The 243,793-nt window shown below is 45.6% G+C and overlaps 3 protein-coding genes across 4 annotated transcripts; 1 reads left to right on the top strand and 2 right to left on the bottom strand.

Moving 5' to 3' along the window:
- Nucleotides 1–1,045: 1,045 nt before the first annotated feature.
- ankrd16 (ankyrin repeat domain 16) lies at nucleotides 1,046–23,098 on the bottom strand. Its single transcript, XM_033040107.1, is given in 8 exon segments — nucleotides 1,046–1,224; nucleotides 3,600–3,678; nucleotides 6,823–6,984; nucleotides 11,002–11,110; nucleotides 15,326–15,368; nucleotides 19,718–19,938; nucleotides 22,063–22,127; nucleotides 22,130–23,098. Coding segments are annotated over 8 exon segments (1,110 nt in total). The 5' UTR covers nucleotides 22,397–23,098; the 3' UTR covers nucleotides 1,046–1,060.
- A 1,004-nt stretch (nucleotides 23,099–24,102) lies between these two features.
- fbh1 (F-box DNA helicase 1) lies at nucleotides 24,103–58,839 on the top strand. Its single transcript, XM_033039285.1, is given in 21 exon segments — nucleotides 24,103–24,280; nucleotides 28,678–29,354; nucleotides 32,822–32,928; nucleotides 32,930–32,950; nucleotides 33,476–33,611; nucleotides 34,446–34,636; nucleotides 35,915–36,016; nucleotides 38,459–38,559; nucleotides 40,301–40,469; nucleotides 41,354–41,573; nucleotides 42,881–42,959; nucleotides 43,756–43,842; nucleotides 44,608–44,744; nucleotides 46,418–46,517; nucleotides 47,191–47,312; nucleotides 47,440–47,515; nucleotides 48,535–48,729; nucleotides 50,743–50,868; nucleotides 52,690–52,796; nucleotides 57,216–57,350; nucleotides 58,331–58,839. Coding segments are annotated over 21 exon segments (3,180 nt in total). The 5' UTR covers nucleotides 24,103–24,126; the 3' UTR covers nucleotides 58,469–58,839.
- Nucleotides 58,840–64,458: 5,619 nt separating this feature from the next.
- il15ra (interleukin 15 receptor subunit alpha) lies at nucleotides 64,459–133,701 on the bottom strand. Of its 2 annotated transcripts, XM_033040105.1 has the most exons (10): nucleotides 133,137–133,699; nucleotides 103,003–103,200; nucleotides 94,976–95,062; nucleotides 82,178–82,306; nucleotides 79,106–79,252; nucleotides 78,615–78,758; nucleotides 77,931–78,038; nucleotides 72,991–73,038; nucleotides 67,618–67,696; nucleotides 64,459–66,579 (listed from the first exon to the last, which is right to left on the bottom strand). In XM_033040105.1, the coding sequence occupies exons 1-10, from the start codon at nucleotides 133,198–133,200 to the stop codon at nucleotides 66,462–66,464; spliced, it is 1,122 nt and encodes a 373-aa protein (XP_032895996.1). In that variant the 5' UTR covers nucleotides 133,201–133,699; the 3' UTR covers nucleotides 64,459–66,461. The 2 variants fall into 2 exon arrangements, with proteins under 2 accessions (XP_032895996.1, XP_032895997.1); XM_033040106.1 differs by lacking the exon at nucleotides 94,976–95,062 and having other exon boundaries at nucleotides 133,137–133,701.
- Between the last annotated feature and the right edge of the window lie 110,092 nt (nucleotides 133,702–243,793).

Here is a 243,793-nt window from a genome sequence, read left to right as displayed (position 1 = left end):
ATTGAGTGATTGTCTATACATCCATTTTCCTGCTCTCTTCCCTTGATTCCTCTAACATCCAGAAATTTATAACTCTTTGTTTCGAATGCAATTGATGGCTTAGCCTGCATAGCCCTCCTAGGGAAAAAAATCCAAAGATCCACCAGCTTTTCAGTTAAGAACTTTCTCATAATTTCAGCCAAATACTTTTTTGTTGTCTCCTAGATCTATTTTTCTCATTAAGGGAAAACATCCTCTGTGTATCCCCCGAGACACAAGGAACTATGGATGCTGGAGTCTTGATCAAGACACTTGAAGTGACTCAGTGGCTCAGATTCTCTGGAAGACATGGATAGGTGATGTTTCAGGTTGGGGACCTTCTTCAGGAGAAGTCTGAACAGTCTGAAGAAAGGTCCTGACCTGAAATGTCCCTTATCCATGTCCTCTATAGATGCTGCCTCACCTGCTGAGTTACTTCGGCACTATGTTTTTTACTATTTATGTGCCCCATGCCCTCCAAGTAACCCCTGCATCCCCCCCTATCTCCCTCCTCCCCCACCTTAGTCGTCCTACTCGTTCCACTGTTTGCATCCCTCTCTCCTTTCATTATCACTTCTTCCCCAGCCAACAGTGGACCATTATATGCTCCACCCTTCCTTGGTCATCTGTTTCCGGCCCCGATTTGTTCATGCCTTTTCCTACCTCCAGTCCCCCCCCCCCCTTTATTTTCACTGAAGAATGGTTCCGACCCAAAACATCACCAATCCTTGTTCTCCAGAGCTGCTGTCTGACCCGCTGTGTTACTCCAGCACTTTATGTCTATCTTCGGTATAAACCAGCACCTGCAGTTCCTTCCTGCACCCTCCATGTATTTTGTATATTTCAATGTGGGGAAACTATCAAAGAGAAGGCAGCTGGGCAGCTGAGGGGGAGCAGGAGAGTTGGGATTGTTGGGAAATAGCAGTGAGCTCTGTGTCCATAGACTGAACGGGGTTAAGGAATGTGTCTGGCGATATCCGAGCCCATGTTGCAGTACCAGGTAGAAAGAAATAGACTGCAAATGAGATTGGTTAAATATAATTTATTTTGTGTCAGTCATAGTACCTTGCAGAACCTCGAGTGCTTCTGGTTTCTTGAGCAGTTGGCTTGCTAGTGTTCCCGTGTTATCTGGAGAATCACTTATCCCAGCGTCGACTAGAACCCTTATGCACTTGCCATGTTGACCTGCACAGGCCATGTGTAAAGCTGCAAAAGAAATAACAAATTATGTGTAGGAAGGAACTGCAGATGCTGGTTTACACCAAAGTAACTCAATGGGTCAAGCAGCATCTCTGGAGAAAAGGGATAGGTGGCGTTTCAGGTCTGAAGACTCTCAGTCTGAAGAAGGGTTTTGGACTCTCAGTCTGAAGAAAGGTTTCAAGCCGAAACCTCACCTATTCCTTTTCCACTGAGATGCTGCCTGATCCGTTGAGTTACTCCGGCATTTTGTGTCTATCTTCGAACTGAAAATGATGAAAATCACCGGACAGACAGTTATTTTGAAGTGTGGTCACTTATAAGACACAACAGCCTGAAAGCGGCATCACAGGTAGATGGTGTGGTCAAGAAGGTTTCTGGTACATTGGCCTTTTATCAGTCAGGATACTGACTATAGAAGTTGAGTTCCTATGTTACAATTGTACAAGACGTTAGTGGGGCTACATTTAGAGCATAGTGTCCAGAGAAGATTTATGAGGATGTTGCCAGGACTTGAGGGCCTGATATATAGGGAAAGGTTGGGTGGGCTAGGACTATGCACAGAGTCTTTTACCCCGAGTATGGGAATCAAGTACCAAAGGACATGTGTTTAAGGTGAGAGGGGAATGATTTAATAAGAACCTGAGGGGCAACTTCTTCCACACAGAGTGAAGTGGGTATGAGCTGTCAGAATAAGTAGAAGGTGTCGGCTGTCAGTAAGGGAGGCACGGAGGCGCAGCGGTAGAGTCGCTGCCTTTCATCGCTTGCAGTGCCGGATGCCAAGGTTTGATCCCGACTACGGTGTTGCCTGTACAGAGTTTGTACTTTCTCTCCGTGACCGTGTGTGTTTTCTCCGAGATCTTTGGTTTCCTCCCACTCTCCAAAGACATAGGTTAATTGGCTTGGTATAAGTGTAAATTATCCCTAGTGTATGTCGGATTGCGTTACTGTGCGGGGATCGCTGGCCGGCACAGACTCAGCGGGCTGAAGGGCCTGTTTCCATGCTGTATCTCTAAACTAAAAGTAGTTGAGGTAAATGCTATAAACAATATTTAATAGATGTTTGGATAGATAAATGGATAGGAGAGGTTCAGAGGGATATGGGCCAAAGATGGGCAGGTTGGACTAACGTAGATGGGGCATCTTGGTCGGCATTGACAAGTTGGACCGAAAGGGCTGTTTCCATGCTGTAGGACTATGATTCTGTGACAGTGAAATCCTGCAATAACTCCCTTAGACAGTACTGGTGATGTTGGTAGAGGAACACATTTTGCCTGGTGCCTTGCAAAATTTCCCCTGAACTTCTTCAAAATAGGATCTCTTGCAAGCAAGACATTGGTTATACAGTCGACTGGCCATAGGAAAGGATGAAACCTGGGAAGTCATAGAAACATAGAAAATAGGTGCAGGAGTAGGCCATTCGGCCCTTCGAGCCTGCACCGCCATTCGATATGATCATGGCTGATCATCCAACTCAGTATCCCATCCCTGCCTTCGCTCCATACCCCCTGATCCCTTTAGTCACAAGGGCCACATCTAACTCCCTCTTAAATATAGCCAATGAACTGGCATCAACTACCTTCTGTGGCAGAGAATTCCACAGATTCACCACTCTCTGTGTAAAAAATGATTTTCTCATCTCAGTCCTAAAATACTTCCCTCTTATCCTTAAACTGTGACCCCTAGTCCTAGCCCCTTCTGGCGTTTCTTACCAACAATGGTCCAGAGACGTGTCATTCTCGTGATGAACAATCAGTTCAGTTAGATGCTAGCAACAGCCGATGAGATTGTAGACAATGATTAACGCAGGACAGTCACTGATAAGCAACCTGGGTCTGAAATGAAGCACTAAAGCTTGATCTGCTGATCACCAACCAAAGTACTACAAAAACAAACTCTAATATTATTTTCAGTATCCAGTGTGACCTCAAGAACACTGTAATTTAGTGGGCATAAGGATCTCTGAGTGTGCTGGTTAATATAGTTTAGTTTTGTTTCGAAATACAACATGGAAACAGTCCCTTCGGCCCACCGAGCCTGTGCCGACCATATCCCTGCATATTAACACTAACACACACACACACACGACAATTTACAATTTTATCAAACCTGTACGTCTTTGGAATGTGGGAGGAAACCGGAGAAAAGCCACGCAGGTCACGGGGAGAATGTACAAACTCCGTACAGACTGCATCCGTAGTCAGGATTGAATCCGGGTCTCTGACGCTGTAAGGCAGCAACTCTACTGCTGCACCACCGTGCCCCCCTTAGAAATATTTTATTCATATGGTAAAGAGGTAGCTCAATGGAGGTTGTGAGTGTCTATACTTAATGGCCACGGGATTTTGCTTAATCTCTAAACGAGTTAAAACGAGAAATCTCACCCGAGCGACCTTTGAAATCCTTTGCCCGCACATCGGATCCTAGTGTAAGCAGTGTCTCAATAGTGCGACTGTGCCCTTCCTTCAAAAGACAGAAAAAAACACAAGGTTTGTTTGGCAGCGAGCAAAGTTACTTAATCTTCTGCCTATCATAGACATTTTACTCTAAAAAGAAAATGGAGTTTCTAATCTTCAGTCAACAGCTTGTGCACACTGCTGTAGAAGTTATATGAGAATTTATATAGAATTTATTTTGCCCTGCTGCGTAGGAGAGGTAACTATCAAATTAAACGGGGCATCAATAAGGTCAATAGCCAGTCTTTTCCACAAGGTAGAGTCTAAAACTGGAGGGCATAGATTTAAGGTAAGAAGGGAAAGATTTAAAAGAGACCAGAGGGGTAACTTATGCCACACAGAGAGTGGTCCGTATATACGGAACAAGCTGCTCGAGGAAGTGGAAGAGGTGGGTATAACCACACCATGTAAAAGCCACTTGAACATTATGCAGGGTAGTCTCCTGTAACACACAGTGCTGAAGGAGCTCAGTGGGTCAGGCAGCATCTGTGGAGGGAACGGACAGGTGAAGTTTCGGGTCGGGATCCTTCTTCTGATTGCTCAAGACCTTGTGTCTCAAGGTTAATCTCCTGTGCTTCACACTGACAAAGCAACAGTGACCAGGGCTCTTGTTCCCAACCTTCAGCACATTTCTGCTTTTTCAAAGGATGTGACAGTGACCTATGCTGCTGCAGTGTGGACCAGCATTCTCCTTCATTTCATTGGCAGGTTTTCTCTTTGCACCAGGATCTTGGCTGGGAACCCAGGTCGTCTGCCCGATTAACCCCGATTTAGAAAGCTGGCTTCAGGAAGAGTTGAAGCAGGTAGCCAAGAAGTTCTGCCCTGGTATACGGTATGCCATTGACCAAGGGATTAACACAGCCTTCAGTTTAATTAGAACTGTACATGGGGAAGCCGATGAAATACTTCCTTAATCAGGTTAACCACGTAATAGGAAATTGAACTTTCAGTTTGTCAAGCACGCATAAGGTACCGGGTAATTCTTACAACATTCTCTTTATACAATGCAAGGTATGTGATAGATTATGTGATAGGTGCAGAATTAGGCCATTCGGCCCATTAAGTCTAATCTACCATCCAATCATGGCTGATCTATCCCCCTAACCCCATTTTCCTGCCTTCTCCCCACAACCCGACACACGTACTAATCAAGAGTATATCTATCTCTGCCTTCACAGCCTTCTATGGCAAAGAATTCCACAGATTCACCACCCTCATCTCCTTCCTAAAAAAATGTCCTTTAATTCTGAGGCTATGACCTCCTGTCCTGGATTCTCCCACTAGTGGAAACATCCTCTCCACATCCATTCTTCCATTTTATCCAAGCCTTTCACTATTCGACCACCATCCAATTATATTAAATAAATGGTTTTAAATGAATTATGGACCTTTACCCGCAGGTGGTTTATATATGTACCAACAATGACCATAGTCCAGACTTTCTGATTACCATTATTTTCTCATTGTTACTGATCGTGATTATTTACTTCAATGCAAACCCCAAGTTACTGCCTCAAATACCCATTAACGATGCTCGAAAGAATGCCAGTTTCTGTAGACATTGACTGAATAGAAAAACGATTTATGTTTTGCGAGCCTCCTCAGTGCAAAAGCAAATGCATATTTAGTGAGGGAGAGGATGGTTTGTAACAGGCTAAATCTGAAACATATAGACTAAAAAATAATCTTCTGCTGGAGGAACTCAGCACTATCTGTGGAGTGAAATGGACAGTCGACGTTTCGGATTTGGATCCTTCAACTGAACTGAAAGAGTAGAGGAGAGATGGCCTGTGCAAAGAGGTGGGTGGAGAGTGGGACAAACCCTGGAAAGCTGCAGGTGGATCCCAGGAAGATGGAGTTAAGTGGTGGAGAGAAGGATGCAAATAGTGACAGAGGCTCGGAGGTGGGTGGTGACAAAATGGGCTTAGGACCAGAGGGCACAGCCTCAGAATAAAAGGACGTACCTCTAGAAAGGAGACGAGGATGGTGAATCGGTGGATTTCATCGCCACAGGCGGTTGTGGAGGCCAAGTCACTGGGTACTTTTAAAGCAGAGATTGACAGGTTATTGATTAGTAAGGGTATCAAAGGTTACAGGAAAAATGCATGATAATGGGGTTAAGAGGAAAAGATAAAGCAGCCATGATTGAATGGCGTAGTAGACTCGATGGCTGAATGGCTTAATTCTACTCCTATGACTTATGAACGTGAACTTTTAAGGTCAGAGGGGCAATGTCTAAAGGAGATGCATGGGGCACGTTTTTTTTAACCTGGAATGTGATGCCAGAGGAGCTGATAGTGACATTTAAGATGTCTTTTAGATAGGCCCATGGATATGCAGGGAATAGATGGACATGGATCATATGCAGGCAGATGAGATTAGTTTATCTTGGCATCATATTCAGCACTGACATTATGGGCCGAAGGGCCAGTTCCAGTGCTGTATTTTTCTATGTTTTAGCTTAGGAAACGGAAAAATAAATTTAAATGGCTAACAATCAGAAGCTCCAGTTGACCATGATAAACAGAATGCAAGTGCTCAGCAAAGCAGCTCATCATATTCCGACATGCTTCACCTTCCTTTCCTAACAGATCCCTTCACCAACAGCCCACCAACAAGTGGGTTAGCTGCTGACAAGACTGCAAACCAGACCTGTAAGACCTCTCCAACCAGGGGAAATTTGGCTGAGCAGCTTTGTGCGAGATCCCACCGCAATTAGCAGTGGGCTATATCATGGTGAGCCCGACATGAGTGGAAATCAATAATGAAAAGAGATTCAGGCCAGATCATCATTGCAGTGAAGAAGCTGATCAAGTAATGTGCCTTACAATCAGTCGTAGGCATTGACTGACCACAGATCCACCAAAGCATCTCTGTGACTCCACTGGGCAGTGTAATTGTTTTTAAACAGATTCACCAGAAGTTAATTATAACTACAAAATAGCAAAACAGGAAATCCCGCTATAGTCGCCTTGTATTACCGTCCCAAATGTTTTTGTAACGCTTTAACGGTACTGACATCTTAATGGGCAGAGGGAAATGTATTTCTGAGCTTTGTAGTGGATCATCCAGTTTTAATTGTGCTTTATAAGTGTGAAAACAAGACAATAAGTACAGCAGCACGATTGCCGTCAAATTCTTCACAACTGACCTTGGCAGCGTAATGCAGGGCTGTCAGCTTCATATCCGTGGCTCTCTCATTTACATTCACGCCAAGTTCCATGACCAGGAAGTGAATAGCTTTGTCCTGTGCTGTCACCGCAGCTCGATGCAGAGACTGCGCCCCCAAAGCGTCGGCGGCCGAGAAATTCGCCTGAAATAGACAAGAGAGTTTTGGGGGTCACCGCAACCAACAAGCTGCAGAATTGTCACCGTAAGGCCTGGATGGAATGTATGCAGAGAGGATGTTTCCACTAGTGGGAGAGTCTAGGACCGGAGGCCATAGCCTCAGAATCAAAGGATGTGCCTTCAGAAAGGAGATGAGGAGGAATTTATTTAGTTAGAGGGTGGTGAATCTGTGGAATTCATTGACACAGAAGGCTATGGAGGTCAAGTCAATGTATATTTTTAAGGGGCATATATTTTGAGTTTCTTGATTAGTACTCGTGTCAGGAGTTATGGAGGGAAGGCAGGAGAATGCGGTTGAGAGGGAAACACAGATCAGCCCCTATTGAATGGCGGAATAGACTTGATGGTCTGAAAAAGGCCTAATTCTGCTCATAACTTATGAACCATATCAGGTCCAATACCATAGAGCCTACCAAAAAGTGCTCAGAGTCACTGCCAGATAGAGCAAATGAAGAGAAGGGCAATGGTGCATTTAAAGGGAAGCTAAATTGCTTACTTATTTACTTGGTGGCCATTCAGTCCATTGGATGCATACTGTTCCCCAATCGAGCAATCCCTTCAGTCGCCCTATTGTTATTTTCCACGTAGCCTGTAACTTATTCTCACCCACTTACCTATCAACTCCCTTTGATTCATTTGCTTCCTACCTGAGGGGTCATTAACAGTAACCAATTAACCTACCAATAAGTTGTGGGAAGAGAGAGGAAACGGATCCCTTGTGGTCATGGGGAGAACATGCAAGCATCACACAGGCAGCACCACTAAGAATAGAATCGAAACTGGGTCACTGGTGTTTGGTGGCAGCTGCACTAACTGTTGTGCTACTGTGCCACCCATGTACATAATTTATAATGATTTATTCACTGGGTGGGGTTGTCTTCTTGTGAGCAGGCAAATACGAGTTTCCCATATTAGACAACGAAAGATATAGCATGGAAACAGACCCACCAAGTCCGCACTGACCATGAACCACCCACTATTAAGTTCCCATCGTCAGATTTTATCACCCACACATGAGGCAGTTTATAGTTAACCGATCAAACTGCATGTTTGAGATGTGGGAGGAAATGTGTGCGGCCACTGGGAGTATGTGGGAGGAAATGTGTGCAGCCACGGGGAGGATGTGCATAAACAGCGCTCTACATAAACAGCACCTGAGGTAAGGGTTGAAACCGAATGTCTGGCAAATTGAGGTAGTAGCTGCACTAGCTTCATCACTTGTGATGGAAATAGATTGGTGTTCAGGAAGCACATGCAAGCAAGTAAAAATAAGGAACTGCAGATGCTGGTTAATACATAAAAGCACACAAAGTGCTGGAGTAACTCAGCAGGTCAGGCAGCATCTCTCGAGAACATGGATAGGTGACGTTTCAAGTCTCCTAGACTTCCGGTCTCCAAGACTTTGGGTATCGACCCAAAATGTCACCTATCCATGTTCTCGAGAGATGCTGCCTGACCTGCTGAGTTACTTCTTACACATATACAATACAATACAATTTATTTGTCATTTGAACCCCATTGAGGTTCAAACGAAATGTTGTTTCTGCAGTCATACACACAAAAAAAGAACCAAGACACAACACAATTTACACAAACATCCATCACAGCGCATCTCCTCCTCGCTGTGATGGAAGGCAAAGACTTATCTCTCCCCTGCACTTCCCATTCCCCTCCCGATGTCAGAGTCAAAGTCAAAGCCCCCGGCGGGCGATGGTAATTGTCCCACGGCCATTAACGCCACGCCGGGTGATGCAAGGACATGTAGGCTAGACTGGAGAAGATGGCAAATTATCTGCTCTGATAATCTTGTAGATTCATCACCAAAATCTGTTTTTCACCAGATGTATTTAAGTTACTTAAATTTAACTTCCTCAGTGCTGTGGTGGGGATTTGAACCCATCCATGTTCTGGGATCAATAGTCCAGGTATCTGAATGCAACTCTAATAACCTAACCATTACGCCATCAAATCCTTACGGGTGAGATCAAAGAAAAGAGGGATTCAACAGAGAATACCACAATATGCTGTTGGAAATAGATATTATATTCACCATGGACCTATTGGGACAAATGCTGTTCCTCTGACATGATGTAACTATGCGGTTGGTATTGATTAACAGGTACGTGAAAATAGGCAAGGAATCATACGCAATGTTGTTGGTTTAACAGAATAATTTTCTATCATTTAGAAAAAAATACAAAACAGTTGCAATATAAATTTTAACACCATCAACATTATATGCAGAATTACAGAATATTTATGACTCAAAAGGAGAGCATTCAGCCTCGTGGACCTGAAGGGTAGTTGGGCGACAATGTGTTCAACTGAATCGCATCTTCCAGATCTCAGTCCGCAGCTCTGCAGGCCAGGATTCTTCAATTACACATCCACGTTCTATCTAAAGGTGACGGGGGGGGTTTCGTGTTACCAATCTGTCAAGGCCCTACCATTCTCCAAATGAAAACAATTCTCCTCATCCTCCTACTAATCTTCCCACCAATTATTTTAAATCCATGCCCCCCTGATTTTCAATTCCTGTGTTAGTAGAAATAGGACTTTCCTCTTTGCCTGTTCTCAGGCCCCTCTTCATTATACACACATCAATTAAATCTCTCCTCAGCTTCTCTGCACTTTACTCTGTGTAAAGTGGCAACCACAATCAGTTATATTTCTTACACTGTGGTCCAACCAGTTTTATACAGTATCTGTCAGATTTGGCATTGGACTAGAAGGTTTTCCAGTTTATTTGATAGTATTCCTCTCAATAACCCACACACTTTTAGTTAGAAAGAGGATGTTGCTTAGTAGAATAATAAATTTGCCAATTAATCCAGTGGAGAGGGAGCGCAGGAAACAAAGTCCTGGTCAGTCTCAAAAGGAGTGCGGAGAAACAGAATCAGATGAGTTTAAAGGGAATTCGCGAACCAGGGCCCAGACTGCGAAAGGGAGCTTGTCAATCAGAACCAGATAGATGCAGGGGATTTCCAAAGAGTTGAAGAGTGAATTATCAGTCCTGCATTATACATTTCTGTCATAACCTGCTTGTTTTTACATTCAATATATTTTCTAAAGTCAGCATCTAAATATCTTTTTAACCAGTCTGTCAACCAATCCTGCCACAGTTAAGATAGATGGTTTATTTGTTGGTGTAGTATTATCAGTTGCACCGAGATACAGTAAAACATTTTTTTGGGTGCCATTCAAGTAAATCGCAGGACTCATTAGTAAATAGCACACAATAGTAAATGGGTGGCACAGTGGTGCAGTAGTAGACTTGCTGCCTTACAGCACCAGAGACCTGGGTTTCGATCCAGAACTATGGAGTGTTGTTTGTATGGAGTTTGTTAGCTTTCCCTGTGACCGTGTGTGTTTTCTCCAGGTGCTCCGGTTTCTCCCCCCACCATCCCCAAAGCGTGCAGGTTCGCAGGTTAATTGGCTTCTGTCAATTATCCCAAGTGTGTAGGATAAAACTGGTGTATAGGGATCGTTGGTCGACATGGGCTCAGTGGGCTGGCAGGCCTGTTTCCACACAGTATCTCTAAACTACACTAAATGGATGCAGGTAGACTCACCTGGGGCAGCACACAAAGTGTCGCCATGCTCCAGGGCCATCTTGAACTGAATGGAAGCACAAGTCTACATGCTCGGGTGTTCCACATACTCCCTACTTCTCTAAGACTGTGCCGATTTAACACTTAATCACCCATCCTCTGTGGCGTGTGTATCTAGGCTGTGTAAGGAAAGTGCATAAAGAATGACCCACATGTATAATTTATAGCAAAACACAAACTGCTGGAGGAATGGAGTGGAGCCGGCTGCTTCTGGGGAGGGCATGGACAGGCAAGGACCCTTCTCCATATACTTTATAGCGATGATTTGGTGTGGTTTCTGAACATTCTTTTTGGCTTGTCACGTCCTTCTGAGCTATTTAAAACAGAGAGAGCTTTACACTCTAGTTGGCTGCAGTCAGATCACAACTCACCCCGTGCCTATGCAGCAAGAGCTTTGCAATCTTGATGTGGCCATGCTGCACCGCGTCCATGAAGGGTGTAACACCACAGCTGTCCTTGCCATCTGGTCCGTAAGCACATCTACAAACAATGGACAGTAACATTTCAAAGCCAGCCATTCCTGATCTTCCAACAAATAAACAAAAACACCTTCTTCTTCTTCTTGCGTATGGCGTGCACAGCCTAAAGTTGTAGGACAACTTGTTCTATTTGATCTGATTTGATTGTGCACACCAGGTTGATTGCATTCGTTCAAACAGGGCGGACCACGTGACCAAGGTTGCAATCTCCCACCCCAAAAACACATTGACAATGCATGAGGCAAGGTTGATGTGGATGCGAAAAATTGCGAAAATCTTTGGAATAGAAGATCACAACGGTTTTCAGTGCATTGAGGATAACAGAGGATAAACCATTCCCACTGACAGAGAGTGTAGGATGAGTGCAGAGCCTAAACATTTTAGAGCCTTTCATGAGTTAGGTTAAGAAGTACTTTTACATGCAGAAACTTGGAAGTGTCTATTACAAATGCTTATTGGTCCTAGGGCACAGCGTGCTGCTGATAGAGCTGGTGGCTCACAGAGCTAGAGACCTGGGTTCAGTCCTGATCTTGGGTGCTGTCCGTATGGAGTTTGTACATTCCTCCTGTGACCACATGGGTTTCCTCAGGGTGCTCCAGTTTTCTCCCAGATCCCAAACTCACGCAGGTTTGAAAGTAAATTGGCCCTGTGAAGTGGGATATCATAGAACTAGTGTGAACAGGTGATCGATGGTTGGTGTGGATTTATTGGCCGAAGGACCTAGTATTTCCATGCTGTATCTTTCATCGATCAATTGGTATTTTAAAATTTGAGTGCAAGATTTAGGATAACAAAATATTGTGAGGGAGCTGGGTCAAGGCAGATATCTAGAGTTAAGTCACAGATCGACTACAATCCCACTGAATGTGGAAATGGATTCAAGCAGCGTAGTGGCCATTTGGCTTATTTTGTGTGTCATTACTTATGGCATGTGTCTTTAAATTTTAGACTGCCCGTTATTATGTGGGTGGGATTTATGACGTATTCTAGGGCGTGTTTGGAGCTAGGTTTCTTGCGCAGAAGCTTAGTTTTTAGTATAGTTTTGGACCAGCATGAGGAAGGCATACCCTTTGACCATGCAAAGCGTAACGGAGACACGGGGAGTTTTCTAACCTTTAAAGCGATATGGTGGAGTTTGATGAAGATTATAGTGTACAAGTCAGAAAAAGGTTGGATGTACCTTATTATTTTTCATCAACAATAAAGAATCTATTAATCAAAAGACTGTTATGAAGATTTATCTGTGAAGAAGCTCTGAAGGTCTCTTGTCGGAAAGCTCACATGCGTATAACGACATTCTCCTTCATCATATAGTCCACTTAGTGGCTAGAGGGAGTAATCTCTTGAACGATATAAAAATCTGTCGCTACATTAAGTCATAAGATACCTCTGCCGGGGGTGGTGGGGGGGGGGGGGGGGGGGGGGGGGGATGGGGGTGAAAGACAGACCCAGAGAGTGGGACAGAAGATTTGGCTAAGATCTTGGAAAAGGTTTTGGCCAGAAGACCGGTTCCAGCTGAGGAACTGAAGACAATAGATCTCGGCCAGAGATGGCCTCGAGGTCTATCGACAGATAAGAGACTTATCTGAAGATATTATCAAGATATTACGAGTAGAAATCGAATATTATTTCTTTGAATTTTGAGGCTGCAAAGCTTTAATTTTAAATGGCTTCTGTAAGAAGAGCCAGAAAGCTAGCCACTAGCTTGGAAGATAGCCAATAAAAGTGTTCTTCTACTGTCTGGAGATATCCAGCCAGTCCAACCTTGGAAATTGTTTTGAAGTCTTGATAACACGCATTCCTTATGAACTAACGTCACCATTAAGCCCATGGATGTTTGAGAGATGTTGTCTACAATATCAGTTTGTTATGGTGATGAAAATGTTGACAAAACAAAATTAGAACAACCAGCAGAGGACTTTGCTTGTTCAATTTAAAGACTTGGCAATCTGCCAAGACCTGTTTAAAATAATGGAGCCAGAAGATGAAGAAAGAGCCATGCCTGAGGAACCACAAGGTGGCGGTCAAGCTTAGTCAAGGACAAGCTGCCTACCTGAAAGAAACTAAGAAGGAGGAAAACTCGATATGGGAACAAGTTAACGTCAATTGAAAGCTACAGAGAACTCATGTATCGAGAAGAAACAGATAATACACAAGCTGCCTACTTGAAAGAAATCGAGAAGGAGAGAAACAAATTATGGAAACAGGTTACCAGATTAATTGAAAAACAGAACAAACTAATGGAATCAGTGGTGGGAAGACAGGGTGAAGATATTCAATGGTTTCATGGATAAGGCAGAGGAGTGGTTATCTGAAATTATACCATAACTTACATGCTTAACTGCTGGAGGTGCGATGCAACAAGGTGCTGGAATGGAAGATGAGGTTACATAACGAGATAATATCTGAAAAGTATCTACACGAAGATCAGGACATAAACCTGGTTCTAAAGCCAGTTCGGTATCAAGGGTTTCTGCTCGATTGGGAGTTGAAGCTGATGTAGCCGCTCTCTCAATAGAAGCGGATGCCTTGAAGAAGAAACATGAGATTGAGTAAGAAGAAGAAGAGACGAGACGACGAGAAGAACAGACGATGTTCAATAGATTCAGGATCAGTTCCTGTGGATTGGAGGATAGCTAATATTATCCCACTTTTCAAGAAAGGAGCGAGAGAGAAAACGGGGAATTACAGACCAGTTAGCCTGACTTCGGTGGTGGGAAAGATGTTGGAGTCAATTATTAAAGAGGTAATAATGGGGCATTTGGATAGCAGTAAAAGGATTAGTCCAAGTCAGCATGGATTTATGAAGGGGAAATCATGCTTGACTAATCTTCTGGAATTTTTTGAGGATGTGACAAGTAAAATGGATGAAGGGGAGCCAGTGGATGTAGTGTATCTAGACTTTCAGAAAGCCTTTGACAAGGTCCCGCATGGGAGACTGGTGACTAAAATTAGAGCACATGGTATTGGGGGTAGGATGTTGACGTGGATAGAAAATTGGCTGGCAGACAGGAAGCAAAGAGTAGGAGTGAACGGGCCCTTTTCAGAATGGCAAGCAGTGGCGAGTGGAGTGCCGCAAGGCTCGGTGTTGGGGCAGCAACTGTTTACCATATATGTTAATGATTTGGAAGAGGGAATTAGGAGCAACACTAGCAGGTTTGCGGATGACACAAAGCTGGGTGGCAGTGTGAACTGTGAAGAGGATGTTAGGAGGTTGCAGGGTGACCTGGACAGGTTGAGTGAGTGGGCAGATGCATGGCAGATGCAGTAAAATTTAGGGGGCAGATTATTATCACAATGAGGTTAGGTTAGGTAAGGGTGAGGTACAGTGAGACCTGGGTGTCCTTGTACACCAGTCACTGAAAGTTGGCGTGCAGGTACAGCAGGCAGTGAAGAAAGCTAATGTTGGCCTTCATAACAAGAGGATTTCAGTATAGGAGTTAAGAGGTTCTTCTGCAGTTGTATAGGGCTCTGATAAGACCACATCTGGAGTATTGTGTACAGTTTTGGTCTCCTAATTTGAGGAAGGACATCCTTGTGATTGAGGCAGTGCATCGTGTTCAGGCTTGTCTGCACACAATTTCTTAAATCTCATAAACAAAATAGACCTGTTCAAAAGTGCCAAGAAGCTTTTTGTATCTGGGACATTTCCTATTGTTTTCCCACACACAATAGTCTCTTGTCAGTTCACAGGACAATGATGATATTGTCAGAGAATCACACTCAAACCTGGATAATGGTGACACCAGGAACCTGCCCCTACAGTTGTCAAAGAACAAAAGCTGCAATAGTATTGAGAAAATGATGCACTCGTGACAGAAGTAGTACTCGAGTCATCCCATATCTGTGGTGATACAAATCTCAACATGGGTATAAATAAGGCTGAATATTTCAGACGCATTGCTATCAAAGTTGGAATACTTGTGACACTGTTCTATAGATCGGGCACCTAATATAGAAGGCACAGCTCAAGCAGGGCCTTTAATAAGGGAGGGCATCATTCACATCTGCGACGCTACTAGCACTGCAGACAATACAGCAGCAAGAATTCAAACATTCAGCATGTTGTGATAGAAGGCTGCATCATGCACTGGCCCAAGACCCAAAGCCTTTGCACTGCAGAGCCTGGTGTAGCTATTATGCATGCCTTAAAATAGAATGCTGCATTCAGCACCACTGTTATTGAAGATCACACTGTTTCAGAAAAGGAGCTTACCTTTCCAGAAGTACTTCCACAGCCTCAGTACACCCATGCATGGCTGAATAACAGAAACAATTTGCAGATTGGATCAACTGATGTTATTCTTGCAATCTGTTCCCTAACAACCATATCTCAAAAGGGGCATTGTGTTTGCTGAAACACGACTTAACAAATCTATTTTAGTTTTGTTTTAATCGAATTTGTCAATCGTACAATATATTCTGTGTCTAAATGATTTGCCGCTTTGGAAAAAATATCTGCACAAAAAGAAAACTTTTTTTATCCTGAGCTATTATCCACCTCATTGGAGACCCTCGGACTATTTTAGATTGCACTTTGCTGGACTTTATCTTGCACCAATTCTTATTCCCTTTATCTTATACCTGTACACTGGACGGCTCGATTGTATTTGTGTATAGTCTTTCCGCTGACTGGATAGCAAGCAACAAAAAACTTTTCACTGTACCCCAGTTCATGTGATAATAAATTAAACTAAAACTAAAAACTAAATTTATATTGTGGCCCATTTGGTAGACTTGGAAGGCCATGGATTCAAATCTCAGGTTGAAAATTGAATCCTAAATTAAGTCGGATTTGATTTGACTTTGGCAAGAGGTCAAGTCAAATCACTTTGAGGTTTGAGTCCGAAATCATGAACAATGCTTTCAATCTAGTACTAAGGGGATTCTGCTCTCTTAAAGGTACTGTTATTTGGATGAGTCAGTAATCCAAAGCCTCTTCTGTTCTCTGAGCTGATCCTAAAACATTAAATTGGCGAGGACAGTGGTATTTTCTCTAGTCCTGGCCAAATTGTCCCTCATTTAATACCGTCTAAATAGAGTAAGTGCTGAGTAATCACACTGCTTTTTGCAGGATCCTACTAACGCCTTTCTTATAGTACAGCAGCACATACTGCCCTCAACTGGGACTGCAGTAGAGTTCTTCCACATTTCTATCCACATTCACATGCCCAAGTTTTGAGATTAAAGATTTTGTTTTAGTTTATTAATGTCATGCGAACCAAGGTTTAGATGAAGGAACTAAGTGTAACATATCTACTGTACAAAGTTAGGCTGAGGGGATAGATGTGCTACAAGGAGGATATAAAGAGGCCTCAATTGATTTTAGACAAATTTGATGAGTGGGCAATTGTGTGGCAGATACAGATTAATGTGGATAACTGTCATTCTAAAAACAGAAAGACTGATTGTCTGATTGGTAATAAGACTGTGAAAAGAGAGGATGCCACGAAGCCTAGGTGAGACCTTATGCAAGAGTGTCTGAAAGTAAGAATCTAGTGCAGCGTGAAGCAGAAAGGCAAATTATACATTGGTCTCCATTGCAAGAGGATTTGTGTACAGGAGTATAAATATCTTGCTGCAGTTGCATAGCATCTCAGTGAAGCCCCATGTGGAATTTTTTTAATGCAATTGTTGTATCCTTTTCTTAGGAACGATGGTCTTGTAGAGAGAGCAGTGAAGATAGACAGGTTGCTGAGCTGGCAAGACTGATGTTACTGTATGTGGAGAGATTGGGTCAGTCAGACCAATGTTCACTGGAATATAGAATATTTAGAAACCTATAACATTTGAATCCACAAACAGTGCTTAGCAACAGGAGGGAACTGTAGCCTTAATCATTAAATATCTTCAGGATGAAGGTAATATGTTTCTTAAAGCCAAAGGGACCAAGGGATATAGGAAGAAGCTTGCAGGGTACCGAAGTGGAGGATCAGCCGTGATCCTGATGAATGGTGGAGCAGATTCAATGGCTTAGCCCTGCTCCTTTTTTCTATTATTCTATGTTTTCAGGGGATATGAGGAACTAGGTCTCAATGAATGGCTAAATAATCTAGGGGCTAAATACTCTTGTCCCTACATTCTTGGAATAAGCATGATTGCAGGGGTTGTTTTGAAAGAGATAATATAAGAATAGCAATTGTTGGCTTTTCTATATAAACCCAATTTCGCAAATAAGAAGCAAACAGAAATGCCTACTTTTAAAGTTAATCATGGCCTAAATGATAAAACAAAGGAAATGTAACTAAACTAAGAATGTCTTGTAAACATGGAACTAGTGTCACCTCCTAGCTGTGGGAGGCCTACACTGCACTCATGATCGGGAGGTTTCATGAACAAATACTGAAGCCGAGAGCAGTCATCTAGACCGTACATCATCAATGGCCGAAGATAGACACAAAATGCTGGAGTAACTCAGCGGGAGATGCAGCATCTCTGGAGCGAAGGAATGGGTGACGTTTTGGATCGAGATGCTTCTTCGGACACCAGACCATAATCTCACAGAGCATTTCAGATTTTATCACTTCCAGCTGTCTGCCCTTCTAAGCCTCCAACCTTAGAAACATAGAAAATAGATGCAGGAGTAGGCCATTCGGCCCTTCGAGCCTGCACCGACCGCCATTCAATATGATCATGGCTGATCATCCTAACGACCCTGTCCCACGGTACGAGTTCATTCCATGAGCTCTCCCGAGTTTGCCCTGATTCGAACTCGGAGATTAACGGTAATGGCCGCTCGTCGGTACTAGGGGCTCTCGTGGACATTTTTCAACATGTTGAAAAATCTTCTAGAGTCTTCCTGAGCTTACCTGCCGGTAGCGAGTCTTCCCGAGTACCTGCCATTAGCGTTATGAGCCGCTAAGAGACGTCCCCGAGCTCCGACGTACCCGCTACGTTCATTCTCTGTGCTTACCACGAGTTTGATTATTTTTAAACTCGGGAGAGCTCTTGGAATGAACTCGTACTGTGGGACAGGGCCATAAATCAGTACCCCATTCCTGCTTTTTCCCCATATTCCTTGATTCCGTTAGCGCTAAGAGCTAAATCTTTAACTTCTCCCCAAAATCCATAAACAGAACTGCCCTGGCAGACCACCGACCTCATCAGTGGCTGCTTCTAAATTGTCGGTCAGGCCCAGGAGCAAATCCATGACGTGATCCTCCAACTAAGCTGTTACTTTCTGAGTCAAGCAGCCCAAAGAACAGAAGCAGCCAAAACAGAGAAGTATTCCCAGGGTGTTCCTCTTCAATCTTCCTTCCCACATTCCAAAGTCGTACAGGTTTGCAGGTTAATTGGCTTGATGTCATTGTAAGTTGTCCCTAGTGTGTGTATGTAGGATAGCGTTAGTGCGCGGGGATCGCTGGTCAGAGCGGATTCGTTGGGCTGAAGGGCCCTTTCCCGCGCTGTATCTCTAAACTAAACTAAATAACGTCATATTTCTATTAGTAGAGAATGAGACTTGTCTGTGGAAGTAGAATTTGTGTGGAGCACATGGAAACACCGAAGCTTCTGTTTCCTTCAACTTTCCCTTCCTTCTGACCACAATAATCTTTGAAAACGATAGACTGCAGTCACTTAACTACTAGAAGATAGACACAAAAAGCTGGAGTAACTCAGTGGAACAGGCAGCTTCTCTGGAGAGAAGGAATGGGTTATGTTTCGGGACGAGACCCTTCTTCAGACCCTTAACTAATATTTGTTTTACCTCATCTCATTCTCAAGGTCTTGGACTTTCTTGTGGTGATACAACCAATAAGAATAAACTGTGATAATCATAATATACATTATTGCTTGTTGAAAGGATTAAGGAGAGAGACCATTTCCTCTGGTAGGCAAGTTCTGAACAAGGCATAACCTTAAGATTAGAGCAAAAAAGAGGAAAATTGCTAGAGAAACTCAGTAAATCAGGAAGCATTTGTGGAGGGAAGTGGAGAGGCATTTTGGATTGAGATCCTATGGACTGAAATAAAGGTGAGGCAGCCAGTTTAAAGGGATGGGCGAGTTCTTACAGTTAAGATTAGAAGTTCAACATAACGTTACGAACCAGTTGCCCATAAAGTGTAGTGGAAATCTAGAACATATTTCAAAATATTGGTAAAGTGAGGGGAGAACGGAAAGATCGAAACTCGTTGACAGATACTTGATCAGCAAAAGTATTAAGGGTTGTGGAATCGGTAAGTGGATTAAATTAGGTAAAATATTGTCAGGACAGAGTTGAGCGGCTGACTGGTCTACTTCTACATTGAAGTAGGGCCAGCATCAATAGGTCATTCAGCCCCTCAAGCCTAGTCTGCCAAATCTTCAACTAATGTAAATTAATGGGAAGACTGATCCAGTGTTTTAGTGTAGTTGGGCAAAATAGTTGACATGAACACAGTGGACCGAGAGGCCCATTTCTCTGTGCTGTCCAACTCTATATTTGTGGAGGAAAGATTCTGAAGAAGGGTCCTGACCTAAAACATCACCCATTCCTTCTCTCGAGAGATGCTGCCTGTCCCGCTGAGTTACTCCAGCATTTTGTGTCTATATTTGTGGAGATCAGCACTACAATAATATAATCAAGAAAGGGCCATCTTTAACCCACACAGTAGACCACAGTTCACATCACCTGCAGTGTGGAGGGGAGTCCTCTTCACCTTGCTCTTCACATCCCAGATGCCCGGGCTGGCTTGGAGAAGATACTGGATAATTTCCGGATCACCTTCACGGCAAGCGATGTGAAAACAGTTCCAACCATCCTTGTTTTTCAGGGTCGGATTTGCTCCAGATTCAATCAGGTCTTTAATCACCTCCAGGTTCTTTCTTGTGCAAGCCATCATCAGTGGTGTCCTATAAGGTAGAAAGAGAAATGACCTCCCTGTGCGTTTAAGAGACCCATCACAGATCAATGGGTAAATGTAGCGCTTTGCACAATAAAGATTCCAGCATTTGGATGTTTTGATCTCCTTGTCAAACCTGCCCTTGAGCACCACCTAAGATAGGCACAAAATGCTGGAGTAACTCAGCAGGTGAGGCAGCATCTCTGAAGAGAAGGAATGGGCAATGTTTCGGGTCGAGACCCTACTTCCGACTGATGGACAAAGAAGGATCTCGACCCAAAACGTCGCCCATTCCTTCTCTCCAGAGATGCTGCCTCACCCGCTGAGTTACTCCAGCATTTTGTGTCTGCCTTCGATTTAAACCAGCATCTGCAGTTCTTTCTGACACATCTTGAGCACCACCTACTGTCTCTCCAATGTATGCACATGGACACAGGGCAATTCCAGGGTTGGAAACTCTCTGCCAACAAACAGCAAGAGTTCTCCAACCAGGAGTAATGCCCGTACTGCTGCAGTGGTCAAAAGAGACACAGGACAGGCTGGGCTTGTTTTTCTTGAAGCGGAGAAGGCTGATGGGTGTCATGAGTCTCACCCCGTACATTCCCTTTACTCTCCTCTTCCATCAGGCAAGAGGTACAGAAGTGGGAAAACACACACCTCCAGGTTCAGCAAATGTTTCTTCCCAGCTGTTATCAGGCAACTGAACCATCCTATCACCAACTAGCGTGCGGTCCTGGGCTACCATCCATCTCATTGAAGACTCTCGGACTATCTTTATTTGGACTTTTACTGGCACTAAATATTATTCCTTTTATCCTGTGTCTGGACACTGTGGGCGGCTTGATTCTACTGGATAATATGCAATTAAAAAGCTTTTCACTAATAAACCTGACAAAGGCGTACAGGAGGGGTCTCTACCCGAAACGTCGCCTATCCATATTCTCCAGAGATGCTGCTTGACCTGCTGAGTTACTCCAGAGCTTTGTGTCTTAGTATACAAATGCTTAGTGGGCGTATATGGGGGAACATATTTCAAACAGTAAAAGGTTTTGAGGGGATCGTAGGAAGGACTATTCACTGAGAGTAGTCAAGATTCAGAAAACACTGCATGAGAGGGAGGTGGAGTCAGAAACTCTGACCACCTTTAGGAAGTATCTAGGCATGAAGATGAGTCAGCCCTACGACCAAGCTGAAAAACTATTGGGCCATTGATGGAGTTCTGTAACAAGGAATGTACCACTGGGATTGGTACTGTGACCATTGGTGTTTGTAGTATAGATGTGTTTACATGATTTGAATGGGAGTATAGGTGGCATGATTAGTAAGTTTGCAGATGACACCAAATTTGTTGGAGTGATAGACAGTGAAGATGGAAGTCTAGGGGTGCAGTGCAGCATTGGTCAGTTGGGCAGAGTAGTTGGACAAATGGAATTCACTCCAGCCAAAAGTTCCATCCCAGTAGGACAAAGAGAATATAGCAGCAGCTTTGATGTACAGAAAGATCTTGTGGTGCAAGTTCAGATGTCCCTGAAAGCGGCGACACAGGTAGATAGAGTAGTAGAAATGGTATTTGGAACGCTTGCCTTCATAGGCCACAGCACTGAGTGTAAGAGATGTCGCCGCTCTACAAAGCTTTGGGTTGATTGCACTTAGAGCATCGCGTACAGTTCTGGTCGCGGGAAGAACATGGTAGCAATGGAGAGAGTGCATAGGAAATAGGCCTCGAGGAATACATGCCTAATGCAGGCAAATGTAGTTATGAATCAGGGTGGCATGGACACGGTGGGCTGCATGATTCTATATTCAGCACTCAAAAGCTTGTTCTGCCAAGGCAATGTGTGTGCTCATCCCAATACCTCTCATGTGATGTGAGATACCTGCTTTCACCATCCCCTCAGTCAACCCTCATTCTTCTGACCGCCAAGGAATGCTGCAGAGCCAGCATTAGCATCTCTTGGGTACACAAAAATGCTGGAGAAACTCAGCGGGTGCAGCAGCATCTATGGAGCGAAGGAGATATGCAACGTTTCGGGCCGAAACCCTTCTTCAGACCTCTCTTGACCGGGTTAAAATGAGCTGTAGCGTAGCTCCCCAAATGAGCAAACCGAGGACTGCCAGCAAGCGGCGCACTAACCAGTCGGCTTTCTTCACAGGGTCAATCATGGCGCCTCTTGCAAGCAGATACCGCACACACACACTGCGTGGCCCATGGACGCCGCCTCATGGAGGGCTCGCTTGTAATCGCTGTTCAGCAGCTCCACGTCAGCTCCGAGTTCCTCGACCAGGTATGTCAGGATCTCCGGGTGCCCGCGTCTGGCGGCATAATGTAGCGCCGTGTCTCCCGAGCGCCCAAAGTGCCCCTTTACCATGGCAGTCCTGACACTCTCACACTTGCACACCTCTTCCTTAATGAAGTCGAGGTTCCCTTCTTGGGTCAATCTGATGAGACGTTTAACTTTGTCCTCCATTCCACTTTAATAGTCTATATCGTAAATATAAATCCAGATGAAAATAAAATGATGCGAACAAACAGCAGTCATTAATTACTCTTCTCACTTGTAATTATAGCAAACCAATTGATTTGCTACATTTAAGGAATCTGAATTTTAATGGGCTGTTATGTTATGTAATCAATGTCGCCTCTCCTCAGAATCAATGATTCCTTCATCCGAGTTGGGATCCACCGTTGCTTGCGATCAACCTCTGACACTCGGTCTCGTAGGGCATAATTCATGCGTTGTCACCAGCAGACTCATCCCTTCTGATTCATCCTTATTGCTACCAGCGTCTAGCCAACAACATGAGTCTGAAGAAGGGTCTCACCCATTCCTTCTCTCCAGAGATGCTGCCCGTCCCGCTGAGTTACCCCAGCATTTTGTGTCCACCTTCGGTTGAAACCTGCATCTGCAGTTCCTTCCTGCACATCACATGCTCTCTTGTGTTTCAGCTCCGCCTCCAGACTCCCGGTGTCCGACCACAAACCTACCAAGGACAAAAAATTCGCAACACTCAAATGTTTTGGAGTGCAGGACCCACTTCATTCACCTAGGCTTGCAAGTAAATGAATAACACACGTTTGGCCTCGGTATTTAAATGCAAATCGAATCGAGGAGAAGGTTGAACAGTTAGTTTCAATCACTTTCGGATTAACGTTTGCAGTGGATTCCCTCGGAGTAAATTAATAGTTAATAATCCTCGGATTTGCACCAAATTTTCAGAGGATTCCCTAGTACCGTACTTTGTTTGCAGGGAGTCATCCAGATTGTATCAATAATTGCGGGGGATCATGAACAGCTTATCAGTTTCTGCCGAAAATAAGAACAACAAAAACTGGAGTAACTCAGCGGGCCAGACGGCACCCATGGAGAAGAGGAATAGGTGACATTTCGGCTCGAGACCCTTCCTCAAACTGAGAGTCAGGGTAAAGGAGAGAGGGAGGGGAAGGAGAGGGAGAAGGCGCTTAGGACATAATCCGTGGAAGAAATGCAGAAAGGAACGATAATCAAGGCAAGGTGGAGCCCACAGAAGATCTGTTGGCTGTTGGGTAGGTGATTACGAGTTATACAGAGAGTGGAACTCAACAGGACTAAAGTAATCAAGGAGGAACTGCAGATGCTGGAAGATCGAAGGTACACAAAATTGCTGGAGAAACTCAGCGGGTGCAGCAGCATCTATGGAGCGAAGGAAATAGGCGACGTTTCGGGCCGAAACCCTTCTTCAGACTCAAGTAAAACTAGTACGATGATTAGGGTGAGTGAGAGATGGGGGGGTGTAAGGGCTACTTGGAGCTAGAGAAATCAATATTGATTTCTGAAGAAGGAGTTCGACCCGGACCGTTGCCTGTTTCCTTCGCTCCATAGATGCTGCCTCACCCGCTGAGTTTCTCCAGCATTTTTGTTCGCTGGGTTGTAAACTGGTGAGGTGCAGGCCAGTTTCTGCAGTCTCCTCAAAGTGCAACATTGTTTGCAAGGGACGCCCTGGAGGTGCGTCATTGATGGCGGAGGTCCCCCAACATGTGTCAATATCTGCAAGTTGCAAGAAACAAACAAGAACCGTCTCCAAGTTCAGCGTGAAAAGCACACAGTTGTCCCAGATTGAGACGAAATCACTCTCGCCCACTTTCCTCTGTCTGATTGGTAAAACGCAGCCTATGGGATCTCTTGAGCGGCGATTGTTTCCGTGAATGAGATTAGAGTAAATGGCAGCTGAAAATGTGAAGCAGAGTTTGTACTGTGGAGCTGCCGATATAACAGATCGTGGGGGAAGGGATAATGTCACTGCTGTCATAATGTTGCAGTGGAAGAAAGGAGGTTGGGACTGGGTGGAGTTTAAACCCATACTGGGTGCAGGACGTAAGTATAGAGTGCTTTAATAGTCTCCAACTAGTCTGAAGAAGGGTCTCGACACGAAACATCACCCATTCCTTCTCTCCAGAGATGCTGCCAGTCCCGCTGAGTTACTCCAACATTTTGTGTCTATCTTGTGCTTTAATAGTCAGTGTTATTAACCAGTTAGCAGCAGATTGTTCAAGAACATACTTCAGACGCTGGAAAATCGAAGGTAGACAAAATTGCTGGAGTAACTCAGCGGCTCAGGCAGCATCTCTGGAGAAATAGGATGGGTGACGTTTCGTGCCGGGACCCTTCTTCAGTCAGGTCCCGACCGGAAACGTCACCCATCCTTTTTCTCCAGAGATGCTGCCTGACCTGCTGAGTAAATCCAGCACTTTGTGTTTATATTTTGTTGAAACCAGCAATGCAGTTCTTTGTTTCTGCTGAATGGAGAGTGTTGGATTTAACACTACAATTGCATGTTAACACTGGAACCAGGTTATCCCACATACCAATAGAAAATTATGTAACAAGTATGAGGACATTGGACTAAAGATAGCTAAAGGGGCTGGCCCACTTGGGCGACCTAATCTAAGAGTTTAGGAGAGTTTGAAAAAATGTCATGTTGAAGACCTCTTTCGACTGTAGAAGACTAGCTACGACTAACTTCGGGAAAATTGGACATCGAATAGTGGAGAGTGAAGACGATCTCCTTCGACCTCCCTTCGACTATGATGACTTCGACTACCCTCGATTACCTACAACTAACATGCTGACCTACTACGACCTATTACGACTAAACCTGCGAGTAAAAAAAGTATCGATTTTTTTTTTTTCCATGGCGCCTTTTTTTTACTTGCGGGCATTTTTCAACATGTTGAAAAATACGCCGCGACCTAGCTGAGGCCTTGAGTACACGGGGACTACTCTCGAGCATGAAGGAGAGTTACAAAGACCTCCTACGATCTCGTGTCGACCATGCTGCGAGTATGAATCGAGGGCAAACTCGCCAGAACTCGTGGATTAGGTTGCCGCAGTGGGACAGGCTCTAAAAGATGCTAATCCCACTTCACTGGTCTTGCACCAAAACCTTTATTTGAATCCCAGAAAGTCGACCACACGATAGACACCCTTTTAATCTATGTTTAATAAAGAACGGCAGATGCTTGAAAAATCGAAGGTAGACAAAAATGCTGGTGGAACTCAGCGGGTGAGGCAGCCTCCATGGAGACAAGGAATTGGTGACGTTTCGGGTCGAGACCTTCTTCAGGCCCTATCTTATCTGTGTGGGCCAAAAAGTGATTATGCAGCCTAATTGCATCATTGCCTTCTAGTTTGTCACCCTGATAATTGGCGGGATCTTCACTGACTCATCCAGGCAATGTTTAAATGTGATGGAAGTTTCGGACTGTATCACCTATTCAAGGTAGACACAAAATGCTGGAGTAACTCAGCGGGACTCGACCTGAAGCGTCACCCATTCCTTCTCTCCAAATGATGCTGCCTGTCCCGCTGAGTTACTCTAGCATTTTGTATCTACCTTCGATTTAAGATTTTAGTTTAGTTTTAGTGCATAGGCAGGGAGAAGCTGGATGACCAGATTGGATGACCAGATTTCCTGAACTGTGGTCGAGGGAAAGAGCGGAAGGCATTTTTTAAATCTGAAGAAGGGTCTCAACCCGAAACGTCACCCATTGCTTCTCTCCAGAGATGCTGCCTGTCCCGCTAAGTTACTCCAGCATTTTGTGTCTACCTTCAATTTAAACCAGCATCTGCAGTTCTTCCTTCACCCATTCAAGGATTGAGTTCCAAACCCCTGGCGCCCTCGAAGTGAAAATAATTTCCTAATCTCTCCAGTTTTACCAGTACTTTAATTCTATGGACAAGGTGGGCCGAAGGATTATTTCCATACTGTACAACTCTGACTCCAGTGTATATACTGTAAGTGTGCTCTCAACCCCACCCCCCGATAATTGCAAAGGTACCCATTAAACATTTTTCTTTTCACTGCGTTAGCACAATTTAGATACCAATTTGTCAATTTCCCTGGATTCCTCTCCATCTGCATCAGCACTGCCCCTCAATTCTCTCCTCCCTCACCCACTTGCCTAAGTTAGTCCTGAGTGTATTGAAATGGCAGCTCACACTCGTAAGAAAGGTACACTGTTAAAATGACACCAAATGCTGGAGTAACTTAGCGGGTCAGGCAGCAGCTCTAGTGAACTTGGATAGGTAACGTTTCAGGTCAAGGCCCTTCTTCAGACTCGATACAAAGTGCTGGAGTAACTCAGCGGGTCAGGCAGCATCTCTGGCAAACATGGATAGGTGACGCTGCAGGTTGGGACTCTTCTTTAGACCAATCTCTGAATTTCTTTTGCCACTGTCCTTTACCGTCATAAGTGTAGGTCGGAATTTGCGAGAACAAATGTAAGCAGTGACCAATGTTGTGGTGATTATTTAGTGATATCTCACTGCTCAGGTCTTCTACCTGAAATATTTCCACGGATGCTGCCTGACTTGATGAGTGCTTCCATCCAGCATTTTCTGTTTTTGTGATGTTTCATATGGATGGATTTGCTTTTGATGAAAGTGGAAACAGATAATGTTCTGGGGATAGAACAGAGTGGTCTGACTAACTGGATTGGGCCTTTGTCAAGCACAATGGGTGAAATGGCTTCCATCTGTGCAGTATGATATTATTTGTCTGCAATCCTCATCTATGTCATTGCTGGAATCCCCATACTTACACTTCCCAATGTGGCCAGTGGGAAATACCCATGTCACCACCCTCACTCTTTACTCGGGCTTGCTGAAGGAAATTGTCACTTCCCTACTGCTATCTGGCTTAGCTGAGTTTAGGCACAGCATGGAAGCAGGCCCTTCGGCCCACCGAGTCCATGCCAACCATCGATTTCCCGTACACTAGTTACATGTCCTACACACTAGGGGCAATTTGTTTAAGCCAATTAACCTACAAGCCTGCACGTCTTAAGAAATTGGGGGGGGGGGGGCGGAGCTAGAGCACCCGAAGGAAACCCACATGATCATAAGGAGAACGTACAAACTCCACACGGGCAGCACCCATAGTCAGGATCTAACCCGGGTCTCTAGTGACGTGAGGCAGCAGCTCTACCGCTGCGCCACCCAACCAATTGGTACTGTGGCCAGCCAATCATTATAGACCTTGCATTGTGCTAGAAGTGGTCTGATCAATCCCCTAAACAATGTTTAATAATATTTTTTATTATATTTGCAGCTTGTATTCTGTAAACCAACATGGTAGCAACGTGACTTACGTTAAGATGACTCAGTGTAAGTCCAACTGTTGCTTTACTGTTGACATTTACAAATTTGAATTGATGTTTATCCTGTTTGATAATTTTGATCTGCTGTCTCTTGTGTCTCTTTTCTACTTTGAATGAAAATTCTTGCTTTACTAACCCATTTGAAATTCAACTCCTCTGGCCGTGTAATGTTCAGGCAGTGTCGGCTTAAATTTTGCACAGAGATTTTTAGTGTGGGAATTTCACCTGTAACGCTCCAACTTGGAGGCAAGAATCTCACCCTGCACTATGCTTCTTAAAGGACTTGTCCCACTTGGGTGATTTTTTTTGGGTGACTACAGGCGACTACCGCAAAGCTTTCAACATGTTGAAAGATTTTCGGCGACAGTGGCGACAATTTCTGCTGTCGTAGGTTGACCTAGCTGGTGTCGTAGGTTATCGACCGGGTGTCATAGGTGAATTCCATTAAAACTAGCCCCTGGCAGTCGCTTAAAGGGTCGCCTAAGTGGGACAGGCTCTTGAGGCACTACAATCATTCCTTGAGTTACGAAAGAGATCAGATCGTGGAAAATGTTTTGTTAAGTAAATGTTTTGCCTGTGGAATTCTGTGCCTCAGATGGCGGTGGAAGCAGGTTCTCTGGATGCTTTCAAGAGAGAGCTAGATAGGGCTCTTAAAGATAGCGGAGTCAGGGGATATGGGGAGAAGGCAGGAACGGGGTACTGATTGGGGATGATCAGCCATGATCACATTGAATGGCGGTGCTGGCTCGAAGGGTCAAATGGCGTACTCCTGCGTACAATTGTCTATTGTAAGATTCCCTGAACTGCAAAGACTGGCCAAAATGCACCATGATATTTGTTGTAGAATGTTGCCCCATTGATGATTCAAGATAAAAAATAGTTTTGAGAAGACTGGAGAATGGAGTTGAGATGGAAAAATAGGTCAGCCACTAATGAATGGCGGAGCAGACTCGATAGACTGAACGGTCTAATTGTGTTCCTTGGTTAGAAAGTAAGGAATCCATGATACACAAAGGCTTACAGCAAAAAAATGATATTCAATGTTTAGAGATACCAGAATATCTACATATAATGATTTAAATATATTAATAGATTTTCTTTTCTTCTGCACAGGTAGACGAGGCAAGCGGAGACGACTTGCTCCCTCAGACTGCTTGTCTTTGAGCAACAGTAATGTGGGTGCAGTTTCACTGACCCAACCATTCAGCTCTTTGGCCGCTGGCAGAGATTCACACAGGGGCCTCTACCCGTGGAACAGGAAAGCAGCCACCCAGTTAGACCCTCTCCAAAGGCCGGCACCGCGCAATGCCAACGGGGTCTCGGAGAACACGACCAGCGGTAAAGCCAGCGCTGGCCGGCCGCACTCGGAGGTGGACCTTGCGTTTGACCCCAGAGACTTTCTCGCCAGCGACACGTCCATTGAACGTGACGTGTTTGTCCTGCACCCGAACCCCAGTGGGGAGCGGTCTGTGCCGTCACTGGGATGCCCCTCGAAGAATAACGGCGTTGGAGGGGACACCTCCACATGGAGCCTCGAAGGTGCCCCTGCTGCCTTCCAGCAGAATCAGATGAGGACTGGGATCATTGGAGCTGAGCTGGACGTTGACCCACTCCCTGACTCCTACTTTGGATTGTTGGGATGCAGAGGCTCCCACTCCCAGCCTTCCGGACACGTCACCCAACTCCCAGACGAAATACTCAGGGCTGTATTCTGTCACCTGCCAGCGGTGGACTTGTACCGCCTCAGATCTGTCTGTCAGCAATGGCGGCGTGTCCTCAGTGACCCAATGGTAAACCTTGGCATCTTTAGATATCAGTGCGTTCTTGTACGTTCCTTCCCACCTCCCCGCAAGCATTGGTTCCAGACACAAAGAACTGCAGATAGACACCAAATGCTGGAGCAACTCAGCAGGTCAGGCAGCATCTCCGGAGAAAAGGAGTAGGTGACATTTTGGGTCGAGACGTCCGACACAAGGAACTGCAGATACTGATTTACAACAAAAAAAAACCACAGTGCTGGAGTAACTCAGTTGGTCAGGCAGCATCTCTGGAGGACATGGGCTGGTGACGGTTTGGGTCGGGACCATTCCTTAGATTAATTGTAGTAGAGGGTTAGAAAGCTGGAAAAGAGATTCGGGAACAGCGATATGGAACTGGATGATACAAGGAACTGCAGATGCTGGAATCTTGAGTAAAACACAAAGTATTGGAGTAACCCAATGGGTCAAGCAGCGTCTGTGGAGGGAATGTACAAGCAACGTTTCGGGTTGTGTCTGAAGAAGGGTCCCAAACCAAAACATTGCCTATGACTATCCATTCCTTCCAGTGTTGCTGCCAGACTCTCTAAATTACTCCAGCACTTTGTATTTTACTCAATATGGAACTGGCTTCTTACTAAAGTAGGCACTAGTCCTACAGCTGAGAGTCTGAATTGTGAGCAGAGGCATTGTTCTTATAGTAAGCATGGACTTGATGGGGTAAAATGGCTTCCTTTTATGTCATAGGAAATTCAAGAGGTTAGATAAGTTTCCCTATAATTAAGGTAGATTAATATCATTGATGTAAAAGAGATGTTTCTATTTGTATGGGAGAACTAGGGGCAATAGTCTCTAAAGTCCAAAATACACAACAGGTCAGGCAGCATCCGTGGAGAGAGAGATAGAGTTAATGCTTCAGCTTGGTAATCTTCCATTAAAAATGAGAAAACACAGAAGTAAGTTATTTTTTAAATGTAGAAAATGGGATGAAAGATAGGAGAGATTAAATGACAAATGGGGTGATGGAAATAGAAACATAGAAAATAGGTGCAGGAGGAGGGCATTCGGCCCTTCGAACCAGCACCGCCATTCATTGTGATCATGGCTGATCGTCCCAAATGAATAACCCCTACCTGCCTTCTCCCCATATCCCTTGATTCCACCAGCCCATAGAGCTCTATCTAACTCTCTCTTAAATCCATCAAGTGATTTGGCCTCCACTGCCTCTGTGGCAGGGAATTCCACAAATTCACAACTCTCTGGGTGAAAAAGTTTTTTCACACCTCAGTTTTAAATGGCCTCCCCTTTATTTTAAGACTGTGGCCCCTGGTTCTGGACTCGCCCAACATTGGGAACATTTTTCCTGCATTGGCTGACACCAATCACAGAATAATGAAAGGTGTATCTGGAGAATTGATTTATTGAATTGATTGGAAGATACAGCATGAAAACAGGACATTCAACCCACCGAGTCCACGCTGCCCATTGATAACCCATTCACACTAGCTGTATGTTGTCACACTTTCGCATCCACACTCTAAATGGCAGGAGCAATTTACAGATGAAAAAATAGCCTGCAAATGCACATATCTTTGGGACATGGGAGGAAACTGCAGAACCCGTTAGAAACTGACACGGTCACAGGGAGAACATGCAGACTCCACGCAGACAGCACCCTAGGTCAGGATCGAACACGGCTCTCTGAAGCTGAGGCAGCATCACTACTGTTGCCCTGTCCAGAGGTGTAAAAGGAATTATCTGAAAATTCGGGAAGATAAGAATAGTGAAAGGCCTGGATGGAATGAATGTGGAGAGGATATTTCCAATGGGTACAGCCTCAGAATAAAAGGACAAACTTTTAGAAAGGAGATGGGGAGGAATTTCTATAACCAGTGTGCGGTGAATCTGTGGAATTCTTTGCCACAGGAGGCTGAGGAGGCCAAGTCATTGGATATTTTGAAAGCAGAGATTGACAGATTCTTGATTAGCAAGGGTGTCAGGGGTTTTGGGGAGAAAGCAGGAGGAAAGATTGAAAAGACTGGGCTTGTATTCATTGGAGTTTAGAAGGATGAGGGATGATCTTATAGAAACATAAAATTATAAAAGGACCGGACAAGCTAGATGCAGGAAAAATGTTCCCAATGTTGGGCGAGTCCAGAACCAGGGGCCACAGTCTTAGAATAAAGTGGAGGTCATTTAAGACTGAGGTGAGTCTTTTTCACACAGGGAGTTGTGAATTTATGGAATTCCCTGCCACAGAGAGTAGTGGAGGCCAAGTCACTGGATGGATTTAAGAGAGAGTTAGATTGAGCTAGTGGAGTCGAGGGATATGGGGAGAAGGCAGGCACGGGTTATTGATAGGGGACGATCAGCCATGATCACAATGAATGGCGGTGCTGGCTCGAAGGGCCAAATGGCCTCCTCCTGCACCTATTTTCTATGTTTCTAATGGGGTTGAGAGGGAAAGGTAGATCAGCCATGAGTGAATGGCGGTGTAGATTTGATGGACCGAATGGACTAATTTTGCTCCTGGAACATAAAAGCCCTATCGATGGGTAAAAGCTGGAAATGCTGTTGGGTCATAATAATAATAATAATAATATCTTTTATTGTCATTGCACGTCAGTGCAAAGAGATTTAGTGTGCAGCTCCACTGATGTACAATAAAGGTAAATAAATACAATACATAAATAAGCAAGCTGAATTGATTGACGTGACCATCTGAGGGAGACTGTCCAAAGAGGGTGGGTGGGGGGGGCACTCATTAGGGCCGGTTCAGAGCCGCTATAGCTCTTGGGATAAAACTTCCTGAGTCTAGAGGTTCGGGCGTAGAAGGCCTTGTAACGTCTGCCAGAGGGAAGTAGTTGAAACAGACCGTGACGGGTGTGATGAGTCCTTATGGATGCTGAGGGCCTTCCTGAGGCACCTCGTGTGGTAGATGCCCTCCAAGGCTGGTAGCTCTGTCCCGATGATCCACTGCGCTCTGTTGACGACGCGCTGAAGAGCTCTCCTCTCCGCCTCCGTGCAGCTGTGAAAGGAGAAACAGTCAATGGTTTGCTTCTGAAGACCATTAGCTCAGTTTCTCTCTCCACAGATACCGAGTGCTTTCAGAAATTTGTTTTTTATTTCGGATTTGCATGCATCTGCGTATTTTTGCTTGTTGGTGCTGAGGATGTGAACTGTAAAGGCTTCTTCTTATTGAGTCCACACACAAGATTAGAAGTTGTTCAGGCAGAGCTGAACACATTTCTCAGCATCTGCACACAACGGCGTCTGCCTTGTGTTTCTTGTGCGTGGTGGTGGAAAGATTGCTGGAAACAGGGCCGCGACGTGAATGCTCTTTCGTTGACCCCACTGTAAAGGCTGAACGACAAGTTATGAGAGCCGTTGAGTTTTGTTTTGAGAGTGCCCCTGTTGTGGCGGAAGTCTTGTTGATCTTGCCGTAAACATGGACCCATTTCTACGATCAATGTTTTGGTTGTCTTAACTTGGTTTCACAGTTTGCACCATGGAAGAAGCGTTACTATCGATACAGGAAGGGAGAGGGGAGAGCTGTGATGGAAATGGACAAGATTCTGAAAGAAAATAATATTACAAAGGATAACGAACTGCATGTTAAATCTTATAAGGTGAGTGTTTGGTGTTACAATGACCAAATTCAGTATCCTAGCTACATTTGTCTTGTTATTCATCATCGTTGAAACCATTAGCGACGCAGTGAAGCTGGTTTCCGACAGGCACGGCAACGGACGCGCCAGACATCTCTGTCCTCCATGCAGCTGGCAAGCTCCTCTTTTGTCTCTGCACATGCGTCTTCCATCAACGTCTTCAGCGTCGTCTTGGTCGGCCGTCCCGGGTCACGTCTTCCATGGGCGGGTCCCCACAGCACAACCTTGGCATTTCTGGGTGGCGGTGGCAGTGACCAGCGAGCCTCATCCTTCTCCACCTGATCTTCATGCAGCTTCACAGCAGCTGCACCACTGTGCCATCGCCGTTAGATTATCTCTCTCAATAACTAATTCCATGGGGTGTAGAAAATCCAGTTAAACGTTCCAGTGGGAGTGTCCTTAGCGACCCATGGCTTAATGCTTTTAAACCTCTCTTCCTGTTTTTACAAACTTTCTAATACTTGTGGATGTTGTGTTTTTCATTAGATATGTGTCATCGTTTCCGCACGGGCGATCTGTAAACACAGACACTGTCCTGAATTGCCTTCAGCACCACTCCCTCTTCAATCAGTCCAAGTTATGCATGAGCCAGATACTTCCTGATATAAACCATGCAGCCAGGGTAAGTTTAGCAGGTAGCTTTCCTTCCTTCCTGACATTGTTGCTATATCCTGAACAGACAAAAAATACGATATGAGTTTGTAGAACGTAGAACAGTACAGCTTGGCTTAAGATGTCTGTACCAACAATAATGCTAATCTAAACTAATCCCACCTGCCTGCAAATGATCCGTCTCCTTCTGTTCCCTCCATTCCCTGCCTGTCTAAATGCCTCTTAAACGTTCTATCACATCTGCTTTGGCAGTACTTTCCAGACACCATCCACTCTCAGTGTAAACAAAAAAATCGTGCCCAACACATTTCCTTTAAAGTTTGCCCCACTTTCCATAAACCAGTGCCCTCTACTTTTTAATATTTTCACCCCGGGGGGGAAAAAAAAGGTTCCGACTGTCTCCCTTATCTACGCCTCTCATCATTAGGTAAACATCTACCAGGTCGCCCCTCAGCCTCTGACGCTCCAGAGATAACAATGCAAGTTCGTCCTTATGGCGAATACTCTCTACATCTCTACATACAGGCAACATCTGCACTTTTCCAAAGCCTCCACATATTTCTTGTAATACAGCAACCAGAACTGCACGTGGTGCTAAAGATGGGGTCTGGTCAAACAGGTCTTATACAGCTGCAACGTGCCTTCTGACTTTAATACTTAGTATCCTGACCAATGAAGGCAAGCATACCTTACACCATCTTAATCGTTCTATCCACTTGTTGTTTAGTATTTGCTGTAAGGCAGCAACTCTACCGAGCCGCCCCTAGTTGTAGATCGAATCTTTGCAACCCAGCTATACAGAGAGAATCACATAACCTTGTGATTTATTTTTAATGCTATTTAGATTTCAAGCACTTGGGCGATACAGGCTGTGATTGTTCTCCTGTCGAATAGTGTACAAGAAATCCAGCGACTTATATCCTGTCTGGGGCGACCCTGTTCGACTCTGCCAGCGACGGAGCTCGTGGAAGTCCTGTACTGCCTGGCGACTTTACTGTTTGCCCTGAGAGAGAAAGGCATCAGCATCAGCAACAGGTACCGCCACCCACCCCCTCTGCACTGGCTTCTGACCATCAGTGCAGCGCTCCTAGCGCGCTGGTTGCAGCCACATCAGCGTGTCGGCTGTGGACACTGTGAAGCTGCCGCCATGTCTGCAGTGGCGTCCATGTAAAAAGCACCTAATCGTCATGTGTAGGAAGAAACTGTGTAGATGCTGGTTTGTACTGAGGATAGACACAAAGTGCTGGAGTAGCTCAGTGGGTCAGGCAGCATCTCTGGAGAAAAAGGATGGGTGACGTTTCGGGTCAGGGCCCTTCTTCAGATCTAATTGTCACTCTGTTGCCCTGTCGTCTCTGTTCTTGGTTTCTTGGTCCTCCATAATATTCCAAATGGAATTTAAACTGGAGGTGGTGAAGGGAGGGATTAAGCCAGAAAGGGTTATTGGGAAGAAAGAGCTACTTTAAATTTAGTTGCATCTGGTTGGGTAACTATAGTAGGGTGGAGATTATTAAAGGGTTGTTTATTTTCCCTGATGCTGCAGGTCCTTTACTTCCACCAAAATTCAATAGACAATAGGTGCAGGAGTAGGCCATTCAGCCCTTCAAGCCAGCACCGCCATTCAATGTGATCATGGCTGATCATCCGCAATCAGTACCCCGTTCCTGCCTTCTCCCCATATCCTCTGACTCCGCTATCTTCAAGAGCCATATCCAGCTCTCTCTTTAAAGTTTCCAGAGAACCGGCCTCCACTGCCCTCTGAGGCAGAGAATTCCTCAGACTCACAACTGTGTGGAAAAAGTGTTTCCTCATCTTTGTTCTAAATGGCTTACCCCTTATTCCTAAACTGTTGCCCCCTGGTTCTGGACTCCCCCAACACTGTCTGTGGAAAGAGTTTGAGTTTAGTTCCTTGTCATGTGTACCGAGGAACAGTGAAAAGCATTTGTTGAGACCTAACCAGTCAGCGGAAAAATAATACATGATTACAATCGTGCCGTCCACAGTGTACAGGTACATGATAAAGGGAATAAAGTGAATATTGTTTAGGTCCAGGACACTGTGATCAGAAATAGTCCAAGGATCTCCAATGAGGTAGATAGTTGCTCAGGACAGCCCTCTAGTTATTGGGAGGATGGTTCAGTTGCCTGATAACAGCTGGAAGGGTTAACGTTTCAAGTCAAAACCCCTTCATCAGAATTTGTAAAATATCTCCTCTCTATAACCTTGTCCCTCCAGCTCCTTGGATGCCTAGCACTGAAATAAAGTATGAGCATTTATTTTATTTTATAAACTATTACTAATGTAAATATATTTCAGGATTCATTATAATCTATTCTACGCACTCTACTTGAGGGAGAATCCAGCCACTGTCTCCAGTAAACAGTTGAAGCATCTTTGTTCATCACTGGAGTCCAACAGGTGAGTTCTTTATGCTTGTTTAAAATAAATCAGACTTCATTCCACCAGGCAAAAGTTATAAGTAAAAGGCCCCGTCTTTCCTCATTACTTTTAATTCAGTTTCTCCTTCCATAGAGTGCAGCGCGGTGGCGCAGCGGTAGAGTTGCTGCCTTACAGCGGCAGAGACCCGAGTTCAATCCTGACTACGGGTGCTGTTTGCACGGAGTTTGTACGTTCTCCCCGTGACCGCGTGGATTTTTTTCCCACACTCCAAAGACCGGAAGGTAGCCGGTTCGAATCCCGCTTGGAGTGCATACTGTCGTTGTGTCCTTGGGCAAGACACTTCACCCACCTTTGCCTGTGTGTGAATGTGTGTGAGTGATTGGTGGTGGTCGGAGGGGCCGTAGGCGCAGAATGGCAGCCACAGAAGTAGCTTACCACCACCGAGTGTGGCTGAGGAGTGAATGAATAATGCGATGTAAAGCGCCTTGAGTATTAGAAAGGCGCTATATAAATCCCATCCATTATTATTATTATACAGGTTTCAAGTCAAGTCAAGTTTATTTGTCAAATACACATACAAGATGTGTAGTGAAAGTGGCAATGCCTGCAGAACAGAATAGAACAGAATCAGTATTTACATATTAGGAAAAAAACAGCAATTTAAAAAAGACACAACTCAACAGTAATTTGGTACAGTATGTTAGTCTCTGGTGAGATAAGAGTTTACAGTCCTAATGGCATGTGGGAAGAAACTCCGTCTCATCCTCTCTGTTTTCACAGCATGACAGCGGAGGCGTTTGCCTGACCGTAGCAGCTGGAACAGTCCGTTGCTGGGGTGGTAGGGGTCCCCCATAATGTTGCTGGCTCTGGATCTGCACCTTCTGATGTATAGGTTAATTAGCTTCAGTAAAGATTGAAGATTGTTTCTGGTGTGTAGGCTAGTATGAGCATACGGAGTTCGCTGGTCAGTGGTGGATTCGGGCTTGATTCCGTGCTGTATCTCCAAACTAAACTTAAAAAAAAACACATTACGGCTGATTGTCACATTAGTACCTTATTTATGGAAGAACCATTCTGCAGGGTGGGGTGAGGTCGGGTGCCCACCCCAGATCCCACCCAACTGTGGGTCATGAGGATGCCGCTTCTTCGGATGTCCATCCTCGCTCGCTGGGACTTCTGGTAATGATGTCTGCTGTCAGACCGTTGGAAGAACAAAAACCTCAACTTGGGAAGACCAAAGTCATTGTCCACATTCTCCACCACGTCCTCTCTTTCCCACCCACCATCTCATTTTCTCCCCCAGGGATCCGGTCGTGCCTGAACCAAGATTTTCACAACCTTGGAGATGTACTAGTTTAGAGATATACGTAGCATGGAAACAGGCCCTTTTGCCCACCGAGTCGACACTGATTCGACCATCACCGAGTCGACCATCACCGATTCACACTAGTCCTCTGTTATCCCACTTTCACATTCATTCCCTACACACTAGGGGCTATATACAGAGGCCATTACCCTACCACCAGCCCATCTTCGAGAAGAGGGAGGACACCACACTGGTCCCAGTGAGAACGTGCAAACTCCACACGGGTCTCCACATCGGAGCTCCAACTGGCGCCACACACTGGTGCCCCGAGTAACACGTTTACGCGTGCACAGTCGCACTTCTGTTTCTGACTTGCGTAACATCCGACTTGCGCAAAGGCCCGCAGTATAAGGCCATGTGATAGGCGCAGAATTAGGCCATTCGGCCCATCAAGTCTACTCTGCCATTTGATCGTGGCTGATCTATCTTTCCCTCCCAACCCCATTCTCCTGCCTTCTCCCCATAACCCCTGACGCCCGTACTAATCATGAATCTATCTATCTCTGCCTTAAAAATATCCACTGACTTGGCCTCCACAGCCTTCTGAATACTGCAGAATCACCACCCTTACATATGTAAAACCCTTACATAAGTCGGGGAGCATCTGTTCTTCTATCAGGTCTCTTCTAAGCCTCGGACGTTCCAGAAAAAAGTTGCTCACTATCTAAGCTTTTGACCACCTTGTTTATTATCTCCTTGTGCGACCCAGTGTCAATGTGATCCTGTGACTTACATGGACTTTAACCATGTGTAGAAGTGCATTTTGTTGTCGACCTCCTTAATCCCAGCAGCTTTCTTCAGCCTTGGATCCAACGTATCCATTCTATCGATCTCGGCAAATTCGCTGCCTGCCTTCACCTTGCTCCTTCACACACTCTGTGTCTTCGAATTATCTATTTAACCTTCCTTTTATCTATAAAAAGTGGATTGCTTGAGTTCTGGATGCATTGAGCAACTATGCATTTTTAAAACTAATAATATGTATGAATTGTTATGCTTGTTCTTATACTTTGCAGTTTACTCATTGCTTTTGGAACTTATTTACACTCGGGCCTCCCTATTGCCTGAATCTCGACTTTTCTTTTAAAAAATAGCTGGCATTTGAGGAACAACGCAAGCCTGAATCCTGAGCTGGAGCGAATACTGAACCTTGAAACTTCGCCACACCACGTGATAAAAATAACGGGCTATGCAGGTAAATTGCAAAACTTTAGACTTAGAGATACAGCGCAGAAACAGGGCACTGAGTCTGCGCCGACCAGCGATCGCCCTTCTATCTACGCTCTAGGGACAATTTACAATTTACAATTTTAGCGAAGCGCAGTGTGTTGACAGAGGACTGTCAAAAAGGCATTTGGACAGATACATGGATAGGACCGGTTTGGAGGGATATGAGCCTAACGCAGGTAGGTGGGACTAGTGTAGGTGGGACATGTTGGCTGGTGTGGGCGTTGGGCCGAGGGGCCTGTTTCCACGCTGTAAGACTCTGACTCTTATGTTCCCTATGTCAGACTCACCGACATATAATTTCTGATTGCCCATATCCTTAGGTATTCATTGTTGTTGCCGTATGTTTTAGGCAATGTTTTATTGCAGTGTGGGAAACACAGTGGCACAATAGGCAGCCCCACTGCCTCCTAGCTCCAGCGACCTGGGTTCAACACTCATCTCCAGTACTGTCTTTGGAGACTTTACACGTCCTAGCTGCGATCAAGTAGGTTTTTTCCCCAGATGCTCCGTTTCCCCCCACATTCCATGGACCTTGCAGTTGTTAATTTGACTGGCTGCTGTAAGCTCCCCCTGGTCTCGTTTTCAATGCTACTACAGTATATCCAATTTTGCTTCAGAGAACCCAAACTGCGCGCAGTTCTCCAAGTGGGGTATAACGGTAGTGAAGCCTCCCCATGTCAAAGCTCCAACCCCTCCACAGTAAATGCTCCTGAATGAATGATAAAACAAAATATCGGGGCAGTGCGGGTTCATGGTCTATATCAAAGGTTCAAAGGTTCTTTACTAGTCACATACACCAATTGGTGTAGTGAAATGTGTATTGCCATTGCAACACATCAAAAAAGAAAACAACATAACAATAATAAAGAAATTTAACATAAAAAACATCCCCCCACAATGGTTCCCATTATGGGGGAAGGCACAAAGTCCAGTCCCCATCCCCATGTCCACCCATAGTCGGGCCTATTGAGGCCTCCGCAGTCTTAAAGTCTTAAGTCTTAAAGCAATTGATCCGTGCCATGAGCATTTACTATACCAACATTTAAGAGACATTTGGATAGGTACTTGGATAGGAAAGCTGAAGAGGGATATGGGCCAAGTACGGGCAAAGGGGACGGGGCATATTGGCTGACATGGACAAGTTGAACCGAAGGGCCTGTTTCCATGCTGTATAACTATGTATTTCTAGGGCTAGTACAGTAGTGTGTAGAGTCTGAGACACAAGTTAGAATCCTGAATATGAATTAATGCAGTCAAATAAATCTGGGATAATTAAAAAAAATTGACAATAGTAACCATGATATCACCCGATTGTTATAAAATTCTATTTGGCTTATGAATGTCTTCATGGAAATAAATGTGATGTTCTAATCAGATCTGGCCTGGGTGCGGCTCCTGCCACCAATGTGATCAATCTTTAATTGACTCATGTGGGGAAATTAGGGCTGAATAATAATTGCTGGAACTGGTGGAGATATCATCACCCTATGGACAAAGTGTTTCTGAAGAGAGCAAATCCCAATAAGCCATCAGACTGTAGAGTGCAAGGGATGAGAAATGGAAGAAAGCCTTGGTCTGTCTCGTATTGGTTTGTTTAGTTCGTTAAGTTGATTTGGCTCATTCCCAGCTTTCCACTCCCAATCTGACCACGGTACATTGAAACGTACTGTACATCACTAATGTTGTTAATCCTTCTCCGACCCAAGGTACAGGTAAAACCTCCTTACTGATTGAGTATGCATGGCACAGACCCCACCTCCGCTTCCTGTATGTACGTCCCACCAAGCCCGTTCCAGAGGACGTTGCCCACCTTTTCCCTCCCAACGTGGATTTTACAACGATGCGTACCAAAGCCTATCAGTGTATAGGCCACAAGTAAGTAGGAAACCAATAGACCTTTATTCAGTTACATTGTTTTAATGCGTGTGTGTTTGTGAGTGAGTGTGCATGTGTGTATGCTTATGACTGGCCGTGTACCTGCACATGCATGCACAGGCTTGGGTACAAATGACCACATTACATGCTGAAGGTCGAAGAAGGGTCTCGACCCCGAATTGTCACCCATTCCTCCTCTCCAGAGATTCTGCTTGTCCTGCTGAGTTACCCCAGCATTTCGTGTCTATCTTTGGTTTAAACCAGCATCTGCAATGCCTTCCTATACATTACATGCTGACCTGGCGAAACAACAGTGTGATGACGCATCCCCTTTAAGGGGGGGGGGGGAAGCTGCTGGAATGATCCTAGACGTTTTTGTCATCAGCGATCACTCCATACACTAGCACTATCCTACACACTAGGGACAATTTACAGAAGCCTATTAGCCCTGTACCTATTAGCCCTAAACCTGTACCTCTTTGCAGTGTGGGAGGAAACCGGAGCACCCGGAGAAACCCCACGCAGTCACAGGGAGAACTTACAAACTCCGTACAGACAGCAACCGTGGTCAGGATCGAGCCCGGGTCTCTGGCGCTGTAAGGTAGCAACTTTACTGTGGCGACTAAAGGTGGCTAGGACGAATTGGGCCTAAGGGCCTGCCTCTATGCTGTACAGCTTTATAACTGTGCTTTGAAGCTTCCTCTAAATTACCAATACTTTCAAGTGTGATAGCAAATGCAATGGCTATTTTCATAAAGTTTATTTTTTATTTTTATGCATTCCCATAGCCGTAAATGATTTGTAACAGATGCAACAGCACGTAACTGATAAGTCTCAGATGTCATTAAAGTTTTGACAAAAGATAATTTGAACTTTTGTTCCAGATACCATCAGAAGAAGAAGCTAATGATTTGTGGACTGAGACCATTTGCTGTGCTGGGATCCCCTGAAGGACAGGGTAGTCTATCTCGGGCAAATTTGATCAGTCGAAGCCTCGGTGCCTTTTTCTCCTCTGTGGATGAGGCCATCAGTGTAGCTCATGTACCAGGAGACCACAGGAGCACCTGTGGAGGTATCAGGCCCATGGAACATCACGAGAAATTAGTGAGTCTACAAATTGCAGCCGGAATTATCTTTCAGCTATCGCAGCTGCGTCCAGGCCTGTCCTGAAGAAGGGTCTCGACCCGAAACGTCACCCATTCCTTCTATCCAGAGATGCTGCCTGTCCCGCTGAGTTACTCCAGCATTTTGTGTCGGGAATCTTCTATCTTGAATCTTGTTGGTGGATCCATTGCCTGCACCTCAACTTCATAGGTACATGTAGGAGTAAGCAAAGATCCTATAGCAAGCAAGATAGACCACTCCTTCTAAATGCAATGGGCTGACGTGTAATGCGGAACGTGGGCCTTTTTTTCATCCATTTCAGTAACCCGACTCGCAGTGTAATCAACGTTGCGGGGGAACAGTTTGTGTTAATAAATAAAAATTCTGAAAATGAGAAGATTTTTCCAAATATCTTTTATTTTTACGAGGATGTTTCCGTAACCGGCTTCCGTCTCCGCACTAGTATCTTTGCTCCGCTATGGGATCTTTGGTGCGGAGACGGAAGCCGGTTACGGAAATGGGGCTGAAAATTACCCATAAATCTGCCCATGACCGTACTACGTCTTTTTCGTCAAGTGATCTATCTTGCTCGCTATAGGATCTTTGGGAGTAACAAAGGTTGTGTTAAAAATGTAAAAACAAGGAACTGCAGATGCTGGTTTGCACAAAGGATACAAAGTCAGGTTAGGCAGCATCTCCAGAGAATATAGATAGGTGATGTTTCGGGTCGAGAGACTGATTGTGTGAGGGAGGGAGGGAGGGTGGGGTGAGGGGGGGGGGGGGAAGAGGAGATGCAGGACAACACGTTGCAAGTATCTGCCTATCAAAATAAAAATAAAAAACTCACCTGTGTCTACTTATTACCCGCTATTCTTTGTTTAAGAAAGAACTGCAGCTGCTGGAAAAATCGAAGGTAGACAAAAATGCTGGAGAAACTCAGCGGGTGATGCTGCATCTATGGAGCGAAGGAATAGGAGACGTTTCGGGTCGATACCCGAAACGTCACCTATTCCTTCGCTCCATAGATGAGTTTCTCCAGCATTTTTGTCCACCTGCTATACTTTGTTCTGCCTCTCCACTCTTTCAGCATGGTCGCTTGATAGTGCAGTGCAGTGGGCTGAAGGGCCTATTTCCGTGCTGTATGGCTCTCTGTGCCAGACTGTTCTGTCGCCACAAATCTGCCATTTGCAGTTCCTGCATGAAACTTCACCCTAATCAACGCTGCTTCTCGATGTATTAGTATGTGGAGATTCATTTCGTTTTTCAATCACCTTTTCAAACTGGGAATAATTATGGCTTTGTTTCAGGAACTGGCTGAAGATGTGAAGAGGATTTGGACAAAGATGGTAGATCTTCGCGAACCCAGTTACCTCATGACTCACGATGGTAAAGTCAGTTATGCTCGTCGGGTACAGACAGACATTCTTCCAAAATTTAAGGAGGTTCCGTTTCTTTTGCTTTAGATTGGATATTGTCCTGGGAGAACACTTACAGTAGGAACAGAAAATACTGCGAGTTTTTTTGTAGTCTAGCGTAGAAGAATGGGGAAAGAAACAGTTCACAGTTCAGATTCATGACCTGTCTAATGAATCTTGCATTTAAGAAAGAACTGCAGATGCTGGAAAATCGAAGGTAGACAAAAGTGCTGGAGAAACTCAGCGGGTGCAGCAGCATCTATGGAGCGAAGGAACTAGGCAACGTTTCGGGCCGAAACCCTTCTTCAGACTGATTTTTTTGTAACTGTTTTGTAATTCAACCGTGACTGAAGAAGGGTTTTGGCCCGAAACGTTGCCTATTTCCTTCGCTCCATAGATGCTGCTGCACCCGCTGAGTTTCTCCAGCACTTTTGTCCACTAACGAATCTTGCAGTTGTTTGAGAAGTTTGGCTGGAATTTTGTATATTTTTCTGGTTTCTAGTTTAAAGTTGCTTTCAGAGTCTTAGTCACACAGTAGATACATTCAGGCCCTTTGGCCCAACACGTCCATACCAGCCACGATGCCCCATCTCTGCTCATGCCCCTCTAAATCTTTCCTATCCATGTACCTGTCCAAATGTATTGTTTTTATAAGTTTAGATTCCTCCTCTCCTACCGAGTACTTTAAAAACATTTTCTGCCGTCCTTTCAGATTTCTTAAACCCAGAGTATTTTTTGTGGTGTTAATATTTTGTGCTTTGTTTTAGGCTATCTGAAGCTTTGGCAACTTAGCAAACCCAACCTATCACAGTTTGATGTTATCATTTTAGATGAAGCTGAAGATTGTAGTCCTGGTAAGATGATCATACCTTATACTTGATGCATCATCGGAGTGTGTTTCATAATTGGTAGGACAAGCCGAGATAAGGTTTACACAGTCAACGGTGCAGGTATATAATTCCACGAACGTGACAACACAGATGGGCAGGGTGGTGAAGATGGCGTTTGTCATGCTTGTCTGAGTATGGGAGCTGGAGCGTCATGCTGTGCTACACAAGGCATTGGTCAGGCAAACATTTGAAGTACTGTGCACAGTTCTGGCCGCCCTGCTGTAGGAAGGTTGACACTAAACTGGAAAGAGTCAAGGGCCTGTCCCACTTGGGCGACATCAAGTGCACGTTCGACGCTTGCGTCATAACACGCAAATGATGTTGTGTAAATTACGTGAAAATGACGTCCAACTGGCCCTTTATTTTTTGTTGCACGCTATCCAGTCAGCTAAAAGACTCCACATGACAACAATCAAGCCGCCCACAGTGTAAAGATGAACAATAAAGGGAATAATGTTTAGTGCAAGATTAAAATCCGGTAAAGTCTGATCAGAGATAGTCCGAGGATCTCCAATGAGGTAGATGATAAATCATGGCTGTTTTCTAGTTGGTGATAGTTGTCTGATAGCAGCAGGGAAGAAATGTAAGAACTATATGCCCATCTACATTAGTCCCATCTGCCGACATTTGGCCCATATCCCTCTCAACTTCCTGCAAACATCTCGCCGCGTCACTTTAATCTCCTCTCTCTCTCCGCGACTCCACCTTGAATTATTCTCTTCTCTTCAGTCATTATGGATATCGTACTCTCTCAGAAATGTGGGAAGCTTCTTGTGGGAGATCCTCATCAACAAATCTGTAGTTTCAAAGGTGCTTCTGAGGCCCTGGTTGAAGCTCACCGACCCACCCTTCTCAGTCTAACACAGGTAAGGTCTTACTTATTCTTTATGTGTAAGAAGGAATTGCAGATGCTGGTTTAAACCGAATATTGACACAAAAAGCTGGAGTTACTCAGTGGGACAGGCGATATCTCTGGAGAGAAGGAGAGACGTTTTGCGTCGAGACCCTCCAGCTTTTTGTGTCTATCTTACTTATTCTTTAATGTCTCTCCACAATGTTCTTTTTAAACCCACAAATAAATAGCCCGGCCTGGCTGTAAGTAAGACATGTTTGCAAGCACAATGTCAATGGTTTCCTTAATGTCATGTGTAGAGGGATACAGTGAAATGCTGATTCTGCAGGCCATCCATCAAATCATACCATACATTAGTAGAATAGATCATGTGGAACAATAATATCTATATTACTAAAAGTCTGATCTTGACCGCTTTTGGCTCGCTGTGGTGTGATTTCTGAGAGAACACCGCCACCTACGGCTGTCATTTTTCGCCACCTCGCTTAGAGCCCCCCTCCGCCTTCCGGGACCGGAGGATTTTTCCCATTGATGAAAAATCAGAGAGATATTAATCCCCATTCCCATTCTCCCTGCTGCCCCCGCTGGCGGCAGGGGGGGCGGGACTAAAACACCCGGAAGTGTAGTCCCTCACTCAGTCTCTGCCAGACCTAGGAAGCGAGAGGGCCATGGCTCTCTGAGCTGCGAATAACACTGAACGCACGCCTACTCCATGGTGAGTCCCCTCGATGCGGCTGTAAGGTGGCTGCTGCCCAATTGTTTGCCTCGCCTTTTTAACAAGTGTGTGTTCACAAAATGAATTTTGGTTGTTGGGTGTCTGCTGCCCAATTGTTTGCCTCACCTTTTTAACAAGTTTGTGTTCTCAAAATGAATTTTGGTTGTCGGGTGTCTGCTGCCCAATTGTTTGCCTCGCCTTTTTAACAAGTTTGTGTTCACAAAATAAATTTTGGTTGTCGGGTGGCTGCAGCCAAATTGTTTGCCTTGGCTTGGCTTTTAAAATCGTTGCAACAGTTGGCTGCCAGCCCAAGAATCCATTCGGCCCACAATGTCTATACTAGCCCTCTGGAAACCAGTACCTTCGGCCCGCAACACCCATACTAGCGCAACAGAAAGCCTCCCCCCACTGGCGAGAAATATTGGAATTGGTGGAGAGGTGGAGTATTGCGTTGGTGACCAGCCTCCTGTGTGATGCTGGGACCCAACGGGTCCCACTTAGTCTAGTAATCCTCTGTAATCTTTGGGCACGGGTTATTGATTGGGGACGATCAGCCATGATCACAATGAATGACGGTGCTGGCTTGAAGGGCCGAATGGCCTCCTCCTGCACCTATTTTCTATGTTCCTATGTTTATTGCATTTATGGGCCGATTAAGCTGGAACAAGTAAGAATGTCGTTGTTCCATTATCGGTATATGTGACAATTAAACAACCTTGACTCTCTTAATTTCTGTCAACAAGTCTGCCTGCAGTGATGGTCACTTGTCAGCCTCCTGTGGTTTAAATGTGCTCCACTATTTCTTCTCGTTATACCAGGTAGGTTGAAAAGTTGGTTCACTGGTGATGTGTTAAGCTTGGCCATCGAGAGCGAGTGTTGGAGTAACACAGCTGTAGTACATGACTGTGTGCCATGCTGCTGGGTGATTGCAGTGTCACCTTTATCATTAGGATTTCTCTCTGTCCTTGCAGAGTTTCAGATTTGGACCTGAGATCGCTTATGTTGCAGCAACAATTCTGGACGTGTGCAAACGAGTCAAAGACAAGACCTTGGTCGGTGGAAATCAAGATGGTAAATATCGAGGAGACATTTTTGAGACCGGGGGAGTGATGTGTGAGTGTGGGTTGGTGCCTGTAAGTCAATATCAAGTGAGTGCATTAAGTGGGTGGATATGCTGTGGTGTGGCAGTTTGCTGTGTGGAGCCACGAGGAAGAAGGGTGAAGGGGATGGTGGTTACTCAAACCCTATACTTGGTGAGACGTTGTTAGCCTTGCTCTTTCCATCAGCTTTGCCCTGTTGCTATTTTCATGCTCTAGAGATACTAGTTGAAACGTTCAATCTTTTCACTAGTTGAAAGCGCAAGGGGTGGCACGGTGGTGTAGTGGTAGAGTTGCTGCCTCACAGAGCCAGAGACCTGGGTTCGATCCTGACCACGGGTGCTGTCTGGACGGAGTTTGTACGTTCTCCCCGTGACCTGCGTGGGCTTTCTGCGGGTGCTCGTTTCCTCCCACACTACAAAGACGTACAGGTTTGTCGGATAATTGGCTTTGGCAAATTGCCTATAGTGTGTAGGCTAGTGTTAGTGTGCGGGGATCGCTGGTTGATGCGTGACCCGGTGCTCCGATGGGCCTGTTTCCGTGTGGTATCTCTAAACTAAACCCCTTGACCTGAACAGGGAGTAGATTCGGTTCTGATTTCCCAAACGCAACAAAACTGTAATAATCCTGCAACCTCCTCATTACAGATAAGACCAGCGGAAGGTTGGTTGGCCAGGTGGCAATTCTGTGCAGGACCACTGCTGCTGTCTTCGACGAGGCTGTGCGTATTGTTACCAGCGACAATCCAAACAAAATATATTTACTTGGAGTGAGTACCTTTGTGCTGGCACACGTTTCAGCTTCTGTGTCGGATGCACTGCTCACTTGGCCATTGATTACAAGCTTTGCTTTGTGCTCATGGCATTCTGAATGTCTTCAACCCTTCCTCTCCTTAGGGACTTGATAAGTTTGGAATGGACACAATGCTGGATATCCAGAAGCTGATGATCAAGGAGACGGAACAAGCAGCCGGTGAGATTAGCTTTAATTATGTAATTCAATCTTTTCTGCACAGTCTTGCTCCTATCTATGTTCCTGATAAAAAATTATGTTTAAAACTTATCTTTTCTGACTATATTCTTATTTTAAGACTGTGACCCCTAGTTCAAAATCCACAACCAGGGGAAAATTGATTCCACATATAACCCTATCAGGTTCTGAAACTCCGAGAATTGATAAAAGCTTCATGTATGTTAGAAACATGGAAACATAGAAAATAGGTGCAGGAGTAGGCCATTCGGCCCTTTGAGCCTGCACCGCCATTCAATATGATCATAGCTGATCATCCAAATCAATATCCCATACCTGCCTTCTCTCCATACCCCTGATCCCTTTAGCCACAAGGACCACATCTAACTCCCTCTTAAATCCAGCCAATGAACTGGCCTCAACTACCTTCTGTGGCAGAGAATTCCACAGATTCACCACTCTCTGTGTGGAAAAATGTTTTTCTCATCTCGGTCCCTCTTATCCTATTCCCTAGAATTAATACCAATCCACAAAACTGCACCTGTACTTGTTCCACATATTCCCTGATCTTCCAAAAATTCATCCTCTATGAATACTTTACGAGGAGACACTCAGTTACTCTCGTGCTGAGCTGCTCCAGTTCTTTGCGTCTTTTTTTTCATCCAGCATTTTATGTTTTGCTCAAGATTCCAGCACCTGCAGTTTCTGGTCTCACCTTCTTAATACGAGGTTTCCCCGTGCAGTCTCTTTGTTTCCTTTACCATAGGTTCTGGTCATTTCCTTTACTCCTGGATAGATCCTTGCTATCTTTGTGTAGGACGCCTGAAGACATGTGTCTGAAGGAACGTCTCGACCCCAAACGTCACCCATTTCCTCTCCCCAGAGATGCTGCCTGAACCCGCTGAGTTACCCCAGCATTTTGTGTCTAACCTTGCTATCTTTGTTAAGTTTGTGGCATTGCGAGCTGAAATGGGAGATGTCTGTGGGGAATAATTGCCGTGGCGATCTCTTCTCTTGGAAAGGCCTTGAAATCCGGGATCCGCTCATCCGGCTGTTTGAACGTAAAGGGGGTTTTCGTGGATTGAGAAACTACGCAGTGCAGGTTGGAGACTCCGAGCTAGAGGAGAGGATCGCGGTTGTGGAGAAGTACGGTCTGGGACTTCCATCGCTGGTGGAGAAAATCACCAACCAATGCGTCAACTGCACGACATTTGCAAGTAAGACAGCCGCTGCCTCCTCTTGCTGTGACATCTAATCTTCTTTGTCATTGTGCTCCCCTCCTTTTCTCCCCATATTCCTTCACCTCTGTTTTGAGTGTCCAGCAGATATCCAAAATGCTTCCGTGAACAAACAGATTTTTGTTTTAGTTCAGAGATACAGTGCGGAAACAGGCCCTTCGGCCCATCGAGTCCGCACCGACCAGCGGTCCCTGCACGTTAATCCTATCCTACACACACTAGCGACAATTTATAATTATACCAAGCCAATTAACCTACAAACCTGGACGTCTTTGGAGTGTGGGAGATCCCAGAAATAAACCCACACACGTCATGGGGAGAACGTATAAACTCCGTACAAACAGCACTCGCATTCGGGATCGAACCCGGGTCGCTGGCATTGTTAGGCAGCAATTCTACCGCTGCACCACCGTAAGATAAGAGCTCGATGGCCAAGCTCAACACACTTAACAGGCCATTGAACTACGCCTTCAACCTACCTGGTGCAAGAGCTTGGAACGATTTTATACAGTGCTATTGCTTAGCCATTTGTGCTATGAATTCACCTGACTGTAGTTCGTAACTCTTCAATCCTTTTGTCTCTCACCTGTCTTTTCTTCTCTGGCCTTTGTCCAACCATCTACCTGTCAAAAATCTCCCCCCCCCCCCCCTGTATCTGCCTATCACCTGCCACACACCTCTCTTCAAGCTTTCCCTCCCTGCCCATCCACAGTCAAATTGAAGAATGTCAAAATGACGCGAAACATCGCCTATCCATATTCTCCGGTGATGCTGCCTCACCCGCAGAGTTACTCCAGCACTTTTTTTGTAAACCAACATGAGCAATTCCTTGTCCCTACTATGTAAAGTGATTCTGTGTACAACACCCAGTGGTATGTATGTTACAACCAAAGAGTTTTTGTCAACAACTGAGGTGGCCTGGTGGCACAGCAGTTGTTGCTGCTGTCGGTCCCTATGTTTGATGCCAATCTCAGTTGTTGTCCGTGCAGTGTTTGTATCTTCTCTCTGTGTTTGTATGGGTTTCCCCATCTTCCTCCTACATCTCAAAGCAACGGTAAAATGGTAAAGCCATCGGCCACCCATTCATACCGGTTCTATGTTATCCTACTTTCTCCATTCCTACTTTATCCTACTTATCCATTCCTTACACACTTGGTGTGATTTATCCAAGCCAATTAACCTGCACGTCTTTGGGATGTGGGAGGAAACCGGAGCACGTAGAAGAAACCCACGCGGTCACTTAGAGAGCGTGTAAACTCTACACAGACAGGATCGAACCGGGTTCCCAGGTGCGTGACCTGCTGCGCTGTGCCTCGCCAATGTTTGGAGTTCCAAATTTTTTATCAATCTCTTACCTTGCCAGAGATGCGATTGTTTTCCGGGTCGCTCTGCGGCCTAACATCATGGAGCTGGAGGCCTTGCTCGAGACTGACTTTGAGCCTCACCACGGGGACGTGGACTTGCCATCGGTGCCGATTCCTTGCCTGGGATCGACGCTCCAACCGCGGCCTGCGGACTTTAACATCAAGGAGCTCGCAGTCTCGGGAGAGACCAAGTCGGGAAGCTCCAAAACCGCACGAAGTTCGACTAGCTAGTTCAACCCAAGGTAGATCGCCCGGCGCGGGGGAGCTGAGATTTCCACCACCCCCCCGACACGGGAGCTTGATCGCCCCAACGAGGAGGCCCGCCGCCAGCGAAGGGAGTAAGATCGTCCCGTCAACGGAAGTTTAGAGGCCCCCGAACGCTGGAGGACAAAGAAGGGAAGAGATTGAACTTTTTTTCGCCTTATATCACAGAGAGGAATGTGGAGGAGTCACTGTGGTGGATGTTTATGTTAAAATGTATTTTGTGTGTTCTGTTGTTTATTAGTATGACTATGGCAAATTAAATTCCTCGTACGTTGCAAAACATACCTGGCTAATAAAGTGAGTATGAGTAGCTGTTAACCTTTCCTTATTATGACCTTTAACTGTCCCTATGGTTCTTCTAAAGATGTGATTCTGGGAACGGTGCACAAAGCAAAAGGATCTGAGTTTGAGACGGTGCAGATAGCTGAAGACCTTATAAAACTTCCAGGCTTTCGACATAACCCTCACGTTCTTTCAGGGTTCAGGATAGGCAAGTATTTCTCTGCTCTTTTTTAAAAAATCTACAAGGCATGCCATCTAAAAGTAGGATAACACACAACTGTTTCTCACTCCCTCCTCTTTCCTCGACTAGCTTGTCCATTTGGGCGTGAGGTTTGCTAGCGAGATACTGAAAAGTATTCAACAATACAGGCATCATTCCCAAGGCCCTATTGCCAGCGTGCACAAATGTCTCCAAGACATTTTTAATTAATGCTTCATCCAGCTCAATCAAACTGTTACATTCAGAAAAGACCATCTATCTGACCCATGAGCTTACTGAAGCTGAGACATTTCAGGACCACGTGAGCTGATCCATGTACCCCTGCATAAGGCCAGCAGAATAATCAAGAACGAGTCGTACTCTGGCCACTCCCTCTTCTCTCCTCTCCCACCGAGCAAAAGGTACAGAAGTGTGAAGATGCACGCCTCCAGATTCAGGGCCAGTTTCCTCCCTGCGGTTATCAGGCAACTGAACCATCTTCATTACAACTAGAGATCAGTCCTGAACTATGAAGGTAGATGCAAAATGCTGGAGTAACTCAGCGGGTGAGGCAGCATCTCTGGAGAGAAGGAATAGGCGACGTTTTGGGTCGAGAAACTTCTTCTGACTAATGTCGTGGGAGGGGGTTGGACAAAGATAGAATGTAGTCAGAGACAGTAGGACTAGTGGGAAAACTGGGAAGGGGATGGAGAGAGAGAATGCAAGAGCTATCTGAAGTTAAAGAAGTCAATGTTCATACCACTGGGGTGTAAACTGCCCAAGTGAAATATGAGGTGCTGTTCCTCCAATTTGCGCTGGGCCTCACTCTGACAATGGAGGAGGCTCAGGATAGAAAGGTTAGATTGGGAATGGGATGGGGAGTTGAAGTGCTGAGCCACCGGGAGATCAGGTAGGTTAAGACGGACTGAGCGGAGGTGTTCAGCGAAACGATCGCCGAGCCTGCGCTTGGTCTCGCCGATGTAGAGAAGTTGACAACTGGAACAGCGGATACAGCAGATGAGGTTGGAGGAGGTGGAAGTGAACCTCTGCCTCCCCTGGAAAGTCTGTTTGCGTCCTTGGATGGAGTCGAGGGGGGAGGTAAAGGGACAGGTGTTGCATCTCCTGCGGTTGCAGGGGAAAGTACCTAGGGAGGGGGCGGTTTGGGTGGGAAGGGACGAGTTGACTAGGGAGTTGTGGAGGGAACGGTCTCTGCGGAAAACAGAAAGGGGTGGATATGGTATGATGTGGCCAGTAGTTGGATCTTGTTGGAGGAGGTGATAATAGTCCATCATTCTAAAAAAATGTGCAACTATTCAGATGTCAGATGATACTAATTGACGTGTCATTAGTTTAGTTTAGAGAAACAGCGTTGAAACAGGCCCTTCGGCCCACTGTGTCCGCGCCGACCAGCGATCACCCATACACTAGCTCTATCCTACACACAAGGGAAAATTTACAGAGGCCAATTAACTGACAAACCTGTATGCCTTTGGATTGTGGGAGGAAACCGGAGCACCCGGAGGAAACCCACGCGGTCACGGGGAGAACGTGCAAACTCCGCACAGACTGCACCCGTGGTCAGATTCGAACCCGGGTCACTGGCGCTGTAAGGCAGCAACTCTACTGCTGCACCACTGTGCCGCCCCAAATTAATTTATTGAATGTTATGTATCTCTGTGTATCGTGTTACTGGACGGTTATATTGCTGCAAGCAAGAATGTAATTGTTCTGTATTCGGTACAAATGACCGTTAAACACTCGTGACTCTTCACCATTATTTGTTGCCTTGTGATATCACCGCATTGATGCAAATTCCACCTCTATCCCCAGACTCGGTCCCAGATGCCAATTGGAACTTGCTTTACATTGCCGTGACCCGGGCGAAGAGACGTCTCGTGATGAGCAGGTCCTTGGAATATCTCCTCTCCTTCGCCAATGTGAGTAGGATTGTTAATGTGTTTCAGTCTTTCCCTTGCCCACTGAATGAGAGCATCGAGGGCAGCACGATGGCGCAGCTGGTAGAGCTGCTGCCTCACAGCGCCAGAGACCCGGGTTCGATCCCAACTATGGGTGCATGTCTGTACGGAGTTTGTTCGTTCTCCCCGTGACCTTGTGGGTTTTCTCCTAGATCTTCGGTTTCCTCCCACACTCCAAAGACATGCGGGTTTGTAGGTTAATTGGCTTTGTGTAAGTGTAAATTGTCCCTAGTGTGTGTAGGATAGTGTTAGTGTGCAGGGATCGCTGGTCGGTGCGTACTCGGTGGGCCGAAGGGCCCGTTTCTGTGCTGCATCTCTAAACTAAAATCTAAACTTTCATTGATATTCGTGTCTCCTTCTTGCCTGAGTTGAGCATGCCTTTGGAAATCAGTCCCATGTTCTCAGATGTTTTCTGCACACCCTCCGGTTCCTGTGTTCCCTCCTCCCACATACTCCGCCCTCCCTCCCCGGCCAGGGCTCCATTTCCCAGTCTGATGTTCATTCCTCCGTGATCCCATTCGCCACATTCCCTTTAAACTGATCAGAATCCTCTTTCTCGCACTCCCTGTGAACTCACAACATACACAGGCAAATATGTTTTCAGGCAACGTAGCATATATATTTTTTTAAAACAAATTAAAAATGAGTTGGTGTATTAATATGAACTAACTTTCATTAGTCTGGAAAATCTGCCAGTCGTGTGCCAAATTATCAATGTTAATGTAAAATCTCGAAAAGTGATTCATCATCGCGTTATTAATCATAATTTGGCATCTGCAAGGACATATGATGATTGAAGGGTTTGATAGTTATTAGGGAGTATCTTAAAAGAATTAGGGAGGGAATGTCAGCACCTAAAGCTAAATCAGCTGAAAACAAGTTTGTAGTTTTAGTTTAGTTTAGACATACAGCGTTGAAACAGGCCCTTTTGCCCACCGAGTCCGCACCGACTAGCGATCCTGCACATTAACGCTATCTTACACACACGTTAGGGACAATCTACAACTTTACCAAGCCAATTAACCTACAAACCTGGACGCTTTGGAGTGTGGGAGGAAATCGTGGCTCTCGGGGGGGGGGGGGGGGGGGGGGGACCCACGCAGGTCACGGGGAGAACGTACAAACTCTGTACAGACAGCACCTGTAGTCAGGATCGAACCCTGGTCTCTAGCTGCGTAAGAAATGAAAAATGGTCATGGGGCCAGGAATGGGGAAGAGCAATGAATTTGAGGGTCCTCACTATAGGAGCCCTTTGTTAATGAATGTAAACAACTATCTGCATGCCCATGGAGTTGCTTTCCCTTGTCGAATGGTCAGGGTCAAGCTCTAAAGCTGATCAGCATCGTTCAGGGCAGTACAGTACTTCCCCTGTGGAATGTGGCCAGCTGCTCTGGTAGAATGGCATTGATAGCTGGCTCGGCCTGCACACCTGCTTACAAAATTGTCCTTAATGTTTACAAGTATGTAAAGGAGTCTGGAAATCACTTGGCACCTGTATAAAAACTATTTTTCTTTTAAAAAAGATAAAATGGAAAAAAAAGATGCCTTAAGTAAGATGGACATAAAAAAGCTGGAGTAACTCAGTGGGACAGGCAGCAACTCTGGAGAAAAGGAATAGGTGACGTTTCAGGTCGAGACCCTTCTTGAGACTTGAAATCACCTCTGCTCCCAGTCCCTTTGCTCACCCAAAAGCTTTTAGAGAAACAATCTTCACGTGGTTGAGGCCAGTTCATTGGCTATATTTAAGAGGGAGTTAGATGTGGCCTTTGTGGCTAAAGGGATCAGGGGGTATGGAGAGAAGGCAGGTACAGGATACTGAGTTGGATGATCAGCCATGATCATTTTGAATGGCGGTGCAGGCTCGAAGGGCCGAATGGCCTACTCCTGCTGCACCTATTTTCTATGTTTCTATGTGGTTCACTCTGTTTCGACGAATGCAATCAACCTGGCGTGCACAGAAGATCAAACAGAATTAGTTGTCCTACAACTTTAGGCTGTGCTCGCCATACGCAAAAAGAAGAAGAGAAACATAATGGGACAGATTCTCAAGGACTTGCCCACAACCAACTAGGGTCTTCCCAAGGGAATGCTGGAGCCCAACCCTTTGTTCAGTGGCTTCAAGTAACCTGCAGAAGGCAAGGTTCAGAGGTACATGAGCTAGGTACAGGTTATTGCGACTAGCTTAGATGGGCATCTTGGTTGGAACGGACAAGATGGGCTGAAAGGAATGATTCCACGCAGCATGACTCTAAGGCTCTCCGTTAATAGTTAAGTCACTGTATCGAAAGGGGGGTTTCAGCCCGAAACATCGCCTGTCCATTTAGCCCTCCACAGATGTGTAGGAAAGAACTGCAGATGCTAGTTTAAACTGAAGATAGACACAAAAAGCTGGAGTAACTCAGCGGGATATGCAGCATCTCTGGAGAGAAGGAATGGGTGAAGAATGGTTTCTGAAGAAGGGTCTCGACCCGAAACGTCACCCATTCATTCTCTCCAGAGATGCTGCCTGTCCCGCTGAGTTACTCCAGCATTTCGTTTTCACCCAACAAACAACTAACATTGGCTTGTTTCCACTATCATTGTTACTTTTTTGCATGTCTTTCATTCATTGTTGTTTATCTCTCTACATCATCGACTATATCTCTCGTAACTTCCCATATCCCAAACTAGTCTGAAGAAGGGTCTCGACCAGATGCTGCCTGCCCCGCTGAGTTACTACAGCTTTTTATGTCCCTCCACAGATGATTCCTGACCCGCTGAGTTCCTTCAGCATCTTGTTTCTTGCTTTTTATAATCTAATCCTGACAATGCAGTTGGTTCCACGCATTAATCGTTTCTTAGCCCTGCCCTGCCCTGCCATTAGTTTAATTAATCCGTTACTCATCCCGGCCCAGTACATTGTGCAACTGGGTTGCAAATCAGACCAGGGTCTTTACAAAGATCGCCAGGTTTGTGAACCTTCCGGTGAGAATGAGAACACTACCTTTGTTAAGGCACTTGGGGAAATCTTGAGATCATGAAAAGTGCTTTCTTTACTTGCGATTGTCCTTGCGATTCTGAGGAAGATCAAAAAGGATCTGGTCAGCTTTCATCCTAAAGGGGCTGTCCCACTTGTGCGACCTAATTGGCGAGTTTAGAAGAGTTTAGGAGAGTTTGAAAAAATGTCATGTTGAAGACCTCCTTCGACTATGTTGAAGACCTCCTTCGACTGTGTTGAAGACTGGCTACGGCTAACTTCGGGAAAATTGGACACCGAATAGTGGAGAGTGAAGATGACCTCCTTCGACCTCCCTTCGACTATGATGAAGACTACCTTCGACTACCCTCGATTACCTACGACTAACATGCCGGCCTACTACGACCTACGAGTAAAAAAAGTATCGATTTTTTCCATGGCAACCATTTTTTACTCGCGGGCATTTTTCAACATGTTGAAAAAAACACCGCGACCTAGCTGAGGCCTCTAGTACGCGGAGACCACTCTAGAGCATGAAGGAGAGTTACAAAGACCTCCTACGACCTCGTGTCGACCATGCTGCGAGTATGAGTAAGGGCAAAATCGCCAGAACTCGCGGATTAGGTTGCCCAAGTGGGACAGCCCCTTAAGCGATGTAGGGATCAGCTAGATTTTGTTTTTGCTGGTGCTTTGCCACAAAATTTCCGACAGGATTTGGCCATGAAGGCTGTGGCGTGTCACATCGTAAATGGGTTCTCATCTATTAACGTGACAGAATAGTTTGCCTGTTTACATCCCGCTCAGAATGTCTGCACACACGCCAACATCGATGTGAAGCTTTCAGCATGCTGTTGGCCTGTGTGGTCTATTCCTCGCTGTTGAGAGAGGGCAAGCTGAACAAGATGACTTGAGTTTATCAAGAGAAACAGAAAATGCTGGAGTAACTCAGCGAGACAGGCAGCAACTCTGTTTAGAAGGAATGGGTAACATTTTGGGTCGAGACCCTTCTATCGGCAGCAAGTCAGGGGAGATGGAGACACAGAGATAAGGAAGCGTAAGGTGTGAAAGAGACATCAAAGGGGACAAAGGTCAAGGAATATGTAGAATGGATCATTGTTAACTAGGGGAAGGTGACAACGAAGCATACAAAGATAAAAATGAATCAGGAAGACAGTCAGACTGGCCGGAGAACTAAGATGGGGGAGGGATGGAAATCAAGGGTTACTTGAAGTTAGAGAAGTATAATATTCACACCGCTGGGGTGTAAGCTGCCCAAACTAGATATGAGGTGCTGATCCAACAATTTTCGTCAAGCCTCACTCTGACAGTGCAGGAGGCCCAGCATCAACTTTATCGATGTCAGCGTCACTTTAGGTTTGGAGTTGTACCCCACCACTAAAACCTGTTTCACCTCAACGTTGCAGGAATACTTTCTGAAGCCCGTGTTAACTGCCAAGCTGCTTGGAAAGGGGTTACCTCCTAAATGCCACGTCAGCGGATGCTTGAATCGCATTGCCAGAGAAGCAGTGTTAACCATGATGAAAGTATCAAGTCCACAGGTAATTACCTTCACAAATTCAAGTGATGAGGCCATTCGGGCCATCAAGTCTGCTCCGCCATTCAATCATGACTGATCTGTCTTTCCCTCTCAACCCCATTCTCCTGCCTTCTTCCCATAACCCCTGACACCATGTAGCCCAAGACATTTGATAGGTATCATTGAAAGTATAACTATTGGCGAGGGTATTGATTTATTTATTTATTATATGGGACCGAGTTACAGTGGGAAACACATTTTGCCTGCTTTCCAGGCTAATCATTGCTCTCGTGTGGAACGGTGCGAAAGAAGATTTGTCCACTGTGTCTCACTCAGTCCATGTAACAATACAAAAAGTGTTGGAGTCATAGTCGTAAAGCACGGAAACAGGCCCTTCGGCCCAACTTCCCCATGCCGATCATAATACAATACAATACAATTATTTATTGTCATTTGAACCTCAAATGAAGTTCAAACGAAATTTGGTTTCTGCAGTCATACAAGAAAAGAACCAAGACACACAACCAACACAATTTACACAAACATCCATCACAGTGAATCTCCTCCTCACTGTGATGGAAGGCAAAGTCTTGTCTCTCCCCTGTGTTCCATTCTTCTCCCGATGTTAAAGCCCCCGGCGGGCGATGGCAAGTCCCGCGGCCGTTAATGCCCCATCTACACAACTCCAACCTGCCTGAGTTTGGCCCATATCCCTCTAAACCTTTCCTCCCCATCCTCCTGGGTTTTCTCCGGGTGCTCTGGTTTCGTCCCACACTCCAAAGAGATACAGGGCTGTAGGTTAATTGGCTTCAGTAAAAATTGTAAATTATCCCTAGTATGTAGGATAGTGCTGGTGTACAGGGTGATCGCTGGTCGGCGCGGACTTGAAGTGCCTGTCTCCGCACTGTATCTCTAATGTCTAGTAATACCTCTGCATTTTATTACTCTGCATTGTTGTTGAATTTTTCCTCTTGTTTCTGATTTGCTTCTGATCTCGGGCAGTATGGACCAAACGTGGACGGCCCTCTCTGTCACGCATGCACGAGGCTGCGGACTGGTCCACTCATCCATCTCCTGGCTTCTCCACAACTGGTCAGGACGGGCGTTAGAACAGTCGTGGGGGGCCGTGATCCCCCCTGACGTTTCCTGGAGATGGGAGTGGCTACAGCGGCGAAAACCTCGAGGGAGTCTAATCATGCGGAAGAGACTGGAAGAGTCAGAGGTGCTTCCTCCTGCACGGACTGGTGTTGATTCTGATGTCAGACAACCTGTTATGCAGATGAATATCTACACCGATTCATCATTGAAAACTTGGAAGGCATCTGTGGTATTATTCTAAATGCAAATACCGCAAACCTTCACTATAACAGACTATATGGGAAACGTAAAAAATAGGTGCAGGTGTAGGCCATTCGGCCCTTCGAGCCAGCACCGCCATTCAATATGATCATGGCTGATCATCCAAAATCAGTACCCCGTTCCTGCTTTCTCCCCATATCCCTTGATTTTGTTAGCCCTAAGAGCTACAGAGCTCTCCATAATGTTTGGGACAAAGACCCATCATTTATTTATTTCCCTCTGTACTCCACAATTTGAGATTTGTAATAGAAAAAATCAAACGTAGTTAAAGTGCACATTGTCAGATTTTAATAAAGGCGATTTTTATACATTTTAGTTTCATCATGTAGAAACTACAACTGAGTTTATACATAGTCCCCCCCATTTCAGGGCACCATAATGTTTGGGACACGTGGCTTCACAGGTGTTTGTAATTGCTCAGGTGTGTTTAGTTGCCGCCTTAATGCAGGTATAAGAGAGCTCTCAGCACCTCATCTTTCCTCCAGTCTTTCCATCACTTTTGGAAACTTGTATTGCTGTTTATCAACATGAGGACCAAAGTTGTGCCAATGAAAGTCAAAAAAGCCATTATGAGACTGAGAAACACGAATAAAACTGTTAGAGACATCAGCCAAACCTTAGGCTTACCAAAAATCAACAGTTTGGAACATCATTAAGAAGAAAGAGAGCACTGGTGAGCTTAATGTTAGGTCTCTTAATAACAAATCATTTTTAGTCAACGATTTTATTACCATCTCTAAACTGGATTTTATGTTTTTAACTGAAACATGGCTAGAACAAAATAACTGTGCAACCATTCTGATGGAGACAGCTCCTCCAAACTATAACTTTTTTGATGTATGTAGATCTGGAAAAAGAGGTGGAGGGGTTGCTGCTATATTTTAAAATGTATTTCAGGGGAAACAGATGTCACTTGGTGATTTTCCATCATTCGAATACCTTTGTGCTGTATTGAAATGTTCCCCCAGAGTTCTCCTATTAATTATTTACAGGCCTCCTAAATATTATGCTAATTTTTTCAATGACTTTACAGAATTATTGTCTAGAATCTCCACTGACTTTGACTGTCTAGTTATAACTGGTGATTTTAATTTTCATACTGATGATTTGAATGACAAGGGTACAAAATAATTTTTTACTATTTTAGACACATTTGACCTGTCTCAACATGTGAAAGAGGCTACTCATTGTAATGGGCACACCCTGGACTTGATTATCACAAAGGGTCTCATTGTTTCTGATATTTTCGTGACTGATCCTTCATTGTCTGACCACTTCTGTGTTTTCTTTAATATATCTTTTATTCCCGACATACAGACAAAATCAAATACTGTCAAAAAACGGTATATAAATGAACATTCTAATGTACTCTTTAAAAATGCCATCTCCTTCTTACCACCTCTAAACCCATGTTCTGCTGATGATCTTGTAGATAACTTTAACTCCAAAATTGTGAAAGTTATAGATGTCATTGCACCTGTTACGGTTAAAACGATTTCTGGTAAGCAAAAGGCACCCTGGAGAAAAGCTGCTTTTGTAACAGCCCAGAAAAGAGAATGCCGGAAAGCTGAGCGCATCTGGCAGAAAACAAAACTTCATATTCACCATGACATCTATAAAGAGAGCCTCTGTGCCTACAATTTAGACTTAAAAAGTGCTAGAGAAACATTTTTCTCCAATATCATTAACAACAACACTAATAAGGCAAAAACCCTATTTGCAACTGTTGACAGACTGACCAACCCCCCAACACCTGAACTCCATTCCACGCAGAAATGCAATGAGTTTGCATTATTCTATACAGATAAAATTGAAGGCATCAGACGTGCTATCAATATCACCGCTTCAAACAAAAATGTTGGATCACCACCCTGTTTAGGCAAAGGTAACGTGGCAATGATGACATGCTTTAATGTCATAGACTCTAAAACTCTTGTGGAAACGGTGACTCAACTAAGGCCATCCACCTGCTGCCTTGATGCTTTACCTACCAACTTCTTTAAGAATGTTTTTGACTGCCTAGCAATAGACATACTGCAAATAGTTAACAGTTCTCTTCAATCAGGCAATTTCCCAAAAGCCTTGAAAACTGCAGTTATTAAACCTCTTTTAAAAAAGCGGAGCCTAGATGCCTCTATTATTAACAACTATAGACCAATTTCAAACCTATCTTTCATAAGTAAAATCATTGAGAAAGTTGTCCTCCAGCAACTTAATCAATTCCTGGCTTCAACTGGCTGCTACGACAACTTCCAGTCAGGATTTCGACCTCTTCATAGCACTGAGACCGCTCTTATTAAAGTTGTAAACGACATCCGTCTTAACACAGACTCTGGAGAAGTTTCAATATTAATGCTATTAGACCTCAGTGCTGCATTCGACACTGTTGATCACTCAATACTTTTGGACAGGTTGGAAAAATGGGTGGGGCTCTCAGGCACAGTCTTAAGTTGGTTCAGGTCATATTTACAAGATAGGAACTATTTTGTTTCCATTGGCGACTTTGTATCAGAACCAACCAACGTGACGTGTGGAGTACCGCAAGGTTCGATCTTAGGGCCCTCTTTATTCAACATCTACATGCTCCCACTAGGGCAAATCATGCAAAATAATAATATTGACCACCACTGCTATGCCGATGACACTCAAATCTATGTAGCGCTATCACCAAATGACTATCGCCCCATAGATCTGTTGTGCCAGTGCATTGAGCAAGTCAAAGACTGGATGTGCCAAATTTTTCTCCAACTAAATAAGGACAAAACGGAGATAATTGTTTTTGGTGCTAAAAAAGAAAGGCTTAAAGTAACCCAACACCTTCACTCTCTGTCCCTGAAAACTTCAAACAAAGCCAGAAATCTTGGGGTCATTATGGATTCAGATTTAAATTTCGACAGTCACATCAAATCAGTAACAAAATCGGCCTACTATCACCTCAAAAACATAGCAAGATTAAGAGGACTCATGTCAGCTCAAGACTTAGAAAAACTTGTACATGCCTTTATTAATAGTAGGCTAGATTATTGTAACGGCCTCCTTGCAGGTCTTCCAAAAAAAACTGTCAGGCAGCTACAGCTTGTTCAGAACGCTGTTGCTAGAGTTCTAACAAAGACCAAAAAATTTGAGCATATTACACCAATTCTTAAATCCTTACATTGGCTCCCTGTATGTCAGAGAATTGATTTTAAAATCCTGCTGCTCACCTATAAATCACTACATGGTTTAGGGCCAAAGTATATCACTGACATGCTTCCACTATATAAGCCTTCTAGACCGCTAAGATCTTCTGAAACCAATCTGCTAGTGATTCCCAGAGTAAATACAAAACATGGGAAAGCAGGATTTAGTTACTATGCAACAAATAGCTGGAATAAACTTCCTGAAGATTTAAGACTTGCCTCAACTTTGACCACTTTTAAAACAAGACTGAAAACTTTTATGTTTACTTTAGCTTTCAGCTAAATCTTAACTACATTGCACTTTTAACTTTTGCACTTTTTATAATGCATTTTTAAATTTGCTTTTCTTTTCTTTTAGTTCTTCTATTTTATTTCATTTTATTATTTCATTTATTGTATGACATGTTTTTATGTGAAGCACTTTGAGTCTGCCTCGTGTATGAAATGTGCTATATAAATAAAGTTGCCTTGCCTTGCCTTGCCTTGCCTTGCCTTGCCTTACCAATCGCAATGGGATTGGCAGGCCAAGGAAGACCTCCAGAGCTGATGACAGAAGAATTCTCTCTATAATAAAGAAAAATCCCCAAACACCTGTCCGACAGATCAGAAACACTCTTCAGGAGTCAGGTGTAGATTTGTCAATAACCACTGTCCACATACTTCTTCTGTGCACAGGGTTTACTGCATGCATATATATATATATATTTTTTTCTTCTTGATGTGGTAAAAACATTGTTAATTCCGTAGACCCTAGTTTTTACAGACCTCTTTATAACGTATTTTGCAAACCAATTGTTTGCATTTAATGATTTTTCTCCCCAAAAACTGCTGCCTCTTCAACTGTTACATGAAAGAATTCTGTTTAATTTATCACTGCTTCTCTTAGAGAAGTGGTAGCCTTATTATGTTATTTGTTTCAAAGTTACAGAGAGCAAGTCTGAGGAGTTTTCCTGGCTGTTGGGGAAGTCCAGAACAAGGGGTCACAGTTTAAGGATAAGAGGGAAGTCTTTTAGGACCGAGATGAGAAAATCATTTTTTACACAGAGAGTGGTGAATCTGTGGAATTCTCTGCCACAGAAGGTAGTTGAGGCCAGTTCATTGGCTAGATTTAAGAGATGTGGCCCTTGTGGCTAAAGGGATCAAGGGGTATGGAGAGAAGGCAGGGATGGGATATTGATTTGGATGAATAGCCATGATCATATTGAATGGCGGTGCAGGCTCGAAGGGCCGAATGGCCTACTCCTACACCTATTTTCTATGTTTCTATGAAAGATATGCAAAAAAAGTAATGATGATAAAGGAAACGGGCCTTTGTAAGTTGTTTGTAAGGTGAAAATGAGAAGCTAGTGCAACTTGGATGGGGAAGGGATAGAGAGAGAGAGGGAATGCGGGGCTACCTGAAGTGAGAGAAATCAATATTTACACCACTGGGCTCTTCCTAACAGTGTTCCCGAATAATTAGGCAGAAGCTTTGTGTAGTTAATTTTACTGTAGATGACCATCTGACCTCTGTGGCCTCCTGGTTAGCCACATATTAAGTCATGCCGAGTTTATTGTCATGCACACGAGTTTGTTGAGGTACAGGTATAATAAAAATCTGTATAAAATCTTGCAGCTGTATCACAGGCTTAATTCTCTCATCACCGTCCCTCCTCATCAAGCAATACCAATGCAGTTGACCAGCTGGTGACATTTTGTATTGGTGCCTGCTCTACACAATAAAGTTTACAGAAATAACTGCAACCCCAAAGTCATTCATTTGCCAGATATGATGAAATGGCACACAAATCTAAGTCTCATTCAACGCTTAGGAACAGCCCCAACTCATGCTTATTTTCTCGTAAGGGTTCTGGAAGTTAATTGACAATGTTTGGATACAAAGCTCTGGCCTGGTTACCAACTGCCCAGCCCCATAGCTGAAGCGTCCACGTTGTGGGGCTGGAAACTGGAAGTATCCCGAGCTAATTCTGCTACCACCATCATCGATCGCGACAAGTGATGTCTCCCACTGATTGTCGCCGGAAGCTTGCGTCCTTTTCAGGACGGACGATGACAGCGAGGTCAACATTTGTAACAAGATGGACACGAAAAGAAGACCAGCTGTCTCCTCAATCCAGTCTAATCAACGTGGGTACACAAAATTGCTGGGGAAACTCAGCGGGTGCAGCAGCATCTATGGAGCGAAGGAAATAGGCGACGTTTCGGGCCGAAACCCTTCTTCAATCAACGTGGGAGTTCTCTGCTGCCCGTTATATGTAATGGATCACAATTCCTCATCTGCAGCAGAGTCTTGCCACTCATCACCGAGTTTGTTCTGAAATCTAGTTTAGTTTAGAGATATAGCCAGGAAACAGGCCCTTCGGCCCGCCGAGTCTGCACCGACCAGCGATCCCCTCCCACTTACACTATCCTACACACACTAGGGACAATTTTTACACTTATACCAAGCCAATTAACCTACAAACCTGCACGTCTTTGGAGTGTGGGTGGAAACCGAAGATCTCGGAGAAAAGTCACGGGGAGAGAACGTACAAACTCCGTACCGACAGCACCCGTAGTCGGGATCGAACCCGGGTCTCCGGTGCTGTAAGGCAGCAACTTTACTGCTGCGCCACCCTGCTGCCCGAAATGGTGCATTGTAAAATGGAGTTAAGATACCAATTGGGAAATGAGATACCCTGTGCCTGCTGCCCATGACCACGTCGGTGGTAAAGATTGCGGGCTTTGGAGGTGAAGGAAAGTAGGAACAAGGAACTACAGATGCTGCTTTACACGAAAGGACACAGAGTGCAGGAGTAACTCACCGGGTCAGGCAGCATCTCTGGAGAACATGGACAGGCGACCCTTCAGCTAAGGATACCAATTTTTTGTTATGCAATCATAAATAAACATGAATTATAACATCCATGCATATTGCGTGCAAACAAGGAAGTCCTTACTAATGTTTTGAATTAAAAGATAAACAGGAATTTGTTTTTGCAGAAATGTCACCACAGGCATGTCATGCAGTCAACATTCACATCATCCACCCAAGCTTCACATTAAGACATTACTATTTCAGGCTTTGTTTTTTAATCACTTAAGTATCAAATCTAATTCACATTAACCACTTTGATGCAGAATTAGTAACGATAGGCATTACTCCTATTTATATTTATAATTTAAAAAATAGTACACCAAATATCATAAATACAATGATATACATGCCAAGATGTATACACAGTTCCTGTCAAAACTATATATTTTTCTATTGGAAGAACCCATTTCTTAAGATTATTAGCCAGAACTTGCTAATTAAGGATGGTACATGTGCCTACTTCGTAAGCGATTGGAGCAGAATTAGGCCATTCGGTCCATCAAGTCTGCCCCGCCATTCAATCATGGTTGACTTAACTTTCTCTTCAACCCGTTATTCTCCTGCCTTCTCCCCATAACCCCTGACACCACTCGATCATAAGATACTGGCTTGGGTACTAACGCAAGGAGAGGTGCAGGTTTCAGGTTATGCACACCTACGCATAAGACTTCTCGAGAGAGTTAGATTTAGCTCTTGGGGCTAAAGGAATCAAGGGATATGGGGAAATAGCAGGAATGGTGTAGTGATTTTAGATGATCAGCCATGATCATATTGAATGGCAGTGCTGGCTCAAAGGGCCGAATGGCTGACTCCTGCACCTTTTTTTTTTAAGCACCACATACAAGTCATTGTTATGTTAGCTCTGCCACTTGTAATCAGCTATGGTAACGGGTCTTCAATCCACAAAAGGATTGTACCAGAATGATTTCCAAATAGGTATCTAATTTCACCACACACATCTGGTATTTGGTATCAAATGCACAGATATTAGTGTGGGATTTGGTGTGAATAGATGGTCGATGGTTGGCATGGGTGAAGTGGGCCGAAGGGCCGGTGTCCATGCTGTATCCGTCTGTGTTCCTGTTGTGCTTGGCTAAGGAGATTTAAATTAAACTTGTCTTAGCACGGGCGACACATAAAAATGGGGCACTGTGAGACGCAACTTCTAACCCTGAGACTGATCCTTTGAGAAAAGGAAATCTTTCAATCATTCGAAACAGTGCAGCTGCTAAGCAATGCATCTTGAAAATTACATAAAAGCATCTTGATGAAAAAATAAAACTCCCATCTGGAATACACATGCAGAAATCGAGACATGGATCAATTATTATTTTACTGGTGAATGGAATAGAAATATATAATTATAACCATTTATCTCAAAGTTCAGAATCTTCTGCTCACCTCTTTGCCACCAGGTTAAGGGAGGTTTAAAAAAATCTCCCACAAATAGTATCTAGAGGTAATTCCTGATCCTGGCTCATCCATTAAATATAACTGAGGAGAAACAATTGTCTGTGGTCCATTTTCTAGTCTCTGTTCTCCACAGTAGCAGGCAGATGAAATGTATCCAGATGGCTCGTTGATGTGGCAATAATGCAAGGCAGTCTGAATTTATCTCGGCTTCGTGCGCGGCTGCGGCACGTACAACGTTGATTCTTTGGCTCGTCCTCAGACCCATTTACATGTTTTCCCTCATTGCCGTTGTACATGGTGGTACCATATCACCGGTTGGTGAAAATCAACTCTCTGCCTCTTGCTGTAAAAGTCCAGACTCACTCAGATTCTCCATTGTTTGTACCTCCGTCAGTGCCATTGGGGTCAATTCATGTTCAGCGACGCCCGGCCTGGTGCACCAACTGAGGAAAAGACATGGGGAAAAGGTGATACACTGCCATTCAATCATGGTTGATCTATCCCTCTCAACCCCACTCTCCTGCCTTCTCCCCGTAACCCTTACTAATCAACCCTTACTAATCAAGTCAATCTCCGCCTTAAAAATATCCATTGACCTGGCCTCCACAGCCATCAGTGGCAATGAATTCCACAAATTCTTCATCACGAGCAAACTAATGCAACTCTCAGCCAGCCAGCTCCATGGGTGTGCCGTCATGCAGGCCTGGGTAGAGTGGATGTGGAGAGGATGTTTCCACTAGTGGGAGAGTCTAGGACCAGAGCCATATAGCCTCAGAATGAAAGGATGTTCTTTTAGGAAGGAGATGGGGAGGAATTTCTTTAGTCGGAGGGTGGTGAATCTGTGGATGATGTATTTTGGTGGTGGTGTTGGGGTGATTGCATTAAGAAACTAACATTCAGAATCAAGAGTAGACCCAACGTGTAGGAGTAACTCAGCGGGTCAGGCAGCATCTCTGAAGAAAATGCATAGGTGACGTTTCAGGTCGGGACCCTTCTTCTCCAGAGATGCTGTCTGACTCGCAGAGTTACTCCAGCACTCTGTGCCTGCCTTTGGTATAAACCAGCATCTGTAGTTTCTACATCAAGATCGGGACTGTTTATTTATCATTTGGCCAGGCGCAATGAAATTCTTACTCACTGCAGATTTACAGGCACTTTAGATGCAAGCAATAAATAAATAAACAATACATTTTCATTTATTCCAAGTAAACTTGAACATGATAGTGCAGAACCGAAAGTCTGCAGATTTTATAATCTACATACAATTTTATATGTAAAACGGTATACTGTAATATCGTAGGTACACAAAATTGCTGGGGAAACTCAGCGGGTGCAGCAGCATCTATGGAGCGAAGTTCCTTCGCTCCATAGATGCTGCTGCACCCGCTGAGTTTCCCCAGCAATTTTGTGTACCTTCGATATTCCAGCATCTGCAGTTCCCTTTTGAATACTGTAATATCGTATTGTGGTATAATACTCACGTTCTGTTTTTGCAAACTAATGGCCAAATGAAGAGTAAAATGACCAGCAATATGACAAAGCAGCTGCTTGTGCTGGCCCCTGTGGATGAAGGGAAAATAAATAGGTGATTAAAACATTCAGGACTCGCAGGGCACAGTAGACATGTGATTTATTTACCACTTCCAGATTACAGTGGTTCCAGAATGTAGTTCACTGCCACCTTCGCAAAGGCAACTAACACTGTCCACGATCCCCTCATCTAAGAAGTTGCATGAGACCCTGATCCAACGTCCTTCAGGAATTGTGCCAATGTATTACAGAATTATATGTCTAAATATTTCTTAAACGCGAGTTAGATTTAGCTCTTAGGGCTAATGAAATCAAGGAATATGGGGAGAAAGCAGGAACGGGGCACTGATTTAGGATGATCAGCCATGATCATATTGAATGGCGGTGCTGGCTTGACGGGCTGAATGGCCTACTCCTGCACCTGTTTCTATGTTTCTACTGTATGTTTCTATGAGGAATTATTACAAACACAGGAACTACACTGCTTAGAGTTTAGACTGCAGAGATACAACACGGAAACAGGCCCTTCGACCCTCCGAGTCCACGCTGACCAGCGATCACCCCGTACACGAGCACTATCCCACACACTAGGGACAAATTACAATTTTACCAAAGCCAATTAACCTACAAACCTGTACGTCTTTGGAGTGTGGGAGGAAACCGGAGCACCCGGGGAAAACTCACACGGAAACAGGGAGAATGTACAAACTCTGTAAAGACGGCACCCGTAGTCAGGATCGAACCCAGGTCTCTGGCGCTGGGAGGCAGCAACTCTACCACTGCGCCACCGTGCCGCCCCTTATTAAAAACAGAGGGACTACCCTGGTTAGGTTCACCAAGGTGTAAATTTAAATCTATAAGGTACTTCTTAATACTTAGGAAACTCTGATGCAATATTAAGACTATCCGTATACCATGATTGACCGATGGTTTACGTAATATAGATCAGTTTAATGGATTTGTAAACAGCTATTGATCTCAGACTTGAAGGAAATATTGACGCAATGAAAGTAGCCACCAATCCTCCTTTGAGATTTGGTTCCATTTGCTTTATGGAGCTGAATGTCATGAGAGGAATGCCAAGGGTGGTTACTATCCTGTTTAAGACCGAAAAGAGAAAAAAAGTTTTAACTGTATGCCCTGAGTTGGTGATTACTTATTAAAAAATCATTCACATGTTGTGGGAACCATTGATATGATCATCATGTATTGCCCCAAGCAGCACGCAACAAAAGCTTATCACTGTATCTCGGTACACGTGACAATAAACTCAACTCAACTCATTTCAGACGGCAGTTATGAGAGACAATGTTGTGGGTCTCAAGACATATATGAGTCATTTTCATAAGTTCTTTATGAACATGATTTATATACAGATTAACCATTTTCCTTCTCCAAGCCAAACTAATTCTAACTTTGTCCACCATTTTTCCATCAAAACCCCCTCCTCCCGTATATCAACCGATTACATGCCTAGCGTTATCTTGTCTCTCCTCTCTACCAGCCTTCTCTCCCCCCATTGCCCTCCCCTCCCCCCATCCCCCCTCCCCTCACCCCCAATCTCCCCTTCCCTCCCCCGCAACCAGTCTGAAGGAGCTTCCTGACCAGAAACGTCACCTATCCATGTTCCCCAGAGATGCTGCCTGACCCGCTGAGTTACTCCGGCAATCTGTGAAACGTCACCTACAGTGGCTTGCAAAAGTATTCATACCCCTTGAACTTTTCCACATTTTGTCACGTTACAACCACAAACGTAAATGTATTTTATTGGGATTTTATGTGATAGACCAACACAAAGTGGTGCATAATTGTGAAGTGGAAGGAAAATGATACATGGTTTTCAAATTTTTTTACAAATAAAAAACTGAAAAGTGTGGCGTGTAAAAGTATTCAGCCCCCCTGAGTCAATACTTTGTAGAACCACCTTTCGCTGCAATTACAGCTGCAAGTCTTTTGGGGTATGTCTCTACCAGCTTTGCACATCTAGAGACTGAAATTTTTGCCCTTTCTTCTTTGCAAAATAGCTCAAGCTCAGTCAGATTGGATGGAGAGCGTCTGTGAACAGCAATTTTCAAGTCTTGCCAGAGATTCTCAATTGGATTTAGGTCTGGACTTTGACTGGGCCATTCTAACACATGAATATGCTTTGATCTAACCATTCCATTGTAGCTCTGGCTGTATGTTTAGGGTCGTTGTCCTGCTGGAAGATGAACCTCCGCCCCAGTCTCAAGTCTTTTGCAGACTCTAACAGGTTTTCTTCCAAGATTGCCCTGTATTTGGCTCCATCCATCTTCCCATCAACTCTGACCAGCTTCCCTGTCCCTGCTGAAGAAAAGCATCCCCACAGCATGATGCTGCCACCACCATGTTTCACAGTGGGGATGGTGTGTTCAGGGTGATGTGCAGTGTTAGTTTTCCGCCACACATAGCGTTTGCATTTAGGCCAAAAACTTCAATTTTGGTCTCATTTGACCAGAGCACCTTCCTCCACATGTGTCCCCCACATGGCTTGTGGCAAACTGCAAACGGGACTTCTTATGGCTTTTTTTCAACAATGGCTTTCTTCTTGCCACTCTTCCATAAAGGCCCGATTTGTGGAGTGCACGACTAATAGTTGTCCTGTGGACAGATTCTCCCACCTGAGCTGTGGATCTCAGCAGCTCCTCCAGAGTTACCATGGGCCTCTTGGCTGCTTCTCTGATCAATGCTCTCCTTGCCCGGCCTTTCAGTTTAGGTGGACGGCCATGTCTTCGTAGGTTTGCAGTTGTGCCATACTCTTTCCATTTTCGGATGATGGATTGAACAGTGCTCCGTGAGATGTTCAAAGCTTGGGATATTTTTTTATAACCTAACCCTGCTTTAAACTTCTCCACAACTTTATCCCTGACCTGTCTGGTGTGTTCCTTGGGCTTCATGATGCTGTTTATTCACTAATGTTCTCTAACAAACCTCTGAGGCCCTCTTCTTCTTCTTCTTCTTCTTCTTCTTCTTCTTCTTCTTCTTCTTCTTTGGAGTTTTACGGCAGCCGGCATCCGCAATGTTGCATTGCTGCCACCTTCTGGCTTCACTCCACAGTCCTCATGTCTTTACATTATATCCTTTTTATAAGGCCAGAGGCCCTCAAGAAATTAAACAACACCTTTACTCCTTTTCCTTCCCCTCCATACTCTAGAATGTTATTTTCTGATATATCTGTCATTCCAATTTTCTTCATTTCACTGATCAAAACTCTTCTTTCTGTTTCATATCTTCTACATGCAACTAGAGCATGCTGAACTGTTTCCGGCTGATGGCATTCCTCACACATCCCAGTAGGGTGTTTTCCCAACATTTTTAATGTGCTGTTCAGGTGAGTGTGTCCTATCCTCAATCTTGCTAATACTACCTGTTCTCTCCTGTTCCCCCCTCTTCTTGCTGTAATGCCCACTCTGTTTTGTAGCGAATAGAGGTGTCTCCCCTTTGTCTCCTGTTCCCAGTATTGTTTCCATTCCTGATTTATTTTCTTCCACACAATGTGTCTTCCTTCAGATTTGGATAATTGTAGGTTTACCTCTATGTTCTCTTTTTTAACGGCCTCTTTTGCTAATTTGTCCACTTTTTCATTTCCTAGCACACCAATGTGTGCTGGGACCCACAACAAAGTCATATCACTGCCCTTCCTTGTTACTTGGCTTAATAGTAGTAGAATTTCATACACTAGGTCAGGCCGCCTATGGGATGCACCAGACCCAATACTCTGGATTGCAGACAATGAGTCGCTACATATTAATATTTTGCATGGTTGCACCTGTTCTATCCACCGAACTGCCATCAAAATAGCGTACAATTCCACTGTATATACTGCCAAATAGTTATTTGTTCTTTTGCAAATCTCAACATTTATCCCTTGCACTACCACAGCTGCCCCTGTTGTTTCAGCTACTGGGTCTTTTGATCCATCTGTGAAAATTAAGAGGTGTTCCTTGTATCTATTATATATATGGTTATGGTATTCTGTTTTTAGGTCCGAATTTTCTTCCCTCCTTTTTGCCTCCCATATCTCCAGATCAACTTTTGGGATGTTCAGTAACCATATTGGCACAGATGGCCACAATACTGCAGGGCAGAACTCTTTGTCCTCTACTTCCATGTCCCTTGCCACACCTCCTCCAACCCAGCCGAAGCTTCCAGACTGAGCCACCCCTCTCTCCCAGCACTCCTGTACTACCTGTTTTGTTGGGTGGTTCTCTCCATGACCCTTAAGGCTTAGCCAGTAATTAGCCATTAGTTGTCTGCGGCGCAGTCTCAACGGCATCTCCCCAGTTTCCACCTGTAGTGCACATACAGGTGACGTCCGCACACCTCCTATACAGATTCTTAGAGCTTCCGCTTGGACTTTGTCCAACTCGGACAACACTGACTTAGATGCTGATCCATAAGCTATACTGTCATACTCTAGTCTGGATCTGATCAATGATACATAGATATGTTTAAGAGATAATATATCTGCTCCCCACTCTAAACCTGCTAAGCATCTCATTACATTGATGGCTTTTTTGAACCTCTGAGGCCTTCACAGAACAGCTGTATTTATACTGAGATTAGATTACACACAAGTGGACTCTATTTACTAATTAGGTGACTTCTGAAGGCAATTAGTTGCACTGAATTTTATTTAGGGGTATCAGAGTAAAGAGGGCTGAATACTTTTGCACGCCACACTTTTCAGTTTTTTATTTGTAAAAAAATTTGAAAACCATGTATCATTTTCCTTCCACTTCACAATTATGCACCACTTTGTGTTGGTCTATCACATAAAATCCCAATAAAATACATTTACGTTTGTGGTTGTAACGTGACAAAATGTGGAAAAGTTCAAGGGGTATGAATACTTTTGCAAGCCACTGTATGCATGTTACCCAGAGATGCTGCCTGACCCGCTGAGTTACTCCAGCATTCTGTGAAACGTCACCTATCCATGTTACCCTGAGATGCTGCCTGACCCGCTGAGTTACTCCAGCACTTTGTCACAGTTTTTAACCAATAATGATTTGTAATTCCAGATATTGGATTCTATTAACTGAATTAAATTTAAGTCTGAAGAAGGGTTTCGACCCGAAACGTTGCCTATTTCCTTCGCTCCATAGATACTGCCTCTCCAGCTGAGTTTCTCCAGCATATTTGTCTACCTTAAATTTCCCCAGTGTGCTGGACTGGGACTTGAACATGTGTACTTTAAATTACTACTCCTCGCCTTTAGACCAGTACCATAACTCCTGTGTAGCCCCTCAATGCAGCTATTTCAATTTCTAAACAGTCATAAACCCCTATTCCTGGCTCCTTACCGATGACTAATCCAAGGCTCTTTCCAGCGGGCACTGTTCGGTTGATATCTGTGGGAGATAAAAATGAAGAAGTTTGATATTTATTATGATCGCAAGTGTCTATAGGAACATCAACATGACATTAAGGACAAATGGGGGGTTTTTCACCTTGTGCTCCCAGCAATGGCTGACACATTGCACACAAACCTTGCCCAGTGCTCACTAAATCATACGGGCTAGGAAGAATTGAAGGAGATCTCTTATTTATGAAGTTAGGGAGGTTTATGGCAGGCAATCACATCAGTGTTGGGCGATGGAAAACTATTTGGTCTTATGCTACTTCTCGAACCTTATAGGCTAGTCTGAAGAAGGGTTCTGACCCAAAAAGTCACCTGTCCATTTCCTCCAGAGATGTTGCCTGACCGGATGAGTTACCCCACCACCATGGTTATCTCACTTCAAGACTTCATTCACAAGGTCATAAATGATAGGAATAGAATTCGGCCATTCGGCCCATCATGTCTACTCCGCCATTCAATCATGGCTGATCAATCTTTCCCTCCTAACCCCATTCTCCTGCCTTCTCCCCATAACCCCTGACACACGCACTAATCAAGAATCTATGTATGTCTGCTTTAAAAATATCCACTGACTTGGCCTCATCAGCCTTCCGTGGCAAAGAATTCCTTAGCGTCACCAATCTCTGACTAAAGAAAGTTCTCATCTCCTTCCTAAAAGAACGTCCTTTAATTCTACTACTTTGGGTTGTGGTCTGACCCTACCTTCCTTGTTCGAAGTGAGTCCACACAGCCCAGTGTACAATGGATGAAGGCTGTCTATCCAACTCCTGCTCTATTGACCATTCTCCTGATCCGATAACATTGTTCATTGTATCCTAGTGTACATGACAATAATAGACCAACACCAAATCTCAGTCTGAAGAAGGGCCCAACAATTTACAGAAGCCTTTTAACCTACAAACCTGCACCAGTTTGGAATGTGGGAGGAAACCGGAGCACCCGGAGCAAACCCTCACGGTCACAGGAAGAAAGTACAAACTCCTTACAGGCAGCACCCGTAGTCAGGATCGAACCTGGGTTTCCGGCGCTTTAAGGCAGCAACTCTACCGCTGCGCCACTGTGCCGCCCACTGTCTTCATACCAAACACATTAAAGTGAGCAGTACTCTGCCCTCTTGCCCGCCCGCCATTTTCACTGCACCCACCGAGCTTGATAGGGCTCTTAAAGATAGCGGAGTCGGGGGATATGGGGAGAAGGCAGGAACGGGGTACTGATTGTGGATGATCAGCCATGATCATATTGAATGGCGGTGCTGGCTTGAAGGGCCAAATGGCCTACTCCTGCACCTATTGTCTATTGAAGTCTGGTATCTTGTTTGGTTTAGTTTAGTTTAGAGATACAGCACGGAAACAGGTCGTTTCGCCCACCGAGTCCATGCCGACCAGCGATCCTCGAACATTAACACCATCCAACACAAGAGGCACAATTTTACAATTATGCCAAGTCAATGAACTTACGAACGAAGTACGTCTTTGGAGTGTGGGAGGAAGTGTGCGCCAAGAGATCCCGTGGAAAACACACGCAGGTCACGGGGAGAATGTCCAGACACCATACAGACAGCACCCGTACCCGGGTCTCTGGCAGTGTAAGGCAGCAACTCTACCGCTGCGCCACCGTGCCGGCCTCATTGTTTTTTGCTTTAATTTTGTATTAGACATTTTCAAAAACTTAAGTTGTTTATAAGATTATTTTTCTGCTCCTGCATTCTTTATTTTTGGAAGGGGAACACCATAGAAACATAGAGCATAGGTGCAGGAATTGGCCATTCGGCCCTTCGAGCCTGCACCGCCATTCAATATGATCATGGCTGATCATCCAACTCAGTATCCTGTACCTGCCTTCTCTCCATGCCCCCTGATCCCTTTAGCCACAAGGGCCACATCTAACTCCCTCTTAAATATAGCCAATGAACTGGCCTTAACTACCTTCTGCGGCAGAGAATTCCAGAGATTCACCACTCTCTGTGTGAAAAATGTTTTTCTCATCTCGGTCCTAAAAGACTACCCCCTTGTCCTTAACCTATGACCCCTTGTTCTGGACTTTCCCAACATTGGGAACAATCTTCCTGCATCTAGCCTGCCCAATCCCTTAAGAATTTTGTAAGTTTCTATAAGATCCCCCCTCAATCTTCAGACTTGAACATAGAACACCTTGCTAAATGTAACAGTGTGGTCACATCACTGTCGATGGTACGGTTACAAGACCGAGATAAGACGACGTGCCTGAGTCTCAGATGTGGTGAATTATATTTTCAGGTCCTTTTTTATCCCTCAGTCGGCTGTTTCCAAAACAAATGATCTGAGCATTTTCACGTTGCGGTTGGTGTGATCTCTCAGTGAACAGATTCGCGGCTGCCTCTTTATTATAGCAGTGAACACACCGTCAGAATACTTTGAGGAGATACTGAAGAAGGGTCTCGACCCGAAACGTCAAGTCTGAACGAGCGTCTCGACCGGAAACGTCACGCATTCCTCCTCTCCAGAGATGCTGCCTGTCCCGCTGAGTTACTCCATCATTCTGTGTCTATCTTCATCAGAATACTTTAATGGGTGTTCATTTCCTTGGGCCATTTTAAAGGAATCATGAGGGGCGATGGGCAAGACAAGTCTATCTTGCTTTCTAGCACATCGCTGGCCTTCTACACCTTAATTATTCTGAAGCATCATCCAAGGGCAACAATCACATGCAAAACCCTCTTTGCAAACCCACAGAAGGACACAAAGTGGTGGAGTAGCAAAGGCCCTGTCCAACTTACGCAGGGTGGCGCCTGTATGGTCGTGAGTAGTCGCCCAAAGAGTCGTACCTTTTTCTGGTCGCCGCTGAATTTTCAACACGTTGAAAATTTTCGGCCAGCGGCTGCGACTATGACGGGTGCCGGCAAGTCGCCGAAAAAAACCGCGTAAGTGGGACAGGCCCTTAACGCAACAGGTCAGGCAGCATCTCCGGAGAACAAATAGTGACGTTTCGGGTTGGGACTGAAGAAACAGCCCCGACCTGAAACATCACCTCTCCTTGTTCTCCAGGGATACTGCCAGACCGGCTGAGTTACTCCACCGGCTTGTGTCCCTTTGTGTAAACAGATCCTTGTTTCTAAACCACTGCCTTGGCTGATCCAGTAGAATAGAATAGAAATAATTTTATTGCCACACAACCAAGGTCGGTGGTATTGGGTTGCCAGCAGCGGTACAATAATAAAGAACACAACCATATTAAAATTTTACACAAACATCCACCACAGCATTCATCACTGTGGTGGAAGGCACAGAACTTGGCCAGTCCTCCTCCATTTCCCCCCGTGGTCGGGACCTCCACCCTCCACAGCCGTTGCTGCGGGCGTCCAGATGGTAAGGGACAAAGTCAAAGTCAAGGTGAGTCCAGGATCGGCTCTTCCCAACCAGAGACCGCGGCTTCAGGCTGGTGTAGGCCGCAGGCCGGCGGTCAAAGTTTTAAAGTACCTGCCGTGCCGCAGCCGGAAGCACAGTACATGTGCAGGAAGACACTACAGATGCTGGTTAATAGCGAAGATAGACACAACATGCTGGAGGAACTCAGTGGGTCAGGCAGCATCTCAGGAAACAGGAATAGGTGACATTATGGGTAGGAACCCATCTTCAGACCGAGGTTGAAGAAGGATTCCGATCCGAAACGTCACCTATTTCTGTCTAAGCAGACACAGGGAATGAAGCTCAACTGGTCTAAACTAATTCTGACGTTCCAACAACATCTCAGCAAAGTGACTGACAATCTTGCTCTCCATTCAGGATGCACGCTGCACTTAACTGCAACTTTCTCAATACAGCTTCTTGGGAAAGAAGCCAAGAATATAACAACCATTCAAAACAAAGTATCTCATGGCAGATCCAACACAATACATACATTCAGACATCCCAGGAAGAAATGACCATTGTTTAGTTTGGTTCAGAAATACAGCATGGAAACAGGCCCTTCACTCCAACGGGTCCACACCACCAATGATCACCCGTTCACTATCCTACAATTTACAGAAGCCAATTAAGCTGCAAACCTGCACGTCTTTGGAGTGTGGGTGGAAACCGAAGGAAAGCCAAGCAGTCGCGGGGAGAACGTGCAAACTCCGTACAGACAGCACCCATAGTCAGGATCGAACCCGGGTCTCCGCCGCTATACCGCTGCGCCACCGTGCCTTCCAAACAAATTTGAACAGAACAAGGAAGATGAGCCCATCCCATCGACAGGTCAGAGATTAAAGAATCTCCAACTTATTCCAGTGGGAAAGTGTCAACTTCCACACAAATCTCATTCAGGATATTATTTCAAGGGATAACTCATTGAACTCTACCAGGAGTTTGAAAGGGAAATTGTTTGGCTGTGGAAATTAAGCTTTCAGTTTATAAGTTACTGAGTCAAATATCTTCTAATGCTGGGTGTGGGGTATGTAAAACCCAACGCGGTACCTTTCAGGGAATGTCTCAAAGGGGGAAAGAGGCAGAGGGAGGTATCGGAGCTTGAGGTCACGACAGATATAAGTAAGGATACGGAGCGTCCAAAATTGGGGATGATCAAGAGAGCAAACTTAGTAACAATCAGGTATCTTGTGAGTAGGGAGTTGCTGGAGACAGCAGAGGGCCTGTCCCACTTGCCGATTTTTTCTGCATCATATCAGTGTCACCGAAAGATTTTGAACATTTCAAAAATCCAAAAAAAAATGTCCCGACACTTGAAAAAACACCGCGCGTCGATACGTAATCACGCCGCGTCGCCGCCGCATCACACCGCAAATTTTTCGGTGACCTGATCCGTCAGTCAATGATGCCGGCAGTCGCCGAAAAAATCGCTAAGTGGGACAGGGCCTGGAGGGAAGAAGTGAGACCATGGATGATAACCTGACTGGATGCAACTGACCTGTGGCAGCAATAGTTGTGGAAGCAATTTCAGAAGTTGTTTCTGAAGTTGTGGAAGAATGTACTGATGTTTCTGCCAGTGCTGTCCTGGTCGTTACTGCTTCCATTCCTAAGTTGGTTTTAATATAAGAGGAAGAATATTTACAATTAGCTACCTTTTTTCAGTGTTAGAAAAATATCTACAATGTTTATACTGTTAGTTGCGTTTAGCCGAGAGATACAGGCCCTTCGAGTCATCGCGTCCGCGCCGACCAGTGGTCGCCTGTAGACTAGTTCTATGCCCTACACATTCGGAGCAATTTACAGAAGCCAATTAACCTACAAACTTGCACGTCTTTGGAGTATGGGAGGAAACCGGGACGCCCGGAGAAAACCCACCAAGGTCACAGGGAGAAGGTGCAAACTCCACCTGGATCTGTTCTCTGGGTCGAACCCGGGTCTCTGGCGCTGTGAGGCAGCAACTCCACCGCTGTGGCACTAATACTGTACATCAGGAAGTGGGAGGATATCTTAGTACAGTGCTCCGATGTTCTTGATATTACATTCCAGGATAGGTCGGGGTTACCCAAATAAAACACGGAAGAAAATCTCTCAGAATGATTAGATCGCCGTTGGGTTTGTAATGGGACGCCCTAGTCTACCTCAAGAAGCATGCAAAGTCTGACCCATTGAGTGGACTACTGACCTGTGGTGCTGAACATGATTGTTGTTTCAGCTTCCGTGCTCTGTTTGCTGCCTGATGGTACTGGTGGTGAGGACCCAGTCGCAACAGTCGAGACATTTGACGTCGACCTTACTGCTGTCCGTGTCGTGTTTAAGGGCCCCCCTCCTACATTTTAATTGCAATATACAAATGGGCAATATTTAAGAGAAATTGATATTCGAAAACTGTTTGAAAAATTCTGTCATAGGGTTATGCCCCCGTCCCACTTAGGAAACCTGAACGGAAACCTCCGGAGACTTTGCGCCCCACCCAAGGTTTCCTTGCGGTTCCCGGAGGTTGCAGGCAGTGGAAGCAGGCAGGGAGACTGACAAAAACCTCCGGGAACCGCACCGAAACCTTGGGTGGGGCGCAAAGTCTCCAGAGGTTTCCGTTCAGGTTTCCTAAGTGGGACAGGGGCATTAGCAACTTTAGTTCCATTTTCCAGGCTGTGCCTGAGTCAATTAGCAACGAACCTGAGGTGTTTGTGACTAATGGCGGGATGGTGGAAGTTTGCCTTGTGACGGAAGGGGGTCTTGTTGCAGTGGTCAGGGTTGTGGACTCTACTGCTGCTGCTGCTGTTAGTGTCGTCACCACCGATGACAAAGTGCTTCCTAAGGTCTCTGGCGTGTGACAAAAACAGAACACACTTTTAAAGTGGGCTCACACCTCCCGTTACCAACCCCCAGTATGACCGAACTCTGCCTTGACCACATGGGGTTCCCTGGGATTTCCATTCCCTCATCCTTGGCAATGTTTTACTGAATGTAAGAGGACATTGCAGATGGTGTGATGGGTGGGGAGAGTACAGAGTTACAACATAGAAGACGCCTGGCACTGGTTTACAATGAGTCGCAACAGAGCCCTGGGCTCCGAGGCTTATCTCCCTACATGAATGCTCCACAAGGAGGAGGCCAGGAAGTGGCCAGATGCCAGGCAGGTTCAGAAGTCGTCTAATGAATCATGGCAAACACACAGCACGCCCCCTGGAGCAGTTCCCGGGAAACCCCGTGGGCAGACAATAGCCCCTCAAGAGCCGAGGGGGGTGACCCAAGGAGTGACCCAACCCCTAGGGATCGCCACACCTCTCAGATTCCTATCAAATCTTTCCCACCTTACCTTAAACCTATGCCCTCTGGTTCTCCATTCCCCTACTCTGGGCAAGAGATTCTGTGCGTCCACCCGATCTATTCCTCTCATGATTTTATGCACCTCTATAAGATCACCCCTCATCTGCCTGCGCTCCAAGGAATAAAGTCCCTGCCTGCTCAACCTCTCCCTGTAGCTCAGACCCTCGAGTCTTGGTAACATCCTTGTAAATCTTCTCCGCACTGAAACTTCTGCAACTTCTAAAGCCTGGAGCATTAAACTGCCAGAACTGCGCTCCTTCTGTGTTCTGTGTTGTGTTAATATTAGATTCGCTGTGCTGTGGAATTCTCTGCCTCAGAGGGGGGTGGAGGCCAGTTCTCTGGATACTTTCAAGAGAGGGCTCTTAAAGATAGTGGAGTCGGGGGATATGGGGAGAAGGCAGGAACGGGGTACTGATTGGGGATGATCAGCCATGATCACATTGAATGGCGGTGCTGGCTCGAAGGGCCGAATGGCCTACTCCTGCACCTGTTGCCTATTGTCTAGTGTCTATTCAACCACAATACCATGATTGTAGTAATATCATACTTCCAGGTGCTGCACCTCTCTTTGGTCATCTGATTTACTTGCATGCTTCGTCGCATTAAACTAAATGCATTTGAGCTTGCCAGTTCCCCCATGTTCCCTCGTCTGCCTCTGTTTGTTTTGCTCACTGCACCTGCCCGATTAATCCTACTGTGCATTTACCCTGTCACTCATCGCAATTTGGTGCATTTTTTGACATCTTAAAGCAAACCGGTGGGCAGCTTGCAAACTCGATATTGGCAAACACAACTTTATTTCAACTCACTGATATCATACTTGGCAATTGTACCTTTCTTCATTGTAAAATATTTCCTTGGATGAATGTTGCTCATCCACCTAGCAAGCAGGAAATTCCTCTGACTTGCTGGTTAATGCATCAGAAGCCGTATTCACATGCATTCCCTAAAGGGCCTGGAACAGCTGTGTTGAAACTTCCCAACGCAAATCTGCAATCTTAAGTTAAATCACCTTGAGATCTCTTTTAGCAATGAAACCCGACAACAAAATAGAGAGAGTACAGAGGAGATTTACTAGAATGTTGCCTGGGTTTCAGCAACTAAGTTACAGAGAAAGGTTGAATAAGCTAGGTCTTTATTCTCTGGAGCGCAGAAGGTTAAGGGGGGACTTGATGGAGGTCCTTAAAATGATGAGAGGGATAGACAGAGTTGACATGGACAAGCTTTTCCCATTGAGAGTAGGGAAGATTCAAACAAGAGGACATGACCAGAATTAAGGGACAGAAGTTTAGGGGTAACATGAGGGGGAACTTCTTTACTCAGAGAGTGGTAGCAGTGTGGAATGAGCTTCCATTGGAAGTGATGGAGGCAGGTTCGATTTTATCATTTAAAAATAAATTGGATAGGTATATGGATGGGAAAGGAATGGAGGGTTATGGTCTGAGTGCACATAGATGGGACTAGGGGAAGATAATTGTTCGGCACGGACTTGTAGGGCCGAGATGGCCTGTTTCCGTGCTGTAATTGTTATATGGTTAACTTGAAGTGTTCCCATTAATTTCCTGGCATGTTAATTGGAACAATTTATGCCCAATTACCTGTGTATCCTCATGTGTTTATTTAATAGAATCACAGTCATGTTGCACTGAAACAGGCCCTTTTCTCCTCCATGCCAACCAAGATAGCCCAAGATGTGGGCTAGTCCCACCTGCCCACGTTTGACCCATATCCCTCTAAACCTTTCCTATTCTCCGGAATCAAGGGATATCAGATATACGGGGTACTGATTTTGTTTGAATATTGAATGGGTGTACTGGCTCGAAGGGCATACTCCTGCACCGATTTCCTATGTTTCTATGTTTATCCAAGTGTCTATTGAATGCCATGATGGCATCTGCATCAACCACGCCCTCTGGCAGCTCGTTACATATACCCTCCACCCTCAGAGTGAAAAAGCTGCCCCTCAGGTTTCTAATAAATCTTGCCCCTGAACATATGCCCTCTTGTTTTCAATGTACCTTACCCTGGGTAAGCTTAGCTTTCCCCCTCATATTCTATACACTTCGTATAGAGGTGAATAACATCATTCGGGGACAGATGGGATGAATATTTGGCACCGTCTCATCTTCCCTGTCTTCCTCCAAAGCTACACTTGCCGTGAGCCAGCTCCAGTCTCCACTAAAATTAACCCTTGGAAACCCAAGTCAAGGCAGAGTTCACATTTTATAGCCTTTGAATCAAATGTAATCAGTAACTACATTTTGTGTCTAACATTGTTAGAAGAATGCTACAAAAATAGCATTTAAGTTAATTGATATTGAACATGTTAAGGACACAGCTCGCTTTCAAATATCATTTAATATTATCCAAATACTATGACATTTTCCTGAAAAGTAACTGCAGCAAACAGCAACACACCTGACGTGACTGTCGTTGTTGTATAATGCTCTGCTGTAGTTCCCGATGTTTCTGGTTCTACAGATGTAGGTTCTACAGATGTTGGTTCTACAGATGTAGGTTCTACAGATGTTGCTAAAGACGTCATTGCTGTAAACAGACGACCTCCTGAATTTTCATTCACATAAAACTTGATGCAGGGTTTAAAAGCAACTTAATCCAGCGCGGTTAATAATGCAATTTGTCTTCAGCAACCCCCCCCCTTAATGTTATAACAAGGAACTGCAGATGCTGGATTACACCGAGGATGGTCACAAAATGCTGGATTAACTCGGCGGGTCAGCCAGCATCTCCGGAGAAAAGGATCGGGTGACGTTTCAGACTGAAGAAGGGTTTTGAGCCGAAACGTCACCCATCCATTTTCTCCAGAGATGCTGCCTGACCCGCTGAGTTACCCCAGCGTTTGTCTCCACTCTTATTAATGTTTTAGTTCCAAGTAAGTATTTAATTACAAAGCAATAACTGTCCCTTAAACAGTTTCACCCACAATTCTAGGGTTACACTTCTTTCACTAAACTAATGGGTGTCAGTAGCATTACTGGTGCCAGCCTGGTGCTATCTGTACTTACAGAGTTATGGTGGATGAGATTCAGGGCAGGTGTAGTCATTCAGTGACTGCCGAATTGAGGCCATTGTGAAAGGACAGACTGTTTGAAACACTTTATCTTAATGTTTTGGAATTGCAATGCATCCTGTGGTTTTCACAGTTAAACCAAGTCACCTCTACAGCCAATTCTCAACTGGGGATTCCATCTCTGTCAAGAGAGACCTGTAATTTTCAGAGTTTCAATTCATATGTACATACAGCGTGAAAACAGGCCCTTCGGCACCACTTGCCCACATGGGCCAACATATCCCAGCTACACTAGTCCCACCTGCTTGCGTTTGGTCCATACCCCTCCAAACCTGCCCTATCCATGTACCTGTCTCACTGCTTCTTAAATATTGGAATAGCTCCTGCCACAACTACCTCCTCTGGCAGCTTGGTTCATACACCCACCACCCTTTGTGTGAAAAGGTTACCCCTCAGATTCCTATTAAATCTTTCCCCCTTCACCTTAAACCTATGTCCTCTGGTCCTCGATTCACCTACTCTGGGCAAGAGATTGTGTGCAGCTATTCCCCTCATGATTTTGTACACCACTATAAGATCACCGCTCATCCTCCTGCGCTCCAAGGAATAAAGTCCCAGCCTGCCCAATCTCTTTGTGCAGCTAAGTACCTTGAATCCTGGAAACATCCTGGTTAATCTCTGCACCCTTCCCAGCTTGACAGCATCTTTCCAAAAACATGGTGACTAAATGTTGCACCCTTTATTTGTGGGTGGCTTCATTGTATTCTTGGATAATCTATTCTTTGATAGGGTAGCATGGAAACAGAAGCTTTTCACTGTAACTTGGCATGCATGACAATAATAAACTAATCTAAAATAAACTGGACAAAGCTAAAATAAACTGGACTGTAGAGCTTCTTAAAGCCCCGAGACCAATCACCCCCGAAGCCTTAAGGTACACAAAAATGCTGGAGAAACTCAGCGGGTGCAGCAGCATCTATGGAGCGAAGGAAATAGGTGACGTTTCGGGCCGAAACCCTTCTTCAGACTGATGGGGGGGTGGGGGGGAGAAGGAAGGAAAAAGGGAGGAGGAGGAGCCCGAGGGCGGGGGGATGGGAGGAGACAGCTCGAGGGTTAAGGAAGGGGAGGAGACAGCAAGGGCTAGCAAAATTGGGAGAATTCAATGTTCATGTCCGCCGGACGCAGCCTACCCAGGCGGAATATGAGGTGCTGTTCCTCCAATTTCCGGTGTTGCTCACTCTGGCAATGGAGGAGACCCAGGACAGAGAGGTCGGATTGGGAATGGGAGGGGGAGTTGAAGTGCTGAGCCACCGGGAGTTCAGGTAGGTTATTGTGGACTGAGCGAAGGTGTTCGGCGAAACGATCGCCCAACCTCCGCTTAGACTCCCCGATGTAAATCAGCTGACATCTAGAGCAGCGGATGCAGTAGATGAGGTTGGAGGAGATACAGGTGAACCTTTGTCGCACCTGGAACGACTGCTTGGGTCCTTGAATGGAGTCGAGGGGGGAGGTGAAGGGACAGGTGTTGCATTTCTTGCGGTTGCAACAGAAAGTGCCCGGGGAGGGGATGGTACGGGAGGGAAGGGAAGAATTGACAAGGGAGTTGCGGAGGGAGCGGTCTTTGCGGAAGGCAGACATAGGGGGAGATGGGAAGATGTGGCGAGTGGTGGGGTCACGTTGGAGGTGGCGGAAATGGCGGAGGATTATTTGTTGTATTTGCCGGCTGGTGGGGTGAAAGGTGAGGACTAGGGGGACTCTGCCCTTGTTGCGAGTGCGGGGATGGGGAGAGAGAGCAGTGTTGCGGGGTATGGATGAGACCCTGGGTTGCTTGCGTCCGGGGGGCATGAACATTGAATTCTCCCAATTTTGCTAGCCCTTGCTGTCTCTTCCCCGAAACGTCGCCTATTTCCTTCGCTCCATAGATGCTGCTGCACCCGCTGAGTTTCTCCAGCATTTTTGTGTACCTTCGATCTTCCAGCATCTACAGTTCCTTCTTGAACACCCCCGAAGCCTTGGTCGTTGTAGCCGAAGACTTCAATCTCAAGCCAATCTCAGAGGCGTACGACCAAAAAGAACTACCAGCATGTCTCTTGTCCCACCAGGGAACAGACCACCCTCGAACACTGCTACATGTCAAAGAAATATGCCTAGGAAGAAACTCCGGATGCTGGTTTAAGCCGTAGACACAAAAAGCTGGAGTAACTCAGTGGGACAGGCAGCATCTCCGGAGAGAAGGAATGGGTGACGTTTCGGGTCAAGACCCTTCTGCAGATGAAAAATGTCCCTCGGCTACAGTTGGGGAAATCCGATCGCCCAGCTGGTTTTCTTCTCCCTGCTGGCACACTGAAACTAAAGTAAAATCTGAAGTTTCATTCTCCGACTCTGATACGGTGGACTACAACATACTGTTTGACAGACTGGAGAAGTGGGTGGGACTCTCTGGTTCTGTGCTGGACTGGTTCAAATCTTACTTGAAAGATCGGGATTATTTTGTTTCCCTTGGTAATTTTGAATCAGAACGTACAAAACTCACATGCGGGGTTCCTCAGGGCTCCATTCTTGGACCCATTTTGTTCAACATTTATATGCTCCCCCTAGCTCAGATCATAGAGCATTTTAACATATCCTACCACACTTATGCCGATGACACACAACTATATATCGCAGTGTCCATGACCATAGCCCCTACACTCACTGAGCCAGTGTGTCAAACATATCAATGAGTGGATGAACCAGAACTTCCTCCAGCTCAATGCAAATAAGACAGAAATTATTGTCTTTGGTCCCAAAAAAACAAGGCTAGAGGTGAGTGCTCAACTCGACTCAATTGCACTGAAAACCACAGACAAAGCCAGAAATCTTGGTGTAGTTATGGACTCGGATTTGAATTTTAACAGCCATATAAAGACCATTACCAGATCTGCCTATTACCATCTAAAAAATATTGCAAGAATCAAGGGATTTCTGTCCAAAGAAGACACTGAAAACTTGTTCATGCATATATTTTTAGTAGGTTAGATTATTGTAATGGCATCTTTACAGGTCTCAATAAAAAATCAATTAAACAACTGCAGCTTATCCAAAATGCCGCTGCCAGAGTCTTGACCAACACCAAGAAAATGGACCACATTACACCTGTCCTTAAATCTTTGCACTGGCTCCCTGTGTGTAAGAGGATAGATTTTAAAATTCTGTTACTGACGTACAAGGCACTGAATGGTCTAGGTCCAAAATACATCTCTGACCTACTTGTTGTATATGAGGCGCCTAGACTCCTCAGGTCTTCAGGGACAGGTTTACTCTGTGTTCCCAGGGTCAGAACTAAAAAGGCTGAAGCAGCATTCGGTTTTTATGCTCCACACCTGTGGAACAAGCTCCCTGAACACCTGAGGTGTGCACAGACTAAGCGCATTTAAATCAGGCCTAAAAACACTGTTGTTTACTATAGCTTTTCCATAACCCGACATGCAGGTAATCTTAACCGTCCAATTTTAACCCTTTTATGTGCTCTTTAAAATTGTTTTATTGTTTCATTGACGTTGTTTTATTATTCATACATTTGTCGTATTGCTTATTTTGCAATTTTTAATTATTGACTATTATATTTTTTCTTTCCTGTAAAGCACCTTGAATTGCTGTTTGCACGAATGGTGCTATACAAATACATTTGCCTTTGCCTTGCCTTGCCTCCGACGCAGAAGAGCAAAAACACCTGTCTCTGTGTGGACTGAAATTCAGGTTGTGCAATATTTTCTTTTGCAAAGCAGTATTCAGCACTTGGGTAAAATCAATCTCAAACAGCCAAGACAGCCCCAGAGCTGTGCAAGCGAGCAAAACTGTCTCTAGGCAGAAGGTGGGGCTAAAATCTAAGAAAGTAAGAGAGGCTGGCTTTTCACTGTTTGTGAAAAATACTTCTAAGAATGGATATGATTAAGAAAGAACTGCAGATGCTGGAAAAATCGAAGGTGGACAAAAATGCTGGAGAAACTCAGCGGGGGAGGCAGCATCTATGGAGCGAAGGAATAGGTGACGTTTCAGGTCGAGACCCTTGGTCTCACCTTTTAAGAACACATATGCCTGTAAAAAAACTGATGACTGTTTGAAAGAATCTACCAGCCAAGGTTAAAAGGGAATATAAAAGTATGATTGGTAGGGCTAGGTGCTGAGAAATGTTTTCCATTCGATACGATACGATAGTACGGGGACTCCACTAGCCCCTAGAGCTCTATCTAACTCTCTCTTAAATCCATCCAGTGATTTGGCCTCCACTGCCCTCTGTGGCAGGGAATTCCACAAATTCACAACTCTCTGGGTGAAAAAGTTTTTTCTCACCTCGGTCTTAAATGACCTCCCCTTTATTCAAAGACTGTGGCCCCTGGTTCTGGACTCGCCCAACATTGGGAACATTTTTCTTGCATCTAGCTTGTCCAGTCCTTTTCTAATGTTATATGTTTCTATAAGAGCCCCCCCCCCTCATCCTTCTAAACTCCAGTGAATACAAGCCTAGTCTTTTCAATCTTTCCTCATATGACAGTCCCTAGTTGGTGATTGGTGGTAGTTGGTGATCCAGGACACCAAGTCAGTTTGTTCCCTAGCAGTGTAGGCCGGATGGTGTTAAAAGCACTGAAGAGGTCAAAAAACATGACTCTCACAATGCTTGCCGGCTTATCCAGTTGAGCATAGGAACGATGGAGCAGGTGGATGATGGCGTCCTCAACCCCCATCTTTGTTTGTTGAGTGATCTGCAGGGGGTCCAGGTAGGGTTTAACCAGGGGCCGCAGGTGGGTGAGCACCAGCCTCTCCAGGGACTTCATGATGTGTGAAGTCAGGGCCACCGGTCTGTAGCCATTGGAGGAGTTGGGGCGGGTTCTCCTTGGTACAGGAACCAGGCAGGATGTCTTCCACATCACAGGAGCCCTCTCACATCCAGGCTCAGGTTGAAGATGGAGTACTCCGCACAACTGGCTGGCTGGCACACGCCTTGAGTACCCTAGGGCGGACACCAGAGGGACCCGTGGCCTTGCCTGGGCGGAGTCTACCTGCTCCATCTCTGCAAAGAATTGGCAGAGAAAGTGGACCAGGGGGATTGAGGGGGAGAGTCTGTTGGGGAGCAGGGGGGAGGGTGGGCAGAGACCCCCACCATCAAATCTAATTAAAAAACAGGTGCAGCTCAGGATTAGAAACATAGAAACATAGAAAATAGGTGCAGGCGTGGGCCATTCGGCCCTTCGAGCCTGCACCGCCATTCAATATGATCATGGCTGATCATCCAACTCAGTATCCTGTACCTGCCTTCTCTCCATACCCCCTGATCCCTTTAGCCACAAGGGCCACATCTAACTCCCTCTTAAATATAGCCAATGAACTGGCCTCAACTACCTTCTGTGGCAGAGAATTCCAGAGATTCACCACTCTCTGTGTGAAAAATGTTTTCCTCATCTCAGTCCTAAAAGATTTCCCCCTTATCCTTAAACTATGACCCCTTGTTCTGGACTTCCCCAACATCGGGAACAATCTTCCTGCATCTAGCCTGTCCAACCCCTTAAGAATTGTGTACGTTTCTATAAGATCCCCCCTCAATCTTCTCAATTCTAGCGAGTACAAGCCGAGTCTATCCAGTCTTTCTTCAAATGAAAGTCCTGCCATCCCAGGAATCAGTCTGGTGAACCTTCTCTGTACTCCCTCTAGGGCAAGAATGTCCTTCCTCAGATTAGGAGACCAAAACTGTACGCGACACTACGCAAAACTGTACGATTGACACTAAAATAACAGGTTTCCTATATCTAACTGTTACTAGAATAGCTGATTTTGACTGAAAGATTGCCTGAAAGATACAGCATGGAAACAGGCCCTTCAACCTGCCCAGTCTACACCAGCCATCGATCACCCGTCCACACTAGTTCTATGTTATCCCACTTCCACATCCACTCCCTACACACTAGGGGCAATTTACAGAAGCTAATTAACCTACAAGCCCGCACATCTTTTGGGATGTGGGAGGAAACCGGAACAACGCAAAGGAAACATGCATGGTTGCAGGGAGAGCGTAAAACGCATGTAAAACGCAGCACGGACAGCACCCAAGGTCAGGATCAAATCATGGGGTCACAGGCGCTGTGAGGCAGCATCTCTACCAGCTGCGCCACTCTGCTGTCCTACCACTGATTTCGAAACATCTAAAGAAACCTTCTGTCTTCCAAGGGACCTAGTGGTTCTGCAGATCAGAGTCTGAAGAAGGGTCTCGACCCAAAACGTCACCTATTCATTTTTCTCCAGAGATGCTGTCTGACCTGCTGAGTTGCTCCAGCTCTTTGTGTCCGTCTTCAGCTTAATCCAGCATCTGCAGTTCCTTCCTTGCAGAACACATCTGCTTCCCAATAACTCAAACCGAGTGAGGGCCAGTAAATGTTTGGCAAAGGACACTGGAGAACAGATGCAGCAAGCTTGCGAAAGATAGACACAAAATGCTGGAGTAACTCAGCTGGGACAGGCCCAGCATCTCTGGAGAGTAGGAATGGGTGACGTTCCGGGTCAGACTCTGAAGAAGGGACTCGACCCGGAGCGTCAACCATTCCTTCTCTCCAGAGATGCTGCCTCACCCGCTGAGTTACTCCAGCATTTTGTGTCTATCTTCGGTTTAAACCAGCATCAGCAGTTCCTTCCTGCACAACAAGTATGCTAGTTCTGCGGAGTGCGTTCCAGAATCAGTCCCCAGGCGGGTGATAGAGTGACAGCTACAGGACGTCACAACTGGCAGAGAGCACGTTGAAGGGCTGTCTAGCAGCATCAGAGGCAGACACAATGCATGAACTCTGTGATAAAGGGCTGTTATCGGCCTGTCAAATTTATTGTCAAGTGCACAGGAACAGTGAGATACATGTTCCATGGAGTGTACACAAAAATGCTGGAGGAACTCAGCGGGTGCGGCAGCATCTATGGAGCGAAGGAAATAGGCAACGTTTCGGGCCGAAACCCTTCTTCAGACTGATGGAGTCTTGCTGACAACAGCATCAAATGCATGTGGTTTAATTTAGTTTAGTTTAGAGATACAGCATGGAAGCGGGAACTTCAGCCCACCAAGCCTGCACCGACCAGCGATCCCCGCACATTAACACTATCCTACACACACTGGGGACTATTTACAATTTACGGAAGCCAAATGAACCGCCACTCTCCCACGCGTGGAAGAGAGGGCGCGGCCCGGATGGTGGAATTCCTTGGTGTATTTGTTGCCTTCTAGAGTTTACAGGCTGTAAAAAAAATTTTTAACTTATATACATACAGCAATCTATGGTGTCAGCGATTTTTAAGTTCTTAAGTCACAGGGACGGCATGGTGGCGCAGCCCTGTCCCACTTAGGAAACCTGAACGGAAACCTCTGGAGACTTTGCGCCCCACCCAAGGTTTCCGTGCGGTTCCCGGAGGTTTTTGTCAGTCTCCCTGCCTGCTTCCACTACCTGCAACCTCCGGCAACCACCTGCAACCTCCGGGAACCGCACGGAAACCTTGGGTGGGGCGTAAAGTCTCCAGAGGTTTCCGTTCAGGTTTCCTAAGTGGGACAGGGGCATTACAGTGACCCGCGTGGGCTTTCCTCCGAAATCCTTGGTTTCCTCCCACACTCCAAAGACGTACAGGTATGTAAGTTAATTGGCTTTAGTGAATGTGTAAACTGTCCATGGTGTGTGTGGGATGGTGTTAGTGTGCGGGGATCGCTGGTCGGCGCAGACTCGGTGGACCGGGGAACTGTTTCCGCGCTGTATCTCTAAAATTATAATAAAACAAAATTAGGCCATTGAGTCTACTCCACCATTCAATCATGGCTGATGTATCTTTCCCTTTCAACCTTATTATCCTGCCATCTCCCCATACGTAACCTTTCAGAAGTTCTGAAGCATTTCTGACACCATTTATTTAGATAACCTTTTTAAAACATTTTTTAAATTTCCATTTCTTCATTCTTGGGGTATAGAAAAGAATCTGTAGTCGCTAGCATTAAAAACAAGGTGATTATTATTCAGGTATGTTCACCTCGGTACATTCGGTTTCGATTCCCTGTCACACGTCTCACCTTTCAAATAAAGAAATATTTCTCCCTAGACTGAGTTTGCACAGAATATCTTACAAATAAAAAGAAGAACATTTCTCATAAGGGGTGGCACAGTGGCGCAGTGGTAACGTTGCTGCCTCACAGCGCCAGTGACCCATGTTCATCCTGACCATGAGTGCAGTCTGGACGGAGTTTGTACGTTCTCCCTGTGACCGTGTGGGTTTCCTCCAGGTACTCTGGTTACCTCCCACACTGCCAAGATGTGCGGGTTTGGAGGTTAATTGGCTTCTGTAAATTGCTTCTTGTGTGTAGGATAGTTTTTGTGCATGGGTGATCGCTGGTTGGCTCGGACTCGGTGGGCCGAAGGGCATTATCCCGCGCTATAAGGGCCGTACAATGGTGCAGCGGAAGAGTTGTTGCCTCACAGTGCCAGAGACCTGGGTTTGATCCTGACTACGGCTGCTACCTGCTCGGAGTTTGTGCGTTCCCCCAGGGACAGCGTGGGTTTTCTCCGGGTGCTCCGGTTTCCTCCCACACTCCAAAGATGTGCAGGTTTGAAGGTTAATTGGCTTCTGCAAATTGCTTCTTGTATGTTGGATAATGCTTGTGTGAGGGGTCGCGAACCCGGTGGGCCAAAGGGCCTGTTTTCACGCTATATCTCTAAAGGTCTAAATCAGATTGCTTGTTGGTGTAGCTCACTCTGAAATTTTGTACAGGGCTCCTTGGGAGGCCTCACCAACGTCTTATACAACTGCAACATGACCTCCCAACTTCTATACTCAATACACTAACTGGTGAAGGCCAATGTGCCAAAAGCCTTTTTGACCACCATATCTACAGTACCTGCAACTCCACCTTCAAGGAACCATGCACCTGCATTCCTAGATCCCTCAGCTCTACAACACTCCCCAGAGGCCTACCATTCACTGTGTATGTGGGCCTTGCCCATGTTAGACTTGCCAAAATGCAACACCTCATATTTCTCTGTATTAAATTCCATCAACCGTTCCTCAGCCCACCTGGACAAACGATCAAGATCCTGCTGCAATCTTTCACAACCATCTTCACTTTCTGCAAAACCACCCACTTTTGTATCATCAGCAAACTTGCTAATCTTGCCCTGTATATCTTCTCTTTCAAATCACCGATATAGATGAAAGGCTACTATTGAAATGCTAAATACCTGATTCACATGACCGTCATGGTGAAACACATACGATTTATCTCCATTTCCGACACTTCCCTACCATTCCTTGACCTCACCATCTCCATCGCAGGGGACAGACTTCTGACCGACATACACTGCAAACCAACTGACTCACATGGCTATCTGGACTACACGTCTTCCCACCCTGCCCCCTGTAAAGACTCCATCCCCTACTCCCAATTCCTCCGCCTACGCCGCATCTGTTCCCAGGATGAGACGTTCCACACCAGGGCATCGGAAATGTCCTCGCTCTTCAGTGAACGGGGATTCCCCTCTGCCACCATAGATGAGGCTCGCACCAGGGTCTCATCCATACCCCGCAACACTGCTCTCTCTCCCCATCCCCGCACTCGCAACAAGGGCAGAGTCCCCCTAGTCCTCACCTTTCACCCCACCAGCCGGCAAATACAACAAATAATCCTCCACCATTTCCTCCACCTCCAACGTGACCCCACCACTTGCCACATCTTCCCATCTCCCCCCATGTCTGCCTTCCGCAAAGACCGCTCCCTCCGCAACTCCCTTGTCAATTCTTCCCTTCCCTCCCGTACCACCCCCTCCCAGGGCACTTTCCGTTGCAACCGCAAGAAATGCAACACCTGTCCCTTCACCTCCCCCCTTGACTCCATTCAAGGACCCAAGCAGTCGTTCCAAGTGCGACAAAGGTTCACCTGTATCTCCTCCAACCTCATCTACTGCATCCGCTGCTCTAGATGTCAGCTGATTTACATCGGTGAGACTAAGCGGAGGTTGGGCGATCGTTTCGCCGAACACCTCCGCTCAGTCCGCAATAACCTACCTGAACTCCCGGTGGCTCAGCACTTCAACTCCCCCCCTCCCATTCCCAATCCGACCTCTCTGTCCTGGGTCTCCTCCATTACCAGAGTGAGCAACACCGGAAATTGGAGGAACAGCACCTCATATTCCGCCTGGGTTGCTTGCGTCCGGATGGCATGAACATTGAATTCTCCCAATTTTGCTAGCCCTTGCTGTCTTCTCCCCTACCTTAACCCTCGAGCTGTCTCCTCCCATCCCCCCGCCCTCGGGCTCCTCCTCCTCCCTTTTTCCTTCCTTCTCCCCCCCACCCCCCATCAGTCTGAAGAAGGGTTTCGGCCAGAAACGTCGCCTATTTCATTCGCTCCATAGATGCTGCCGCACCCGCTGAGTTTCTCCAGCATTTTTGTGTACCTACGATTTATACTCACTCTCTCACTCTCCGCAAAAAAGTATGTGAAAATGAGGAGTTAAGTAAACATTAATATGGCAGAAGGCAGAATTTGCAGGTAAGGCACATTGGCAGATAAATTACCAAAGGTGGTAGACACCACAGCTGGAGGTGTATTTACAAAAATGTTTGCCAATTGAACAGTAAGGATCTAACTCAAGTCACTATGAAGAAACGCCAAGTTCACAGTTGAGTTTAGTTCATTGTCACGTGTACCGAGATACAGTGAAAAGCTTTTGTTGTGTTCTATCCAGTCAGCAGAAAGACAATACATGATTACAATCGAGCCATTTACAGTGTTTAGATACATGATAAGGGAATAACGTTTAGTGCAAGGTAAAGCCAGCAAAGTCCGATTAAAGATAGTCTGAGGGTCTCCAATGAGGTGGATAGTAGTTCAGGACTATTCGTGCCAGCCAGGTAAAGCCAGCCAAGTTCCCTGTATAATGGCACAAAGTGGTACTTGAACTTTACCTGGCAAACATTACTGCACTGCTCTCAGAGTCAAGGACCGGGACACGTTTGCCTCTAATGCACTCTGCAAGCCGTTCCTCCTGGAATATTTCCCGGATGATGCAGCTTCAATAACCCCCAAGAAGCTCGACGCCACACAATGGGGAGAAGAGCAGCCCCCCTTGATAGGCGTCCCCTCCACAAACCAAAACCTTCGCTCCAACACCAGTGCCCAGCAGAAGCAGTATGTGCCAGCTACAGGGAATGCATTGCGGCAACTGACCGAGACTCCTTACCTTCCAAACCCAACACCCCTACCAGCCAGAAGGACCAGGGGGCAGATACAGGGCAAAATATACAGGACATGATTAGGTAGGGAGCAGCTTACAAGCCAACCGTATGAACATTGAAGTCTCCAATTTTAGATGACTTCTACAAATATCTCCCATCTCCCCCCCTCCAGCACTCCCATCCTTATTTGACTTGACATTGACTTGACTAAAAGTCAGCTAACTAGCTCTACACTTGGTAACTAGGCATCGCCCTTGGGCTCACAGTTGCTTCTGTTGTCCAACAGTCTGCCTATCAGGGAACCTCCTCACCTGAGGTCATCTGTAGCCGGCAGTGATTTGTCCTGCTACTTCCCCCTTCCAGATTTGTTTCCCTTTATCTTTAAATCATCTGTTAGTAGCTCCCACCAATCTTTCCATGAATGGGTTTAACAAACAATCCAGCATCTGCAGTATCTCTCGGTGTGTTTTCACTGTCCTGTTGTTTCATTGATGGCAACAGTTTCCATAAATCACAGACACACGAAGGAGACAAAAACGGGCGATTAGAGTATCGCTGCAGGAAGAAAAAGCCAGCACATTGGACACTGACAACAAGGCTTTACAGCAAGAACAAGTCAGTGGGTGAGTCTATGCCTCAGCGGTGAGTTAGTGGCACTCGAATGTGTGTTACAAGTTAACTAGATCTCACATGCCAAAGGTATGGTGGCTGCTGTGTGGTTCTGCAGTCAGAGAACAAACGGAAACAAAAGAATGCAGAATGTTTCCGTGAACGGGATGAAAGCGTCAAAAATCACCGCGCTTCAAAGCATCAGGCGACAAGGCAGAAATCAAACGCTGGGCGAAACATAATGAAGCACAGGGTGGGATGTTTACGTGGATGTGCTGAGAGGTCAGAAAGCAGGTTATTAAAACGGCCTTGCGCAGCTCGCAAAGTCGACCAAGCGTCGTTAGGTAACAAACCTGATGTGTCATGGACGGTTGGAGTCAAATCCTTAGGGATCTCAGTTGATGAGGTGCTTGGAGTTGCTGGTGGAGTCCCACCCATCCCTGACAATTGCAGGTACAAAGAAAATAAACATCAGTTAAGTAGGAGGTACCGGCAGGTAGGTGGTGATTTCTATACAAACAATGCTTCTTTCAGAGTGTCCGTTTGACTCAAACAGCAGTACCTTTGGCTTTCTGCTCCGAGAATTGAAGAGTGTCTCTTCAATCCCAGGACTTGGTCACCCAGCTAACACTTCCGTAAAGCTCAACGTGGGTGCAGCGTTCCCGAGCTGCCGTGCTCCCCCAGATGAGAGGTTGCCTGGCTGTTCTAAGGTACACAGATATTTACACAGTTGGTTGCCCACCATGGGCTCAGATAGCTTGTGTTGATGCAGTGGACACTAACTGTCGCAGTGATCTGACTCCATTGAGCTTGTTACCAGACGGACATCTCTGGGAGAATGGTGCACGCAGAAAAACAGAGGAGGAAACAGTGGCTCTCTTAGGACTCTTGATGAGATGAGGGGAAACCTTTTCACCCAGAGAGTTGTGAATCTGTGGAATTCTCTGCCACAGAAGGCCGTGGAGGCCAAATCACTGGATGTTTTCAAGAGAGAGTTAGATATAGCTCTTGGGGCTAACGGAATCAAGGGATATAGGGAGAAAGCAGGAACTGATTTAGGATGATCAGCTATCATCATATTGAATGGCGGTGCTGGCTCGAAGGGCCGAATGACCTACTCCTGCACCTATTTTCTATGTTTCTATCTTTCATCACATGCAACAGGAGGTGAGAGAGACCGTGGATATAAACCAGTCTGGTGACACTGGAATGTGTAGGAAGGAACTGCAGATGCTGGTTTAAACCGAAGATACACACAAAAAGCTGGAGTAACTCAGCGGGTCAGGCAGCATCTCTGGAGAAAGGGAATAGGTGACGTTTCACAGAGTGCTGGAGTAACTCAGTGGGTCAGGCAGCATCTCTGGAGAAAAGGAATAGGTGACGTTTCGGGTCGAGACCCTTCTTCAGATTGCTGAAGTCTGACGAAGGGTCTCGACCCGAAACGTCACCTATTCCTTTTAGCCATAGATGCTGTCTGACTCCGCTGAGTTACTCCAGCTTGTTGTGTCTATCTTTGGCAACACATGGAGCGCAGATCCAATGGTCTGGGTCTAGCTCTGGACAACACGACATCAGCCGCTCCACAACGAGATCCGTGCGGTGATCAATTAACTGATGCTGGAGTGGCAGTGAAGGCAGGGAGTTCCTGTTCTACCAGTTTCCCGGAGGGAACCTACCTCTGGGCTTTTGAACTGATCCACAACACACCCTGCATGGTCACGCTGAGCAAGATTCTGGTGTGTAAAGTGTATAACCCGAGAAGCCCTGTACAACTGTACGGTTTAGTTTATTATCGCATGTACCGAGGTACAGTGAAATGCTTTTGTTGCGTGCTATCCAGTCTCAGCTGTAAAACACGAGTAGAACAGGAGAGACCCTCGGACAATCTTTAATCAGACTTTACTGGACTTTATCTTGCAATATGAGTTATCCCCTCTATCCTGCATCGGTACATTGTTGACGGCTTGATTGTAATCATGCCTAGTCTTTCCGCCGACTGGATAGCACGCAACAAAAAAGCTTTTCATTGTACCTTGGTACATGTGGTAATACACTAAACCAAACTAAACTAAACCAAACACATAGTTCAACTCTAAAAAATATCTTTACTTATTGATCCTGAAATGACTGTGGGAACCAATGTATCAATGTGTAATGTGGCTGTGTGGGGCAATAGAGTCATAGAGTAATACAGTGTGGAAACAGGCCCTTCAGCCCTACTTGCCCACACCGGCCAACATGTCCCAGCTACACTAGTCCCACCTGCCTGCATTTGGATCACATCCCTCTAAACCTGTCCTATCCATGTACCTGTCGAAATGTTTCTTAAACGTCGCGATAGTACCTACCTGAACTACCTTGTTTCATTCACCGACCACCCTTTGTGTGAAAAAGTTCCCCGTCAGGTTCCTATTAAATCTTTCCCTCCTCACCTTAAACCTATGTCCTCTGGTTCTCGATTCCCCTACTCTGGGTGAGAGACTCTGTGCGTCTACCTGACGCCTACCAGAATATCTTTTATCAAGATAAGGCTGGAATACGCTGTAACGGAATATATGTTATCAAGATAATCTACATATTGCGATGACAGATACAAAAAAGCTGGAGTAACTAAGCGGGGCTGGCAGCATCTCTGGAGAGAAGCAATGGGTGATGTTTCAGTCCCTTCTTCAGACCAAAGATCCTATAGCGGAGCAAGATAGACCACTCCTTCTAAATGCAATGGGCTGATGTGTAGTACGCAACTGAGCGGATCATGGGCCTAGTTTTCATCCATTTCAGTAACCCGACCCGACCCGACCAGACTCGCAGTGTAATCAACGTTGCGGGGGAACAGTTTGTGTTAATAAATTATAATTCTGAAAATGAGGAGAAGATTTTTACCAAAGAACTTTTATTTTTACGAGGATGTTTCCGTAACCGGCTTCCGTCTCCGCACTAGTAACTTTGCTCCGCTACGGGATCTTTGGTGCGGAGACAGAAGCCGGTTACGGAAATGGGGCCGAAAATTACCCATGAATCTGCCCATGACCGTACTACGTCTTTTTCGTCGAGTGATCTATCTTGCTCGCTGTAGGATCTTTGCTTCAGACTAGTTAGGGAAAAGGGAAACGAGAGATGTGGAGAGATAAAGAACAATGAATGAAAGATATGCAAAAAAGTAATGATGATAAAGGAAACAGGCCGTTGTTAGCTGTTTGTTGGGTGATAACGAGAAGCTGGTGCGACTTGGGTGGGGGAGGGATAGAGAGAAAGAGGGAATGCCGGGGCTACGAATGGATTTATTTACTACAAATTGAAGCCAGTCATCAGACGTCACATGTCTGCAAAGCAACTGGTATGAACTATATTTAAAGAAGGTCATTCTGGTCTGCAAGGACTTGAAATCCAAACATGTTGCATGCAGATGTAAAACCGAAATGGAAACTTTGTTAGCTCATTGAACGACTTCTATTCAAAATGCAGTCTCCCAGCTAACCCCATCAGCAGAACTTGATTTTTTCTCCATCTTGATAAGCTTTCCCTTGGAAGCTACACTGAAGCTCGGTGCAACCAACGCCAAGGCTCCATGGGGGAGGACCACCGTCTAGAGTCCTTCCGCTGCTGGACATTGAGGGCCAGAGTCCGGTGGGGATTCTGGGGAAGGGAGATCATCGCAGGGGGCCACCTGGGTATCGTAGTCGCTGCCTCAAAAAGGCTGGCAGTATCATCAGAGACCCACAACATCCTGGCCACACACTCATCTCCCTGCTACCTTCAGGTAGTAGGTACAGGAGCCTGAAGACTGCAACAACCAGGTTCAGGAATAGCTACTTCCCCACAGCCATCAGGCTATTAAACCTGGCTCAGACAAAAATCTGATTATTGGTGGTCCATTATCTGCTACTTGCACTTTATCAGTTTATTTGTTTATGTGTGTATATATTTATATTATGGTATATGGACACACTGATCTGTTTTGTAGTAAATGCCTACTATGTTCTGTGTGCTAAGCAAAGCAAGAATTTCATTGTCCTATCAGGGACACATGACAATAAACTCACTTGAGCTAGGGTAGCAAAGGTGTTCTGCATAAATCAGGTGATAACACTACTAAGTACGTATATGCAGGAAGGAACTGCAGATGCTGGTTTACACCGCAGATAGACACAAAATGCTGGAGTAACTCAGCGGGACAGGCAGCATCACTGGAGGGAAGGAATGGGTGACGTTTCGGGTGGAGACCCTTATTCAGACTTCTTCAGAGTCTGAAGAAGTGTCTCGACCCGAAATGTCGCCCATTCCTTCTCCCCAGAGATGCTGCCTGTCCCGCTGAGTTACTCCAGCATTTTGTGTCTAACTACTGAGTATGACACTATTGAACGTATGAATACTAAGAATATATGAGGAGTTTTGGCAAGGATTTTGTTCTGTATATACTTGTTATTCTGAATAAAGTTTGTTTTTGACATAAAAACAACACTTAATTGGAAAGTTGGTAAACGACCAGACCCTTACATCCTTGTGTATTCTGCTATAAAAATCCATTAATTCATTGGGTGTAACACTATTGTGCGGATACTATTATTTGTCTGTGACTTTCCTTGTTGAGGGTCACTGAGATTTTCTTTGAATATCTATTTCCTGAAATTCCCAAATTAAAGACTGTGAAGGCGGATTGCCCAACCCTGTTTATGTGAACTATTAACCGATGATATGTAAGTGCATGGTTAATCCTAACACAGGAAGAATGTTGTTAAGCTGGAAAGGGTGCAGAGGAGACTTAAGGGCCTGTCCCACTTTCAAGAGTTAATTCAAAACCTCTGCCGAGTTTAAAGGACCTAAAAAAAAAAAATCAAGATTGTAGTAATCTACGAACTCCTACGACCTTCCACGAGTATGTTCACAAACTTCTACGAGTATGTCTACGAATTCTCACGACTATTTCGATGCCCTCCTTACGAGTAAAAAGTTGCAATTTCTTTCATCCTGACCATGTTTTTACTCGTGGACATTTTTATCGGGCTGGAAAAATCGTCCCGACTTACCTGATGCCACGAGTACCTACGGCTGGCGTAACGAGCCGCTACGATATATATACGAACCCCTACGGACTAGTTACGAACATTCTGCGAGTTTGAATCAAGGGGAAAACTCGGGAGAATTTGTGAATTACCTCGTGAAAGTGGGACAGGCCCTTTACCAAGATGTTGCCAGGACTTGATGGCCTGAGCTATAAGGAGAGATTGAGCAGGTTAGGGCTTTATCCCTTGGAGTGTCGGAGACTGAGGCGTGATCTTATGGAGGTGTACAAAACCATGCGGGTAATAGTTAGAGCAAATTCACTTGGCTTTTACCCAGGGTAGGGGAACCAAGGAGCGGAGGACATAGGTGAGAAGGGAAAGATTTAATAGGAACCCGAGAGGCAAATGTATCACACAAGGGGAGTTGGGTGCATGGAACAAGCTGCCAGAGAAGATAATTGAGGCAGGTGCTATAATAGCATTTAAAAGGCATTTGGAGAGGTACATGGATAGACAATAGACAATAGACACTAGGAAAGGTTTAGAGAGATATGGACCAAACATGGGCATCTGGGAATAGCTTTGATGGGGCATCTTATTCAGCATGGAGGTATTAGACTGAAGGGGCTATTATTGTGCTGTATGACTCTATGACTAATAATAACACAAGTAGATGGAGTGGTAAAGGAGGCATATGTTGTGCTTGCCTTCATTAGTTGGGACATTGAAAATAAGTGTCAGGAAATTATCATGCAGCTTTATAGGACTTTGGTGTGGCCACCTTTGGAGTTCTGGTCGCCCCATTATAGGAAGGATATGGAGGTTTTGAAGAGGGTGCGGAAGATGTTTACCAGAATTCTACCTGGATTAGAGGGTAGACACAAAAAGCTGGAGTAACTCAGCGGGACAAGCAGCATCTCTGGAGAGAAGGAATGGGTGACGTTTCGGGTCGAGACCCTTCTTCAGACTGAGCCCCAGTGCACTGTAGAATGGACTAGGCAGCCATTATTTTGTTATTCAATATCCAAACTCCGAGACAGCTTCTTCAGACTGATTAGGGCAGTGTTTCTCAACCGGGGTTCCCCGGAACGCTAGGGTTCCCCGAGAGGTCGCTAGGGGTTCCGAGAGATAGAGTGATAAATAGGCCAATCATATGTAAATGTAATTTTGAGTCCTTTTAGTATTTAAATTCATATTCATAATTTTATTATACACGTACGGCATATTTAGCGACGTCTATTTTGCGACGTCTATACGGCGCCAGCGTGAAACGGCCTTGAGTGGTCAGTGGACAGGAGCTGTACGTGACAGATTTGTGTATCATCAAGTGACTCACTGGAGTACAGACGCACGCACAACCTCCATCAGCCCTGTCTGTGCTTGCTGGCCTGCAGGTACAGTAATAAACTTGGGGAAAACGCAAGTTCTTTTTTTTTTTTGCTTAAACCAGTTATCAGAAAAATATATTATGTTTGCCTTATGAACTTTAAGTTTATGGAAGAGAAAGAAAGGGATTATTAAAGATATCTGATCATTTTGACGTAGGGGTTTCCCTCAGACATGAAAATTATTTCAAGGGTTCTGCAAGGGGTAAAAAGGTCGAGAAACGGTGGATTGGAGGGTGGACAAAAACGCTGGAGAAACTCAGCGGGCGAGGCAGCATCTCTGGAGTGAAGGAAATAGGCAATGTTTCAGGCCGAAACCCTTCTTCAGACGGAGGGTATTAGAGGGTATTAGCTATAAGGAGCAGTTAGATAAACTTGGATTGCTGGAACACTAGCGGCTGGGAAGAGACCTGATAGAAGTCAATAAAATGATGACGGGGGCATAGATATGGCAGAAATTCAGAACATTTATTTCCCCCAGGGTGGAATGGCCAAAGACCAGAGGGCATAGTTTAAGGTGAAAAGGGCAAAACTTAAAGGAGATGTGCAGGGCAAGTTTTATTACATGTCTAGAACACATTGCCAGGGGTGGTGGTGGAAGCAGATAAGATTGTGGTATTTATGAGGCTTTTAGATGGGTACATGAATATGCAGGACATGTTCTATGGTATAGATGAATAGATACCATATAAATAATCTAATCTAATCTAATCTAATATAATTTCACTTTCAAAGTAACATACTGGGCAAGATGCTTTCAAAAACAACTCTAAAATTTAATCATTAAAATGGGAATGGCAACATGCCAGCCAGAGATGGTTGACACCGAGTGTGATAGTAAGCTCCTATTTAACTAATGTGTAATTAACGGCTCCTCACATGAGTGGCAATAAGGTCAATGTGGCACTCTTCAGTGGACATTGGAGTCATACATTATCCACCAAGGTAGTGTTTTTCACATTGAGACTGGGTGTGTTGTGTAATAATTGATAGAGCTTGTTTGTTTCAAGTGACCACAGAGCATGAAGCTGATAAATCTCAGTACATATTGCCAATCCCTACATTCCTCAAGACTAGAGTCAAATAGTCATACAGCGTGGAAACGGGCCCTCTCTGCAAACGTGCTAATCTTGCCATCTACAGTATGTTCTCATTCGAATTATTGATATAGATGACAAACAGTAACGGGCCCATCCTAAGGTGCACCACGAGTCACAGGCCACCAGTCCGAGAAGCAACCTTCCACCGTCTGAAGAAGGGTCTCGACCCGAAACGTCGCCCATTCCTTCTCTCCAGAGATGCTGCCTCACCCGCCGAGTTACTCCAGCATTTTGTGTCTACCTTCCACCATCACCCTCTGCTTCCTTCCATGAAGCCAATTTTCTATCCATTCGGCTACCTCTCCTTGGATCCCATGCAATATAAACTTCCAGAGCAGCCTACCATGTGGAATCTTGTCGGAAGCTCGGCTGAGATCCATATGTACATCATCTGCAGCTCTGCCCTCATCGACCTTTTTGGTCAAGTCTTCAAAAATCTCAATCAGATTTGTGAAACACGAATTCCCACGTACAAAACCATGCTGACTATCCCTAATCAGCCATAGTCCGTCTAAATGCCTGTATATCCTATCCTTCTTAATATTCTCTGGTAACTTTCCAACTATAGATGCAAAGCTCATTGGCCTCCAGTTCCCAGCATTTTCTCTGCAGCCTTTCTTCAATAGAGGCACAACATTTGCCACCCTCCAGTCTTCCGGCAACCTCTGGAGACTTTGAGCCCCACCCAAGGTTTCCGTGTGGTTCCCGGAGGTTGCAGGTAGTGGAAACAGGCAGGGAGACTGACAAAAACCTCCGGGAACCGCACGGAAACCTTGGGCGGGGCGCAAAGTCTCCAGAGGTTTCCGTTCAGGTTTCCTAAGTGGGACAGGGCCATAAGAGTCATGTCACACAATCTTCACACTGTCATATTAGAAAGCTACACGGTACTTACATATGCACTGCAGGATAGGATCTGACCATTTGGCAAATTCTGAGCCGCTCTGACATTTGATGAGGTTGGATTTTCCCGCTTTCCTCTTATATCCCCTCTGGCACTTCAGCCGAAGTTTCCGGCCAACTTCAAACTGCGTTTCCATGATGTCACTCATATCTACATTTTCAATATTAAAATTGGGTTTGCTGCAGGTGTCTATTGAAAAGAAAAACATAAAATAGATTGATGTTATTCCAGTTTAGTCTTTAACTTGGTTTGGGTCATTGTCACGTGTACCGAACTACAGTGAAAAGCTATTGTTGCGTGCTGACCAGTCAGTGAAAAGACTATACATGATTACAATCGAGCTATTCGCAGTGAATAGGTGCAGGAGTAGGCCATACAGCCCTTTGAGCCAGCAGCGCCATTCAATGTGATCATGGCTCATCATCCACAATCAGTACCCCGTTCCTGCCTTCTCCCCATATCCCCTGACTCCACGATCTTTAAAAGCCCTAACTAGCTCTCTTTTGAAAGGTTCCAGAGAACTGGCCTCCACCGGCCTCCACCGCTCCTCTGAGGCAGAGAATTCCACAGACTCACAACTCTCTGTGTGAAAAAGTGTTTCCTCATCTCCGTTCTAAATGGCTTACTCCTGGGATTATAAGAATCATAGAATAAGTAAAAAACATTTATGTAAGTCAAAGATAAATGGAGGTTTGGCTTTGCCAAATTTCTTATTTTATTTTTGGGCAGTCCATATTAAAAACATGAATTTCTGGCTGGAAGAAATGGATCAACAACCAGATTGGTTAATGATGGAAAAGGAAGACTGTCTACCTTTTGAAATTGGACCGATCATATTTGCCCCCACAAAACTGCACAAAAAAGCCTATAAAGAAAACCCCATAATACATAGTGGAATACGAATTTGGAAACAAATAAAAAAAGATTTAAAATTGAATAATATACCACTCTGCCTTCCCATTGTAAATAATCCTTTATTCAAATCATCCTTTATGGACAAAGGTTTCACACAATGGAAAAATTATGGAATCAAAAATATAGGACATCTTTATGGGAAAGGTACTTTTCTTTCATTTCAAGAGTTACAACAGAATAATGGACTGTACTCAAATAATTTCTTCAGATATCTACAAATTAGAGATTATGTTAAATCTAATACACAAGTCTACAGGAATAGGGAATCAGAAATTCTTGATGAATGTTTGAACAAGCATCCTAATACTGAAAAACTAATAGCTTATATTTATAACACCCTACTAAACAACGAGGTACCACCGACCGAACCATATAGATACAAATGGGAAAATGAAATAGGTCACCCTATCACGAAAGATATGTGGGACGAAAGTTTACAACAAATACATCAATGTTCATTAAATGCCAGACATACTTTAATACAATTCAAGGTCTTACATAGACTACACTACTCTAAAATAAAACTAAATAGAATCTTCCCACAAATCTCTCCTATTTGTGATAAATGTCTACATCTAGAGGCTAATTTAACACATACGTTTGCAAACTGTATAAAACTTAAACATTTCTGGACTGATATTTTTGAAATAACTTCAGAAGTTATTAATACAAAACTGGACCCAGACACAAAATTAATAATACTTGGAATATCAGAACAAAGCTTAACACTCACAACAAACCAAAGAAATTTCCTCAACTACAGTATAATAACCGGGAAAAAATTAATATTAAAATTTTGGAAAGGCCCTACAACCCCCACAATTAAAATGTGGATTACGGAAATGTCGGAGACCCTATACTTAGAAAGAATTAGACTTGTCTTAATGGACAAACAAGACCTTTTCCATAAAATTTGGGCTCCATTCATTAACTATCTGAAGGGATAGATTGGCACAGCACGAGGACCCAGCTGAAACTTGAACTCAGGACCAGATGAAAAGCTATACTTTATAACCTACGAACCTATCGCCATTGACGTATTACAGGTAACCCATTCCACCTCCCTTGTTTTTCTGTTGTGTTTTTTTTTACTTTTTTCTTTGTAACTTTCTACCCTCTCTTTCTCCCTCTTTCTATAAAAAATAAAAACACTAGAAGCAGAAGTAATTGATAATGGAAAATTTTAATAATGTATGACTGATGTATATGAAAAGTTTTTTTACTATAATATGTAACTACATTTTATAATATGTCTACTTCTAATAAAAAAAAAAAAATAAAAAAAAAAAATAATTGGCTTACTCCTTATTCTTGATAAAGGAAATAACGTTTCCCAAATAATACTTTCTCTGCCAATAAATTGTGCAAGTTCCAATGTATATCAGCACATTCGATTTTTATTTAAAGAAACTTCTACTTTCTCTCAGACATTGGTAATTCGCATATCACTGTACCTTAATTGATACACATGACAATAAAAGACCTTTGAGACCTTTGAAACATTGGATTGTCACAGTCGAACATTTGATGATTCTTCACCGACACTTAACAAATCATGCTTGCCGACTACTCACGACCAGACAGACGTCACACATGTCGTGAGTCGCGAGTAGTCGCCCAAAGAGTCGTACCTTTTTCTGGTCGCCGCTGGATTTTCAACATTTTGAAATGACGGGTGCCAGCAAGTCGCCGAAAAAAATCGTGTAAGTGGGACAGGCCCTTCAGGGATAGGTCTAGACTTCTCAAAGCTAACACCTATTCGGAGAAGAGTCTGATGAAGGATCCCGACCAGAAACTTTGCCTGTCTGTTCCCTACCAAAAATGCTACCCGACCTGCTGAGTTACGCCAGCACTTTCCTGTTTGACCCCACATTTGTTTTGTGTAGTGAGGAACTGCGGATGCTGGTTTACATCCGAGGATAGACACAAAATGCTGGAGTAACTCAGCGGGACAGGCAGCATCTCTGGAGAGAAGGAATGGATCGAGACCCTTCTTCAGACTGAGATACTCACAGTCTGAAGAAGGGTCTCGATCCATTCCTTCTCTCCAGAGATGCTGCCTGTCCCACATTTGTTTTGTTTTTGTCTAAATCCACGAGGACAATTGAATGGACATGATAAGGACACAAAGTGCTGGGGTAACTCAGCAGGTCAGGCAGCATCCCTGTAGAACATGAACATTTAGAAGATTGAGGGGGGATCTTATAGAAACTTACAAAATTCTTAAGGGGTTGGACAGGCTCGATGCAGGAAGATTGTTCCCGATGTTGGGGAAGTCCAGAACAAGGGGTCACAGTTTAAGGATAAGGGGGAAGTCTTTTAGGACCGAGATGAGAACAAATTTTTTCACACAGAGAGTGGTGAATCTGTGGAATTCTCTGCCACAGAACGTAGTTGAGGCCAGTTCATTGGCTATAATTAAGAGGGCGTTAGATGTGGCCCTTGTGGCTAAAGGGATCAGGGGGTATGGAGAGAAGGCAGGTACAGGATACTGAGTTGGATGATCAGCCATGATCATATTGAATGGCGGTGCAGGCTCAAAGGGCCGAATGGCCTACTCCTGCACCTATTTTCTATGTTTCGATGTTTCTATGTAACGTTTCGGGTCGAGGCCCTTCTTCAGACCAAATGAACATGATTGCTATCATTTATTATTCAGGAGCAGAGGGAAATCAACTTGTTAACTGAATAGCACGCATTTATTTCAGGGAAACACGAGGAAGTCGGATGCCAAATATATTTTCAATTAATTAAAATTTCTTACAGTAGTGTACAGGATATTGTTGAGCTGGAATTAACGTTGCAACTCACTGGCAAAATAATTTGAATGTAAACAATTACCCCAAATAACGTGTGATTTAAATTTATTTAATAAATTTAGGCTTAGGTTTATTTTTGTCACATGTATCGGCAAACAATGAAAAGCTTTGTTTTGCGTGCAATACAATCAAATCAGAGAATACTTTACGTAATTACAAATAAGTCAAACTCAAGTTCAACATTTCAAAGGGCAAGGTATAGGATGTAGTATATAGTTCACAGCATTGTACTGCACCGGTTACGCTGACAAAGATCAATGCCTGCAAGAGGTGGAAGTGAATCAGACAATAGTTTAGATTATGGAAGAACTGTTCAGAAGCCTGATAGCATAGGAAGCTGTTCCTGAGTCTGGTGGTGCTCGCTTTCAAACTTCTGGGTGGGATAAGTCTTTGATTATGTTGACTGCTTTTCCAAGGCAGTGTGAAGTGTGTGGGAAACTATACGTACTCCCCGTGACCTGCTCCGGGTTTCCTCCCACACGCCAAAGACGTGTAGGTTTGTTGGTTAATTGGCTTCGGTAAATATGTCCCTAGTGTGTTGGATAGTGCTGGTGTACGGGGTGATCGCTGGTCGGCGTGGACGCGGTGGGCCAAAGAGCCTGTTTCTGCGTTGTATCTCTAAAGTAAACAAAATTAAACTAAACGTGATATCTTTGCAACTGCATCTCAATGTTGACTATTAAAAGATACCATTTCTTTCCAATCATGGCATTAATTCACCCACCTTAAGGGCCTGTCCCACCAGCATGCGATTGCATGCGTCTAGCGCGACCAAATGCGGTGGCTTGAGGCGTACGGCCTCGCAGGGGCAATCGCATGCTGGTGGGACAGGCCCTTTATTATGAATGCTGCATGTATTCAGGTAAATACTCTATTGTCCAAGTACCTGTGCAAATGTCTTTTAAAGCGTGTTGTAGTACCTGCTTCAACTACCTGTTCTGACAGCTCGTTCCATATGCCCATCACCTTCTGTGTGAAAAGGTTGCCCCTCAGGTTCCTATTAAACCTTTCACCTCTCACCTCACACCTTAAACCTATGCCTTCTGGCTGTTGATTCCCTTACTCTGGAAAATAGATTCTGTGCTTTCATTCTATTTATTCCCCTTAAGGAGGAATAATATCAGCCCTAGTTCCTAGTCTGCCCAAACTCTCCCTATAATTCAGGCGCTCGAGTCCTGGCAACATCCTCGTAAATCTTCTCTGTACCCTTTCCCGCGTCGAAGAGTCTTAAAGTCATAAAGTGAAAAAGTGCGGAAACAGGCCCTTCTACCCAACTTGCCCACACTGGCCAACAATGCCCCAGCTACACTAGTCCGACCTCCCTGCACTTGGTCCATATCCCTCCAAACCTATCCTATCCATGTACCCGTCTAACTCTTCCTAAACATTGGGATAGTCCCAGCCTCAACTACCTCATCTGGCAGCTTGTTCCATGCACCCACCACCCCTTGTGTGAAAAGGTTACCCCTCAGATTCCTAGTAATCTTTTCCCCCCTCACCTTAAACCTATGTCCTCTGGTCCTCGATTCACCTACTTTGGGCAAGAGACTCTGTGCATCTACCCGATCTATTCCTCTCATGATTTTGTACACCTCTATAAGATCAACCCTCATCCTCCTGCACTCCAGGGAATAGAGTCCCAGCCTGCTCAACCTCTCCCTGTAGCTCACACCTTCTAGTCCTGGCAACAACCTCATCTTTTCTATAGCAGGATGACCAAAGCCGGGCAGGCTGGGAGTTTATTTGGACGACCAGCTTACAAACATGCTGGCAATCTGGAGAAAGTCTCCACGAAAGCGGAAAGTATCCCCGGAGAAAAGGAATAGGTGGAGTTTCGGGTGGTGCTTTAGTACAGGCAGGCACATTCGAATGCCCGCTTGACTTACGGAAATTTGCGTTTACAGATGCACATGCAGCCTTGCGTTATGAAAAATTACTGAAATATTATGTATAGGTTTAGGTTTAGGTTCGCTGGATGCTTTCAAGAGAGAGCTAGGTAGGCCTGTTCTCGGGATAGAGAGAGCTAGCTAGGGCTCTTAAAGATAGCGGAGTCAGGGGATATGGGGGACGACAGATGGCACAATGGGCTAAGTGTTCGGCTGGCGACCGGAAGGTGGCCGGTTCGAATCCCGCTTGTGGAGTGCATACTGTCGTTGTGTCCTTGGGCAAGACACTTCACCCACCTTTGCCTGTGTGTGAATGTGTGTGAATGTGTGTGAGTGATTGGTGGTGGTCGGAGGGGCCGTAGGCGCAGAATGGCAGCCACGCTTCCGTCAGTCTGCCCCAGGGCAGCTGTGGCTACAGAAGTAGCTCACCACCACCGAGTGTGACTGAGGAGTGAATGAATAATGCGATGTAAAGCGCCTCGAGTATTAGAAAGGCGCTATATAAATCCCATCCATTATTATTATTATTATATGGGGAGAAGGCAGGAACGGGGTACTGATTGGGGATGATCAGCCATGATCACATTGAATGGCAGTGCTGGCTCGAAGGGCCGAATGGCCTACTCCTGCGCCTATTGTCCATTGTCTATTGTCTATTGGTTATTATTGTCACATGTATTGAGGTACAGTGAAAAGCTTTGTTTTTGCATGATTTCCAGACAGGTCAGATATACCATGCACAAATACACAAATACAAGTGCAATAGATAGTGCAAGCTACAGAGTGCAGAATCCACTTCTCGTCATAGTTGTAGTACATCAGTTCCATAGACAGAGTCCAATGTCCACAATGGGGTAGAGTTGAACCGGACAATACCCCAGCTTATGGAAGGACCGTTCAGTTGCCTGATAAGTGAGGGGAAGAAGCTGACTGGTGGTGCGCGCTTTCAAGCTTCTGTACTTTCTGCTGGACGGGAGCGGGGAGAAGTGGGACCTAGGTGGGACGAGTCAATGGACAATAGGTGCAGGAGTAGGCCATTCAGCCCTTCGAGCCCTTTGAGCCAACACCACCATTTCAATGTGATCATGGCTGATCATCCCCAATCAGTACCCCGTTCCTGCCTTCTCCCCATATTCCCTGACTCCGCTATCTTTAAAAGCCCTATCTAGCTTCCTCTTGAAAGTATCCGGAGAGCCGGCCTCCACCGGCCTCCACCGCCCTCTGAGGCAGAGAATTCCACAGACTAAACTTTCTGTGAGAAAAAGTGTTTCCTCATCTCCGTTCTAAATGGCTTACCCCTTATTCTAAAACTGGCCCCTGGTTCTGGACTCCCCCAACATCTGGAACATATTTCCTGCTCTAGCCTGTCCAAACCCTTAATAATCTTATATGTTTCAATAAGATCCTCTCTCATCCTTCTAAATTCCAGTCTTTGATTATAGGTAGGCACAAAATGCTGGAGCAACTCAGCATTCCCTCTCTCCAGAGGTGCTGCCTCACCTGCTGAGTTACTCCAGCATTTTGTGTCTACCTCCGATGTAAACCAGCATCTGCAGTTCTTTCTTGCACAGTCTTTGATTATGTCGGTTGTTTTACCAAGGCAGCGTGAAGTGTCGATGTCAATGATCGGAGGACTGGTGTCGCACTATTGTAACATTGTATTTTTCATGCTTCAGGTATTTGAAGTTACATTCTGAATGATGCGATATTTAATTGTTTAATTGTTGAAGACACATCATGGCTGACTCATATGGCCAGAAGCACATTGTTGTCTGTGTGAGTCTGGTAGCTACACACTGCATTCCAGTAGTAAGCACACATAAGTCATTAGCTGTAAATTGTTTTGGAATAGCCTGCAGTCTTTCTATAAAATGCATCTGCGAATGTGGTTGCCATTTGCAAAGCTGGCAGTTATTATTAACCAGCTCCTGAAGGTAGACAAAAATGCTGGAGAAACTCAGCGGGTGAGGCAGCATCTATGGAGCGAAGGAATTGATGACGTTTCGGGTCGAGACCCTTCTTCAGACTGAAGAAGGGTCTCGACCCGAAACGTCACCTATTGCGGTCCGCAATAACCAACCTGACCTCCCGGTGGCTCAGCACTTCAACTCTCCCTCCCATTCCGTATCCGACCTCTCTGTCCTGGGTCTCCTCCATGGCCAGAGCGAGCAACACCGGAAATTGGAGGAGCAGCACCTTGGGGAGTCTGCATCCTGGGGGCATGAACATTGAATTCTCCCAATTTTGTTAGCCCTTGCTGTCTCCTTCCCTTCCTCAGCCCTCGGGCTCCTCCTCCTCCTTTTTCCTTTCTTCTCCATGCCCCCCCCCCCCCTCCCCCTCACACCCCCCATCAGTCTGAAGAAGGGTTTCGGCCCGAAACGTTGCCTATTTCCATCGCTCCATAGATGCTGCTGCACCCGCTGAGTTTCTCCAGCGCTTTTGTCTACCTTCAATTTTCCAGCATCTGCAGTTCCTTCTTAAACAACATAGAACAGTACAGTGTGGACACAGGAACTGCAGATGCTGCTTACGTGAAAGATATGAAAATCTGCCGCTACAAGCTAGATAGGGCTCCTAAAGATAGCGGGGACAGGGGATATGGGGAGAAGGCAGGAACGGGATACTGATTGTGGATGATCAGCCATGATCGCATTGAATGGCGGTGCTGGCTCGAAGGGCCGAATGGCCTACTCCTGCACCTATTGTCTATTGTCTATTGACTTGTAACGTTGCTTACCCACGTTCTCCATAGATGCTGCCGCCCCGCTGAGTTACTCTAGCACTTGTGGAACAAGCCCTAGGGCCCACAATATCTGCGCCGAACATGATGCCAAGTTAAACTTATCTCTCCTGCCTCCGTGTGATCCACATCACCCCGTTCCCTGCATATCCATGTGACTATCTGAACGCCTCTTAAACGGCCACTGTCCCATCGTCTCTGCACCCTCTCCAGCTTAATGGCACCTTCCCTATAGCAGGATGACCAGAGCAGAGATTCATATTCCAAGTGCGGCCTCACCAACATCGCGTACAACTGAAAGCAACATCTCAACCTCTGTGCTCGATTCCCTTTACTGGCAAAGGCCAATGTGCCTAAAGCATTGCTGTCCAAAAAATTCACGGATATCCTCATCCTAACCCATAGGGGGGAATCCAGTTTCATGCTGGCTTGAACATCACAAACTATGTGGCCTGCAGGCTGGAGGCGATTCGGCTGAAATAGGGCAGGACTTAACATCATATTTGAGAAGACCTCTGTGGACCACACCCATAACAAATTGTTGGGAGTTTCACTCCTACATCTGCTTTTCATTATTTCTGAGTAATGTTGATCAAGCTGCTCGATTCCAAAGAATATAATAGATTAGCCCATGGATGCCCAACTCACAATACTGCTATTGTTATTTTGACTGGCAGTTCTTGCCACTGAATGAAGTGATTAGGAATTCAACCTTCTGCTCCTGGCTCACAATCCAAGCAATACTGAAACGTCAAGTTAATCCCTGTGCAGGAAGGAACTGCAGATTGAAACATAGAAAACAGGTGCAGGAGTAGGACATTCGGCCTTTCGAGCCAGCACCACCATTCAATATGATCGTGGCTGATCATCCAAAATCAGTTCCCTGTTCCTGCCTTTTCCCCATATCCCTTGATTCCTTCAGTCCTAAGAGCTAAATCTAACGCTTTCTTGAAAACATCCAGTGAATTGGCCACCACTGCCTTCTGTGGCAGAGAATTCCACAGATTCACAACTGTCTGGGTGGAAAAGTTTAACCTCATCTCAGTCTAAATGGCCTAACCTTATTCTTAAACTGACCCCCTGGTTCTGGACTCCCCCAACATCGGGAACATCGGGAACATTTTTCCTCCAATCCTTTAAGAATTGTATATGTTCCTCTTTCATCCTAAATTCCAGTGAATACAAGCCCAGTCGACCCTGGTCTGCTTGCACCTATGACTATAAAAGGCTACATTTGGGAAACAATAAACAGAGAATTATCCTCTGTCTTATATACAGCAAAAGTTTAGTTTAGAGATACAATGAGGAAATGGCCCTTCGGCCCATCGAGTCCACACTTGTTCTATGTTATCCCACTTGCACATCCAGCACACGAGGGGCAATTTACAGATGCCAAACAACCTGCAAACCTGCACGTTTTTGGAGTGTGGGAGGAAACCGGAGCTCCCGGAGAAAACCCACGCAGTCACGGGGAGAATGTGCAAACCCTGCCCGGACAGCGCCCTTAGTCAGGGTCGAACCCGGATCTGTGGCGCTGTGAGGCAGCAACTCTACCGCTGAGCCGTTGTGCCGCCCCATCCTAGTTAAGAGATTTGATGGAGGTGTTTACGATCATGAAAGCTTTAGACAGAACTAGACTAAGTGGGACCCGTTGGATCCCAGCATCACACGGGAGGGCTGGTCACCCAACACCCAACATAACATTCCATCTCTCCACCAATTGCAATATTGCTGGCCAGTGGGGGGTGGGGTGGGAGGGGGGGGGGGGATTTCTATTGCACTAGTATGGGTGTAGTGGGCCAAATGGACTGGTTTCCAGAGGGCTAGTATGGACATTGTGGGCCAAATGGATTATTGGGCTGGCAGCTCAGTCACTGAGGCCTGGCAGTACAGTCACTCAGACCTGGCAGGCTGGCAGCTGAGAAACAGCCTGAAATTCTGCCCAAAAAAGGTGACAGACCCTGGGTTTTAGTGGATGTGTGTATGTCCACCCTGCCGCCAGCGGGGGCAGCAGAGAGAATGGCGATTTAAAAAAAAACATTAATAAGTCTCTGATTTTTCATCGATGGGAAAAATCCTCTGGTCCAATCCGGCGGAGGGGGACTCTGAGCAAAGTGGCCAAAAATGATGGCTGTGGGTGGCGCCGTTCTTTCAGAAATCACGAAACGGAAAGTCAGAAAGTGGTCAAGATCTTAGTTTTGGTAATATAGATAAAGAACCCCATCGCAGAAAGGTGATTAGTAAGCTCGCTGCTCAGAAAATAAAGGTTCCAATTTATGTCATTCTGCATCAGATCCACAGGACAGCATTCATTTATTTGTTGGTACACAAAATTGCTGGGGAAACTCAGCGGGTGCAGCAGCATCTATGGAGCGAAGGAAATAGGCGACGTTTCTGAAGAAGGGTTTCGGCCCGAAACGTCGCCTATTTCCTTCGCTCCATAGATGCTGCTGCACCCGCTGAGTTTCCCCAGCAATTTTGTGTACCTTCGATATTCCAGCATCTGCAGTTCCCTTTTGAACAGAATTAATTTATTTGTTGATTTTAGTGGCAATGCAAAGGTTGGAAGGTTTTGAGTCATAGAATCACAGAGCGTGGAGACAGGTCCTTCAGCCCAACATGCCCGCACCGGCCAACATGTCCCAGCTACAATAGTCCCACCTGCCTGCGTTTGACCCATATCCCTCTCAACCTTTGTGCACAATAGAGTCCTGATTCTATCACTGATAAAAGTGGCAGGTGAGGAAAAACACAGGAGACAAAGTCCTGCCTTGTTAATTCTTTGTTGCCATGAAAGCAAAACATTTAAAGCCTGTAAACAAATGCAGGCATGCCCAGGAATCTAGTAGCTGGCACCTTAAATAAACAACGCCCCCATGTACAGGTTATATCGTTTCAGTTTAGTTTCGTTCAGTTTAGAGATACAGTGCGGAAACAGACCCTTCGGCCCACCGAGGCTGCGCCGACCAGCGATCCCCGTACACTGACACTATCCTACGCACTAGGGACAATTTACAACCTTTACCGAAGCCAATTAACCCACAAACTTGCACGTCATTGGAGTGTAGGAGAAAACCGAGCACCCAGAGAAAACCCTTACGTGGTCACGGGGAGGGCGTACAAACTCCGTCCAGACAGCACTCGTAGTCAGGATCAAACCCAGACCTCTGGCGCTGTAAGATAGCAACTCTACCGCTGCGCCACCGTGCTGCCTATAATACATGCAATTACATATGGAATTATCTGATCTGATAGGAAAGCATGCAAAACAAAATTGCTCACTGCACCTTGGCACACACGGCTATAATAAACCAAAACCAAATAGACTGCAAAAGGCATGTCGGCATAACTCCAGTCCTTTATATGGACCTACTGCAGTCAAGATTCAAGATTCAAGAGAGTTTATTGTCATGTGTCCCAGATAGGACAATGAAATTCTTGCTTTGCTTCAGCACAAGAGAATATAGAAGGCATGAATACAAAACAGATCAGTGTGTCCATATACCATCACAACAGTTAGATGGTTCTTCGGCAATACTTTTGCCTGATTCCAAAGTACCCTTTCAATCACTGTAGTGCAAAATACTGCAGAGGTACAAAATCTGAACTAAAACTGAGATACCCAGCAGATCAGGCAGTGTCTTGTCGAGCGAGGGGCTTTTCATCAGAGGGGGTGGCACGGAGGCGCAGCGGTAGAGTTGCTGCCTTACAGCGCCAGACACACAGGTTTGATCCTGACTACGGGTGCTGTCTGTACAGAATTTTTTAACTTTCTCCCCATGTGGGTTTTCTCCAGGTGCTCTGGTTTCCTCCCACACTCCAAAGGCATACAGGTTTGTACGTTAATTGGCTTTGGTAAATAAATTGTGAATAAGTGGCCCCTAGTTTGTAACATAGTGAAAGTGGTCGTCACAGACTCAGTGGGCCAATGGGCCTGTTTCCGTGCTAAGTCTCTAAACTAACTAAGATTGTTAAGGGTTTGGACACACTAGAGGCAGGAAACATGTTCCCGATGTTGGTGGAGTCCAGAACCAGGGGCCACAGTTTAAGAAGAAGGAATAGGCCATTTAGAACGGAGACGAGGAAGCACTTTTTCTCACAGAGAGTGGTGAGTCGGTGGAATTCTCTGCCTCAGAGGGCGGTGGAGGCAGGTTCTCTGGATGCTTTCAAGAGAGAGCTAGATAGGACTCTTAAAAATAGCGGAGTCAGGGGATATGGGGAGGAGGCAGGAACGGGGTACTGATTGGGGATGATCAGCCATGATCACATTGAATGGCGGTGCTGGCTCGAAGGGCCAAATGGCCTACTCCTGCACCTATTGTCTATTGGGTATTGTCTAAAATAAATGAAAAGTTATTTTCTTCTGAGTGCTGATGCAAGGTCGTCAACCTGATCACCAGCTCTCTTTCTCTCTCCACAGAGGCTGTCCGTCCTGTTGGAAATGTCTCCGGCATGTTATATGGGACGACAGATGGCACAATGGGCTAAGTGTTCGGCTGGCGACCGGAAGGTAGCTGGTTCGAATCCCGCTTGGAGTGCATACTGTCGTTGTGTCCTTGGGCAAGACACTTCACCCACCTTTGCCTGTGTGTGTCCTTGGGCAAGACACTTCACCCACCTTTGCCTGTGTGTGTGGATGTAATTATGTGAAGCACTTTGGGGTCAATGCAAGTTGACTAAAAATGTGCTATATAAATAAAGAAATTTTAATTTAAATTTATATTTTTATTTCAAGTTTCCAGCATCTCTCGACTTTCAACTTCGAGATAAAGGGCTGGTATCATTTACAGCGGCTGCGGAGATTATGCTCCGATGGATCTGTTTTCTGGTTGGCTCAATATAAGGAGGGAGGTGTCGCGGGAATTGGTTAGAAGCGGGGCCAAAACCGTTTCACAATTTAATGATTAATTAATTAATTTGAGTGGAGGCATCAAAGATATGGCTGCTAAAAGTGCTGACAATGCAAAAGATAGGTGGGAGTAATTAGCGAAGGGGTCATAAGGCGGCTATAAAATGATACAGATAGGTTACAAACTTTACAATGCAGAGATGCATTCAATAGCAGGTTTGCACATACAACACGTAAGGGGTAAATCTCGCAGCATGTTAATGCTTGGGGAATTGAAGGCAAAAAGAATGAGCTCGTGTTCCAGTCGTGTTGGACATTGGCGAGACCCCAGATGCAACGTAGAAAGCGTGGTGTTGGGGCTTGGGAACAGCTCTGCCCAAGACTGCAAGCAATTGCACAGAGCTGTAAATGTAGCCCAGTCCATTCACACAGACCATCCACCCACCGTACCACTGACTCCATCTTCATTTCATGATGCCTCGGAAAAGCGGCCAACATAATCAGAGATAGACGAAAATGCTGGAGAAACTCAGCGGGTGAGGCAGCATCTATGGAGCGAAGGAAATAGGCAACGTTTCGGGTCGAGACCCTTCTTCAGACTGCAATACATATTCAGAGTCTGAAGAAGGGTTTCGACCCGAAACGTTGCCTATTTCCTTAGCTCCATAGATGCTGCATCACCCGCTGAGTTTCTCCAGCATTTTCGTCTACCTTCGATTTTCCAGCATCAGCCGTTCCTTCTTAAACATAATCAGAGACCTGTCCCACCCTAGTCACTCCTTCTTCTCCCTTCTCCCATCGGGCAGAAGATACAGAGGCTTGAAAGCGCTCGCTGCCAGACTTGGGAACAGCTTCCTCCTGTCATCAGACTTCTAAGCAGACCTTCCATAACCTTGACTCCGTTGCGAACATTGGACTTTGTCTCTGGAACTGATGCGCTACAATGCTGATAACTATATTCTGCCCTCTGTATCGTCCCCTTTGCTCTCCCTATTGTACATGAGTTTAACTTGATTGTGTTTATATATAGTATTGTCTGATTTAGACATAAAATGCTGGAGTAACCCAGCAGGACAGGCAGCATCTCTGGAGAGAAGGAATGGGTGACGTTTCGGATCAAGACCCTTCTTCAGACTCAACCCCCACCCTTGTCGTGTCCTCACCATCACCCCTGACCTCCCCCTTTCAAATCAAACCAGAGATGGCTGCCTGACCCGCTGAGTTACTCCAGCATTTTGTGTCTATCTTCGGTTTAAACCAGCATCTGCAGTTCCTTTCGACATGTAGCATATCTGATTTGATTGGCTAGCATGCAAAACAAAGCTTACCACTGTGTCACTGTCCTTCTCAAAGGGACCCCAGAAGATTGAGATGTAAACTTGGACTCAAAAGAATGAAAGGCTAATCTTCAAAGATGTTAGATTCAGAATCCAAATTTGATCATTTCTTCATCGTAACACATTGCTAATCAATAAGTTGCCAGATCAGAAATCAACAAATGAAGAAGATGTCTTCCTTTTCAGTCAATATCCAAAGAGACTTTAAACAGCAGATTAATAGTTTGATTTATGACCCTATTTTCATTATTTGTCTCCATTTTAGACAATCACTTCTGGACTTTCTAACGACTACAATGTATTCAGCTGCATTCAACTGCAGATGCTGGTTTATCGCGATGATAGACAAAAAGTGCTGGAGTAACTCAGCGGGTCAGGCAGCATCTCTGGAGAAAAAGGATGGGTTACGTTTCAGGTTGGAACCCTTCTTCAGACTGAAAGTAGTGGGGGGGTGGGTAGGTTATTATTTTCACATGTACCAATGAAAAGCCGACAAAGTAGCTCAATTTGATTCCACAGAGCTCAGATTTAGCTTAGTAAACTGTCATTGTCATGTGAAAAGCTTTGATGAATGCAACCAGATTTGATCAGGTGAATAAAACTCAAAGTGCTGGAGGAATGCAGCATCCCTGAAGGACACGGATAGACAACATTTCTTTGGGGGGGGGGGAGGGTGGAAGCTGGATAGGGAAGGTTAGGAGGGGGGTTAAAGCCTAACAACTGATAGATGGGCATAAGTGAGATGGAGGTTTGATTGTCAAATGGGTGAACAAAGGCTAGAGTTCAGGTGAAAACTTACTAAACTAGTTCTTGTAATGCCAGCTGGCACGCGAGAAATAAGGAGGCAGATATACGCCTACCATTGAAATGGAGTATGTGCCAATAGAATAATTTAACATAGAATACTGCCGAGGGTGGCGCCGTTGAGTACAGCTGCCCCGCCTGCAGCTGTTCGGCCTTTCATCCTTTATTTATTTGTAGTCCGTCAAAATGTTTTCTTTTGGAGGTCTTTTAGTCTTTTTATGTGGGGGAGGGGAGGGAGGGGGAAACTGTTTTTCTCAGTCACTACCTGGGTCGAGGATGCGTCTTTCTTCCGAGCGCATCTTCGCCCCCTCCTCGCGGCCTAGCATCTGGGTTGGCGCGGCCTTTCCTGCTGGAGACCGGCCAGAGCTTCGGCTTCAGCAGCGGCGCAGCACTGGATTCCATCGCGGAGCAGGCGATGCCTTACTGGGGTCGCCGTGTGGAGCTCCGGAGTGCTGGGACTGACCGTGGAGCTGTGGTCTGCGGAGCTTCCAGCCGCGGGTGGCGCTGACCGTAACATCGCGGAGCCCTGGTGATCCCTCTGCCGAGGGCCGCCAGTGTTGAATCTCCGCCCAGCTCGGCATGAAGACTTCGGGAGCCCGCGGTCTCCGGTAGAAAGTGGCCGATTCGAAAACTCCGAGCCGCTGAGAATGTTCTTCCGTTCCGACGTCGGAGTTTCGATCATCTTGGCGAGAGGGCCTGAACATCGGACTGCAGACACTGCGACCACGGAGAACATAGAGGAAGGAAGATGACTGAACTTTATTGCCTTCCCTCGCAGTGGGAAATACTGATTCCGCTGTGTGGGGATGTTCTATAACTGGTCTATAATTCCCCGTTTTCTCACTCGCTCCTTTCTTGAAAAGTGGGATAACATTAGCTACCCTCCAATCCCCAGGAACTGATCCTGAATCTATAGAACATTGGAAAATGATCACCAATAAGTCCACGATTTCTAGAGCCACCTTGAGTAGCCTGTGATGCAGACCGTCAGGCCCTGGGGATTTATCATCCTTCAGACTCGTTGAGTTACTCCAGCTTTTTGTGTCTATCATTATTGTACCAATTTAGTTTGGATTAGTTGAGAGATACAACGCAGAAACAGGCCCTTTGGCCAACCGAGTCCACGGCAACCAGCGATCCCTGCACACTAATACCATCCTACACACACAAGGGATAATTTACATTTATACCAAGCCAACAAACCTACAAACCTGTACGCCTTTGGGGTGTGGAAGGAATTTGGAGATCCCGGAGAAAATCCGACGTGGTCTCGGGGAGAATTACAAACTCTGTACAGACAGCACCCGTAGTCAGGGTCGAACCCGCGTCTCTGGGTAACAACTCTAAAGCAACAGCTCTACCACAGCGCCACCGTGTCGCCCACGTTATTGCAGCAAATAAATAATAACAGCCCATCAAGACACATCGAGGTCCAAGAGCAAAACCTGCAGGATAGTGCTTAACCTAAACGTTCTTAATTCAATTTGGATCAAATAATCAGTAAAACCTAAGACTTACAAAATGATTGGAAACTATGTAGCTAATTACTAAATCTTTCCTGTTGCAACATGCAGCAGAGAATGGGAAGAGATGATTTGCCTTCGGCATATACTCAAGAGCAGCAAATGTACAGGAGTTGCATCTAAATACATGGCGTGTTTGTAATACATATGGCGGCAGAGGTGCTGCCTTTCAGCGCCAAAAGACCCGGGTGTGATCCTGACCAGGGGTGTTGTCTGTACGGAGTTTGTATCTACTCCATGTGATCTGCCTGGCTTTCCTCCGGGCGCTCCGGTTTCCTCCAACACTCCAAAGACGTACACGTTTGTGTGTTAATTGGCTTCAGTAAAATTGTAGTGTGTGTAGGACAATATTAGTGTGCAGGGATCACTGGTCGGCACGGACTCGGTGGGCTGAAGGGCCTATTTATATGCTGTGTCTCTAATCTAAACGAATAAAATGGGTGAATTATCACATGAGATAGCTGTGGATATGATATCATCACCATTATGGAGATATGGGCTGCCAGGGTCATGGAAGCTGGAATTTGATATTTGGAAAGGGTGCAGAGAAGATTTACGAGGATGTTACCAGGGCCTGAGGTCTTGAGCTTCAGGGAGAGGTTGAGTCGGATAGGACTTAGTCATCATAGATATTGGCCATAGCCAAGGATGTGGTAAAGTAGGTTTATCCTTTGTGTTGGCAGTTCTGTCCTTGGGGACATTGGTGGTGAATGGCAAAAGTTCTCTACCACAGAGGATTGTGGAGGCTAGATTGTTAGGATCATACAGTTTAATTATACAGCATGGAAACAGCCCACTGGCCACCACCCGTACACTTGGTCTACCTTACACACTTGGGGCAATTACAGAAAACAATTAACCTACAAACCTGCACGTCTTTGGAGTGCGGGGGGAAACTGGAGAATCCGGAGAAAGCCCATGCAGGTCACATGGAAAACGCACCAACTCTATACCCACAGCACCCGTAGTCAGGATCGAACCTGGGTCTCCGGCGCTGTAAGGCAGCAACTCTACCGCTGCCCCACCGTGCCCCCAAGTGTGTTGTTCACCTGGAAAGGGCTCAGAGAAGATTGACGAGGATGTTGCCAGGCCTGAGGTCCAGGGAGAGGCTCGGCAGGCTAGGACACTATTCTTTGGAGAGCAGGAGGATGAGGGGTGATCTTACAGAGGTGGACAAGATCATGATGGGGATAAATAGGGCGCTTGCCCAGAGTAGGGAAATTGAGAACCAGAGGGCATAGGTTTAAGGTGAGTGCGGAGTTAATAGGAACCTGATGGGGCAACTTCTTTTTACACAAAGGGTGGGTGGGTATATGGAACGAGCTGCCGGAGGAGGTAGTTGAGGCAGGTACTATCGCAATGTTAAGAAGCTTTTGGTACATGGATAGGACAGGTTTAGAGGGATATGGGCCAAATGCAGGCAGGTGAGACTAGTGTAGATGGGGCAAGTTGGTCGGTGTGGGCAAGTTGGGATAAAGACCCTGTTGCCACGCTGTATTACTCTATGGCCTTCCTTTATTTTACTTAAATTGACACTGTCACCTATTATTTGCGCTCCTCACCACAGAAAACTAGCTGCCTCCACTAGCTTTCTCAATATCTTTCTCAAACTCCGTGGGCGCGACAGTGGCGAAGTGGTAGAGCTGCTGCTTTACAGCCCCAGAGTCCCAGGTTCGATCCCCACTACGGGTGCTGTCTGTATGGAGTTTGGACGTTCTCCCCATGACCTGCATGGGTTTTCCCCAGGTGCTCCGATTTCTCCCCCAACACTACAAAGACATGCAGGTATGTAGGTTAATTGGCTTTGGTAAAATTGTAAATTGTCTCTAGTGTGTATCGGATAGTGTAAGTGTGCGGGGAGCGCTGGTCGGCGCGGACTCGGTGGGCCGAAGGACCTGTTTATGCGCCTTACCTCTAAACTAAACTAAACTACTGGAATTGAGCCACATTAAATGTTCATTCATTCATCATCGTTGAAAACATTAGCGACACATTAACGCATTAGCGACACATTCCGTCGCTGGAAGTACAGGATTTTGGTGTGTGTGATTTATCATCGTTCCTTACAATGCTGTGTACGACAGTGATCGCAACTTCCACTGAAGTGTGGATGGCCGTTGGCTCGCTAGAAGCTCATCCGCCCTTTGACAGGTCTTGTCTTTGGTCCTGCTGGGGGTCCACAGCCCCCTCCTCACCTGGAAAACCAGGTAGGGAAGACGGTTTAGTCGCGACTATCCGACCATGGAGCGGGTAGCACGGGATTACATGGTACCCGTGGCGGGGGGGAACTCCCCCCAACCTGACCTGATGTTCCCTTGTTATAAATGCCTTTTATTAAACCTGACATTTCCCTAGAAACAACTTTGTTGATTGCATTGAATAACCGTGGTAGAGTTGGGCTTGAATGGCGACAGAGATGAGCAGAGAATTGCACTCTGCAGTAAATCTGTAGAACTCGTTGCAATTCTGCTCTGATACTTGGACAGTCAACACAGACACAAGGTGAGGGAGCACAAGGCTGTAGACTAGCTGCTTGAGGAACTAGAGGAGTTGTGATTACGGAAGTCACACAAGATGTACCGGCGCGACCACAATGCATTTGTACCACAGCGTGGCACAACACCAATAAACAAAGTTGCCAAAGCTTTCTGCCACTGCCAACCAAATTAAAATACATTTGCCAGCAATTTGCTCAGAAGAGCATCCTTCCGACTTGGTGATTGTCATTTCAGGGTTGCCTGGCAATTTGTATCGCAACATGATTTGGCTTCATAGCAGAATACTTCAGCATTTTATGAACATAGTCATCGGTTTTCTTGATGAAACAGGTGAACGGTAAATTTCTCTCTGCGACACCAAGGCTCTGGAGTGAACTAGACTACCTTTACAATGAAGCATCTCGTCTTTCAGGTCTGTCGGCTTGTGAATTTCACACATCATAAGCCAGGAGCAGAGTTGATATGGAGACAGAAGCTAAGATCTTTGGACAGAAGAGACTAGGGAGAGAGTCACAAAAAACTGGAGTAACTCAGCGGATCTCAGGCAGCATCTCTGGAGATAAGGAATGGGTGATGTTTCGGGTCGAGACCCTCCTTCAAAATCTCTGTGGATAATTGTCACATTTTTATCTGGGATAAACCCATTGTCTGTCTGGTAGCTTCATAGAAACATTTGAAACATAGAAAATAGGTGCAGGAGTAGGCCATTCGGCCCTTCGAGCCTGCACCGCCATTCGATATGATCATGGCTGATCATCCAACTCAGTATCCTGTACCTGCCTTCTCTCCGTACCCCCTGATCCCTGTAGCCACAAGTGCCACATCTAACTCCCTCTTAAATATAGCCAATGAACTGGCCTCAACTACCTTCTGTGGCAGAGAGTTCCAGAGATTCACCACTCTCTATGTGAAAAAAGTTTTTCTCATCTCGGTCCTAAAGGATTTCCCCTCTATCCTTAAGCTGTGACCCCTTGTCCTGGACTTCCCCAACATCGGGAACAATCTTCCTGCATCTAGCCTGTCCAACCCCTTAAGAATTTTGGACAGGCTAGATGCAGGAAGATTCACAGTCAGGAAGTGCTCTCTATATCTCTCACACAGTAAAATTAAGACAGTACTTATTTGACTTAACTTACCAGCTATCTTCCACTATTTCCCAGATGATACACATACTAAAAACTGTTATGCTTAAGAAAGAACTGCAGATGCTGGAAAAATCGAAGGTAGACAAAAATGCTGGAGAAACTCAGTGGGAGATGCAGCATCTATGGAGCGAAGGAATAGGCGACGTTTTGGGTTGAGACCCTTCTTCAGACTCCGTTTCGGGTCAACATCCTTCTTCAGACTCTGTTTCGGGTCGAGACCCTTCTTCAGAATCAAGAAGGGTCACGACCTGAAACGTCGCCTATTCCTTCGCTCCATAGATGCTGCCTCACCCGCTGAGTTTCTCCAGCATTTTTGTCTACTGAAAAACTGTTATGATCTGTTTGATACTGTGACAGCATAATGAACAGTGAGCTGCTGGTAATACAACTCTTAATAACTTGTAAAGGGAATTCACCAAAAAAAGCCGCAAAGTGCTGGAATAAACCAGCGGGTCAGGCAGCATCCTAATACAATAGATCAGGCAGCATCTCTGGAGAACGTGGATAGGCAAAGTTTCGGATCTGGACCCTTCTTCAGCAGCATCTTCCAGAAACGTCTCCTACATAGTATGTTCACCGGAGATGCTGCCTGACCCGCTGTGTTACTCCAGCACTTTGTTTGTGTTTTTTTTGTTGCAAACTAGCATTTGCAATTCAACAACCCGGGCAGGCGTGAAAATGAAATAATCCTCACTGTTCAGAATTCAAGGATATTTCCACATTCCATCATGTATCTGTGTTAATAGTTTATTTAGAAATGAATATGCAATTGGTCAGTTAAGCCTTGGATAGCGATATTGCTTGGATTGGCTCAATTCCAGAAAGTTGATACAGGCACTCTCCCTGATTTAGTAATAAACTAGACCAAGTGCAGACCCGTTGGGTCTGTTCCCCCAACGTGCGGTTGCGGGGAGGGGGGGGCAGCATGCGGCTTCACACACACTAACTACCCCCCCCCCCCCCCGCACACACGCTAACTACCCCGTTGATATTATATTAATATTATTAATTTGCTCCTTTTACCCCATAGCGGCCCTATCTACTGACGCATAGCCCCCAACTCACAGGCGCTTCTAGAGATGGAGGGGGGGGAGGGTAAAGAGTGAGGGGAGGAGAGTCGGGCGGCAGCAGCCGTTATCGTCGCGCGGGACATGCGATGAGAAGGTGTCCAGCAGGAGGCAAAAAAATGAGTGGGGGGGGGGGGTGAAGGATTTTATTAAAAATGTGTACAGACTAAATTTAATGAGGAGTGGATGTGCGAATGTAAAGGTAAAATCGCTAGCGAAATGGTAAAAATCTCGGCGTTTTTGCGTCTGGTTTTGGCGGAGTAAGGAATCAAAGGCAAAAAAAATGACATTCACACACACACACGCAGTATTTTAAAAGTATATAGATGGAGGAATGGAGTGGTTTATTTGGCACCGTCATCCTGTTCTGCTCTTCAAGAACCACGACCTTACACTTCAAGTAGTTTTACATTACATGTTCTCACATTTCCCAATTCGCAAACATACTTTAGATCAGTGCTTGAACTGATGAATGGTTCACCCAAGGGTGAATGAAATTATTTTGGGGCGAATGAGTTAATTTATGTTTTTTGCTCATGTGACAAAATAAATTATATATAAAATTATACTCAAGGGAGAAAAAAAACATAAGTAAATTTAGTCGAGGATGGATGAAATTTTGTGATAAAGACTCAAGGGTGAATGACACTGAAATAGTTTAACAGGTTAGACGAGACTGATCTTGCTTAACTGGAGGCTCACCTGTCCCCCGACACACACCCGCTGGATTAAGGAGGTGCTTTACAATTTAAAGCTTGAAAAACTTAGGTTCTCTCTCAAAGGCTCTACCAAGACATTCCTAGATACATGGAACCCTTTCTTGGAACTTGTTAACTCTCTCAACTTGTCCCCGGACTCGGAAGAGGACTGAGTGTTCTCCACCATTGTTCTGCTCTACTGCAGCTGCTCTCCCCTTAACCCCCCCCCCCTCCCCACACATATTTATTTAATTACTTACTTATTTACTGTTATTATTGACCACTTTTTTTTTTTTTTTTTTTTTTTAAGTACTTTTTGTTTCGTTTATCTTACCATATTTGTGTGTATGTGTATGTATGTGAGTGTTGTTTGTCCTAGTTTGGTTCCGACCTGATTCGGGTGGGTTGAAGGTGGGTAAGGGTAAGGGCTTTGAGGGTCGCTTACATACTGTTGCACAATTATGCCTTGACTGGCACTGTCTGTTATCATTGTATGTATGCAAATTGCTGTGAAATTCAAATAAAAAGATTTAAATCAAGAGGTTAGAGATACTGCACGGAACCGGAACCTTCAGCCCATCGAGTCCGCGCCGACCAGCGATCACCCCGTACACTAGCACAATACTACACACTGGGGACAATTTACAATTTTACCATAACCAATTAACCTGCAAACCTGTACGTCTTTAGAGTGTGGGAGGAAACCTGAGCACCCGGAGAAAACCCATGCGGTCACAGGGAGAAGGTACAAACTTCGCACGGACAACACCTGTAGTCAGAATCTAACCCGGGTCTCCAGCGCTACAAGCGCTGTAAGGCAGCAACTCTACTGCTGTGCCACCAGCCAGTTTACGAGTTGTGTTTAGTTTACTGTCATGTGTACTAAGGTGCAGTGAAAAGTCTTGTTGCTTACGAACCAGTCAATGGAGAGATAATACATGAATACAATTGAACCATCCACAGTGTGCAGATACATGATAAAGTGAATAACATGAATACTGTTTAGTAAATGAATGAATGAATGAATTAATTAATAGGTTTATAAGTTTATTGGCCAAGTATTCACATACAAGGAATTTGCCTTGGTGCTCTGCCCGCAAGTGACAACATGACATACAGTGACAGTTAGGAATGACAAATAAAACATTAAACAAGATACAGCCAGTAAAGCCCAATCAAAGATAGTCTGAGGGTCTCCAATGAGGTAGATAGTAGGTCGGGACTGCTCTCTAGTTGTTGGTAGGATGATTCAGTTGCCTGATAACAGCTGGGAAGAAATTGCATCTGCTGTTTGTGCTCTTAGTGGAGTAGTGCCAGATTAGCGTGAAATGGTTTGGCTTGGGGAATGTCCTAATGCCATGTGTTCACTATTGCATTTTCAAGGGTGACTCACATAAATTTGTTTGTTTCATTTGGAAGTTGGCCGTTGGTCTTGGGTATTTCTGAAAATTACCCCCAGTTTCTGGACCTTATTAGCCATTATTCTTAGAAAAATAAGAATTGATATATCGAGCCGAGAAGCAGTCTTGCAAGTCATGCATCCTCATGAAGGAAGATGCTTAGAAAGATCATAAGAGATAGGAGCAGAATTAGGCCATTCGGCCCATCACTTTTACTCCGCCAAACGAAATGACAGCAGACGTGTGGGGCTATCAACTCCTTGAGGCTATACTCACTCAAAAGCTATCTTGATGTTTGATCTTGAAAGCTATCTTGAGTATGGAAGCTAAGAGGTCATGTTACAGTTGTACAAGACATTGGTGAGGCCACATTTACAGTACCATGTTCAGTTTTGGTCGCCCGGTTATGGGAAAGGACTTGAAAAGCTGGAAAGGGTGCAGAGAAGATTTACGAGGATGTTGCCAGGGCCTGAGGGCTTGAGCTTCAGGGAGAGGTTGAGTCGGATAGGACCTAGCCATCATAGATATTGGCCATAGCCAAGGATGTGGTAAAGTAGGTTTATCCTTTGCGTTGGCAGTTCTGTCCTTCGGGACATTGGTGGTGAATGTCAAAAGTTCTCTACCACAGAGGATTGTGGAGGCTAGATTATTAGGATCCTTCAGTTTTATTATACGGCATGCAGACAGCCCATCAGCAACCAAACGCACATTAGCTGAATCCTACACACTAGGGGCAATTACATAGAAACATAGAAAATAGTTGCAGGATTAGGCCATTCGGCCCTTCGAGCCTGCACCGCCATTCAATATGATCATGGCTGATCATCGAACTCAGTATCCTGTACCTGCCTTCTCTCCATACCCCCTGATACCTTTAGCCACAAGGGCCACATCTAACTCCCTCTTAAATACAGCCAATGAACTGGCCTCAACTACCTTCTGTGGTAGAGAATTCCACAGATTCACCACTCTCTGTGTGAAAACAATTAACCTACAAACCTGCATGTCTATGAAATGCGGGGGGAAACTGGAGAATCCGGAGAAAACCCACGCAGGTCACAGGGAAAATGTACAAACTCTGTACAGACAGCACCCGTAGTCAGGATCGAACCTGGGTCTCCGGCACTGTGAAGCAACAACCATACCACTGTGCATTTTCAACTGTGCCACTGTGTGCCTTGAAGAGGAAGTAGATAAAGTTTTGAACGGTCAGGGATTTATAGGGCCATGTGAAACAGAAAGAGAAGAGGAAATGAAGCTTGAGGAGATCAGCAAAGATCACATTGAATTGCAGGGAAAACTGAAGGGCAGAGCAGTCTATTCCAACTCCTTTGTTCTTAGTTCTTAGTTTGAATGGCGAATGGCATGTTGGCCTTCATAGCAAGAGGAGTTGAGTATAGGAGCAAAGAGGTCCTTCTACAGTTGTACAGGGCACTAGTGAGACCACACCTGGAGTATTGTGTTGTAGTTTTGGTCTCCAAATTTGAGGAAGGACATTCTTGCTATTGAGGGAGTGCAGCGTAGGTTCACAAGTTTAATTCCCGGGATGGCGGGACTGTCATGTGCTGAGAGAATGGAGCAGCTGGGCCTGTATGCTCTGGAATTTAGAAGGATGAGATGAGATCTTATGGAAACATATAAGATTATTACGGGTTGTACACGCTAGAAGCAGGAAACGTGTTCCTGATGTTGAGCGAGTCCAGAACCAGTTTAAGAATAAAGGGTAAGCCATTTAGAACGTAGATGAGGAAACTTTTTCACACAGAGTCTGGGGAATTATTTGCCACAGAGGGCAGTGGAGGCCTGTTCTCGGGATAGAGAGAGCTAGATAGGGCTCTTAAAGATAGCGGAGTCAGGGGATATGGGGAGAAGGCAGGAACAGGGTACTGATTGTGGATGATCAGCCACGATCACATTGAATGGCGGTGCTGGCTCGAAGGGCCGAATGGCCTACTCCTGCACCTATTGTCTATTGTCTATTGTCTAGTTTATTGTCACATGTACCGAGGTACAGTGAAAAGCTTTTTGTTGCGTGCTAACCAGACACCAGAAAGACAATACATGATTACAATCGAGCCATTTACAGTGTATGATAAGGGAATAGCATTTAGTGCAAGGTAAAGTCAGCAAAGTCTGATCAAGGATAGACTTTCCCTCACAGGGATATAACATGCTGCAGTAACTCAGCGGGTCAAGCAGCATCTCTGGAGAACAAGGATAGGTGACGTTTCAGATCTTCAGATTCCCGACTCGAAACATCACCTATCCATGCTCTCCAGAGATGCTGCTTGATCTGCTGTTACTCCAGCACTTTTTTTCTGTAAAGCAGCATAGAAACATAGAAAATATGTGCAGGAGTAGGCCATTCGGCCCTTCGAGCCTGAACCGCCATTCAATATGATCATGGCTGATCATCCAACTCAGTATCCTGTACCTGCCTTCTCTCCATACCCCCTGATCCCTTTAGCCACAAGGGCCACATCTAACTCCCTCTTAAATATAGCCAATGAACTGGCCTCAACTACATTCTGTGGCAGAGAATTCCAGAGATTCACCACTCTCTGTGTGAAAATTGTTTTTCTCATCTCAGTCCTAAAAGATTTCCCCTTATCCTTAATCTCTTATATCTCTTTTATAAACTAAGTTTATCCTTAAACTTAGTATAGAGTGGAAACAGGCCCTTCGGCCCAACTTGGCCACACCAACCAACATGTCCCATCTACACTAGTCCCACCTGCCCGCGTTTGACCCATATCCCTCCAAAGCTGTCCTATCCATGTACCTGTCTAACTGTTTCTTAAACGTTGGGAAAGTCCCTGCATCTGCAGTTCCTTATTCCTACTTTCCTTCACCTCCCAGACCCACAATCTTTGCCACCGCCGTGAGCATGGGCAGCGAGCACAGGGGAACCACCACCTGCAGGTTCCCCTCCAAGATGGATACCATCCCGGCTTGGATATGTGTCACCATTCCTTCATCATTACTGGGCCTAGATCCCAGAGGTTCTTCTCCATAGAAACATAGAAACATAGAAAATAGGTGCAGGAGTAGGCCATTCGGCCCTTCGAGCCTGCACCGCCATTCAATATGATCATGGCTGCTCATCCAACTCAGTATCCTGTACCTGCCTTCTCTCCATACCCTCTGATCCCTTTAGCCACAAGGGCCACATCTAACTCCCTCTTAAATATAGCCAATGAACTGCCCTCAACTACATTCTGTGGCAGAGAATTCCAGAGATTCACCACTCTCTGTGTAAAAAATGTTTTTCTCATCTCAGTCCTAAATGATTTCCCCTTTATCCTTAAGCTGTGACCCCTTGTTCTGGACTTCCCCAACATTGAAAACAATCTTCCTGCATCTAGCCTGTCCAACTCCTTAAGAATTTTGTAAGTTTCTATAAGATCCCCCCTCAATCTTCAGGTTACTTCAATCCAACAATGGCGTTGGAGTAATCTTACCAGAAGAACTGCAATCATTCTTAAAGCCAACCTTCCCCGATGCTGCCTGACCCGCTGAGTTCCTTCAGCACCTTGTGGTTTACTATAAATTATATAAGTGAGCTTTATCTTTATGTATCTTCCTTGCATGACAAGGGGTGTTCATGGCCTGGAGGATAGGTGAACAAGTGATATACCTGCAATGGTGTATCAAGTCAATTTTATTTCTATAGCACATTTAAAAACAACTCTCATTGACTAAAGTGCTTTACATCAGTGCAGGTACTAACGTGCTACATACAGTGGTACATAGATCTAACAATACATACATAAACACATACATACATACAGCGCTCCCTCAGAGGACCTCAAGATACGTTTATGAGTGGAAATAGGTTTTAAGTCTAGACTTAAAGGAGTCGATGGAGGGGGCAGTTCTGATGAGGAGGGATGCTGTTCCACAGTCTAGGTGCTGCAACCATAAAAGCATGGTTGTCCCTGAGCTTATACCTGGACCGCGGGATAGTCAGTAGCCCAAAGTCGGCTGACCTGAGGCACCTGGAGGTAGAATGGTGGGTTAGCAGATTTTGGATGTAAGTATGGAGAAGACAGATATTTTGCTATGTAGAAACAAAGAACTGCAGATGCTGATTAATCCACAAAAGGACACAAAGTGCTGGAGTAACTTAGCCTGTCAGGTACCGTCTCTGGAGAGCATGGATATGTGATGTTTTGGGTCGCGTCCCTTCTTCAGTCTACTATGCTGACTGGACTGATCCAATTTTGCTGTACACTTATACTCCTAGTTCCCTCTGCCCACAACAGTCACATGCCTTCACTGTTAGTGTCAACGATCAATGCTGCGAGAAGATATGGACTTCTGCCTGGTTTACACTCAAATACTTGATGTTCATACCGCTGCACAAGCCAAATATTATGATCTATCGCTGATCGACAGATGGCACAATAGGCTAAGTGTTCGGCTGGCAACCGGAAGGTAGCTGGTTCGAATCCCGCTTGGAGTGCATACTGTCGTTGTGTCCTTGGGCAAGACACTTCACCCACCTTTGCCTGTGTGTGTCCTTGGGCAAGACACTTCACCCACCTTTGCCTGTCTGTATGGAAGTAATTGTGTGAAGCACTTTGGGGTCAATGCAAGTTGACTAAAAATGTGCTATATAAATAAAGACATTATTATTATTATTATTATCATAACTTAGATTCATACAGCAGAGAAACAGACCCTTTGTCTCAACTTGCCCACCCCGACCAACATGCCCCATCTACACCAGTCCCATCGCCTGCATTTGGCTCATATCCTTCCAAAGCATTTTATCGGGATGCATCACAGCTTGGTTTGGGAACAGCTCCATCCAAGACCGCAAGAAATCGCAGAGATTTGAGGACGCAGCCCAGACCGTCGCACAAACCAACCTCCCTTCCACTGATTCCATTTACACCTCACGCTGCCTCGGCAAGGCCAGCAACATAATCAAGGACCAGTCTCACCCCGGTCACTCCCTCTTCTCCCCTCTCCCAGAACAATGGGTCACAGTTTAAGGATAAAGGGGAAATCTTTTAGGACTGAGATGAGAAAAATCATTTTTTACACAGAGAGTGGTGAATCTGTGGAATTCTCTGCCACAGAAGGTAGTTGAGGCCAGTTCATAGGCTATATTTAAGAGGGAGTTAGATGTGGCCCTTGTGGCTAAAGGGATCATGGGGTATGGAGAGAAGGCAGGTACAGGATACTGAGTTGGATGATCAGCCATGATCATATTGAATGGCGGTGCAGGCTCGAAGGGCCGAATGGCCTACTCCTGCTGCACCTATTTTCTATGTTTCTATGTTTCTATCAGGCAAGAGATACAGAAGTGTGAAAACACACACCTCCAGATTCAGGGAGGTTATTCTTCCCAGCTGTTATCAGGCAACTGAACCATCCTATCACAACTAGAGGGCAGTCCTGAGCTACTATCTACCTCATTGGAGACCCTCTGACTATCTTTAATCGGACTTAACTGGCACTTTACCTTGCACTAAACGTTATTCCCTTTATCCTGTATCTGTACACTGTGAACGGCTCGAATGTAATCATGTATTGTCTTTCTGCTGACTGGTTAGCACGCAACAAAAGCTTTTCACTGTACCTCGGTACAGGTGACAATGAACTAAACTGATGACCAAATCGAAGGTTGGGCTGCTGGAGAGAACTGGTGTCTCCTGGAATTAAAACATTAACCTGACGGGTGCTACAGAGAAAACAAATCAAGAGGGACTCTTAAAAAAGTGGTCGGTCGCCCTTCATTTCCATTGAATATTTGTTTTTTTTAAAAAGGCACTGCATTAGTATTGGCGATGTGGTTCTATAGTAGCCCCGGCAAGGCTGAGATGGAGTCTCAGTGAAGTTCCAAATACATGCAGGGAGCAATAAGGTTGTCGGTGTTAAAACAGCTCCCAATGTGAGGCATGGGACAGGAAGATACAAAGTGCTGGAGTAACTCTGCGGGTGAGGCAGCATCTCTGGAGAACATGGATAGGTGACGTTTCTGCTCTGTAGAAGGGTCCCGACCTGAAACATCACCTAAGATGGGTTTCGGCCCGAAACGTTACCTATTTCCTTCGCTCCATAGATGCTGCTGCACCCGCTGAGTTTCTCCAGCATTTTTGTGTACCTTCGATTTGCCAGCATCTGCAGTTCCTTCTTGAACACCGACCTACCCATGCTGGCCTGAGGTGCTGCCTGAGTTACTCCAGCACTTGGTGAAGCAGCAGCTTTTGAGTCTCCTCAAGGAACTGCAGAAGGGTCTCGACCCGAAACGTCACCCATTCCTTCTCTCCAGAGATGCTGCCTGTCCCGCTGAGTTACTCCAGCTTTTTGCGTCTTTCTGCAGTTCCTTGTTTCTAATGTAAATTGCAACTGGGAGGGAGGGAGGGGGAGAGAGAGGGCGCAACGTTGATAAACTGCCAGTCTGGTAACTTATTAAATGAACACAAGTCCTACCTTTGGAAGCAAGGGACTCGTGGATGATTGACCACAGGAGGAGAAACTGCTTGATCCAGGCCATGTGGAGCAGGTGGGTACTGCCTCTTCAACACCTCCTCGCAGTCCAGCCTCTCTGCGCTGCCATCCCTGTGTCTCTTGCCACAGACTTTTATAAAGAGGAGGTGGCAAGGATCAAAAGCCCCCTCTCGCAATGCGCTGCGTCCACAGGCGCTGACCCGCATGCTATGACTTTCACTTTCGCTTTTTTTCCCTCTCTCTCTCTCTCTCTCTCTCTCTCTCTCTTGTTTAACACTCTCCTTATTTCCGGAAGGGCGATAAATACCCCTGGCTGGTAGTCGGGGCGAGGGCAATGCACAAGTGTCTCGGGTCGCTTTGCTGGGAGTCAGTGTTGTTGCCAGCGAGAGGGCACGTTTAGTACCAGGACATTTCCGCGAACACACACACACACACACATGGGTTGGAAGGGAGGATTTCCACACGCCCCCTGCAACTGGGAACATCCTTCCCATTTGCTTATTCTATGAACACATGTCACATTTCAATTCCCGTTTCTTGGAATGAGAATTCGCATTATTCCTTGCATTGTGAGCTGCTTCCTCTCTCTGTCTCTCTGTCTCTCTCTTGTCTCTCATTAAGGGTTTGGACACGCTAGAGGCAGGAAACATGTTCCCGATGTTGGGGGAGTCCAGAACCAGAGGCCACAGTTTAAGAATAAGGGGTAAGCCATTTAGAACTAAGACGAGGAAACACTTTTTCACACAGAGGGTAGGGAATCTGGAATTCTCTGCCTCAGAGGGTAGTGGAGGCCAATTCTCTGGATGCTTTCAAGAGAGAGTTGGATAGAGCTGTTAAAGATAGCGGAGTCGAGGGATATGGGTAAAAGGCAGGAACAGGGGTACTGAGTGTAGATGATCAGCCATGATCACAGTGAACGGCGGTGCTGGCTCGAAGGGCCGAATGGCCTACTCCTGCACCTAGTGTCTGTCGTTTATTGTCTCGACCTGAAACGTCACCCATTCCTTCTCTCCAGAGATGTTGCCTGTCCCGCTGAGTTACTCCAGCTTTTTCAACCCCCTGCTGTACTCACTCTATACTCATGACTGCGTAGCCGGTCATAGTGCGAACTCCATCATCAAGTTCACTGACGACACCACTGTTGTGGGACATATCACTGATGGGGATGAGTCGGAGTATAAAAGAAAGATCGAGCGACTGTCCATATGGTGCCAGCATAATAACCTGGCCCTCAACACCAGCAAAACCAAGGAACTGATTGTGGACTTTGGAAGGAGTAGGATGGGGACCCACAGTCCCGTTTATATCAACGGGTCAATGGTTGAATAGGTCAAGAGCTTCAAATTCCTGGGCGTGCACATCTCTGAAGATCTTTCCTGGTCCGAGAACATTGATGCAATTAATAAGAAAGCACATCAGCGCCTCTACTTCCTGAGAAGATTACGGAGAGTCGGTTTGTCAAGGAGGACTCTCTCTAACTTCTACAGGTGCACAGTAGAGAGCATGCTGACCGGTTGCATCGTGGCTTGGTTCGGCAACTTGAGCGCCCTGGAGAGGAAAAGACTACAAAAAGTAATAAACACTGCCCAGTCCATCATCGGCTCTGACCTCCCTTCCATCGAGGGGATTTATCGCAGTCGCTGCCTCAAAAAGGCTGGCAGCATCATCAAGGACCCACACCATCCTGGCCACACACTCATCTCCCTGCTACCTTCAGGTAGAAGGTACAGGAGCCTGAAGACTGCAACAACCAGGTTCAGGAATAGCTACCTCCCCACAGCCATCAGGCTATTAAACTTGGTTCGGACAAAACTCTGAACATTAATAGCCCATTATCTGTTATTTGCACTTTATCAGTTTATTTATTCATGTGTGTATATATTTATATAATGGTATATGGACACACTGATCTGTTCTGTAGTCAATGCCTACTATGTCCTGGTGTGCTGAAGCAAAGCAAGAATTTCATTGTCCTATCAGGAACACATGACAATAAACTCACTTGAACTCTTGTTGTGTCTATCTCACTCTGACATGTGCCGAGTTCCATGGTGGGTCCATTTGGCAACTTTCTGGTAGGAGCTCATCTGGTGAAGAGCTTAATAGGATCCCATGGAGAAGCAGCAAACAGGTGCCTGATGCTGAAATACATTCTGCAGCTGGGCATGAGTCACCAGGCAGAAATCTGTAACGTCAACTCTAATTATATCATTTAATGGGTGAGGAAGTTAACCTTTGCCTGAGATCAGATTTATTTTTCTCAGCCTAGTGTTCAAACCTTGAACCAATGTACCAAGGGACAGTGGAATGCTATTTTGTTGCATGCTATCCTGTCATCGAAAAGACTATGCATTCCCACAATCAAGCTGTCCAGAGTGTATAGATACAGGGTAAAAGGTATATCGGGTAGTGTCCGATTAAAGATAGTTCAAAGGTCTCCAATGAGGTAGATTGTAGTCCAGCAATGCTCTCTGGTTGTGGTAGGATGATTCAGTCGCCTAATAACAGCTGGGAAGAAACTGTCCCTGAATCGGGAGCTGTTTAACAAAGAACTGCAGATGCTGGAAAAATTGACAAAAATGCTGGAGTAACTCAGCGGGTGATGCAGCATCTATGGAGCGAAGGAATAGGTGACGTTTCGGGTCAAGACCCTTCTTCAGACTGATGTGGTGGTGGGGGGGGAAGAAAGGAAGAGGCGGAGACAGTGGGCTGTCGGAGAGCTGGGAAGGGGAGGGTAAGGAGGGAGAAAGCAGGGACTACCTGAAATTGGAGAAGTCAATGTTCATACCGCTGGGGTGTAAACTACTCAAGCGAAATATGAGGTGCTGCTCCTCCAATTTGCAGTGGGACTCACTCTGGCCATGGAGGAGGCCCAGGACAGAAAGATTGGATTTGGAATGGGAGGGGGAGTTGAAGTGCTGAGCCACCGGGAGATATGAACATTGACTTCTCCAATTTCAGGTAGTCCTTGCTTTCTCAATCCTTCGCCTCCCCTTCCCAGCTCTCCCACAGCCCACTGTCTCCGCCTCTTCCTTTCTTCTTCTACCCCACCCCCCCCCCCCACCCCCACATCAGTCTGAAGAAGGGTCTTGACCCGAAACATCACCTATTCCTTCACTCCATAGATGCTGCCTCACCCGCTGAGTTCCTCCAGCATTTTTGACTACCTTCTGAATCAGGAGGCGTGTGTTTTTAAACTTCTCTTTCTCTTGCCTGTGGGGAGAGGAGAGAAGAGGGAGTGACCGGGGGTGAGACTGCTCCTTGGTTATGCTGGTGGCCTTGCCGAGGTAACGTGCAGCGTAGATGGAGTCAGTGGAAGGGAGGGTAGTTTGTATGAAGGTCTCAGTTACGTCCACAACTCTGCAATTTCTTGTGGTGTTGAATGGAGCTGTTCCCAAACAAGGCTGTGATGCTACACGATAGGAAATCCCATTGAGCCTTCTCTGTAAAGCTCGCGACTGATCTTTCAGAGTGTAGGAACTGCCGATGCTGACTTTCACCGAAGATAGACGCCAAATGCGAGAGTAAAGGGCCTGTCCCACGAGCATGCGACTGCATGCGGCAAGCGAGACCTAACGTGTTCACTTGAGCCGTACTGCCTCGCGGGGCTGGTCCCACTTCGATCGCTGGAGCCGTATGGAGATGTGTGGAGCTGGTCCCGACATCGCGCGGGGCTTCGAAAAACTGACACTGTTCAAAAATTCCACGCGGCCACAGCCTGCCGGCCCGCAACCGCATTGAGGCCGTACGCACCGCCTCGACGGGCGTACGCACTGTCTCGACACCGTACGCAGCGTCTTGACGGTGTACGCCTAGCGCGAACTTCCCGCGGACTTCGTTCGAACTTCACATCAACTCTAAGGGATCACTCGACCTCCGCGCAGCCCCAGCTTCTGGTTTGGTCGTGCTTGCCGCATGCAGTCGCATGCTGGTGGGACAGGCCCTTAACTCAGCGGGCCAGCAGCGTCTCCAGAGCGAAAGAATGGGCGAAGTTTCGGGTCAAAACCCTTCTTCAGCTCTCTGGCGAGAAGGAATGGGCGATGTTTCAGACCTGAAACGTCACCCATTCATTCTCTCCAGAGATGCTGCCTGTCCCGTTGAGTTACTTGATCATTAAGAGCTTTGTGTTCATTTTGGTCACCCTGTTAGGGGAAAGGTGTTGTTAAGCTGGAAAGGGTGCAGAGAAGTTTTATGAGAATGTTGCCGGGACTCGAGGTCCTGAGCAATGGGGAGAGGTTGAGCAGGCTCGGACTTTATGTCGCCTGCATGGTCATGAATAGTCGGCCAAACATTTTTCTGGTCGCCGCTGGATTTTCAACATGTTGAGAATTTTTGGTCACCTGCTGCGACTATGACGGGTGCCGGCAAGTCGCCGAAAACATCGAGTAAGTGGGACAAAGCAGGCAACTGGGACTAGTGCATGCAGCATGTTGGGCGGTGTGGGCAAGTTGGGTGCAGGGCCTGTTTCTACGCTGACAATTAGCCTCAAGCCGACTTTATCCATAGCCCTTAGCTTCGTCTGTAATCCATAAATAAACCAAAGCCACTTTAGATTATACTCAGTGATTCACTTCTGTAGCCGGCTCGGCAGTGAAGATTCTCATTCAAACCATTTTTCAGTCTATTTGTTAAAACATTTAAATGTTTCCATTTCCAAAACTTGGCCATTGTCGCGTATAATGTGGCCGACTAGGAAAAGGGGAGATGCAGCGAGACCTGGGTGTCATGGTACACCAGTCATTGAAAGTAGGCATGCAGGTGCAGCAGGCAGTGAAGAAAGCAAATGGTATGTTAGCTTTCATAGCAAAAGGATTTGAGTATAGGAGCAGGGAGGTTCTACTGCAGTTGTACAGGGTCTTGGTGAGACCACACCTGGAGTATTGCGTACAGTTTTGGTCTCCAAATCTGAGGAAGGACATTATTGCCATAGAGGGAGTGCAGAGAAGGTTCACCAGACTGATTCCTGGGATGTCAGGACTGTCTTATGAAGAAAGACTGGATAGACTTGGTTTATACTCTCTAGAATTTAGGAGATTGAGAGGGGATCTTATAGAAACTTATAAAATTATTAAGGGGTTGGACAGACTAGATGCAGGAAGATTGCTCCCGATGTTGGGGAAGTCCAGGACAAGGGGTCACAGCTTAAGGATAAGGGGGAAATCCTTTAAAACCGAGATGAGAAGAACCTTTTTCACACAGAGAGTGGTGAATCTCTGGAACTCTCTGCCACAGAGGGTAGTCGAGGCCAGTTCATTGGCTATATTTAAGAGGGAGTTAGATGTGGCCCTTGTGGCTAAGGGGATCAGAGGGTATGGAGAGAAGGCAGGTACGGGATACTAAGTTGGATGATCAGCCATGATCATATTGAATGGCGGTGCAGGCTCGAAGGGCCGAATGGCCTACTCCTGCACCTAATTTCTATGTTTCTATGTTTCTATGTATATTTTCATAGTGATCGCTGCATAGCCCAGAGATTTGGGAAAGGCGGGACCACATTTCCTATCCTGCCAGCCCCCATGGAATGCGTTTAATACTTGGTTTATCTCTGATTTAGTTTATCTCCAGTTTATTTCACTTTGAGTGAAATATCAATGACCTGCACCTGACCACTGTTTCTCACTCCACAGATGTGCATAGTGCTTCTTGAATACATTGTCTCTAGGGGTCAAGGAAAGAGCGTTCACGTCGCGGCCCTGTTTCCACCAATCTTTCCACCACCACCACGCACAAGAAGCGACTAGACAGACACCATTGTGTGCAGATGCCGAGGAGTGTGTTCAGCTCTGGCTGCACAACTTCTAATCTTATGTGTGGACTCGATAAGATGAAAACCTTGTCTCTATCCTCTGACTCAAAGCATAAACTCTTTCTTTTATCCTTGAGAGTCCCTACCTTCTTCCCCGTTACTGGGCCCACATATGGAAAGTAAGAATAGTGGCGAGGCAATTAATAGGTTTATCGTGGTTTAGATTCCACAGCACAGCGAGCATAGTTAAAATAAACATTGGGGGTTGTAACCAGCTGAGGGTAATAAAACTAACTAGGGGTACTGACCTTTATGGTACCTATTTGTAATACAAGTGGAAAGACCCCACAGCCATCAGGCTATTAAACCTGGCTCGGACAAAACTCTGATTATTAATAACCACTTTCTGTTATTTGCACTTTATCAGTTTATTTATTCATGTGTGTATATATTTATATCATGGTATATGGACGCACTTATCTGTTTGTAGTAAATGCCTACTATGTTCTGTGTGCTTAAGCAAAGCAAGAATTTCATTGTCCTATACAGGGACACATGACAATAAACTCACTTGAACTTGAAGAATGGTATACTAAGTAACAGGGTGTATAATGTTAAAGGCAACTGGTGAAAGGCAAAGATGAAAAGCTATAGAGGCATCGATCAATGTTGACTTATTTAAAAAGTATAGAATTCACAAGTAACCATGTCATGAGAATATAAAAATACTGTAGGTACTGTGAATCTTTGAAACACTTTGGGTTCCCTCAGGGTGTATGCTAGTGCATACTGTTAAGGCCTTCAATAAACCGATTTGTTCGAGAAACTCACCACTGATCTACAAGATGTTTTATGTGGTGTCTGTTCCAAACTGAGTTGGGCCCCCAGTAAAGCCCGATTCAGGGTAAGGGTGTATCACAAAATTCCCACCTTCAGACCCTATCTGTTTGAGGATATTTTTAACTGTGTAATGTTCAGCATCATGAATGTTGTTTGCACGTTCGCCCCGTGATGGCGTGGGTTTCCTCCAGGTGCTCCATTGTCCTCTTACGTACCAAAGACGTGCGGGTTTGTAGGTTAATTGGCCTCTGTAAATTGCCCTTAGTGGGTAGGGAGTGTGAAAGTGGGATAACATAAAACTAGTATGGATGGGGAATCGATGGTCAGTGTAGACTCTGTAGGCCGAAGGGCCTGTTTCTAAGATGTATCGCTAAAAAAAAACTAAAAGAAACAGCATGGAAACTGGTCCTTTGGCTCACCGAGTCCACGCCGACCATCGATCACCCGTACACTAGTTCTATCCTGCACAGCAGGGACAGTTTACAGAAGCCAAGTAAGAAACCTGCACATTTGGAATCTGGGCGGAAGCCAGAGCACCCGGAGAAAACCCACACGGTCACCGGAAGAACATCCAAACTCCATATAGAGAGCACCCGTGATCAGAATTGAACCTGGGTCTCTGGAGCTGTAAGGTAGCAACTCTACCCTCTACCGCAGCACCATTGTGCCGCCCCTTACAAGGAACTGCAGGTGCTGGTTTAGGAAAATACACATATTGGCCATAAGGGATAGGAGTAGAATTATGCTATTTGGCCCATCTAGTCTACTGCCATTCAATCATGGCTGATCTATCTCTCCCTCCTAACCCCATTCTCCTGTCTTCTTCCCATAACCTCTGACACCCATACTAATCAAGAAGAGCTGGAGTAACTCAGGGAGTATGGCAGCATCTCTACCACTGTGCCCACCCACTGTATTTCTAAGCTAAACGCTAAACTATTAAATGACAGTTTTGACTGATGTTGTATAAACAGCGGGACCACCCACACGCACAGATCCTGTGGCCAAGGGATAGACTGGGAGAGATCATAGGACAACACAACCTCTCCCCCAATGTGAACTATATTGGTTTCCCAGTACAGATTCCCAAAGAGTTTGCAGAAAGGCCTGGGCTAGCTCTTTAATGTTCCTCCCCAAATGATTTCTTCTCAATCACAATCACAATCATACTTTGATTTGCAACGTTCTCTTTGTTTTCCCCAGGTGCTCCTGTTTCATAGAAACATAGAAAATAGGTGCAGGCCATTCGGCCCTTCGAGCCTGCACCGCCATTCAATATGATCATGGCTGATCATCCAACTCAGTATCCTGTACCTGCCTTCTCTCCATACCCTCTGATCCCTTTAGCCACAAGGGCCACATCTAACTCCCTCTTAAATATAGCCAACGAACTGTGGCCTCAACTACCTTCTGTGGCAGAGAATTCCACAGATTCACCACTCTCTGTGTGAAAAATGTTTTCCTCATCTCGGTCCTAAAAGATTTCCCCCTTATCCTTAAACTGTGACCCCTTGTTCTGGACTTCCCCAACATCGGAAACAATCTTCCTGCATCTAGCCTGTCCAACCCCTTAAGAATAAATCCCACATTTCAAAGAATCACCGGTTTGTAGGTTAATTGGCTTCTGTAACTTGCCACTGGTCTGTAGGATGCAAAGGTGGGATAATGTAGAAGAGTATGGGTGATCGCTGGTGGGTGGGCAGAAGGGCCTGTTTCCACGCTGTTTCTCTAGACAAAGAAAGTTAGCCTGCACATCTACACTCCAGGAAGTTTAAAAATATTCGACATGTTATTGAACACGATAGCAAACTTCTACAGATACAATTTGGACTTTACTGTGGAGTTTATACTTCAGAATTACAGTGGGGAGCCAGGCCCTTCGGCCCACTGAGTCCATGCCAACCAGTAATCAACCAGTACACTTGCACTATCCTACACACTAGGGACAATTTGCAATTTTACCATAGCTAATTAACCGACCAACCTGCACGTCTTTGGAGTTTAGGAGGAAGCCAGAGCACCTGGAGACAGCCCATGCGGTCACAGGGAGAATGTACAAACCCTGTACAGACAGCACCCGTAGTCAGGATCGAACCTATGTCTCTGGCAGTAAATCTACCGCTGCTCCACTGTGCTTCTCTACGCAGAAAGTAGTGCCACCATTACCATTGGAAAGAAATTTCCCATTACATTACTTCAGACTCTTGGATTAGTGAATTCAATGTTCTTACCACTAGGCTGTTAGCTACCCAAGTGGAAGATGATGTCTGAAGAAGGGTCCCGACCCAAAACATCACCCATCCTTTTTCTCCAGGGATGCTGCCAGACCCGCTGAGTTACTCCAGCACTATCTCCGGTATATATCAGCATCTGCAGTTCTTTGTATCTTCACCTATCACTTGTCAGGCTTCCTTCACCTCTCTTCCAACTTTCTCCTTGCTGCTACTATCCATTCGCGTCCTCCAGAGATGTTGCCTGACCCGCCGAGTTACTTCAGCATTCTGTGTCTTTTTTTGTAAACCAGCATAACAGTAAGAAGAACAGTAAGGATTAGCAATAATTTCTGGCCTTGCCAACAACATTCACACAAAAAAAAACATTATTTATTGCATGTTCTTTTGTTTAGAATCACTAATCCTCGAATAAATTGCCATGATGTTGTAAATAGCTTGTTCTAAGCTTCCCCCCCAGTCTAGTTTCAGTCAATAAGATACTGAGTCAAGCACTTGCGCAACTAACGTTTATTTTGGAAAAACACAATAACTGTTCCCCACTACTATACCTAATCACCGCGGGTTCGATCCTTGTATCTGCTTGGCCAAGCCCTTCTAGCCTGGTACAAGCAGAGACACTCCAAAAGGTCACGCAGTCCCAAGTGTTCTTCCAGAAGATCGCCACAGGACCTCGTGGGAGCGGCCTTATATAGGTCCCCGAACCTTGAGGGGCCGAACCATATGGGGGTGGTCTCTTTACAGCCCAATAACAGATATCGATTAACGCAGGACATGATAGACATTTCCCTAACCCAATAATACAGTGACTAATACAATGTATCTGACAAAGTTTCTAGATGCAAGTTAACAGAGATGAATTATGCAACACGTGCCTGGATATTCAAGAAACCCAGACAAGGCTCAACACTTAACCCAATCAACATCTAGCAAAGTAAAGCTTTGCAACAATATTTACAATGTGTATTTAAGAAGGAACTGCAGATGCTGGAAAATCGAAGGTACACAAAAAAGCTGGAGAAACTCAGCGGGTGCAGCAGCATCTATGGAGCGAAGGAAAAAGGCAACGTTTCGGGCCGAAACCCTTCTTCCCGAAACGTTGCCTTTTTCCTTCGCTCCATAGATGCTGCTGCACCCGCTGAGTTTTTACAATGTGTATGTCTGGTTTGCGTTCACCCAATCCGTTTCATGCAATTTACACCTAATTGGAAGAATTTGCAGATGTCCCATTCTTTCCCTGCCATTCTTATCTGGACCACAGACAATCTGGCACCGTTCAGCGGCTTGTCCAAGTTCTGCAAAAGGCACATTTAAATTGACCAAGGCCTAGCAGCACTGAAGCCTTTACTCAATTTTAGTGTCCTGTTTGGCCAGAATTAACAATGTAATTTCTAGTTCTGAGGTAAACAGTCACAAAGTTGACTTAATTGAAATTTTAATCTCCGAAAATATTTTGACAACTACTCATGAAATATATTAATAACATTTAAAACCATGAATGATTAGAAATTCATTCCCCTATGGTAGTGTTAAATGTGCCCTATAATGGTGATATTAGTCTGCCGTCATTTAGAAAGGATTGACTGTGACCTTGGCAGGCTGGTTTTGTTAAAAAATAGCAAGCTCTTAAAATATTTTTGTGATCGTCAATTTGATTTTTACACTGCTTGACAGCTTTTGGCTTTTATTAAATTGAACGCCTTGTTCAAACTTTTGGTCAACTTCCATTGCAACAGAAGGCTGTGGAGGCCAAGTCAATGGATATTTTTAAGGCAGAGATAGATATATTCTTGATTACAGAGTCATAGAGTGATACAGTGTGGAAACAGGCCCTTCGACCCAACTTGCCCACACCGGCCAACAATGTCCCAGCCAAAGATTATAGAGGAGCAAGATAGACCACTCCTCGAAAAACGCGTAGTATGACGTGTGTGATTGTCGACGCCATTTTTTGAGGCATTTTATTGGGCTTCCCCCCCCCCACACTGCCATGGCGTCCTTATCTAAATCTTCACATCACTGCTCTGCTATCAATTGTTCTAATCGTAAATCTAAACGACCCGACCTGTCATTCTTTAGGTTCCCCAATAAAAAAGAAAGGTAAGAAAATATTATTATTATTTTCAGTCGATATTCTGTCGTGAAAATGTTATTTTCTGTTCTCCCATCAACGGCCATTGGGAAACTAGGTTTGTCGGTACATTAGAAAGTTATTAGACTTATTTTTAATAGATCTTTACTTACCATAATAATAAAGACAATTTTAACACTTCTGTACGTTTTTGGTTTTGTTCTTGTAAGGGATTGGTATCCAAAATATGGCCCGCGGGACACATTGGGCCCAGTGACCAGGAGATTTTTCGAGCTCAGATTCGAGTCCGAGAACGCGGACGGCTGTTACCGTTATGTCCCTCGAATTGTCGAGACATCACAAGCAAAGATCCAAGCCCGCCGTGAAGAAGGGTGCAATCAAAGATTATACAACTTCTGCTCTATCATCTTTGGGTGCAATGGTGGCCGGGGGTTCGGCGGCGGGCGGCTCGCAATCAAAGATACGAGAGGAGCTCTGCTCTATAATCTTTGGTCATGATGGGACGGCTGCGCGTTTATAATGTGCTATCGTTCAACAAGAAGAACAATGGAAAGGAAAAACAGGCGAAACAGAAAAAAGCGAACGGAGAAAAGGACCAATAAAAAAACTCTCTCCCCCCTCCCTCTCCCCTCTCGCCCTTTCTTCCCCTCTCTTCTCTGATCGCTCTCTCTCCCTCTTTCTCTTCGATCTCTCTCTCTCACCTCTCTTCTCTCGATCTCTCTCTTCCCCTCTCTTCTCTCGATCTCTCGTCTCTCTCTCCCTCTCTTCTCTCGATCTCCCTCCCTTCCCTCTCCCTCCCTTCCCTCCTCCCTCCCATACCTCTTCGTGAGAGTTGGCAGCTCTGCTATGCCTTGGGTGCAAAAGAGGATAGAAAGAAACTACTTAATGGTCTTTGTAAGAAGATTTTAATAAGCTCTTCTACATTTAAGGTAAATTGACTTATTAGAGGCAAAAAGCATCTTCAACATACAGGTCTCAACACAACTGAATTTAAGTGATATATCATCCATTGTTCAGGCATGTAGTTATGATCATCTTTTTTCTTATTAGTTAATCCTAAATGATATCTCCTGTAATTTCAGATGTCAACAGTGGGTCCAGAATACTCGTTGACAAGATCTCCTGCACCGAACTGCAGAGTATTTGTCAAATAACTGCCGTCTTATGTACATTGTGTGAAATTGTGATTTGTTAACTGCACAAAACTAATGCAAATGGCGATATATTTATTATTGTATCTACGTTGGACATTTTGCTCTTTGGTGTCAGAACGCGGGGTGGGAGATTGCAACCTTCACGTGGTCCGCCCTGTTTCAACAAATCCAATCAACCCGGTGTGCACAGTCAAATAAGATCAAATAGAACAAGTTGTCCTACAACTTTAGGCTGTGCACGCCATACGCAAGAAGAAGAAGTAGAAGTGTCAGAACGCAGTCTGAAGAAGGCTTCCGACCTGCAACGTCACCTATTCCTTTTCTCCAGAGATGCTGCCTGACCCACTGAGTTACTCCAGCATTTTGTGTCTATCTCTGTTTAGATTGGACTCGTGGGTGGAAATTGCGGCTGGTCTGGTGATCTAGAACGAGGGCCAAAGAATCTAAAAAGCAAGGTAAAACAACTTTAGCACTAAAAATAAGGACTTTAGGACTACCTTTTACCTTCTGCTATTTCATTGAGTGGAAAAGACTACTGGCCTTACAATGGGCGAGCCAATTGCCCTCCAAAGTATCTTGGATAACATGCAGCAAATGCAGCTCAACATGATATTACACATGGACAATAAAATTGATCCAATTGGAGCAAGCCTGACTAACATTGAAGGCTCACTTCAAACGCTTGGAGAGCAAGTAACGGAGCTTGAGCATAGAGTTAGCTCCAACGGGGATAATATAACAGACCTGGTTGGGCGTGTAAAATCACTTGAAAAATAAAACGCTACCCTGAAAATTTGGGCAGATGACGCTGAGAACAGAAGCAGACGTTCCAACTTACGTTTCGTCGGCATCCCCGAGAGGGTCGAGTCCAAAGATATCACCGGATTCATGGGCCGTCTGATACCGCAGCTTCTCGGTGAAGCGAATTTCCCCACTCCTCTAGTGATTGAGCGCTGTCACCGTACCGGTCGCAAGGATAACTCCAGAGCCAAGGGTCCGAGGCCGATCCTGGTGAAGTTCCACTATTTCCAGGATAAGCTGAGGATAATGAAGCTCTCCCGGGAGAAAAATGTGCCCCTTGAGTACAACGGAGTTCGGGTTCATATCTACCCGGACTTCAGCGCTGGTCTTGTCCAGAGACGCCGGGAGTATGATGCGGCTAAGAAGAAGCTCCAGGACAAGGGGTCACAGCTTAAGGATAAGGGGGAAATCCTTTAAAACCGAGATGAGAAGAACTTTTTTCACACAGAGAGTGGTGAATCTCTGGAACTCCCTGCCACAGAGGGTAGTCGAGGCCAGTTCATTGGCTATATTTAAGAGGGAATTAGATGTGGCCCTTGTGGCTAAGGGGATCAGAGGGTATGGAGAGAAGGCAGGTACGGGATACTGAGTTGGATGATCAGCCATGATCATATTTGAATGGCGGTGCAGGCTCGAAGGGCCGAATGGCCTACTCCTGCACCTAATTTCTATGTTTCTATGTTTCTAAGCTACGCGACCGTGGCATCAAATACGCATTGATCTTTCCCTGCACACTGAGAGTTGTCCACGCTGGCAAGACACAGTTCTTTCGCACTCCTGGTGAAGTTGAGACATTTCTCGGTGAGCTCTCCTCCATGGACTCTGATATAACAGCCTAACGTTGGTGTTAGCGTTAGCACAATAATGTTGTCTGCCGACGAACTTTGTGTTTAGCTGGTTTTTGTTGTATTTTTTCTATAATTTTCTACGGATAAAATAATGCCGGCGGCTCCTCTTGTAATTATTTAACCGCTGGACCAGCATTGATTTTTCTGTCTTATTTACAAAGTAGTAGTTGGCATGAGAGTTGTTATGACTGATAATATGTGATATGATAATATTGTTATGACTGATATGTGACAATACGAGTTGTTATTTTGGGCCTCATAATGCCCAATTAATTTAATTTAAACATAAATGGTCCAGGACCTCATACTTTGATCTATTTGCATAAACATGAGCTATGCAGACTGAGGTGTGTATGCTCGCTTTTTTTTTCTTTTTCTCTCTCTCTCTCTCTCTCTCAATGACGCAGCCTGATCTTGTGTGCTTTGTCTGTCCTGTCTTCTGTGTGTGTGTGTTTGTGTCAACCTGTGTATGTGGCCCTCCCGTCCCCTTTCTCATGCTATTTCCCTGCCCCACTCCCCCAACCTTATCTACACCCAATTGATCCATAATTGATACAGCTAAAGGCCTAAAAATCATCCATTTGAACATTAGGAGTCTTCTTCCAAAGATAGATTTAATTACAGTTTGGATTGCACAGAATAAACCTGACATAATAACATTTTCAGAAACATGGTTACATAGTGAAATTTGTGACAATGATATTCATATTGATAATTTTGCATTATATAGAGCAGATAGGCCTACGAGAGCTGGAGGTGTGGCTTGTTATGTGTCAACTCGCTTTATATCTGAACCTACTATCCCTAAAGTAACCTCATCTCTCTTTGAAAGCCTTTTCATTAGGTTAAAACTTCATGAGAATAAACACCTAATTATCGGCACTATCTATCGATCCCCCCGTTCATCCTGACTCAACTAAGTCAATAATTTCCACTCTCACTTCTATTGAACACCCATGTGAATTAGTGCTTCTTGGTGACTTCAATAAAAACTGGCTCGATCGCTCCTCTTCTAACGACAAAAACTTGCTTAAAAGTATAAACCTGACCCAGTTAATCAACGAACCTACCAGAGTTCATGGCAATTCTACATCACTATTAGATTGGATTCTTGTTACCCATCCTGACTGAATCTTAACATCTGGTGTTTTGTCAGATTGCTTTAGCGATCATTCTGCTATTTTCTGTGCGTGGAAGATTAAACCTTCCCGTCTCCCTCCTAAACATATTCGTGTTAGACAAGGTAGAAAATTTAATTATGATAATTATATGCATGACCTGATTGCAATAAACTGGGACAGGTTTCAACTTATACCAACTGTCGAGGATGCCTGGAATTATTTATACACTGAAGAGAAGTGTATAATCACCGGATTCACCGGATTCATGGGCCGTCTGATACCGCAGCTTCTCGGTGAAGCGAATTTCCCCACTCCTGTCACCGTACCGGTCGCAAGGATAACTCCAGAGCCAAGGGTCCGAGGCCGATTCTGGTGAAGTTCCACTATTTCCAGGATAAGCTGAGGATAATGAAGAGAGAAATACAAGTCAAGGGAAAACATTTACCATGGATTAGTGCTGATTTGATCAACCTTATTAATGAGCGGGATAAAGTATGGAAGACTTTCAGGGAAACAAAGGGCCCTGCTGATTGGGAAAAATATAGGTCCTTAAGGAATCAGTGTACGACTAAAACACGTAATGCTAAATCAAGTCATTTAAAAAAAACATCTTTCTGAAGACATGCATAATCCAAAAAAGTTCTGGAAAAGACTAAATAATGTTCTTAATAAATCAAATCAAAATATCAGCATTCAGATTCGGGTCAACAATGACATCATTCAGGACACTGCTGTTATATCCAATGCTTTTAACCAGCACTTCTCCACTGTATGTAGCTCTACTGTATTTGACTCATCTATTATATGTGACTTTCCAGCTACCTCTACATGTAGAAGCTCTTTTTCTTTTCAAAAAATAAAACCTGTTGACATTCAACATGCTATTAATGAATTAAAGGATGATTGTGGATCTGGACCAGCTGGTATTGAGACTAAATTCATTAAGATAGGAGCTAATATTCTAATGTACCCACTATGCGACCTGTTTAATTTGTCCTTTTCAACTTGTACCCTCCCTTCCGCGTGGAAGTGTGCTAATGTTACTCCACTGCATAAGGGAGGCGACCCACACGATATTAACAATTACCGCCCCATCTCAATTATCAACTCGGTGGCTAAAATCCTCGAGAAACTAGTGTTCAACCAGCTATCACATTATGTCTCAACTTTCAACATTCTATCTCCATGCCAGTCTGGGTTCAGACCTAATCACTCCACAACTACAGCTCTGTTAAAACTCACCAGCGATGTGTTCACTGCTTCTGAGGATGGTAAACTCACCGGTGCCATCTTTCTTGATCTAACCAAGGCCTTTGATGTTGTTGACCACTACCTACTGCTTGATAAACTTTACTCTATTGGTCTTTCTCAAAACAATCTACTGTGGTTTAACTCATACCTTCATAACAGACGCCAATGTGTCACCTTTAATGGAAGTCAATCCAATTTCTTAATTGTTGAGAAGGGGGTCCCGCAAGGTTCGTCTTTGGGACCACTCCTTTTCTCTATTTTCATAAACGACCTCCCTAATATCTGTTCTGACTGTCAAACACAACTATATGCCGATGATGCAGTGATATATACATCTAGTATTAACAAATTTGAAATTGAAAGATCCCTTCAATCAGATCTTACTTCTGTTCAGAAATGGCTATTATTTAACAAATTAATTTTAAATAAAAATAAATCATGCAGTATGTTATTTGGTACCAGACAAGGCCTTGGTAATTCTGTAGATCTGACTATATCATTTAATGAAGGATCACCATTAGAACAAGTATTGAACTTCAAATATCTTGGTGTTTGGCTCGGCCCAACGCTTTCATTTACGCAGCATAGTGAGACGATTACTAAAAAACTCAGCTGTAATCTAGCTATTCTTTACCGCCATATAAATTGTTTCACCTTTCAGATGAGAAAAAGAATTGTCTCTCAACTACTACTACCAACACTGGATTATGCTGATATTGTCTATCAGAATACATTTGATATACATCTTCATCCTCTCAATGTAGTTTATAATAGTCTTTGCAGATTTATTTTCAGGTGTCCATATATAACTCACCACTGTTCTATGTACGAAACTCTAAACTGGTTATCCCCCCACGCTCGAAGATGCTACCACTGGTTCCAGTTCATCTTTAAATGCATCCATCTCAATTACCCTTCTTATTTAAAACAAGACCTATTACCATACACACCCTCATACTCACTAAGACATATTCAGCAACCCTTCTTTTTCATTCCAAGAACTAACAAAGAAATTGGGAGACGTGCATTTAAATTCAAAGTTCCTTCTGACTGGAACACTCTGCCTAGTACCATAAGAACTATTAGCTCATTTCGTCTATTTAAAAATACACTTTTACCCTTCCTTATAAAACCATGTACCTGTTTCTAGTATTAGAGTCTTCAAGCTCCTTTATCTTGCTTGCTCTGTGTGTGATCATTTGTGCTGTAACATATAACTGTTATTATTATTGGATATGTAAAGCCAATTAACAATTGTTATAAACTATAACAAGTGGGGATGGAGGGGTTTTGGGATTGGTGTGTGGGTAGGTGGGTCAATGAGAGCCTCTATGTATGTTATGTCTTGTGCTGTATGTTCTATGTTGGACCCCCTCGAAAACGAGATGACTGTCCATCTCAAGGGGTTATCCATGAATAAACTTGTTGTTGAAACTTGTTGTTGAATGGCGGAGTAGACTTGATGGGCCGAATGGCCTAATTCTGATGATCTCATGAACTCTCCCTCATATAACCTAGTGGTCTGGTGTCAATTGTTTTATTGATTATGTTCTGGTGAAATACTTTGGAATAATTTACTGCTGTATTAACGCAGGTTATCCCTCCGAACCAGTACTAGTCCGAGCAACTGTTAAATATTGTTATAGCACCTGCCTCAACCACCTCATCTGTGAGCTCTCATCTACTGGAGCGCAGGAGGATGGGGATGATCTTATAGAGGGGTATAAAATCATGAGAGGAATAGATCGGGTAGACGGCCCAGAGTAGGGGGACCAAGAACCAGAGGACATAGGTTTACGGTGAGGGAGGTAAGATTTAATAGGAACTTTTTCGCACAAAGGGTGGTGAGTTGCCAGAGGAGGTAGTCAAAAATGCTGGAGAAACTCAGCAGGGGTGAGGCAGCATCTATGGAGTGAAGGATGCCAAAGGAGGTAGTTGAGGCAGGTACTATCACAACATTTAAGAAACAATTAGACAGGTACATTGATAGGACAGGTTTAGAGGGATACGGGCCAAACACAGGCAGGCGGGACTAGGGTAGATTGGGCATGTTGGTCGGTGTGGGCAAGTTGGGCCAATGGGCCTGTCTTAATCCTGTATGACTATGACTCTGCACCCTAATCATTGCCATTACGTCCCCATTGCCATGATCCTGCCTCATGGTTTGTAAGCTCACCAAACATTAACCAGTATCTTCTATGTTAAATACTGTGATTTGAACCCTTCGACCTTGTCCAGCCAGCTGGAAGTTTCGGAACTTCCTTCATGCCAACCTGGAGATACGATACGATAGAACTTGATTTATCCCAGGAGGGAAATTAATCTGCCAACAGTCATGAAAACACAAAATACACAAAAACACAAAGTGCATGAGACATGAAATTAAAGTGGCGACTGCAAAGGCTTGGGTGACGTGCAAAGATTGGAGGGTGGGGGGGGGGGGGGGAGGGGGGTCAGTCTCAGTCTACCCCACGACAGAAGGGGGAGGAGTTGTACAGCTTGATAGCCACGGGGAAGAAGGATCTCCTGTGGCGTTCTGTGCTGCATCTTGGTGGAACCAGTCTGTTGCTGAAGGTGCTCCTCAGGTTGATGAGTGTGTACGCCAAGATCATTTATGGTTCAAACGCTCAAGCTTGAAGCTGGCTGATTGCTCCTGTTTGTCAACCACTGAGGAAGACAGCTTCCTGATTATTTTAAGTATTACAACTTCCGTATTCTATTTATAAGTTCCTCTCTGGCCCTAACCATTCATTAACCCTCCCCTCACTTTCCTTAACACATTCCCCTTCCACAGCCACTTCAGATCTCTAAGCTGTTTCAACTCTGGCCACTTGTGCTTCTTTGATTTTGAAACCTTGCTTCCAAAGATCTAGTTCCTTACCTGGAGCTGAGCACTTTTCTATCTTTCCTGACTCTTTAGATTGCATATGCCACTAAAATAGGTTCATAAGTTCATAAATGAGTAGTTTCCAAACTTACTAACCAACCTATCTACCTAAGTTCATAAGTTCTACGAGCTGAATTAGCCCATTTGGCCCCTCAAGTCTACTCCGCCATTCAATCATGGCCGATCTCTCTTTCCCTCTCTACCCCATTCTCCTGTCCTCTCCCCGTAACCCCTGATATTCGTACTAGTCAAGAACCTTTATCTTCCCCTCACTAACAAATCCCCAACCAGCACTGTGCACCAGACATTCCCCTCCCCTGCCGTGCGACAGATCCAATTGTGGTCCCACATTTCTCTGGGAGGTTATCCCCTCCTGAGGGTATCCAACCTGTTTGAAAGGAGAATACCCACTGAGGACTCCTGCACCATCTGCCTGCTCTTGCCATTCCTGGTGGTCACCCATCTCCTAGCCTTCTTTACCTGCGGTGTGAGCAACCCGCTAAGTGTATCACGTACCACATTGCCACAATTGTATCCTTCTGCAGTTGCACAGGGCCCTAGTGCAGGCCCTACGAAGCTTTTCAAAAAGGGGGGTGGCATGACAGGATTACAAACATTTTATGTGAAATAATGTGCGCACAATGCTCATCACGAGCGTGAAGCGCAAAGTCCCTCGTGGCCAGGGTCCAGGGCCCGCTGGGGCTTTAGATGCTCTCTGGTGAATTCTGAGCCTTATTTTGGAGCATTTTACACCAAATGTATGACCAATATTTCAGACATAATTATGGTTGTCAAGAGTCATGAGTGGGTGGAACGGGATGATTGGGGTCATTGTTGCATACATTTAAAAAAATCAAGAATTGAAGTTGTCCTTGTTTTAATAATCAAGTTGTACTGTTGTGAAATGTTATGTAAAATGTTATAAAGGAGCATGCAAAAACTGCAAATAAAATGCTGTAAGTTTTTGCAGTAAAGAAAACCTTTTTTTAGAAAATGTTTTGTGTGTTGATTTCATAGCATTGATCCATACCCACTCCAACATGTTCTCTGATCTCATCTCCTCCCAAAGTGGCCATTCTGTTCACAGTGTCATTTTCTTCTGGTGTAAATTTTTTAATCACACCAGTCAAGGGGCAACATTTGTATCAGTCATTTTTCCACACAGATAATCTGGCTGGAAATGGATGGGAATGAATATTGGACTTTGGTATTGTAGCCCAGTCTTTGACTAGTCCTTCTGTCTCGTGAGACCCTTGACCCGTGAGCTAATTTTTTGCTGTTGATGTTACTACCGGATTTTGTTCCGCCAGCTTTCGTGGCTTCAGGGATTGCACATTTCGGAGAATTTCAGCTGCTTGATGGGAAGAATAAACTGTCTTCCTTATGCAGGGGTGTTGTGCCCAGACAACTGCTGAAGCAGCATCTATGGAGCGAAGGAAATAGGCAACGTTTCGGCCCGAAACGTTGCCTATTTCCTTCCCTCCATAGATGCTGCTGCACCCGCTGAGTTTCTCCAGCTTTTTTGTGTACCTACTAGTTAGTATCTTTGCTTGGTACTACAATAACTTCACACCACTGTTTGCACACTACAGCGGAGTCACACTTAAAGCTGTTCGCATGGAGCGATCCCAAATTCCGTGATGTTAAGGGAGCTGTACCTGCGAGATCACGTTCCCCTATTCATGAGCTAGAAAAGCGCCCATTAGAAAGTAAAATCAATAACAGGGCTAATCTTGCATTCTATGTGAAGTTGGCTTTATTTCAGCCCAGAGGATTAAGAAAACAAACATTTCTTGTACAAGTTGTCTGGGCACAACACCCCTGCATAAGGAAGACAGTTTATTCTTCACATCAAGCAGCTGAAATTCTCCGAAATGTGCAATCCCTGAAGCCACGAAAGCTGGCGGAACAAAATCCGGTAGTAACATCAACAGCAAAAAATTAGCTCACGGGTCAAGGGTCTCACGAGACAGAAGGACTAGTCAAAGACTGGGCTACAATACCAAAGTCCAATATTCATTCCCATCCATTTCCAGCCAGATTATCTGTGTGGAAAAATGACTGATACAAATGTTGCCCCTTGACTGGTGTGATTAAAACATTTACACCAGAAGAAAATGACACTGTGAACAGAATGGCCACTTTGGGAGGAGATGAGATCAGAGAACATGTTGGAGTGGGTATGGATCAATGCTATGAAATCAACACACAAAACATTTTCTAAAAAAAGGTTTTCTTCACCACTGTTCTATGTACGAAACTCTAAACTGGTTATCCCCCCACGCTCGAAGATGCTACCACTGGTTCCAGTTCATCTTTAAATGCATCCATCTCAATTACCCTTCTTATTTAAAACAAGACCTATTACCCTACACACCCTCATACTCACTAAGACATATTCAGCAACCCTTCTTTTTCATTCCAAGAACTAACAAAGAAATTGGGAGACGTGCTTTGATTTTCCAGCATCTGCAGTTCCTTCTTAAATACTAACTAGTAGCTTTGGTACCTAGTGATCCAATTGCCGGATTGGGAAAGGAACGTTCTGGGAATTATCTGTGAGCGAGTCGGGTGGACTGGGAGTCAACAGTCAAGAGTGTTTGAATGGCGTATGAACCCAAAACAGAAAATTGAAATTCTGTGAACATTGTACTCATAGATAACATAACAAACAAAAAAACTTCAATAAGATAAATACTCAACATTAAAGCAAATAGCCCGAAGTCCTTAGTGCAACCAAGACAGTTCATATTTAATAATAATAATAATAATAATAATAATAATAATAATAATAATAATAATAATAATAATAATAATAATAATAATAATAATAATAATAATAATATATTTTATTGTCATTGCATATCAGTGCAACGAGATTTGGTATGCAGCTTCCAAACGATGTCAAAAAAAAAAAAAACTTCAATAAGATAAATACTCAACATTAAAGCAAATAGCCCGAAGTCCTTAGTGCAACCAAGACAGTTCATAGTTAATAATAATAATAATAATAATAATAATAATAATAATAATAATTATTATTATAATTATAATAATAATAATAATAATAATAATAATAATAATAATAATAATAATAATAATAATAATATATTTTATTGTCATTGCATATCAGTGCAACGAGATTTGGTATGCAGCTTCCAAACGATGTCAAAAAAATAAAAAATTAATAAACTGTGCGACGTGACCATCCGAGGGAGACAGTCCAGATGGGATGGGGGGCACTCAGCAGGGCCGGTTCAGAGTTCATAGTTTAGCTGGTGCTTGTTGTGTTTAAGAGCCTGCTGGTTGTTGGGGAAACGTATGGTCTTGAACCTGGAGGTCACGCTGTCAGACTTCTACGACTTTTTCCCGATGGTCGGAGTGAAATGTGAGCATGGCCAATGTGGATTGGGGGCAGTTATCGTCGCCTATTTTGGGAAGGTGTTTCTGCACACACCTGAAATGGGCATCAAAGGACAATGCTGTGGAGATGGAACCAGGGGTCTCAGGCAAGGGATGATGTACACGGAGGCTCATCTTGGGATTGAGGACGCTCTGGGATACTTCATTAGGCTGCATTTTAGGAGCTGGATGGAGGCATTGCCTGGAAACGGTGCTTGTGAGGTGGACCATTTCCACATGGGTACATCTATACCTGGGGTTCCCAACCTTTTTCCATCCCGTTTATCCCTGGCAACTTTAATAGCACATAACAATGTTATTTCGCTTATATACCAGAACCAAACACAGTCAGTCAATGAGAAAAGATATGTACAAATGCAGAATGAACAAATTTACTCCCTGTGTAGGCGAAATGTACCCCTGCTGACCCTTGATCTATACAGAGATGTGTCACTTCTCCCTTCATTCGCACCTTTCATAACATTAGCTCTCTTCTTGCTTAGTTCAAACAATTCTTCATAGCATTTGTCTCCTTTCATCCTCAAACTTAAAGATAATAATAATAATAATAAATTTTATATTTAATGGGCGCCTTTCATACAAAATCTCAAGGACACCTTACATTTTAAACATATAATCAGAATAAAATAAGTAATAAAGACATCACAGAGACACAAATTAAAAACAGAATTCAATCCAAAAACAGAAAATCAAAAACACAGTGTGAAGAGGGAGCAGCGGCAACCAAATCGCGCCAGCGTCCACTCTCTCTTCACGGCAGCCATCTTGGACACAGACTTACAGGATTACATTGGACTAAAAAATCATCCCCCCACAGTGGATACAACTGTGGGGGAAGGCACAATGTCCAGTCCCCATCCCCAGTTCACCCCAAAGTCAGGCCTATTGAGGCCACCGCAGTTGCCTCTACGGAGGCCCGATGTTCCTGGCCGTTCTCACCGGGTGGTCTTGCCCCGGCGTCGGGAGAGTCCTCTCGGCGGCTGGGCTACCCGGAACGGCCGCTTCCTAGCTTGAGACCGCGGCTTCCGGAGCCGACAAGGCCGCGCCGGTTTGGAGCTCCTAGGCTCCCGATGTTAAAGCCGGCGCCGCCCGCTCCGCTCCGCAGACCCGCAGCCCGGGGATGTTGCTCTCGCCGGTCCAGCTCACCAGAGCTCCAGCGCGTCGCTCCAGCGCGGCGACCCAAGCAAGGCATCGCCCGCTCCACTCCGCTCCGCGATAGCGCTCCAACACTGTGCAGCCACCGAGGCCAAGCTGCTGGGCGGTGCCCGCCAGGAAACGGCGCTCCAAGCCCGCTGGTAGGCCACGAGGACGGGTCAGCGGGCAGCCCGGAGAAAAAGCTGCCTCACCGACCAGGTAGGGACCTAGAAATAAAGTTGAGACCTACCCCCCACATTAAAAGGTCCATATCCCCTACAAACGAAAAACAGGACTCACTAAAAACTATAAAAAAAAGATGGCACCTCCTGAACTAAATCTCCTTCATTCTGCTGAGGCCCAGAAGATAATTGTGGATAAGAGGAAAGTCTATTAGGACCGAGATGAGAAAATCATTTTTTACACAGAGAGTGGTGAATCTGTGGAATTCTCTGCCACAGAAGGTAGTTGAGGCCAGTTCATTGGCTATATTTAAGAGGGACTTAGATGTGGCCCTTGTGGCTAAAGGGATCAGGGGGTATGGAGAGAAGGCAGGGATGGGATACTGAGTTGGATGATCAGCCATGATCATATCGAATGGCGGTGCAGGCTCGAAGGGCCGAATGGCCTACTCCTGCACCTATTTTCTATGTTTCTATGATAAGGCATGAAAATCCCTCATGTCCATTCTCAAAGGGTTACATTTCATGAGTGCATGAGAAACTCTAATCCCAATTCTGTTCTGGCCAATTTGACATCAGGTTTGAAATTTAATTTACATTAAACCGAGCTTGGCATGTTTACATCTTGAGCTGAAAAACACCCTGTTGAAATTCATATAATAAAACAAAGGCTGAATAGAACCATCTGGCCTTAGCCAGGCCAAATTAAGTCATAAATTCTATGTCTGTACCTTGGCCAGCAAAATAATATAAACTTTTCTGTTACAGTTTGTTCCCCATTACCCGGGCGCATTTTGAAAATTTCTGACCAGCACCGAGTGACTATTAATTCACCTCTGCTAGAACAAAGGCTAGTGTTAGCACTGGTGAATTAATCAAATGGGAGGGGAATAAGATGGGAATGCGGTGTTGGTGAGTTAAGAGTAAGGGAGTTGCTGCCGTACAACATCAATTTGCATAATTGTTTTCCGTGCTAAATTTTGGCAAGCAAAACTGGAACAATTGGTTCCCTTGTGTTCTTCAAGAAAGAGAAGGATGAGAGGGTATCTTATTTTAACATATAAGATTGTTAAGGGTTTGGACACGCTAGAGGCAGGAAACATGTTCCCGATGTTGGGGGAGTCCAGAACCAGGGGTCACAGTTTAAGAATAAGGGGTAAGCCATTTAGAACGGAGAGGAGGAAACACTTTTTCTCACAGAGAGTTGTGAGTCTGTGGAATTCTCTGCCTCAGAGGGCGGTGGAGGTTGGTTCTCTGGATACTTTCAAGAGAGAGCTGGATGGGGCTCTTAAAGATAGCGGAGTCAGGGGATATGGGGAGAAGGGAGGAATGGGGTACTGATTGGGGATGATCAGCCATGATCACATTGAATGGCGGTGCTGGCTCGAAGGGCCGAATGGCCTACTCCTGCACCTATTGTCTATTGTCTATAAACCTTAAATGTCCCTGACTTCCCACAACCCGCAGGAGGATCATACCACTGCCCGAGAATCCATGTCCATTATCCACTGTCCCATCTAATACGAAAAAAACAACTTTACATGATCCTCTTCAAAGTCTACTTATCAAAGCCGGCACATTGACTCTATTTCCTCCTCACTTAATTTGCTATATCCTGCTTTCCTGCACCATTTATCAGTCACAATAGGAAGCTCTCACATCTTTTCTCAGTATACTTAATCAGTAATTGGAGGTTTCCACAAAGAATAGTTCCAATCCTTGCTTCGGATTAGTTAGATTCTTGTAATTCACCATGATTAATAATCTAAAAAATACGCAGTTCGCAGAATATGGTGAGGTATAATTGCAGAGATGCCCCCATTTGGATTTTTAGGAAAGGTTTAAACTCGGTGTAAACTTTGGACTTTAGAGATACAGCGTGGAAACAGGCCCTTCGGCCCACTGAGTCCGTGCCCATCAACGATTACCCGCTCGGTAGTTCTCTCCTGCACACTAGGGATGATTTATAAATGCCAATTAACCTCCAAACCTGTACGTCTTTGGAATGTGGATTTATCGCAGTCGCTGCCTCAAAAAGGCTGGCAGTATCATCAAGGACCCACACCATCCTGACCACACACTCATCTCCCTGCTACCTACAGGTAGAAGGTACAGGAGCCTGAAGACTGCAACAACCAGGTTCAGGAATGGCTACTTCCACACAGCCATCAGGCTATTAAACCTGGCTCGGACAAATCTCTGATTATTAATAACCCATTATCTGTTATTTGCACTTTATCAGTTTATTTATTCATGTGTGTATATATTTATATTATGGCAGGTACATAAAATTGCTGGGGAAACTCAGCGGGTGCAGCAGCATCTATGGAGCGAAGGAAATAGGCGACGTTTTGGGCCGAAACCCTTCTTCAGACTGATGGCATATGGACACACTGATCTGTTTTGTAGTAAATGCCGACTATGTTCTGTGTGCTGAAGCAAAGCAAGAATTTCATTGACCTATCAGGGACACATGACAATGAACTTACTTGAACTTGAACTTGAAGCCGGAGCACCCGGAGGGAACCCACATGGTCATAATATCATAAGTGATAGAAGAATTAGGCCATTCGGCCCATCGAGTCTATTCCACCATACAATCATTTTGCTTTTAAGGCAACAAAATGGCTCTCTGTATCCAGAGCTGGTGTAATAGGTCTGAGCTTCACAGGAAAAAAGAGTTTTCAAGCAACCGTGCCAACTGATACAGGTTTGACAAGTCAATGAGGTAGGCGATTTCAAGCAAAAACACTGAATGGCCTTTTTATTTCTGACTAAGTGTACATTACGTCTTCTATGTTGCCTTTTCGTAGCACGCGTCCAAACCTTCAATAATGGAAATCACAACGTTATCATCCATGTTGCAAGGTTTTGATGACTCTGTGAACAATAATTGAAAAGGCAATATTACAAATAATGCATGTGACAGTAGGAATTTAATCCCATTCAATTTTACTTTCACTTCTTTGAGTTGAATGTAAAGTGATAGGTGAGACTGAAGTATTGGTCCGAGTTACAGAGTGTCTATAAGTCAAAGGGGACGAATTAGGCCATTCGGTCCATTAAGTCTACTCCGCCATTCTATCTATTCCTCACAACCCCAATCTCCTGCCTTCTCCCCTTAACCTCTGACACCCATGCTAATCAACAATCTATCTATCCCTGCTTTAAAAATATCCATTGACTTGGCCTCCACAGCCGTTTGTGGCAATGAATTCCACAGATTCACCACACCCTCTGACTAAAGAAATCCCTCCTCATCTCCTTTCTAAAGATACGTCCTTTTATTCTGAGGCTGTGCCCTCTAGTCCGAGACTCTCCCTCTGGTCCTTTTCACATCCACTCTATCCAGGCCTTCAACTATTTGGTACGTTTCAATGAAGTCCCTCCACCCACTCATCCTGCTAAACTCCAGCGAGTACAGGCTCATCAGTTGCATCAAACGCTCATCGTATGTTAACCCCCTCATTCCTGGGCTCGTACCCTCTCCAGCACCAGCACATCCAATGCAGCCAAGGCGGTGGTCAGCATTTTGATGGCAGGCAGTGGTGGAGAAGCTGTACTTGAGGCTTTAAAGCAGTCAGGTCATGGGCCGTTTGTACAATGCACTGTGTGAGAGGGGTGGTGGAAGTCGATAGTCTCACTGCAATCAAGAAGTATTGAGATGAGCATTTGAATGAGCAAGTTATATGGACGAAGTGCCGGCAAATAAGGTTAACACACATGCATGTTTGATGGTTGGCAGAGACACAGTGGGCCGAAGGGCCTGTTTCCTTGCAGTGTAACTCTCTGGCTCCCTGTCAATGCTCCACTTTATTTGTGGCTAACACACAATGTGAAAGACATCGCAAAGTGAACTTACCATATTCCATGGTCATGATATGCTGCTTCAACTCATACTAATAGAAACTCTTCTTCATGAGGAGTTCTCTACTGATTTTAACACCCTAGATCTCCGGTTCTCTATTTTAAAAATACGTTATGCCATGACAGGGCAATAAATGTACTGCAAATCACCAATGTTGAATTCATTCCTACAGTTAACGAGTACTATGGTTCAGTCGATCTTCATTTTTGCAAATAGTCTCCCCTTCATCTCATATTCACTTTGAACCCCAGCAGTGAAGGCATTCCTTGAAATTGCCACCCTTCCTTTGGCCACTAGAGGGCGTGCCTTGAACTAAGATGGAAACATGAAGAACTGCAGATGCTGGTCAAGGCAAAAAGACAGAAAGTGCTGGAGTAACTCAGCGGGCCAGGCAGCATTTCTGGAGAGCACGGATGGGTGACGTTTCGGGTCGGGACCCTTCTTCAGACTGCAGACTCAAGAAGGGTCCCGACCTGAAACGTCACCTATGCATTTGTGTTTAAGAAGGAACTGCAGATGCTGGAAAATCGAAGGTACACAAAAATGCTGGAGAAACTCAGCGGGTGCAGCAGCACCTATGGAACGAAGGAAATAGGCAACGTTTCGGGCCGAAACGTTGCCTATTTCCTTCGCTCCATAGATGCTGCTGCACCCGCTGAGTTTCTCCAGCATTTTTGTGTACCGTCACCTACGCATGTTCTCTAGAGATGCTGCCCGGCCTATTAACCTTGGATGGTCTCACTTATTGATCTCAAAGCAAAGAAAAGCACAGCAGACGGGAAAAGATTTCACGGTCATTCTTTATTCCCTGTATATATTCCACAATATTCCTCAGTTTTGTAAGCTTACACGCACATTCAATTCATATCTCATCTGTCACAGGAATAATTTCTGGGTCTTTATATTTCTCTCAATTTCTTCACTTCTCTTCTATTCTTGTTTGTCACTTCTTTTTTTTGACCTTCCGCCGCAATTTTCCTCATTTTCCTTTTATTCTCTTTTGAGCACTGTTCTCCCGACCCACCAAATGATACAGTCGCACACAAAATGGTTGCCTTGCCTGTCCATTGGGGAGGGAAGGTAGACTTGGGTCAAGTTAGGAATACACTCCATTCAATTTATCTACACTCAGAAACATCTATTAAGAATGTCAGAAGCCAACTTTGTAAAGAGGAAGGAGGTTGTTCAAGGGTCCTTGCACTGAGTAAATTTATTTGCAAAATAATACCAAAGTCTACCAGAACCATCTACAGTTACTTGTGTCTTCTCTTGGAACCCTATACTTTGTGAGCATGTACGTTGTAAATATGAAGATAAAACAATCTGGAGATGCATTTAAAAGACATTTGGACAGGTGCATGGAGAGGGGAGGTTTAGCGGGAATCTGCCTCTGTTGCGACTAGGTCAGAGATGCTGCCTGTCCCGCTGAGTTACTCCAGCTTTTTGTGTCTTTTCTAGGTTACGAGCGATCTGGGCCAAACGTGGGCAGGTGAGACTAGTGTAGTTGGGACATCTTGGTCGGCATGTGCGTAAGTTGGACCGAAGGGCCTGTTTCCAAGTTGTATGATCCGAAGACTCTAGGTTGGACTCTAGAACAAGTAAAACTCTAGAACGCTGGAAGAACTCAGGGAATCAATCAAAGGCAAAAGGGCAAGTCATTGTTTCAGGTTGAGACTCAATGTCAAGACTGGGAGAGAAGAGGAAAGATTGCCGGGATACATCCGTATAAGAAGAGTGCGGAGAATAGAGGCTGTGAAATGAGGTGATAAGTGGAACCATATGGGGTGGGGACGATGGTCAGATGGGACCAGGTTGGGAGGGAGGGAGAGGGTGGTGGGACAGAGGCAGGTATGTGAAAGGTGTGACCAGATGGGGAGGGGATGATAAGCAGAGGGGACCAGGTTTGGAGGGGGGGATCGGTGGGACGGAGACGTAAGTGATAGGTGAGGAAGCAAAAGGTGTAAGGTGTAAAAAATGGCCACAGTTTAAGAACAAGGAGTAGGCGGCCATTGAGAACGGAGACGAGGAAACACTTTTTCTCACAGAGAATGGTGAGTCTGTGGAATTCTCTGCCTCAGAGGGCAGTGGGCGTGGGTTCTCTGGATGCTTTCAAGAGAGAGCTAGATAGGGCTCTTAAAAATAGCGGAGTCAGGGGATATGGGGAGAAGGCAGGAACGGGGTACTGATTGGGGATGATCTGCCATGATCACATTGAATGGCGGTGCTGGCTCGAAGGGCCGAATGGCCCACTCCTGCACCTATTGTCCATTGTCTATGACGCTTGGATCAGGACCCCACATCTGGACGAAGAGGGAAGCCGAAAGATTGCTGGTGGAAATGGATCCACTGAGTGCTTCTAGTGTTGTTTTGTTAATGTTGCAAAATAAAATGCTTCAGTAACTTGTCACTCAACGGGACTACTTGCTCTTGCAAACAGGAATTCCAGCACCAATGGTTCATGTAAAAAAAATGGACTGTTTGCTTAAGCAATATGAGTAATGTAATTATGATATCCTGATAGCACAATGTAAATGGCTTGGACTAAAACGCTCATATCAATGCTCTCCATGATACACTCTTTATTAGTAAGGGATGGCACAGTGGTGCAGCTTCTAGAGCTGCTGTCTCTCAGTGCCAGAGACTTAGGTTCGATCCTGACCTCAGGTGCTGCTGTTTGTGTGTTGGATTTTGCACCTTATCCCGCTCCCTATGACTGCATGGATTCCCTCTGTGTGCTCGGCTTTCTCCCACATCCCAAAGACGTGCGGGTTTGTAGGTTAATTGGCCTCTGGTGTGTAAGGAATGGATAGGAATGTGGGATGCGCAATGTGAGTATTGCGTACAGTTTTGGTCTCCTAATCTGAGGAAAGACATTGTTGCCATAGAGGGAGTACAGAGAAGGTTCACCAGACTGATTCCTGGGATGGCAGGACTTTCATATGAAGAAAGACTGGATAGACTCGGCTTGTACACGCTGGAATTCAGAAGATTGAGGGGGGATCTTATAGAAACTTACAAAATTCTTAAGGGGTTGGACAGGCTAGATGCAGGAAGGTTATTCCCGATGTTGGGGAAGTCCAGAACTAGGGGTCACAGTTTAAGGATAAGAGGGGAGTCTTTTAGGACCGAGATGAGAAAAACATTTTTTACACAGAGAGTGGTGAATCTGTGGAATTCTCTGCCACAGAAGGTAGTTGAGGCCAGTTCATTGGCTATATTTAAGAGGGAGTTAGATGTGGCCCTTGTGGCTAAAGGGATCAGGGGGTATGGAGAGAAGGCAGGGATGGGATACTGAGTTGGATGATCAGCCATGATTATATCGAATGGCGGTGCAGGCTCGAAGGGCCGAATGACCTACTCCTGCACCTATTTTCTATGTTTCTATAACATAGAACTAGTGCAAACGGGTGATCGATGGTCGGCATGGACTCGGTGGTCCAAAGGGCCAGTTTTTATGCTGTATTTTTTCAATCAATCAAAAGTAGATCTTTGGGATAAAGGCTTCCATTGTGAATAGTCCTTCAAGCCTATGAGACATATCTTTTTCATCAACAAAACACAAGTTGCTGGAGGAACAGTCAGCATCTAGGGAGGTGTGAGAAGGAACTGCAGATGCTGGTTCACACCGGAGATAGGCTGAAAGCTGGAGTAACTCAGCAGGCCAGGCAGCATCTCCGAAGAAAATAGGTGAAGTCTCGGGTCGAGATCCTTTTGCAGCCTGAGAGTCAGGGGATAGGGAAACTAGAGACATGGGAAGGTGCAGGACAAGGCAGAGCCGGCATCGCTGACTCTGGAAAGGTGGAGCCCACAATGGTCCATTGTTGGCTGGGGACGAGGTGACCACTCGAGGGAAGGTATGGACAAGAGATGAGTTGGGTCGGGACCCTTCTTCAGACAAAAGGAAGTATCTTTTTGACAGGGTTCATCATGAATTGTTCTAGCCCTAGACTGTATATCCTCTCCTTGCACTTGGTCCTTTACAAGGTCTCCCATGCATCCTTTCCGGCTTCCATTAAGGGGCACTGTACAACTCACAAACTAATTATTTTTTTTATTATTTACAATGTCCATGATAACAAAATAACACATTCACAGTCACGTAAAAACAACATTCAAAGCTAGTGGCATACAATTTGACAATTATTTACAAAAAAATGAACATTGCTTAGTTTAATACAATTACAGTCAAACAAATCATTAATAAATCAAATGCTGTAAGTCTGAAACTGTGTAATTCTATAATTAATTAATTTTTGCACTTTAATAAAATAATATTTGTGTACAGAGATACAAGTGTTTCAAATGACCCAAAGTAAAATGATTAATATAACATGTATATAACATGGTACAAACTGGCGTGACATAATACATATATAATGTTTACATGAAGTGGTACATAATTTGCAAATTGACAAATATACACAATGTAGTATATACATAAAATTGTGTGTTACATATCAAGATCACACCATTCGTGAGCTACAGTTATGAATGAATTGTTTATCACAATCATGCACATCATATTTTGACCTGTCAAACAAAGTTCTCTCTTGTCTAATTCCTTGCAAAATACATGCATGTTCAGCGAATGTCTCCTCCATTTGCAATATCACTGAGATGAGGGATATTGCTTTTAGACAACTAAACGTTTTGTAACTCCAAGGCTCCTCTGCCTGTACCCCTACACTGCTGGGCCAGATGTAGGCAGCACTGTGGTTGATCAGTAATATCGCTGTCCCACTTAGGAAACCTGAATGGAAACCTCAGGAGACTTTGCGCCCCACCCAAGGTTTCCGTGCGGTTCCCGGAGGTTGCAGGTGGTTGCCGGAGGTTGCAGGTAGTGGAAGCAGGTAGGGAGACTGTCAAAATCCTCCGGGAACCGCACGGAAACCTTGGCACAGGAAAGTAGACTATTATCTGAATGGTGGCCGATTAGGAAAAGGGGAGATGCAACGAGACCTGGGTGTCATGGTACACCAGTCATTGAAAGTAGGCATGCGGGTGCAGCAGGCAGTGGAGAAAGCGAATGGTATGTTCGCATTCATAGCAAAAGGATTTGAGTATAGGAGCAGGGAGGTTCTACTGCAGTTGTACAGGGTCTTGGTGAGACCACACCTAGAGTATTGCGTACAGTTTTGGTCTCCTAATCTGAGGAAAGACATTCTTGCCATAGAGGGAGTACAGAGAAGGTTCACCAGACTGATTCCTGGGATGTCAGGACTTTCATATGAAGAAAGACTGGATAGACTCGGCTTGTACTCGCTAGAATTTAAAAGATTGAGGGGGGATTTTATAGAAACTTACAAAATTCTTAAGGGGTTGGACAGGCTAGATGCAGGAAGATTGTTCCCGGTGTTGGGGAAGTCCAGAACAAGGGGTCACAGTTTAAGGATAAGGGGGAAATCTTTTAGGACCGAGATGAGAAAAACATTTTTCACAGAGAGAGAGGTGAATCTCTGGAATTCTCTGCAACAGAAGTTAGTTGAGGCCAGTTCATTGGCTATATTTAAGAGGGAGTTAGATGTGGCCCTTGTGGCTAAAGGGATCATGGGGTATGGAGAGAAGGCAGGTACAGGATACTGAGTTGGATGATCAGCCATGATCATATTGAATGGCGGTGCAGGCTCGAAGGGCCGAATGGCCTACTCCTGCACCTATTTTCTATGTTTCTATGTTTCTACCATGTCGGTTCCTTCCACCAGCTCAGACTGATCTCAGGTGGTGGAAATCCCAGACTGTGCAACACTGCACAATCACCCAAGTTCACCATTCAAAATAGGATGTGCATGCCATTATGATTAGCCCGTACATATCCACCATGTTTCATATAGACAGGATAGACGGGGGTGTGTGGTGGGCAAGTTGCAGACGTGAATACTAAGTCAACATTTCTAAGCTTTTTCTGATATCCTAATTAACATCAAACTGGGGGTAGCGACAGCGGTCGGGCCTCCGGTACAGAGACTGGTCCTGTTGCTCAGAAGGGTAAGGAAAAGAAGAGGAGAGCAATACTAATAGGGGACTCTATAGTTAGGGGGTCAGACAGGCGATTCTGTGGACGCAGTCGGGAGACCCGGATGGTAGTTTGCCTCCCTGGTGCCAGGGTCTGTGATGTGTCTCAACGTGTCCAAGATATCCTGAAATGGGAGGGAGAGGAGCCCGAGGTCGTGGTACATATAGGTACCAATGACATAGGTAAAAAAAGAGAAGAGGTCCTGAAAGGAGAATTTAGGGAGTTAGGAGGGGAGTTAAAGAGTAGGACAGCAAAGGTAACAATCTCGGGATTACTGCCTGTGCCACGCGACAGTGAGAGTAGGAATGGAGCAAGGTGGAGGATAAATGCGTGGCTGAAGGACTGGTGCAGAGGGCAGGGATTCAAATTTCTGGATCATTGGGACCTCTTTTGTGGAAGGTGCGACCTGTACAAAAAGGATGGGTTGCACTTGAACCTGAGGGGGACCGATATCCTGGCGGGGAGGTCTGCAAAGGCTACTGGGGAGACTTTAAACTAGAATGGTTGGGGGGAGGGACTCAAATAGTGAAAGCTATTAGACAGTGTGTGAGGCAGGAGGCAGAGAAGGAAAGCATTCAGACCCAACATGTAGGGGGGAAAGAAGAAAACAATAATAAACAGAGAATAAGAGGTGGTGGGGTTCTTAAATGGGTGAGCAGAGAAACAGAGGGGTGTAAAATGCGGCCGGAAGCAATAGGTAGCAAGGTGAAAAGTAAAAGTGGCAGGCAGACAAATCCAGGGCAAAAATCAAAAAGGGCCACTTTTCAACATAATTGTATAAGGGGTAAGAGCGTTGTAAAAACAAGCCTGAAGGCTTTGTGTCTCAATGCAAGGAGCATTCGTAATAAGGTGGATGAGTTGAACGTGCAGATAGCTATTAATGATTATGATATAGTCGGGATCACGGAGACATGGCTCCAGGGTGACCAAGGCTGGGAGCTGAACATCCAGGGATATTCAATATTCAGGAAGGATAGAGAGAAAGGAAAAGGTGGTGGAGTAGCGTTGCTGGTTAGAGAGGAGATTAACGCAGTGGAAAGGAAGGACATTAGCTTGGAGGATGTGGTATCGGTATGGGTAGAACTGCGAAACACTAAGGGGCAGAAAACGCTGGTGGGTGTTGTGTACAGGCCACCTAGCAGTAGTAGTGAAGTTGGGGATGGCATCAAACAGGAAATTAGAAATGCGTGCAACAAAGGCAAAACAGTTATAATGGGTGACTTCAATCTACATATAGATTGGGTGAATCAAATTGGCAGGGGTGCTGAGGAAGAGGATTTCTTGGAATGTATGCGGGATAGTTATCTAAACCAACATGTAGAGAAACCAACGAGAGAGGAGAGAGCAGGCTATTCTAGACTGGGTATTGAGTAATGAGGAAGGGTTAGTTAGCAGTCTTGTTGTGCGTGCCCCCTTGGGCAAGAGTGACCATAATATGGTTGAGTTCTTCATTAGGATGGAGAGTGACATTGTTAATTCAGAAACAACGGTTCTGAACTTAAAGAAAGGTAACTTTGAGGGTATGAGACGTGAATTGGCCAAGATTGACTGGCAATTAGTTCTAAAAGGGTTGACGGTGGATATGCAATGGAAGGTATTTAAAGACTGCATGGATGAACTACAAAAATTGTTCATCCCAGTTTGGCAAAAGAATAAATCAGGGAAGGTAGTGCATCCGTGGATAACAAGGGAAATCAGGGATGGTATCAAAGCAAAAGATGATGCGTACAAATTAGCCAGAAAAAGCAGCATACCAGAGGACTGGGAGAAATTCAGAGACCAGGAGGACAAAGGGCTTAATTAGGAAAGGAAAAATAGATTATGAAAGAAAACTGGCAGGGAACATAAAAACTGACTGCAAAAGTTTTTATAGATATGTGAAGAGAAAGAGATTAGTTAAAACAAATGTAGGTCCCTTGCAGTCAGAAACAGGTGAGTTGATCATGGGGAACAAGGATATGGCGGACCAATTGAATAACTACTTTGGTTCCGTCTTCACTAAGGAAGACATAAATAATCTGCCGGAAATAGCAGGGGACCGCGGGTCAAAGGAGATAGAGGAACTGAGTGAAATCCAGGTTAGTCGGGAAGTGGTGTTGGGTAAATTGAATGGATTAAAGGCCGATAAATCACCAGGGCCAGATAGGCTGCATCCCAGAGTACTTAAGGAAGTAGCTCCAGAAATAGTGGATGCATTAGTGATAATTTTTCAAAACTCTTTAGATTCTGGAGTAGTTCCTGAGGATTGGAGGGTAGCAAACGTAACCCCACTTTTTAAGAAGGGAGGGAGAGAGAAAACGGGGAATTACAGACCAGTTAGTCTAACATCGGTAGTGGGGAAACTGCTAGAGTCAGTTATTAAAGATGGGATAGCAGCACATTTGGAAAGTGGTGAAATCATTGGACAAAGTCAGCATGGATTTACGAAAGGTAAATCATGTCTGACGAATCTTATAGAATTTTTCGAGGATGTAACTAGTAGAGTGGATAGGGGAGAACCAGTGGATGTGTTGTATCTGGACTTTCAGAAGGCTTTCGACAAGGTCCCACATAAGAGATTAGTATACAAACCTAAAGCACACGGTATTGGGGGTTCAGTATTGATGTGGATAGAGAACTGGTGGCAAACAGGAAGCAAAGAGTAGGAGTAAACGGGTCCTTTTCACAATGGCAGGCAGTGACTAGTGGGGTACCGCAAGGCTCAGTGCTGGGACCCCAGCTATTTACAATTTATATTAATGATCTGGATGAGGGAATTGAAGGCAACATCTCCAAGTTTGCGGATGACACTAAGCTGGGGGGCAGTGTTAGCTGTGAGGAGGATGCTAGGAGACTGCAAGGTGACTTGGATAGGCTGGGTGAGTGGGCAAATGTTTGGCAGATGCAGTATAATGTGGATAAATGTGAGGTTATCCACTTTGGTGGCAAAAACAGGAAAGCAGACTATTATCTAAATGGTGGCCGATTAGGAAAAGGGGAGATGCAGCGAGACCTGGGTGTCATGGTACACCAGTCATTGAAGGTAGGCATGCAGGTGCAGCAGGCAGTGAAGAAAGCGAATGGTATGTTAGCTTTCATAGCAAAAGGCTCCTCTGCCTGTACCCCTACACTGCTGGGCCAGATGTAGGCAGCACTGTGGTTGATCAGTAATATCGCTGTCCCACTTAGGAAACCTGAATGGAAACCTCAGAAGACTTTGCGCCCCACCCAAGGTTTCCGTGCGGTTCCCGGAGGTTGCAGGTGGTTGCCGGAGGTTGCAGGTAGTGGAAGCAGGTAGGGAGACTATCAAAAACCTCCGGGAACCACCGGGAACCGCACGGAAACCTTGGCACAGGAAAGTAGACTGTTATCTGAATGGTGGCCGATTAGGAAAAGGGGAGATGCAACGAGACCTGGATGTCATGGTACACCAGTCATTGAAAGTAGGCATGCGGGTGCAGCAGGCAGTGGAGAAAGCGAATGGTATGTTCGCATTCATAGCAAAAGGATTTGAGTATAGGAGCAGGGAGGTTCTACTGCAGTTGTACAGGGTCTTGGTGAGACCACACCTGGAGTATTGCGTACAGTTTTGGTCTCCAAATCTGAGGAAGGACATTATAGCCATAGAGGGAGTGCAGAGAAGGTTCACCAGACTGATTCCTGGGATGTCAGGACTTTCATATGAAGAAAGACTGGATAGACTTGGCTTATACTCGCTAGAATTTAGGAGATTGAGAGGGGATCTTATAGAAACGTACAAGATTCTTATGGGGTTGGACAGGCTAGATGCAGGAAGATTGTTCCCGATGTTGGAGAAGTCCAGGACAAGGGGTCACAGCTTAAGGATAAGGGGGAAATCCTTTAGGACCGAGATGAGAAGAAACTTTTTCACACAGAGAGTGGTGAATCTCTGGAACTCTCTGCCACAGAGGGTAGTTGAGGCCAGTTCATTGGCTATATTTAAGAGGGAGTTAGATGTGGCCCTTGTGGCTAAAGGGATCAGGGGGTATGGAGAGAAGGCAGGTACGGGATACTGAGTTGGATGATCAGCCATGATCATATTGAATGGCGGTGCAGGCTCGAAGGGCCGAATGGCCTACTCCTGCACCTATTTTCTATGTATCTATGTAAGTGGATACTCCAGTCAGGTCAGGTGCAATAGTCGCCTTGCCTGAAGCTATGCATTCACATTTCTTGACATCACTCCTTATCAAAGGCTCCCACGAGACGGTTTGTAAATTTGTGTCTCTCTTGGGTAGTTCGTAAGACCAGGGTTTCAAATCTGAAACAGGACAAGGCAAGCATTAAATATGGGGTGAAGGGCAAACACACAGAAATCCACAATGTGGAGAACACAAAGTCAATTATTCAAGCTTATAAAAGATTAATCACCTCCAGTCCTTTGGATCCAGGAAATCCTGAGCTCGGAAAATCATCCACTTTATTGTCAAAAGAAAGCTTTAGCTCAATAATGCAGTAACATTGAAGAATCAATTCAATCAATCAATCAAGACTTTATTGTCATTCAAAAATTACCCAACAAATGCAAGTCTGAACGAAATGTTGTTGCATCTGGCTCACCGTGCAACATAAAATAACAAAAGGATAAAATAGATAAAAAAGATAAAATAGATAAAAAGATGAAACATACCCCAAAATTCATTCTTTAATTATGGGTTAATAACAGCAAAAAAACTCATACTTAAATTCTGGAAAAATGCTACTATACCAACGCTTAAAATGTGGATTAGTAATATGTTGGACACAGCACACTTGGAAGAAATGAGACTCCTCCTAATAGATAAACAAGACCAATTCTTAACGAGTTGGTCTCCATTTATTGATTTCTTGGATTCATGTGGTGCAACAGTATCGTAAAAAATTAAAGGTTTCAGGCATGGGTGAAAGATGATCAAGAATATAAAAAATAATCTCCTTGCGGCGATTTGATAATCTCCTGCTGTCTTTTCTTGCTTATTTCTTTTCCTCACTCTCTCTTTTCCCCCTTTTTATTCACACACACTTGACTTTCCTCTATTCTTTACTACCTCTTTTTTTTCTTATTTCTCTCTTTAAAAAAAAAAGGAAGTTGTACAGAGAATGTATTATGTCAACATAATTTTGGGAACCTGTAAAAAGGTACCACTGTATTGTACTTCTAATAAAATTTAAAAAATTGAAATAATAGTGGAGGCACATTATATGGAATTCAAGAGTCTGATGGCTCGGGGGAAGAAGCTGTTGCAAAACCTGGCCGTTCTGCTCCTTATACTGCGATAGCTTTTGCCCGAGGGCAGCAGAGTGAACAGTCCATGATGGAGATGTGTGGGGTCTTTTATAATGCAGTTTGCCTTGGACAAGCAACATCACTTAATATTTATCCGTGTAATGGAGAAGTCAGTAGGAAAGCCAGTACTTGTTGATAGTCCATGGTGCCTCCTGGACTGAATGATTTGTTAGGCCATTTCACTGGCTAATTTAAGTTATATAATAATAATTGCATAACAATAATAATAATCATTGTATAATCATCGTTACACCACGTATGACTCATATCGACCACATTTCTCCACAGGAGATCATTGAACTAAACAGGATCAGTCCGGTGGTTTCATGCCTATCATTTATTCCAGATTCATTTTCAATAACTGAGGTTATGTCTGCAAATTACTATGGTGTGATTCGAGCTCATGTCATTAGAGGTTAGTCCACATTACATTCTTGGCGGCACGGCAGCGCAGCGATAGAGTTTCTGCCTTACAGCGCTTACAGCGGCAGAGACCCGGGTGCGATCCCGACTAAGGGTGCTGGCTGTACAGAGTTTGTACGTTCTCCCCGTGACCCGCGTGGGTTTTCTCCAAGATTTTCAATTTCCTCCCACACTTCAAAGACGTACAGGTTTGCAGGTTAATTGGCTTCGATAACATTTTAAATTGTCCCTAGTGTGTGTAGGATACTGCCAATGTGCGGGGATCACTGGTCGGTCCGGACTCGGTGGGCCGAAGGGCCTGTTTCCGCGCTAAATTATCTCTAAACTAAACTAAACTAGTCCAACAATTTAATTATTGTTCTCCTGTTCCCATAAATATTATAAAATAGTGGTGCCATCTCTAAAATATTTTCTGATCTCTGAAAAACAAACCAAAATAAATGCTTTAAATTTGAATAATGGTTTGTTTCTGTAATATATTAGAGAATGTAGATTACAGATTCTAATAATATGTGTATGCAGGGTACTTGAAATATGTGAAAATGTGATTGGATTGTCAATATCCTCCGCATAGTCTTCACTGTCGATTGAAATCAATGGGCGTTACGCTTTTCCAAGGAGGCTTTGACCACCTTGATGAGTTCACCTATTCCTACATCTTTTCCCAAGGACACAGTGGCGCAGCGGTAGAGATGCTGCCTCACAGCGCCAGTGACCCGGGTTCGATCCTGACTCCGGGTGCTGTGTGTACGGAGTTTGCGCGTTCTCCCTGTGACCAGCGCGGGTTGTCCCCGGGTGCTCCAGTTTCCTCCCATATTCAGAAGGCGTGCGGGTGTGTAGATTAAGTACGTTGTCCCTGGTGCCGTGGCTAGACTATGTGTATGAGTGATCGATGGTTGGCGTGGACTCGGTGGGGCTGACGGCTTGTTCCCACGCTGTATATATAAACAAAACTAAACTAATCCAAAGAATCACATCCCTGTACTGTAGCGATGAACTGCAATGTGCCAAAGGGTGTGATTTGAAATATTTTCCATCTGCAGAGTTTGATATGAAACACTGCCGGATATGATTTAATTACATAATTTAAATACCTCTATAAATTGCATAAAAACTGTCGTTTGAACTGTTTTCATCCCGCAAGGATTAAGGGCCTGTCCCACGAGCATGCGGCTGCATGCGGCAAGCGCGACCTAACGTGGTCGCTTGAGCCGTACGGTCTCGCGGGGCCGGTCCCACTTCGATCGCCGGAGCCGTATGGAGTTGTGCGGAGCTGGTCACCAACATCGCGCGGGGCTCCGAAGAACTGACCGTGTTCAAAAATTCCGCCTGCCGGCCCGCAGCCACCTCGACGCCGTACGTCACGCGCGAACTTCCCGCGGACTTCGCTCGAACTTCATGTCACTCACCCGCTCCTGGTTTGGTCGCGCTTGCCGCATGCAGTCGCATGCTCGTGGGACAGGCCCTTTAGGCTAATTGAATTTTACAAATAATAACAAAGGATAGATATTATATTTCTGCAATTTTTTCGGACGTCTGCAACTCAGTGTTATTATCTGAAGCTCATCCTAGACATTTTTACATCCGAGAGGGTTTTTATGGTGTACCACTTTCTCATGCTTGATAGCTGGAATTGGCGGATGCATTAGTTTAGTCTAGAGATACAGCATGGAAACAAGCCCTTCGACCCTTCGAGTACACGTCGACCGTCGATCACCCCATTCACACTATGTATATGTAAAGAACTGCGGACGCTGATTTAAATCGAAGATAGACACAAAATGCTGGAGTAACTCAGCGGGACAGGCAGCATCTCTGGAGAGAAGGAATGGGTGGCGTTTCGGGTCGAGACCCTTCTTCAGACTGAAGAACGTCACCCATTCCTTCTCTCCAGAGATGCTGCCTGTCCAGCATTTGGTGTCTACCCATTCCCACTAGTTCCATGTTATCCCGCTTTTCACATCCACTCCCCAACGCACTAGGACCAATTTACAGAGGCAAATTGACCAGCAATGCCGCACCCCTTTGGGATGTGTGTGGAAACCGGAGCACCCGGAGGAAGCCCACGTGGTCATAAAGAGAGCGTGGAAACTCCACACGGACAGTAGCCGAGGTCAGGATTGAACCCAGGTGTCTAGCGCTGTGAGGCAGCAACTCTACCGCTGCGCCACCGTGCCGCTCTCAGTATATTGAAGAAAGATTGGGCAGGTGTGGAGTTGCGACCTCCTGGTTGCCAAACATTTTAACTCCCTTTCCCATTCCCACACTGACCTTTCTGTCCTGGGCCTCCTCCACTGTCAGATTGAGGCCACACGCAACTTTGAAGAAACAGCACCTGGACAGCAGTATGAATGTTGATCTCTCTCATTTCAAGTGCATTCCCTCTCTCTAACCCCCCACCCTAGTTCCACTGTTCGCATGCATATATCCCTTTGTTATCATCTCTTCCACTGCCAACAATGGAGCATTGTGGGCTCCATCTTTCCATGGTCACCGGTGCTGGCTCTGATTTGTTCTGTACCTTTTGATACCTCTAGTTCCCCCCCCCCCCCCCACCCCCTCGGCTCTCAGTCCGAAAGAGGGTCTCGACTCTAAACATCACCTATTCCTTTTCTCCAGAGATGCTGCCTGTCCCGCTGAGTTGCTCCAGCTTTTTTTGTCGATCTTTATACCTTGTGGTTTCATGAAGGAGTTTCACTAGGGTCTGTAAATGCCCTTACCCTTTATTTCACAAATCTAGGAAGTTTGTATTTTTTCATGTTCAGACAGTTGTTATAGGAAGAAAATTCCTGTTTGGAAATGGCTCTTTGTACATCGAAACATAGAAACATAGAAAATAGGTGCAGGAGTAGGCCAATCAGCCCTTTGGGCCAGCAACGTCATTCAATATGATCATGGCTGATCATCCAAAATCAGTAGCCTGTTCCTGCTTCTCTCCCATATCCCTTGATTCCGTTAGCCCTAAGAGCTAAATCTAAAGGGCCTGTCCCACTTTCACGACCTAAGTCACGACCTTTTTTACTCGTGGACATTTTTCATCAGGCTTAAAAAAACGCCACGACCTACTTGATGCCTCGAGTACCAACGACTTGCATTACGACCTACCTACGACCTCCTACGAACTCATGATGACCATGCTGCAAGTATGAGTCAAGGGCAAACTCGGCAGAGGTCGTGAATTAGGTCGTGAAAGTGGGACAGGCCCTTAACTCTCTCTAGAAATGTACAGCTGAAGTCAACTACTCTTCCTGGAATCTGACATTGATGGTACAGAAGTTATTCTGTTGTGATAGAGTTATAACATCATAGACGTTTCCAAGCTTGTTCTGCAGGTTATGGCATATCAAAAATGTATCCAGGATTTTTTTAAAGTCACTGAGTGTTTTTTTGTCTCAGACAATTCATTTCCTCATCTCTGGCTCCGTCAGTGTAAAAATATCCCTTGCGTTTATCCAATGAGATCTGTATTTGTTCTGTTAAGGGACATGCATCTTTCTTCTACGCTGTCTGTAGGCTTCTCTGTATTGTGTACAATGAAATTAAATCTTCTCTCTGCGTCTACTGTTCCAAAAGCAAACAAGCCCGTGCCGGTAAATCTTCCATTAGCAAAAAAGTCTCAACATTTTTCTTGACGAGATTCGTTGGGGCGGTAGAGTTGCTGCCTTGCAGCGCCAGAGACCCGGGTTTGATCCTGACTACGGGTGCTGTCTATACCGAGTCTGTATATTCCTCCCGTGACCTGCGTGGGTTTTCTCTGGGTGCTCTGGTTTCACCCTACCACACTCCAAACATGTATGGGTTTGTAGGTTAACTGGCTTTGGTTAAAAGTGTAAATTATCCCTAGTGTGTGTAGGACATTGTTAGTGTACGGGGCGATCGCTGGTCAGCTGAGACTTGGTGGGCCTGAGGCCTTGTATCTTTAAACGAAACTAAACTAATTTAAAACTAAAATATTCTCTGCACTCTCTCTAGTACATCAAAATCTTCCAGCTTTATTACCATATATTGTTCCTCAATCACATCAGCAATCATTAACGTTTTTTTTCCGAGATATTCTTTGCAATGAAAGGAGAGGTGGTGAGGGGAGAGAATGAAGGGGTCGGGTGGAGTGGGGGAGGTGGGAGGGAGGAATCGATTGAGATAATCTGTTGAGAAACCCAAGCCTCGGATATTGAAACATTTTAAAGTGGCGAGAGTCGTCAAAGCTGCATGCAAGCTAAACAGTGCACATATTCAATCCTGGGAAAAGTACTTCAGAACATAAAACATAGCACAGTACAGCGCAGGAACAGGCCCTTCAGCCCACAATGTCTGTACCAACCCAAGGCCAAGACCAACTGATAGTCGCCTGCACATAATCCATATCCCTCCATTCCCTGCATATCCACATGCCTATTCAAAAGCCTCTTAAAAGCCGCAATTATGTCTGTCCCCACCCCCACCCCTTAGAATTCACTACCCTCTGCATTAAAATCCGCACTTTTAAAACTAAAGACAGACACAGAATGTTGGAGTAACTCAGCGGGTAAGGCAGCATCTCTGGAGAGAAGGAATGGGCGACGTTTTGGGTTCAGACCCACTCAGCGGGTAAGGCAGCATCTCTGGAGAGAAGGAATGGGCGACGTTTCGGGTCGAGACCCTTCTTCAGACTGAAGTCAACTACTCTTCCTGGAATCTGACATTCATAGTACAGAAGTTGTTCTGTTGTGATAGAGTTATAACGTCATAGACGCTTCCAAGCTTGTTCTGCAGGTTATGGTATATCAAGAATGTATCCAGGATTTTTTTTAAAGATACTGAGTGTTTTTTTGGGCAGACAACTAGAAACTGAGTTACTCCAGCATTTTGTGTCTGCCTTTGATTTAAACCAGCATCTGCAGTTCTTTCTCACACACACCTATAAAACAATGTCCCCTCTCACCTGAAAGCTACTGTAAGCTCTCTGTTATCTTTTGTTTCCATCCTGGTACAAGGCGAATATTAATACCTCCTACTTTATACTACACTAACGATGAAAATCTTTTTTGTTTTGCCTGATGTGACATTACTTGTTTTAGCTGTTGATTTTAGACTGTGGAGATCAGTTGCCTTCGTGATCTTCCTCCAATCCTTTCTCTTAGTCAAGTGGGACGTTGACTCCTTCTTAGTGGTTGTCAGAGCTCTGAAATGTAATAAGACATTGTGTGAGACTCCTAGTACACATTTCAGCAGCATTCCAGCAGCTTTCTCCTTCACGACATCTTGCTGCTTGGAACGCAAAAGATATTTCGCTAAAGTTGCTAAACCGCGGTGCTGGCTCGAAGGGCCGAATGGCCTACTCCTGCACCTATTGTCTGTTGCCTATTGTGAACTGTTACAATTCTTATAAATGGGACCTTATCAAAAATAATCTAGAAACAGGGCGGCACAGTGGTGCAGCGGTAGAGTTGCTGCCTTACAGCACCAGAGACCCGGGTTCGATCCTGACTACAGGTGCTGTCTGTGTGGAGTTTATATGCTTGTATGTTTTCCCCGGGATCTCCCACACTCCAAAGACGTGCAGGTTTGTAGGTTAATTGGCTTGGTCTAATTGTAAATTGTCCCTAGTGTGCGTAGGATAGTGTTAGTGTGCGGGGATCGCTGGTCAGCATGGGCTCGGTGGGCCAGAGAGCCTGTTTCTGTGCTGTATCTCCAGACTAAAAAATAAAATAAAATAAACATCCTTTTAATCTTAATTCATGGACATCTGCTCCTAATAATTATGCTAAAATAATAGAATACAGTGTAATTTCAAATTCACGCTCTCAAGTTTACAAATTAACTGATTGTCTAATTCTATATAATTCTATCCATTCATTTAATAAGTGCTTATTCTATTGGATTTAACCCATTATCTATTCTCTTTTTGCAATAAAAAGTAACTGCAGATGTTGAGTTATACCAAGGATAGACACAAACTGGTTTCTACACTGTATCTCTAAACTAATCTAAACTGTACCTCACTGTACTTTCACACAGAGAGTGGTGAGTCTGTGAAATTCTTTGCCTCAGAGGGCAATGGAGGCCGGTTCTCTGGATACTTTCAAGAGAGAGCTAGATAGGGCTCTTAAAGATAGTGGAGTCAGGGGATATGGGGAGAAGGCAGGAACGGGGTACTGATTGGGGATGATCAGCCATGAACGCATTTGGATGGCGGTGCTGACTCGAAGGGCCGAATGGCCTACTCCTGCACCTATTGTCTATTGTCAGTACACGTGACAACGATAAACTAAACTAAAATCATTATATAAACAAGCTCCTGTTAAATATAACCAAGGATTGGTGTACTAACTTTTCCTGAGTGGTTGCATACTCTTCATGCTTCATGATGTTTGAAGATTGGTGTTTGGCTTCTTTGAGTGGGGGCAAGGTTAGATGCGTCCTCAGAGGATATTTTAGCTGTGGAGATAAAGGTAGTTTCACTTCAGTCTTTAGAGAGCTGGTCAGGCGTTTTGTGAAACACTTTGTAATCTCACCCAGAACTGCATGAGCACTGAACCAAAACCAAAGTAGACATGGTGTGTACTTTCACCCATTCAATGCTGTGAAAGGGTTACCTGGAAATTTAAGATGTGGAATTCATGAGCGGAATAGACCAGGTAGACACACAAACTCTTTTGCCCAGAGTAGGGGAATCGAGAATTTTATTAAGAATAAGGAGTAAGCCATTTAGAACGGAGACGAGGAAAAACTTTTTCTCACAGAGAGTCGTGAGTCTGTGGAATTCTCGGCCTCAGAGGGTGGTGGAGGCCGGTTCTCTGGATACTTTCAAGAGAGAGCTAGATAGGGCTCTTAAAATAGCGGAGTCAGGGGATATGTGGGGAGAAGGCAGGAACGGGGTACTGATTGGGGTTGATCAGCCATGATCACATTGCTGGCTCGAAGGGCCGAATGGCCTACTCCTGCACCTATTGTCTATTGCCTATTGAGAACCAGAGGACACAGGTTTAAGATGAAGGGGAAATGTTTAGTGGGAATCTGAGGGGCAACTATCTTTCACGCAAGGGTGGTGGGTGTATGGAACAAGCTGCCAGAGGAGGTAGTTGAGGCAGGGACTATCACAACATTTAAGAAACAGTTATGTAGCTGCAAGGATAGGATATGTTTGGAGGGATATGGGCCAAACACAGGCAGGTGGGACGAGTGTAGATGGGGCATGTTGTTCGGCGTGGGCAAGGTGGGCCGAAGGGCCTGTTTCTATTCTGTATGATTCTATGACTGTGAGGAAATCAGCTCTGTAATAAAATTAGCAAAGGATTGAAAATAAACCCTAAGTGCAGGACGATACAAATTTAAGTGAGAAGAAGGAGATTAAGAAGATTTGTACAACTAAAACACAATATTTTTAAAGTGTTGGGGGGGGGGGGAGTCATAAAAAAGGGGGGAAACACATTTCTATGCAATTATATATTGATTTGATCGCAGTAGCGTGTACAATTGAACACATCTCAGACATCTCAAGCCAGTGGTGATTTATGGTGACAATCTTCTCTGCCTGCCCATAATTCACATCCTTCAATTCCCTGCATATCTATGTGTACCTCACCTTAAAGCTACTCCCTCTAGTTTGTGAAATTTCCATCCTGTGAAAAAGTTGCTGACTGTCTAACCTGTCTCTGCCTCCATTCATTTTATATATTTCTATCAGGTCTCCCCTCAACCTCCGGCATTCCAGAGAACACAATCCATGTCAGTCCGACCTAATACTACCCCTCTAATACATGCAGCATTCTGGTAAATATCCCACGCACACTTTCCAAAGCCTCCACACCCTTCCTGTAATGGGGTGACTGGGACTGGCACAAAGGCACGACGGTAGAGTTGCTGCCTTACAGTGCCAGAGACACAGATCCAAGTTCAAGTTCAAGTTCAAGTGAGTTTATTGTCATGTGTCCCTGTATAGGACAATGAAATTCTTGCTTTGCTTAAGCACACAGAAAATAGTAGGCATTTACTACAAAACAGATAAATGTGTCCATATACCATGATATAAATATATACACACATGAATAAATAAACTGGTAGTGCAAATAACAGAAAGTGGTTGCTAATAATCAGAGTTTTGTCCGAGCCAGGTTTAATAGCCTGATGGCTGAGGGGAAGTAGCTATTCCTGAACCTGGTTGTTGCAGTCTTCAGGCTCCTGTACCTTCTACCTGAAGGTAGCAGGGAGATGAGTGTGTGGCCAGGATGGTGTGGGTCTTTGATGATACTGCCAGCCTTTTTGAGGCAGCGACTGCGATAAATCCCCTCGATGGAAGGAAGGTCAGAGCCGATGATGGACTGGGCAGTGTTTACTACTTTTTCTAGTCTTTTCCTCTCCAGGGCGTGTTTACCTTTGATGGATTCTTGCCTAGGAAGCGCATTGGACTGTCCTTGCCATGCATGTCATTGATGTCAGGCAAAGGGATGTTGGCAATAATGATAGAGGCTCTACTCTTGTTGATTGTGGCGGCATTGTTCATCAGGCCCAAGCTGTTACGCACATTCCTCTGTTTCCTCTTCGATCCTGACCAAGGGTGCTGTTTGGGCGGAGTTTGCACGTTCTCCCTGTGTCCGCATGGGTTTTCTCTGGGAGCTCCGGTTTCCTCCCACACTCCAAGGACTTGCAAGTCTGTAGGTTAATTGTCTTCTGTAAATGGTGCCTAGTGTGTAGGATAGAACCATTGTATGGGGTGATCGCTGGTTGGTGCGGACTCGGTGGGCCGAAGGGCCTGTTTCCGCGCTGTATCTCTAAACTAAACTTAAAAAAAAAAAATAATCACAAGCTCAAGACCTCCACCTGCAGTTTAAATTCCAATTTGGAATATTTTGGAGGACCAAGAAACCAAGAACCAAGACACCCTGGTCAGAGGAAACAACATACATGCATCTACTTCTCAAGCCACGTCAGAAGAAGGTTTTACTCAAAATACATTCACTGGGGCAAGGTTTGGTGTCTGTGTCTTTCTCTGTCTCCTTTTTATCGTTAAATAAAAATAAGAAGAAGCTGAACATGAATTGTAACATGCCAATATATACTAGGTACCTAAAAAGGTATCATATTATTGTACTTACTTCTAATAAAAATAAAAATAAAGATTGGTGTGTGTGTGTGTTAAGCCACTACACTGGACCAAACAGTGGTGCAGGCAAATTAATATAACGCTTCCGTTCCCTGCATCTCCAAACGAAACAAAACTAATTTTAAGCTTGCCCATGTTTACCTTTGATGGATTCTTGCCTAGGAAGCGCATTGGACTGTCCTTGCCATGCATGTCATTGATGTCAGGCAAAGGGTTGTTGGCAATAATGACAGAGGCTCTACTCTTGTTGATTGTGGCGGCACTGTTCATCAGGCCCAAGCTGTTACGCACATGACTGGCACATTTGTGAAAGCGGGCGTGGTGGAGCTTCTGAAAATCTTGTTCCTGCCACGAGTCAAGGAAAGGAAAAGTGTCAATGATTCATAGTGGGTTGCTGGGTTAATAATCCCATGAACTCAACGTAACCCATTTGGAAAGCAGGAACACAGTAGGCCATTCAGCCCCTCCAGCATGTTCTAGAAACATAGAAACATAGAAATTAGGTGCAGGAGTAGGCCATTCGGCCCTCCGAGCCTGCACCACCATTCAATATGATCATGGCTGATCATCCAACTCAGTATCCTGTACCTGCCTTCTCTCCATACCCCCTGATCCCTTTAGACACAAGGGCCACATCTAACTCACTCTTAAATATAGCCAATGAACTGTGGCCTCAACTACCCTCTGTGGCAGAGAATTCCAGAGATTCACCACTCTCTGTGTGAAAAATGTTTTTCTCATCTCGGTCCTAAAAGACTTCCCCCTTATCCTTAAACTGTGACCCCATGTTCTAGGATTTCCCCAACATCGGGAACAATCTTCCTGCATCTAGCCTGTCCAACCCCTTAAGAATTTTGGAAGTTTCTATAAAATCCCCCCTCAATCTTCTAAATTCTAGCGAATTCTACCATTCTCTTGGTATATGGACACATTTATCTGTTTTGTAGTAAATGCCTACTATTTTCTGTGTGCTTAAGCAAAGCAAGAATTTCATTGTCCTATACAGGGACACATGACAATAAACTCACTTGAACTCACTTGAACTTGAACTTGGTGCTTTAGACTCTCGGGCTTTAGACTTTAGAGGTACAGCGTGGAAACAGGCCATTCGGCCCTTTGAGACCGCAACGACCAGCGATGACCCCTACACTAGTACTATCTAGTCTGAAGAAGGGCCTTGACCAAAATTGTCACCCATTTCTTCTCTCCAGAGATGCTGCCTGCCCCCGCTGTTACTACAGTTTTTTTGTGTCTATCTTCGGATTTAACCAGCATCTGCAGTTTCTTCCCACACAGTACTATCTCACATACAGGAAGCGCCTGTTTGCGCACTGTATCTTTAAACTAAACTAAACTAAAGTAATTGCTGGACTTGTGACAAGTTTTGTCCCGCTGTACTTCTTAAATTGAAAAAGATTGTCAATGGTCCAAATATTTCGGTCTAATTGAACCAGAGCGAAACATTTTTAATGTGATCAATAAAGAAAATCCCTGCTTGTTGCATGTCAGCACAACTCCATTAGAAACATAGAAAATAGGTGCAGGAGGAGGCCATTCGGCTCTTCGGCCCTTCGAGCCAGCACCGCCATTCATTGTGATCATGGCTGATCGTCCCCAATCAATAACCAGTGCCTGCCTTCTCCCCATATCCCTTCATTCCACTAGCCCCTAGAGCTCTATCTAACTCTCTCTTAAATCCATCCAGTGACTTGGCCTCCATTGCCCTCTGTGGCAGCGAATTCCACAAATTCACAACTCTCTGGGTGAAAAAGTTTTTTCACACCTCAGTCTTAAATGGCTTCTCCCATTATTCTAAGACTGTGGCCCCTGGTTCTGGACTCGCCCAACATTTTTCCTGCATCTAGCTTGTCCAGTCCTTTTATAATTTTACATGTTTCGATAACATCCGAGATTAAGAAATGCTTTTGCATTGAATCAAAGTGTCCGACAGCACAAACATAGGCCCAGTGCCAACCCTTTTGTAGATTTCGGCTTCCATCCCATTTACTCTGCAATAGGCAAGATAGATAGATTTTTGATTACAATACAATACAATACCTTTTATTTGTCATTTGAACCTCACATGAGGTTCAAACGAAATTTGAACGTACAAACGAAACGTACAGGCATCGGAGGTTATGGGGAGAAGGCAGGAGAAAGGGGTTAGGAGGGAGAGATTGAATGGCGGAGAAGACTTGATGGGCCGAATGGCCTAATTCTACTACTATCTCTTATGACCTTATGACCTTATGATACCTCTCTGTGTCGAAACGATTCAAGTATTCGTCAACGTTTAACTATTGTGAAGGTATCTGCCTCCATTAGCTCTGCATGAAGGAATTTCCTAAAGCTTCCTCCTTCCAACCCAACCACCTGCCAGTTGTAATAAGTTCATGTAATAGATCAGAACTTGGCCATTCGGCCCACCAAGCCTACTTTCCCACATAACCCCATTCTCCTCCCTTCTCCCCATAACACACCCGTACTAATCGAGAACCTTTCTATCTCTCTTAAAGATATAATGACTCATGAGGGAAACTGTGCCAGCAAAAGATTTTACTTACTAACCCAATCATCACTTAAGCAATTGAGATGTAGATGTCGGTCTTGTTTCATCCGAAGGTCTCTGGTGTAGATACTGAAAACAGACTAGTAAATAAAATATACATGTTAAAATTGGTGAGGATCTTCCGCAAATTATTTTTTAATATATTACTTTATTACGCAAATCTTTTCGAGGTGCATGAAATCATGAGAGGAATAGATTGGGTAGACGCATAGATTCTCTTGCCCAGAGTAGGGGAATCGAGGACCAGAGGACATAGGTTTAAGGTGAGGGGGGGGGGAATTTAATAGGAATTTGAGGGGTAACTTTTTCACGCAAAGGATGGTGGGTGTATGGAACGAGCTGCCAGGGGAGGTAGTTGAGGCAGGTGCTATGGCAACGTTTAAGAAACATTTAGACAGGTACATGGATCGGACAGGTTTAGGGGGATATGGACCAAACGCAGGTACAGTAGGTGGGATTAGTGTAGATGGGACATGTTGGCCGATGTGTGCATCGAGACCCAGGTTCGATCGTAACCTCGGGTGCTATATGTGTGTAGTTTGCACGTCCTCCCGGTGACCACGTGGGTTTCCTCTGGGTGCTCCAGTTTCTTCCCACATCCCAAAGACATGGCAGGTTGGAGTTCATTTGACCCTCTGTAAGAGTGTAGGGAGAGGATGAGAAAATGGGATAACATGGGATTAATGTGAATGGATGTTCGGCGGGCCGAAAGATCTGTTTCCTTGCTGTAAACATAGCTAACCTAAAAAACGAATATAGTTTAGTTTGGTTTAGTTTAATTTAGTTTAGAAATACGGCGCGGAACCGAGTCCGCGCCGACCAGCGATCACCGCACACACTTACACTATCCTACACACAAGGGACAATTTACAAACTTTACCGAAGCCAATTAACCTACAAATCCTGTACGTCTTTGGAGTTTGGGTAGAAACCGGAGCACCCGGGGAAAACCCATGTGGTCACGGGGAGAACGTACAAACTCCATACAGACAGCACCTGTAGTCAGGAATGAACCTGGGTTTCTGGTGCTGTAAAGGGCCTGTCCCACGAGCATGCGACTGCATGCGGCAAGCGCGACCTAACGTGGTCGCTTGAGCCGTACGGCCACGCGGGGCCGGTCATACTTTGATCGCCAGAGCCGTATGGAGTTGTGCGGAGCTGGTCCCGACATCGCGCGGGGCTCCGAAAAACCGACACTGTCCAAAAATTCCACGCGGCAACGGCCTGCCGGCCCGCAGCCGCATTGAGGCCGTACGCACCGCCTCGACGGGCGTGCGCAGCGTCTCGACGCCGTACGCAGCGTCTTGGCGGCATATGCCTTTGCTCGAACTTCACGTCAACTCGTACGGGATCACTCGACCTCCGCGCGGCCCCCACTTCCGGTTTGGTCGCGCTAGCCGCATGCAGTCGCATGCTCGTGGGACAGGCCCTTAAGGCAGCAACTCTACCGCTGCACCACCGTGCCGCCTCAGTAATCTCAGTTCTAAATAATCACCAGGACTGTGGCATTTACCTCAAGTTTATAGAGGGTGGGTAATAATGTTACCTACCCAGCCATACAAAGCAACGCATGAATGAACATTGCAGAGAGAAAGAGGGGAATGTCATTATTTAAAGTTAAATTGAGGACATTTACAAAATTGCCGAATTTTCCATTGCCAATGTGTGGAATAAGACAGTTTAAGCTGTCAGTTTAAGTGCCTGTACATATAGGCTGCTGCATTTAAACTATGATGAACTGCAAATTGTTTGAAAGTACAATCTATTTTGCAATAACTTGGAAGGCACTTTGATGTTATCGGAGAAGGCAATAACAAGAACTCTTGGAACAAAATCAGCGAAGCCAAGAACAAGAAACTAGTCATTAATTTAGTATTTGAGCTTGTTTTGTTGAAACATGATGATAGTACCCTGAATTATTTCACAGTAAAACGTATTATTAACATCCTGTGAAGTTTTGCCGAAGGCTGTATTATTTAATCTTATGTTGGATAGCATATTATTAAGCAATTTTTTTTCTCAAAAACAGTTTGAATAATATCAGTCTCCCAATCGTCAATTACTGATTGAAATAGTTTAGTCTTGTCCCACTTTGGAAACCTGAACGGAAACCTCTGGAGACTTGGTGCCCCACCCAAGGTTTCCGTGCGGTTCCCGGAGGTTGCAGGTGGTTGCTGGAGGTTGCAGGTAGTGGAAGCAGGTAGGGAGACTGACAAAAACCTCCGGGAACCGCACGGAAACCTCTGGAGACTTTGCGCCCCACCCAAGGTTTCTGTGTCTCATCTACACTAGTCCCACCTACCTGTGTTTGGCCCATATCTCTCTAAACCTATATATCCATGTGCTTGTCGAAATGTTTCTTAAACGTTGACATAGTCTCTGCCCCAACTACCTCCTCTGGCAGCTCGTTCCATACACCTACCACCCTTTGCATGAAAAGGATACCCCTCAGATTCCTATTAAATCTTTCCCCCCCTCACCTTAAACCTATGTCTTCTGGTCCTCGATTCCCCAACTCTGGCCAAGAGACTGTGCGTCTACCTGATCTATTGCTTTCATGATTTTATACACCTCTATAAGATCACCCCTCATCCTTCTCTGCTCCAGCCTATTCAACCTCCCGCGAAAGCTCAGACCCTCTCGTCCTTAAAACGATTAGGATGGCGACAGATTTAATGGTGCATGTCAGGAAAGAACCAATAATTCAACTATGAGTTAAACTCTAGGCTCCACTGCCCAAGGGAACGCTGGAAGGAGATTTAGTAAATACCCTACATGAAGCAAAAGATTTTTGAAAAGCAAAAATATGCTGCGTTATTGGGAGTGTGACTCTTCGAATTCCTCTTTCAAAAAGCTAGTAAATACACGTTGAACCAAGTAGCCTCTTTATGTGCTATATTTTTCCATGCTCCAGTAATATAGAAGAATTGGAGATATAATTGGCCATTAAAGGAGTAATATCAATATATGAACGCAGTACTGACTTTGACGTCAGATCCATTAAAGTCGGCAGGACTTAATTTGGCAAATGTATTTCTTTTCATTTATTACTGTGGAGTGCTGATAAATGGATGACCCTTGGACCATCCTTGATCGGACTTTGCTGCCTTCACCTTGCACTAAACGTTATTCCCTTATCATGTATGACTGTAAATGAATGAATGAATAAGTTTATTGGCCAAGTATTCACATACAAGGAATTTGTCGGTGCCCCATCCGCAAGTGACGACATGGGTCGATTGTAAGCATGTTTTGTCTTTCTGCCGACTGGTTGGCGTGCAACAAAAAGCTTTTCCCTGTACGTGTGATGATAACTTGAACAGAACTGAACTGAATTAATGTAGAACAGAGAACGGGACAACACAGAAACTGGCTCTTTGGCGCATGATGTCTGTGTAAACTTTTCTTATCTGCCTGTATATCCGTCCATTCTCTGAATACACTGCAAGGGCTAGGAAGCCAGCCAGTAAAATCACTCATCTCTGACCCCTCTCACCTTGGCCACAAATTCTTTGCCGCACTTCCCTCTGGAAGGCGACTCCGGACTGTCAAAGCCACAGCCAGAAACAAAAAGAGCTTTTTTCCACGAGTAGTAGCTCTCCTCAATAACCAAAAGTCTGCAGCCTCATTTTGCTCTGGTATGTTATTTCATTCACATGTTTAAACTGTAATGTTTTATTATTAATGTTTAATGTTTTATGTATCATTCTTAATTGTTACTGTATGTCGTGCTGTTACTTGCGAGTGGAGCACCAAGGCAAATTCCTTGTATTTTTACATACTTGGCCAATAAACGTATTCATTCATTCATCCATTTAATATCCATGTGTCTATCTAAAAGGCACTTAAACACAATTTTCGTACCTCTAGCCACTGTCACCCTTGGCAGCGCATTCCAGGCATGCATCAACCTCTGCGTAAAAAACCTGCCCCCGCGCATCCCCTTCTGCATTGCCCCTCTCAAGGAGCCAGCAATTGTCTACATCTTTCTTGCTTACTCCCATCTTTCACCAACTTCCTGATCACCTCATCTCCAGGTAGACAGAAAAACAACTGGCTACAAAATATCAAACTACATTGGGAACAAATGGCTTCAGAGAAGGTTTACGGGGATGTTGCCGGGACTAGAGGGTCTGAGCTTTTGGGAGAGGTTGAGCAGGCTGGGGCTCTATTCCTTGGAGCGCAGGAGGATGATGGGTGATCTTATAGAGGTGTATAAAATCATGAGAGGAATAGATCGGAGGGATGCACGGAGCCTCTTGCCCAGAGTAGGGGAATCGAGGACCAGAGGACCCAGGTTCAAGGCAAAGGGGAAAAGATTTAATAGGAATCTGAGGGGTAACTTTTTTCACACAAAGGGTGGTGGGTGTATGGAACGAGCTGCCAGATGAGGTAGTTGAGGTTGGCAGCATCCCAACTTTTAAGAAACAGTTAGACAGGGACATGGATAGGACAGGTTTGGACCAAGCGCAGGCAGGTGGGACCAGCGTAGCTGGGACATGTTGGCCGGTGTGGGCATGTTGGGCCGAAGGGCCTATTTCCACACTGTATCACTCTATGACTCTCTAGATAATGGACAGAAGGTCCAGGCTAACATACTGTACACTTCAAAAGCCTTAAAAAAATGATGCGGTTCTGCAGGATTTTGGTTAGGCTGCATTTGATGTATTGCATGCAGTTCTGGTTGCCCCAATTACAGGAAGGATGTGGAGGCTTTGGAGAGGCTGCAGCTGAGGTTTGCCAGAATGCTGCATGGATTAAAGGGTTTCAACTACAGAGAGAGGTTGGATAGACTTGGATTGTTTTCTCTGGAACGGCAGAGGGTGAGGGGAGACTAGGTAGGAGTATATAAAATGATGAGAGGCATAGATAGGGTAGACAGTTAGGACCTCTCCCCCAGGGTGGAAACGCCCAACACTAGAGGGCAGCGATGAGATGAGACGGGGAAAGTTTAATGGAAGGTACACAAAAATACTGGAGAAACTCAGCGGGTGCTTTACTAGAATGTTGCCTGGGTTTCAGCAACTAAGTTACAGAGAAAGGTTGAACAAGTTAGGGCTTTATTCTTTGGAGCGCAGAAGGTTAAGGGGGACTTGATAGAGGTCTTTAAAATGATGAGAGGGATAGACAGAGTTGACGTGGATAAGCTTTTCCCACTGAGAGTAGGGAAGATTCAAACAAGGGGACATGACTTGAGAATTAAGGGACAGAAGTTTAGGGGTAACATGAGGGGGAACTTCTTTACTCAGAGAGTGGTGGCTGTGTGGAATGAGCTTCCAGGGAAGGTGGTGGAGGCAGGTTCGTTTTTATCATTTAAAAATAAATTGGATAGTTATATGGACGGGAAAGGAATGGAGGGTTATGGTCTGAGCGCAGGTATATGGGACTAGGGGAGAATACGTGTTCAGCACGGACTAGAAGGGTCGAGATGGCCTGTTTCCGTGCTGTAATTGTTATATGGTTATATGGTTATATGGTGCAGCAGCATCTATGGAGCGAAGGAGATAGGCAACGTTTCGGGCCGAAACCCTTGTTCAGACTGATAGGGGGTGGGGGGAGGCGGGGAGAAGAGAGGAAAAAGGAGGAGGAGGAGCCCGAGGGCTGAGGGAGAGGTAGGAAGGAGAGGAGACAGCAAGGGCTAACAGAATTGTGAGAATTCAATGTTCATGCCACCAGGATGCAGACTCCCCAAGCGGAATATGAGGTGCTGTTCCTCCAATTTCCGGTGTTGCTCACTCTGGCCATGGAGGAGACCCAGGACAGAGAGGTTGGATACGGAATGGGAGGGGGATTTGAAGTGCTGAGCCACCGGGAGGTCAGATTGGAGATGTGTGATGCAATTCATTTTACACAGAGGGTGGTGGAGGCCTAGAACACATTGCCAGGTAGGGTTGTCAACTGTCCCATATTAGCCGGGACATCTCATATATTGGGCTAAATTGGTTTGTCCCGTATTTGACTGTTACTACTCGGGTCGAGGGGACTGTCGGGTCGGAGCGCCGCGTCCAGCCCCGCCTCACCCGTCCCAACGTAGTGCAGCCCATGGAGTGCAGCAGCAGCAGCAGCGCCTCGCCCGTGGCCCCGTCGGTCGGCAGCCCGGCCAGCTGTCCGACCTTCGGACCTTCGCTTACCGCCGACACCACCACCACCCCTCCTCATGGCCGATCATCGGGTCATGAGTTGGACGGGGTGACGGACTTTGCGCACGCCCTCAGCGCCCGTGCCAAAACTCCTCAGCTGGCCCGCCGGCTGGGCTTTGTGTGCAGTCCAGCACCCGGGGCCAACTCATCATTCACCCAGCCACGGCCCAGTCGGTCAACGAATTGCCGTCAGGAATTTGTCCCGTATTGGGGAGTGAGAAAGTTGGCAACCCTATTGTCAGGGTTGATGGTGGAGCAGATATGATCTGGCATTGAAGAGGCTATTGGATAGACACTTGGAAGTTCAGGGAATAGAGGGATCTGGATCCTCTACAGGCAGATCAGATCATTCTAACAGCATAATATTCAGTATAAAATTGTGGGTCAAAGGTCCTGTTCCTGTGCTGTACTATTCTATAGGTTCATAAGTTCATAAGTTCTAGGAGCAGAATTAGGCCATTCGGCCCATCAAGTCTAACCCGCCATTTAATCATAGCTGATCTATCTTTTCCTCTCAACCCCATTCTCCTGCCTTCTCCCCGTAACCCCTGACACTCGTACAAATCAAGAATCTGTCAATCTCCACCTTAAACCACCATTGACTTGGACTCCACAGCCATCTGTGGCAATGAACTCCACAGCCATTTGTCTTCCTCTAAGGAAATAAATTCCTCCTCATCTCCTTTCCAAAGGTACATCGTATTATTCTGAGGCTTTGCCTCTGGTCCTAGACTCTCCCACCGGTGGAAACATCCTCTCCACATCCACTCTATCCAGGCCTCTCACTATTCGGTACGCTTCAATGAGGTCACCCCATCATCCTTCTAAACACCAGCGAGTACAGGCCCAGTGCCGTCAACGGCTCATATGTTGAAGATAGACACAACAAGCTGGAGTAACTCAGCGGGACAGGCAGCATCTCTGGAGAGAAGGAATGGGTGACGTTTCGGGGTGAGACTCTGCTTCAGACTGATGGCTCATCGTATGTTACATAGAAACATAGAAACATAGAAAATAGGTGCAGGAGTAGGCCATTCGGCCCTTCGAGCCTGCACCACCGTTCAATATGATCATGGCTGATCATCCAACTCAGTATCACGTACCTGCCTTCTCTCCATACCCCCTGATCCACCTTAGTCACAAGGGCCACATCTAACTCCCTCTTAAATATAGCCAATGAACTGGCCTCAACTACCTACTGTGGCAGAGAATTCCACAGATTCGCCACTCTCTGTGTGAAAAATGTTTTTCTCATCTCGGTCTAAAAAGACTTCCCCCTTATCCTTAAACTGTGACCCCTTGTTCTGGACTTCCGCAACATCGGGAACAATCTTCCTGCATCCAGCCTGTCCAACCCCTTAAGAATTTTGTAAGTTTCTATGGGATCACCCCTCAATCTTCGGGGTTTCGGGGTGAGACTCTGCTTCAGACTGATAGCTCATCGCATGTTAGCCCATTTATTCCTGGGCTCATTCTCGATGTTCTGTGATGGTGTTGAGCATACAGACCTTGAATACGTTGGACATCTGTGCATCCATGAGTGCAAGCTTGGCTTCGGAATTTTCTCGGAGAAGGCTCCACAACTCTGCTGACCCAGGGTGACCTGTGACAACAAAACCTAACGCGTTACTTTTCCAAATTTTGGAAACATATATTAGTCCCTCCTCTTAAGAAGTGGATCATGAACATGTCTGAGATGCTACATCTTGGAGATATTAGACTAGTCTTGGCAGAAAAAACAGATCATTTTTCGAAGACATGGACACCATTCATTGATTTATCAGGGGTGGGAGATTGCAACCTTCACGTGGTCCGACGAATGCAATCAACCTGGCGTGCACAAACAAATAAGACTGCCACAGGAGGTAGTTGAGGCCAGTTCATTGGCTATATTTAAGAGGGAGTTAGATGTGGCCCTTGTGGCTAAAGGGATCAGGGGGTATGGAGAGAAGGCAGGTACAGGATACTGAGTTGGATGATCAGCCATGATCACATTGAATGGCGGTGCAGGCCCGAAGGGCCGAATGGCCTACTCCTGCACCTATTTTCTATGTTTCTATGTTTCTAAGACCAAACAGAACAAGTTGTCCTACAACTTTAGGCTGAGCACGCCATACGCAAGAAGAAGTAGATTGATTTATTACATGGATAGTATGGCACAACACAACTTTGGATTTAAATCTAATTACGGATTGGGTGAGGTGGGTGGGGAGGGATGTGAGGCAGGTATATCACCACTTTCTTTCTCTTTTTTGTCCTTTTATTTTTCTGTTTTTGTTATGCCTTTCTTCTTTCTTTCAATTATTCACTGAGCCATTGACCCACTGAGCTGTGCCAATCTTCAGTTTAAACCAGCATCTGCAGTTCCATCCTACACATTCCCCACTCATTCTCCTTGCAAACTATTCTTGCCCCGATCCCATCAACCCCCTTCAGATTCCACCGCTCCCTATCACATGAGGGGCAATTTACAGTGGACTTTTACCAGCCTGGGTTGTGGGTGGAAATTGGAACGCCCCTTGTAAAACATGCAGAGATGCAGATGGGTCATGGAAGCTCCATGCAGGTAGTGGCAGAGCCAGGGTTGCCAACTTTCTCACTCCAAAATAAGGGACAAAAGGTCAAAATAAGGGACAAATTCCCAACGGCAATTCGTTGACCGACTGGGCCGTGGCTGGGTGAAAGATGAGTTGGCCCCGGGTGCTGGACTGCACACAAAGCCCAGTCTGCGGGCCAGCTGAGAAGTTTTGTCCCGGGCCGCGCAACGTCACGCGCAAAGTCCGGCGCCCCGTCCAACTCATGAACCGATGATCAGCCATGAGTAGGAGGGGTGGTGGTGTCGGCGGTAAGCGAAGGTCCGAAGGTCGGACAGCTGGCCGGGCTGCCGACCGACGGGGCCACGGGCGAGGCGCTGCTGCTGCTGCACTCCATGGGCTGCACTACGTCGGGACGGGTGAGGCGGGGCCGGACTCGGCGCTCTGACCCGACAGTCCCCTCGACCCGAGTAGTAACAGTCAAATACAGGAAAAGGGCGGTCCCGTATAGGGGCAAACCAATCTAGCCCAACATACGGGATGTCCCGGCTAATACGGGACAGTTGGCAACTCTAGGCAGAGGTCAGGATTGAACCCTGATCATTGGAGCAGTGAGGCAGCCGTTCTTTTCCGATGTGCACTGTGCCACCCATGGAGGTTTACTTTAACTGTGGCCCTTGGAAGAGAGCAGGGATCCTCAACATATTATGTGCCAGCTGGCTCATTGTCTTCAAAAGATCAGCGCTAATCCTTCCTCAGCTCCATGGAGAGAGATTTGTCTTGTGTTACAATCTCCGAACAAGCAATTAGTAACAATTGCCAGTTGACTCTACCTCCCACATAGTCAACTTTCTTAACATCAACCCAATCTAACGTGTGATAGTTATGAATGACCAAACCTACTGTCTTAAAAGCTGTGATTGTCCCACCATTCTGAACCACTTAGAGAAGCGAATTTGCAATTCCTCTTGCTATCTGTGTTAAAATGTTATCCAAAACTTTCACGGATTTGAAGATCATGTTTACTTCTGTCCATCAGAGGAAATAGTTTCTCCATTTCACCCCCATCTGGGCCATTTAGCCTTTCAAACAGCTTAATTACTGCAGTCAAATCTTCCATTTTCGAGCCAAGTCATCTCCTCATAGTTTAACTCTACCAATCCTGGAATAATAGGAGTGGATCTACAATGCATCACGTATAAAAATCAACAGATCGACCCAGCAAAGCAAGGTCCAAACCTCAGTTCACCTTTACATTCCAGACTTTGGGTTTCACATAGGTTAGGTTTTTATTGCTTCTTGTAATTGCCTGCTGGATTTCATAGTTTATGCATTGAGCGTTAATCAATCCTGGTCAGTCCCCTAATTTTCTGAAGAAGGGTCTCGACCCGAAACGTCACCTATTCCTTCTCTCCATAGATGCTACCTCCCCCGCTGAGTTTCCCCAGCATTTTTGTCTTCCTAATTTTCAGAAATATCCAAGACCAACAGACTAGTTGACCAATTGACAAATGAAACTAACAAAATGAGTCACCCTTGACTAATGAAATAGTGAACTCATGGGATTAGGACATTCCCCATGTGAGTCACCCTTGAAAATGCAATGGTGAACTCATGGGATTAGGATGTCCCCCAAGCCAAACAAGTTCACACTAATCCAGCACTACTCCACTAAGAGCACTAACAGCAGCTACAGCTTCTTCCCAGCTGTTATCAGGCAACTGAACCATCCTACCAACAACTAGAGAGCGGTCCTGAACTACTATCTCAAGAGTTCAAGAGTTCAAGAGACATTTATTGTCACGTGCGGCAATTGGTACAGTGAGATTTGAGTCACCATACAGCCAATACGAATAAAAAGAACACAATTCACGATAGAATTTAACATAAACATCCACCACAACAGAATCAATGTTTCCCACTGTGAGGGAAGGCAATAAAGTTCAGTCATCTTCCTCTTTGTTCACCCGTGGTCGGGCCTCTGCTTTTGCCGCTATGGCGGCCCGATGTTTTAGGCCCTCTCGCCGGGATGATCGGAGGTCTGGCGTCGGAACGGAGAACACTCTCAGCGACATGGAGTTTCCGAAATGGCCACTTCCTACCAGAGACCGCGGCTCCCGAAGTCCACAGGCCGAGCTGGGTGGAGCTCCAACAATGGCGATCCTCGGCTAAGATCCCAGGCTCCGCGATGTTAAAAGTCAGCGCCGCCCGTGGCTGGAAGCTCCGCAAACCGCAGCTCCACGATGTAATCAGCGTGGAGCTGCGGTTTGTGGAGCTTCCAGCCCGCGATGGTAATTCAGTGCGAAAATGCGACTCGGAGAATAGACGCATCCTGGACCGGGTGGTGACTGGGAAACGGTTTCCCCCTCCCCACCGCCCCACCTCCCCACCTCCCCACCTCCCCACCTCCCCCACATAAAAAAGACTAAGAAACCTCCAGGAACATTCTTTTAAACAGACTAAAAATAACAAAAAGGGTGAAAGGACGAACAGACTGCTGGCGAGGCTGCCGTGCGCGCCGCCACCCGATTGGAGACCCTCTACCTCATTGGAGACCCTCGGACTAACTTTGATCGGACTTTAATGGGCACTTTGCACTAGGCGTTATTCATTTTATTTCCTTTATCGTGTAACTTCAAGGGCGTGTCCCACTTGGCTGTCATTTGCGCGTCACGCGGATAGCACGCAAAGATTTTGTACATCACAAAATCCTGCAACGGCGCGCGCCGCCACGCATCACTGCCTATGTCATCGCGTACCATGCGGCATCACGTGCGTGTCACGATGCGCGCGTCATGCGTCGTGACGCGTAAATGATGTAGCGTAAATTACGCGCAAATGACGGCCAAGTGAGACAGCTTTTCACTATGCATGGCTTAATTGTAATAATTTATTGTCTTTCCGCTGACGGGCTAGCACGCAACAAAAGCTTTTCACTGTACCTCGGTACACGTGACAATAAACTAAACTAAACTCAAGATATTTCAGATCATTGGGTCCTAGCCCGAAACACCCCCAATTCATGCTCTCCGGAGATGCTGCCTGACCCGCTGGGTTACTCCAGCATGTTGTGTATTTTTTGGTAAACCAGCACCTGCAGTTCCTCGTTTCTCTCAGATCTGTTTTCGTTGCGACTGTTCCTGTGAAGTATATTTGTGTATTTGTATCTCAGGAAAGTTGCTGGGAAATTTAACGGGAAAATACACTGAATTATTTAATGGTTGTTAAGCAATGCCAAGCACCTTGTCTGTCAACAAATAAAACATCGAATAAAACCATCAAATGTGGCAGCTACTCGAGAATTTCGAGAGACAGGGTTATCATTTCATCTTGTTGACTTTTCATCAGAAAAATTATGAAAAATTATGAACATTCTTGATAGAATTATATAAAATTATGAGAAGCGGCGCTGTGGTGCAGCAGTTGAGCTAGTGCCTTATGCCCCTGTCCCACTTAGGAAACCTGAACGGACACCTCTGGAAACTTTGCGCCCCACCCAAGGTTTCCGTGCGGTTCCCGGAGGTTTTTGTCAGTCTCCCTACCTGCTTCCACTACCTGCAACCTCGGGCAACCACCTGCAACCTCCGGGAACCACACGGAAACCTTGCGTGGGGCGCAAAGTCTCCCGAGGTTTCCGATCAGGTTTCCTAAGTGGGACAGGGGCATTACAGCGCCAGAGACCCGGGTTCGATCCTGACCACAGGTGTAGTCTGTACGGAGTTTGTACGTTCTCCCCGTGACCTGCGTGGGTTTTCACCCAGATCTTCGGTTTTCTCCCACACTCCAAAGACGTACAGGTTTGTAGGTTAATTGGCTTGGCAGAAATGTAAATTGTCCCTAGTGTGTGTGAGGATAGTGCTAGTGTACGGGGGGCGCTGGTCGGGGAGGACTCACCGGGCTGAAGGGCCTGTTTCAACGCTGTAATTCTAAACTAAACTAAACTAAGGCATATGTAAGGGTAGAACGACAGAATCATTTTCTCGGGGTGGAACTGTCTAGAGAGCATGTTTAGTTTTTTAATCTGAGACTAATGAGGGACTGGAAAGCATTGCCAGGGGTGGTGGTGGACACAGAGACAATAGTGGCATAAAGGCCATTAAGAGGCTATTAGATAGAAACATGGAAGTGCAGTCCTTTATTAATGTCAGTGCAACACCAGAAATAAATATTTAATTATGCCCATCTCATGAGAGGAATAGATCGGGTATAGGCACAGAGTTTCTTGCCCAGAGTAGGGGAATCGAAAACCAGATGACATAGGTTTAAGGTGAGGGGGGGAAAGATTTAATAGGAACCCGAGGGGTAACATTTTCACACAAAGGGTGGTGGGTGTATGGAACGAGCTGCCGGAGGGGGTGGTGATGCAGTTACTATCGCAACGTTTAAGAAACATTTAGACAGGTACGTGGATGGGAGAGGTTTAGAGGGATGTGGGCAAATGTGGGCAGGTGGGACTAGTGCAGGTGGGACTTGTTGGCCGGTGTGGACAAGTTGGGCCAAAGGGCCTGTGACGGGGGTCAGGGGTTATGAGGAGTAGGCAGGAGAATGGGGTTGAGGGAAAGAAACACCAGCAATGATTGAATGGTAGAGTACACCTGACGGGCAGAATGGCCTAATTCTACCCCTAGAACGTATGATGGATGCCAAATGTATTTCTAATTAATTGAAGTTGAACATGAACTTCCCTCAGGAAGGCCGTCAGCATCCATATAGACACCTCACACCCTTGTAATGGACTGTTCGAACTACTTGGGACGACAGATGGCACAATGGGCTAAGTGTTCGGCTGGCAACCGGAAGGTAGCCGGTTCGAATCCCGCTTGGAGTGCATACTGTCATTGTGTCCTTGGGCAAGACACTTCACCCACCTTTGCCTGTGTGTGAATGTGTGTGAATGTGTGTGAGTGATTGGTGGTGGTCGGAGGGGCCGTAGGCGCAGATTGGCAGCCACGCTTCCGTCAGTCTGCCCCAGGGCAGCTGTGGCTACAGAAGTAGCTTACCACCACTGAGTGTGACTGAGGAGTAAATGAATAATGCGATGTAAAGCGCCTTGAGTATTAGAAAGGCGCTATATAAATCCCATCCATTATTATTATTATTACTTCCCTCCGGCAGACGTTACAAGGCCTTCTACGCCCGAACCTCCAGACTCAGGAACAGCTTCATTCCCAGAGCTATAGCGGCTCTGAACCGGCCCTGCTGAGTGCCCCCCACCCCCATGGACTGTCTCCCTCGGATGGTCACGTCGCACAGACACATCTGCACTTTAGTCTGTTTGAACTGTTTTACTGTTGTAATGTTATTTTTACAAACCATCTAAATTTTATTAGTTATTTAAGTTATGACATCGGATGGAAGCTGCATTCCCAAATCTCGTTGCACTTATGTGCAATGACAATAAAAGATATTATTATTATTATTGAATGGCGGAGTTGCTCCTACAACTGATCAACTCTATGACCCGACATAATGTGGTCTGACCCCATTTCTTACTGTAGCTGCTCGTTGATTAGCAGTGGCCCCACATCAATGTTCCATGGCCAGTTGTTATCGATTCCATAGAAGTCCAGTTCCTGGTGCCCTGGTTATTGATCACGGTGTTCCCTGACCTCCTTCGGGGCCGGCTCCAGGCCTTTACGAAGCAACACGTCAGGATCCTCCCTTGACCGGTCCAGTGGTTCCGGAGCTCATGGTCTCCCAGGCTGATCAGACGAGACTTCCAGGACCATTGCTTTGGAGCTCCAGGGTGAGAGGATCGTAAAATGGAATCCACCCTCCTTAAGCCACCACCAAATTTGCTGCCAACTTTTCTTTTCTTGCCAATCAGTGTACGTTTTGTAAACAGCAATTGTGTGCTGTAACTAAATTACCTCATTACTATGCAACATTATGATTAAAGTGCGGTTGTCATTTGATGCATCACTACTTGTACTGGATCCTTATACGATACAGGTGAGTTGTTTTAACAGGGCCGTGCAGCAGTTAGGTGAAATCAAAGACCATCTTTCCTCTTCTTGACAAGAACTTGATTACTCCTCCAGAGAAAGCGACTCTCTGTCACGGCTAGATCTGTCAGTGGACCTACCACCTTGAAACGAAGAAGTCTCAAGAAGGGCCTCGACCTGAAACATCACCCATTCCATCTCCCCAGAGATGCTGCCTGGCCCGCCGAGTTACTCCAGCACTTTGTGTCTATCTTCGGTTTAAACCAGCAACTGCAGTTCCTTCATACACATTGAAACGAAGAACAGGAAGACACACCAATGCCTTTGCTTCCTCAGCAGGCTGAGGAAATTCGACATGTCTCCAACAACTCTGACAAACTCCGATAGGTGCTCCATAGAAAGCAAATTGGAGGAACACAACTTAAAACCCAAAAGATATGAATATTGATTTCTCTAAATTCAAGTAAGCTTTGCATTCCTTCTCTCACCATCCTCTCCCCCCCCCCCCCTCCTTGCCGGCCTACTAGTTCCCCTGTCAACCCGCTTAGTTTCACTGTTTGTAACCACTCGTTATCACCTTCTCCACAGCCAACAATTGACCATTGTGGGCTCCACCTTTCCTCAATCACCGTTGTTGGCTTTGACTTGCTCCTTTCACCCCTTTCATTCATTTGATCTCTGTACCTTTTCGTGCCTTTGTAGTTCCCCTCTCCCCGACTCTCAGTCTGAAGAAGGGTCTGAAGACTGAGTCTGAAGAAGAAACATCACCTATTCCTTTACTCCAGTGTTGCTGCTTGACCCTTGCTGAGTTACTCCAGCATTTTGTGTCTATCTTTGGTGCAAACCAGCATCTGCAGTTCCGCAATAACCAACCTGATCTCCCGGGCGCTCAGCACTTCAACTCCCCCTCCCATTCCGAATCTGACCTTTCTATCCTGGGCCTCCTCCATGTCCAGAGTGAGGACCACCGGAAATTGGAGGAGCAGCACCTCATATTTCGCTTGGGCAGTCTGCACCCTAGTAGCATGAACATTGACTTCTCCAATTTCTGATAGCCCTTGTTGTCTCCTCCCCTTTTCAGCTCTCCCTCAGCCCTCTGGCTCCTCCTCTTCCTTTCTTCTACCCCCCTGCACCCTCACATCAGTCTGAAGAAGGGTTTCAGCCCGAAACGTTGCCTATTTCCTTCGCTCCATAGATGCTGCCTCACCCGCTGAGTTTCTCCAGCATTTTTGTTTACCTTCTGCAGTTCCTTCATACACATAGCATCGCAGCTTGGTTAATGGAACAGCTCAAAGTGGGAAATTTCAGAGAGTTGTGGATGTGGGATCGTTCAGTGCTTCTTAAACTATTTCAGTGTCATTCACCCTTGAGTCTTTTTCACAAAATTTCATTTACCCTCGACTAAATTTTCTTATGTTTTTTGGTAATTTTCATCTTATTCTACCTTGGGTATAATTCTATATATATTTTGTTTTGTCACATGAGCAAAAAACATAAATTAACTTATTCACGCCAAAATAATTTCATTCACCCTTGGGTGAACCATTCACCAGTTTAAGCACTGCACTGGAATAGTCCATATCGGACATCCCACCATTGACACGCCACGCTGTACTGTAAAAGCAATCAACATAATCAAAGACTTGTCCCACCCCACCGGTCATCCCTTCTCAGTTTCCCATCGGCAGAAGATACGGAAGTGCACACCACCGGACTCAGGAGCAGCTTCTGCCCCACTCAACCAGACTGATTCCTGGGATGTCAGGACTTTCATATGAAGAAAGACTGGAGCGACTCGGCTTGTACTCACTAGAATTTAGGAGATTGAGGGGGGATCTTATAGAAACTTACAAAATTCTTAAGGGGTTGGACAGGCTGGATGCAGGAAGATTGTTCCCGATGTTGGGGAAGTCCAGAACAAGGGGTCACAGCTTAAGGATAGAGGGAAAATCCTTTAGGACCGAGATGAGAAAAACATTTTTCACACAGAGAGTGGTGAATCTCTGGAACTCTCTGCCACAGAAGGTAGTTGAGGCCACAGTTCATTGGCTATATTTAAGAGGGAGTTAGATGTGGCCCTTGTGGCTAAAGGGATCAGGGGGTATGGAGAGAAGGCAGGTACGGGATACTGAGTTGGATGATCAGCCATGATCATATTGAATGGCGGTGCAGGCTCGAAGGGCCGAATGGCCTACTCCTGCACCTATTTTCTATGTTTCTATGTTATCAGACTTCTGAACGGTCCTTCCATAAGCTTGGGTCCTGTCCCATTCACCTCTACCCCATTGTGGACTTTGGACTTTGTCTCTGGAACTGGTGCGCTACAATGCTGAGCACTCTATCTTTCCCTTTGCTCTACCTATTGTACCTGAGTTTAGCTTGATTATATTTTTGCATGGTATTCTGATCTGATCTGACTGGATACCTTTCAAACAAGGCTTTGCACTGTACCTCAGTACAGGTGCCAATAATAAATTTAAACCTAATCTTAAACCCAATATTCAGTGTGGATTAAGCATTTAGACGAACAGGTTCCTGCATTCAACAACTACTCTTCAGGTTCGCTTATCCTTGTATTATTGACTCCTTATTATGTGTGAGAATACACCTTACACTAACATTTTACACAACAAGGATTAATGTGATTGAGGCAGTGCAGCATAGGTTCACGAGATTGATCCCTGGGATGGCGGGACCGTCATATGAGGGAATATTTAAAAGACTAGGCTTGTATTCACTGGAGTTTAGAAGGATGAGGAGAGATCTTATAGAAACATATAAAATTATAAAAGGACTGGACAAGCTAGATGCAGGAAAAATGTTCCCAATGTTGGGCGAGTCCAGAACCAGGGGCCACAGTCTAGAATAAAAGGGAGGTCATTTAAGACTGAGGTGAGAAAAAAACGTTTTCACCCAGAGAGTTGTGAATTTATGGAATTCCCTGCCACAGAGGGCAGTGGAGGCCAAGTCACTGGATGGATTTAAGAGAGAGTTAGATAGAGCTCTAAGGGCTAGTGGAGTCAAGGGATATGGGGAGATGGCAGGCACGGGTTATTGATAGGGGACGATCAGCCATGATCACAATGAATGGCGGTGCTGGCTCGAAGGGCCGAATGGCCTCCAGCTGCACCTATTTTCTATGTTTCTATGTTTCTATGTCAAGGTGTAAATTAGCTGAGAATCTCTCATTCTTGACATTAGACTTTTCTTGGTACATAATGTCATACACATAATAATTTGGGAGTTCCTGCCCAATGAATAACTTGGGGTCATTAGGACTTAGCCGGAAGGATTGACTAGAGGTTGTGTTTAGTTTTTGGAGAGCATAAATACTGTTGCTGTAAACACTCAATTATGTTGCTTCTGATATTTTTTTTTGCAAAGTGACAATGAATAATGGCAAGCTGTCAACATGCATGGTGGTCGTGAATGTTTAAATCCAAGAAATCTGACCGCCCAACATGGATTAATTATTGCTTCACTGGATAACATTCTGGGACATGTCATGGGAGAATTGACAAAAGACATCGTAAATAATTGAAAAATTATTCAATCTGCCAAAGTATTGTGAGAATCAGATGCAAAAATGAAATGCGTTGCGCAAAATGGAAAACACGGAGAAAAATGTGTCACTTGCTATCTGTCATTTTACCCCCCCACCCCACCCTCGCCCCACACACACCTGTATCCACCTATCACTTGTACATCTCCTGTATATCGACGAGATCAAGCGATCGTTTCGCTGAACACCTCCGCTCAGTCTGCCTAAACCTACTTTATCTGATCTCCCGGGTTCTCAACACTATCACTCCCCGTTCTAGTCCCACACTGACCTTTCTGTCCTGAGCCTCCTCCATTGTCAGAGTGAGGCCCAGCACAAATTGGAGGAACAGCACCTCATATTTCGCTTGGGTAGCTTACACCCCAGCGGTATGAACATTGACTTCTTTAACTTCATGTAGCCCTTGCTTTCCCTCTCTCTCCACCCCCTCCCCCTTTCCAGTTCTCCAACCAGTCTTACTGCCTCCGCCTACATTCTTTCTTTGTCCTACCCCCTCCCCTGACATCAGTCTGAAGAAAGGTCTCGACCCGAAACGTCGCCCATTCCTTCCCCCCGGACATGCTGCCTGTCCCATTGAGTTACTCCAGCGTTTTGTGTCTACCTATCACTTGCCTGGCTTTGTCCATCCACTCCCACCCCACCCTCAACGCCTCTATTATCCAGTTTTCTATTACCTTACTATTTTCCTATTACCCATTTATCATTTTTTATTATCTATTACTATTACCTTTTTATTTATTATTAATAATGTTATCAATTATCCTACTACCACCAATCTGAAGAAGGGTCCTGACTTGAAACACCACCTATCCATGTTCTCCAGTGATGTTGCCCAACCTGCTGAATTACTCCAGCACTTTGTTTCATTTTTTTTGTAAACCAGCATCTGCAGTTCTTGTGCCTCGGTGAAATAGAATGCTTTGTTCTCCAGCAAGAATGTTATTTTATGATAATTTGGAATTTCTTTGCAATGTTTTAACAGCCCAATTTTTGATAGTAAAATTTTAATTTTAATTTCCACAAAGTCATTTTATATTTAAGGTATTGAGGTTGGTTTATGATTGTCATGCATACTGAGATACAGTGAAAAACTTTGGTTGTGTGCTACCCAGTCAAATCATACTATGCCTGAGTACAATCAAGGCAATACACAAGTGCACAATGAATAGCAGTACAGAATATAGTGTTACATCATTTTAGCGTTAGTTACAAAGAAAGTGCTGATTAAAAAAACCGCAGGGGCTGCAATGAGGTAGGTTGGGAGATCGTGACTACAATCATAGCTTGCGAGAGGACCATTCAATAGTCTGATAACAGCATGGAAGAGGCTGATGTATTCAAGAGAGAGTTCGATATAGCTCTAAGGGCTAACGGAATCAAGGGATATGGGGAGAAAGCAGGAACGGGGTACTGATTTTGGATGATCAGCCACGATCATATTGAATGGCGGCGCTGGCTCGAAGGGCTGAATGGCCTACTCCTGCACCTATTTTCTATGTTTCTATGTTCCTGAATACGGTGGTCCTTAATACATGTTGGCGATGTAAAGTGTAGGTGGAGTCAATGGTGGAGGGAGGATGGACAGAAAGTGGAATGGGTGCAAAGAAAGCAGGCTCTTCCATTAATCCACCTTTTCATTAAATAAAAATTTACTTTGCAGAAAGTAATCCGAATGGAATCAGACATTACATTGTAAATGTCTTGAATATAATGGATCTCACATCAACACAAAGAACACAAGTCAGGATCAGGAAGATTCTGAGGCTCTGGAATCCTGAGCAACGAAACATACTGCTGGAGAAACTCAGCAGATCTGGCACCATCTATGGAATGAAAGAAATGAACGACATTTCAGGTCGGGTTCCTTCTTCAAGACTCTTTCTCTAGAATCCCGACATCGGCGAGAGCAAGCGATCGTTTCGCTGAACACCTCCGCTCAGTCCGTCTTAAACAAGCTGATCTCCCGGTGGCCCAGCACTTCAACTCCCCCCCCCCCCCCCCCCCCCCCCCCCATTCCCAATCTGACCTTTCTTTCCTGGGCCTCCTCCATTGTCAGAAGGGTCACTTAAGTCCTTTAAAAGAGGGGGGAGAGGGGGGAGAAGGGGGAGACAGGGTGGGGAGAAGGAGTGGAGACAACTTTTAAGAAGCCAGAGATACACGGCTGCGAAGCTCGGCGGACATTAACATTACCGGTCGGTTATTCTTGCTTCTGAAAACTACTGTTTACGTTTTATTTTCCCAATGAGCCAATGAAATTCACCGGTCAGCACCAGCGACAGCCTACGAGAGCCTACGACCTCCTGGTGACCCACTACCTCTGCACCTACGGCACGAGAATTCTCGCTACTCTCCATGGCGGCTTAGGTTTTGGTTGAAAAATTAGCGGCTACCAGAAGCCGCGGCTAGTTCAGAGAATGCGGGAACTCCTCACGACCACGAAGGCGACACCCCGGCAACATGTGGCGACCGCAGAGTCTCCTGTAGTCGCCTCAGAAGTCCTCCTAATGGATAAATCAGACCAATTCATAACGAGTTGGTCTCCATTTGTCGTTTTTTTGGAATCATATGGTGCAACACAATTGTAAAAAAATAACTGTTTCAGGACTGGACAAGGGTTGGTCAAGATTATAAATAATGATCTCCTTTTCTTTTTTATTTTATTTTCTTTTCTCTATTTTCTCTCTCAACTTTCTTCATTTACTCGTTTTCTTTTTTCACACACTATATATTTCACATCTTTCTATCCTTTACTATCTAACTTCTTTTTCTTATTCTAATCTTTTTTCAATGTAAAAAAAAAAAAAAAGAAGTTGTACATAAAATGTATTATGAAAATATATATTAGGCACTTTGGTGCCATATGACTGTACTTACTTCTAATAAAATAAAATATTAAAAAAAAAAAAAAAAAAAAAAAAGAAGTCGCCTAAGTGGCTTAGGCGACTTCTTTTTTTTTTTTTTTTTTTTAATATTTTATTTTATTAGAAGTAAGTACAGTCATATGGCACCAAAGTGCCTAATATATATTTTCATAATACATTTTATGTACAACTTCTTTTTTTTTTTTTTTTAAATTGAAAAAAGATTAGGCCCATAAGGGATATGGGAAACGAGAGATATAGACGATGAGTGATGTAGAGAGATAAAGAACAATGAATAAAAAATATGCAAAAATGTTAAGCTGATAAAGGAAACAGGTTTAGCTGTTAGTTGGATGAAAATGTGGATTTGGTGAAGTTGTGGGGGGGTGGGGTGGATAGAGAGTGATGGAATGCCGGTGTTATACGTATACTGTACTGTATACAAAAATGAATTTCACTGTAGATCGGTACCGGTGACAAATAAGATGCCAGAAGAGGTGTTCTAATGGTTAAGAACAGTAGAACTTATCTGTATGCTTTAACAAATGTCACGGTATTTTGATAATTTCGTAGATTTCTACTAAGTGTGTTCGAAGCCTTGGCTTCAAAGAACTCAGGGGATCATGTTATCTTTGGGAAATTATGCATAGATCAAGGAGCCAAGGAAAATATAGGATTTTCCTTCTAAAGAATGATTAACTTGTAATCAAGCCTAACATCTTTAAATCTGGGAAACTTGTTCTTCTCAAACAAAATCTTCGCGCGCCATCTGCGTGACACGCACATAACGGCCAAGTGGGAGAGGCCCTTTAGATGGAGCTCTAGGGGCTAGCGGAATCAAGGGATATGGGGAGAAGGCAGGCACGGGTTACTGATTGTGGATGATCAGCCATGATCACAATAAATAGTGGTGCTGGCTCGAAGGGCCAAATGGCCTCCCCCTGCACCTATTTTCTATGTTTCTATGTTTCTATGTCTTCTTGGGCATTCTGTTGGGACTGAGATGATGTGGTTTCACTCTGGTTTTGTGGGATCTGGGAAGACAGATGAGAACAATGAGGAGACTATAGACTTGCCCAGAGCTGGGAGAGGAGGGGACGGATGGTGCTGTGGCTGGAGTCATAGTCGCATAACATGGGCACAATCCCTTTGGCACATGCCAAGCAAATTCAATGCTAGCATTTATCCCGGAGGGCTTGTATACAAAAACAGGGATATAATGCTGAGGCTCTATAAGGCGCTGGTCAGGCCACATTTGCAATATTGTGAGCAATTGTAGGCACCATATCTGTGGAAGGATGTGTTGGCTCTCTGGAGGATCCAGAGGAAGTTTACAAGAATGATCCCAAAAAGGAGTAGGTTAACCTATGGTGAGCATTTGACCACACTGGGCCTGTATTAGAAGAATGAGGAGGGGACACGTAACAACTTGTCACTAAACACCTCCAAGACCAAGGAGCTGATTATTGACTTCAGGAGGTCCCATAATGGAGAATACGCCCCAATCTCCATTTGCGGGGAAAGTGTGGAGAGAGTGTCCAGCTTTAAGTTTCTGGGCACTCACATTTCAGAGGACCTCACATGGTCCACCAACACCGCTGCACTGGTCAAGAACGCACAGCAACGACTGTTCTTCCTGAGGACATTAAAAAAGACTGGTCTGCCCCAACAGCTGCTGACAATGTTCTACCGCTGCACCACAGAGAGCATATTAACGTATGGCACCACTCCCACCTGCCTGCGTCTGGCCCATTTCCCACTAAACCTGTCCTATCCATGTACTTGTCTAAATGTCTCTTAAACGTTGCAATGGTCCTTGCCTCAACTACCTCCTCTGGGTATAGGAATAATACCTACGTTTGCCATTGCATAGATGATTATTTTCATTTTAGTGACTGATTACCTCCATTGGTTCATTTCAATAATTTCAAGGCTGCCGGTTTCAACACACTGCCACCTGATCGACCTACTAGAGTAAAAAATGTCCTTTGAGTGGACTGTAGACTGAAGAGATGATGGAAAACAATATCTAAAGTAGGACAAGAACTTGGAATGAACGTTTTTTCTCAAAGTCTCAATTTTGATCCCAAATCAAATCTAATTTAGTTTAGTTTTGTTTAAAGAAACCGGCCCGCTAGATCCGCGCCGACCAGCGATCACCCCGTACACTAACATTATCCCACGCACACTAGGGACAATTTACAATTATACCACGCCAATTAACCTACAAACCTGTACGTCTTTGGAGTGTGGGAGAAAATTGGAGATCACTGGAGAAAACCCGCGCAGGTCACGGGGAAAACGTACAAACTCCGTAAAATCTTTATCGCGGCTCTATTGAACTTGTTACCCAAGTGAAAGCATCCTTGACAAGTCTACTATCCTGCAATGGTAACATCATTCACATCCTTCTGAATATGGAGAACCAGTTCTATTCTCTGACCAAGGCTGCCAGGGAAGATGTACAGTGCATTCTGAAAGTATTCAGACCCCTTCACTTTTTCCACATTTTGTTACGTTACAGCCTTATTCTAAAATGGATTAAATTCATTTTTTTTATCAGCAATCTACACACAATAGCCCACAATAAAAAAGTGAAAACAGGTGTTTAGAAATTTTTGCAAAATAATTAAAAATAAATAACTGAAATATCACATTTACATAAGTATTCAGACCCTTTACTCAGTACTTTATTGAGGCACCTTTGGCAGTGATTACAACCTCAAGTCTTCTTGGGTATCACGCTACAAGCTTGGCACACCTGTATTTGGGTAATTTATCCCATTCTTCTCTGCAGATCCTCTCAAGCTCTGTCAGGTTGGATGGGGAGTGTTGATGCACAGCTATTTTTAGATCCCTCCAGAGATGTTCGATCGGGTTCAAGTCCGGGCTCTGGCCGGGCCACTTACGGACATTCACAGACTTGTCACAAAGCCACTCTTGCGTTGTCTTGGACGTGAGCTTTAGGTTGTTGTCCCGTTGGAAGGTGAACGTCTGCCCCAGTCCGAGGTCCTGAACGCTCTGGAGCAGGTTTTCATCAAGGATCTCTCTATACTTTGCTCCGTTCATCTTTACCTCGATTCTGACTGGTCTCCCAGTTCCTACCGCTGAAAAACTTCCCTACAGCATGATGCTGCCACCACCATGCTTCACCTTAGATATGGTATTGGCCAGGTGATGAGCGGTGCCTGGTTTCCTCCAGACGTGACACTTGGCATTCAGGCCAAAGAGTTCAATCTTGGTTTCATCAGGCCAGGGAATCTTGTTTAGGTGCCTTTTGGCAAACTCCAAGCGGGCTGTCATGTGCCTTTAACTGAGGAGTGGCTTCTGTCTGGCCACTCTACAATAAAAGCCTGATTGGTGAAGTGCTGCAGATATAGTTGTCCTTCTGGAAGTTTCTCCCATCTCCACAGAGGAACTCTGGAGCTCTGTCACAGTGACCATCGGGTTCTTGGTCACCTCCCTGAATATGTTAGTAAATCTCTATCCTAAGGCCCTTCTCCCCCGATTGCTCAGTTTGGCCAGGCTCTATGAAGAGTCCTGGTGGTTTCAAAGTTCTATTTAAGAATGACGGAGGCCACTGTGCTCTTCGGGACCTGCAATGCTCCAAAAAATGTTTTCCCCAGATCTGTGTGTTTCAACACAATCCTGTCTCGGAGGTCTACAGACAATTCCTTCGTCTTCATGGCTTGTTTTTTGCTCTGACATGCACTGTCAACGGTGGGACCTTATATAGACAGGTGTGTGCCTTTCCAAATCATGTACAATCAATTTAATTTACCACTTGTAGACTCCTACCAAGTTGTAGAAACATCTCAAGGATAATCAATGGAAACACGATGCACCAAAGCTCAATTTTGAGAGTCACAGCAAAGGGTTTGAATACTTACGTAAATGTGATATTTCAGTTATTTATTTTTAATTATTTTGCAATAATTACTAAACACCTGTTTTCGCTTTTATATTCTGTATTGTGCGTAGATTGATGATAAAAAAAAATGACTGTAACCAGTTTTAGAATAAGGCTGTAATGTAACAAAATGTGGAAAAAGTGAAGGGGTCTGAATACTTTCTCAATGCACTGTACTTCTGAAGTCTGATCTTTGTGACAAGATCAGGCATAATGCATGTAACCATACGTATGTAACCAAGCGCAGGCGAGGCGATCGATTCGCTGAACACCTCCGCTTAGTCCGTCTTAACCTACCTGATCCCCTGGTGGCTCAGCACTTCAACTCCCCCTCCCATTCCCACACTGACCTTTCTGTCCTGGGCCTCCTCCATTGTCAGAGTGAGGCCCAGCACAAATTGGAGGAACAGCACCTCATATTTCGCTTGGGTAGCTTACACCCCAGCGGTATGAACATTGACTTCTCTAAATTCAAGTAGCCCTTGCTTTCCCTCTCTCTCCATCCCCTCCCCCCTCCTGGTTCTCCGACCAGTCTGACAGCCCCCCTAGGATTACATTTCATCTCTGTTTGCTTTGTGTCACCTTCTCCGAGCTAACAATGGTCTATTCTACATTTTATCTGACCTTCAACTCTTTTGATCTCTTACACTTCCTCTCTCCCTGAGGCTCAGCCTGACGAAGGATCTTGACCCGAAACGTCACCCATGCCTTCTCTCCAGAGATGCTGCCTGTCCCGCTGAATTACTCCAGCATTTTGTGTCTATCTAACCGATGTAAGGTCAGGTCCCTATTCAGGTGACACGCATTATGATGTAACTGCGATTGTCACGTGACCTGTCTCTGCTGATCACAATACATAAGGTCCTATGTGGCATCAATTGTGATACAAGCAGTAATATCGGACTACAATGTTATGTCTTGCATTAAAACGCTGATACCCCCTTTATCCGTGTACGGTGGATGGCTTAGTTTCATTCATGTATTGTCTGCTCTTTGACCCACACAAAAGCTTATCACTGTACCTCGGTACACGTGACTATAAAAAACTAAAATAAACTAAGGTGTGCCTGATGCACCTCCGAGATAATGAGTATCGTACTGTCCAAGTCAGGCAGCATCTGTGGAAAGGAAAATTGTCATCATGTGTAGGAAGGAACTGCAGATGCTGGTTTAAACCGAAGATAGACACAAATAGCTGGAGTAACTCAACAGGACAGGCAGCATCTCTGGAGAGAAGGAATGGGTGATGTTTCGGGTCAAGATCTTCTTCAGACGAGTTAGGGAAAAGGAGAACGTGGGATATGGACGATGACCAAGAGCAGAGATGGGGAACCTTTTCATGTTGGAATGCCGCTTCAAGTTAGTAATCTAATAAGGCCGCATCCAAGAAACTTTAATTAGATATAGGATTATTTTGTTGAATCTTCTTTTACTCTTTGGTATTTTTAATACGTTCATTTTAAGATAAAAATAAAAATAATAAAAGATAAACAAAAACATATTAATAAGAATAAAAGGATTTGTTCTACGAAATTTGGAATCATTCAAAAGGCCGCACTTATTGGCCTTAAGGCCGCAGGTTCCCCATCCCTGACCTAGAGAGATAAAGAACAATGAATGTAAGATATGCAAATAAGTAACAATGATAAATGAAACAGGCTATCGTTAGCTGTTTGTTGGGTGAAAAGCTGTTTCTTTACACAATGTCCCGCTGAGTTACTCCAGCTTTTTGTGTCTAAAATTGTAATCATTTCAGGTTCGAATTGGGAAGTTGGAAAGCAAATTAGTGTTAAAGTTGCGGAGAGTGAAGGAGGGAAGGATAGGACACAGGTGACTTCTCTGGCAAGCTAAGGTCAGGGTTGCTCAGGTGAGGGGTAAATCATGTTCTCAGCACTGCCTGGTTGAACGATTAACAAAGGCAATGAGGCGGTGAGAACAGAGAGTCATGAAAAAGCTGTGAAACGGCCCACTGAGTTTCCAGCTGTCTGCCGCCATAATTCTCCACCCCTCCCACTCTGACCAATCTGCCTGTGGCCCTCCAGCACTGTTCTCATAGGCTTCAAGTAAAGCTGATGCAGTGCACCTTATGTGTAGGAAGGAACCGCAGATGCTGGTTTAAACCAAAGATAGACACAAAATGCCGGAGTATCTCAGCGGGACAGGCAGCATCTCTGGAGAGAAGGAATGGGTGATGTTTCGGGTCGAGACCCTTCTTCAGAAATGTACCTTACCATCATTCTCCCCCCATGTAGACTTCAGGAACCAATATTTAGGTCAAACTTTTAATGCAATTGCCTAGAACACAAAGTGTCAGCGTTATTCAATGGGTCAGGCATCATCTCTGGAGGACATGGCACTGTAATTTCCTGAAAAGGATTATTAAAGGTATAATCAATCAATCAATCAATCAACATATGAGGTTGAGACTCTTCTTCTAATTTGCCGGGATGGCGGGACTGATATATGCAGAGAGAATGGGTCGACTGGGCTTGTGTTCACTGGAATTTAGAAGGGTGAGAGGGGATCTTATAGAAACATATAAAGTTCTTAAGGGATTGGACAGGCTAGATCCAGAACCAGGGGTCATAGTTTAAGAATAAGGGATAGGCCATTTAGGACTGAGATGAGGAAAAACATTTTCACCCAGGGAGTTGTGAATCAGAAGGCAGCGGAGGCCAATACACTGGGTGTTTTCAAGAGTTAGATTTAGCTCTTAGTGCTAACGGAATCAAGGGATATGGGGAAAAAGTGGGAACGGGGTACTGATTTTGGATGATCGGCCATGATCATATTGAATGGCGGAGCTGGCTCGAAGGGCCGAAGGGCCTACTCCTGCACCTATTTACTATGTTTCTATGTTTCTGACATCAGGGACTGTGCTCCAGAGATGCTGCCTGATGCGCTGAGCTACCCCATCACTTTGTGACCTGTGCAAGATTCCAGCATCTGCAGTCCCTTGATAAGTTTAGTTTAGCTTATTATTGTCACATGCACCGAGGGACAGTGAAAAGCTTTTTGTTGCGTGCTATCCAGTCAGTGGAAAGACTATACATGATTACAATTGAGTGGACCACAGTGTACAGATACAGGATTTGTGCTGCTATTGAAATAAAGACTTAAAAGAATGGGTCGATTGAAATGGAGGACAGCAGATCCATTTCCTTTGCAAGCACGTAAAGAGTCCCCTATCTTGGGCGCCATCTTGGGCCGTTACTTGTGTCAACATAATTATCTTTCCTGTTTATATCAAAATGAGCCCGTTCTGCTGGATGTTTTCTATCTGTAATGTTCACTTTATTTTGTGGACACACTCTGTCTGATGCGCTGGAATTTCCAGAATTTGGCGTTTGGTTTCAAGTTCAGTAGGAGCTCTGACCTGCATTTCTCACCTTTTACATATTGCACTGCTTGCTTCCTCCATCTCACTGGCAGCCACAGACTGACAGGCCAGAGTATTTAGTTTAGTGATGCAGTGTGGAGACAGGCCCTTCGGCCCATCGTGCCCATGCTGACCAGCGATCAACCCCACGCACTAGTCCTGTCCGACACACTAGGGGGCAATTTCCAGAAGCCAATTAAACCGACAGACCTACACGTCTTTGGGACGGGGGAGGAACCCGGAGCACCCGGAGAAAACCCACGCAGTCACAGGGAGAACGTACAAACTCTGACAATGGGCTAACTTCATCAGATTGGCACGGCTTTTTGTTACCTCGTCAGGCAGTACACGTCCAAACAGCTAAACTAGTGATCGTATTATTTTCCAATGACGCACTAGACTTGACCTGTTCCCATTCTTCACTTTTGGTTCTCCATTCCCCCCCCCCCCCCCCCCACTGCAATCAGTCTGAAGAATGGTCCCGTCCTGAAAGGTCGCCTATCCCCTATTTAGGTTTAGGTTTATTCTAGTCGTGGGTACCAAGGTACAATGAAAAGCTTTGATTTGCATGCTATCCATACAGATCAGATAATACTATGCAGAGACACAATCAAGTCAAACTGAAGTACAATACATCGTGCAAAGGGGAAGGTATATAGTGGAGAATATAGCTCCCAGCATTGTAGCGAACCAGTTCCAAAGTTCAAAATGGGGTAAAGGTGAATCAGACAGTGCCCTAGCTTATGGAAGGACCATAGAGAGGCCGTACAACAGAGGAGAAGAAGCATGTTCTCCAGAGTTCAGTTCAGTTTAATGTCACGTGTACCGAGGTAGATTCAAGATTCACGAGTTTATTGTCATGTGTCCCTGATAGGACAATGACATTCTTGCTTTGCTTCAGAACAACAGAACATAGTAGGCATTGACTACAAAACAGATCAGTGTGTCCATATACCATTATAACAGTGTACAGTGAAAAGCTTTACGTTGCGTGCTAACCAGTCAGCAGAAAGACAATACATGATTACAGCCGATCCATTTACAGCGTGGAGATACATGGTCAGGGAATATCGTAGTTAAAGTGGGAAGTGTTGCTGTGGCAACACAGATTTAAGAGTGTGGAGCGATTGTAATGTGAGTTTGGCGATCTGCTTCTGTGACCAGCACGCAAATAGTCGCTTGGGTTGGACGCCATCTTGGAACAAGCTGCTGCGTGTGATGCTGCCTGACCCGCTGAGTTACTCCAACATCTTGTGTTTTTGCTTCCATCTAGAAGTAGATGGTGACTGGTCTCTTACCATCACACTTCTTCAGGACAAACCTGGCACATTTGGCCCCTGCCTCATTTGCGTTATTATGCCTGGAGATTGCTCCAGTCGCCGGAGTCCTGCGGAAAATAGAAGACATTTGGTTTATTTCAGATGCGGTTTCCACAAGACATTGATGGATTTTGAAATGGATGAATGGATGAATGAAAGCTTTATTCACAAGTCACAGTCAAATTCCTTGTTTGCATACCTTGCAGTCACCCATGAAGATGCTTACAAAGTTACACATCCCCACCCCACCTTGCGGCGCCACTTCCCCTTTGTTCTCCCTCACGGCAGTCTCCTCCCACCGGGTCCTCATTGTCCATTGTTCTACCTTTCCCCCCCCCCCTCCCCCTCTCCTCACGGTGGTTCTCCCACGCTGGGTCCACCTTCCTTCCTGCTGTTTCCAGGATCTTTGCATGCTTAAGGGCCTGTCCCACGAGCATGCGACTCCATGCGGCAAGTGCGACCAAACGTGGTCACTTGAACCGTATGGCCTCACGGGGCCAGTCCCACTTCGATCGCCGGAGCTGTATGGAGTTGTGCGGGGCTGGTCCCGACATCGCGCGGGGCTCCGAAAAACTGACCGTGTCAAAAATTCCGCGCGGCAACGCCTCGACGGGCGTGCGCAGCGTCTCGACGCCATACGCAGCGTCTTGATGCCGTACGCAGCGTCTTGATGGCGTACGCCTTTGCTCGAACTTCACGTCAACTCGTACGGGTTCACTCGACCTCCACGCGGCCCCCACTTCCAGTTTGGTCGCGCTTGCCGCATGCAGTTGCATGCTTGTAGGACAGGCCCTTAATAGTTCCAAACAGTCACCAACTGCACATATTTCCCCAAAAAAATTCCAACTCTATTAGCTGCGTTAAAATTCACACATTTCTTTTTTTTTCACTTTAGTCTTTATTGTTTTTATGCATACACAAATAAAACACAAATATAACAACAAAACATACAACAATGCAGTGAAACGTGCAACAGTGCAGCGGGGGTTCAGTTTACAATTAATGATGCCGTATACAGAATTATTTTCTTATTAAAACATTTTCCAATAACTTACATTATTGTCAATACAATTATACAGTGTTGATGTCTTTATTTTTTATACCTAATCCATTTTTCCAATTTTCTGTTAAACTCGTCTTCTTTCACTGTTTGAAAATATGTCATTTTCTCCATGACAAATATTTCCTGTACTGTGTCTAACCATTGTCTAAGTCTGGGTGTGTCTGCTGCAAGCCAGTTTCTTGTAATGGCCTTTCTGCCAGCTGTGAGTAGGATTTTAACCAAGTAATGATCTTCCTTCAGCACCACTGTAGTTATATTACCCAGGTATAAATTGGAACACTTCTTGGAGACTATATATCCTAATACCTCCTTTAATACTGAATTCACTCTGTCCCAAAATGGTTCTATTTTTGGGCAACTCCAGAAGATATGTGCATGATTTGCGTCTGCTTGGCCACATTGCCTCCAGCATGTTTGCTGCCTTAGAATTAGCTTGCTTTTTATGTTAGGCGTAATAAAGAAACAAATGAAAATTTTCCAATTAAATTATAGGCAATAGACAATTGTCTCAATTTTTGTGAATTAGTGGATGTCTGTAGTGTTACACACATATGATGCCATTCTTCTTCTGAGATTGTGATGTTCAATTCCTTTTCCCACTTAAATTTTACATAAAATGTAGTTTTAGCTTGACATTCCATTAATCTATGATAAAGTTTAGGAATAATCCTTGATGTTTTTTGATGATAAGCATTAACTATCACTTCTATCACCGAATTCTTTTCTTCTAGCGCCTCCCTTTTTACTTTTTTATTGTAATAATCTCTCAGTTGGAGGTATCTAAACAAGTCTTGGTTCCGAAGTGCAAATCTATCCTTCAAATCTTGAAAATTTCTTAGGGCTCCATTTTCAGTAACAGTACAAAATGCAGTCATTCCTTTCTTCATCCACTCTCTAAATGTTGAGTCATACATCCCTGGTTTAAATTCGATATCCAAAGCTATCCATCTTAAAACCTTTTGTCGTTTATTCAGTTTAAGTTGTCTGATAAGAGTGAACCAGGTTTCTAAAGTAAATATCGTTATTGGATCGATTATAGTTTTGGTCTCCTAATCTGAGGAAAGACATTCTTGCCATAGAGGGAGTACAGAGAAGGGGCACCAGACTGATTCCTGGGATGTCAGGAATTTCATGTGAAGAAAGACTGGATAGACTCGGCTTGTACTCGCTAGAATTTAGAAGATTGAGGGGGGATCTTATAGAAACGTACAAAATTCTTAAGGGGTTGGACAGGCTAGATGCAGGAAAATTGTTCCCGATGTTGGGGAAGTCCAGAACAAGGGGTCACAGTTTAAGGATAAGGGGGAAGTCTTTTAGGACCGAGATGAGAAAAACATTTTTCACACAGAGAGTGGTGAATTTCTGGAATTCTCGCCACAGAAGGTAGTTGAGGCTGGTTCATTGGCTATATTTAAGAGGGAGTTAGATGTGGCCCTTGTGGCTAAGGGGATCGGGGTATGGAGAGAAGGCAGGTACGAGATACTGAGTTGGATGATCAGCCATGATCATATTGAATGGCGGTGCAGGCTTGAAGGGCCGAATGGCCTACTCCTGCACCTAATTGCTACGTTTCTATGTTTACTCCTGATATGTCCAGGAAGCACTTTTTCTCCCAAGAGTGTTTGGATGTGGAAATCAGGGATGTATGTCTCAATCTCTTTCCACCTAGCTATATACCTGTCCTCACACCAATTCCGGAAGTGGCGGCGCTGTGATACGGCTGCGGCTCGCCTGCAGTCTGTCTGTTTTTACTTTTTTGTGTTGTTTTTTTTGTCTAGTTTAGTAATTTTTTTGGTTATTAGGTGGTGTTATGTGTGTGGGGGGAGGGTGAAACAGGGCTTTCTGTCTCTCCCTTCGGGGGAATGCGACTTTTTTGTCTTCTCTTCCCCCATCTGCACTGAGGCCTAATGGTGGAGCTGGCGGCCTCCAACCTGCGACCGACTTCGAGGGTCCGGAGGTAGAACCAGCCAGGACTCACCAACGCGAGGCTGGCCGTCTTCGAGCTGCGGCGGCGTCCGGGCAGCGGCACGACTCGGCGCTCCGGTGAGGGCGGACGGCGCGGGGCTGAGACACTCCCGTGCGGGCGGCACGGCTACCGGCTGGAAGGCGCTCCCGTGGGGGCAGCCCGGTGTGGGGCTGAGACGCTGCCGTGTGGGTGGCCTGGCTCCCGGCTGGAAGGTGCTCCCGTGGGGGCAGCCGGGTGCGGGGCTGAGACGTTGCCGTGTGGGCGGCCCGGTGCGGGGCGGAGACGGTGCTCCGGCGGCTGAGGCGGCGGCGACCTGAATCCGGGGCTCGGCCGCGGGCCAGTGGATGACAATGTCGGGAGCTCGCAGGGCACAGGCTGGTGCCTGTTTACCGGAGCACCCGTGGCAACAACTGCGTCCGCTGGACTGGAGGGCGGCAGCTTCGACCACCCCCGGGCCGCGGAGCTTGAACCGCGGGACTGACTTACCATCGCCCGGTGGGGTATCGCCTCAGCGCAGAGGGAGAAGAGGAGGGAAGAGACAGTAACTCTAAGACTTTTGCCTCCATCACAGTGAGGAGGTGCTTGGTGAACTCACTGTGGTGGATGTTAATTTGTGTTTATTGTGTGTTGTTATTATTACATGTATGGCTGCAGGCAACAGCATTTCGTTCAGACCGAAAGGTCTGAATGACAAATAAAGGATTCAATTCAATTCAATTCAATAATTAGTGGTTGAAGTTGGGCTGCATAGAAATATGTCCTGAAATTTGGAAGTGCCATTCCACCTTTGTCCTTTGGCAACTGGAGTGTAGTGTATCGAACTCTGGCCTACTTTCCGCCCCAAATAAATCTAGATATTAATTTATGTATTTCCGTGAATTGTTTTAAAGGTATCCCTATTGGCAGAGATTGAAACAAGTACAATAGTCTTGGCAAAATATTCATTGTCACCACATTTATCTTACAACTAAAATCCATTGGGTAGGTGGACCATCTTTCTATATCCTTCCTTATGTTTTGGTTGATGTGATTATAATTGGCCCCATACAACATTGATATATTTTTTGTTATATACACCCCTAGGTATTTGATTGCTTTTTAATCGCATTTAATATTATACTTTTGCTTGGTTCTTCTGGAGGAGCACAATTAAATAGGAGGGTTTGAGTTTTTGAAATATTCACTTTATATCCTGCATAAAAATTAAATTTCTCTATCAATCCCATCATCCTTGGAAAGGAAGTGTTTACTTCCGTGAGATACATCATTACGTCATCTGCAAAAAGGCCAATTTTATGTTCACTGTCTCTTGTAGTTACTCCCCTCAGTTCCCTCCCTTGACGAATCGCTTGAGCCAATGGTTCAATATATATAGCAAACATGGTAGGGCTAAGACAACATCCCTGTCTCGTTCCTCTTCCTATCACAAATCTCTCAGTGAAGGACCTATTCACCTTTACTCTTTCAGTAGATTGCTGGCAAATTGCTTAAATAACTTGAATTGAATCTTCAGTAAGGCCAAATCTTTCTAGTGTTTGATATAAGAATTCCCAATGAACCCTATCGAAAACCTTTTCGGCATCTAGGCTTATCAGGACAGCGCGTGTACTTTCCTTTTGAATCTTGTGTATTATAAGTAGGGTTCTTCTAATACAGTCCCGTGTTTGGCTGCCTATTATAAAACCAGTCTGGTCTTCATCAATTAAATCTGGCATGAACTTTTCAAATCGTTTGGAGATAATTGAAGAATATAATTTATAGTCCACATTTAGAATTGATATCGGTCTGTAGTTGGGGCAATTTTCCTTGTCTTTGTTCTCTTTGGGGATTAATGTTATAATCGCCTCGTTCCATGACGGGGGTGGCTTGCCTTCTTTGATAATCCAGTTAAAGGTTCTCAGAAGAAGTGGGTTCAGCTCATTCCAAAATATTTTATACCATTCTATAGGGAAACCATCGCTGCCTGGTGCTGCGTTAAGGTTCAAGTGTAATATTACCATTAGCCAAATGTCAGAGAGTGTACATTACTAGTTCAGACGGGCAACCTCCAGGTTCATGAGTATGAAACGCAAAAGGAAGGTACAGAGGGCAAAATGGATGGAAGGAAGGATTGAGAAAGAGAAGGCGAAAAGAGACAGAGAAATAATATCTCAGGAATAATCAGAAATCTGAAAGAATGAGACCTTGGTTTTGTGGATTTTCAGTGCTGGGAAGATTGTTTGGAATTAAGAATAATGACACCGTTAAAAATGGATGGAATGGAGGGAATGGATGAAGCATAAACCTTTAGTGGGATATCTCATGCGTACGCTGGCAATTTCTTTACTTTAGAACTTGACTTTAGAGATAAAACAGCACGGAAATAGGCCCTTCGACCCACCGAGTCTACGCCAACCAGCGATCACCGCGAGCACTATCCTGCGCACTGGGAACAATTTACAATCTACAGAATCCAATTAGCCTTCAAATCAGTACGTCTTTGGACTGTGGGAGGAAACCAGAGCACCCGGAGAAAACCCACGCAGTCACGGGGAGAAAGTACAAACTCTGCACAGACAGCACCCGTGGGGTCAGGATCGAACCTGGGTCTGCGGTGCTGTAAGGCAGTGACTCTACCGCTGCGCCACCGTGCCGACCTGCATGTATTCTGCTTCTGTGTCCCATTTTGACACCTCACAGTGGGGAAGGACGTTATGAGTGGGTTTCCTCCAGGTGTTCCGGTCTCCAGCCACATCCCAAGGACGGGCGGGTTTGTCGGTTATTTGGCCTCTGTAAAAATCTGCCCCCAGTGTGGGAGGAAGGGATGGGAGAGTGGGATGAATAAAACGAATGTGAATGTGTGATCGATGGTTGGCATGGTCTCGGTGGGCCAAAGGACCTTTTCCATGCGCCTTCTCTCAACAGAACAAAACTCAATTTCCAGGTTTGCCTGGATGTGGTTGGTAACATGTTTTCCTGTGTGGTATTTGGATGACCCCATGGACTGTTTTTGCGTGGCCAGGACACCTCCGCGAGTAGCTAAAAACCAGCCACATGCTGGCCGGTCTGTAGCCATGGTCGGCCTGGACCCACTGGGCAGATCAGTCCAGACCACACCAGCCTGGTCCACCCCAAGAGAACGTTCATGAACTGGTTTGAGGTTTGCAACAGTTCAAAACTTTCATGGTCTTTCTTTTTAATGACATGAACTTACAATCAAGTAAGCTGTTTTGGTAGAATTTGACTGATTAGCACAAATAAGTGTCAGGGGTTATGGGGAGAAGGCAGGAGAATGGGGTTAGGAGCGAGAGATAGATCAGCCATGATTGAATGGTGGAGTAGACTTGATGGACTGAGTGGCCTAATTCTATGAACTGACGGAACAAGGGTCTGGATCAACCACAGTGCTACCATTTCCACGGACCTGGTTTATATATTCACACAGCTTCCCTCACCACTATTAACCTTCAGATCTAAGAGCTGGTCTACAGCCACCTTTACAACCCAACAATATGGACATGGAATTCTCCAGTTTTAGGTAACCTTTAATAACCCCCCCCTCCCCTCCACCCCCCCCCCCCCCCCCGTACTTCTCCCACCCTCCCCCTTCTTCACCACCTGGACTCACACCTATTTTCCTCTTCTCCACTCCCCCTACATTCCATCCTCTGGCTTCACAATTTCGCAACTCGTCAATCCTTCTGTCTCACACCATCTGCCTATCACCTCCCCCCCCCCCCCTCACCTGTGTCCATCTATTATCTTTGTCCTTCCTCTCCTCTCTCCCAGCTTTGTTTCCCCCCCTCCCCACCCCCTACAATCAGTCTGAAGAAGGGTCCCAACCCTAAGCGTCACCCATCCTTGTTCTCCAGAGATGCTGCCTGATCTGCTGAGTTACTCAATCACACAATCACAATCACAATCATACTTTATTAGCCCAGTATGTTTCGCAACATACGAGGAATTTCATTTGCCAAGTCAGTCATGCAAATAAAAAGCAACGGAACACACAAAACACATTTTAACATAAACATCCACCACAATGACTCCTCCACATTCCTCACTGTGATGGAAGGCGAAAAAAGGTTCAATCTCTTTCCTTTGCTCTCCTGCGGTCGGGGGCCTCAAGCCATCCGTTGACGGGACGATCTTGACTCCCGTAGCCGGCGGCAGGCCCTCCACGACGAGGCGATCACTCCTCCATCGAGGGGATGTCAGCTCCCCCGCGCCGGACGATCGAACCCCACGTCGGGGCTGGTCGAACCTTCCGCGACGTTGGAGCTCCCGACATCCACGGCCTCTCCCGAGACTGCGAGCTCCCGATGTAAAGTCCGCAGGCCGCGGTTGGAGCGATCCCAGGCAAGGGATCGACTCCGATGTAAGTCCACGCAAGGTCAGTTCGAGGAGGCCTCCAGCTCCATCGATGGTAGGCCGCAGAGCGACCGGTGAATGCGATCCGAAAATTAATCTCATCGTCGGTAAGGTATGAAACTGAAAAAAAACGTTTCCCCTGACCCCTCACCCCACATAAAACAAACCAGAGAACATTTACATAAACTTATAACACACACTAAAAATTAAAAAAATTTAAACTTAAAAAACAAGACGAAAAAACAAATAGGCTGTTGGCGGGGCTGCGAATCGTGCGGCGCCCCCCTGGTGGTAACTCTTGTGTCCTTTTTATGGCTGAAACCAACCCTCCTTTCACCCGATATTTCTCCACTCATACACTTGCAGCATGTGTGGACTCTGGTCAGCAAATGAGCAACCCTGAGGCAATTTGCAGTGTTTAATCCATGACCACCCAACTCAGCGTGCATTGGGAAAAAGAATGCTGTTTTACTAACTGCTATGGGTCAGCCACCTCTTAATCAGATGACCCCCTAGGCTCCTTCAGAGAATGTCCATTCAGTACAGAAAATCTTTGACAAGAAACTTCAGGCAATCAGGCAACTTAACGACAGTCCAAATTCTCGAACTTACTTGAAAATAATGCATTGGTTCCAGAGGTCTCTGAAATACACATTTGGTCCCAGCATTGTGTCCTGGCATCTGGTATGTTGCACACAGGTTGTGGATGGTCAGTGTCCTGTGTGGCAACCTGAAATTCCTTCCACCCTCTGAGTGAACTATTTTCCCAGGCAGCGGCCCAATGAGCAGCCTCTGTCACACGTATTCTAGAACATTGACACAATGTAACAATGTAACACATTGAAGTGTACCAACCTTCCATTACTGGGTGTGGACATCATCTCCTCCCACCCTTCCTTCTTCACAGAGATGCATGCAGTCCTACAACATAGAAAATAGGTGCAGGAGTAGGCCATTCGGCCCTTCGAGCCTGCACTGCCATTCAATATGATCATGGCTGATCATCCAACTCAGTATCCTGTACCTGCCTTCTCTCCATACCCCCTGATCCCATTAGCCACAAGGGCCACATCTAACTCCCTCTTAAATATAACCAATGAACTGGCCTCATCTACCTTCTGTGGCAGAGAATTCCACAGATTCACCACTATCTGTGTGAAAAATGTTTTTCTCATCTTAGATAGATAGATAGATAGATAGATAGATAGATAGATAGATAGATAGATAGATAGATAGATAGATAGATAGATAGATAGATAGATAGATAGATAGATAGATAGATAGATAGATAGATAGATAGATAGATAGCCTTTATTGTCATTCAGACCGAAGTCTGAACGAAATTTCAGCAGTCATACATACAATACAATAAAAACAACAATAAACACATATTAACATCCACCACAGTGAGTCCACCCAGCATCTCCTCACTGTGATGGAGGCAAAAGTCTTAGGTCTGCAGTCTCTTCCCTCCTCTTCTCCCTCTGCGCTGAGGCGATACCCCCCGGCGATGTTACAAATCAGTCCCGCGGCTCAAACACCGCGGCCCGGGGTGGTCGAAGCTGCCGCCCACCAGTCCTGCAGACGCAGCCGCTGGCCCGCGGCCGAACCCCGGACTCAGGCTACCACCGCCAGAACACCGTCCCAGCCACCCTCGCGTGAGTATCGTGCCGTCTTCAGCCTCGGGCTGGGCCGCCCCGACATGGGCGCCGAACCTCCCTCGGGCTGGGCCGCCCCGACTTGAGCATCGCTTCTCCCTCTGGCCGGGCTGCCCCAACATGGGCGCCGAACCTCCCTCTGGCCGGGCCGCCCCGACTTGGGCGTCGCTTCTCCCTCGGGCTGCGAGCGCCGCACCTCCCCGAGCTCCGCCGCTCCGACGGGAGCCTCGTTCCACCCTCGGGCTGGCCGCCCTCACGGGAGCATCACAACCTCTCACGGGAGCACTGTTCCAGCCCTGAGCCGGACCTCCCTCACGGGAGCGAGCTCAGGGCGAGTCCTGACGGGCCCTGCCTCCGGAGCCTCGAGGTCGCCAGCTCCATTAGGCCTCAGCGCAGACGGAGGCAGAGAAGGGGAATACGACAAAAAAGTCGTATTCCCCCGCAGGGAGAGACTGCAAACCCCGTTTCACCCCCCCCCCCCCCCCCCAAAACACAAACTAAGAACCAAAAACTAGACTAACCAAAACGAAATAAACAACACAAAAAACACAAACAAACGGGACTGCCGGTGAGCCGCTGCTGCCAGGGCAGCGCCGCCACGCCATCTTGGTCCTAAACGACTTCCCCCTTATCCTTAAACTGTGACCCTTTGTTCTGGACTTCCCCAACATCGGGAACAATCTTCCTGCATCTAGCCTGTCCAACCCCTTAAGAATTTTATAAGTTTCCTTAAGATCCCCCCTCAATCTTCTAAATTCTAGCGAGTACACGCCGAGTCTATCCAGTCTTTCTTCATATGAAAGTCCTGCTATCCCAGGAATCAGTCTGGTGAACCTTCTCTGTGGCAAGAATGTCTTTCCTCAGATTAGGGGACCAAAACTGTACACAAAACTCCAGGTGTGGTCTCACCAAGGCCCTGTACAACTGCAGTAGAACCTCCCTGCTCCTATACTCAAATCCTTTTGCTATGAATGCTAACATACCATTCGCCTTCTTCACTGCCTTGGGTCATCCATTGTCCTTGCTCTGGCTCCAATCCAATGGTACAACGGCACCGTATTGTCCAATGTACCAAGGTACAGTGAAATTCTATTTTTGCATACAGTTCAGTGAAAACTATTATTAGACCTAAGCATAATCGTAGTTAAGTACAGGTGTTTAGGGGTAGTACACTGAGATGGTGTCTGAAGAAGGGTTTCGGCCCGAAACGTCGCCTATTTCCTTCGCTCCATAGATGCTGCTGCACCCGCTGAGTTTCCCCAGCAATTTTGTGTACCTATGGTGTACAAGAGTGTCATTTTGGTGCCAGTTTTCAAGATTCAAGTCTGAAAGGTGTTATAAATGTACTCAACTGCTTCCAACTTAGTGAGTCTGAAGACAGAGACCAACCCGAAACATCGCCTGTCTGTGTCCTCCAGAGATGCTGCCTGACCCACAGAGCTACTCCAGCTCTTTGTACTCTACACAAGATTCCATCATCGCCCTTTTATATATAATAGAACATTCCTTCTGTATGTTGGGTCCCAGTCACACGGGAGGCCTGGTCCCCCAATGCAACCCATTCCCCAATGCAATATTCCACCATGGTGTGGGAGAGGGGGTGGTGTGGGGGAGGGGATGTGGGTGGGGGGGGGGGGGGGGGGTTGGGGTGGTGTGGGGAGGGTGGGGTGGTGTGGGGCGGCGTGGGGGGGGGGGGGATGGGGTGTGGTTGTGTGGGGTTGGATGGTGTGGGATGGTGGGGGTGGGGTGGTGTGGGGAGGGTGGGGGGAGCGGTAATGGGGGTGTGGGTGTGTGTGGGGGGGGGGTGTGGGGAGGAAGGGAGAAGGGGGTGTGTGTGGGGAGGTGGGGGAGGGTGGAAAGAGGGGCGGGGGGTGTGGGGGAGGGGGGAAAGAGGAGGGAGGGTGGGAGGGACCACTCAGCAGCCACCAGCTGTGGCACCACACAGCGACTTTCCTGACTCCACATACACAATAGAATTTAACATAAACATCCACCATAGTGGAATCAACGTTTCTCACTGTGATGGAAGGCAATAAAGTTCAGCCAATCTTCCTCTCGGGGGCCTAGAACCCTATGTAGTCGCCGATACGGACGGCCTGATGTACAGGCTCTCTCGCCGAGATGATCGAAACTCCGATGTCGGGACGGTTCGGGACACACTCTGCTGCTTGGAGTTCCTGAACCGGCCGCTTCTTACCGGAGACCATGGCTTCCGAAGTCCACAGGCCCTGCTGGACGGTGCTCCAACACTGCCGATCATCGGCAAAAGATCCCGGGCTCCGCGATGTTAAAGTCTGAGCTGCCAAACTGGTCATGTTCTTTTTTGTAATGACGCGCAGTGTATTGTTGGCTTGACAATGTTCCCATTGTTCGCCTCTGCCCCTCCACTGTTTAACCCAGTGTTTCGTTCAGTGGGCTAGACTCAAGAGGAACCAGGACCAGAGCTCTTCCAACACGTTTCACTGCCTCAGCTACTGGGCTGAGTGTAACCTGTATGGCAACTTGTATCAAAGAAGTTTCGGAAGCAGAGAAGGAAATGCCTAAGCTTTGTTCGAGCCCAGATACCAGTTCTGGTTTAGTTTATGGTCACGTGTAATGAGGTACAGTGAAAAGCTTTTGTCGAATGCTATCCAGTCAGCGGAAATATAATACATGATTACAATCGAGCCATTTACTGTGCACAAATACATGATAAGGGAATAACGTTTAGTGCAAGGTAAAGCCAGAATCGTCTGATCAAAGATAGTCCGAGTGTCACCAATGAGGTAGATAATAGCTCAGGACTGCTCTCTGGTTGTGGTAGGATGATTCAGTTGCCCGATAACAGCTGGGAAGAAACTGTCCCTGAATCTGGAGGTGTGCGTTTTCACACTTCTGTACCCTTTGCCCGATGAGAGAGGGGAAAAAGGGAGTGGCCAGGTGCGACTGGTCCTTGTTTATACACAATACACAATACAATTTATTTGTCACTTGAACCTCATAGAGGCTCAAATGAAATGTTGTTTCTGCAGTCATACACACAAGAAAAAAAGACCCGACACAACACAATTTACACAGACATCCATCACAGCGCATCTCCTCCTCGCTGTGCTGGAAGGCAAAAAAACTTATCTCTCCCCTGCACTTCCCATTCCCCTCCCGATGTCAGAGTCAAAGCCCCCGGCGGGCGATGGCAATTGTCCCGCGGCCATTAACGCCGCGCCGGGCGATGCAAGGCCACGCTCCGGGTCTTGTTGTTGGAGCCCCCGGCGGGCGCTAGCAAAGTCCCGCAGCCGTTGAAGCCGCGCCGGGCGGTGATGTAAGGCCCCGCTCTAGGCACTCCTCGACCCCGCGACTCGCGCGGGAGAAGTCGCCGTTGCGGAAGCCCCGAAAAGCGGTCTCCCAGCAGGGACCCGCGGGCTCCCGGTGTCACTTTCCACCGGACCTGCGGTAAGCCTCCGAATCCCCGGGGTCGGGTCGCAGCCGAGCGCCACCACAGCTCCACCCGCTCCGAAGCCGGCCAGCTCCACGATGGTGAGTAGGTCCGCAGCTCCGCGACTGGAGCCCCAGGTCGTTCCGGTTGGAGGCCGCTCCACGTTGCAGCCCCAATGACAACGGAGACCCGACAGGGAAAAGGTCGGGTTCTCCGTTCAGGGGAAAGATTTTAAAAGTTTCCCCCCCACCCCGCTGCTGGCCTTGTCGAGGCAGCGTGAGGTATAAGCGTGAGTCAATGGAAGGGAGTACTGTAGGAAGGAACAGCAGATGCTGGTTTAAACCGAAGATAGACACAAAATGCTGGAGTAACTCAGCGGGACAGGCAGCATCTCTGGAGAGAAGGAATGGATGACGTTTCGGGTCGAGACCTCATCCATTCCTTCTATCCAAGGATGCTGCCTGTCCCATTGAGTTACTCCAGCATTTTGTGTCTATCAATGGAAGGGGGGTTGGTTTGCATGATGGTCTGGGTTGCGTCCACAATTTGCTGCAATTTGTGGAACAGACTGCCACCTACTGGTCTAAATACCAACAGCTAGAAGAGATGAAATAGCCATGATAGACTAGACATTTCATCAGCTGCTGCTGTTTTTGTCATCGCTATTTGACTCAAAGTGGACTCTTTTCAATAACAGCCATTGCTATCCTCCAGACATTTGATTAGGTCCACCCCACTGTGAGTTGAGCTTGTGTATTTAATGCGAGGTTTGCCTTCATACCCTTTAGAGTTCCCTGGGGGAAAGAAGCCACCTCATGCAAGGAGCGTCAATAGTTGCGACTACTTTATACTTTAGAGTTACAGCGCAGAAACTGGTCCTTTGGCCCACCAAGTCCTTGCCGACCAGCAATCACCCTGCACACTAACACGATCCTACACACACTAGGGACAATTTATGGTTATACCAAGCCAATTAACTTACAATCCTGTCCGTCCATGGAATGCGGGAGGAAACCGGAGATGCTGGAGAAAACCCACGCAGGTCATAGAGTGATACAGTGTGGAAACAGGCTCTTCAGCCCAACTTGCCCACACTGGGAAACTAGTCCCAGCTACACTAGTCCCACCTGCCTGCGCACGGTCCATATCTCTCCAAACCTGTCCTATCAGGTCACGTGGTGAACGTACAGACAAGCACCTGTATTCAGGATCGAACCTGCGTATCAGGCGCTGTTGAGGTGCAAGAGTCCTACCCACTGAAAGATGCCTGACGGGCAACAAGTAGGCACTTGATGAGGAATGATGTATTGGTCATGACTTCAAGGGAGTTGGAATTTACAGGGCGGCAACGTCATGGGTGAAGACACAAGTGGAGCACAAGTTCCATTGAAGAAGGGATATGTAATGGAGAAGGTAGTGAAGAGGTTTCCTTATGAGGAAATATTTGGTAGATTGGTCTAACACAATCTGAAGTTTCGATGAATAAGTGGTGACCATATTGAAATGTATAAGTTCCTGGGAAGCCAGAGAAGGTGACGATGATGAACGATGATCAAACAGGACAAACAAGGATGTAATGCCAAGGCTTTATAAGACACTGGTCGGAATGCAATTGTGAGCAGTTCTGGGTCCCATATCTGATGAAGGATGTGCTGACATTAGAGAGGGTCAAGAGACAATAGACATTAGACAATAGACAATAGGTGCAGGAGTAGGCCATTCGGCCCTTCGAGCCAGCACCGCCATTCAATGTGATCATGGCTGATCATCCCCAATCAGTACCCCGTTCCTGCCTTCTCCCCATATCCCCTGACCGCTATTTTTAAGAACCCTATCTAGCTCTCTCTTGAAAGCATCCACAGAACCTGCCTCCACCGCCCTCTGAGGCAGAGAATTCCACACTCACCACTCTCTGTGAGAAAAAGTGTTTCCTTGTCTCCGTTCTAAATGGCTTACTCCTTATTCTTAAACTGGGATCCCTAGTTCTGGACTCCCCCAACATCGGGAACATGTTTCCTGCCTTTAGCGTGTCCAAGCCCTTAACAATCTTATATGTTTCAATGAGATTTCCTCTCATCCTTCTAAACTCCAGAGTGTACAAGCCCAGCTGCTCCATTCTCTCAGCATATGACAGTCCCGCCATCCCGGGAATTAACCTTGTAAACCTACGCTGTGCTCCCTCAATAGCAAGAATGTCCTTCCTCAAATTAGGGGACCAAAACTGCACACCAGGTGTGGTCTCACTAGGGCCCTGTACAACTGCAGAAGGACCTCTTTGCTCCTATATTCGATTCCTCTTGTTATAAAGGCCAGCATGCCATTCGCTTTCTTCACTGCCTGCTGTACCTGCATGCTTACTTTCATTGGTCAAGAGAAGGTTTACAAGAATGATCCCATGAATGTTTGACGTCACTGGGCCTGTACTCGCTTTAGTTTAGAAGGATGATGGGGGGCCTCATTGAAACTTACCGAATGGTGAAAGACCTGGATAGAGTGGATGTGGAGTGGATGTTTCCACTAGTGGGAGAGTTTAGGACCAGAGGCCATAGTCTCAGAATAAAAGGACGTACCTTTCAAAAGGAGAAGAGGATGAATTTCTTTAATCAGAGGGTGGTGAATCTGTGTAATTCATTGCTACAGATGGCTGTGGAGGCCACGTCAACGGATTATTTTAAGGCACAGATTGACAAATTCTTGATTAATAAGGATGTCAGGACTTACAAAATTCTTAAGGGATTGGACAGGCTAGATGCAGGAAGATTGTTCCCGATGTTGGGGAAGTCCTGAACCAGCGGTCACAGTTTAAGGATAAGGGGGAAATCTTTTAGGACCGAGATGAGAAAATCATTTTCTACACAGAGAGTGGTGAATCTGTGGAATTCTCTGCCACAGAAGGTAGTTGAGGCCAGTTCATTGGCTATATTTAAGAGGGAGTTAGATGTGGCCCTTGTGGCTAAAGGGATCAGGGGGTATGGAGAGAAGGCAGGTACGGGATACTGAGTTGGATGATCAGCCATGATCATATTGAAAGGCGGTGCAGGCTCGAAGGGCCAAATGGCCTACTCCTTCACCTATTTTCTATGTTTCTATGTTATGAGGAGAAGGTAGGAGAATGGGAAGGTTGAGAAGGGAAGATAGATCAGCCAGACTGAATGGAGGAGTAGACATGATGGGCTGAAAGGCCTAATTTTGCTCCTAGAACTGATGGAGATGTTTCCCCGCACAGGCAATCTACAACTGGTGAGTGTAGTTTTAAATTAGATGGTCTTCTTCGTTTGTGTCCATCTTCCATGTTTCAAATGTTGGCCTCGCTGTCATCGTCCGTCCTGAAAAGGACGCAAGCTTCCGGCGACAATCAGTGGGAGCCATCACTTGTTGACATAGATGATGGTGGTGGCAGAATTAGCTCGGGATACTTCCAGTTTCCAGCCCTGCGACGTGGGCGCTTCTGCTATGGGGCCAATTAGATGGTCATTCCATTACCACGATGATGATTGTGTAGGAAAGAACTGCAGATGCTGGTTTAAATTGAAGATAGACACAAAATGCTGGGGTAACTCAGCCGGACAGGCAGCAGCTCAGGATCACCTTCACCTCTGAAGAAGGGTCTTGTCCCGAAGCGTCACCCATTCCTTCTCTCCGGAGATGCCGCCTGTCCCGCTGAGTTACTCCAGCATTCAGTGTCTATCTTCGATGATGATGATTCTTTGCATTGCCCATTCCACCGAATAGGCCATTGCATGGGAATCACGAGCAAGAGGAAATTAGACTGGAGATGAGCACAAGGTCACAGTGGCTGTGATCGGATGAATGAAGACAAGAAGTTCTGGGGGCAATATGTCCTGCTCATGTCCTCATTCCTTGTTGCTCTTATGCTCTTATGCATCACAACACACAGTAGCACTCAAAACTAAGTGAATGAAACAGGGTAGACAGATATTTACATTGCAGGAGCCACAAGTCTGTGCCTATGAAAGTCAATGACATGATTAAACACATACAGAATATCCAGGCATTGAGTTGGCACTTAATGTTAGACTGACCAAGAAAGTTGTTGTTGGCATTTGTCCATCTGCAAGGGATGGTAGTGAGTCATAGAGTCTTACAGTGTAGAAACAGGCCCTCGACCCAACTTGCCCACACCAACCAACATGCCCCATCTACACCAGCCCCACCTGCCAGCGTTTGGCCCATATCCCTCTAAACCTATCATGCACGTACATGTCTGAATGTTTCTTTAATATTACGATAATCCCTGCCTCACCTACCACCTCCCATAGCTCGTTCCATACACCCCACCACCCTTTGTGCAAAAAGGTTGCGCTCAGGTTCCTACTAAATCACTCCGTCCCCACCTTAAATCTATGCCCTCTGGCTCTCGATTCCCCCACTCTAGGTAAAAGACTCATCTCTGTTCCTATCATGGTCTTATCCACCTCATAAAATCACCCCTCATTCTCCTCTGCTCCAAGGAATAAAGTCAACCTTAGATTAGATTAGATTCTTTTATTGTCATTCAAACTTTTCGGTCTGAACGACATTTCTTTCCCTGCAGTCATACATATAATAAAAAATGACAAAAACACACAATCAACACAAATTTAACATCCACCACAGTGAGTTCACCAAACACCTCCTCACTGTGGTGGAAGGCAAAATCTTAAAGTCTCTGTCTCTTCCCTCTTTGTTCTCCCTCTGCGCCGAGGCGATCCAGGCTCCAGATGTTGTGACCCCACCGGGTGATGGTAAATCCCGCGGCTCAACCGTGCTCCGCGAACGGGCCGGTTCAAACTCCGCGGGTGGTCGCTGCCGCCGCCACGGTTCCGGGGCCGAGTCGGGCCTCCGTTGCCGATGCTGCCGCCGCCACGTTTCAGGGGCCGAGTCGGGTCTCCGTTGCCGCTGCTGCCGCCGCCACGGCTCCAAGGCCGAGTCGGGTCTCCGTTGCCGCTGCTGCCGCCGCCACGGCCCGAGGCCGAGTCGGGTCTCCGCTGCCGCTGCTGCCGCCGCCACGGTTCCGGGGCCGAGTCGGGTCTCCGTTGCCGCTGCTGCCGCCGCCACGGTTCCGGGGCCGAGTCGGGTCTCCGTTGCCGCTGCGGCCGCCGCCACGGTTCCGGGGCCGAGTCGGGTCTCCGTTGCCGCTGCTGCCGCCGCCACGGTTCCGGGGCCGAGTCGGGTCTCCGTTGCCGCTGCCGCCGCCGCCGCCGCCCAACCTGCTCAACCTCTCCCTATAGCTCAGACCCTTGAGTCCTGGCAACATCTCGATAAATCTTCTCTGCACCCTTTCCAGCTTGACAACATATTTTCTATAACAAGGTGACCATAGCTGAACTAGTCTAAATGTGGCCTTGTCAATGTCTTGTAACATGACCTTCAAACGTCTATACTCGATACTCTGATTGATGAAGGCCAATGTGCCAAAAGCCTTCCTAACCACCCTATCTACCTGTGATGCCACTTTCAAGAAACTTCATACCTAGACTCCTAGATCCCTCTGCTCTACAACACTCCCCTGCCATTCACTGTGTAGGTCCTGCCCATGTTCGACTTTCCAAAATTCACCACCTCCCACACTTCTCTGAATTAAACTCCATCAACCATTCCTCAGCCCATGTGCCCATGATGCGGCTTTGATGTTGGCCTGCTTGGAGAAGGGAATGCTTCATCTGTTGCTGACCTAGATGGTGAAACTCTATTCGGAGTGAGTGGGATATCTTGCTCTCATAGTCGTACAGCACGGAAACAGGCCCTTTGGCCCAACTTGCCCGTGTCTGCCAAGAAGCCCCAGCGACACTTGACCCACCTGCCTGTGTTTGGCCCAGATTCCTCTAAACCTGTTAGTGGAATCATTTATTGCTTTCAAGTCAACTTCCGAGTTTCACCTTCCAAACTTCCCTCGAGAAAAAGTTTATTTTTCCAATTAGGGAGCTAAACGATGCTGATATCAAGTGCTTCGGAAGGAACTGCCAAAGCTGTTTTAAACTGAAGATACAGTGGCCACAAAAAGCTGGAGTAAGTCAGCGGGTCAGACAGCATCTCTGGAGAAAAGGAATCGAGACCCTTCTTCAAACATCAAGCATGGAATGACATGTTGCTGCCAATATTGCTGGCATTTTCTACAGTGTATAAGGTAGATGGCATCGGCAAGTTGCCAGATATCCGACTTTCTCTGCGTGAGAAAACATGTTTGTTGTTAGCCAACTCCTACCAGAAACAGGGGAGAAATAATCCTGATGCTTGGGGGTAAAGCATGTGGTAGGAGTAGTGACTGTCAGGTACATTATGTTTCTGAAATCGGTTTCCATATCAACGCAAACAAATGCCAGAAGCATTTTTGAACAAAGCTTCGCGCATGAATGCAAACTTGAGTTTAGTTTATTGCCACGTTATTGCCAGGTAGTGAAACATAGAAACATGGAAAATCGGTGCAGGAGGAGGCCATTCGGCCCTTTGAGCCAGCACCGTCATTCAATATGATCATGGCTGATCATCTAAAATCAGTACCCCGTTCCTGCTGTTTCCCCGTATCCCTTGATTCCGTTAGCCCTAAGAGCTATATCTAACTCTCTCTTAAAAACATCCAGTGAATTGGCCTGCACTGCAGAGAATTCCACAGATTCACAACTCTCTGGGTGAAACGATTTTTGTTGTTGCGTGCTAACCAGTCGGCGGAAAGACTACACGTGATTTTAATAAGCCATCTTCAATGCACAGACACATGATAAAAGGTATAACGAAGGTACACAAAAATGCTGGAGAAACTCAGCGGGTGCAGCAGCATCTATGGAGCGAAGGAAATAGGCAATGTTTCGGCCCGAAATGTTGCCTATTTCCTTCGCTCCATAGATGCTGCTGCAACCGCTGAGTTTCTCCAGCATTTTTGTGTACCTTTGATTTTCCAGCATCTGCAGTTCCTTACGATTACGTTCCTTAGGAATAACCTTTGGTGCAAGATTAAGTCTGATGAAAGGTAGTCTGGGGGTCATCAACGAGGTAGATAGTAGATCAGGACTGCTGTCCAGTTGGTGATGAAGTTCAAGTGCCTGAGAACAGCTGGGAGGAAACTCTCCCTGAATCTGGAGGTGTGCAGTTTCAGACTTCAGCACCGCTTGCCGGATGGGAGAGGGGGGGAAGAGGGAGTGACCTGGGTGAGACTGGCCCTTGATTATGCTGCTGGCCTTGCCGAGGCAGCGTGAAGTGTGGATGGAGTCAGTGGGAGTTCTGCCTGAATAATTCAACAGCTTTATTTAACATCTGTGAGAACTGCCCGTGGTCCATTTCACGATCCTGACAGGATTGTAAAAATAGATGTTATAGTCGAGGAGAGAATTGCAGATCATTCAATGTATTGTCTGTTCTTTGTGTATTGTATGGGCAGGGTCATATTCCCGCAAATATATATGTCCACATTTTACTCGAAAGCAAAGATGGGATTGAGATGCGTGCCGCTATTGAATATGCATATTGGCGCACAAAAAAATGGCAACGGGAGAATTAGACAATAGACAATAGGTGCAGGAGTAGGCCATTCGGCCCTTCGAGCCAGCACCGCCATTCAATGTGATCATGGCTGAACATCCCCAATCAGTACCCCGTTCCTGCCTTCTCCCCATATCCCCTGACTCCGCTATCTTTAAGAGCCCTATCTAGCTCTCTATCGAAAGTATCCAGAGAACTGGCCTCCACCGCCCTCTGAGGCAGAGAATTCCACAGAGACAAAAAGAACTGCAGATGCTCGAATCCTGAACAAAACATAATGTGTTGGCAGAACTTAAGGGGTTTAATTTAGTTTAGAGATACAGCGCGGAAACAGGCCCTTCGGCCCACAGGGTCCGTGCCGACCGGCGATCCCCGCACATTAACACTACCCTACACCCACTAGGGACTATTTTTACATTTACCAAGCCAATGAATCTATGTACCACTGTGCCTCTTTGGAGTGTAGGAGGAAACCGAAAATCTCGGCGAAAACCCACGCAGGTCACGGGGAGAACGTACAAACTCCGTACAGACAGCACCCGTAGTCAGGATCGAACCCGGGTCTCGGGCGCTGCATTTGCCGTAAGGCAGCAACTCTACCGCTGCGCCACCGCTGTGACCGCCCTAACCCTTGCGATGAACCCTTTGCGAAACTCAAACTGCAGGTGGAACTCACTGGGTCAGATAGCATCTGTGGAAGGAACTATCAGTTGGCATTTGGAGAAGCTGCATTTCGGGTTGGGACCCTCTGAAGATCCCGACCTGAATTATCACCTGTCCTTTCCCCCCACAGATGCTACCTGACCCGGTGAGTTCCAACTGCAGTTTGAGTTTCGCAAAGGGTTAATTGGAAATTGGATATCATCACAACTTGTTATTATTGGCTCTATCCTAACGAAACCATCAACCGCCCAGATATCACAAGAACTTGCTGGATCTGCATTAAACATGTCTCAGAAGGCTAGGTTTCATTCTTAGCACACTTTAGTTTAAGCACACTTTAATAACATGACAACCGTTAATGAAATGCCAATCATTTCTCCAACCACAGAACATAACAATTTATATTGCCAAGTGTCATTTCTGGAAGTGTGAATCCTTCTTAGGGTAAGATTTATTTCCCAATCTTTCCTATTCCTTTTTTATTTAGACTTTCGACTTTCGAGATACACCGTGGAAACAGGCCCTTCAGCCCACCGAGTCCGTGCTGACCAACAATCAACCCGTACACTAGCACTATCCTACACACACACTAGGGACAATTTACAATTTTACCAAAGCCAATTAACCTGCAAACCGGTATGTCTTTGGTGTGTGGGAGGAAACCGGAGCACCTGGGAAAATCCACGCGATCACGGAGAACGTGCAAACTCCGTACAGGCAGCGCCCGTAGTTAGGATCGAACCCGGGTCTCTGGCGCTGGAAGGCAGCGACTACCGCCGCGCCACCATGTCGCCCCATTTCTCTTTCTGTATTTGATCTCCTTCATTCCTTTCTTTACATCTCACTGGTTAAGGAGATGCACTTACAGTGTAGGAGAAGCAGAGGAGATTATTTTATCAGTTTAGCATCATGTTCAGCATGGACATTGTGGGCCGAAGGGCCTGATCCTGTGTTTTATTGTTCCATGTCTACAGGTGCTACTGCTCACTAGATTATGGGCATCAGATTGCGCTTGGCACACCTTTCTCAGTTTGCACTTCCCACAGGTTGCAAGGAAAAATGCTGAGTTAAGTATACAGCAGCAGCATGTCCATGGGATTCACCAGCCCAGCAAGATTTGGGCCAATGTACCTCCAGTATTGGACACAGAACGAGGGTCCTAATACAGAATGATCAAATGCATGGAACAGGTCTCAAGAAGGGTCCTGACCCAAAATCGTCACCTATCCTCTAGCTCACAATGTCTGTGCCAAACATGAGGCCAAGAACAAATCAATCAATCAATCAATCAATTTTATTAGTGTAGCACATTTAAAAACAACTCACGTTGACCAAAGTGCTTCACATCAGTGCAGGTACTAACGTGCTACATACAATGTACACAGACCTAACAATACATACATAAACTGTTTACAGTGCCCCCTAAGAGAGCCTCAAAAACGCTAGGGAGTAGAAATAGGTTTTGAGCCTCGACTTAAAGGAGTCGATGGAGGGGGCAGTTCTGATGAGGAGAGGGATGCTGTTCCACAGTCTAGGTGCTGCAACCGCAAAAGCGCGGTCACCCCTGAGCTTAAATCTAGACCACGGGATAGTCAGTAGCCCTAAGTCGGCCGATCTGAGGGACCTGGAGGTAGAATGGTGGGTTAGAAGATTTTTGATATAGGAGGAGGGGGAGTGCAAGCCCGTTAAGGGCTTTGTACACGTATAAGAGGAGCTTGAAGTTGATTCTGTACCGTACTGGGAGCCAGTGGAGAGAGGCCAGGATCGGGGTGATGTGGTCCCTTTTACGGGTACCCGTCAGAAGTCTCGCTGCGGCGTTTTGAACCAATTGCAGGTGGGACAGGGATGATTGGTTGACGCCAGTGTATAGGGAGTTGCAGTAGTCAAGACGGGAGGAGATGAATGCGTGGATGATTTTTTTTCAAGGAGAAAAGCAATAGGTGACGTTTCGGGTCGAGACCCTTCAACAGACTCTTTGGGGTCTCGACCCGAAATGTCAGCCATTCCGTTTCCCTGGAGATGCTGTCCCCCGACCCGCTGCGTTACTCCAGCACTTTGCGTCTTTCTTTAGTATAAAGCAGCATCTGCAGTTCTTTGTTTCTGCAAGGCGCTGGTCATTTGTCTGCACTCATTGGTGAGAATGGGATCATCGCTGGGGATTAAGTGTTGCAAGGACCTACTTTGCTTCTCCTGTGCCAGGGGTTATTTTTGGCCTTGTTGGTTTTAATTACGAGCAGCTATTTCTAGGCAGGCTCATTATCACATCCCTCCAGAGCTCCCACCAGGAGTAATCTCCATGCTAACGGCAGTCAAAGCCCTTTAATCCCAGCTCACAAAAGTGCCTCGCCGGCTCAGACTAATGAATAATGACACAGAGTGGAAAGCTGGTCGCTTGATATGTTGCTGCTGCTGGGATCTGAACGGGGCTCGGAAGCCGCTAACACAACAGCAACATCAGTTTAACAACAAGACCTACCAGAAAGCTGGTGCTGTTCCTCTCAAAGCCCACAGATCACCAGCTCAGACGTACCGACTCTGGTTTGATTAGGAATCGCTGCGCATCATCGTGATTGCTGGCCTCCTACTGAGAAGAAGGGTCTCGACCTGAAACGTCACACATTCCTTCTCTCTGGAACTCTCTTCTTCTCACAACCTGGCCCTTAACTCCAAGAAGACCAAGGAGCTCATTGTAGACTTCAGAAAGTCTAGGGGCGGCACCCACACCCCCATCCACATTAACGGGACGGAGGTGGAACGTGTTTCCAGCTTCAGGTTCCTGGGGGTCAACATCTCCGATGACCTCTCCTGGACCTACAATACCTCAACACTGGTCAAGAAGGCTCACCAGCGTCTCTTCTTCCTGAGGAGACTGAAGAAGGTCCATCTGTCTCCTCAGATGCTGGTGAACTTCTACCGCTGCACCATCGAGAGCATCCTTACCAACTGTATCACAGTATGGTATGGCAACTGCTCTGTCTCCGACCGGAAATCACTGCAGAGGGTGGTGAAAACTGCCCAACGCATCACCGGTTCCTCACTCCCCTCCATTGAGTCTGTCCAAAGCAAGCGTTGTCTGCGAAGGGCGCTCAGTATCGTCAAGGACTGCTCTCACCCCAACCACAGACTGTTTACCCTCCTACCATCCGGGAGGCGCTACAGGTCTCTCCGTTGCCGGACCAGCAGGTCCAGGAACAGCTTTGTCCCTGCGGCTGTCACACTACTCAACAACGTACCTCGGTGATTGCTGGCTCCGTCCTTGGGGCGAAGTTGGAGTTAGATTCACTGGAGATGGTCTTGGAAGGGAGGATGCTCCTCAAACTGCGAAGCATCCCGGACAGTACAGCTCACCCCCTCCATGACACACTGGTCAACCTGAGGAACACCTTCAGCAACAGACTGGTTCCACCAAGATGCAGCACAGAACGCCACAGGAGATCCTTCTTCCCTGTGGCTATCAAACTGTACAACTCCTCTCCCTTCTGTCGTGGGTTGGACTGAGACTCGTAAGCGGCTCGATTGTAATCAAGTATTGTCTTCCTACTGACTGGTCAGCACGCAACAAAAACCTTTTCACTGTACCTCGGTACACGTGACAATAAACTAAACTGAAACTGTATGTGCACAAAAAGGTCCCACTATGTTCCCGATATATGTTTTATTTAACCCTTGTGCATGAATACACCGTGCTGACGGTGAACTAATTGCTAGTTTACCACTCATGATTCTTTCAGCAGCTCCATCCTTAGCGACTGAAGCAATCAGTTGAGATGATCTGCTGTCACACTGATTTTCTTCAGAGGAGATGCAGGAAAAGTTTTTATTCATTCTCTCTACCATAGCAGCGACATTTCCGTGATAACATTGGCCACGATGATCTCACCTTTGGCAGCCGGCCCTCTGTTACCACGGTGCAAATATCTGTGTTCATGGACTGGAATCCACGAATGATCACATGGAATCACCTCCAAACTCTGACCCCCAACCTCTTGTACACCCTCCTTGTACCAGCTCAACATTTCTAGCTTCATTTACATGTTATATGTGAACCGTGCCGCCCTACATGTTACAGGGCAGTCACGGTGGCGCAGCGGTAGAGTTGCTGCCTTACAGCGAATGCAGCGCCGGAGGCCCCCGCTTCGATCACGACTACGGGCGCTGCCTGTACGGAGTTTGTACGTTCTTCCCGTCACCTGCGTGGGTTTTCTGCGAGATCTTCGGGTTTCCTCCCACACTCCAAAGACGTACACGTTTGTAGGTTAATTAGCTTGGTAAAACCACTCCGTGGATTGTCACCTTGTCGTGGTGGAGAAGCTTGTGTGAGCCTGAGATCCTGAGAGCGATGCCGTCTGGAGCTATACTCCTGGTAGGGCCACCCATGGCGGTAAGGTCGATGGGGGGAGGTCACTGACAAAGAGCCAATCCAACCAAGACCTCAACGGTGGAACAGGCGGAGGACGAAGGGCCTGTTTCTGTGCTGTATCTCTAAACAAAACTAAACTAAAGACGCAGGTTCGATTCTGATGACAGATGCTATCTGTCTGGGGTTTGCACATTCTCCCTTTGACAGCGTGGGTTTTCTCCAGGTGCCCCGGTTTCCTCCCACATTCCAAAGAGGTGCAGGATTAATTGGCTTCGGTAGAATTGTACCTAGAGTGTAGTATGCGAAACTGGAATAACATAGTGTGCGGGTGATTGTTGATAGGTGCAGCCTCGGTGGGCCGAAGGGCCTGTTTCCACTCTGTCTCTAAACCAAACTATTTGAAGGGGACAAGACTGGATTGATATAGCGCCTGTCATTTCCTTTTAAGTATGTCTCGAAGTGGTGTCCACAATGTTGGCACTGACCATGATGCCAAGTTAGACTAATCTCATCTGCCTGTACATAATCCATATCCTTCCATTCCTTGCATATCTATGCACCTATCTGAACACCTTTTAAACGCCACTATCATATCTGCCTCCAGCACCAGCACCACCCCTGGCAATGTGTTCCAGGCCCCCACCCACTCGCTGTGTAAAAAACCCGTGCCCCGCACATCTTCATTAAACTTCCCCCTCTCACCTTATAGTCCAACACCGCCCTCTAGTGTTGGTCATTTCTACCCTGGGTGAAAGGTTCTGACTGTCTACCCTATCTAGGCCTCTCATAATTTCATATACTTCTATCAAGTCTCCCCTCAACCTCCTCTGACTTTCAACCAAACTCATCTCCATAGTTCTGGACCCATGACTGTGTCCCCCCCCCCCCCCCGCCCCCGCCCCCCTGCCACCCGATCCCTGACATCCTGACCCATGGACCATAATCCGTAAGGGTAGGGGACGAAACACCATCCACAATCATTTTTAATTCATAAGCTCTAGGAGCAGAATTAGGCCATTCGGCCCATCGTCTATCCCACCATTCAATCATGGCTGATCTATCTTTCCCATTCCCCTGCCTTCTCCTCATAACCCCCGACACCCGAGCGATCACAATTCACAACACAGTTATGATACTGGCATCTCTCTACTTGACAGCGTGTAAAATTGTATTTTTAGTTTCGTTTTTTTAGTTTAGAGATACAGCGCGGAAACCCACCGGGTCCGCGCCGACCAGCGGTCCCCACTCATTAACACTATCCTACACCCACTAAAGACTATTTTTATATTAACCTACAAACCTGTACGTCTTTGGAGTGTTTGAGGAAACCGAAGATCTCGGAGAAAACCCACGCAGATCACGGGGAGAACATGCAAACTCCGCACAGACAGCACCGCTGTAAGGGAGCAGGTCTGCCGCCGCACCACCGTGACTGTGATACTATAGAACGCTGAACAAATCCAATGAAGTTAATCACCACAATCAGTCTTCCCTCAACTAGCAGTGATGTGGTGGGATGGATATGTTGGACAACACTTGCCCACCATTAACCAACTCAGTGTTGCCCCATTCGACTCATGGTTCACAGCCTTGAGTCAAACATGACCCAATGAGTTGAGTTCCAGAGGTGGAGTGACACAGTGCTGCAGCTTGTAGAACCCCTGCCTCACAGCGCCAAAGATCCAGCTTTGAAGCTGACTTCGGGTGCTGTATTTGTGGAGTTTGCATGCTCTCCATGTGACCGTGTGGGTTTCCTTCGGTTGCTCCGGGCTTCCTCACGCATCCCAAAAATGTGCAGGTTTGCAGGTTAATTGGTGTGTAGGGAAGGGAGGCTAAAGTGGGTAGCGTAGAACTAGGGTGATCAAAGGCATTGTTTTCGCACAGAGGGTGGTGGGTGCATGGAACGAGCTGCCAGGAGGAGGTGGTTGAGGCAGGTGCCGTAACAACATTTAAAAGACATCTGGTCAGCTCAGGTACTTGGATAGGAGAGGCTTGGGGAGATATGGGTCCAATGCAGGCAGATGGTTCTGGTGTAGATGGGCCTGCATGGGCAAGTTGGGCCGCGGGGCCTGTATCCGTGCTGTGTGACTCATGACCCTATGTAGACTGGCATGGAATATGCGCTGAAGTGTTGAAATGTGTTAAGAAACAGTTTGACAATATTACAGAGAGTGAGGTTTTTGCTGGCAGTTTGTGACACTCTGCTTGTTACCAATGGTAACGGTGTTTTGCGGAGCTGTGAAGCCACGAATAGACTGTCTGCTGGAATGAAGCTCCCCTGATTTGATTACCGCTGATTTTGTTTGGATTATCCGACAGGTAATTTAGAACGTCCCAGCTCCAGGTTCCAAAGCTTACAGTCATCAAACCAAACTGCTTCATTTGGTGTTTAGAATCAAACATCAGCATTTACAGTGTCTCTGCCGTGTTTAGAAATTGACTGAGCGCCCTTCACAGCTGCCAACTGTGTGAGGACTGGCCTTAGTCCTGAATTTCAATGTGATTAAAGCACCAAGACACATAACAAGGCACTACGAAAATCAGATGCTTCTCTTTAAAGGGGTTCAGTTCAGTCTCTAGCGCATTGTCACGTGTACCAGGGTACAGCGAAAAGCATTTGTCGCGTGCTATCCAGTCAGTGGAAAGACAATACATGATTACAATCGAGCCATTTACAGTGTACAGATACATGTTAAGGGAATAACGTTTGGTGGAGGGTAAAGCCAGTAAAGTCCGATCAAAGATAGTCCGAGGGTCACCAATGAGGTGGATAGTAGTTCAGGACTGCTCTCTGGTTGTTGGTAGGATGGTTCGGTTGCCTGATGGGAAACAGCTGGGAAGAAACAGTCCCTGAATCTGGAGGTGTGTGTTTTCACACTTCTGTATCTTTTGCCTGAGAGGAGAGAGGAGAAGAGGGAGTGGCCAATTGTGTGACTGGTCCTTGATTATGCTGTTGGCCTTGCCGAGGCAGCGTGAGGAGTCGATGGAGTCTGTTGAGTGAGATAGTTCTTGCTATTGAGGGAGTGCAGCGTAGGTTCACCAGGTTAATTCCCGGGATGGTGGGACTGTCATATGTTGAAAGAATGGAGCGGCTGGACTTGTATACTCTGGAGTTTAGAAGGATGAGAGGGTATCTTATTGAAACATATAAGATTATTCAGGGTTTGGACATGCTAGAGGCAGGCAACATGTTCCCGATGTTGGGGGAGTCCAGAACCATGGGTCACAGTTTAGGAATAAGGGGTAAGCCATTAAGAACGGAGATGAGGAAAAACGTTTTCACACAGAGAGTTGTGAGTCTGTGGAATTCTCTGCTTCAGAGGGCGGTGGAGGCCGGTTCTCTGGATACATTCAAGAGGGAGTAAGATAGAGCTCTTAAAAATAGCGAAGTCAGGAGGTATTCCAGAGTTCCAGAGATTCACCACTCTCTGTGTGAAAAATGTTTTTCTCATCCCTTTAGGACTGAGATGAGAAAAACATTTTTCACACAGTGGTGAATCTCTGGAACTCTCTGCCACAGAAGGTAGTTGAGGCCAGTTCATTGGCTATATTTAAGAGGGAGTTAGATGTGGCCCTTGTGGCTAAAGGGATCAGTGGGTATGGAGAGAAGGCAGGTACAGGATACTGAGTTGGATGATCAGCCATGATCATATTGAATGGCGGTGCAGGCTCGATGGGCCGAATGGCCTACTCCTGCACCTAGTTTCTATGTTTCTATATGGGGAGAAGGCAGGAACGGGGTACTGATTGGGGATGATCAGCCATGATCACATTGAATGGCGGTGCTGGCTCGAAGGGCCGATTGGCCTACTCCTGCACCTATTGTCTGTTGTCTATTGTCTAAGCCTCCTTTATCAGGATGCCTTCACGTCTGGTCATAAAGGAAGGTTTAAGGGAAAGTTTTGAAAGAGGAGGTAGTGGTTCAGGGAAGGATAGTAACTGTAGGCAGAGACGCTGATGCTCTTAACATCCAATCACATCTCCACGTAGACACAAGGAACAGCAGATGCTGGTCGAAAAAAAGCTTTGTACCGGAGCACCCGGAGAAAACCCACATGTTTACGGGGAGAACGTACAAACTCCATTGAGACAGCACCCCTAGTCAGAATCGAACCTGGGTCTCTGGTGGTGTGAGGCAGCAATTCTACTGCTGCGCCACCATGCCCCCCCCCCCCCCTTCAGAGAACTATAAAATCCAACTTTCATAACTGCTACAGATTAAGAGCATTTAAACATAGAACATTGCAGAGAATAGCACAGGAACAGGCCCTTCGGCCCACGACATCCCAGCCAAACACGATGCCAAGTTAAACTAACCTCCTCAGATCCCTCCATATCTATGTGCTAACATTAACATTACAGTCTGCACATTAACACTTCAAATCACCAAGATGGGATTTTATTTTAAAAAGCAAACAATTTTTGCAACTCTTCTCTCATGATTGTTTTATTTTCTGGGCGAGCCCACTTGGATTGTATTGTATTGTATTCAATTTATTGTCATTATCTCATAAGAATATCTCATTACAATCAAGTAACATAAAATAAATAATAAATGAATAAGATATTTTTTTTTAAAGCACAAACACAGAAGTCCACAACACAACACAGTGGCACCAAAGTTGAGGGAGGTACCATAGTCCAGCCAGCCTCCCCTCCGATCTTCCCAGATGTTCACCCGTGGTCGGGGCCTCCCGGGCACCCGCAGTCGCCGCCACGGGCGGCCCGATGCTCAGGCCCTCACGCCGGGCTGATGGAACACCGACGCCGAACCTCGACGGAGAACATCCTCAGCGGCCCGGACCTCCAGATCGGCCACCTCCCACCACCGGAGTCTGCGGCTCCCGAGTCCACAGGCCGAGCCGTGCGGAGTCGCAGGACTCCGCGATGTTGGTCAGCGCCGCCCGCGTTGGGAGCTCCGTTAACCACAGCTCCATGATGTCGGTGCCACAGGCCCAGCACTCCGGAGCTCAAAACGGCGATCCCCGGTGAGGCATCACCCGCCCCGCGATGTATCAGCGCTGCCCCGCCACCGCTGCTGGAGCTTTGGCCGGTCCCGGCAGGAAAGGCCGCGCCAATCCAGTAGGTAGGCCGCTGGGGGGGGGGCGAG

The sequence above is a fragment of the Amblyraja radiata genome, chromosome 21, assembly GCF_010909765.2.
Source record: "Amblyraja radiata isolate CabotCenter1 chromosome 21, sAmbRad1.1.pri, whole genome shotgun sequence".
NCBI lineage: Eukaryota > Metazoa > Chordata > Chondrichthyes > Rajiformes > Rajidae > Amblyraja > Amblyraja radiata.
Note: the sequence above shows the minus strand (reverse complement) of the source record. Positions and strands in the feature narration are given on the sequence as shown.

Coding starts and splice junctions, on each gene's coding strand:
- il15ra (XM_033040105.1), bottom strand. CDS start 133,200: ATGGCCTGGATCAAGCAGTTTCTCCTCCTGTGGTCAATCATCCACGAG. Junction 82,307..94,975: donor AACCGTCCATGACACATCAG/GTTTGTTACCTA, acceptor GTCTGTTTACAG/CAATGACGTCTTTAGCAACA. Junction 79,253..82,177: donor AACAACGACAGTCACGTCAG/GTGTGTTGCTGT, acceptor GTCACACGCCAG/AGACCTTAGGAAGCACTTTG.